The following is a 288,358-nucleotide window of genomic DNA, read 5'->3' on the forward strand; positions in this document are numbered from 1 at the left end:
CAAGGCAGAAATGTAAAAGTATGAGCATAAATGAAAAGCTCTTCAATCAAAGGATTAGTTCAAAAAGAGAGTGAGAGGAGTGTGTCCCAAACATATCAATATCAATGAAACTGCTCTAATATGCCTTGATATACAGTTGTGCAGACCTATCAGAGGTGTTAAAGAGACAGCTAAAATGAGAAGAAGAATCCTAAAGTTCAGTAAAGTAAAAATCACAGATCAAATCTTATTAACACCTGTCACTTCCAACACCCACGTCATGAGGAATTAGCACCTCTTGGCACAAATCCCACATGTACACAAAGCAAGTAATGCACAAAAGGCAAAAAAAGGGATGAATATTAAAGCAATCACTCAAAGGAAGGATCTCCTGATCCTAACTGCGCATGAAGTAAAAAATAAAATGTCTGTAGAGAAATTTTATAGGCAGAAAAGCAGCTGGGTACACCAGGGACCAGAGTCAGAGCGTGGAAGCTGTGAAGAGCAGATGAAGAACTCAGTTTGATCAAATGGGGATGATTAAACATCAGTGAACTGAGAAATAATGAATACTTAGATGAGTAATGGGGCTAAACACTGATTAAAACTAAGCACCTGTTTAGAGAGAAAACCAATCATTTTAAAGTACCAACAAAAATAAAGGTTGAAGTCAGAGCAGTGACAAATATTGCTGTGACAGAAAGCCCCTACAGTGCTCTGGTTGGATAGAGATAACAGAAATAAATAACATAAAAGTCATGAATTCAAGGAATGCATGTGTTTGATTTTCTCTCTCCTACAGTACAGGTCAAAAGGACTGGAGTTTGCAATCATGTTGGTGGAAATGAAAAGACCAGAGGAGAGCTAGGGAAAGGAGAATTGTTCTGTGTCTAATTTACTGTGAGATGAGGGAACACATAGTGATGAGCCACACAGTCATCTTTCACTGTTTTGCTGCTCTGTACAGCTGCAGTGGCAATACTATGTCTGTCATCCATTAAGTTTTGGTGTCTATAAATGTCCAATTGCCCCTTGCTGGCAGCAATGATCAAGTATCTGAAATTCTCCTAATCTCAAAAAAGACTACTGCAGGCACACCCCACCTCTGCTGATCACTCTGACTGCCTTTATGGCCCCCAATATAAGCACAAATCAATAGTTTTCTATTGAGTTTGGGGACACAACAGTCTTTGGGAATCTGCCTTTCCAGCTTGTTGTGTCTGTGTTTTCTGGCCATCCCCCTCGTCCAACCCAACAAGTTTCATTTTCTCCTGGCTGTGTGAGGCCGAGGATGAGATTGTGTGTGCATGGAGATGTGTCCCTATAAAGGGAGGGTTGGCACTGCACTTTTTACTGAGGGAGGTACAGATGCTGCAGCCTACTCACTCTCTCTTCTCTCTTGGACTCCTACACTCAGCAGCTTGAAATACCCCAGGGACGGCACTAACCTACGCTGCCTGGGAATGGTGCCAAAGTGGCTGTTGGCTGAGAGTTGCTGAAATCTGCTTTAGCGTGGCCTTTCATACCCTCTGTTCGACCCTCCTGTACCCTGGGGGATTAGTAGCCCTCTGAGCCTCATTATACCATCCATCAAAGAGTCCCCACATGAGGGTAAATCTCAGCTGGCCAAGGAGAGCTGGAGGTTGGGCAGCACAAAGACCTTCATTCACTCTCCAGCAGAGGCTCTTAATTTTTAGGCTTGCTAACTGCTTATATACAGTTTGAAATGCTCAAAGCAACTGCTTCCTGGGATAAGGAATTAGAACAAACAAGTAAACAGAGAAGCAATGTTAGCATGTTTCTGCCCTACTATTAAAAACAGTTTTATGACCTGAAAAGGATACGCCGACTGATTTTGGCAGTGATCATTCATCTAATCTACTCTGCACATACTTGCATCTGTCTTCCTACTTACAGCATTAGCTGACACCATGGGACTCTGTCTTTATTTTCTTCAACAGATATGTAGTGGGTTCTCTAGAACTAAAAATAAACAAGCTCTCCTGGGGAATATGTTTGTCTCCTCAACCCCCACGTGCAGGTTGCAGCATGATTCCTGCTGGCTGTTTGGAGATTTATATTCCAGAGCTCTGCACAGACCTGCCAAGTGGCAGGAGGGGAGTGGAAACCAGCAGATGAATTATAGAAGTTGCTGGGCGTTTGCAGCAAAAGGAACACTGACTTCCATAGAAACGTGGGGGCTGATCTTGCTTATACTTTTGCATTTGATACTGAAATTGTCATTGTGGACCACAAGACCTCCTACAATGGGATTCCCCTATTGGCCAGGCATATCCACACCAGCTCTGCTGCAAAATATGGTGAACTATAAACTGATCCGAATTACTTTGTGCATACCTATCTCAAATATGGAAACTCATTCGTTTTTGCATGCACCTTCAGGTCCCTCAGAGTCATAACCTTTGTGCCTGCAGAACTTGATCTTTAGGACAGAGACTATGAACTCTCCTTCACTATCTGAGTCTATTTGATGTACTTAGGGGATTTTATTTTTTAACTATTCCTCTTGGAGGGTTGTCTTACATGAAACACTCTGAATCACAGAATGACAAAAAAGGCTAGGCTGAAAGAGACCTCTAGAGATCAGCCAGTCAAACCTTTTGTTGAAAGCAGACTTTAGATTAGGTTATCTGGGCCTTGCCAAGTCGAGGCTTGAATATTTCCATTGAGGAAGACTCTTCTGCTTTTTTTTTGGTAACTGGTTCCAATGTTTAATTGTTTTCACAGTGAAGCATACAGTTTATAGTCAGGTGGAATTTCTCTTAGATCCAGTTGTGCCCATTGCCTTCTGTCTTCTCACAGTTCATCCTTGTGAAGAAAGTTCTTCTTCTTCATAACTACCATTAAGTACTGGAAGATTATGATTAGATTCCCACTAACCTCCTCTTCTCAAGGCTTAACACGCCCAGTTCCTTCAGCCTTTATTCATATCAAGTTCTCCAAACATTTTGTCACGCTGAGATTGTCTCAGATTTTTTAGCAGCTCCAAGTCTGATCTTGGCACTTATTGGTCATGTTGAGTCAGGAACTAAACACAACCATGCAAAAAATGACCTGTCTCCTGCTTTCTATGGCCCAAGGCAGCTTTGCAACAGGGGTGCAAGAATGTACTGGGCTGTAGAGCTGGCTGTGAGTCCTGCAGTCAGTTTTTGAGGCTGCCAGCCTGACACAGCTCAGCTCTGCTAAGCACACACAGCGCACACAAAGTCCCTCGCTTGGAAAGCTGGTTTAACTGATCTCTTTAGAATGCTCAGGCCATATGGTTCTGATTATTTATGAAGATAAAAGTGTGTATTTTTCTCTGTCTAAAAATAACCAGACTTAGGGAAGGAAGATGCTTTTGTGTAAATTATTTAAAAATAGGAAAGCTGCTAATCTCTGGAGAAAACCCTCACTAGTGTTGGATGTGGTTCCAGGAAGCCTCTGAGAGGACAGGACAAGGGGCCTGTCTGCTCAACCATGCTTCAACAAAGTCCTTTTACACCCTCTGTGTGACCACCCTGATGGCTCCCTCTTGAGCTAGTGTACATTTCTGCAGAACAGCTGATGGAAGGCAGCTGCAGGGCAAATATAACACATGGCATTCTCTGTGGTGGCTTCTTTTTATCCCTTGTGCTCTGAGATTTAAACAATGTCCCTTAAATACTCACAGAATGGGGCTCTAATGAGGATGGAAGGCTGAAGGCTGACCATCTGTGACTGCTCAAACTCATTCTATTCATGGGTTTGGGGTCTAAGCTGTCATGGTGGAGGTTGCTCTAAGCTGCCCAGCAACCTTGGGCAAGATGAACAGTGTGGATATACATGGTGAGGAAATTCAGGTTTAAGATGGGTGTGAACATCTAAGGTCTACACTGTGTTGAAACAACCCCTGGTATGGTTGAAGATCATGAACCATCCCTCTCTCTGCTCCTCCTTCTCTGCTTTCAGGCTGATGTCATAAGCAGGACAAAGCATGTCCTGTGGCTCCTGGCAGCCACCATGTGTCCCCTCCATCTCTGCCACCCTTGGCTGGCTGCGCTGCACCCTGCCACAAGCACAGAAGGCAGCCAGGCCATGGTTACCTTTTCACTGGTGGTGTTTGGCTGTCCTAGAAACTGTCCTCCCACAGTAGGTGCCCTGCCAAAGGATTTTGTGAGGTTAAACACAGTAACACTTAGCAAGGTCTCAGATGTAAGTGTGAGCAGGGTGGAAAATGTGACTGCTGTTCATTCTGGTTCAAACAAGCAAACAATTACATTTTGAATTTCTTCTCAGTTATGACACCTTTCCTTGTGACTTTCTCTCTTTTTTGATGCTGATCAAGAAAACCTGCTCATAAGATTTTTAGTTACATAGAGTTCTCTCTAACAAGGACTTTCTATGGCATGATTCATAGCCGTCCTTTACTCCCTTTCATCCCCAGTCTCGTGCTGTAGGAAAGTGCTTCTACAGGGTGAAATTGTGAGGGGAGCAGATATTTCTGTCTCCCTGACATTTCTCATTACAATCTTCTTCATTCCCCTAAATGGTTTGTTTCTGACTGTCAGCATTGCACAAACTCTTTTGTGTCAGTGGAGGAGATCTAACATTTAGCTGAGCTTTGCATTGGTTATTTGGGTGTAACAAAGCCGTGAGTAGTTTTTATTGACACTATTGTTATTTTATGAAATTGCTCTGGGAATGCAAAAAAGCCATTATTCTGCATCTCAGTTTCTCTCTCATGGTAATTCCTGGCCTGGCAGTCCACTGTATCATTCTAGCTCTCTCCAGTTTCACAGAAGATCCACACTTGTGTCCCATTCAGATCCTACAGGCTTTAATGGCTGCAACTGCTGCACTATGGCAGCACCTCTCCATTTCATCTGTGTTGGGGGATAGAATGTAAGAAAATAAAGATAGTGCAAAAGGTAATCTCACCTCTGAGGAGTTGCAGCTGTACTAACTACCAAAGATTAGGAACAGGCCTGCCCTTGATAAGCCACAGCTGTGACTAGTAAGGAAGAGTGCTATAAAAAGAGTGGGTTAGCTGGTCTAGAAGAGCATGGTGTTGGGTGCTTGTGCTGTGAAGAGAGCTGTAGTTTGTTGGCTGTGCAGAAGAAGGCGTCAGTACTGTGAGGTGCTGCACGTGAGAAATCACTGAGGGGTATGGAACCTTTGAAATATGATGGCAATGCATCTGCCCAACATTTCCATGAAGAAGAGAAAATGCAATTGCACCCATGCTGTACATGGGTACCTGGAACAAAAGTGGAGCCTATAATTTGTCTTTGCTTGCATGTGGGAAGTCTGTGGGAGGTCAGGAGCTTAGCTCAAATTACCCCCTTGGAAGCAAGTGTTCTCACTGCTGGATGACCTCTTCATCTTTAGAACTACCTCCTTCCAGACCTCTGGGACCTCATCTTTTGCTTCTGTTTCTCAATCAGTGCTTTCACAGCAGAGCTCAGGCTCAGAGCCTTGCTCTGGGCTGCAGTACAGAGCTCTGAACTGGCACTGGGTCAGGGGGAGGACTGCCAAGGAGTGTGGTGGATGGCAGCCAACCCCAGCCACATGGCATCTTCTTCCTGTGCTTTGGAAGCAGGAACAGGGGATTAGTCTTTCCCTCCTTTCCCTCCTTGCCTTCGAGTGTCCAGCAATATGGAATTATCTCAGTCATGTCTTCTGGGAGACCCCTTCCCTCATGCATTCCTTCAGAACTCCCTGATTGAGGTCCAGTCAATGAGCTGCCATATCACATCACACGTGTAATAATGATTACTATGGAGCACAGAGTTTTTGAGATAAAATTCTTAGACTTTGGCTTGACCTATGATAGAAGACATAAAAAGCTCTTGAATCAGGATTCTCTGCTTGTTCAAAACAGGTTGATGAAGAAACTGTTCTATTTGCCACCTTTTCTTCTTCTGTAGGACCCTGTGATTACTTACTGACAAGTAGTCAGGAGAAGAGATTTCTACTCTGCTGAGCAACAGGTACATTCTGTTTTCATGCTGGTGGCAGAGTTGGTGTTATTATTTCAAATCCTCACAGGATATGCATTAATTAGTAGCAAGAGTGAGTTCCACAGATCCAGTGCTTATCCCTGACTTATTTCTCCAACATAAAGACTGCCAGTGGAATTTCTCCTCAGAGAGTTTAAAAAGCCCCAAACAAAGCAAACTTTCAAAGCAACACGTTGCAGAGACATGTTGCATGTCATAAGGGAGAGTCACTATTTCTGTGTGGGTCAGAGGGTCCTTCTGGGGCTGAAAGAGCATCTCAAACATCATTAAAGATATTCTGCTAAGGTGACCTCCTGGCTACTATCTTCCATCACAAGCAATTCTTAATTGTCAGAAGACATCCTTTGTGTTGTTGCAGTCGATTTCAAGGAGTAAGAAGAGTAAGGAATTTTCCTCCAGGCAAAGAAAGATAACTGGAGATTTACACATGTTTTCAGTGGAAGTACACTAAATCCGTATGTCTACATCTGGAAGCATTCTCTGTTGGTTTTGGACATGGAAATAATGAAGTTGAGATTTCTGTTTTGCAAAAAAATAAATTCTAAAGGATGGAAATCAGTCCACAGAGCAAATTTTGGATTTTGTCCTACTTTTTTTCTTTTTGGATTTAAAGAACTTTGAAAGGTAGGTTAATTCCAGCCCAGAGGAGATAAAAATCCTGAAAAATTCTTATTCCACTTCAAACTAACTAGCAGAAAAGAGGACTGCCTTGTTTCAGGTTTGTTTCCAATACATTTCCCAAATTCTTGTTTGCTCATATATTTTGAGACTTTTTTCTTGCTGGAACTTTATTCTTTGTAAAAGTTTTAAAGCCTATCACTAAATTCAGAAATAGCATGGGGCCCTGTTCTCTTCAGATAAGCCTCAGCAATTTTACTTAAAAACTTCTCTTTAAGTGTTAGTCAACTTTAGGGCCTGCAGGCTGGGAAGAGAATACATGGATTTTTTGGAAATTGTACCGACACATCAGGTTAGAGCTGAATTTAAGTTCTGTGAAATGAAGATTCAAACCAATAGAAATATTTCCATATTTAAGCATTCCAATGAAAACAATTTTAATTGGAGCTATTCCCTTGCTGGGTTTATAAGCCAAACACTGCATCATTTTGCTAGAAAAGAAGAGCCAGATTTCTTAGCTTCCAGTAAATTTCACAGTCTATTTTCATTCTTTATGTGGAGTGAAATACAGTGAGTATGGAATGACAAAAATTAAAATGCAAATTAAGTTTTTAGAATTATTTGCTGTGAGAGATACAGAAATGCAAATCCACTGAAGAATATGATCTCAAGGTTGAACATTTCCTCTGTTTAATTTCAAATCAGTGAGGAATTTCTGTACTTTTGAATTGCATCCTATGGCTGACGTTTGCAATGCTATCCCTGGTGTGCAATACAAAGGAGTGTTAATTATTTAATGATGTGGATGGGCAGCCCATGGCAATGGGGAGAGTGGGAAATAAGAAAGATGAGCAGAAGGAAACAAAGACAGTGATGTAATGTAAACAATGAACTTTTAAAGCTCTGTCCTGAAAAAAACCTTCTGGATTACCATAGCAACAGAAGCCAGGAGCATGGCATGGGCAGCACCTCCACCACCCTCAAAGGCTGTGGCTGATGAAGGGAAGTGAGTGTCTGGGATGTGCTTTGCAGAGGGTTTTTTTGGGATCCTTTGCCTAGAAGTTTGGAATCTGTTCCCTTAGCTGCAGATGCCTTCCAAGAGATGCATAATTGTCCCTTCTGGCACCCACCTTTTTACTTTGGCAGAGCCAGGACCCTTCACAAACTGCTTCCCAGAAGAGCACTGCCTATGCCAGTCCTGAGGAATGATCTCCCATACCTAACCCAGGCTTGAAGCCAAAATAGACCTTCACAGCGCGTTGTTTCTCTACTCAGACAATAAATACCATACCAGTGCCCTCTCTCAGACCCCAGACCACAGCCAAGACAGAGTTTGGGAGACCAAACCAGAGGACCAGGGAAGGTGAGGTTCCAGCAATTCTTGTAAGATGTCACAGTGTCAGGAGTTTATTTTAGGAGTTGACATTGGATGTTATCTTTGTATCTACATGAGTCTTGAAGGACTGCTCTGTAGATAACACTATAAATCACTTTGGTAATGAAGTAATTTCCATCTAAACAATCCTATAAGTTTGTGAGCTTCCAAGGAAATTGCCAGGGGCTCAGTTTTTGTCTTTGGTGGAAGCATGTCTAGATCTATATTGCTTCACAGCATTTTTTCCTACATGTTAGAGCTTGGGAGAATAAAATAATTCATATACCAAGTAGAAATAATAAATTATCAGAGAAGGGGGCTTAAAATTCACCATACATAAGAAAAGATGGATCATTATAACTTATTATGAAATTCCTTTACTGCCAAGCTTTGAGGTTCAGTGCCAGAACATAATAAAGCCAGTGAAGCTCAGTGATTAAACTCTGCTTCCTCAACCCCTTTTAATACAGATGGGAAAAATGCAGGGAGGGGATGGTAATAATGCCGAGTCAAGGAGAAGTTATTCTGAAACACACCTTGGGGACAGCAGGTGTGGTAATAAATTAACTCTATATACTTCAAGGCAGGGCCAGAAAGACACAGAGGAATTCCAGCAAAGAGTAACTTGCACATGGCAGAGCCTGCCAAGCAATAACCTGCTGATGGTAGGATCCATTCTTGGAGAAGCTCCATGCTCAAAGCACTCACAGACAATTGAACAAACATGGCCAGACCTGTTCCTGCACTGCAGCCCCTTTCCAGCACTGGTGCTTTTCCAGCATGGTACATTGATCTATCAGTGAATGATGTGGTGCACCCTGGCTGGGGAAGGCATTGAGGCAAAAAGTGCCCTTGGAGAAGTTTTGAATCCATCCATCCTTCCATACCTACACTGAAATAATCGCAGTGTCACCTAACCTGGGACCCATGGCTGTGGATCTGACATCCACTGACAGAAAATGGTACTTGGGGAGCTGCAGCAGCACCTGATCTCCACAGCTAATCCAGGCAGGAGGTGATTTAATCCCTTCTCTTCCCTCGTATAGTGGAGGGTAACTCAAGGAAGGAATAAAGGTTTTGAAGTACAGTAAAGTTCATGCTGCCCTGCTGTGTGCCCTCATCTTGAGAACAAACAGCACAAAAACCTGGTGGTGCAGCTCCTTTAAAAGACCTAAGAATTCAGTATCCTGATGTCTTCACTCTCAGATTCAATGATGCACACAAATAGTCTCATTACTCCTCTTTTCATCCTCCTCCAATGTTTTATATACCAGGTATTGAAAATCAATATAGGAATTTTAAAAATTGTGTCCAGAACCAACCAGGACAAACCCAATCCAGCATCAACAATTGCTGGACAGTTTTATGGTTACATCTTAAAGGCTTTGGAGCAACAATAAAAAAAAAAATTGTAGCAGTTGAATGTTAATCACACCAGACTATGAAGTTTTGTTGACATTTGTGGCCCCTGTAATTACATGACCCAGATTCTGCATCTCCTTTTGCTCGTTTCAGAAGTCCAGATTTAAGAAGCAGATCTCTGTGACATTTTAATGATCTGCAATTTACACAAAGAATGGGACACTCAACTGATAGCTTTCAACATTGCATTTTTTGGTAGGAAGTTTTACTGTGCAATCCCTCTTTTCAACCTGCATCCATGTGCTGAAAGTGTAAGAAGTTCTAAGTGTTCAAGGGTGATAAGATTGAGCCTTAAATGGAAGTCAGAGTGCATTTCTATCTCTCCTCCCCCAGTATGCTTTGTTTGTAGAGATGCCATGGTGTACTCAAATATAGCCTTCTACTTGTTAACACTTATGAAAAACATCTCAGCTCAATTGTAGAAAAGTGAGCAATTTGCCTGTCTAGATTTCTGAAAATAAAGAATTTTATAGTGAAAAAAAACTCAGATAAACTTCTCAAAAAGCTACATTTTGCTTTAGGTCTGAAATATCAGTAGTTTGTTTCAATTTTCTTTGTGAGAAACTGACTATGAAACATATTTTTCTAGTCTCTCCCAGCTGAAGGATGCAAGATCTCTTTACTTAATGGATTTTACATGGGAATTAATGGGAGAAAGGTTGGTGGTCTTGCTTGCTAGGGACAAGTTTAATTCTAAATGCTATCAAGTATTATAGAGAAATCAATGGTCATGACATGCATTAGAAAATCCTTCCTGAAGAGAGAGCCTTTGCCTATAAGGTATGGAAAAATTATGTTCTTGAGGAATACCTGATCATGTATGTCAGAAGCAGACAGGACTTCCTTGACATCCAGGTATACACAACAGCCCAGCATGTTCTGTCTCAGAAATTGAGGTTGTTTTACCAGGGCATGGAGTAAGAAACAGTCTGGAAAAGGAGAGAAAAGGAAATGATATCTTCATGTGGTTAGGTAGAGGATAACAATGTGTAAGAACTAACAGGTTCAAAAAATGGGAAAGAAAATAAGCTCTGTGCAACTCAAAATGGACAACTCAGAAAGTAGCTAGGACTGGCCAAAAGAGGTGAACAGTCTTAGAAAAATTAGGCAAGTCTCCTGCAAAAAGAAGAGCAGAAGAGTGCAGCACCTTTCCAGGAGAAGGTAAGGAAGCTTTTAACGACAGATGTGATCCTGAGGTGTGGGGGGACAGTCCCTGTCCCCTGGCAGTGACCTGCACTGAAACTGGTGACATCAGAAGAAGCTTCATTGTACAGAAGCTGGGAGACATTCAAATGGGACAGACATCCCTCACGGCTGTCATGAGGAAAGGTCCTGGGGATGAGAGGGGGATCCTTTGGCTCTGTAAATTTGGGAGGGAAAGGAAAAACAGAAGCCCCTCTTCATCTCAGCTCATGTAACCATGATGTGTTCACGTATGATTCCAGCTCAGAAAGACTGCTGGAATGCACCTTTGGAATATGGAAGTGTAAGATGTTTAGCAGCTACAACTTCTGCCTGTCTTTCACTGGACACTGGACACGCAACTGTCTTCTCCTCAAACCTCTGTTTGCAATGTGGGAGCACAAGTGGCAAAGCTTAATGAGCTCTGTAAATTTGTTATTAGAATACTCCTGAAGGTCCATAAAATCATGATCTTCAAAACACAAAATAAGAAAACTGAGTTGTTTGAGTTGGTTTTTTGGTTGGTTTTTTTAATGGCATCCTGTAGGAAAAAGCACCTATGAAAGAAGCATTTCCCTAATGTAAAGAACAGGAAAGAAGTGGGAATAAAAAACCACAAATGAAACTTACAAGTTTTAAAATATAATAAGTGATTGATAGGAAAAGCTAAAGAGTCAATAGAATAGCAACAATTGCAAGGATTACAAACAATAAGAAGAAATATTTAGGGCAGAAAAGAAAAGCAAAGGTCAAGTATAAGGTTTAGTTGAGGTGTTGGGGCATGGGTTGGACTTTATGACCTTGAAGGTCTCTTCCAACATAGTCATTCTATGAATTCTGTAAATAAGTTATCGACCAGATTCAGATATAAAATAATACAGTAAGTATATATAAGATCAAAAATTTTAAAGAAAAAGTTTTCTTCAGATATTTCTGTTCTATATTTGAAAGATAGATACAAAACAAAAAGGTCTAAGACCAAGTAATGTTGTGAATTAAAAAAAAATTACTATTCATATCAAAAGAAGATATGAAGCAGAATTTGATACCAGATTTCTTCAAATGAACAAATCAAGAAAATAATTTACATTAGGAATCAAGAAGGGATGAAGCAAAAATTGCCCAGATCTGCTGGGGTTATATGGTAATTCATCCTGGTAAATAAGGCAGTCTGTATATTCAGACAATTTTTTCTTTTTATTCCTCTGTAAGAGAGAAAAGGGAGAAACCAGATATCATCAGTCAGTCTGATGTTTCTCATGGGCCAGGCAGTGGGGCAGTAAGTTCAGGACTCTGTCAGTGAAGAGTTAGACCTTAAGAAGGGAATTGATGCCAGGCAAAATGGTTTTAATGGAAGGTACATCTTGTTAAACAAGCCTGTTATCTCTTTTTGATAAGATTATAGGTTTGGATGATTAAGACAGCTGTGCTGAGGAGGTACCTTTGGATTTCTCCAAAGCATTTCACTTAATACTGCCTGACACACTGATTAAAATCTTGAATTAAAGGGAATCAACAGGGCAAAAAATAGATGGATGAAAAACTGTCTCACTGACACAACTGGAAATGGAGTTATCAACATAGCTAGTGCTGGGTGGGGCCATTAGTAGAGGACTTGTCTGGTCACCAGCTCTTGCTCAGATAACATATGATGCTTTCACTTCTGATACACCAGGTGATATATATTTGCCTTTTAACACGTGTTATGAGAGGAATGATTAGAAAAGTGTGGTTTTTTTTAGTTTTCATCCGGAAAATTAAGGCTCATAATGCCTAATCAGGGTGCAAGGACACAAGGACAGGAAAGAAAGAACACAAATATCTCTGCAGGAGATATTTATTAAAAAAATATGTTTGTAGGACAGTCATCCTTTCTCCAGACACAACACTGGATGGTTCATGTGCTAGATATTTCATCTGGCTGAGCTGACAGATATGGGGCAAACAGATACAGAAATAAAGGGAGACCAGAAGAGGACCAGACCCAAACACTAATCGAGAAATAATGAAATAAACCTTTCTTTAGAAGATTTGAAGAACACAATCTATCCAGGTTATTTGTGAGACAGTGGGAATGAGGGATTTGTTCCTACCTGTGTCTCTGCAGATTGCTGAGAACCAACATCATATACAACAGCATGCTAGGTAAAATTGATAAAAAAAAAAAAAAAAAGATGAATCAAGAGACCTCTTAGGGTCTTTCCCAGACTTGTATTCTCTTATATTGTGACATTATGTGTTTTAAGTTAGGAAAAAAATGTCAATGTCCTAGTTGTGAGATAAATTAGATATTTAAGCAGCTACCAGTAAAGGTGCTGAATTCTCCTTCATTTGAAGTCTGTTCAAGGAGATTAGTTATCCTCATTAAGCACAAGCTTAGTCCAGATTTTAGGGAAGATTGCCATGGCCTGTGCCACCCTGCAGGATCCATCTCTTAATCCACAGAATGGGAGTATTTCTGTCAACATATCTTTGCTATTTGCACCTCCATGCATCTTCTCTGATGCTTTAAGCAGTACCTGGGCATCTCTCTGTCTTCCATTATATATATATATATATATATATATATATATAATATATACACATATATGTGCACACACACATACACAAGTATAAAATGACACTCCTGGGGTTAAATTTCTTCATGGTGCTTCTTTAATATACAGCACTAACTTCACCAAGTTACCTCTGGAACTATAAATCTGGACTTTTCTGGGGGCTGAGTTATTTTAAAAAGCCTGAGGGGTGGGAAAAAGCTTTCAGCTGTATCTTCAGGCTGCTCTGTAAGTCTCCTGAAGTCTCCTGAGACACATCTTTACTTTGCCAGCCTTTGTGTCTGGCTCGGGTCTTCTCATAGGGAACTATTTCAGTTTTCTTCCAAAAAGCTTTTGTCAAGGAAATCTCACCAAGCTAGATGCTATGAACATTTTGGACCTTTACTAAGAGAAATTTTGTTGGAATTGAGTCCTCTCCTTTAACTGGGAGGTGAATAGGTGGGTGTTGGGGTGCAGACCTTGGGCTCAGTGCTCTGCTCTGCCCCTGCATGAGCTGCAGGGAAGCACCCAGAGGTCCTGGTTACCCCTTTCTTGCAACAATGGCTTTTCTCTGATGCATGAAGAAATTCCAGTCATCCTGGGTAAATTTCCAAGAAAAAAAATTGCCTTGGAAGAAAACTGACATGCCTTTGCTTCTGAGCTGTCATGTAATTATTATAATGCAATCTTTTCTCATATTTTACCACATTATTTCATGTTTATAGAGAAGGTTGGAAGTAAAGCACACACTTTGATTGCTTTGCAGAACCCAATGATTAGTAATATTCTTACAGTCTAGGTTTCCCAACAAATAATTGCCTGGTTTTGGCTTGTTTGGAGTAACATATTCTTAAATTATTGTGATTTTGCCATCAAAGACTTTTCTCTTCTTGTGCCTTATTTTTTCAAGCAATATCCCAAGGAGTATCATCCTTTAATAATTTAGCAATTTGGCAAGGCAAGACAGTAGCACTAAGAAAAATATATGGAAATTTTGGAAAATGTCAGAAATAGTGATGTGGAGAATGCAGTAATCAAAGATCACTCTCTCTGAAGTCACTGTCCTTCGAGATTCACTCACAGGAGCTCTGAAACTGAAAATTCCTGGGGTGACCAACAGTGATTTAGGGGATGAGTAGGTTAGGAGGGACAATCTTCTTTTCAATGAAGTTCCACTTGGCCCCTCTGACTCAGGGAGAAAAGCTAGGACTGTTATATTATTATCATGATTAGTAGTACTTTAGTAGTACTTTGCCTTTTTTGACTTAGTATTAACATTTTTTCCCTTACTAAATAGGGCTTCTCAGTGAGTGTAGTTATTTTCATTTTTTTTAAAACTGCATGCTTTCAAATCCGTGTGCATATTTATTTTATTTTCTGAATTCATTACTAGGTCTTTAAAAGCACCTTCTAGTTTATTACTCCTGAAGTAATTATTAGAAATATGAAGGTTCACAGTGTCTTGTCTCCTGCTGATAATGTTTCTATTACGAGCATCTTAGAGAAAAGCTGACAGCTGAGTTTGCTCTGTACCACAAAACTGAATTTCCACTGATTTCAGTTGGAGCAGGGTAGCATCAGTTGATTCCTACTGATTTCAGTTGGATGTTAGGAGATGTCTAAATAGGAATTAGAAACCTAAATACTTTGTTGTAGCAGGGATTTAGGGAGTAATGAGATGGATTTCTGCAATAAGCTGGGAGCTCATCAGCAGGAGGTAACTAAGGAGAAGAAAGACATGTAATAGTCAGATAACAGCTGAACATGAGCCATAGAAATGGTGCAGGTGTGAGGAAGGCAAAGACACTCCTGGAGTGTCTCAGGGGAAGAATCTCCAGCAGGGAAGTGTTAAGTTGTGCTGCAATACTGCTCCCTTCTCCTCACCCCTTTGAAAAGAAAGATGAGTTTATATTTCAGAGTCACAGAGGGGTCATGGTGGTGGCTGGGGAAAGGAGATTTCACCACTTGGAAAGAGTCTGACCAAGCTGGGAGCTTGTCCCATCCTGCAGAAGGATGAGTGAGAAGAGGTGTGGCTGTCACCTGTAAACACACCACTGGGTCAGCACCAGGGAAATATCAGAACGAGTTAATTTGAGGAACACAGATATAAGGAAAATGAGGTACTAACTGCTTATGGATAAATGTCTGAAAGTTAGAAAAATGCCCCTAATTGTTTAATTGTTGCAGCAATTGTTGAGATTCTTGAAGAATCTATAATAAAGCCAAAAATGTTTCTGTAGTTTTGGGGAGTTTTCTTTTTTTTTTTTTTTTTTTTAATTTTTTTTTTTAGAAGAATGATCAGCTTTTAGATGGAACTTGATGATATGTGACAGCTGGAGATGAGACTTGTCCCAGCAGATCCTTCCAGTGTCCTCTTCCTAGGGATTGTTAAGCATTGTTTAAACACAGGATTGTCCTCTGTCTCAAGCAGGCAGGGTTTTCCAGTGGAGACTAATTCCTGTCAACATTTGGAATGTGACAAGAAAAGCCTGAGTCACAACAAAGCCTGCCACTGTCTCCAGAGTGAGCAGTCCAGGGAGCTCTCCCATTTTTCTGGGGTAAAAAGCCATTCCTGAGGATGACTGAGGAAAACTCAGGAATATAAATAATTGTCTGTGCCATTTTTTAAAGTCTCAACAAAGATGCTGCTGCAAGAAGTAGGACAAAAGAACAAAGAATGAGTATAAAGTCAGTTCTTTTGCAAGAGATGGGAAAAAAAAGACTTCTGTCCTGCATGTGCCCTTGGGACTATTTATCTTGTGAAAATCTGGTGTTTGCTCTCATTATTTATTACTGCTTTCTCCTGAAATAAGCAATACTGAATGTGGAGCCCAAGGTGAAATAAAAGTTTTTTTGTGAATTGAAACAGTCTAATGGCCATCATTCTGACCTGCTGGTTTTTGTTCTGTCATTCTGAGAATGTCACAGAGTGGCCAAGTCAGCCCTGGCTCCCAGGCTAGCTTGCTCAGCTTGAGAGACCTGAGTGTGCCCAGAGGGTGTCTGCTTATATCTTAGCAAGCTGAATATAGCTTGTGAAACCTCATCATTTCCACTGAGCCTTACAGTGCTTAGACTCCAGCAACTTCAGTGCCTGTCAAATGAGGCTTTAGGCAGATTTGCTAATGACCTTGAGAGATGGACAACACTGGAGCAGCACTAAATGAACAACATTTTCAATTTGAGTGTCTTCCACCTTGCAGAGCACTGCTCGGCCATGATCTCCTAGTTAAAAAGGGAGGGAGACTGGGGCCCAGTGGCAGCTTACAAGAGCCTCTTTTAATTAAAAATAAAACACCTCTATGAAGGTATTGTGCTGCTTGTTTTGTTGAACATATCTACCCACTCCCTTCAGCCACTCTTCTCATCCTGAGAAGCAGCTCATGCTGTTCAGCTTCCAGAAGCTGAAATTTGCTTTTAGAAATTACAGCAAACTAAATTCTGTGGTATTTATTGCAGGAAACATATTTACAGAAGGTGTTCATGGTTGATCATATGATCCAAGTATCCACCAGCAGCACTGTGCCTGGCCACTTGAACTATATTTAGAGAAAATGAAAATCCTATTTTAGTCTAGTATTATTTCTCAAGTCACACCCAGGGGGTCCTTAGGCAAAATGGGCTTGTTGTGCAGGAGTCTGTACATATGTAATGTGGGAGTCAGGAGTCTGGCTCAAAGGCTCCCATGATCAAAGCTATAAAACTGTGAAAGTGGGACAGAGAGGCTGGTAATTAGCTTATTTTGAGAGCTGTGCTTAGGTGGTGTAGAAATTCCCTACTGTCTATGCAGATCCTAGGAAATTAGCCCTGATCCAACTCACTTTTCACCCCCCTCAGCTTCTGATGCCAAACTAGCTGCTATAGCTGAAATCAGGCACCAACTGCAGCTGTACATGACTCTGAATGGGGCTGTAATTGGAGAGAAATAAAGCAGGATTGGAGAATAAAGCAGGATGCAGGATTCATCTCACCCTGCATTAGGCACCTACAGAGCAGAGCCCTGACCCACTTATTCAGTGAAGAGACACAGCATCTTTAAGGTGTGTCCTGCCAGGGTGGATGTCTGAAGCAGACCAGGCAAAACTCTCTCTGAAAGTGCCTCTTTCTCTCTGTTCCCTCTGAAGAGTGTACAGTTGACACCCATGTGTCAACACACCCTGGTTTTGGCTGAAATAGAGTTAATTTTCTTCTTAGTAGCTAATACAGCACTTTATTTTTGATTTAGTCCAATGACAACTGCTCACACACTCCAGCTGGGGCTGACCAGGGCTTGCTGTGAGTCAAGGACTTTTCAGTGTCCTGTGCTCTGCTCTCAGCAGGTGCACAGGAGTCATGAGGCTGCATGGGCAGAACAGGTGACCTGAACTGGCCAAAGGACTTTTCTACACCACAGAACATTTTATTCAACATATAAACAGTCCCAAAAACCTGCCAAGGCAAGAACCATGCTCTTACAGTCGTGAAAATAACCACTGGATGGCTGGAAACAGAACCTGTACCCTATGCCACCACTTGGAACACTATCCTGGGCCTTGAAAAGAAAATTTTAGGGAGATATGACATCCCAGGAATAATTGACTCAGACAATGGTATTCATTTGGGAAACAGACTCATAGACACTTGGCACTGAGGGGGGCTATCACATCCCACATCATTCCCCAGCCTCTGAGAATACTGAATGATGCAAAGGATTGTTAAAGACTACACTGAGAGCAGAGGATGGTGGGACATTCAAACATTGGAGATATATATTTAGCAAAAGCCACCTTCAAATATTGGAGATACACTTTTAGCAAAAGCCACCTTGCTGGCCAACACTGGAGGATCTGCCCATCAGGCAGTCCCTGCCCAATCAAAACTTTATGTTTTGTAGAAAGGACAGAATTGCTGTAGTGCCCATCAAAAATATTCTGGGGTTAAACCACAAGAGTGGTGTTGTCCTTCTTTTCTCCAGGTGAACTCTGTGCTGTCTCAGCATTGTATTCAGATTGTTTGTAACTTGATGGCAGACACATTTTGCCTTAATTTCTTGTAACTGACGGATTTTTGTTACAAGGTGATCACCCATTGTGAACAGATGAATACAGCTCTTAAATGGGCTAGAGCTTCTGTGCATGCTAATGAAATCCCAGAAATAAGACACTGAGAAACAGGCTAGAAATACTGAACAAAAAATAACACAATGCATGTCAGAAAAATGCTCTATAGTTGCTCTATAGAGTGTGTGGAAAATAGCTTGAGCACACTCATTACCATGATGGGGGATATATAATTTGTCATTTTGATATTATCAGCAAATAAAGCAAAACATATTGCAGTTAAAGACCAAAGAGATAACTGAAGTCCTTTTTAGCTCTTAGAGGTTTTGCTGTAACTACACTGGGCATATTACATTAAGTTCTAACTACTGGAAATTAGAATGCATTCAGGAGAGCCATAAAAATGATTATGGGCCTGAAATTACTGACCTAGGAAGAAAAGATGAGGTATGTTATAGCACATCTTTGGAAAGATGAAATGATGAGCCAATTGCTCCACAAAAGGCTCCACACCACACAGAGCTTCAAAGAGCCACAGTGTAGGTGAATACCAATTTTCTGATATGTTAGTTAGCAATGTAGAAGCCCAATTTAATCCAGAAACACAAACTATATTCCTTGCTGAATCTTCAGACCCCAAAATGTTGGTTTTATAACCACAAACCAAAAGGCTGGAAAATCCCTTTGAATTTTTTCCTTCAGAAATTTCTTTTCTGAGTGCTTGGTGCCTTTCTCTTAGGACAGAAAGTCAGATCAGGTTGGTGAAACAAAATGCTTTTAGAATCCTTATGCAATACTGGCAAAATGTTTCGTCTTTCTTCAAGGGCCCTTGGGCAAACTTCCTGTACATGTCAATAGAAATCCACTGAATAGATTGAAGTGAAAATATTGTCCTGAGCAGAGAAATTTTTTCACAACTCCGAATTTGTCCCTGCTCTATTTTGAGTTTTAATTGCCACCTAGAGCATTTGGATGACATCGAAAGTCAAAGAATTCATCTGTAAATATTTCACCAATGCCAGTGGCAAGAATCTCTAAAAATACACAGTAGAGGACAAAAGGCTCAAACTGAACATCAAAATTATGTCTGAAAATGTTGACAATCCAGTGAATTAGTTTGCTGATTGATGGCACTGTCCTGAGCTTTGCCCAGCCAGAATCAAACTGGAGGTGTTGTCCCTGTGCACGCTCCCCCACGGGTGGCAGGGAAAGGCCCTGATAACCAGACTGCTCTTCTGGAGGGAAGCAGTGTGGGGCCAAGAACTTGCAGCTGACTGTGAACTCTTTGAAGCAGGATTATTCACAAGAGCTTTCTGTTATAAATAAACTGAACCACATCAAAGCTGAGGAGTTATGTAAGCATCCAAATATTGTCTTTCCAGAACCCACAGGATCTGGACTGGGCAGACCTGAGCCAAAGTTACAAGTGCAAACTTAGGCTGCTCTTAATGATCAAATCATCTTTAATGATGATGCAGGAAACAGAAATAAATTAGGAGTACTTCTACTGGCATGGTGAATTCCAACTTTAATGTAAATCAAATTCAGATGAACTGTTTTGCATGTACTTGTGTCACTGAGGAGTTCACAGGATTTAAGCAAGTCATTTTGCTGAGTAAGCATATGGCTAAGTGCTCTCTGAAATAGAGATGTTTTCCTGGAACCTGAATGAAATCAGAAAAATAAAATATTAAGACTGAAAAGCAACACTGAGATAAAATAATCCATTCTCTCTACCAGATTCCATAAGAAGTCATCAAATGGATCCTGCATTGCATATATACTTCTAGGGAAACTTGGAACACAATTTTCTTTTTGATTTATAGATCTGCTGTGACAGTACTCTGGCCTTGAGTTAGTTATGCCAGTGATTAATGCTGTCAGAGCACTAAAAAGCACTTTATTTCACCAGTTGTTCATCACTCTGATTATTAAAAAACAAACTGTTGCAAAAACCCAATGCATTTTAGGGACAAAAATGTAGGTTAAGAGAAATTGCTAGAACAGAGCCCATTAACTTTTCCTTCCTTCCTTCCTTCCTTCCTTCCTTCCTTCCTTCCTTCCTTCCTTCCTTCCTTCCTTCCTTCCTTCCTTCCTTCCTTCCTTCCCTCCCTCTCTGGTCACACCTTTTAAAACCATTAACTCCTCAGCCCTGGGTCTGTCCCTCTTGACTTGGATCTAAATCACCCAATTTGCTCAGGCCATTACAGTAGTCATAGTTGATATCAAAATGTAAGGCTCAGAGTCATAGCTTTAAATTGGAAAAGCACTCTAGGGGAAAAATTATATCAAAGAAAATTAATTAATAGAATAGGCTGAGTTCCCACTTACCAGCTTCCAAATATTTGAAAGCTTTACCCTAAATGTGATCTGCATTGGACTTCCTCCATATCTGCTGTGTGGAAAGAATGTACTGTCAGGCTTCTCCCATGTACCTAAAATTCAGTATTGTAGTACAACTTTGAAATGTCAAGCCAGTTTAAAGATCTAAAGCCATTCCAGGAGTGCTGTGCACACAAGTAAAAGACAGAGAACCCTTAAGGAGGAGGCAGGTGGAGGGATAATTCTAGACCAGATTATTCATCCATCCATTCATTCATTCATTCCCCAGGGGTAACAAACTTGCTGGTACTATCAGCAGATCAGGTCTCTTCTGCAGTGCCCAGTGTCAGGCTACTCACAGTGGTCAAAAACCAGCATGGCACTGTAGTCCAGCATCTTTAAGGTGACACTGCCATGCAGTACCAACAGTGAATAAAAACTCATTCCCACACAGGGGAAACAGCAGAGTCCTTGCATTAATGTTCCCCTGAGCTGCTTGCTCTGCACTGTGTGTGCTCAATGGACCCACTCCTGTTCCTTCCCTGCAGGCAGCAGCAGAGAACCTGCTCCTTTTCCCTTTGCAAGAGGACACATGGTGACAGCCTGGCACCTGAGAAATCGGTGGGGGTGTTGCCAGGATTCCCTCCAAGGCTTCAGGACTGGGTGGAACAATGACCCAGTTCTATCAGCTGTGCGTTTGTAGGTGATCTTCTGAAAGAGACTGGCTTAGACAGGTGTGCTGGGTATCAGAGGGCCACTGCCAGAACCAGGTCTGTTTGAAAACTGCTGCATCAGCTGAGTGAGCTGAAAATGGCCTGGGTGACTTGTGGTGGTGCTTTGGGAAAGCACAACAACTAATTTTTAAGATGACAGAATGATTCAGATTCACAGATTTTCTACCCTTCATGTGTCCCCAGAAATTCAAATTATTTTAAATCACCAGTATGGTTTTCCTGGATTAAAAATTTTTATCTGCACCTACAGAATAAATCTTTAAACTGAATGTGATAAAATATTACTGCATTTACAGAGAAGTTATTTTATTTAATAGTATTATTATTTAATAGTTCCAACTCTGTTCCTTTCCTGCCCTGCTCTTGCTTTTTACTTCAGTTTCTCATTGGATTTCTCCTTTTATTCTTTCCCTGCTCCTCTTTTAAATCTTTCCCAAAGTAAAGATTGAACACGAAAGGTCCAAGTTCTAATCCAGCACTTGAAATCACCAAGCTGACAAGAAAATGTTCTGTGAATACATTAGAAATATAAAGAAGGAAAAGAGAGCATGTAGCACCCCACCATTAATGGGAAGAACAAAAAAAAGAGGGGGAGAAGACTGCAGAGAAGACTGAAAATAATTGTCATCTTTGCTTCAGACTTCTCCCCCAAAAATATTACTTATACCTAGATACATGAAAAAATTAATTTTAACAAAGAGATTGAAATGCAAATGAGATCAGGGAGGCAACCAAAAGTCAGTGATTATTTATATAAAATAGATGCTGTCAGCTCAGCAGGACCTAATGAAATTGAGCAGATTTAGGGAATATCCAAGGCAGCTCTGAGTTACCTGTGATTATCTTTGAGAACTCAGCAAGGACACTCTGGTCTCAGAGGGCTGAAGGGAAGCATACAATGGATCAGGGATTTCAAGATCAGCTCCTTTAACTTTGTTACCTAGGTAGACACAAGAAAAGATTACTAAATAATCAGTTTCTTCAGGTTTGTAGAATAATAAAATATTCCTAAAGGTGGTTCCTTCCACTTAAGGCTGAGTGATGAAAAGCCATGAGTGCAACAATGTCAATAGCAAATCAGGCCAAAATAATTTAATTTTCTTTTTTGAAAGAGAATTGGAAAATTATATGGACACAGAAGATGAGGTCTGTTTAGAAATAACAGATCCAGCTTTAGTGATGTATTGATGATCTCCCATTGACTCTAGCATGTGCACTAGGACAATAGAGTTTAGGTGCCTGAGAGCCAAAGTTCACTGGCACAGGAGTTCAGCAGGACAAATGATGGGTTGTGTCAGTCATTTCTCCTTCATTTCTATTTCCATTAAGAGAGTCCTAGGTTAGACCATGGGATCTAAATGAAGGCAGTGGGTGTAAAGATTTGGTGAAGACCCATAGAGAAAGAGGGGATTTTTACAGTGAAAGATGGGGATTCAGAGGGGCTGAATCTGGTCTGCTGAGCTGGACATTATTTTGTGAGTGTTTTTGATGATGAAGAGGCAACATGCTCAGGACAGCTGAAGAGACACCTGGATAGAATTGGGAGTGAAGTCCTGGTAGGATTTCAGCTTTGAAACTAGATTGAATTGCAGAGAATGTCTGAAATCGGTCAGATGAGATTCCAGGAAGGCCAAGTGCTATAATTTAGAAAGATGGACAAATTTAGAAAGATGGAAAAATGATGGTTAATGTTTGCTTTGGTACAACTGCCAAAAAGAGAATGGTGAATATTGGGGATCACAAACTGAAATTACTTATAAAGGGGCATTGTTGCAAACATTATCTTCTTAGAGGTATTGTGCAATGTTTTGGATGTAAGACCAGAGAAATGTAACTTTAAAAATAAGCAGAGCAATTTTAAAATAAAGATATAGGCAAAAAGAATATAATCCAAATGAAATAGACAGAAAAAAAATTTGAAAAGTCTGTCAAAAGAATGTTAATCTGGAGAAGAACAGATTAAAACATATTTAGTCTACAAAATGGTGTGATGAGGCCAATGAGAATGTCATCAGCTGTACTTTTTGTAAGATAGGAAAAAATCAGTTCACATTAATCAATTTAATCATCAAGGAAAATGTAAATTACACATTAGGAAAATATTTAAAAATATGAAAGATGCATAGCACAAACAGTATGCAGATTTTGTGGGATCTTCTTCACTGACAATTTTTAAGGGGATTAGGACACAAATTTTTCACAGATGATGTAAGTATAAATACTTTTCCTTAAGGCAAAAAGGTCCTTCTGGTCTTCTACTTCCATGAATGCCTGATCAGGTGATGAAATTAATTCACCCATCCATGCTGTCTGCATGCATGTAAAACATTATCAGGATGTACTGATGTCCTCTGAAAAGGGATGGAATAACTGGGGCAACACCAAGGAAGAACCTGACTCTGGCCCATAGGAATAAAAACTGCAGAGCCACATCTTTTGAGGCTTTTAAGATATGGTTTGCCTAATGCAACTTTTTCTGTCTCTGTAAACACCTTAGTGAAGCAGTTGGGTTGGGGCTAAAAAAAAGTTGTTCTGGAAGAAGTTAAATTGAAAGTGTAAGAGAACAGCAAAAACTTGAAAATCCAAGTAATAATTTGCATAAACCTTGATAGAATGAAAGGAATGGGATTGGGAAGCACAGAAGAGAGGATTAAAACAGAGCTGGCAATTAGGAAAGATCCAAAGAGGCCACATGAGATGTCAATGTTTCTCCATGATAGTGATTCAGAATTGATAATCTTTGTCTAATGGTATAAAGTGCACCCACTCTTTCCTCAGAGATGCCCTGTGCCCCCTGGTGCACAGCACTGCCCAGCACCCACACCTGACCTTTGAGCCCCTGATCCTCTCCACGTCTTGACTATTGGAGATCATTTTAGAGCAAGTCCAAAGTAACATTAGAAGAAGAAATTCAAATATGTGTCTATGCTGAAACCAAACCAAACATTTGGTAGTCACTTCTTGAGGTCAGTAATACAGGCAAAACAGCTTCAGTGGTCACACTCTTCTGAGAGACAAGAACCCATTTAAACTCCAACATTCACCTTCTCTGATATCATCTTAGATCTTAAGGTGAAGGGTCATAAGAAGCTATACGGAGATATGGTTTTAAGAAATTTGTCCCATTACAGTCTAGATCAGAATTTGGATCTTCTCACTCTGAGGTCTGGCTCTGGGTTTCAAATTTCATCTGTTGTGCAATGGAACACATCTAGATTTTTATAATGACTTTCCATTCCAGCACAGCATCAATGAAAATCCTTCATGACTGGGCACTATTGATCTAAACTTGTTAAAATGTTATTTCTGTTTCATGAACTCTGAAGACACCCTTGTAAGACTTCTATTTCAAGGGAATTTTGGAAAGCAATTTTGAATCCACTCTCTTCCATTCTTGCATATTTTTTCCTTTCTTTAACTATTGCTAATGCTGGCAAAGTATGCAAGGCTTGACCTAGAAATAAATTTATGCAAAACCAAGTTGGACATTCTTGCTTCAAACCTAAGGGCACAGTAGTCAGTCACACCAGTTTTGTTTCCACTATGCAGATTAATTTATTTGTGTTCACAAAACGCTCCTAAAATTTTGGCTAGTGGTGCATAAGTGCTGTTAATATTGTGAAGAATTTTATTCCTAGCTTGTTTCAATAGCAACAGTGTCAGAAAGGAAATCCAGTGATATTAGTGGCCAGCTTGCTGGTATTCTGAGATAGATGATTATTACTGGAGAGGACAGAAAGTTAGATGAAGTTTTGCTGAACACTTTCTTTCTTTTGTCATAGTTGACACCTGGCTGGCAGCCATAACAAAGATCTGAGAGGGAGTGGCACATTTAGGTGGCCTCTGCAGGACAATGTCTCACACAGCAAGTGTTTAGGATAGATAGGGTTGATCTTCACCTACCATTTTGAGGTGTGGTAGAGTAATTCACAGTTTCCTTGTCATAACCATCTTTTCCTATCAATAAATATTGTGCAAAGGGTCAGGCAATGTTTTCATTAGTCCCAGAAGACTGTAATTAAGTTTAATTATGGATCAAAGGAGAAAGGATGTCCCAACATCATGCCTTCCTTAGGTGGGAGAAAATGATGGAGCAGCTGAATTGTTCCTAATGCCTCTCTTTACTTAAGGAGATCCCTGAATCTTTCTCTAAGCCATGAATCATTTCAATGGGTAATGCAGTCTAAGTCTACTTAGAGCTGTATTGTCCAGCAGTGGTGAGCTCCAAAGACCACCCAGTCAGAAAACTGTTTTCCACCCAGTGGTGGAAAACAGATCTCCTTGGCCTCTCAGTAATGCAGCTTTGATTCCAGCAACTTTAAATAAAAAATAAACCCCCAAAACTTTCAATGTGTAAAATAGGTGGGAAAAAACTATAGATGCTTTATACACAGGCATAACTCATTTATCAGACCTCACAAAATCTTATCCCAAAGTGCATCAGAAGTTATGCACTGTACCATGGGACTTGGACTACATGATGGGTTACCTGATGCTTGCCTGGGCTTTCTTCTAGTGGTGTGTTCTGCCAGCCTCCATGGTCTGCTTCAGCCAGGGGCTTTGACCCTTCTCACTGTGGTTATCTGTGCTGCTGTGATGTCTCTGTTTATTTATTCCATCTGACAAGCAATACAATACTTGCATACAGCTGGTCAGAAACCACCCATAAGACAAGATGACAAAGCAGAAAGGCTGTCAGCTCTGACTTCTCTTACTCATTGCCCATTTTGATGTGTTGTGCTGACAATTAGCTAATTGGTGTTACAGGCTGTTCTCATAATTAACCATGCAAATCACATTTCTGGTACATGTCCACACATACAAGGGTCCTTACTGTTGTTTTAAAAGCACATTGAAAGCTCAGTTAAATTACAGGTGTTCTGTTTCTCTTAGGCCCTAATTTGTGATTTTAGTCCTGCCCATCTCAAAGTTTTACACACAAGCATTACACACAAGATCTGTGTAACCCACTCCCCTATTGAGGAGTTCCCCCCAGATTATTATTTGCTCATTGCCAGGGCTCATGCTCATTGCCAGGTTTTCACAGGACTTCTCTAAACACAGCTTTCCATTTTCATGGCACATCAGCAGCTGTGAGAGAGGCTTGTGCCCCTGTCCCACACTGGTGAAGCTGTGCATTCTACATGGTCCTGTTCACTGGGAGAGATGGATGTGGAAAGTCTGATGAGGAGAGTGGCTGTGGCATCCTGGCTGTGATGGCACCTGTGTCCTGCCTGTGGGGTAATGTGAGCCAGGAGCCAGTTGTGAGCCTCATGTTCAGCATGTGAAGTTCTGCAGATCTGCTTTAAATGTGAAGTTCTGCAGGTCTGTTTTTAGACCTACCAAGGTCTGTGCCTTGGTAGTAGCAAACAATATTTGCCACCTGGTCTAAGCAAGCTGATGAAGCTCATCTCTTCTCTGTCCTTATCAGCTGTTTTGAGAGAAGATATGGCCTCTTCCCCAAACTCTGCTTCCTCCTTTATACTTATATAAACAGCTACTCTCCTATTTGTAAACCTAAGTGCTGCACTGCTAAAGAGCCTCACAGAAAATTCTGGCTTATATTTTCCTTGGATGTAAGTGTGGTCTCCCTCATGTAGTGCCTCCAGGAAGCTCTTTCATGTGCAATATGGAACACAAAGAAAGATCATATTGCCATTACTATTTATAATCAAGATATTGACTTTAAAAAGGCTTTAAAAGATCAGTTTTAAACTGGCCTAGCAATTATTATATTGCTGTAAACCAGCAATGGGAGACAAGGGTCAGAAAGGAAGGAAAACATTAGGAAAAATAATAGAATAACTCAGTATTGCTTTATACAAAGAAAAATGGACTCAGGCTTGTCAGTGTGCCATTTATTAAACATTGTCTTACAGTTGCTTTGCTGTTTACTTCAAATGCCAGAGAACCTCTGAATTGGCGACGATGAATGGAAGTTTTCTGGCATGCAGCACTACTGAGTTCAAAAGGAATAAATGTGGTCAGACCCAGTCAAGAATACTCCCTGTTTCATTCTATGCAGTCTCTCTTGTGTGTTTATTTAACTTCCTTTTAGTTGCACAAAGCAGAAATTATGAGATGAGTGGTTACCTGGTTGCCTTCTTGAAAAACGTGGCTATTTTGACCCATCTCAGCAGCAATATTGTCTTCAAAAGAGGTCCTTGGCTTAATATAATCCTACAAGGTAAAGCCAAGGTCATAGCAATGTTTGAGTACTGGATGGTTAATTGTCTCCAGGCTTGAAAGCACTTTGAAAAATAAAGATTCTTAAAATTACTTAACCTGTTTTCAGATGGGGACAATGAAGAAAAGGTGAAATAGGTTTCTTTGATAAACAAGTCAGTGACAGAGTCAAGAATAAAACTGATTAGCAAAATAATGTAAGGATTTTTAAACAACATTAGACCATAAGTCTTCTGAAAGGGTCATTGAAATATAATTTCAATAGAGCTATGAAGTTTTATAGTAGCTGAAGAGCACAGAGCTTCTGCAGAAGCATCACCTTGAACTTTGCAATTGGGAACAGCTGGTTAAATGAGATTTTTTTGGTGCTCATGTATGTTGAGTCATTGCAGACTTGTTAAAGTTCACCTGTCCCTGAATCTCAGCAAAGTAATTAAGAGATATCCTGGAGTAGCTTGGCCAAGATGTGCTGGGCATGGGCTGCCCTCAGGCAGAACAGACAGTCATAAAGCTCTTGGCTGCTGCTAGAAACAGCAAACAAGATATTCTGTGTATTTATTTGTGGTTTATTTGTGAAAGCAATGGTGTTAGAATAGCAGCCCTTGTCCAAGAGAGTCTTCTAGAAATGTGTGGGTATCATGTAATTACACCCCAAATGCATGTGCTCATACTGCCTTGGTAGGAAAGGACTGAAGATTTCACCTGAAAATACTGAGGTAGTGCCTTTTTTACGGGATCAGCATCTGGGTAGTGTAGGCTACAGAGAAATGAGAGCTTTTGGTGTAAAGGTAAGCACTCTCTAGACAAGGAGCTAGTACTGAGAGCCTTCAGCTCTGGAAATAGCTTATTCTCTCTTGTGGAACTGTCTGAAATGGGAAGCATTACAATCCTGACTTTAAGGCTACAATTACTTGGCAATTGATTGATAACACCCTTCTTGCCTCATACTTCCAGACAAGAAATTAGGGGAAATACTGAGTGACTTGCTTAAGACTATTCCCTGTAACCTGTGGCACAGGGATGGAGTGTGAAAAGGACAAGGTTGGGCTGTCCTCATGCAAAGCCAGTAAGTTTTGGGCTCCAGGCTAAACAAGCATTTGCTGAAGGCAGCAGCAATGGCTGTAAATGCCTGGAGCAGGCAGGAATGCATGAGAGGAAGCCTGACTCTGTGATGGGAACTGACTGCCAGGGAAAAAGTCTTCCAGGGGCCTGCCTTGATACACCCTTTCCCACTTAATTTTTCCCATTCTTCCCAGTGGTGTGGCAGGAATACAGGGCACAATGTCTTCATGGGTGTTGGAGATGACAAGGAGCTCTTATTTCTGAATGTTTGTCCTGGTAAAGCAATGGGAAAACTCCTGTCAACAGAGTGCAGGCACCAAGCTCCACCAATTTTTGTTTAAACCTTCCATTGCTATGTAATCTGACACGTATCCCAGGAAGAAAGAAAGGGCTACACAGCAAGCCACAGGCCTGCACAATATTCAAGGCTGAAGCTATGTCATCCAGCCTCTCTGTCAGTCCATGTTACATCTCATGAGGCTGCCACAATAGTTTGACAAACTGTATCAGAAGCTGGCAAATGTGGTTCAGTCCTTTTAGTCAGTCTTTCATAAAAAAGGCTGCTTAAAACGTTATCTGTTTCTTAAAAGGGCCATTTTGGGCATTTCAGAGGAATTTTTTAGGTTCCAGCTGTCACCCTGGTAGCTGTCACCCTGATAGAAAAATATTTTAAATATTTTAACAGATGTTAATTGGCTCTTCCAAGTTCTTTAGTCCATTTAAAGATCTAAAGACCTGGGCATCAAGACTTTGACCAACTATTGCTTGTGCATTCAACCTTAAGAGCTACCTGCATTGCAGGGAAAACAGCTTAATTGCATGTAGTCTATGAAAACCTTATTGCTTGAACTTTCAGTTTCCAGTTTTAATAAACGCCTCCTTTTTCTTGAATGGGAACTAAAAGAACAAGCACCTGAAAATTTCTTTGGCTGGTGTATTATTTCTGCTTCTTGCCAGGGATGACTTTACTGAGGACAGAGGGGGGTTGAAGGGCATCCTGCTCCTTTTTTGGCAGTGGCAGCTGCACTGTGGCCAGAGGCTGCTGATATGACTCCTAATGGGCCATACAGATTCCATCCCAGCCATTCTGGGTCCCTTCAGGTTATCAGTCCCTGGTTATTTAGCATCTCTTCAGACTAAGTTTTGTCAAAAGCAGAGACTGCAGGTGAGGGTTGAAATGATCCTTGCTAGCAACGAAAGGAAGAAATAGGAGAATTCATGGTTGACTTTCATCAAGGGGGAGGGAAAAAACCATTTCTTTCTGAGGATCCTCAGCTGGCCTCAGCTTGTTCTAACTATGAAGTCTGTCCTTTTTTTTTTTTTTTTTAAGTCCTTAGGAAAACAGAATGACTGTCACCATAGATGTTCCAAAAATATCCAGGCAGATCACTGGACTGCTCCAGGGGAGCAGTAAGGTCACTGCAGGAGATGACAAACCAGGATCAGATCACAGCAGACCCGAGGTCAGGGCTGCCAAGAACGGCCTCTCTCATTGCTTGCAGAATGCTCACAATTTACAGGTGCTAATCCGAACTTTGGGAAAGTAACTTGTCCTTCAACTACATAGGAGGAGATAGAAGGAGTAAAAAAATACCCAGACTGTTGCTTTCATTTAGGTAATCTTTGATCTTGTGTTTATCTTCCAAATAGATCACCTGAAAAGAAGTCACCAGTGACTTGTGGTCATAATGGCTTTGTGCTGTGCTTTTTCCTCCTTTCTGTGCCCTTGTCATTCTTTTTTCCTTGCATAAATTGGAAAAGTAGGTTTGTCCTCAAATGAACTCCAATGTCAGCTTGTAACTCTAGTTCTTGTCAACTACATCTTTGCATTGATTCATAGCAGCTGGTAAATTGAGATACTTTTATAATTCCTAGATCTAGATGCTATATATGAAACCAGTTTGTAATGACATTTTCATGTATTATTATCTCTGTTGGGAGAAGAGTTGCTTTCCATATTGTCAGTTCTACTTTTTAACAAAGATAGATTTATGCATGCAGAAAAACACTTGAAAATTATCATAAAACCTGTGAAGGGAGAAATGAATAAGACAGGAAGGACTTTTAGTTTTTGTATTTGCCCAGAAAATGTTTTGGATTTTGTTTTGTTTTGTATGCAATGAGTGATGGGGAAGGTCCCCATTTAAACATTTTGAGAGAAGTGTCAAGTCACGGGCAGCCTGACTGATGTGTTAAGTGGAGATGCTGCTCTGAGTGTGCCCAACATGAACAAACTGCCTGCACAGAACCAGGAGGAAGATGGTGCAATGCCATGTGGTCTCCCAGGGATCCTCCATGCACTGTTTTGCTGCATTGGTGGGCAGCAAGGTTTGTATGTGGGACCTTCAGCTCCACTGAAGGAATTGCCTTGGAGTTCTGCGTGGTGAGACATTTGCATTTGCTAACCAGGCTGGGAAGATGAGATCTGTAGGATTCAATTGATGGCCTTTGGAGAGCCATGAGACTCCCTCTGGAGTCAGTGGAGAAGAGCATGTCTGGGCAGAGATCATGGAAGAAAGTTTTCACTGTGATGCTTGGTCTCCCTTTCCCCATAATTGGAGGGAATGCAATGCATGAGGACATGGGAGCTGACTCTCACTTGTGTTATTCAGGTTGCAAGAATCTTTGTCTTCATGCTCTGACCCAACCTTCTGCCTGGGAAGGCAAGTCCCCAGTGCTCCAGGGTTGACAGATCCTTAATCAATGTGCTGAACCTTGCCTGTCCTCAGAAGTAGCTGCACCTGCCCTCAACTGTTGGCATAAGCAAAGTTCAGCAATCATAAATTACCCAAAAAAGCACAACATTCTGCATCATGGATTCAGGCTTGCCTTGCTTTATGGGGGTTATTTTGTCATGACCCTATCTTATCACTGTGCAACCCCAGTTTTCTTGTAGCATCTTCAGACACTGAGAGGGATGCAGTAAGGATTTCCTGGAGCTTTCTCTTTTACAGGCTGAACATCAGCTTACCACACAGGAAGTTTGTTGAAGGGAAAAGCAGTGCATATGTATTTAGAAGGAGGGCAACTTGACAGATTTCACCAAAGTGACTAATTGCTTCTGATAGAGGACTGTGAGACATTGGCACCAGTGGTTTCTGAAACTCTGCTGATACCTGGTGTTGACAGGTAATGAATGAGGATGGTGCTGAACAAGGATGTAAACATAAAAAGATGGCTAGTTAAACTTCATCATGGTTTAAAACTGGGAGAGAAAACAGAGCAGTGCGTCAGAAACGGTGAAAGACAAAGATGTGCAGAGAAACATTACTGTCCAGTGTCCAGGATTGCAATAAATCCAGTGATAAAATGCACAGATACCATGTCATTAATATGAGGCTCCAAGTGCTTTATATCATTTTAATTAATAGCTCAAAGAATTGTTGTAAGCCAGAAAAGTGAGACCAGCCTTTCACAGGTCAAATAGACTGGAGAATTCAAACTGCTTTTTGTCACTTTAAGGAGGAGAGAGAGATAATAGACACAGATTTCTGACTTACCTTTTTAAAAGAAGCAGGAGATGCCCCATCCCTGGAAGTGTCCAAGACCAGTTTGGATGGGACACTGAACAACATGGTTTAAGGGAAGATGTCTCTGCCCATGGAAGGGGTGTTTGAACTGCATGACTTTTAAGTCCCTTCCAAGCCAAATAAGTGTATGATTACATGAATATACAAAATCCTATTTCCCTGAAAGCAGGAGAAATGAAATGAGCAAAACCATCCCTACTTTCTGTCCAAGATTCACCCCAGTTCTTAACATGAAAGCTCCTAATGCTGCCCTCAGGATGAACTCTTGAACTAATCAGCATGATCCTTCTCTTCTTTATGCTCACAGATTTTTTGTCTTGACCCCTTGCTTTGCCTCTTACTGGAACAGTCATAGAATCATAGAATTGTAGAATGATTTGGGATGGAAGGGACCTTTAAAGATCCACTAGTCCAGTCCTCTTGTCATGAGTAGGGACATTTTCAAATAAGTCAAGTTGCTCAGAGCTTTGTCCAGACTGACATTAAATGTTTCCAGGGATGGGCACCTACCACTTCTTTGGGAACCTGACAGAAAAACCTAGTTTTTCACTACTCTCTTGTAAAAAACTTCTTCCTAATATCCAGTCTAAACCTACCCTCTTTCAGTTTAAAACAGCCCCCCCATCATATCATGACACACCCATATAAAGCATTCCTCTCTAGCTTTCCTGTAGGCTGCTTTTAATGCTGAAAGGGCACAATAACAGCTCCCTGGGGATTTCTTATCTGCAGACTGAATAGCCCCAACTCTCTCAGCCTGTCCTCACAGGAAAGGTGCCCCAGCCCTCTGCCCCAGTCTTTGTGACCCTCCTTTGAAATAACTGGTATGAACAGCCTGTGATGAGAGTCACTCCAAAACCACTTCAATGTACCACTCCTGTTTCATAAAATGATATATTTAGGGTGGAACTGTTACTGCTTTATATTTTTATTTCTATAAGGAACTTAGCTGTTCCTACCAGTAGCCTACAAATGGAAAGTTAACCAAGTCCCTAAATTTCTCATCTGGGTCAGTTGGTTTACTAAATGCACAGATTACCTGAAAACTTCTTGGGTTTTGAGTGGCTTGGACAGGTATCTCAGAAATCAGGATGTCAGTCCCTGGAAGACTTTTATTCCCCAGCTATACATTTTTCCATTCTTCACATTTCAGCACACAGCTGGCTAGCTAGCAGGTATTCCTGGATACTGCTGGAAGATTTCTGCCTCTCCACATCTCTTCTAAACCATTATTTTTTTTTCCTCCCAGAAGCTGTCAAATACAGCTCTCCTAGCCTTTTCCTGTGCTCTTTGCCTCCTCTAGAAAATGAGGTCAAGAGGCACTACAAACACCACCCAGCAGGTTCAGGAAGCACAAAGTGCTCTTACACATTCCTGTAATCACTCAGAAGATCAGTATAAGACAAGTAAAATGGAGCCCAAGAAGATCCTGGTGCTGCAAAACCCTGTTGTAAAGGCTTTGACATCAGCAAGAGATTTACTTTCTACAGGCCTGAAGGGATGTTGCTTTGTCCCCTTTAAGGCTGTGTTGAGGTCCAGCTGACTTTGTACTAGTGAATCATCTGCGTGCTCCCAAAGGGCAATTTCAGCTAAATCAGATGTGATGAACAATTTTTAGGAATGACAAAAATCTGTGTTTCCAAGGGACAATGTCCTTATCTGAATGACAGTCACAAGGGGACCAAGTCTTAAAACAGGAATAAGGCTCTGTTAGGTTACTTTTCCACCAAGCATTGTCAGACGCTCACCTTGAGCAAGGGAAGGCACTTTAGGATTCAGTACAGGGGGATAAACCATGTATTAAATAATGTATTTTCCCTTCTGAAGCCACTGCTATGTCCATTAAACCACAAATCTTCCCAGCACATGGGTCTCAGTCTGATCAGTGATTTGACTGAGCGTGGCCTCTGGGCACACAATGCACAAGGTGGAATCTTTGCCCAAATGCTGTTTTCAGGGTCCCCCATATCTCAGAGCTGCACATTTTTTGATTGCAGCTGAGCAGCTGCATAACCAAATGCAAATGAGATGCTAATTAAGCAGGAATAGGAGAACTTGTCTGTTTTCTTTCTTCAAGTTCAGAAGCAGGTCATCTGCTTTACCTCGGTGATGCCTTGGCACTTTCTTAATTCTTTGTACCCTACCCTGTAATGAAATGACTGGGATTACAAGCTCAGCACCTGTGAAAATATGGACCAATTATTTTTAAAATCCGTCAGTGAGTGCCTATCAAGGAGCTTTCTGACAGCAGCCGTGTTGTTTAGGAAAGGGTTTATGTGGCACAATAATTATGTCAAGTTGTCCCAGCTCTGTGGAGACACAGCATACAGATACAGCTTTGAATGTGCTTCAGAAATGCAGCTTGTCACGTTCCCCTTCCCAGCAGCACTTTCCAAGGGTGCTGGAATGGGAGGGAGGTGACAGTGAAACGCTGGTGCTGGTGTCAGAGCACAACCCACACTGAGCTGATGCCAGTGGTGGTGTCATCCACAGTGCCAGGAGAAGCCATATGATTAATTATGAAGTAATGACAGGGCATTTCACTGTTCAGAGGTGTTTGTTTGGGTGTAACAGTGTGGTGGTTTTTAAAAAAACCTACGTTTCTCACTCTGTCAGAGCTTGCATGGGGATGAGACTTAAGAAGATGTCACACCAGTGTTTGCCTGCTGAGAGCTCATAAACAGCCCAGAACAGGGGCAGCACAACCAGATGGAGGGCAGCAAGCAGCAGAGACCTGTGCAGGGTCTGAAGGATCCACTTCCACAGACACACCTGCAGAGCCTGGTTCTTTTGGGTAGCAGGGCATCCCTCTGTATTTTGTGGCAGGGGCTGTAAGGCTTCCTGCCGTGCAGATTGCCCTCCCAGGGTTTCCATCGATTCCTGGCCGCAGGCAGGCACAGGCAGCTGCATTACAGCCGGGCTCAGCGGAGGAGCAGCGGCTCCTGCAGCGAGCCAAGGCTGCTCCTGCAGCTCTCTTGCGAGCCCTAGTGATGGTAGGACCTGCCTGCAGACAGACTGCAGGCTCTGAAAGCACAGCCCTGCTCTCACAGGCAGCCCTCGCTAGGAAAAACAGGAAAATGTCTCATTCCTTTGCCAAACAGGTGTCTCTTTCCAGCCTTCTCTTCCCTGAGAAGAATGAAGCACAAGTGAACATCACTGGCCTCCACAACGGTTCACAGAGCAGAGAGACTTGTGCTGTGTTTGTCCCTAAGAGATAAGAGGGGGCCAAGACAGAAATAAAAAGGGAAGGAGGTGCTAGTTGAAATAAGAATGAATAGTTCTTCCTCTGACATCCCAAATCCCAAGACACTTGCATTCTGGAGTTGTGGACCTTGTAGCAGAGCCATTTAGTCCTCCTTCCACCAAGAGCACTTGCTTTCATCCCATGGTGAATGGCTGTGTGGAGCAAGGACAGGCTCCCAGCTGCTGTCTGGAATGGGTCTGAAGTTCCCAGCTGGAAACCTGACTTTCTGCTAGACCTCACAGTGGGAGCAATATGTTATGAGGTTTGTTTGTTCTGTACAGTTTTTTCCTTCTTTTGATCATGTGTTTACTTTAGCCATTTGAAATTGGGATGCTGAATATTGATACACACACACAGGTAGCCCAGGTGACTTTTTGCTCAAATAATGTTTTTATAAGTGCAATTTTGCTTTACAGAAAGGTCAGGTTTAATGGAAAAAACAAACAACTGGTGGTTCATATCCAATTTCATATCTACAGGTAGATGGTGAGAGGGACAGCAGAACATGTGAAGTGTCTCCTAACTCAGCAGCTATCTGATGTAGTGTGCCTGGATTGGAGTAGAATTACTTTTTGATCTGAGATCTACAGTGAGTGGCTGGGAGACAATGTTAAGGAGTACATCTGTCTGATTAGTGCTCCTAGTGAAGGTGCCTCTGTCCTAAGCACTTCAAATCAAAAGACAGTTTGTTTAGCTCTTCAAACCCAGCAGCTGTCTCTCATTAAGTGAAGTGCTGAGAGCTGTCAAGATATTGTTTCTGGACTTTCTGAACAACTCGCATTTAATTCAGACTTTTTCTCTCCCATCTGATGAAACTAGAATGAGTATGACAGATGAGGAACAGAAACCAGAATCAGGCAGAGTTCTGAAAACATGTGTGTACATACAATCATATCCTGCTACTTTTTATATTAATCTTTGGGAGTTATTTTACATTTTCCACATTTTGCTTGACATGAAATGGGTCCACGTAGAAATAAAATTTGTACCTGATGGTGTGAGTTTTGGTCTTGTGTAGTATTGACTTTTATATTTATGTTTATCATAGGATCATGGGATAATTTAAGTTGGAAAAGCCCTCCAAGACCATCAAACCCTGTTAACCCAGCACTGCTAAGTCTGCCACTAAACCATGTCCTTAAGTATCACATACAGAAATCTTTTAGATACCTCCATGGATGCTGAGTGAATCACTTCCTTGGGCAGCTTGTTCCAATGCTTGACAACCCTTAGGGGAAGAAATTTGTCCTAATATCCAACCTGAACCTCCCCTGGTGCAAACTGAGGCTTTTTCCTCTTATCCTATTACTTGTTATCTGGTAAAAGAGACTGACCCCCACCTGGCTACAGCCTCCTTCCAGGCAGTTGTAGAGAGTGATAAGCTCTCCCCTGATTCTCCTTTTCTCCAGGCTGAACAGCCCCAGCTCCCTCAGCTGCTCCTCAGCCTTGTGCTCCAGCCCCTTCCCCAGCTCTGTTGTTCTCTGAACACACTCCAGCCCCTCAGTGTCTTTCCTGCAGTGAGGGGCCCAGAACTGAGCACAGGATTTGAGGTGTGGCCTCACCAGTGCCCAGCACAGGGGGACAATCCCTGCCCTGGCCCTGCTGCCCACACTCTTGCACACAGGTGCCATTGACCTTCTTGGCTACCTGGGCACACACTGGCTCATGTTCAGCTGCTCTTGACCAGGTCATTTTCTTCTGGGCAGCTTTCCAGCTCTCCTGCCCCCAGCCTGGAGCATTGCATGGAGTTGTTGAAACCCAAGGACAGGACCTGGCACTTGGTCTTGTTGAACCTCATACAATTGATCCAGCCCATTGATCCAGCCTGTCCAGATCCCTCTGCTGAGTCTTCCCACTGTCCAGCAGATCAGCACTCCCACTCAACTTGGTGTCATCTGCAAACTGAATGGGAGTACCCTTGATCCTCTCATCCAGATCATTGATAAAGACATGAAATAGAATTATCTGCAATCCTGAGCCCTGGGGAGCACCACTGGTGACTGAGCACCAGCTGGATTTAACTCCCCTCACCACCCCTCTCTGAGGCTGACCATGCAGTAAGCAGTGCAGCAGTCCAAGCCATGGGAAACCAGTTTCACCAGGAGAATACTGTGGAAAACAGTGTCAAAGACCTCACTAAAGCCAGGGTAGGCAACATTCACAGCCTTTCCCTTATCTACTTGGAGGGTCACTTTGTCACAGAGATGCTTCAGTTAGCTATTAACACAATAAGACAAAGCCCCTCAAACATTTCTATACATTTCTACAGTGATAAGTGAGATCAACATTTGAAAAAAAGAAAGTACTCTGAATATGATAAAGCAAACTTCTAAGTCTTTAAAGATATAGAAATTTTCCATCTGGCTATGACTGAGTCTGAAAAGGCAGATTTTCACGAGGAACTTTCAGAACTGATAAGTCTGAAAGTTTAGAATTTCCACCTTGTTCTGAGCCAGCTTCTTTTTTCATTGCCAATGTCTGGCCTAGCTGTAGAAATAGAGCAACAAATCTGTTCTTCCTGGATTTCTAATTGCCACAGTCTTCTCAAAAGCTGTCTGGCAAGGGTACTGGATTTATCTTCAGGAGTGAAATGTGAGTAGTTTGGAGACAAAACAGTTGAACAAAGGCCTCATTTTTTCTTTTAATACAGGCACCAAGAGATTTCCCACCTTTTTAAATAAAAAGAAGGAAAGCTGGATCTATATAAAGCTCTGGAAATGTTTCATCTAGACTTACACACAAGTGTCCAGACAGACAGTTTATCATTCCAGGAAAAATCACCCAGTTTACTCCAAAATGAATGAGAAAAGAGAACCAAAGAGACAAAAATATCAACTTCACCATCTGTCAAGATGATCCATTTTGTTGCCATGACCATACTGTGCCTTACCCAGTCATAATCCAGCTCCTGGTTCATATCACTCATCTGAGATGCTCAAAATAATTTATAGACATTCAGTTTGTCTCTCAGAACCTGTATGTGGAGAGCATAAGGTGACAGACAAAATGAGAGCAGAGAAATGCTAAGTTCTCAAAGGTGTTTTTCCTTCTCATCCCTTAAATCCATGGAGGGAATGCTTGCTCTTGGATCCCAGATGTGCTAACCAGGTGATCACCTTCTCCTTACAGGGGGACACTCTCCTTCAGCTCATGTGAGCTGTGTTCAGCCCACAGTATCCCAGCTAAAAATCTCCTCAGGTTCTCAATCCTATCTCCTATAGTCAGGAATAAAAGGGCAATTCAAACAGTCCAGGAGATTCTGGGTGAGGGATCCCTTTGTCCTGCCTAGTCCTACAGGGATGACAGACCATGCAACAGCTCAGTCAGACCCCTGCCAGCCCTTGGAGAACCAGCTGCAGGTTTATTCTAATAGAAGAAAAAGAAATACAATGAAAATGTCCTCCCTCCTGCCAAAAATTGTATCTTTGTCTGGGTAAAATGTTCCCCTGAAATGATACATAACATGACTGAAGATACCCAACAGCCAGTGCTATTTAAGGTTTACCAAAACCTTAAACACATAATAATAACACAAATAATACTTAAGATCTAATGAGGCAACTCAAAAGTCCTCATAACTGCCAAAAAAAGTGTTATAGAGATGACAAAACTCAGGAATTATATCTGTTAAAAAGCCCAGTTTAAGGATAAAAAGTGACTTTTAGCTTCTTCTGGAGAATATTGAATCCTTGAGTTGTCATATCAAAATCTGCAGTTATACCATAAATAAAAAGCCTACAAACACAAATGCTCACTTGCATATCTACAGGGAAGAGAGAGGATGAACATAACAACACTTACCAATTTGTAAATGTCCTACAGAGATGTGCAGGGCAGTGCCACCTGCCTGGTGGCTGATTTGAAGGTGGGAGGCACAAGTCCTTGTTCTTTATTCCTTGCTGCAAACCAAACCTAGGAACAGCTGAAAAATAGCAACAAAATGGATATAAGCAGGTAGCATGAAGCAGCTCTGCTTATAAAGCCAACCTATAGTTTAAAATAATTGTTGGCTCTGTTCCTCTGCTGAGATTCATCTTCTACTAAATATAAATCCATCAGGAGCAGTTTGATATGTTAAATCACAGTTTATTGTAAAAATCCCAGAGTTTCTTTCAAAATATGAAGCCTTGTCTCAACTATTCCTGTTATCATCCATTATTTTGGCTATCCTTTGGCACAAGGTTTTATGTGTTCCTAATAAGCTTTTTCATGAATTTCCAAGATGTTTTCTATGCAGCAATAGGCCTGGATAAATTTTTAACTTTTTCACATTTCACCCAGCAGTTTTGGGTGGTTTCTTAGATGGCTAACCCAGAACTTTTTTTTTCCCCTCAAATGTGAGCTGTTCTGGAGTTCTGCATTTTTCCTACTTTCCCTCTGAGCCAGGTTTTCTCTAACAACCAGATGGCTGCTAAAAAACAGGGAGGCCTTTAGGTGGTCTTCATGACTAATATTTTAGTAGAATGTACAGTTTCTTATTAGATGATCAAATAGAGATTGTGTCAGGATACAGAAAACATGCAATTAACTAATAAACAGTGACTGAAAATATAACCTTTGGTTTTAAAAATTTGTTTTCATTTCAATTGGCTGCTTATAGCTGGAACAAGAGCAAAGGACTTTGTAACACATGTTTTTAAATCTTTATCTTGTTCATAAAGTATGGTCTTTTACAGTTTCACTCAAATACATTGGATGAAGCTTCTGAAGCCATATTTGTAAATTAATCAGAAATTACATGCTGTGAACCAGTTTGAGATGTGATAACTACTGTGTAAATCCACTGACTGAAACAGCAAAAGAATGCATATTCTACAAGCAGATATCCACAACTGCAAATCAGTTTAATAACCCTCCCTGGCACAGGTAGTGCCTCAGTGGAGCATCTAGCAGCTGCCTAAATTGGATCTGTGGCCAGATGGGCAGTCCTATAAGTGGGCAAAGTAACACAGAAAATACTAAAGTGCTACAAGGATGGAAGTGTAAAATGAAACAGATGGGATATAGTCATTCCACCTCAGTGGAAGATTCAAGACAAAAACAAAACAATAAACTAAACAAAATTGCTCTTTGGAGTTCTAAATTAATCTTATTCTGCTAGATTGCTGAACATAAAGACCATACTCCTACAATATACCTGTTTTAAAAAAACCAAACATGAACCAAAGGCAAGATTTTGAGAACTGATGATTTTAATCTGCATGGTTAAGATTAATGGATCTGTCATTTATTTATATAACACCCCGTATTTTTAGTTTAACATTCCAAATATTCTTTTAGAATATTTACAAGGAAAAATAAAGTGCAATTAACATTTGCAATTGTGGTGGGTGCCTACCAAAGTCGCTCTGTAACTCCCCTCCTCAACTGGACAGGGGAGAGAAAAGAGAACAAAAGGCTCACCAGTTCCATCATGGACAAAAAGACTTGATTTGGGGGAATTAGTTTAATTTATTACCAATCAAATCAGACCAGGATAATAAGAAATAAAACCAAATTTCAAAACACCTTCTCCCCACTTTTATTTGCAGAGATGACACGCCACATGAAATTTTGGCATGGGTTTCCTGGTATTTTTTAGAGATACACACACACACACACCCCTCTTTCCTGCTCTGAAAAAATAAATTGTGGGGTAAGATATTGCTCTGCTGTGTCATTGCACTTTCATATGATTCAAATCCACAGCAAAGCTGCTGATTGAATACAAGACTGTAGAGAAATTTAGGTGTTCTTAGGATACCAGCAAACAAAGATTTAGATATATCCTCAACAGTGCATGCAGAATGTCCCCAGGCATTCCCAAAGGATGAGTGTAGGAGGCAGTCCCCAACCCTTTCTGAGGCTGCCACATGGAAACAGAGCTCTCCCTAGAGCTATAAAAATACTGCTCATAGGCTCATTGAGGCTGGAAAAGACCTTTGAGAGGGTCGAGTCTGCCATTTGACCAAACACCACCACAGCAACTGGACCATGGCCCATGTGCCACATCAAATCAAAGGGACAAAGGAGCAGCCACCTCCCTGATCCTGCTGGGACATTATCCCTCCCTGAGACACAGACTGGGGTGCCACTGGCCTGCCAGTGACAGGGGCACGTGCTGCCTTGCTTTCAGCTGCTGTCAACCAACATCCAGCTCCTTTCCTGCTGGCCAGCTTTCCAGCCACTCTGCCCCCAGCCTGGAGCACTGCCGGGGTTGTTGTGACCCAAGGGTAGGACCTGGTACTTAGCCTTGTTGAATATCAAACAAGTGACCTCAAATCATTGATCCAGCCTGTCAAGATCCCACTGCAGAGCATTCCTACCCTCCAGGGGTATCAATACTCTCACCCAACTTGCCATCATCTGCTGACTGACTGAAGGTACCCTTGACCCTCTCACCCAGATCATCAGACAAGATATTAAACAGAGCTTAAGCCACTGCTGAGCCCTGGGGGCACCACTGGTTGCTGTCTGCAGGCTGGGTGTAACTCCATTCACCACCCCTCTCTGGGCCTGGCCATCCAGCCAAGAGTGCCCAAGCCATGGGCTGCCAGCTTCTTCAGGAGAAAGCCATGGGAAACAGCAAAAAAGGATTTCCTGGAGTCCAGGTGGGTTAATCCACAGCTTTTCCCTCATCTGTGTGGTGGGTCACCTGATCATAGAAGGACATCAAGAAGGATCTGATTTTTTTAAACTCATGTATTTTTGGGCCTGATTCCCTGGTAATCCTGTGTGACAGCAAACAAGATGATGTGCTCCATAAGCCTCCTGGGCACTGAGCTCAGGCTGACAGCACTGTAGTTCCCCAGATCCTCTTTCCAGGTGTTCTCATCACATTTGCTGACCTCCAGCCAATTGGAACCTCCCCAATGTGCCAGGATTGCTGATAAAGGATGAAGAGTGTCTTTGTCAGCTCTTCCACCAGCTCCCCCAGTACCCTTGGGTGGATCCCAGCCAGCCCCATAGACTTGTGCATGTCTAAATGGCTCAGCAGGTCACTAACTATTGTATTTGCAGGGATCCCTGTGGCAGGGAGGAATGATGCATCTGACTTCATCTTATCAGAAGGATAATTAATTACTTTATTATACTATATTATTCTATATTATATTACACTACATTACATTACATCTAAACTGAATCTGCCAAGCTCAATCTGTGCATCTCAACTGCACACACACACTCTTGGCCCTGCTAGGCCAAGGAAACAAAACACCGTCACTTTGGGTAAACAATCTCCATATTGTATTCTACTTTTGCACGAACATAGGCACAGCAAATGATAAGAATTGTTTTTCCTTTCTCTGAGGTTCAGAGAATATGAAACCCAGAAATATTCTTGAGAGGAATTGTGCCTTGCTTTTCTCTGTGAAGAGAAATGTGGCTACACCTACCTCCTCCTGGATTAAAGGGGGTCTGGCCTTCTCCCCATTCCTGACTACCAGCCCAGGGGATGCTTGTGCTGACAATATCAATTGAAGACTGCAGCAAAGAAGGCATTAAATACTTCAGCCTTGTCATTCTCCTCAGTGACAATAAGTTATAGAGATATTCCTTAGCCCTCCTTTTCTTGATGATGTATTTATTAAACACTTTATTATCTTTCACAGCACTGCTTAGACTGAGTTCCAGCTGAGCTTTCACCTTTCTAACTTTTTGTCTACATGACCTAGCATCTTTGAATTCTTTCTGAATTGTCTGCCTCTTCTTCTGAAAGTCATAAATTCTCATAAGGTCTCTTCCACACACTCCAGGAACCTCCCAGACTGCCTCCTCTCTGCTGTGTTGAGTTTCCAGCAGACATCTGACAAGCTAAAGTTTCCCACAAGAACAGGGACCAGAGATCATGAAATGTCAGCCTGCCACTTATAGAGTGCCTTGATTGCACCTTCACTGGGATCAAATCTTCTGGGGAATAAACTTACCCACTGATACCCCACATTTCCCTGCACGGCTGGGTTATGGCAGCAAGCTCAAGAAACCACTGAATCAGAGCCCTGCAAGTGGCTGGAATGTATCAATTGTACAACTCCTGTATGAGCTGGAAGTATCAATTGTATATGACAGCATGGATTTCACTCTGAAACCCATTTATTTATTTGAGCAATGACTGCTTCAGTTGAAATCTGCAAACCGTCAGCTTTCCTGGAGGAATCCCTTTCTTGGGTGTGCTTTATCTTATCATTTTCCACAACATGTGTTCTACTGTGATAGTACAAGTGTTATCTGGAGAACAGTGTTCCAGTGTTCTGTGGGTGCTCTCCTGCAAACTGAATTTTCCTCATCCTCAGTTCTACTGTCACTTAGCAACCAAGAGGATTATCAGTGAAATTCTAACTATTATCTTGTCAAGGACATCAAAATGAAAAATACATAATTAAATTGCTGGAGAAAACACCACCTTTTGTTTTTTGTTTGTTTGGTTTATTTGTTTGTTTTTTGTTTGCTTTGCTTCAGCAAGTAGAAGATGTGCAAAAAATTGCATGTGAATTTATACTGCAGTCTAAAGATCTGGAAGATATCTCCAGGAATGGATGCATGTTAATACTCTTTAAGTCAAAAATAGTCTAAAGAGACATGGAGGTGGATCTACTGGAGACAGAACCATGGCTTAGTGTAATATCACCAGTAATATCCTTCTGATGTTGTGATTTAATCAAATATTCTGTGCACAGATGTCAGGGACACTTCAGCTACTGAAAAGGTTATGTAGAGGACACTGAAAGATTAGGTCTGTGAAATAATTTTACAGGGTAAAATAGCACACAATGAGTTTGGACAAGGACATGGAAGAATTGGGTCCCACTGTCTTAACCCATCATTATTGCCTTGTGATTTGACTTCCTGGGTCACCCAGGCCACAGATTATCACTCAGCATTTCTGTTTAATGCCCATAACTGAGTTAAAAAATATCTTTTCAGGGAGGCAGAATGTCACAGAGGATGCATTTAAAGGGAGATGGCTCTTTAATCAGGTTGTAAAGAAAGGTTTTCAGTGCTTGATTATCCATTAAAATGTTGCTTTGTTTCCAGTCAGAATTTGCCCAACTTTCAAAAAGACTGAATTCTGTCCTTTTTCTGTTAAACAATCTTTATAGAGGTCATCTTTTCCTCATGGAAGTATTTATATTCTGTCATCAATTTATCTTCTCACTGTGATTTTTATTAAGCTTCTCTATCAATCTTTTTTAGTCTTTCTCCCTAGTGCTATCTCCAACCTATCCCTACACTGTTTTTGAACCTTTGTTTCTTGGAAACTATAGAAAAGGAACATGAAAAATCCCCAAACTTTGCAGTGGGTGAAAGTCATTGTTCTTCAAATGGAAACCTTAGCACTGAGCTCAGTATCCTCCACTGAGTTCCTCAGGCAGAGGTAAATACTTTAGAGCTTTTCCTGATTAGCATTTCCTTTGCACAGCTGGGAATGGGGTTTGGTCCCCTCAGTGATTTATTACAAAAAGAGTCAGTGTTCATCTGCTTGCCCTCAGGGAACTCTGAGCTGCCTTTTTTAAACACACAGTTCTTTATTATGAAACTGCAACTCAGGCACTGTGATGAACCTTATTGTGCCTGTGTTAAATAACATCTTGCAGGAATTCAGCTTGCATATGTTCTAGATCACACTATATTTGATCTAGAAACTTTGAGAAACTTATCAGGTTTTGGGTCATTCTGCAACTTTACTCTTTACCATTTTATCGTTTCTCCTGGCTAATAAATAATGACCATGGAATATAAATCTAGAATGGACTTCAGTAGGTCATCTGAACTGCACTGCACAGGCAATTTTAAAGAAAAGCCCAAGCAAGTGAGGTTCAGTGTCTGCTCTGTCTTCTGACTGAAGACATTCCAGCTTCCCAGTCAGCAGCCCACAAGGGCAGGGGAAGCTATGGCCAGCACTTCCCTCTGTCCATCTTCAGTTCTTGGCACAGGCTATCAGGCACTTGCTTACACTTGGAGGTGGCTTCAGTGCCTGTCTCCAGCAAGGTCTCAGCTCCTGCTTTTGAAGCTGGAGACCTTCAGTGGCCTCATGGCAGCTCAGCTGTCCCCTGGGACTCTGTTGGGATGGAAGACAAAATTTGAGACAGACAAGCAGCTCCCTCAAGATGCAGCTCCTGTATCTCAGAAAGCAGCAGCTCAAGCAGACAAAGCTTTCCATGAGAGGAGGTAGTTGATATCAGAGTTGTTGATATCACAGCAGAGAGCTGGGCAGGGGCACTGCAGCCTTGGGCCACACAACTGAAATTGATCTTAATGTTTCCTACAGAAATCCATGTGCTGAAGGGTAACTGGTTCTGATAGAGTTGTTTCTTATTAAATAGGACAAAAAATGAGCAGACAAAACCATCTTGGAGCATATCTGTAGTTCAGGGTAATATTAAATAAAGAAAAAGCAAAAGAAGGCTTTTATCTCCATTTTCAATCACATTAAGAGCAGTTAAGCTACCTTCAGAAGCCTTGAGGCCTCTGAGAAGAAAATGTTGCTGTCTCCTTTCTGCAGGCTGGGATCCAAAAGGCTCAGAGATAAGCTCACCTGGGGGTGTCACACAATTGTCATTAAGCATTAGTTGTGAAAAGACCCTCAGGTGTCTGACTTTCCTTTCTCTGCTCTGCTCAGGTCTGACTTTCATTTCTCTGCACTGCTGAATAGATTATTCCTTCATTTATTCAGAAAATGCACAGAGTTGCTGTCACCAGCAAATGATTCATTTCATCTCCTATTTGTAGCCACATACATGATAAAATTAATCTGTATACAAGAACTCATGGGACAATGTCTACTCATGTGTACAATGATATCATAGTAGCAACAGGTTTCCAACATATTTTCCTGATTTCTTGCCACCAAAGGCTTGGCTGTCATTTATTCTCTGCTTGCTTTCTTGTTTCCTGCTGCCTGACTCTGAGATTCTTGTCCCACTAATCAGGAAAGAAGGCCATGCTGACAGATTTCTCTGGCTAAAATGTTGGTAGATTACCCTAAGCTAAATCACCTGGATTCTTTTTGGGATGCAGTTGGTATAAAAGGAACATGCAACATTAGGCAATATTTGAAGTCTACCAACTGCACACCTCTTTGCTTTCATCTGATCTTCTCACTTCTGGTTTTTTGTGCCTTCAGGAGCCTGGGAACTATTCTGAACTCTCTTCCTTCTGCTTTGGAGTTTTTTTAATGTGATGGATTATTCCTGGCTGGACACCAGGTGCCCACCAAAGCAGCTCAGCCATTCCCCTCCTCAGATGGACAAGATAGAGAAAAATAAGGCAAAATCTCGTGGGTGCAGATAAGGGCAGGGAAAGACAACTGACCAGTTACTGTCATGGGCAAAACATGGGGTAATTAGTCTAATTTATTACCAACCAAAGCAGGATAATGAGAAATAGAACTAAAGCTTAAAACATTTTCTCCCCAGCCCTTCCTTCTTCCTTGGGCTCAATTTCACTGCTATTTTCTCTACCTCCTCCCAGCCAGCAGCACCCAGGGACAGGGAGTGGGGATTGAGGTCAGTTTGTCACATATTGTCTCTGCTGCTCCTTCCTTCTCTGGAGGACTCCTCACACTCCTTCCCTGCTCCAGTGTGGGGTCTCTGCCATGGGACACTCCTGCAGTTCTTCACAAAGTCTCCAATGTGGATCCCACCCATGGGGTGCAGTCCTTCAGGAGCAGGCTGCTCCAGCAAGGATCCCCCATGGGCTCACAAGCCCTGCAGCAAACCTGCTCCAGCCTGGGCTCCTCTCTCCACAGGGCCCCAGAAGAAGGATCAGTAGTGAAACACACCACAGCACTACAAGCTAGCAATAGAGCCACTTTAACCCTTTGCCCATTTATGTCTTTCCACTGTTTACTGATTCTGATGGGTTTAAGTCCTTTGTGTGAAGTTGTATTTCCTCATCCTCTCAGTAACTTTTGGAAGCTCCTAAGGATCTTCATAGGTCTAGAAATCCTGGAAGACCATGATTAGCCATCAGGTACTAAATACCTATACAAACCAACTCAAATAATGTGTGTGCCATCCTACTGATTGCCTAAATTGACTCCTACAGTGAAACGAGAAGACAAGATTCTGTGGCTGTTGTTCTTTCCACAGCATGACAAATACACCGTGAAACAGCAGCACAGGGGCAGATAGCAATAATATTACAGATAAAGGGACATAGCAAATGGTGAGGGGTCCATGTGTAGGGGTGATCCTTATTCCTGTTTATATTCCTGACCCTATTCCTGTTTATATATTCCTGTTCCATATATATGGCAGCTGCATTTTCCCCAGGATGGCCCATGCTGCCTCAAACCAAGACTTCCAAAACATGGTGGGAGATAAAAATTTCCTTCGTGGGATGACAATTTGGTACTTTTTCCTGCCCTTTCAATCCGTGTTCCTGTACTGCTTGTGATGTTGAAAAACAGGGTGGGAATTTTAACATTCTCCCTGTATGTATTTATGAAACATGAAATAAATTAAAATCATCACTTCTATGCCATGGGCTGAGGCTCACAAATTGCCTGAATGGTGCCCTCATTTTCAGCATCATCAGTGAAAGAAGCAATATGACAGCTCATAAACTGTTCCCATCCCTTTTTGGTAGTGGTTGAACAACAAAGAAAGAGCAACTGATGTTCTCACAGTAAACATTTTGTTCAGTATTTAAACATCAAGGCCTAAATTTTTAACATGGTGCAGAAATCTTCAGCTATGTGCCTCCTGTGAAAAGTAATAGGAGGCATGGAACTAAATCCCACCACACCACATTTAATATTTATCCCTAAAGGGTCCTTCTGCTGCTGAAGAGATTTGAGCACAGAGCACTTGCTCAGGCTTTTGAATGCATTTCAGTATCACCTAGCTGATTATGCAGTTTGCAAAGAGCACATTAACTTTATGCCTTGCAGTGCATATGGAGGGGAGGGGGAAGCAAAATAGTTGTGCTAGGCTGCAGGCAACAAAAGACGTTTGTAGGATTTAAAAGATTATCAGAGTTAATCAATCCAGCCTAAATAATTTAATATACTAATCTGACAGGGCTAGATAAAATATCAAGGAACTAACAGAGCCCATTTATTTACCATCCTCTATTCTTAGATCTTGGCCACCAAACAGGTTTCTATTTATGCTATCTTTAATTTAAGCTCCTCTTTGTGCCTATGCAACCTCTGTGCTCAGGTTTTCATCAAATCTCTGAAGAGGCAATGGCACACACTTGTTCCATGCTAAAATGTTTGAGTCAGTTGAAAAATGGTCCCCAAGTCCCTCTCCTATCTGGGGAAAGCTGTTCTGTATTCCTCACAGTGTACTTTCCCCTCTGCTCTTCCTGAGCAGTGTAATTCTCTTGGGGGAGGAAAACCTACAGCCACTGCTGTCCCCCAGACTGCTGGGATAGAGAGAAAGAAGAGGCTGGTGCCCTTCATGGTGCCTCTGCATGTGCCCTTCATGGTGCCTCTGCACCCTGTGCTGCAGTGCTGGCAGTGCAGCAGTGCATTGAGGACACAGGAGTGCCCCAGGGGCACTGGGGTTCAGGGGGGGTCAGGGGAGGCTGTTTGCTGCTGTCCCACCATGTAGGCCATGGGTTCTCCCACTGGTTCCTTTGTCCTACAGATAAATGGTGTGAGAAATAGGGTTTCTACCATTTCCCATCCTGTGCTTTCCTTCCCCAAACTGCTGGGTGAAAAACCCTCATGGTCAGGGGATGCTTCCCTGGGCACACCTCAGGTGTAAGCTCAGTATGGACTATTTACAAGTGTGGTCTCAAAGCTGCATTCAGCAGAGCAGGCACAGTCCACTGCCTCATGTTGTGAAAGATCCCATGGGAAGCTTTGCCCAGCTTTTCTCTCCTTGGAAGGAATTTTGTTTCCAACAATTCTGCTTTTGAGCCCATACCCAGAAGGAATCAGATGACAAATGCAGACTGGTGAAGGAAGTTTTACAGGGCTACAGCTGATTAATGAGATGAAATAGTTAAAACAGTATAAGGACTATTACCTAGTAACTAGCTGAGCCAGTGATTTATTAGTTAAGAGATTCAGGAATTAAAAATTTCCATAATCTGATTAGGATTATCTGTGGATTGCTAAATGATATTTATTGGAAACTCTGAGACAGACTTTATAATTATGATGAATTTTCAGTATAAAAACATAAAAGTAACGAACATTGAGGCATATGGCAAAGTGGGAGAGGGCATTTAGTGGATCTACTTACCCCAGAGTATCTAACCAGAATATTTCAGGGTATGAATACTTCATCATTATGCCTATAATATTTTAAGACATATGACATAATGATATATGATTCCTATGTGACCCTCAAAATGAGCAATTTTAGAAATTTTTCATGAATAAATATACAAGTTTTTGGATTGGACACCTCGTGGAGGTGTGCAATCCAAAATGCCAAGTATTACAATTGTAATGTTAGATACTGGGTGATTTTCCCATACAAGGGAGTCTGTTGGGCTTGTCCCTCAGTGCAGGGTGGTTACAAGAGGATAAGGTGGGAAGGGGAGGGCTGATCCCACATGGAGGTTCCAGAAGACTTCCTTCCTTCCTCCTGACTTATTTCCATAGGTTGGCTATGCCTGCAAGCCAGGTCAGCCTTTCTATCTTGAGGTGGAGCCAAGAGACTTCTAAGACATACCACTAATCTTTCAGTCTGATTCTCTTATGTATCTGATAAAAATCTGATAAAATAAAATTATCTTCAGTGGCAATGCTTGCAGCAATGAATAAAAAGGAATATGAACTGCAGTTCTGCTGCTAAGGTAGAGACCTGATATGGGATCTGCCAAATAATGAATAAAAAGCAGTGGGAATCAGATTTAACCTCTGCAGCTGCATTTTTTTAATCACTGCTCATAACTGTGTAGCATGCTTTATTTCATTTTGTATATGGTGTTTCTTATATGCTCCCCTTAGCAACTGACAGAAAGAACAGGACATGGTCCTGTATATCCAACTGTGTTAGGGCTTTACTGAGCATTTGTAGGTACATTTGTGATTTGTGAGAGCACCACTTTGCTTTGGGGCAGCACAATGAACAGCACCCCTGCAAAACTCTACAGGAACCTGCGTGAAGGCAGCAAAGGGGGGGCTGCTGTGGACCAGGGGCTGGCTGAAGCTGGAATATTTTTATGGAGGATATTGCCAATATCTCATTGTTCTACAGTCACCTCCCTGCAATGACAAAAGGCTGAGGAATAATAATGGAGTTAAAGAAACAACAAACAATGCAAAACTACCTCTGAAAAAAAAAATGCGTGTGTGAAACCGGAGAGCAAAATCCCCCACTAAGTTCACTACTGAATTATTTATCTGAATTTTCATTGTTGTGGTTGAATTGAGTCTTTGGACTCAGCCATATGCACTGAAAGTTGCTTGCTGAATGCCCTCAAAAGTGCTCTGAAGAAGTGGTCATGATACATTGCAAATCCTCCTTTGCTCCTGTCTCTCCTGTCTTGTTCTGCACAGGAAATAAGTTGCTGCATTCTTTCTGGCATGTGGCATTTCAGAGGGGTGGGTGGAAAATAAGTCAGAATAAAAGCAAATTTAAAAAGATCTTATATAGTGGTATGTAGCTAAACCCCTATGTTTTGCATTAATGAGTACTTCTTACTTTTAGCTAAAATCAACCACATAACCAATCTGTTGAGAATAATATTGTGATTTCCTTGGTAAGTTGAAAAGGTGTGACCTGAGGAAGTTCTCTGAAAGTCACATGATGATTTATTGTTAAAAACTGAAGAAACTGAAAAGCACAGCAGAAATTTCGATAGATGGTTACTCTCAAGCCACCTTTTAATTTGTAAGGTGTTGTTCTCTGCAAAGGAGGTGTGATTGTTGTGTCAGACAGGTAGGCCATCATACACAATGAGGAAGCAGCCCTGACATGATGAAGGCCTGTTGAACAAGAGTAAAACATCAGTCAGAGCTGACAGCAAAAATTAGGAAAACCTCTAGTTGCAATATCTTCTCTTAGGGTTGCTGGTTGGAGATGTGGAAAATTTTTAGGGAGGCAGTGAAAAATTCAACCCTTAAGGGAATAAGGAAACTGCAAATTTAAAAGCTAATTTGGTCAAAGCTCTAGTGAAATTGTGTTTCTTGGGCTCTGTAACTATCTAATAAAATTAAATGTCCATTTTAACCCAATTAATTTATTTTTATTTGTTTTAAATGAGTTTTTAACTATAAATCATAATAACTTTCATCTAAAACAATGAAAGTTGTACTCCTGCAATCACCTGCTAGAATTGCCAATCCAGTGTTAATTTCTTATTTTGTTAAAGGTGTTTACATTGACTGTAGCAACTTGTTATTGCCACAAAGTGTAAATGCTTTAGGGTACTTGTCTGCCTCCATGTCACTGGAGAAAAATCACAAAAGTATTTAGCTGGAAAGACCTCAATACTAAAATAGAAACAAGTGAACACAGACTGTGCCTGGCAAGCACTACCGTAGGAGCAAACACAGAATGTGATCAAAATTGTGATGGATGTAATGACAGAAGATGTTGCTTTGATGAGGGGTTAACCTTTGACCATCTCATGTGAAACACATTTTTATCTCTATATTGCTGGCAAAAGGGTAAGTTCTTTGCTAACTCCAGCACTTATCCCCCTCCAGTTGATTGCAATGAACATCTGGCAGATTCATGTCTCATGAAAATGTAAAGTTTTTTTCTTGAAATGTTTTATTTCTCATTGTTTCTCAGCTTGTACAAAATGATTTTGCTCAGTAGTTATATCTGCATCGTTTTTTGTTGCATTTGAGGCATCATTAGCCAAGTTGAGGTAGTGAATTAAAGGGCTTGTTGCCAAAATTTAATATCCTGAATTTCACTTTGCATAAAACATGAATTAACATGAAGTTTTCAAGGTGCAAGTCTTCTGGATAGAACTACCGCTCCTTCCCAAGAAAATACATGAGTTTTCTACCTGTGTTTGGTGTGTGAGGAGAGTTTCTGTGATGTTGCATAAGGCATTGCCTTCGCAAAATAATGAGGGGAAAACTGACCCTGTTTCTTCTGAAGATCTAGCAAAGTCAATCAGAGTTGTCTTGATTAGATGGCAAGAAGTATAATTGCTGTTGGAGTGTAACATCCTCACTGATTGCTGACTGTGTAAATGTGAGGGGTTGATAAAACACCCTGGCAGCACAGTGGGCCTTAACTCTCTGCAGTTTTTCTGGAATTTTAAAGTATGTGGATGTGATTGGTAAACAACAGTATTGAAGCAAGTTATTCAGCTGCATGATGCACTTCTAGCACCTTATACAAGCTAACCAAAACTTTAATAAAGGACAGATTTGTGAATGCCACCCTGTGCAGGCTGAGGGAGCAGCCCACACTCATTGATTTGTAGGGATTGGACCCAGGAGCTTTCTTCCCTGCATGGGCCAAAACTGACATTGTAAAAGGTCAGAGGGAGTGTCCAAGGCACAGAGCTGTAGAATTCATGTTAGAGGCTGCTCCTGTGAGTAAGGCAACAAACCTCAGGTCACTTGTGACTTCAACAAATCCTCTGTGATCTTTCTCAAATGAGGCTTTTCATACTTTAGCACTCCTAAAGTGATACAGCTGTACCAGGAGTCTTCTGTTCTCAGTACTCTGATGCTTGGCCTCAGAAGGATGGAAGTTAAAGGTAATTAAATTGCATCTGGGAGTTCATATCCTGTTGTTAATGAAGAACTGCCCTCCTTGGTTTTGCAGGCTGAAGTCTCAAGTCTCCCTTTAACACACCTGTACAGATTATTTTCATTTTTTGAGGGTTTGACAGATGTCACAAACTAAAAATCCTCCCATCCCCGGGCATGACTTGATTAACTTTAGTCTGAGGTTATTTTTAAACCTCATTTTACACTGCTTCTTGTCAGTGGTGACAATTCATTATGATAATGAAGGTTAATAGAGAGGCAGTTTTTTCCATCAACCATGAGAGGTGATCTTTAATTTCTGTCTAGAACCCTTATAAAAATTTTCATTTTCCTTGAATGGCAGACATCATATTAATAACAATTATGGAAAGGGAATTTCTGAAGAGAAGTACATTAATATCAGCATCAATATTAGCCAGAAGATTAAACAAAAAAATTAGTCAGTGAAAAGCAAGGCAAGAAGATAATGGTTATGCCTTGAAAAATAAAAATGTAGTAGAATTTTATCAGTACCTTTTATAGAGGCCATTAAAGAATAAGAGAAGGTAGAATGAATTTGGAAGATCCTGTGTATGAACACTAATGGCCAGCTCTCTGCAAAGGGTGGAGCTGACCTTCTACCTTACAACTGTCCTTGCACAGAAGAGCTGATCTCCCACCCAGGATTCAAGTTCTGATTTGCATTTACATTTCCAACAACTTATTTTGGCTCCTACTGCTCCCAAAATCCAAGATGGTACCTGTAGGGGAATTTATCTCAGTTAGATCTGGGTGTTTGTAATACAGACCCCTATACTGGACCATGGGATCTCTTTGTAAGCAGCAGAGATCTGTTCAGTAGGGATAAAGGAGTGTGGGATGTGATTGTCTTCCTGCAGGGTGGGTGCCCACATTTGACCAGCTGGGTCACAACCCAGACTCCACTGACTCACCACTGCCTCCAAGAACACTTAAACTGGTCAAAGCAATTCTTCATTGTGCTCTCCCCTCCCTCAGCTTTCTGTCCCCACTTACCCCACAATTCTGGGGTTTGGTGTTTTGACAGAGCAGACCTGCATCATGACATGCAAAGCTGACATAAAGTCCTCAAGTATAATTAATTTTAACTGATTACTTGTGGGATTAAAACCTCTCAGAGTCAATTACTACCAATGCTGGCATTTGTATTAAATTTACCAATGTTAAACATTAATCACAATTGCTTTGTATTTTGTTGGGGCCTATTCAAGACACAGAAAGGCTCCAGTTGGTTTTAATGAGATGGGGAGAAGCCTAAGATAGGCACTAAATGTGGGATTCTTTGCTGTGTTCTGATGGGAGAATCATGGCTTATATGTCTGCCATGGGAAGCCTTCTGTTGAAATAAAATTGGGTCCTCTTCAGGGACAGTCAGTTACTGATGTATGTCTCCAGAAAATGCCTGTTGTACCAGTCCTGTGAAACTCACACCCTTGGTGGGCTAGTTCAGATCTTATTAGAAAGTATTCTTAAACCTGAGGTGCATAAATGGAGATTTGTGTGTTCCAAAGATGTCTAAAGAAGTATATGCCAATTTATGCAGAAACCCCTCTCACTGTAAAGAGGAGACCTATAGACTTTTTGCAGGGCTGGATGAGCTCCCTGTGAATGTCTGCTGAGGGCTGGTCCTGAGCAGATGACAATGTCTGGTACCCTTCTAGGAAAGCATTGTTTTTGATTATGTTTCCTGTGCAACAGCATAAGAATAAAATGTTACTGGTCAAGAGTGTGAGAAGTTCCTGTTTAGTAGTTTGGAAGCACCTCCTGGATGTAAAATAGACATTTAGATAACCTTGCCTTTTAAATTGACCAATGGTTCATTCTTCCAGTAAACCTATGTCTCAAGGCAGTGATTTCAGTGTTAATTGCATTTTTCCTGATTAAAACAGGTGGCTGAATTACAGGTCTATTACACAGATCATTTCCTGTTCTAAGAGTGGTAGATGTATAATTGTGCTGGTGTTCTTCAAGCATCTAACCACAGGTTCTGGGTATTTTTCCCCTCTCACAGAATGAGGCAAAGATTTCTGAAGACTCCTATTCCTGTGAGTAAATAGTTTCTCTGCTACCTGAAAATCTAAATCTCTCGCAGCCATATCTAAATCTCTCACAGCCTCAATTTTCTTAAGCATGAAGCCAATTAAAAGCATAGAAGAACATCTCCCAAAACTGATTAGTCCTTCTTAGCTGAGCTTTAAAACCCTCCAGGCTGGAGCAGATCTTGAGGCAGAGGCATCTGCCAGGTCTGGGCAGCTGTTAATGTGCAGCCTTGTGGCCCAGGTGGTGCAGCCATAGCTGGAGAGCAATATCCTGGAATCTGTACTCATTTTCCATGATGGGCTGAGGTGTCTGGGCCACTGAGTTGTCCTGGCACGATGAATCAGTGAGTGAAGGTCTCTGGAATCATATCCCAGAGGCACCAAGGCCAGCCAGCACCCGGAGGGACGGCTGAGAGGCTCAGGTCCTCAGGTGTGCCACTCTTCTGAGATCCACAGATCACCACCAAAAGGTTCAGGAGTCTTCTAGAGCTGCTCAGCATCAGAAAAGGAGCCATTGTGCTTTTTTGCTGAACGCTGTGTCTCAGAGCCATGTGCATATGCAAGGTCCAGCTGCCTCATCAGGTATTATCAAAAATGCTATATTTTTTTCTCACTCCTCTTAACATGTTTAAATGACAAAGAAATACATTCATTTAGGTGAATAACACTCTAACTTGGAAAGCATCAGACAACTGATAGCTCTGAAAATCCAAAGAACAGTGCTCAGAAGATGAAAGGAAAATGACCCTGGAAATCGTTGTCCCTTAAACTGCAAATAAAGTGTCAGGGGTGTTCTTGAATGAAGCAAATACTGTGTGCAGAAAAGCATGGGAGATGTTTTGAAAATCTGATTTTTGACAGAATTACACTGCAAAGGTTTGTCCCCTGCAGCTCTCCTTAAAGGCAAAACAGCTTTTGATTTAAAAGAGATATTGAGAATTGTGTGTAAATGGATTCCTACCCAAAACATGAATTCAAAATGTCTTTGCAGGCAAGTAGGATAAAAACCACTGAAATTGCAACTTTTTTGGAGTCATGGCTAATGATTACAGTTAGAATCAATCTTTTTTAACACCCATGTTAGTTTAAGAAGGGTGAGTAGGCTGATTGTTAATGGGGTTCTTAAACCTTTGAAGTAAAGGGAAATGTGAACACCAGTAACAAGGATAAAAGCAGAAAAGCTACTAGCAAAAAAAAAAATAGTAGGTTTAGTTTAGAGGAAAATAAACAAAAATAATCCAGTGAAAATGATATTTTTGTTTAGGCAGTAGGTAGAGGAATATTAAAAATTAATGGTGCTCGATAAAATGTAGAAACAGAAATATATCTGTGGGAATGCTATGGATAGAGGTGACAGGGATTGGATCAGGAGGATGGCCCAAATGCTTTCGTCCTTTCTATCCTGCTTTCTAGGACTCTGCAACTTTTCAACAAGCTACTGCTGTAACCTTTGGCCACCATAAACAAACTGGGCAAAACAAAGTAATTTAGCTGAGCAGTGTCAGAATCTGCATTCTGAGCATCACTGTACACAGGACAATGCAGTCAACACAATGAAAATTCAAAGAAAGAAAATTGAGACATTGAGATGTGGCATTCACATTCTCTGAAAAAAATTTCTTTGCCCAGGATTTTTCTCCTAGGAAGCTGAGAAACTTCAGAGAAAAGGAAAACAGTTCTTATCTCATTTGCTTCTCCTCTGTTTTGCTCACGTGGAATGTGTTTGGAGATTTTTTACCCAAAGTTGATTGCTTGATTGGATTCTGGCGAGTTCTTTTCACTCATTGGCCAATCAGGGACAAGCTGTATCGAGACTCTGGAAAGAGTCACGAGTTTTCATTATTATCTTTTTAGCATTGAGTAAGTATCCTTTCTGTATTCTTTAGTTTAGTATAGTATTCTTTAATATAGTATTATAAAGTAATAAATTAGCCTTCTGAGAACATGGAGTCAGATGCATCATTCGTGCTTTTGTCAGGACATTCCCAGCAAATACAATATTGAGACATTTAGGAAAATGGAGGAATTATATATATATATATATATATATATATATATGTATATATATATACACATATATACATATATATATTTTTTATATATATATATATATATATATATATATATATATATATATATATATATATATAAAAGATATTGATATAGATAGATATAATAGAAAAATATTAGATGCCAAATTGATAAAGCTAAATAATGTGCTGCAAGCAGGGCTGGGCCGAGTTCCAGAGCAGAGGGAAAGTGGCTCAGCTGTGGCATTTCTGACATGAGAGTTCACTGCTGTGCAGGTCTCCCAAACAGGGTGAGCAGCAGAGAGGGTGGGAGGGAGGAGGGCCCTGCACTTTTCCTGAACAGCAGCTGGTGCCAAGAGGGCCAACACCATCCTGGCTGTTATCAATAAAGAGTGACCAGCAGGACTGTACCTAGCACTGGTGAGGCCACACCTTGAATTCTGTGTCCAGTTTTGGGTCTCTCATGAAAATAAAGATGTTGAGGTTCTGGAGTGTGTCCAGAGAAGGGCAATGGAGCTGGTGAAGGGTCTGGAACACAGCCTGAGGAGCAGCTGAGGGAGCTGGGGGTGCTCAGCCTGGAGAAAAAGGAGCACAGGGGAGATGTAATCACTCCCTATGACTCTCTGAAAGGAGGTCGTAGCCAGGTTGGGGCTGGTCTCTCAGAAAAAATAATGTGCCAAATTCACAAGGTGTGAATAAACAGGGTTGTCACTACAGTTTGGGAATCAGGAGTTGGTGCAGAACTGAATGTGTTGCCCATTACTGAAAATCAATGGGTGAGATACTATATGACATCACTTCCTTCTCATTATTTATGTTGTGTTTTCTGGGTGTTAAACATTATTGTGGGTCCAGCGAGTGGAAAACTGTGATTTGACATTGTGTTTGCTTATTTTGCCACATTCGGTATGAGGATATAAGAAAAATGATTGCAGAAAATTAGGACCTGAAGGTGTTGGTTTGCTTTTAATACTCTGAGCACAAGATTGGTTAAGCTGTTCCTTAAATTGAACACAAGGAAAATGATATCTTAAGAGCTGGAATTTCTGCAGGTGGTAATTAATGTAGCATCAGTCAATGCAACAGAGCTACACCCATTAGCACCAATCAGTGATTTACAGAAATTTGCATTGGCTTGGAGCAGTGTCTTGATTTCCATTTCACACCTTCCCCACATCTGAAGGCAATATATATTTTTGCTCTTCATGTTTGGACTGTTTGTTAATGAGATACGTGACAGGCAGTGCATGAGTTTGTAAGTGTCAGTGATTTAAACAAAACAGTGATTTAAACATCTGTGGGAATGCTATGTTACTGTAGCAAATTACTGATGATAGCACTTGCCTGGCTCCGTCCTGAGGTAGTGCTGTCTCCAGCTGTGTGCTGCTTCGTGGTCAGAGGAGATAAAAAAAGCTTAGGGTTCACATGGGTGGAGAGCATTAGTGAATTGATAGAATATTTTGCACACTGGATAGCATTCATCAGCCATGGAAAGGCACTCGCAGTTATGTCAGGCATTACATGAACAAATAGAGCATTTTTGGCTTGAGAGAATGCAAATATTACGCAGTTTGGTCAAGTGGGCAGAGTAAGGGTGTCCAATTCAAAGAATGGAATATGCTTGTTTGCTGTGACCTTGAATAAATTGATTTGCCTCTTAGTTTTTCAGTTATCTCATCTGTAGAATAGTGAATCTGTTATCTCATCTGTAGAATCTGTAGGCTGTGTTGCTGATCTCCACTGAAAAATATTTTGGGATACTTTGCTAGAAAAAAAATCCCAGTGATGCCTACTTCATTATCTCTAGCAGAGCCCAGTGAGAGCACTTTAAATTTTAGTGCCAAGCTCACAGTAGATGAATCCCTTCCATTACAGTGATTCACCCTCTTGAACTGAGGTTCTGGCTCATAACACCACTTTTGACAAGATATCTTCTATTGCTTCCTGAAAAATGAATGGGGATGTAGCTGTTCTGCACTGTTCCTACATCATGAATTAATTGCTTGCTGACGAACTTTCCCACTCCAACTACCAGATGTCCTCTTCTAGGATTTGTGGTCTCCCCCTTTAAACACTTTTAAAGTAATTCACCAAATTTACACAAAGAATTTCCTTTATTTTTCCAAATGATCACAGAACCATTAACACAGAACATTTGTAGTTGTTCTGGATTTGGGAAGTCACATACACCAAAACCTGAGATTCAGCACAGTCCAAAAGAAGACCTGCTTCTCTGAAAATAGGAAGGTTCTGATGGGAATCTTTGAAAACATCCCCTTAGGTGAACTCACTGTGTTTCAGAAAGCAGGATTTTACATAAAATCTCATGTTTGGTCTTTAGAAGCAGCTGTGAAGTACTGCAAAGAATGCACTGGTTTAATGAATTAATTGTTTTTGGGGGAGGGAAAAGTGACATAACCTCTCAAATCCATTTCTTTTAGGGCTGAGATTTGGCTCCCTAAGCACCCTCAAACAACTAACTTGGCCAACTTGTACATGCCAGCATCACCCAAAGTGGCATCAGAAGGGGGTTTGTGGTGGATTTATGGGGGCATACTCCTTCATCTACTTCAGTTAATGGTGACTCCAAAGGTTTTTGCATGCCCAGGGAAAGAGACTTGAGGCATCTTTTTGAAAACCCATGGGAAGGGTTTGTGGCGTTATAAACTGCCAGAGTTTGGAATTGTCAGCCACTTCTTAAAGATATGAATATCTGCCTGCTGATTGTGGAATTCAGCCTTTGCCATCCAAAAGAGATAATTTTTAACTGGAGAGAAAAAAGAGGCAGAAATAATCTCAAGGTAACATATTTAAAGTGTCTGAGCTGATGCTGTTTTCAGTGCCTTAGTGAGAAACCACATTTGGTTGTATTGCAGCACCTACAGAGCCCTGCAGCCCCCCAGGCTTTTACAGCACTGGGATGGCAGAAAGACCTCCAGGCCTTTCAGGTTTATATCACACATTCTGTGGATATTTTCTTTGACAGTGGAGCAAGCTGGAGGCAGTCTTGGCTGCAGCTCATCTAGAGATGATTACATTATCTGCTCTGGGCCACTCTGTATTGGATAATAACATTTGGCTACTCATAAATAAACATCATGTGGAACCATTAGTCAGAAATTAAAGATGTTAATAAACTGGTTCTGTGAAAGGGAACCTGCCAGGGCTATAAAATACCCAGGTAAATTGTTATGATTTACCACCATTAAGTTACACTTCAAGATGCCACAGGACATCCTTAAATTGCCATCAAGTTTTGTCATTCCTATGGGCTTGAGCAATCCTTACATCATCAAACAAATGATTATTTGGCTTTTTTTAGAGTGTTTTCTCTCTTCCTTGTTTTGTATTAAAAGACTGCATGGAGAAGTGTACTTTTTATTGTCATAATCATAAATAAAAGTATTTACCTGATAATAAACAAGGGCTTGCATAATCTTCATCATTCATCATCTCAAGCAGTTCCACAAACATATAAACCTCAAAATCACATTTCTTCACCTTCAGTTTAGAGAAAAAACTGAATTACCCTGAAGAACATATCTCTTCTTGGAAATTCTTGGATACCAATGTACTTGCAAAAGTGAAAATCATCTGTAACATGAGATGAATGTGGAGTGCAAGTGACACTGAGAACCTCAGAACTGAGGTCAAAAGTCAGGTTTCTTATGGACCCTTGTAGGTACTGGAAGGAGATATCAGTTTTTCCTGGAGCCTTCTCTTCTCCAGGCTGAACAACTCCTCCCATTGGAGAGGTGCCCCAGCCCTGTGATGAATTTCATGGGTGTCCCCTGGACTTGGGGTCCATGTCCCTCCTGTGCTGGGGACCCCAGAGCTGGGTGCAGCACTCCAGGTGGGGACTCACCAGAGCAGGGTGGAGGGGCAGAATCACCTCACACAACCAGCTGTCCATATTTATTTTGATGCAATCCAGGACACATTTGGCTTTCTGGGTTGCAAGTGCACATTGCTGAATCACAATAAGCTCTTTTGTTCACAAAGTGGATTTCTCTCCTGTGCTAATCTTGATCCAATCCTCATGCAGCCTGTACTTGTGCTTAAATGTATATTTACATAATAACTGTGTATACAGTGCATGTATATATATATATATATATATATATATATATATAGTATGTATGTATGTATGTATGGCTATTTTGCCCCAGTTCATTAAAGGAAAATCTGTTTCATGCTGGTTTCACCTGTCCTGGGTGAAGCTGTGTTGCCACACAGATATTTGACATTGAGCTGCTGTACCTTACAGAGACTAGCACCAAAAGAAAACCTCCTCCTGTGAAGAAACTGCATGAAATAAAAAAGGCTCCGTTCACAGAGATCTATCTCCAGTCTAGGTGAATTTAGGTCAGGATGTATTTAGGTGAATGAAAGCTTTTATTTTTGCTGTGAATGGGCGTGTTTCTGCTGTTCTCCCTCAAGAGGGCAGCAAAGGAAAATGGTTGCTAAAAGCCAAGACAAAAACATTCAAGGACGTTTAAGCATTTAAGTTTCCCACTGTGTTTAACAAGATTCTGAAAATACCATTGTGTCGGAATTAGGAGAGCTTGTGGAAGCCACCTGGTGAGAGAAAGAGATTTTTTATTTTTTTTTCAAAAGCTCTCCAAGCTTCTCAATCTATTGATAGCTTAATGAAGTTATTTGCTATTACCTTCAAATATGCTCCCCGATCATGTGATAACAGCACAGCAGCTGAGCAAGGTCTCCTGGGCTTCAGCATCCTCATCTCTGGTGTTAATTGCTCTATTAACTCAGAATTTAAGTGCTTTATCTCAAATCCCTCCTTCCCTTTTTAAACACTCTTCGCCTGCGGAAGCGCTGACACAAATGGAAAGAGCTGCACTTGAAGGATGACCTGGTGGCAACAAAACTGTCTCACTCCGGGATATTTTATCCCAAAATCAAGCATAAATAATAAAAGAATTCTGATTGGTTATGTGGGGGTGGGTGGAGTGGAGGTTGGGGGGGTGATGTTGGGCAGCTTTACCCACAGCTATTCAAGCAGGAGTCAGAGTGTTAGAGCTGGTTCCAGTTGCTGGGGGAGTGTCTGTGAGCCACAGTGGCTGTGCTGAATGCAAACAGAGGTTTAATCAAAGTGGTTCTGTGCAGGAAGCTGCATTTTCATTCATGTGCTCTGTAGTCCTTCAGGCAACCAGGGCACCAGCATGTTAATTACCTATAAAATAGACAGGAGAATTTTGCCCATTTAAAATGTTTCAGCTTCTAAATAAATGACAAGCAGAAAGTAGAGGGGGGGAAAAGAAAAACCAACAAAAATTAGCATAGGAAAGTGAAGGCATCTTTCCAAGGAGTGTATTAGAGCTTGGATTTGGACCCAAATCTCAGTAATTTTGTAGCCTCAGGATAGTGGTGTTTTCTGGTACCACTGCTGCCATATTGTACCTCACAGAAAGTGGCCTCTGGGTGATACTGGACCCCAAGTGAGAGGGACAAGGAACAACTTTGATCATTCCAAGCAGGATCTCCCTCCATGCTGGTGCCTTCCAGTGCATGCAGTAGAATGAGAGGTGAATTGCAGCAAGCCACAAGTGCAGCCAAAACTGTGGCATTTTACCTGAGGCTGAGGATGCAGAGAAACCACCCCTTTAAAAGAATGTCCCAGGGCTACAGGGGCTGGGTGCAGGACCTGCTCATCCCCCACCATGTGCCTGACTGCCTGAAAAGAAACCCTGAGCATCTGCCCCAAGGGAAGCACCAAGATGCTCCAGCCTGCTGCTCAGAAGAAGAAAGGGACTGTCCCCACTGCCATCTGAGGTGGATGTGGCCATAGAGCTGCTGAAATAACTGAGACAAACCTGGTTGCCTGGAACATTGCTCCTAAAAAAGGTTTTTACCTCTGTGTGCCTCTGTCCCCACATTTTATTTTTTACTGCAAACTGACCTATTCCTTTTCTCCTAGTGGAGATGTCATCTCCAGATTCAAACTAAAAGTAATAACTGAACTCTGTACCTTGTCTGCTGCTGCTCATAGACTGAGACAGTCCAGAATTCACTGCAGAGCATCCCACTCTGTGTAGAGCATCCCACTCTGTGCAGTTCATCCCACTCTGTGCAGAGCATCCCACTTTGTGCAGTTCATCCCACTCTGTGCAGAGCATCCCACTCTGTGCAGTTCATCCCACTCTGTGCAGAGCATCCCACTCTGTGCAGTTCATCCCACTCTGTGCAGTTCATCCCACTTTGTGCAGTTCATCCCACTCTGTGCAGAGCATCCCACTCTGTGCAGTTCATCCCACTCTGTGCAGCTCTCTGGAGCAGCAGGCTGGGTCTGGTCTAGGACCTGCCTGCAGCTGTGCAGACTTCCCCAGCACATCTGGCTGACACCAGGGCACTGCATGTCCCTGTGGTTTTTGGGTCATGCTTCTGCTGTGGCTTTTTATGGTGAGGGGCATGGTCCATCCCTTCAGGGTTGCAAGAATCAACCTTCGATCTGCTCTAGGGCAGGAAAGGTTCTGGCCCAGCCCTGGTTAAGGCCAAGGATGAAAGCCATGTGGGATACAGCTATGAACACAGTGTAACACTTTAAAGCAAGGGAAAATGAAATCTTTTCTCTGTTAGACTGAGCATCTAAAATTGTAAGTACCATTCAGCTCTCCAGAGCTCTAGCAGATGGATGAACTGGGAGTGTTTTTTTAAGCCAATGCACATCTCTCCAAGTAAAATGCCACTCTCCATTATTCTGAGTTGGAAGAATAATGAAAGAATCAATCAAATCCTCTAACACTGACAGAAAACAGACAAAAATCCATGAGTCCCTTTGAGGCTATAAGAGGATTAAACTCCTCAGGCAGGAACTCTTCTATAAGGGTTTGTTTATGGTAAGAAAAAAAAATTGATAGATGTTTATGGTCAGTTCAAAACGGCAGCCTGAAAAACCTTGTATGTTATCTGAAGTGAAACAACCCTATTCTTTAGATCTGTGTTGGGATCAACAACCTGAAATGCAATTTTGACTCTGATAAAAACAAGTCAAGAAGCATCAGACAAATCCCTTTGGTGCTTAGAGCTCTTCACTTCCTTCCATACTCAACCCATTTGTCTCTTTGGTAGCAAACTCCTCAAGGCTGGCATTATAGACACCCTTAAAGAAGCAGCTAATAAGGGATTAATGCAACCTGAGACCGCTCAGGGAGCCTTGTGTAGTCCCACTGTGCTGGATCTGTGTGCAGTGATGGAGTTGAGGAGAACCAGGGAAGATCCCCTTCCATCAGCAAAGCCTTCTGAGGTGTCAGCACCATAAATGAGTCTGTATCAGTGCAAAAGCACTGCTGAATTCTTCCCCTCATCCACAGCATAACTGCACCTGGACCAGCATCTGATAACATTTCCAGGAGCACTGAAGAGATAACCAACTCCTTTCACACAGTGTGGAGTGGGGTTCCAAGTTTGGCCAGAGAGGATTATGAATCAAGGAGCATCTGGTGTAATATAAAAGTAAGTGTAGCATGAATGAGCCATTTCCTTGTATTTTGCTCAGGTGAGGAAATGTTTTGGAGAATATAAGGCACAGGGTAGAGTTTTCAGGATTTTCAGGGTTGGGTCTCAGGTTGTGTTCTCCTGATCAGAGACAGCAAAAGTCCCAGAACTTTGTGGGTTGTAATATATTGTTAAGGTTGTTTTTAGCATTGTGGGGAGCAATGATTGGTCTGTGCAGCTGGAACATGGTGGTGTTACCATGCAGCATCTGTGTGACATTGACAGGGATATGCACACTGGATAGCTGCAATGCTGTCAAGCCCAGGGCATATGGACATCCATCAGGGAGATGTCCTGGGTGTTATTCATTCTCAGTGTTAATTCCATTTAGGTATTCCTAGCACATCTGGCTGCTGTACAGGACAAAGATACTAAAAAAATATTTTGTGTGGTTTGAGGGGAAACACAGGAATTCTTCTGGAGACTGAAGAATTCAATTGAAGGAAAACTTTTGGGAATTGCCAGAAGAAATCAGGTTAAAAAAGTTCACCAGTTTTCTGTCACCCTGCTTCTCATTTCATTGCTTTCCCATTCACAGCATTGAGTCACAGATTGATTTTGGTTGGAAGGAACCCTTAAAGATCATCTCATCCAGCCTCACTGCCAAAGCTCAAGGTTAGTTTGGGTCTTACAGCTGGCCTGAATACCTCAGATGTTATGTATCCTTCTGGGAAACCGATGTGATCTTTGAGTAAGGTCAAATGATTTCCATGCATTTTAATTTGCATTCTAAATTTTTTGCTCTGCTATAAATACAATAGCACTATATTTTTGGACATATCTGCATTCCTTGTTCAAGGCAGAGGGTATTGAGCATGAGCAGAGCATCTGATGGCTGTTTATTAGAGGCCCACATGAGCTCCTTTTAAAAATGATGCACTGTAGAGGAATGAAAACAGCAGATCTTTCTGCACATTAGCATTCTGTGCTGGTAAAAGACTGAGTACTATTTAAGGGTGTCACAGCAAAGCAAGAAAGAGAGAAAGTTGTTCATAGTTACCTAAACAATGATTACACAGTAAATGGATCCCTCAGAAAATACTGGAATGATTTCTAATCATTGTGGTTTTCCTCTGCATGCAGCATGACAGATTTGCAGATGAATTAGACTGCAACAGTCAGCAGATGTGATTGTTTTCCAGAGCCATTTTTAAAGAGAACCCTACAGAATTCCTCTGGTTTTTTCAAGCACCCTACCTCCTAAAGGATGTTATTTTGTTTCTTTTTTTTCTCCACCACCCACAACATATTAGAGATTTTGGTGTTTATTACCTTATAAATGAAGTGAGATACAAGAGCACATTGATTTCATGACAACTTGTTTCAGATAAGCAGGACTGAACCTGTGTTTGCCCATGGGTATGCTCTGCATGCAGTTTTGCATCCTGTTTCTGTACTTGTGACTCTTTATAACTTCCATCATTTTCATCATAGAATTATAGAAATGCTGAGTTTGAGGGGAACCATCAGGATCATCAAGTCCCGGCCCTGCACAGGACACCCCAGAAGTCACCCCATGTGCCTGAGGCTTTGTCTAAACCCTTTTTGAGCTCTGTCAGACTTGGTTCTGTGACCACTGCCCTGGGACGCTTGTTCCAGTGCCCAGCCACCCTCTGGGTGAAGATTTTCCCAACACCCAGCCTAAACCCCCCCTTGCACAGTTTAGGTCATTCCCTTAGGGCTGTCACTGGTCACCAGAGATAAGAGATCAGTGTCTGCTCCTCCTTTTCCCCTCATGAGGAAGCTGTAACTGCAATGAGATCTCCCCTCAGCCTTCTCTCCTCCAGGCTGAGGATCACCAGTCACAATCCAAGTGACCTCAGCTGCTCCTCATGGTACCAGATATTTTCCAAAAAAAAAAAAAAAAAACCAGAAAAGAAGAATTTGCACCTAACTCTAACAAGGGTTCAGGTAATGCCAAGTGTGGGAAGATTCATATGCTAAAATAATTTCATATAAGTGTGCATATGAATGTTTCAGCACCAAACTTGATATGATGCAGCCAAGTGCTATAGCATAGCATAACATATATATATATATAACATATCAGGAGAGTATCTGTTATGATCTGCTCTGGAAATAGAGCTCACAGTCCCTAATGTGCTTTGGCAACCACAGCAATGAACAACCTGCTCAGGGGCTACAGTCCTGCAGAGTACAGGATTCAACATGAAGAATAATGGAAGATGAGTCCCTGGAGTGGCCTGTCAATACTGGCAGGATGATGATCATGAGGGAAAGTCAACAGCAAAAATCAGATTAGAAGGAGAATTCACAGGGGTGTCTGAGACACCAGCAGCCACTTTATGCTGTTTGTCATGGAAAGAAAAGTCTTAGCTGAGCTGGTTGGTGCTCCAATAAAACTTTGGGCTCATTCATTCCCCCACTTCACATGTCTGAGTCTGAGATTTGTGCCAGGAGAGTGGAGACCTGAAGTGATTAAGGAGCCTTCATACACAGCTGGAAGGGGATAAGTTTCCATGAATGCTTGAAGAAATGCAATATTTGTACTCCTGAGGAGAGGATTAGCTGTCCCCAGGTTGGGAGAGAAATTTAAGGACTCGGTAGACTGACAGGGTCCAGGTCATAGATTAAAATCAAGTGAGGTCAGAAATTACTGCTAATTTTTGGTTGAGTCATAAAATTTGTTTGGATTATCCAGTCCTAGGTGTTTTCAGTGTAAGACAATAAAAACAGGGGTGTAACATGCAGAAGGACTGTGCCCATAGGCAATGCCCACAGCTCTGAATACATGATCCCTGCCTTTCCTTGTGGTGGCATTGTGAAAAGGGTACATACAACAGCACCTTTTGTCTGGATTTATCCTGAGCCTGGTTTCTAGCTGCTATGGGAATCAAAATTAGTAACTCGGTCAGCTGTGTCTGCTTCATCTTTTCCATCTCTCTGGCCAATAATTTCATCCTGCCTGCAGGTGAAAACAAAGGAATTGCTGTGTCATTTATACTTCTTTCATGTTTTAAGTGTTTCTGCCAAAGGAATAAAATGTGAGTTTCTGCAGCAGAAATACAATCTAATGTTTTCTAGGTAAACAAATCTAAAAAAGAGGCTCATGGTTCCTCTGCGAGCCATCATGCCTTGAATTTTTTCACTTATCCAAGACAGAGGAGGTAGGAAAAGTTGTCAATAAAGATGTTTCTGAAGAAAGAACTTTTTACATAGTTCAAAAGCAACTATAGAATGGCACAATGGACACAACTCACTCTAGCATGCTGCAGCTTAAACTTCAAGATTTTTAGAAAGTAAGGTCATTATATTCCAGAACATTTATGTGGATGCAGCAAAACCATGACTGACAAACCTCTGAGCTGTGCTTGCTGGCATTTCCCATGAGTCATAATGATTTCAGGACACCTATGACAGGCTTCCAGCAAAGTGCTTTCCTGTTGTCTTGAAGAAGCTGCTTCTCAGCCTGAAAAACACCATTTAAGATGGTGTAAGATATATTAGGAAAAGTCTGAACATCAGAACCTATGGGGTAAACTACATAAAGACAAACGATAGAAAGGATTCATGGTTTGTGACATTTCAGATGCAATTGTTTGCCTACATAATTTAAAAAGTTTTTTACCAGAATCTAAGGGGCATGATGTCACTAAACTGTTCACCTTCCACTTAGATGCAATTGAACATGTCTTCCCAAAATTGAACCTTGTGAAATTCTCATTTCATGCCCCTGAGCAGGATGTTGTTTCTTTAAGTAGTCTGCCCTGCCCTGCCACTACCCCTGGTGTGAAATAGCTGTGTAGGCTCACAGCACCATTCAAAGGCCCTGGAACCTGTGTCCCCTTCTCCTGAGACCCCACAGGAGAACAGTGTGACTGGGCTGTGCTCTCAGGTGAGGCACTACCAATAATTCAGGGCAGCAGAGACTTTTCTGCCTTGCCACTGTGACTTTCCAGTACAAATCTCTCACCTCTGCCACTTGGTGGGAACTGCTAATCCAAGTGAAATATTAGGAGTTATTCTCATCTTGGTGTCAGAATTAGGTGACTGCATTTCGTGTAGTGAAAGTGAACAATTCTTCTTGTCAGCCTTTGTGAAAAGTTTGAGAAATACATCATGCATTGCAGGTTGTAAGTAGGTAATTGGGTTATTTGTAAGGTATTTTATGAGCATTTAATGTGCCTATTTTTCTTCCTTCCAGACAAGTTCAGAGGTAGCTTTTCCTTTCATTCTTCTTTTACTGCATCCTGTGTTATCTGTTCCCAAGAGGCTTTTCTGGATGTAGAATAAAAATGTAGAGAAGCCTTGTCAGGCTGAGTATCTTACATATGTAATATCAGATATTTATACAAAAATGACAGGGTCACATCATTATAATAAACTACTCTTGTAGAAAACCCTTCATTTATTGAAGTCAGGGCCACATTTCTCATTATAAGGGAAAGTTTGAATACCCTCAGTTGGACAAGGTCACACAACACCATAAACACTTCCTGACATCCCTGTGTGAAGAAACTCTTATTAAGAAACAAATGCTCCTCCCCAGTGGGTCATACAGCCTTGCTTAGATCAGCTGGGGAGTGATTGCTCTGAGCACTGGGGTAAGGAAGAAAACATGGCAGAGGGAGCAGTAAGGGAGTGGGAATGGGGGAATGCAATTGTGGGAGTAATTCAGTTTCTTTCTTGATGCTTGACTACAGAGTTTTTTGGTAAAATCAATGAAGCAGTTATATAAGTGATTGGGAAGCTAAATAGCTTGGTGAGTGTCTTCCAGTGAGCTGAGCCACTGGTTTGCGACGCCTCCAGTGCATTCACAAAGGGAGACATATAACACATTATGGTTTTTCCAGCCTCTGAATCAATTCATGAAATTGAAAAGGTTTTCCTTCCTCATCTTCAGTCAGTTCTTCATCTTCAGTACCAGCAAGAGCTGTGAAACATTCTCAGGACTGAAGATTTTTCCTCTTTCTCTTTTTGTTGTTTATTTCAGTGGTAAAGAGATAATGCCAAATTCACAGATATAGAAAACAAAAAGCTTGAAATATCCAGCCTGTCTGTTGGAATTTCACAGATTGTAAAAAAACATTGTTTCCCATCAGTGGACTCAGTCACTTGTACTTGAATAAAGCATAATTTCCACAAAGGTCTCCATAATCTTGTTTTGAACTCTTCAGGTGATAACAGATCACTGTTTTTCATTGTGTCCTGTTCCAGTGGTTAGGCAGATTTGCTGTCAGATGTATATGTGCTTTATTTCCAATTTGATCTTGTGTAACATCCCATCATAATTTTTGTTCTACTTTTCCTCACTAGATTAAAGAGGTCTCCAGAAACTACTATTTTTGGCCCATGAATGCATTCATACATTGGAATTAAATCAATTAACTCCAGTGAAGCCTTCATTTACATAAACTACACAGCTTAACTTAGTTTTGGCACTGACCTACAACAGAATTTTTACGAACACATTTTTGACAGTCTTAGGCATCACAAGATCATAGAATTATAGGATCATTTAGTTTGGAAAAGACCTCTGAGATCAACAAGTCCAACCATTTACCCACCACTGCCAACTCCACCACTAAATAATACCCTGAGATCCACTTCTACACCTCTTTTAAATGCCCCCAAGGAAAGGTCATTCCACCACTTCCCTGGACAGCTTGTTCTAATGCCTGACTGTGCTTTAGGAGAACAATTTTTTTTTTCCCAATGTCTAATCTTAACCTCTCCTGGAGCAAGTTGAGACCATTTCCTCTTGTCCTGTCTCTTGTTACCTGGGAGAAGAGGCTGACCCCCACCTGGCTACAGCCTCCTGCCAGGGAGTTGTAGAGAGTGATAAGTCTGAACCTCATTTTGTCCTGGCTGAACACCCCCAGCTCCTTCAGCTGCTCCTCATCAGATTTGTGCTCCAGACTTTCCACCAGCTCCATTGTCCTTCTCTGGACACTGTCCAAGACCTCAAAGTTTTTCTTTTTATGAGAGACCCAGGGTTGGACACAGGGTTTGAAGTGCAAGCTCACCCATGCTGAGTACAGGGGGAATGGTCACTGTTGGAGTAGCAAAGACTCTTACAAAACTGTGAGCCAGGGCTGAGTGTCTGACATCTGAAATGGACTTCTGCAGAAGACAGGTGCCCAAATTTGAAGCTATGGCCTTGAGCAGAGGTGATGATGGCTGTTGTTTAGGTGTAGTGGCTTCTACATTAAAGGAGAAACTCTGGCTGGATATCAGTCAAAGAGAGATTAAGAAGGTTTTTTGCTATTGTTTTACTGGTAATTTCTTAACCTTGGAACATGGAGCAAAACCAACTTCTTCCTCATGTATTGATGCTAAGATGCAATACTTTCTGACATCTACAAGATATATTCAAGGGTGGGTTTAAAAAAAGAGATGCATAACAATTTGGAGCAATAAGGATGGTTTTTGGACTCTTAATCAAAGAATCCATAGTAGGGTATGGCAAAATGTCTGAAAGGGAAAGTCCCCATTGCAGCAGTTACTATCAAAGTTTTATTTTTTGATATTTGAGAAAAGATGCTCCAAAGAGAGAATCCAAAGGCTTGGGTTGCTGTGCCTAGCTGAGACTGGTCAATGTCAGTATGCTCTGCATGGGAATACAGACTAAATGTGAAGGTAGCATCAAACATGAAAATAAAACCTGTGAAACTGTGTTCTAGGGGAAATGGGTGATACTGGTGTTCTCTGTGCTCACCATGACCTTAAAGCTGAAAATAAAATATTGACTTTTATCCATAAATCTCGAAATAGCTTGGAACTTATTTAATGGTGTTTCTTTTTCTTTCTTTTTTTTTTTTCAATATAATTCTCAGGTTCATGGAGAATGCTCTAGTCCTCTGAAATTGATGTAAGCAGAAAGATGGGGTGAATTGGTGCCCGAGATCACCTTGCAAACATGCTGTATAAGAAACTTTCAGTTCATAGAGGTGAAGACAGCATAGCTCTGGGAGGGAAATATGGTGGAGATCCACAAGCTGCAATGGACACGTGACCTACCTTGTCTGAGAGAATAAGAGGAGGAAATGTTGTTTAAATTATGTTTTAAATATTGGTGAGCTTTTTGTTTCTGAATAAATTTGGAATGGATAAATAAAATAGAAATGACGAGTACTAGGATTTCTCTTTGTTCTGCAGGAAGCAATAAAAAAAACCCAAGCAAAACCAGCAAAAATAAAAGGATGCTGCTGGAGATGGTTCCATGAAAACTTGCCTGCTAACATCCTTATTGTGGTTTCTGAGAGGTAATGGGTCCTGCCAAGTTAATTGCCAGGAAAAGGGGAGTCCTACAGGGCAGCAGGTGACTGCACACTGCAGTGTCAGCTGTGGCATGTGGGATGTATTCCCTGTGTCCTCATTATCCTGAGAACAGGTCTGGGACTGCCAAGCAGCCAAGCATAACAATTTGCAGATTATTAGGCTATTAAAGAAGAATGAGCTGCAAAGGCAGAGTGTTGATTCACCTGGTGGTGTAGATCCTGCTAGGATCTTCTTCCCAGCATCATTCAGATGGGAAAAGTGCTAAGGAACAGCTCCCAGCTTGTTCAACCTTCTGGTCTTGCCTTTCTTGGGAACAGGGACACAGGGATTGAATTGCTGAGACTTGCTCTTATCCATACAGAATGAGCTGACTCTGAGACAGGGCTGTAACTCCTGACTCCTGGATGGAGCTTTAGAGCATCGATCTGGGCACATCCAAAAGAGGCAATCACTCATCTGAAGAAATTACTTGGTGATTTATAGAAACGTACAAAACTGAGACCCTGTCAAAATAGTCTCTGTGTTGAATGATGAATAAGAGGAGGCTGTTTTTTTTATTATTATTATTATTATAATTATTTTAAGTAACTGATAAGTTAATTAAAAATACACTTAATATACTGTAGTTGTAATAATATCCCTTGGAGTACCCCCTGTCACTACTGCTGGGAGTGGGTTTTGCAAGCAAAAGTCATTTTGCACATATTTGTTTTAGAAGCTTAAATTTTCAGCAAACCTGATGAGATTGCTTCTTTGTCTCCATGTGGCAACAGTGGTGCTTTTTTGTTTTCAGTTAATATTGCAAAGCTGAAGGAGACACTGATTTCAGGACCCTCAAAAGGTACATGGACTGTGAAAGAGAGATGTTCAATATATAAATATAAACATAATATTCTGTGATTCTGTGATCTGGAAATATTCCACAACTAGAAAAGCAGAACACCTTGAGTTGAGGGAGATCTGGGTCGGGAGAAGTAGCATGAGATGGCATTTTACAGGAGATTAACCAGCCCTGCATATAGCTGTTGTTTTCACATGAAAGACCTGAATGAATCAGTCTCTGGTTGGCTCAGTAACTCTGACAACTATCACAAATAGAGCAGCTTAGGGGTAAATAGAAAAGAAGAAAATTTTAGAAAAAAATTGGGCCTTGTCTGCTGAAGTTATGTAAACAACGGAAATTTTTTGTTCTTCTGGAAGAGCTAATGAGAGCACTCCTTAAAAACTGCTGTAAGCCTCAAGTGCCTGGAGATATGCATATTGAGTTTTCACCCCTTCCCTCCCATCTGCCAGCTGCTCTGCTGTCATTTTTTTCCCCTCCTCCAGTAAAGCACAGAGCTGGGGAAACCACAAACCCTGAATTGTGTCACTGCACAGAAGAAGATTGATGGGGAGGTTAATAAGTTGACTGTGCAATTATAACACTCACCATGTACCACTGATAATGGTTAATGTGGTTATTTCCCACTCCTCTGATTACTTTTCTGCCTGTTTTTCAAGTCAGCTGGGGAGCCAGGCTCTGCTCCCTGCCCTGCTGCTCCACAGTGGGCAGCCCCAGGGAACTTGGCTATCAGGCACTTTGCTGTGCTGGGTGTTTGTATAAACTCCTTGGCTCCCAGTGCACTCAGGAAAGGCAACTGAAGTTCTGCTAATGAGAAAAGGATTAGATCAGATTTTTTTTTTTTTATTGCTGTGCTTTTCCAAATGTGAAAACAACTGTGAAATAATCAGGAATGTATTAAAGCTGAGGACAGTGAGTGATGATTTTTCCCCCCCTGTGTTTAAAAGCTATTTTTTGAATTGCTTTTTTTTGTTAGCACACAGTTCTAAATGATACCACACCTATCACATTTTTCTCAGTAGAGTTAAACTCATTGAATCTTAATGTGAGCCAAGAGTAGATACCTTGACTGGTATTGGTACCTAACTGTGAGTTTCTAAATATACATTATAAAAATTGGTCAATGGCATAAATTAATTAACACAAAAACTCCTTCACTGCCCTTCAAACAAACACTCTAGGTACAGGTATAACTTTTTTCTAGAATATAGGCGTGATGGTTACAAAAATACCCTTGGAGCACTACAAAGTAATGATTTTGGTACAGAACTGTTGTCCAGATTGTCAATATTCCATCTGCTTTAATGATTGAGGACTTCAAAGCATAAGCTGCCCTTGATGCAGTTGATTGGATGTTGCTTTTCAGAGAAGAAAGCTGTGGTTTTCAGCCTGTTTAGAAATCATTTAAGAGCTCCTGACATGGAGCTTGTGAGAGGAACTGAGGTACAAATTTCTGAGGAAGCAGCCTGCTACTGTTTGTTTCTGTGTAGACCACATTTGTAGAAAGGAATAAGGTGGCATCAAAGAGTATAGCCAAATTTTGCCAAGGTTTTCTTCTCCTAATGGGGAAAATCTATGAAAGCCCTCAATATTTATAAGCCTCTTTGGCTGAAGTGTTATGATCTCAAGGCAATTTGCTTTTATTAACCCAGGCATCCCTGTTTCAAGTGATAATTACTAGGTGTTTGGTTTATAGGTCCTTGTATGAGCAATTCTATCCTTTATGAACAAGAAACCTGAAGATGGTGAGGGAAAGCTGAATAACAGTTCCATAAAGTCCTGGAGTACAACAAGCAGGCTGAGACCATAAATAATAGCTGTGCTCCACAGAAAACAGATGCTAAAATGAGAAATAACATTGCTGCACCTATAAGGTCACCACATTTGAAAAGGAACAAACAGTGCAATTGCTGGGGTGACAAATAGCCAGCAAGTGTAGAAAAATAGTCTCATGCAGAGATCTACCTGCTACAATAACAAGTGAAATTCCTCACTAAATAATTGCTCATGACAATCAGCTGATTTAGCAGCAATGAGCTGATTTAGCAAACTTTTTCATCTGGCCAACATGGACTCAGGCTTCACTAGCCAGTGATTTTTCTTGGGAACACAGTTATGCTAATGGGGATTTTGAGAGGGATAACAGAGAAATCTGTATCTCTGATAAGAAGCAGGAAATTTGGGGCTGTGCTAAGGAGCAGTGAAGTTGCCCTCAGAACTCCAGTCTAAAACCCTGTTATATCCAGTTAGCACCTTCCACTCACTGTGACTTGTCATTGCAGAGGTGGTGAGAATTAGAAATGAGTTCAGCTGGGCTATTAACGAGAATTAAATATTTAGAGGACCAGGAGAAGTGAACCCATCCAGCACAGCAAAAAAAAGCTGTTAAGGAGAGGACAGCTGTAAATGAACTGTTTAAAACACCCAAAGCTTCCTTATTTAGTGCCTGAAATACCACTGTAAATATGAAATTAATTTAAATGCTTCAGATGTCATCAATTCCATGTCTTCATGTCCTGCAGTATCAGCACGTGCCTAGGTGAGCTGAAGGGTTTGACATTCCATGCATGGCATAAAAGTGATATTTGTGGGGACTAAAAGGAGTAATACATCTGGAATGAGAGCTCAGTTACTGGTAGAAACATCACTGGGTGTAAAATTTCAGATCACTCATTGCTTCAGACCCACTATTCAGTGATACAACTTTCTGTGGAATTTACTTGTCTTTCTTATTTTCTATTTCAGAATATGGCACTTTACTGATGCAACATTGCCCTAAAACCCATTAATTGGGTCACTTTACAATGAAACACATTGTTTTTTGTCTCATTACAATGAAATGCTCTCATGTTTTTGTACTTTTTTGTTATTAAACAGTTGTGTCTTCTAAAATGTATCAGTCAAGATGTTCTAGCCAAAATGGCCATCTTCTAAAACTGAGCCTAATCCACCAGCAGTGGTCCTAAGAATCCCCAGTTTTTATTAAGGGCCATGTAACAGCAGCCTGCACAAAGAATCTGTATGTTGCCCTGTACTGTTTGTGGTTCATCTGGGGATTGCTGTGTGATTACAGGTTCTGCTCTTCCATCTGAGATTTACTTTAAGGATAATATTTACTGAAACAAACCCAGCTCCTTTGAAAACAGACTTGATGAGAGGTTTTATGCACTTTACAGCCTGGTGTGAATCATGGCATGAGTGCATAAACCAGGGCTATATATTTACTCTGTCTAAGGTGAAATTGGTTAGCCAGTCCCTGAAAAATTAACCTCCTTTTGATGCAGGGCTTGTAGCATTGAGGTGTGCCCTTGTAGGACTGTCTGTGCTGGCACACAAATAATTTAGGGTATTCTCAGTCTTGGTTTCCCCTCATCTTGGAGCAGCTGAGTGGGAGCTTAGCAGTGAATTTTGTCTCCTACTGTACTTCAACATGAATTCATTTTACAGCCTCAGAAAACCCTTGTTTTGGTGACAGTTCAGACTAGCAACAGGGTTAAGAGCTAAGCTCTGGAAAACAACACCAGAGAATCTGATTTGTTTCTTGGCTGTATACAACTGATTCAGCAGAATGATCAGACATGTCACTCAAGGTGTAACTCTGTTGTCTGTTTGTCTGGTGTGCCACATTAAAGTGTGTTTGAGCCCTCCAAACAGGACTGATGGATGTGACAGTGCCCACAGAGAGCCTTGGGTGCCAGAGGTCAGAGATAAGAGTTTATCTACAGTGCAGTCACCCAACTGTGAGGAGGATGCCTTAGTCCATTTTAAGAGTGAAATCAGTGGAATCACTGAGTTTAGGAAAAGATTCATCCCTTCTGTCTTCCAGACCCTTATACCTGGGAGGATGACACACCTTGAAACCCTTTGGCTGTATTGTCAATATTTTTCCTGTAGTTATGGGGACAAGGCAATGACCTTAGATTGTATAAATCTACTTGAAGGCTATTAAAGGTGAGAAGAGCCTACTCACTTTTGTTTTACTGTCATCTGAAAAATGTAGACAGTTTCCTCCTTTTGCCATTGTTAACTCCCTGCACAATTCATGTTTTATATCTCTCCAGTCAGGGGTTTATTTTTTGCCCCTTTCTGAAGGTAGATCATACAGCTGAGTGGTAGCCTACACCTACTGTGTCTGGATGTTCAGAGATTAACCACAGCTGGTTGGGGAGAGATGCTGGCACCATTTGTTAAAATATAGGAATTTGAATCTCATCAAAATATCACACCAGTAAAAAAAAAAAAATCACACTCCTTCTAAAAAAAATTAAACCCTTTTTATTTGTATATTTATTTTTATATATAAAAGAAATACAAAAACAACCCCACAAACAATGCTGATTATGGCAATTCAGTTTTGTCAGCCCCCTCTGCTTGGGCTGCTGCCTCAGATCCACCGGGAGTGAGCAAAGTCCTCCGGTTGTAATGTCCTTTTATGATTCCAGAGTTATTGTTCTCATTAAGAATTTGTTTCTGTTTTTGCCTGTTAAGAGACTGTACAAGTCCTAATACAACAGCTGCTAATGAATACTGTCCAGTCAGTTTTCTTGGTTGTAAGATTAGAGGATTTGGTTGAACTCTTCCTAGAAGAAAATATGTTTTGATTTTTCCTTCCTGTTCACTGATACCTTTTACATAAATTTCTCCGCGGTAGTCGAAGGCAAATCCCCGGTCCTTCAGGATCAGATACGTTTCTTCAGGCACTTGAATTCTGTCACTAACACCGGTGCTGTCCATTCGACTTGCCAAATTCACTGTCTTGCCCCAGATATCGTACTGGGGCTTCTTAGCACCGATAACTCCTGCTACAACAGAGCCATGGCTAATCCCTAATTAAAAAAAAACAACAAAAAAAGAAAGAAAAAAAAAAAGAAGATAAACTGTATACAATAATGACTAAAACTCATATTTGCACTTAAGAACCAGGTAAAGCCTGGTTCAGATACGCTTATCTCCAGGCTTAAGAAAGAGGGGCATATTTAAAGAAATTAAACAAAAAAAAATCTGGAAAAGCTATAAAACTTGAAAAGTGACATCAACAGGTTTATTTTATGGAACATCCTTGTCAGTGGAATAACACTTTTGTGTCATCTGTGTTCTGCTCATTGTTGCCAAAGCTCCTGAAAACTTATTCTCAGACAATAGGAAAGACTTCTGGAACTACACTTGTTGAGGGTGACCTTGTTGGGCTATACAGTCAAGAAATTGCATTCTTATGTTCCATGAAGTGAAAATATTAAAGCATTCTCTGAAGCTATTGAAAGACTGCATTTTGTAAGATTGTTGCATAAAAAGACAAGCAATATCTGTTGGTTTTTTTTTTTTTAAAGAGTGATTTAAGAATAATTTTAGTAGAGTGCAAGATATCTTTTGGAAAAGAATTTTAGTTTCTTAGGGTTTTTTTAAAGACTTTTTTTTAATGGTGATAGAAATATTATCAAATACTCTTCCATTCAGGCTCTATGAAATCTTTACATGTGATCTACATTTACTAAATGTGGATGCCTATTCCTTGAGAAATCTTTGGAACTATGATTTTTACATTCAAAACTGTTAGGAAGTGTGGATCAGATAGTGATGCTCTGACCCTCTATGCAGTGACTGATGAATACACTTCAGTTTTTTAAGGTTGGGTTATATATAAAAGACCTGTCCCTTCCAGGTGATTTTTTTTTTTTGTTTTGGCCAGTGATCAGATCAGTGTGAGAAGTCATAAAATTTACTCCTGCTATGTGCCATATATTCAGGCCTCTTTTTTATGTCCCATCCCACTACCCATGTAGGATATTCCATCAAGAACAATTGCTTACTCATCCCAGCAATTTAGAGCTGCTGCCACTGGTCAAGTCAGAGATGGTATTCAGCTTTTGTGCAAAACAGAAGTACTACTCCCAGGGTCTGGGAGAAACTAGTCTTTTTGATGAAGAACAATATGTGGGGAGATTAATTAGAGACTGTGTGAGTACCAGTCTTGGGGCTAGATCTAGGTTGTGCTGTTCACTTTCTGTGTTATATCTATGGGTTCTTAGTACCAGACTTACTAAAGACAGTAAATTAATTATGTTCCCCATTCATAATTCACTGAGATGTTGGACTCCTGCAATCTCCAAACCAGGGCCTATATTCTGCAAGTGGAATATTTCATATTTCTGACTTTGCCTGGGATGAAATCAATTTGAAAACAGAGGATACAGCATTTGAAAACAGAGGATACAGGATACAGACTCTTCTAAATTGTCCTCAATGGAGTCACAACCTTGCAGACAAAAGCTCATTTTAACTCTGGCGTTTGAACCATGCTTACCAATCCGGAGTTCAAAGTTGTTGAAGGAATGCTTGTTGATCTCCTGTATGCTCTCATTCAGAGCTATGGAGAAGTCAGCCAGAGCACACAAATGTCCCCATTTGTCTTCACATTGCTGAGGAAAAAGTTATACATCAAAATGTTAGTAAAGTTTTTCATTTGCCCAGCTGCTACCCACTCCTACAAGTACCAACTTGGAATCTAGCCTCAACATTGTAGATGAAAGAGAGACACACTGCTGTTAATGGTAATGCTTCCCATTATGTTATACTTGTATAACTGGATAGAGAACAGCTTAAAGGGCCAGAGAAAATAACTTTCTGTCAACAATCAGGCAATGATGAGAAGTAACAAAGCATGTGAAACATGTTTAAGGCTGAGAAAGAAAGTATAGAGAGGACTGAGATTGCTCAGACTAAAGGGTCAAAATCTAGTGAGAGCAAGGGATGACCCACATAAGGATGAAGTATGGTGAAAGAAGTGAGGGATGTGTAATTCTCCTTTGCTGACACTGTCACCCAGGAAAAGCATAAACTCAAGGGCTCTCAGAGATGTAATGATGACAGGAACAACAGGGCAAGCCAGGCAATCTGGGATTGCTTAAGGGAGAGAGAAAAGGCTCTCCTGTAGCTCATTAATTGCGTTAGGGCAGGCAAGTCACTCCCCGCTCCTTCCCTTCCATTCCTACAAAGCAGTCAATATACAGATGGAGACCAGCAGTAGGTTTTAGTCTTCCCAGAACACCAACAGAACAGATGACTGTGGGTTTGGCCCAATGTTTGTATGATGTCTTCTCATCTGTTCTGAAGCAAGGCAATTCCTTCTTCAAATTTCCAGTTCATAGTACAAAGGATTGTAAGTCTCTCCCTGGGTGACGCAGTCCAGCCCTTTGCAGTCTGCATCATCCTGTGTGTTTAATACTGAACATGAACCTCTCCTTGGCATCACCCTGCTCTGTTCACACCATGCTTGGTCCTCATCCTGAACTGGCTCTGTTCTCAGCGTGCCAACCTCCCTCAGCAGCCTGCACCTCTTAGGTGCTGACAAGGTGGCAGACATGTACGTATGACAAGTATATTTAAAACACCCATTAAAATTCCATTAAGCTATTATAGTTCAAGAAAAGAGATGAGTTAATCAGTCTTGGAAAGGCAATAAAGCTTTTCTCCCTTTGAATTTTTATCCCCATCCAGAGTTAAAGGAAGTGATTAGGAGCTGTGTAGCTAAAACCAACTATCTCCCTGGTGCTCTATCCTTCTTTGCTCATGTCTACACAGAAGCATTTTGACAATCAAAAATCCCATGCATATCTAGTTTTATGGATTTCTAGCTGTCAGCATCACTTGTTACTCTGTAGGTGGGAGATACTCAGCTAGTTACACTCCACGAATTTTATAATGTATTCTTAACAAACAGTGGAAATTTTCTGGTTTATGAAGCTCATGATAATCTGGCTCCTGCTTTTCAGAAGTTGTGATCAATGTGGGCAAATCTGATTCCCAGTCTGTGACCAACTAGGGGCATCACACCCCTTTTGTGCTGCTCTTCCTGGGGACTGGCACCAGTTGCCAAAAAAACAGATTTCAGCAACAGATGACTTCTCACTGGATGTATTTTAGAGCCTTATCTAATTTGTTTCCAGGCAAATTTCTGGGTTGAATTATGAATGGATTTCTCTCATCTGACTTATGTGAGGTTTATGGCTGTGACTGTGCGTGTGTCTTCTGTGACTGTTTATCCCCTCAGCTTGGTTTGCTTCTTCTTCAGTTGAACCAATGACCTGCTTTCTTTTTGATGTGTTGTTATCATACTGACTGTAGACATGTTGTATCAAAAATAAAGTATAAATGCAGCATGAGTATGTTTACCCTTGCATAAGTATGCTGTCAGTTAATAGATCCTCTCTCTTCATCAGTTATTGGAGGTTGTCAGTCAGGTTCCTGTCTGAGTTACTGAGGTGGCTTTAGAGTATGTTTGAAGATATAGATAGACCTGATCTAGATTCACATTGGTGCGACTGAAAGAATTTTTTTTTTCTCCTATAAACCTAAATTTGAAGAAAGAATCCATATGGTTCTTGTTCCAAGCACAAGATGGCATTTCAATTCATCAAGAAGTGCAACTGCTGTCTGCCAGAAGCCCCAAATGTCTATTTTATTTTAGCAAAACAAGTTTTATGAACAACATAGAGATAACACTTATATTTTTGAATATGAATGGTCAGAATAATCACAAGCTTTGCTTCTTAAAGAAAATTATCCTCTTACCTGTTTTTCAGGTGACAATCCTGACACGGCCATGTATGTGCTGCCAATTGTTTTAATTTTTTCAATATCTTGAAATCTCTCTTCACCTAGTAACTAATACATATGTAAAAAGAAAAATACTGTTACTTCTGTAATTCCTAGCACAAAATACATCTAAAGATGTGAGAATGTATCTTTACACTTTCCAGTCTGTCATGGCACACAATTTATTCTGGGTCCTGGGGAACATTACCTGGAACTCTGGAACATCATCTACTCACTCGGTGCGTGCAAGCTAAATTGTGCTGTTTGCTAAGTTCCACAATGGATAATATAAGACATGCATACTCCAGCCTAAGAGAAATGCATCCAAGTCCTGCATTTCCTGATGTATGATCTCTGAATCCTGGTGAAGACAAACTCTCTGTCTATGTATGTGTGAATAGAAGACTTGATGACCTAAAATTGTTCCTAAAACTCTACTAGAGGAACTGTTTGCAAAGTAAGTGCTGCTACAGCAACAATTATGGTGGTGAGACCAATATTCAAGACCCGGCTGGTTGGGGCTCTGAGCAACCTGGCTCAGTGGAAGGTGTCCCTGACCATAGCAGGGGGTTTGGAATGAGATGATCTTCCAAAACAGACCATTCTATACATAGTCAGTGGATGGAGGTAGATGCCTCCAAAGAAATCCTGTAAGACATCAAGTCCTCTTATATCCCCTGCTTCCCCCTACTTAGGGTCAGACTGGACACCAGTGTGTCCATTGGATCATTCAAGCTATACATTTATGCATTTTCCCCTTCTAACAAAAATTCCAAGAACCAATGGGAACCGGTAAATCCCTGTATGTATTTGGGATTTGCTATAGCTATGAGTGTTAAAAAGAGCTTGTCAGATTGAGAAACTGGAAGAGAAAGAAAAAATTTAGCTGAGTGACTAAAGCACTGAATGAAGTGGGAGTGAAAGTTTGGTCCCTATTCCAAGTCCATATTTATGGTTTAACTTAATACTTTCCATGAAATAGAAGCCAGAGGTTTATATTCCTTGAAAGACCTTAGCAGAGTTCAGGATGTGGATTCTATCAGTGACAACAGAGTATGGGATATGGGCATTAATCACCTCATCACAGGAAACTGTTTGTTGCTGGTGTGAATGCCAAATACCTGTCAAACCTTGTGATAAACTGTGTGGTGTCTAATACGTTTAGGGATCAATATGGTTACAAAGTCATGGGAGGAAAAAAAATCACTTCACCAAGAAAAGGAATTTCAAACTTTCAATTCTAAGGGCTCAATTTAGTTAGAGTTTAAATGGAAAAAAAAAGTAGTTTTGTGGCCAGGCAAAATAACAAAAATAACAAAATATTTTTCTCCTCTCTATTTCTACACTCTGCATTCTTTTTTCCTTCTTGAGGGTTGGAATTTCCTGTCCACTAAAGGCATTATTTCATTCAAAGGGAGAAACATACCAACATGAAATATCCCCTGCCACTGAAGTAACCCCAGCTGGAGCTCTGGGGCCTCGGGAGCTTTGCTGTTGGTGTGCAGATATGGCACCATCTGTCTCCAAGGGAGGCTGCACAGCATTCCACGTAGGGAATACAAAGCCATATGCTTAATGGCTCCTGTCCAAGCCAGGAAAGTCCAAAGACTTGACCTGCTTCTCATTTTTCTTCAAACTGCCAGAACAGCCCATTGTGTACCTTTCCCTCTTACAAGGGCAGCTCTTCCAACTGCTCTCTTGAAGAAAAAGATTGTAGCTCTGCCTCTGTGAGCAGTCTGAGAGCACCATGTGCTTGAGCAAGGGGAGAAAATGGTCTTGCTTCAAAACAGTCCATGTTTTCATTTCCAGATGGTTGCTGGAAGCAACAGCAAATAGCACACTAATTTAAAATTTATAATAAATATCTAAAATTACCTTTTTTAGGAAAGAAAATAACATTGGCTGTGATGCAATTTAGAAAAAATTATCCCAAGTTATGGGTTTTTTCCTCATTCGTTATTGTTTCCAAATCTTCTTTCTGCTTCTTTTTTCCCCTGCTTTATATGGTCTGCTCAATAGATTCTTTCCTTCTTCAAATAATGGTCTATTTACTAATTACTTTCTTCATGGTATGACAGGATGATGGATTTTGATATTGGAGAAAGATATTCCAACTCAGTCCTAAATCAGCTACCATTTGTAAAAACGTTTTAAATAGGCTTCAAATTTAACATGATAGTCCAGGGACACATTTTCAAACACTAGAATGTGGTTTGTATCTAAAAAGAAACTAATTGCTTGATGCTGCAATTCATGTACAGCCAAGATTGTGTGGAGGTCAGACCCTGGGATCACAAAATTGTACAAAAAAAGAATATTGCAGGACATAGCACACAACTGCAAAGTAATCAAAGAATCTGAAAGCAGGATCCAGTGTTCTATTGAAACCTCTGCTTGTGGCAACATAATATATTAATATCTGTTGTGATATACACTATGTAAATTACTGCAGGATAAATAAAATGCAAGAAAATAAAAGAATCTGTGAACAAGAAAGCTCTTCTGAAAACACAAAGCCCAACTGTAACATTAACATACATAAATGACAGATTAAATAGCCTAGAAAGAATATTAAAACGTTAAAAAAATTCCTTCAAGACTCATAATATCTGCAGAAATGTTATAATGTTAATTTTTTTGGTCTAACATATCTAAGAAAGGGATTTTAGCCCTGTGAGTGTCTTAGAACTACAGTCATATAAAAAGCAAGTAATTATAAAAGGTAGGTTTTCAATGTTCATATTTGTTTCTTTTTGCCAGTCCAGAAATTAACACCTCCTGTTCTGCCTCAGCTGGCAGGAAGATGGATAATTTGGAAGTCAAAAAATTTGTGAACCATGAGGGAAAACGAAAACTGAGTGAAGGCCGTATTTTGACAATAGTCAACCACCTATTCTGCAAAACTCTCTTCTGGAGCACATTCTCCCACTCCCTAAGAAAGACCCAGTCACAATCTGACTCCTCAGTGGGTACCTACTCCTGCAGTTGTCAGTGACAGCTTCTGTTCCAACATTCACTATATATTTACTATGTTTTTGCAACTGGCTTTGTCTCCCTGACATAGATCTACTAGGTGGAAAGCAAAGTGACAGATCCAGATTGTAACCTTGCTGTGTTGCATTAACAAGGAAAACCCTCTAAAAAGAAGAAATATCCCAGATTTCTTTCTCACATACCTATCACATTTTCCAAACCAGGTAAATTTGTATTTTTACCATGACTTCCATTCAGAAGATCATTTTGACCTCTGATATTATTATCTCTGTAAGGAAAAAAGGCAATTCACAGTGTAGAATGTGATCTGACCTTAGGAACTCAACTCAGCTGTCTAAACATATATGTCCAATGTGATCTACATTCTTGCCTTGAACACCCCCAGTGACCTGCTCCAGAGCATGAGTTTTCTGGCAATGCAGAGGGGGAGCTGACAATCCCCTGTGAGTGTCCCAAATCACCTAGGATATATCAAATGGCATCAGGTGCCCATGTCTCACACTCCTTGCTAAGATTTATACATCAGGGTGTCTCTGCAGAGGTGTTCACTTGCAGAGTTTCCCCATGGATATCAGAGCTGTTCTGCTCTCAAGCTGCACATCTGCATTTTCCTCCCAGGGCTGGACTGGAACAGCAGGCAATCTTGGCAAGGAGCAAGGGGGGAAAAAAGAAGGAATTGTGACATTGGAGAGTGTCAGTCAGCAGTTACATGGAAACCTTGCTAGCCCTGTAACATTGCACCTGGAATGATTTGTGGTTCCTTTTCCATGGCTAAGGTTACTCCTTTCAGTGGTTCTGTCTGGCATATCACCTTTCAGATTGTTTAGACAGAGTAAACTAATGACACCACCATGCTGCAAGTAGGTTAGCAGTCAGCAGGGGATCCCATAATTTCATTTGCTACCTGTACCAAAAACATATCTATTCTTCAACTAAACATGTCTGGGACATAATACAGTCTCTAATTAGGTCCTTTATTAATTACAGAGCAGGTGTTAGGGACCTGAAAGTAATATTGTGTTAGGGGTTTGATTAAAACCTTGTCTTCAGTAATTGCCACAGCAGCAAAGGAATTTTTTTGTGAAGATTACGTGAATGTGCATGACAAAATATCTTAATGTGAAGACTATTGCTATGAATTAATTTGAGTGGTAATCATTTTAATCAGATCTGGAAATAAAAACAAAACTATTAATCAAGAAGCATGCTGACAGCTGTGCTAGATCCTGGAGGTAAGAAGCAGGCATTTATACCCATGGGGAATGCAGTGCAGGAGTTTAGCAGGTAACCGAGTTCTTCTTGTGAGGGAGAGATTTTGTTCTCAGCCAAAATACACAGGGAAGTGTTCCTGGTGAATTCTTCTATTTCCCACTCACAGTCTTAGTATCTCACAAATGATATGGATAAACTCTCAGTTTCAGTGTCAGTAATCTTAGCCTTGGTACAACCTTTATGAGCAACCACTCATTCCCCATGCAGGTGCCCAGGATGGAAGTCACAGACCAATGATACCATATTTTCTCCTTTCCTTTTCTCTCTGGACCATTGCAGTCTGGAGCACAGGTCCAATCTTGTTGCTAGGTAGAGGTGGTTCCAATTCTATTTTTACCACTCAGGGATCCCAGGAGGGCAACACACTCCTGAAAACTGCCTGCAGTATAGAGGTTAAAATTCCCTCTGCTAGGTAATTTTGGCAGATTTTATTCATCATTCCTGGTTTTGAATTTTTTTTAAAGCTCTTTGTTGGCCTATTCTTTGTCTCCTTTCTTAATTGCTCTTGGGCTCATTGTAGGACATGATACCACCTGTCTAAACTTCCTTACAAACTACTTTGCAGAGTATACAAATTTATCCTGACTTCCTCCTCAGTTACCAGGTTTTCTTTGCTGTCACCTGGCAATAGCTACACTGGGGATTTGACTTATCTCCTCCTTTTTATCTTGTCCCCTCCTCAGCTCCTTTTCTGAAATTATCTGGACAGAATACCTAAATTTATTATTTTTCCTTTCTGTGTCCTTTCTATTAAAAAAATCCTTTCACCACTGAATTCTTCAGTGAAACAAGCAGCTGAACTTCATTTATCTCTCTATAAAAATCCTAACCAGACAAGTCTTCTCAATTAATATGTCACAACCACCTTCCATTCTCTACCCAATATTTGCTTCTGAGCTCTGTGCTTCACATTTAACTGGACACTGTTTTACCCTTTAATGTTCATTGAGTCCATTCAACCAACAACTTTAAAGCAACACCTTTATCTGTTTGTATTTAGACCACTATTTTTCAGAACAGTTGCAGATATGTTCATACTTCTTTCTTCTACAGAACTGAAGTATTTTCTACTTTCAGATACTTTGGTGCAGATTTGTGCTTTTATGGATACTTATACTTGAGTATTGCTTTCAGTCTCTATCTCATTAGATCATTCAGAACAAAGTTTGGCAGGATGAAGGGCAAAAAAGCAAACCAGACAATTGTAATATGAGCAAAAAAATCAGAGAACTATTGGAAGCAAAATAATTACCAAATTTGATAATTTAGGATGACATATTTGCCATTTTAAACTCATAGTTTAAACACTATCAGGTTTCCTCTAGTAGCTGGCATTACCTCATCAAAGTCTGCAATGATTTCATTCAGTAAGCGCAGACATTCTACTCCTTGGTTATTCATCTCAGTCTGGGAATAAAAGTCAGCAAATCCAGGTATAGAAGCAAACATCACACCAACAGCATCATAGGACTGAGAATATAATTCCTGAAAAAACCATGAGGACAAATGAAGTGTTAACATAATGGAGAAAATGTAATTGGCAGCAATTAAAATAGCTTTCTTAATTTTTCCATGCATAACACCTTAACATCTGATGTTGACATGAGTATTTTAAGGGCTAGCCAGGTTCAACAGGAGGAGGCTCACAGCTCTTAATGTTTTTACTGCAGATTATATGCAGAGTTTTCCCTTTCTTTGAATGCCTGCTCTTTCTGCTTCTCAGGTCAAGGAGCTACACCAGCAAAAGTGAAAAAAAAATTTTGCTTTTGATTTACATGAGGAATGACTTGAATACATGAAGGATTCGTTGTCAAGTACAAATACACGTTATCACATTTTCTGGTGGATAATTTGTACTTCACACTACTACAGCTCTTTACAAGTTTGTTTATTCACAAGTTTTCAGAAAAACCTTACTCTGGTAAACTCTGGTTCTCCTAAGATGGCTGTGGAGCTCTTTGGTTGCCTGGCTCTGGGAGATGTTCCTACTCTTAGGGTTCAAAAGGAGAGAGAAACAGAAGTGAAAGTGGTAATAGAGATACTGGGGAGGACAGAAAGCAGCTTATAAGGGATCAGTCACAGAAGGCTATTAGGATAAATTATGCCTTGGAATAAACTTCCACTTACATTATTCATATAATTCACTCTGGTACTGAATGACAGATTTATTTATGAAGGGGCTTGTGTCATTACATATGTGAAAATGTAGACAGTTGTTGTCTGAACTAAAGCTAATTTTTAGGAAAAAACCCAAATTTCAACTTTAAAGATTCCAGGGATTGCTACCACAACTCCTGGTATGCTTTTCTTGCAGCTAATATACCACCATCATATGTATTCTCCTTTGATTTTTTTTCCTGGCTTCAATTTTGGTAGTTTTAGGTAATGGTGGACACTTCCATTTCTGTTTATGAACATTTCTTTTGTTGTTATGACCTGAAGTACTTTTTTCTCAAAGTCCTTGTTAGCGGCTTTAAGAAATGCTGATGCTTTGGTTTCATGATAAAAAAGATTTACTGCTGATTGCCATACACTTGATATGACCAATTCAGGCCCTTCTTTCTTTATCCTGCTTCTCCCTAGAAGCATCCTGAACCTCTGCTCTTTGATGTGCTGCTAATGCTTCTGTTTATCCAGGCTCCTTTACAATGTGTCTTAGAGTAAACGTGGGGAAATTCTCGTTTCCAAAGCCATGACAAAGCCTTGACTGAGAAAACCTGATTGATTCCCTTCCTGCCCTTACCCTTTCTTTCACTGAAGAGCATCTTCAGGGTCGTAGAAGCCATACTCTAAGAACACTCTTATTCCCTTTTGTGGGTATAGAAAGAGGTAATACACACATTAATTCGTGGATGCTTATGAAAGATCTGACAATGTGTGCTAGGAGAAGCATGAATACACTCAGCCATACACTCATGCCTTGGATCATGAAGATAGAAAACTGCCTGAGCCTTCAGTTGCTCCATTTTTCTATTTTTGGTGAGAAGCATAAGGACAGAAATAAAACATCCATAAGAAATCACTACAGTACATATTTGGGAATTCATTTTTTTGAGAGCAGAGAAATTAACTTAATGGCCAGACATGAACTGCAGGATTGATTGCACTGAAATCTGGTAGATTTTTCTGTCTGCCAGCTCATGCATAAATCATCCCCAAGTATAGTTACTCTGGAAATTGCCTTACAAAAAGCAGGGGTGGTGGAATTTAATTCAGTGGCAAATTATTGAAGCATCAGCAGTGATCCATGGGGCATCTGCTTGCTTCTGAAGATTATTATGCACGTGACTGTACGTGAATGAAAGTGTAAGATGGGAAACTTATTCCCTGAAAATCCATAATGCAGATATGCCAGAACACACTGCTGGCTGGTATCAAGGTCTGCTCCATTTGCAATAAAACATTTGAACCTGGTTGCTTTCACACTCACTTTTTCTCATGTGCATTGCAGGGTTTCTATGGCACTTTCATACCCACAGAGTTTAAAATTTCTCAAGAGTGATTTCTAAAGTGCTTTTCCTTGTAGCTTCTCACTGTGCCATCCTTCCCTAGGTGATACTTGAAATCAGAACACAACGATTCCTCATTGTGCAGTCTAATTAGGTTTCCTACATCCATTTCCAAAATGTACAACAGAAAATGGTGTCCTTAATTCCTTTTTGCTGCACCATCAGTAGATATGTCAGTGCTGGCAAGGTGAATCTTGCAACATTCCTTCCCATTAAAAAAGAGAATTCCAACATTGCATGAAAAAATCCAATTTCATCATACAGTACCTTAATATGCATGCAATGTTATAACATGCATTTACTTTGTTTCAAATGAGGAGCAACTGACTTACTGCTACTTTCAGAAAAAAATTCTGGAATTTCTTTTATCCATCTTCAAACTTCATGTTAGGAATATTCAGAGACTCCATTATCATGCTTTTCTTTGTGTACTGCAAACACTTTTTCGGGACATAGCCACAAACTCTGTTGCTGAAATGGGTGTTTTGTTATCTGCCACAAACAGGCAATTCAGGGGCAATACGAAATGGCAAAAATGTTCTTTTGTGTCTGCAGATGTGAGAGCCTCAGGTTTGTTGCAGCTTGTTCCTTCCATAGTCACTATCAGGGCTCTAATAATACTTCTGCAACAATACTTCTATCATAAACTTGCACAGACATTCAGTTAAACTCCCCTGTCTTTTTTTATGAATAGTAGATTTTCATAGACTCAAGTACTAGATTTTCATAGACTCATAGATTGGAACAGACTTCTGAATCTCATTTAATACAGTTTGCTTTCAAAGCAGGACTAAGATCAAGTCTTTCACAGCCCTTTTGATTTGAGGGCTGAGCCCTGCTCTGCCTTCACAGACTGACAAAACCACAGAATCACAGAATTGCTGGGGCTGGAAGGGACCTCTGGAGGTCATCCAGGCCAACCCCCCTGCCCAGGCAGGGTCACCTGGAGCAGGTTACACAGGAATGCATCCAGGTGGGTTTGGAATGTCTCCAGAGAGGGTGGCTCTGTGACCTCTGTGAGCAGCCTCTTCCAGGGGCCTGCCACCCTCTATGTAAAGCAATTCTTCCTCATGTTGAGGTGGAACATCTTGTGTTTTAATTTATTGCCATTGATCTTGTCCTGTCCCTGGGCACCACTGAAAAGAGCCTGGCACCATCCTCTTGCTACCTGCCTTGGAGACATTTAAATGCATTAATGAGATCCCTTCTCAGTCTTCTCCTCCCAAGTCTCTCCTCATAAGAGAGATGTTCCAGGCCCCTAATAATGTCTTCTTTATAAACACTCATTAGGTACTTAAAGGCAACAATGAGATGCTCTTTCAGTCTTTCCTTCTTAAAGTTGCATGATCTCAGCTGTCTCAGCCTCTCCTCATGTGTTATATCCCCCAAACCCATAACCATCTTGGTGAATTATTGCTAGAATTTCTCTATGTGTGGTCCACATGTTCCTGCTGGTAGGTTCGGAACATTGGAACATAACTCCAGGTGTGGTCCTAGAACCTTTACTTCAAAACATGATTATTTTTCAGTGTTGATTAGATATCAAATATTGGCAGTGTTTGTGCAATGAATCCTATAGAGAAATAAGTTTCAGCAATTTCCTACCAGATCTACTTTTCTTTTACTAATTAAACAAAAACATCAGAAAATCGACACGTACTTCATTATCCCGATCCTTCTCCAGGAAATGACGGGCAACGTGACTGGGTAAAATATTCCTTAGCATGTTCTCATTGTGCTCCCTCAGCTCCTTCATTTCATTGATTTCTTCTTTTGCTTGAACACGCCACAGAAAATCCAGCCTTGCTGTGTATTCAAGCTATAGTTTCAGAAAGAAACAGAGGCAAAAATAAAACCTGACAAGAGAAGAGTAGAGATTGTATTGCTGTCCTGGCAGGCTGCTCCTGCCATGTAACCACCTTCAGTGCTGCTGGAGATCTCTGAAACAATTTGATTTCCTTGCCAGAAAAAGAGATTATTTCTTTTTTTTATGTACAGTGAGACTCTCAGAGTAATGTTGAGCAAAATAATATTTGGCATATTACTGCTATGGTCAGTGGATTCAAACTGTCACCAAATTATTTTCCCTTTAAGCATATCTTTATTATTTTGATAACGGAGTCTGACAGAAGATAAGGTGTTGGCAGGTATTGATATGAAATAAATATATTCCCCTTTTCATCTGTTTTCAATTTAAATGAGAAAATTAGCACAAGGCTAGCTCTAAACTCTTGGCAAGGATTTCCTTCTGAAGAATGAGCATCTTTCAGCAAAATTCTGTATACCAGCCCAAAGTGCTCCCAAAGAGAACGTCTAAATCTGTGGCACAAAAATTATATAGCTATACTGTTGGGACATGCAGTTATTTGCAACTTTAATCTTATAAAAATAACAGAAAATATGCTATTTGCCATCCCCTCCAATACTCTGTGCCTGTATTGTGGGATCAGAGTCTACAATCACAGTTTATCCATGCAAAGTCTCACTGCCTGATACCCACAGCTAAAAACTGAAGTGAAATGATTTCCAGTGCAGTGGGTGTGCAGAACAAAAGCTGTCCACAGCAGAGCTTATGAGCTTATACATGCATGCATATATATGCATTGTTGAGATATATATATATATATATATATATATATATATATATATAAATATATAAATTCTTATTCATTTAAGTATGAATGGCAGCTGTCTGCTGGCTGAGGCAGGGAACATGTTGAAGTCTTGTGTCACTTGCCTGAGAGGCACACGTGTGTCAGCACATGGACAAGCCCAACACTGACAGAGATTTTGTGTGCATCACACTGAAACAGGGTTTTAAGCAGATTTCAAGGCAGCTGATACTGTAGCTTGCACAAGGGCTGACTTATTAAGCTACAGCATTACTGAAAATGATGGAAATATATATATATATATAGTTAGTAAACTGAAAAAGAACATTTATTTGTGAGGTCTGAGATGCTCCAACCAGAGACAATAACACTCAGCAAAGAAGACCCATCTATTTGCTGGTATTGTGCCAGCAAATAGATGAATTTTACAATTTTGAAAGACATCAGAAGGTGCTGGGATAGGGGAATTTTTTGAAATATAATTCATATACCAAACTAAAATAAAGGAGCAGCCTGCAGTGGGTGGGAATGACTAAGAGGGGGCTCAGGCATTGTTTGGTGACTCATCTTGGTCACAGTTTTAGTCAGCAGCAGTCATGAATGGCAAACTCTTCAGGAGAAAAAAAGCAAAGCACTTTGCAAGGGACCTTATTTGTTGGCTGTACTCTAGGGAGCTTTCCTTCCTAAAAGCTAAAAGTGACTGTGGCTTGATATAAACTTCCAAAGCCTGTATGCAACTTGGCAGTGATTTACTTGCCCTCTGGCTGCTGTAACCAGCTTTATAAACAAACTTTTTTCTAGAGATATGTTGATCTTCTGTCTTGTGACCATTAATCCCCTGAATTAATGGCAACAAAAACAGACTGTCAGGAAAGAGTATTTTAAACATATATTTCAACCTTTTTCAGTTTCCTTTGCCTTTCTTTTATGCTAGAAGACAGGGCCCATACCAGATAACTGACTTTTATCTCTACCAACTAACTGAGAATAAAAAAATTATCTGGAAGTTTTCAAGGAGTTCAAAAGGTATTTCAAAGTTTGACTTCAAATAGGAGCTGCTGCTGGATTTTGGGTTCTTTGATGCTTCAAGATATTTAATGCTACTACAATAAGAGCTTGGCAAAAAAGTGTGGTATTTTTTCAGAGCTGATTTTTTATGTTGCTCTACAGGGAAATGTCACATCTCTAAGCCTAGCTCAGAATAGCAGCAGCTAATCTTTACATTTTAGATAGCATCATTCTGGTTATTTGTGATCACATTTAAACATGATCTTTCATCATCAGTGGACTACCAAGATGGCATTATCAGCTCAGAAAGAAAGGAGTGATATGTATGAGATTTGAAAATAGAAAATATTAAGAACATGTTTTGCTAAGTTCTTATATTTGCTAAAACTAAAAGAATCGTAGGGTTGACTTTAAGGTTAGTGGCTTGATTTTCTGAAGAAATATTCCTGGATTTAAATCCCAAAGTGTCCATGGTTTCCTGCCCTGATATGTACCTTTAAGAAACACCTCTAATTACAATATCTGGTGAAGAAAAGAGAGATGTATTACACAGAAAGCCTAACATTTTGTCCTCAGGATGCTGCACAACCCAACCACTCTGCAGACAATTGTCACATAAAATTAAATTAAATCTAATAACATGGTACCACACACCTTTTTCTCAAATTTAGTTTTAAATTTTGGGTTCTAAATATGGCATTAATTTTAAATCACAACAGATAAAAAAAAAAAAAAAAGTTAATTATTCAGAAATTGATCATCAATAAATATTATCTTACAAAAATAATATTTTTCAGTAAATTCACCTAGAATAAGACAAGTTTTAAGCTATTCTACTGCAGATAACTTTTGCAGCTTGTGGGGTGGGAAGACTTGCTGGAGGACAGCTTTATTGGACTTAATGTGCTCCCCATTTCACACTTCAGAGGAGTTTTGGTTTTTGTTATTTTTTTTTAATGTGGTTTGAATGGAATTTTTATATATAAATTTATTTATTAAGTTAACAACTATACAGAAATCTTTATGTTAACTCTATAATAAAAAATTAAACAATTCAATGAAATCTTCCTGGACTCTGCCTTTGGATGCTGTTAAATTGATAGACTGGCCTTATGAACCATTTGGTAGAACATGCAGAACTTAGCACATCTCAGGGACCATTTCCAAGGGCAGTTCTAGTGCAGCCATCCTGTTTTATGGAACCAGAAAGGTTAATAAAATGGAAAATAACTTCTGCTCTGCTTACAGGCCTCTGGGCTGGAAAACACTCTTAAACACCCCAGATCAGGCTTTTGTAGAAGACAGACATTTACACTGAGGATGGGGATCCTGAAGAGCATTGCCTGGCTTCAGCCTAATTCTTACAGCACCTAAACTTGTCCAGTGTTGTTTTTCTCACTACCTTGGCTAATTCCCAAGCCTGACATTTTTTATCCTGACATATGTTAATAATAATTGGGAATACTATAAGGCTTATCTGAAATTTGAGTGGTTCAGTTCTTATTTGTTCCATATTATTCCTAAGTGGACTTTATGTCATGATAAAGCCATGTCACAGTTCATTGATTTCCATCCAATTTAAATCTGCGCCTTGTGCAAAATGCATTTCATGCCTTGCTTCCCCTACTCACTCATTCCTCATTCCCACAAAAAGAAGATAAACAGTAGGAAAATGAATTGAATATTTAGGTGTTGGCTTCTTTTTGCTCTCATGTGGAAGGAATGGAGGCTCTGACTTCTGGGACAGCTTAGAAAGTTATTGTAATAAGGTCCCTAATTCTTATTAATCACAGCATCATTTCTGTCTTTCTACCTCATTCCAGGAGGATTGAGAAATGCTGGAGTTTATCAGCCTAATGGTCTTGAGGGGAAAATCTTTAGGCAAGTCAAGAGTGTCTAAAGGCAACTGTGCTTGGGGCTTTCTTTAGAGCAGTGTGCCCCTTGCTTTTTGTGATTAGAAACTGTCTCAACTCAACATGCTTGACATCCAGAGCTTGAGAGCCAGAAACACTGTGGAGAAAACACCCTGCTTATGCTGTTTTTTTTCCAATGTATTTGTTATTTTAAATCTAAATTTACCATAGTTCTCTCTCCCTGTGCATCGTGTACTGTAATCCTGAAATACCCAGTTTCTCAATTCATCCTCAAGGATGTCAGTCCTAAAGCTCTGAGGCCCCTAAATCCCATTTAAGATCTAGATCCATGTGAAAGGATTCTTGTAAGTGGTTCATGACACAGATGAGTAAGTACTGGTGCTTAACCCAAATTTTCCTCATTTCCTTGAGTCTGTTGCTTTTTTTCAGACAGAATAAGCTATTTCACAGTGGTTTCATTATTTATTGGTTTTTATTCCCTTTATTTTGGGGTTATGCCTACTCAAGTGCACTGAAGCTGTCAGGTGCCTCCAGAACTGCACACATGTCTAAAATAATAGTGTCCTGTTTGTTCCTTCAAATAGAAAATGCAATTTGAGTATTGCTGAATAGAATATTGCACATGTTCTTTAAGAATGCTAGACAGTGTCAGATATGGGCTTTCTTTAATCAGATTCTGTATATGGTTTATTAAATTGCAAAAGGTCATATGCTCAAGAGGGTAAAAAGGCAGGTGGTATTTTAAAAGTAATTGTTGTCACATCTTGTAATTGCAAGGGACAAAGGGAAAGGTTGAAGAAAATGTTTGCATTACCTGTTGACCATGATAAAATACAGCTAAAAGAAACATTGCCATCAGTAGTAAAGAGGCCTCCTTTGTACCCAGGAAGTCTGTGCTGGAGAAAAACAAACAAATAACAAAGTAAAATACAGTTATTTATTTGCCAGTGTTGTAATTGTTCAGAAGTTTCATTTCATAAGTGGCAATTTTTGTTGTTCATTAAAAAGAAATCCACTGTATTTGAAAATTTAATTTAGCAGTAATTAGTTCAAGAGAACAGGAGTGTAATTGGAGAGCTCCCTGTTTGGAGACACAACTAAAGTAACTAAATTGTAGCCTACAGGAGGTACACAGGAGGTGAGGAGCTTTCACTTTCAAATGTGATATGCAAGCTGTGTGTCAGTCAGTCCCCTCCTGGGAGCCTGTGCCAGCCCCTGTGGGGAGCAGGAGGTGACATCAGGGGGGAAAGGTTGAGATGGAGCTGACAAAGGCAAACTTCCAGGCTGTGAAAGTAAAAGCCCAGTGAATAAAGCTAGAGATAAAGGATGATCTCCAAGGCAGGAGCTGAAATTAAACATATTGTGAGAAGGGTTTGGAGATGACAGGGATGTAGCATGGATTAAAAGAGGACCAAAAGTATGGCAAACAGTAGCTAGGACTGGTTTTACTGAGCTACAGAGGAGACCAGAGAAGCCTGTGGCAAGGCAGGTAAAGGAAACCCTTGCAGACCACAGGGAAGCAGAGAAGATGAGCAAAGCAGGTACTGGCTATATGAAATCTGCTGTGTGAAATCACTGAGGTGCTGTGTATGGAACAAAAACAAAGTTTAAAATAAAATTAAAGGGGTTAAAAGCAGTTAACAGGGGGTTTCAAATACTGAGATAAATTACAGTTATGTGGAAAGATGAACAAAAGCTGAAGAAAGTATCTCTGTATGCCAGTTTTTTTTTTAAAGCATGTTTCCCAGGTAACAGACAAAAGAGGTTGGGGAAATGGTAGAGCCAAACTTATAGTAAAGCAAATGGGAGAAAAAATAAATTTGGAGTTAAATTGAACAGAGATACTTTTCAATTATATTGTTAAAGGGAGATGAGAAAAGGAAGTTGTTATGTGATGATAAAACCTTGAACTTTTGAAAAAAATAATAAATGAGTAAATGAGGACCAGAAATTGAAAGAGATTTTGGGACAATCTTTAGTCTGCCTTGAGATCTAAGAACAAAGCAAAGTCCAGATACTGGATCTGTTTTCCATAGTAATTTCTAAAGAAGTATGGGATGCTATTTGTCAGAGGACTCCTATGACAGAGAAATTAGAGAAAGAGCAGAACTTGAGACTAAACCAAAAGGAAACTTTCTAGTTAGAGATATAACTGAGCTGTCTTTGTGGTCCTAATGAATTTACTGTGCTGGAAATGTGCTGCTGTGGGATGAGTCATCAACACAGAGCAAGAGCAAGCAGGAAGTAACCTTGTCATCTGCAAATATGCTGGAATTCAAATGTTTCCTATTTTGAAGTTGCCCAAAATACAACCTCCACTCCAAATGAACACATTCCAAAACGACCCCTTGTCTAAAGGCAAGAGTCTTAAAAGTCTTAGTCATAAACCCACCTGCTATTGCACATTGTGGTGTTGCAGCTATACCCACCACAGCTGCATGAGTTTTTTAAGGAGCTGCAAACCCTTTTATTCAAATGATTTATATAGTTAAAAAGCCAAATAATTTTCAGAGCACACACTCTTGAACTTCATTCTCACTAATATCAGAGCTTAAGTTCCTATCCTTGTGAGAGTGGAGCATCTCAACTGATTTCTCCATGTCTTGGGCTGTTGGCTACTCAGGGAATACTCTTGCCTCTTTCTCAATCTTCTGTGATAAAAGTCTCTAGAGAGTTTTATTACAGGAATAGAGGCTACTCTGAATTCTTCAAGTTTTTCTCACAGGAATCTCACAAAAGAGATTCATTGCCATGCCTGGTTAGTGACAATTATCATGATTTCTACTTCTAGTTACTTAGCCAAAGTATTCCTTACTGCCATTTGTCAGATTTTCTGGGGTCTGTTCTGGCTATATGATATGTCTGTACAATGATAACTAGCATTAGAAAAAGGAATTTCAGCCCAAATCTCTGGTACTTTGGTACTGTAGGGAGCAAGCAAGGAAAGCTGTGCATGCAGAGCCTTGCTATGTGTAAGGATGTGGCTGTTGGGAGAATTAATTGCACTGCAAATCCCTGCTTTTCCCTTACTCTGAGAATCTTCACCTGCACTAACAAGCACAAACAACTGCAATACTACCCTGGTCAAGTATCAAAGGCTGAAGAAATGTTTTTCTGAATGATTTAAATTACTGCTGCTCTAGATTCAGTTGTTGCAACACTAATTGCATCTCTGACTCTTCAAATCATTGTGGTTCTTCTTCAGTTTCCCTTCCTGGGAAAGAAACCTGGGAGGAGGAGAAGGAGGAGGAGAATGTCCTTCAAGAACTCTCCTACAAAACAGGATCATGCCGATGTTCCTTATATCTTTCACAAGTGCACACTATTTGTTTGGATTTTATTATAAAAAATCAATGATTCAATCCTGTTGTCTGAAACAGGGGGATTTTTCACTTGGTATCCCTGGGGCTTTCAAGAATAGAAATGACCAAGGTATGTGCATTGCAATGCATATTTTTAGTCCTCATTGATAGACTAGAGGAGACATAAAAGACAGGTCCTGATCAATATTTAAATGCCCTGATGAAATGAACATTTTAATAAAAAGTGTTGAGAAAAAAACAGGTTATGAATCATTTTGAATTAGTCATTGCCTGTTGCAACCATCACTCCACATTTAACTTTGGTGCTATCCAATACACTCATACTCTGGCAAGACTTGAACCATCACCTTAAGAAAAAGCAGTTCCTGAAGGGGGCTGTGAACACTTACTCTCCATTGTGGTGAAAGTTGTCATATTGCAGAAAAAGGGAAGCATAAATGGTCTCAGTCAGCAGAGAGTAGATGGCAATCATGATGAGAAGCACTGCCAGCTTCAGGACAGAGTTGAGACGAAGAAAGACTGCACAAGTCACCATTGCCAGCACACCAGTGAAGACAAAATACTGCATAGAAAACAGCACTGGTTAATTCTGGTGATCAGAGATAAGCATCTATGTAAACAATTGAGTAACCAGAAGTATGGGAAGATTATTTTGGATTTCAGTGCTCTGCTAAGTCCTTTAAGGGCCCAGGGCACTTTGAAAATGAGTGTTTTGCTAAAATAGAAGTGAAATTACAAATTCTATATTTTTCATGGTACCTCCATGCCAGCAGAGATCGTTTTCTGTGCCTTTATAGCATTTTCATTGCATTGTAAGTGAAACAGCATCCTCTATAATTAAAAGAGGAAAGGAAGAGATGCTGCATGCAGTAGTTTGCTACTGAAAAGTCTACTGGGAGAAAACAATTTATAATCCTTTGGAGTCTAAATGTCCACAAGACCCACAAAATACTCAAGATGGGAGAATCATATTTCTGCTTTAATTCTTCCCATGCTGCTGGAGAGAGGATAAAGGCACAGATTTGGACTTTTTTTTTCTTTTTTTTTTTTTTTCTTTTTAATATTGTAGGTCTAGCTTGGTTACATTACTATCTTAAACTGTGATGCCTGGAAGTTTTATTCATATCTTATTTTCTAATCTTTTCATTGTCTCATTTTTCTCAATGATTAGTCATCTGCCAAATGCAATCCATGCAGCTGATACTGGATAGAGAGAGACAATCATGGCGATGAGCTGTTCAGGCTTAAAATAGCAACATCAACACCCACAGTCCAAAAGTAGTTTAAACTAACTCAAATCACACAGCTTTAGGAGCAATTGTATTCATTTTTCTGGGTACATCTTTTCTCTAGTACAGTTTCTCTGTAGGAGAGTCTGCATCCCTGCTGCTTAGAGCTTACTGCTGGCAGTATCATGACACTGCCATATGACTTTCTAAGCAACATACTTCTCTTATCTACACATGACCAACACATTGATTTTGTTGCCTGCTTGCTCATCTTAGAGAGGGTTTCTTTTTTTTTTTTTTTCTCCAAAACCAATCTTAAAATAACCATAGCAGTCTAACTACTCTCTTTGTCATGTAAGAAGTTTTGCTCTCCATTACATTCATGTGAATTAGGTAGTGTGTTTTATTGCACTAGGTTCATTAAATCATTGCTGGGTGTGTTCCCAGCATAAAGGTTCTGTATAATGTTCAAAGGTTAAATTTTATTTGTAATGCCCCATTAGATCTTAAGGTTAATTCCTTCTGTAACCAGCCTCTGCTTTTTTCTATCAACAAATGGAAATGTTCCCTCCTTCACAGTCTTGAGCCCCTGACCCCACCACAAGGTAGTGGTTGCCATATGACCTTTTTGGATTCACCTCAGATTCAAAAGTACCCTCAGAAATACCTCAGGACAGGAACAGATGTCTGTAAAAGAGGCAGAGGAGTTGAAGGTCTGGTTCTTCAGGGCTATTGGTTTGTCAAAATCACACCAGAGCTGTGAAGAAATAAAACAAAATCAGGGCTATTGTGCACTGGTGACTAATTGCTTGTATGACTGTCTGGATTCAGGGCTGGGACTGGGTGACCTGCTGCCCTCCCTGCCAGATCCCACCTGGCACCAAGGGCTGAATAGATGGACAGTAAAAAGACTGGTGTGGAGATGAAATGGAAAAGGGGGAGCCATCTGTGTGCAGATATTCAGCATCTGAATAGCTTCCCTATGCTCTCTTTCCAGAGTGGTAAGATGAGCTCCTCTGGGACTTCCAGAGGACTCATGTGGGACTCTTCAGAATGACTTCTCAAAGTGCTTAGACTTTACTACAAACTATAGAGAAAATTATTTAATTGGGAGCATAAAATCGGATTGTGTACCCTTTCTGCAAACTGTTTTCATCTGCTATGGATTGTGTTATCCTTTTGGATATGGGACACCCAACCTTCACTTTCATGGTATCACACAGACCTGGCTGTACCAAAACATGATGTGGTCCCAGAACAGCAACTGTGATGCTTAGAATGGAAGGGAATAAAAATTCACTCATGAAACTGTGGTTATGATAATGTAATATTGCTTTTTGTTGTTATGACCTGCATTGATTTTAATGGTATTTCCAACCAAGAGCATTAGATACAAAGAAACCAGCATTGTAAAGCTGGAATACATTATGATCTTAAAATAAAGGAAAAAATCATTAATTGCTTCATGGTTTGACACTTAAAGCAGATGGAGTCTCCTGTCATATATATTTATTCACTTTGGATGTTTATAATAGGTCATGTCATCAACCTGGTTTGTACAAGCTATTTAGAGGTCTTTTTAACCAATAGTTAAAGAATTCATTTAATGAGGCCCAATTCCTTATCATTAAATTCCAATTAATTTTGAACTTGGCACTCTTTTGTTTGTTCTTTCAGCCATTCAGCCATCTCTGCAGTGCAGGAATATTACCTGCTTGGCTGTGCATTCTTCCATGACACCAGACAATCAATGGTACTTTCTGAAACTTTATGAGGTATAGAACACCTCTCTGTAGGGCAGAATGTCACAAGAACAAGTACAGGTGTGTTTTTAAGGGACTTTCAGGATCAGAAACTTAATTTTATAAAAATAAGAATGTACTTAAGACTCACAAGACTCATTTGCCCCCCTGGTGAAACCAAAGCTTGATGGCTCAGAAAGCATCTGAGTCTTAGACCCCTCCAGTTGGCTGCATTTGAACCCAGTGAACACATAAAGCTGCAAGGCTGAGATGCATTACCTGTTCCTAAATGCATGCAGGTCCCTCCTGAACAAACCATTATTATGAAAGAACTTTGACATATGAAATAATGAGAGTATATTAATATTGTCATTTCCTATAGAGATCAGGACTCAGTGACTCAAGTCATTGTCCAGCTAAATATATGACAATACATATGACTGTTTCCTGCTTTATAGAGAACCGCTGGTGTGAGAGTAAAATGTAATTTTATTTTGACAGTCTTTGGATTAACCAACCCAGAAAATTGCAGAGGACAAATCTTAAAAAATAATGCACAAGAAATTAGGGGAAGTAACAAATTGGGCATAGATACTGTGTTAGAGATATTTTTTTAAAGATCAAGACCAATTGTACCAAAATCTTTCCTGAAAGGTATTTGTTATACATGATTTAAAAACTTCTAAATTCTAAAACACTGCTTAGTGATTTGTATTGTAATGCACCACTGTCCTTTTCTTCAGGAAGTTTTCAGCCCAATTGAACTTCCTGACATTTACTGTATCTACATTTTTTCAGTAATGATAGAAATGCACTTTTCTTTCTCTGACTTACTCTCCTATCAGTGGTACTTTTAATCTATCTGTGAGATATTTACCACATTCTTGGCTCAGACCTGTCAGGTTGTCTGACATTATAATCTGCCTAAATTATGCAAAGCTCTCTCCTGTTGCTGAATACATCAGGATAATCAGGGCTCTATTGGAATTTTTAAAATTATTATTCCAGCAATTGTTTTATTTTTCTAAATAATGTAAATAATAGTAGAACTGTAAGATGAGCTGAGAATTTATGAGAGGAAGAATTTAATATCCATAAGCATTTTTTGGATTGACAGTCTCTAAGAAAACATTTCAGCATGTCAGAAAATTACAAATGCTCCTCAAAGAGTGGATATGTTGGACAGAAACTTGACAAAAGGTTTTAAAAATAGATGACACTCATAAGGCAGAAATAATTAGATATTTCAGAAATACATAGATCAAGCAATGGATTGAATTTCCTGAAGCTGTAATGCTTTGCCTTTTTTATGTTATCTAAATCACAGACAGCTTATAGACATAGTTAGCAAGTCCTGTAGCAAGCTTAATAATTCATAAATCATCTTTTACTGTATAATGTTCCTTGGTTCCCTATAAGCTTACAATATTGATGATGGCTCCAAGAAAATTAATCAGAATGGATGCAAAGATAATGACATTCCTTGCCAAGTAGGTCTCATTAATCCAGCAGCAAGTTTTCCGGAGCATTAAGGGTAAACATTTGTAATCCTCTGCCGTAGTGATCAGCACGAGAGCGGAGTGCAGCATAATCAGGATAGAAAACTGAATGACCATTGGGATCACTCTGGGGGAAAAAATTAAAAAAAAAGAGAATCCAGCATTAAATCTCAGCACAATCAGTCAATAAATCAAGGGAAAAGCTGGACTACATGTCCATGTAGATCTAGTAAAGGGAGTCAGGAGGGCTGACACCTGTGTGGCTTTGGATCCAATTCATCTCACTGCATAGCAGTCTCTTAGGTTTAAGCAGGTAGAAGCCAACTTGAGATTCACATTAACTCATTCTCCAGTGGCTATACTTTGATGTGGGTTATGGACACTGACAGAGGGTCATGCAAGATTAATTCCTTCAGTTTGCCACTGCACAGCAGTGTTCTGCAACAGCTTTCTTACTTTGCAAAGCCAAGCGCCTGCAATCCGATTTGGAACTGATAGTTTCTAACTATACCTCAGACATATATAGACAGTCTATATTTACTGGTGTAGCCTACCAGTTCTGCTAGCCTGATCCAGCTCTGAACAAAACCAAATTCAGCCCTTCAGAAAGATTAGGATCAAGCCTCAAGAGGTCCAGCTTGAGGACACTAAACATTAGTACTTATTTGGGACTGCCATACTCTACTTGTAAGACCCATGTTTTTGAATTAATACTATAATAGGAGCATACTATGATAGAATACTTTAAAGGGACCATCTACACACCTAAGTATGGGATATAAACCCAAAATTGCAGAATAACCTGCTTATGTGCCTGAGAAACTTAGACCTTGTGTTTCTTCACAATAAATTTATAAGCAGCAAATTTTTTCCACTGTAGCTGTTCAATTGATGTGCTTGTCTCTTGCCTAAGCCTGCTTGATTTAAAAACAAAACTGAAGGTAGGTAGCATAGTGTGACCTCTGAGAAGAACAACCCAGTATCTGTGCTGAGATTTTGATGGGAGCACGCTGATAAGATCAAATACAATAAAATACATTGACAAGGTTAGAGGAATCCAAACAAAAAAACTGTAATAATTTTCTGTCCATGAACTTCTCCCAGAACTAGGACACCAGGCTTGGATCGCCCCTTCATTCAAGAAGAGGTTCAAGACCAATAGATTTTCTTTTCAGGGATTCTCTTACTGCCAAGATCAAGTGAAGTTTAAAAGAAGCTTTTGCCTTCCCTCTTTCTGATGTACAAATCAACTGATTTGAGCCAAAAGGAAAACTTATGTAAAACAGAAGAGGCAAGTTTTTAAATTAATAACAATTTGAAATATGCTTTTTTTTTTTCCTTCACAAGAATAACTCAGTCAAAAATGGACAGAAATAAGAGTATTTCAGCAGTCTACTCTAGTAAGACCTATTGTCCACGTGAGCACATAAGCAGTTCATTGCAGGAAATTGATGAAACTCCCAGGCCTCTTAGAAGGAGAAGATGAATCACTACAAAGTTGGCAATGTAATATAATGGTTTCATAAAGGGCAATTATGGTAAAAAATATGACATTAATTTATCTCACTTAGATTAATTTCCCCAACTCCATATTTCAAAGAATGAAAACTATTGTAAAGATTTTTAAATTCACATGCATCTGCCCTGTCAGGGAAAAATGCATGAATGGATCAAATATTTATCCTTAGGGAGACAGATATAAACAGAGAAAATTATGAAACTTCCATACCTATTAAATTTGAGATATGATTCCCTTCTTTAACACACAGACTAAGGTAAACTCTCTGGGAAACTCCCCAGAGAACCTTAGTAATATATGTTCCATGACAATTTAAATAGCATTTTCACCAAATTTTCAGAAACAAAAAAACTCAGCTGAAAAAATATTTACCTACTTAAGCAAATACAAAATTTTATCCTTGTTCAACAGAAATCTGAAGCATTCACTGAAAAACTCTTATATGTGTTTTTAGGAAATGGGTAAGTTACCATGAGGACTGAATTATAGTTTGCTAGTGGTTTCATGGAAACTATTTCCATGGTTTTCCACTCTAGTATTTGATTTCTCTGATATTTACCAGAGGCGTAACAAATGGATATGAAGTTATTTCAAGGATTCTCTGCATCCAAATCCTGTCTAACTTTGTGATAGTTTGTTCAATTACTCATGCCTTGAACTGCTTTTAGAACTGGAACTTAGGAAATTTGAACTTCCAGATTATTTTCTCATCCAATATGTTTAAGCATATTGAAACCTTCTCACTCAAAACCCCTATCCTGTTATTTTAGGCTTGCTCATCTGTTGACAGGCATGCTTTTTAAAAAAATTGAAACACACTTTTTGAATCAGAGTATCAGAACATTAAAAAAACGAGACCAAAATTTGTCTCCTTAAGCCTTGACAGTGATCTCCAGCTCCTGACAGAACATAGGAAGTGCCAATAAATACCCATGTGTCTCCAAAGCTTTTCTCACAAAAGGGGTAGTGGTAAATACCCTTTCCCTAAATATCTTCCCAGGTTCTAGCAATCAGCCTTCCAGGGCATTCTTGAAGACAAACTCACATTTTTTTAAAAAAACCTCTGCTGATCTTTTCTTGTAGGAATTTATTTAACCTTAATTTTGACCCATTTGTATTTGCAGCCTCTTTAACATTCAGTGACAAAAAGGTCCTCAGGGGAAAACACAAGACTACTGGCAAGATGAGAAACTGGGAGGTGAGACAGCTGCAGGCAATGTGTTTGTGTGACTCCTTCCCCCTCACTCCAATGGCACCAGACACCCTCACAGGAGTTAACTGAGATGAATCTGTGCAGATAGAAAAAAATGTCTTGTTTTTTTTTTTAATCTGGTATGGCAGTGATTGATATAGCAGCAGAAATCTTTTTGGAAAACAAGTTCTGTTAATAAGATCCATAAATCTTCTTGTACATACTGAGGAAAAAAATAACAAACAGAAAAAACCATCTACCAGAAGTGAAGAACTTTAAATGTGTACTGGGAGAAGAGCTTTTAAAAAGCAAGCCACCTTACTGGGAGCAATATAGCACATAAGGAACAACAGAAGGTCACATGCTACTCCAGGTACTTTGTCAGCTGAGAATTACAAAACATATGAGACAACACTGTACAGAATGTATTTGCCTGCCTGCACCTAACCCCCACTTTGTGTTCTCAGACATCAACCTGGTAACTCACATCTTCCAGAAATGATCCAAGAAATCTTGCTGCACTGCTGTAACACAATAAATGTCTTATTTGTTGTACAAATAATGTATTTTCAAAGTTACTCTGCTGTCAGCCATAAATTAAGGTTCATCTGAGTGCTAGAAACTACCCAAGAAATGTTTTATTCTGGGAATACTCTTTTAACACTTGCTCTGTCAAAGACCAAATGGGACCAGGGGGTTGTTACAGTGGCAGTCCTGTTCTGGAAAACTGACCTCAGTCCTTGCATATACTCTTGTGATCTCATTATTAAACTGTAGACAAAAATGCCAAATAATATGTTTGAGTCTGTGAAATGTGGACACCAAGGTCTCATCTATGTCAGATTTTCATCACCTTGATAGGAATATATTGCTTGGTCAGCCCCAGAGGAGAGCAAAGTGAAAACAGATCTACCAGACCACCTCCATGCTTATTAATGGCCTGAGACTTCTTTTCCCAGCTGGCCAAATCACACTGTCAGCAGCAAAGCAAGCAGTGTAATTCTCTTACAAAGCATTTATTAAACAAAACCGAGAGAGTCACTGACACCCAGGGTGTTTAGCAAAGAGGCACAGCTATTGTTCTGGATCATGTTTCACCAGGACACACTGGAGCAAATTTTTGTAACTCAAAATTTCCACTTGGTGGTAGTTCTACTTGAAAACATAACAATATAACATCAGGACATGCTGCTGTCTCACTTGAAAACATGTAGCTGTAGATATTGTGGTAAAAAAATAGTATTGCAAAAAAAAGTGACCAAATATTTCCAAACACTTTTGGGGAACGAGCAGATTTTATTGGTTCATTGCACATCAATCCTAAAAATGTTGTTCCACTGTGTCCCTAAGAGTGCCTTCAGATATATAGAGATATATTTCTGTATTTACCTGGAAGAAGGGAGCAAGCTTTGGATAGTGGTGATAAATACAAGAACAATAAATGCACACACCAAGTTTGATTTGAATACTTCATCCCGCATTTGAGAATACTAGAATAAAAAAAGAAAACACACAGAGAAAAGTAAATTAGCTGTTAACACATGAAGTAATTTCATTAAGCCTGATGTATATAGGAGACATGGGGAAAATTAGCACAATGCACCAATAAATCAATAAACTTGAATTTTGTTTGAAAATAAAACCCATCGGATAAATTATTAATTATCTGGTAAAATATTCTAACCAAAAGAGCAAAAATCTGTAATTTGCAATACAAAATTGTTCTTTGTTCAAAATTATTTGCTTAAAAAACCCTGAGATAGATACCAGGAGCTTGTGCTGCTGTGTAGAATACTAAACATTGAATAAGTTAATAAAATACTTAATAACCAGAGAAACCATGAATTTTCTCACATGAAAACAAGCACTGGAGTCATCTGTGACTCTGCCTGCATGATGACACAGAGATGTCTCTATGATCACCAAGTTGAGGCTGCTCTGCTATTTTTCTGTTATGCAGTTAGAACATTCTGGGACTATTTGGGATGCTGGGGTGCTGAAACTCTGTATCCTAACAAAGTCAGAGGCTGTGTGGAAACTTGGCAATATGGGTGTTCTCCAAATGTAAAAGACTATTTGAGGTCCATTATTATAAAGATTTATTGAAAAAATATTTTTCTCCAGCATATCAAACAACTGAGAATGCTGTTAGGTTCCTTTTTTAATGGAAAGTACCAAGAAATGGAGCGACAGACACATTGATAGACCACAGTGGATCAGTTAAAGTGGAAATATTCACCAAGTCCTTGGCTGTTATTTATCATTGTTAATTCAATTAAACTGCAGCTGTTTACAGCAGATGAAGATTAGTCCATAGGAATATGTTTTGTAATTCTCTATACCCTTTATGGATGCCACCAAAGTTTCTTTGTATTATAAGAAATCCTGCAAAGGCTTGCCCCATTCATTTTTCTTTCTCTGAACAATAACTTCATTTTGTTTAAATCTTTGCTGTTTTAAAGGGGCTGAAAAAAAGAGTCAAAGCAATATCAGATACCAGAATCTCTCTTCAGATATTTGGAAATAGAGAAAACTGCTGTTATTAATGCCTAGAAAGCATTATAACATAAAAAAATAAATTAAGAAATGTGTCAAGAACATATACTGAGAGAGTCCAGCTTTGAACTGGATTTCATAGCTAATTTGCTCTTGAAGGGAGATCCTAGTTTAGACTTAGACTTAAACTTTCCCTACATGGATCTTTGGTTGGGACATCATCTCAGCATAAACATCTGATCAAAACAGTCTCAAGCTTCCAGATGGAAAAAGGGTTTCACTTCCCTGCTCCCATTTGTCATGAGTAAGAGAGGAGGTTCATGTTTTGGTGTCCCTCATTTTGACTCCTCCTCTCCTGTGATTCCACCTTGTGTCTGCTGTTGGCAGTATCACTTTGGCATGATTTTTGGCCACAGGTAATTCTACTTCATTTTGCTGCTGGAGCCCCAGAGGCACTGACCCTGATTTCATGTGCAAGGAAACAGAACTGCATCAGTCTGCATAAGTAATGGACCAGGGTTTTTTTCAAATAGGGAAAAAGAAAGGTACATGCCTTAAAATATAACATGAAATCCCAACTGTTCCATAGGGAAATTAAGGAAAACTAGATGAATGAAGCACAAACATAGAATGGCCTGCTGTGTTGAGCATTATGTCAAAAGGATGGATGCTGTGTTCTAATCAGTAACAACATTGTGATGAGGAATTGTTGGCATCCCTAGGCAGCACTGACATAAATGATAAATGTAGAAGCTCTGTAGCAGTCTACCCCTTAATGACTTGGAGAAGTAATTGAAGGATTCACTAAGCCTCAAGGCCCTTCAAAAATCATGGGGAGGCATGTAGCCAACCAGAGCTGTGTAGAGTGGTAGGAAGAGTTGTGATGTGACCTTGTCTGCAGTGAAACCTTCCCTGCACACCTCACAGAGCCACCTGGTGTGACTTGGTCATGGCCCAGTGAAGGCTCCCATGGGGCTGGGGCCATTTACCTGCACTGCTGGGAGGGAACTGGTTATCCAAGCCAGCTGGCTGAAACTAAGAAAGGCCAGGACTCTCCTGTTGAGAATGCTGCATGTTCCCCACCTCTCTCCTCCAAAGCCTCTTTGAAAGGGGAACACCAGTAATATGGCAGGCTTCACATGTTCCCCTAAAGAAAATGTTTGTGCACTGGGGAGGAAGATGTTTGGTTTTATCCTCACTGCTGCTCTTTGACTCAGACAGGACCTTATAGATGAAAAGGGAGACCAGGTTTGTTCTTCATCAGAGAAGCTGGAAAAGTTTCAGGAGAAAAGTTTCAAATACAGGAGAGGAATGGAAGAATATGTTTCAAGAAGTCTAAGACAGGAGAGAAAATGAACTTCTGAGAAGACCAAAGAGTAGACAGAGATCCAGTTGCTGACCAACAATAGAAAAGTTGCTGACAGGCACAGAGTTTGCCCAGCGTCTCTTGCAGACCTCCTTGCAAGTGGAAGTTTCTGAGTTGAAGGAAGGAGGTGATGCTTGTGGTTGCTGAGATATAGCAAGGAGGAGGAGCAAAATAGTTTTTCTACTCATGTAATTTCTATTTATCTTACCAGTCAGAAATTGTGAAGCAGAGAAATTCAGATATTTATGTCTAATATTTGAACTAAGAAAATGTGTACTTTGAAATTCAAAGCTCTTTTGATATTTCCAGCGTGCTCACCTCACAGAAAATACGTAAATGTTTCATGTCTAAGACCAGGCTGTTTTCTAATCCTAGCACAAATATGCAGGAAGACTTTGAATATCTTTATACAAACATTTACATTGGAAACTTTCTTTAATAAATCCCTACCAGCATGTAAAATTCCCTGCCTCTGCTTTACCCTGTATGAAAGTACATGGTATGGATATTTTAAAATTGCTGATATTTAGGGAGATCATCATGATGATATCTTTTAATTATTGGAATAATCTGAAGTAGGATCAGATTTTCCTATGATCTATTATATAATTGGAAATTTTAGCATCTTTTCATGCCACCATCAAAAGTACCTTCCTTTAATGATCTGCCTACATGCTATTTGTGAAAAAAACCTCTAGTAAAATTGAGGCCACATTGTCTCTAAATGACATATCAAGCATTAATGAGTGAAATACAAGTTAGTAATGATGAGTCAATTTCAGTAAAGAATCTATAAAATATACCAGGTGGGGTCCTGCACAAATCCTATGAAAAATGAAGTATTGCAGAATTCCTATAGAAAATAATGCCTGAGAGAGGTAACTCATTCTCTAATGTAACTGCTACTGCCTGCTGTGGAATAGACACTTATCCTGTTACCACAGAAGGACAAAGAGAGAGGAGTGGCAAGATGTTCCAGTGGCTTAAACTGCAATGACATAGCAGCTATCTAAACCAGTGAAAACCAGGATCTGTGCTAGCTCCATGGTAGTTTTGTGCATGTTGAGTCCAGAATTATTCTGGGTTTTTTTTCCTAACCTTTTGAAATCTTAAAGGGAGAAATCTGTACATTTCATGGCTAGTGTAAACCTGATATCTGGAATTGTTTTATAGTGGAAAAAAAATTCAAACCAACCCAGACTGTTTAAACAGAGGTCCAGTACAACATTTCAGATCCACTCATGTCACCCCATGATCCCACATCAGGGTAGTCCTTTTACTAATGCTGGAGGAAGAAATGTAGTTTATTGTTCATGTGGTTACTCACTTTTCTGTCATTTGAGGTACAGAACATTAACACAATTCTCACTGAATGAGGTGAAGGTAACACTTGGCCAGGATCTCAGCTATTTAAACCCGAATTTGCTGTTTCCTAAATGGACTGGAAGAAGGGAGAAAGTGGTAGTAACAAGATGGGATGGAGGAAATAGCTGCTTTCTGCAGGAAAATAGTTCAAATATTACTTTTTTCCATGGCTTCCTGAAACCCATGGTTAAAGACTAAGGTTACAAGGACAAACCTGTAATTACTGTACAGGCAGGCAGGAGAAAAGGGACATTTCCCATGCTGTCCCATAAGACAATTGCTCCTGTCCACAACAAGGAGGACACTATGATTCTTCTTCCCTTACTCCACATCATTTCTTTGTATCCTAGTACATTCCCCATCACTATCTGAGCACCCTGAGCCCTGAGCAGATGCAAGGAGGAGCTGACCAGAGGCTGCCCAGCTGATGGTGGTGGATGTGCCAGAACAAATAAAGCAGTGGTGATATTTTTTTAAAACTTTACTCCTTCCTAATATGAGAAACCAGAATAATTTATGGAACAGAGAGTTGACTCAGTCACCTTTGCTGAATGGATTTTTTATTTCTATTGCTTGTGCTACTAGTTGGGACTAACACCTAAGGAAATATTGAATGAAAGCATAATTCTCCAAACACTGCAGCCCAATTCTCCATTGGAAATATCTTATTGGGAAGAAAATGTACCAAATCTGCTAAAAATTTTAACTTTTAAATAGACTTTTTTCATTCAGATGCAATTAAAAACTGTATTAATATTTTAAATCTGATCGATGTAATGTGATGGATTAGGGCATGGATCTTTTTTGATTTCTTAAATTTCATTTAAATTGAATTCTACACTACCCTTAGAGTTTTTCTTTGTGGCTGATAATTGTGAAATATAAAATAATAAGAGAGTTTATTTTCTGGATGTGGGATCTGATTCTGGGCTGTGCCCTTTTACACCAGCCCATGCTCAGTCCTTGTGTGATAAAATAGAACAGTAAGGCAAGGTGAACCACTGACAAGTTTGCCCATTCATCAAGTTGTTGTGATCAGGCTATTTCCTCTTTTAACCAAAAAATTTCAGATTCTTTCACCATATTTTTTTATCCTGTGTGTTGAAAAGATTAAAGATCATTCATGACTTCTGGGACTTGGTGTAGTAATTAATTTGTTACCAGAGATCTTGAATTCCGCTTGCTCTGGGTCTGTGTCAGCTTTGCACGATGACTGCACTGAAAGAAGCATCTTCATATCTTCCTTTTCAGAAGATAATTAGTTGTGGAAAATTTGATTTTGGGGATTCTACCTTGTGTCTCAGTGTAAATATCTTCATGAGGAAATGCAATCTTGTATTTCTGTTTTAGCAAACATTTGTTGTTTCTTCTACAAGATTATTAGTGCAATAAGGGCTTAGGTGTACTTCAAGCAGAATTTTTCTTTTCCAGTTGTGATAAAGCTCTCACTAATCAGCCTTCCTGAGGACTAGTCTCTCATAAATCAAGTAAAAATGTCTGTTTTCCAGTGAAAATAAGAGTGTTGATGGAGAAGTAAGCCTCTGTGCTTTCATTTCCCTGCTATTTTTATTTTCTTTCAAGTGCACATAGTATTGTAGACCTGCTGTTGCTGCACTGTCATTGCAAGTGAGATTGTCAAAGAAAGTCAATGAAATTATTTGAGACCTGTGCAACTTCACCCCGTGCCATCAGCTTTCGAGGAGTGCTCTCCCATTACCTTATCTTTTAAAACTTATAACTTACATCTGGATGTAGACTGGAAGAGAAGTTAATGAGATCATATTGCTGTTGAGGAGCAGCAAAGACACAAACCATATCTAGCTCTTAGAAACAGGTTTTTTAAGAAGGATGTTTAAAACAGAGAGTTGAAAAATTACTCTTGACTTGAAATAAATATATTGCAGCTGCATAGAAGACATCAGAGGGATTCTATGACTAAATGGAAGGAACATATCTTTATAAATATAGACATGTATTTTTTTAATAGAAATGTAAGTTTATTAATATGCTCAATCACCATTAGTGCCAAAGTAACCTGTCTGACAGAAAACTGTTTGTACTCGATACGAACTTCAACCCAGCCAGTGGCTGCTGTTTTCAGAAACTGAGTTTGTTCAGTGTACATATTTTCCAACAAGGAAATGCAATAATTTCAGCATTATAGCACCTGCATCATGTCACTGTGTATTATGAACTCTAGCTCAGCCCCGCCTTATGAAAACTGAAACAAAATGAAAAAGAAAAACAAATCAAGAAAAAACAACACAGGCCAGAACCTACAGCTTTTCTACTTCAGTGAACATTTATTACAATTTGAGTTGTGAATATTGCAGCTACCAAGCCCCAGCTACCTTATGCTCCAGGCTGGAGTCTTTAAACATCAGTGAAAAAGGCTTGATATGCTCTCTTCTCAATTTATCGCCACTCCGTAAGTCGATGGTGTGCTCTATTCGCTTGTTAATTTCCTCAGGCCCAGACTGGACATGCAAAGCTTGTGCAAGATGGTTTGGAAGCAGATTTATTGAATTTCTTGTTAGGGCAGCCAGAGTCTAGGGGAAAGCACATGCAAACAGAATAAACCTGCTGGTCCCCTTGGGTTAAAAATGCAATGTTTTAGTTCATGTTGCATTGCAAACCATTACAGCATTCCATGCAATTCATTCAATGAAATCTATAGAAATGTAAAATAATAACTCTGTTCCACTAGACACATACAGCACATTAAGGTGGGCATTTTAATGCCTTCTTTTTTACAGGCTAGGAGGTTTGTTGCTGCACTGAGCATTAGGACTATATCCCACTTTTCAAATCTGATATTTAATTATTAAAGCATGCATGAGGGGAGTACACACCAAAATCACAGCAGAATATCTGACTCAATGGTGTGTTTTAATAAATAAGAATGGAAGCCATATAAAACAAAATCCACAACAAAGGAGTAATGAAGTTTTTTTTTTATCTCAAAGTTACTGGATGTGTGTAGTTAAGGAACAGATCACTTAGTCAGGAGTGAAGAAGGTGACATTTCTGATTACTTCAGCATGAGTTTTCAGATAATATGTTCTTCTTCACTACTGGTATATTTCAGCCAATCTAACATTACAGTTAGGCTATATGATTTAATTTAACTGTAATTCATATTAGTATTTAAAATATCATCTCAAATGCATTATTCCTTTGGTATTTCAATGACTAATCAAAGGAAAAAATGAAAATACTTTTGCTTCACAAAGGGATTCTAGCAGATATAGTATGAAGGGTGTTTCAACTTCAGCAAAGAGTTAGAGTTTGCTTTCATAAAAAGAATAACTCATTCCCATTTCAAGGTGCCATTACATGACACAAACCACAGTGAAGCAGCTCTTTCCCACTTGAATGGGAAAAGAAACTCTACTACTGTAATATTCCCAAGGGTTAAGAAATGTTAATGAATGGAAAGGATGTGAAACTTCATACATCATAGCATAAGACATTTCAGCATTATTATGGGTGGGAAATAAAATTCTGCCTGAGAAAATTTATTCCACAGGTCCTTCCTGAAAAGACCTTCAGTTCTATCTCCTATTGGGCATTGTTGAAACAGGAGCTTAGGATGTTTTGTCACCAGATGCCCCTGGAAAGCCAGGGGTGATACAAATTTTGTGATAGAAATTCTTTTGCATCACAGGATTACATTGGGCAAATGCTGTAGGAAGGTTTCCCTTGTTGATATTCAAACTATAGAAAACAAACATATTCTAATGAATCTTGGGCAGCACATTAAAACACAGAAGGGTCTCAGGTACCAACTGCCAAAGCCCAGGTGACAACTTTCCTTACAATCCTAAAATCAAATCCATGGACTGTGTAGTCACAGATAGTATTTCATATTCCATCTTATTAACAGTAATTCAAGATCTCAAAATACAGGCAGAAAATTTTCTCTCTGTTTCAAAGTGAAAAGCAGTTTTCCTGTTTGTTTAGTAGAAAAAGGGGTTCAGTAGAGAAGGTTTGGGATGACACTCAACTCGAATCCTCCCTTCTTCTGTCTAGCAAATCACTATTATCAGCATAAGGAGAAAAAAACAGTATCAAAGAAACTTTTTTCATGCTTAGGTTTTATATATGTCTGAACTCATATCTTGACCTGAGAGGAAACAATCAAGGCAAGTGGATAAATGCTATATTATTACACACTGTGACACTACTTTAGTTTAAGTACTCCTATCTCTTTTAAACTGAGCTAGGAAGAAAAGCTTTTATCAATTTGTGGTGTCTGAAAGGGCATGAGTGCGTCTGAAGTCCCTGCTAAAGGATAAGATCACATCAGATGGTGGTGTGTAAATTGATTCCTCAGAATTACAGTTTATTTCTGTTTCTGCGCTGGAAACAAGGGTGGAGAACGTCCCTAATGTTTTTGATGAGCATTTTGTTTTATTTATACAAGGAAAATAATCTCAGTTCATTCTGTTAAGCAACTATATTTTGGTTAAATTCTATTTTAGGCTGTGATTGATATGAAGGCTTGTCTCCTTGCTGAATGTATGAAGTGTTTTACATCTCATGGTAGGTGAACATGACATAACATCACCACTATGGCCATGATGCCTGTAGTATTTTGCAAAAATAGACTCTGAATTTGCATTTATATTCACAATATAACAAGGAAATTCATATTTTTATTTCATCATTTTCTCTCCCTCATATACATGCACATACTTAAAAAAACTGCTTCCCTGTGTTTAGATATAAAAGCAATGAAAAAACATCATGCAAATTATTGTCTCAAGAATAAGTTCTAACCACATTTTGTATATTATCCCCCTGTTTGCTCTGCATCTTTTAAGACTTTATGAAACACAAAGAAATATTGATTCTTCCTATTATCTCTCCTTCACTTTTGTGAGCAGCTCTGTGGAAGACACAGTTGTGAATTCTACAATGGGCTTTTGGAGTTTTCTGATGCTGACAATAACCATTGATCATACAGGAACAAACACAAAATTCTTTTAAAAAAACCCCAAAACAAGAAACCCTAGCCAAACTTGCATCTGAAACTAAAAGAAGATTAATTAAAACAATCAAATAATAAACTTCCTACTTTAGAAAAATTTTATAGAGACTTTAAAAGATTAGATTTTACTTTCTTTCTGGGAAGTTTTCCTGCAAAAATGTCCAAGCACCCAGCTCTCAACAAGAATGGAAATTTTTAATCTGTGTCATTTAGAAAATCTTAGGAAGGTTTCGAATTACTTTTTTCATACTGTGAGCATCATGTTTTGGAAGGAAATAGGAAAATAAAAGGTCACATGCTTAAAAAAACAGGTTGCAGATAGGATTTAGCTCAAGAGGAAGACACCTAAATAAGGGTGTGTAAAAGTTTGGTGTCTACATGCTCAGTGTCTAAACTTCTATTTCTTTCAATACACACTGCAGATACTTTCAGTTGCCCAATCACATGTAGCTGTGGTCAGCAGAGATGTTCTGGGGACTGGACAATAGTCAGGAGCCAGAAGGTGTGGAGCAAGACACAGGGACACCATGGTACCACTGGTCAGTGGTGAGCACAGCTGGGCAGGGCTGGGGCATCTCAGCACAGAAATAAACAATAATAACAATGGGGCAGCTGTAACACACAGGTACCTTGGCTTTGAACTGATTTCCATCTTTTTCTTTAGACTTGTCTGTCATCTTGGCAGTCTTTTAGTATAATTTCTATGCTCACTGTTAAGCTTTATTACAACCACTACTAAGGTACACCTAAAGGAGACAGACATTTTAATATGCTGTTTTTCCTAATTCACATCCTGACAGGACCATCAGGTGCCTCCACCAGCACATCCAGTGACCATGTTATGCTTTCAGTTACTCCTTTTCTAAGGTACATGGAAGAAATCCAACTTAAACTGCCATTAATTCATTCTAGAGGAGGAAGCCTTTTCTCTCTTGAAATAAAATAACTTCTGTTCAATTTTCTTTGCTTTAAGAAAGAACTCCAGACACTTGTTTCAATAACAGAAACCCCCATTTACATTGGGCACGTCTGAATTTCAGACAAGAACTTGCACCCTTGGCTTAACTCACGATCAGAGCAAGGGCACATAGTGATACTTGGGCTGTAGATGGGTGTAGTTTTTGCTAATATCTGTGACTGCCTACATAAAAAGTGGTTATTTGTTTCTTACTCACATAAACACATCTACAATTCACTGATTCAGGCTGTTCATAGAACACAAGTTCAAGGTAATGAGTGTGTGTTGGGATAAATTTGAGTTTGGCTTAAGAACACCCCAGAGATTTCTTTTCACATGCTTCCTAACATAACTGGAGTTAAAAGACACATGTGATCAATTGCTCAAATTTTGTTGTAATTTATATTGGGTAAAGAAATCATTTAAATTCAATTGGCAAATATTCAAACATACAGAGTGATTCACTGCTGGGTTGCTGCTTCTACAATTCTCAAAGCCTGCTGCTGACAGTGACCTTTAAGCTGCTTAATTAGTGATTTTAAATGCTTATTCTGTCCAAGACTGACACACCTCTGGAAAATGCTACTACATCCTAGTATAATTTAAATCTATCATCTGAATTTTTTAGCTAAAATACATTATTTATGAGCAATACTGCCCATTGTCTCAACTGTAAATTAAAAATTACATAATAATTGAATCATACATAGAACAGCAGATTTTTAAAATCTTGTCTCCACCAAAAGGCTTATTGTTAAACTGTGTTATATAAAATTACAGCTTTTCCCAACACCACTTCAAATTCTTTAAAAAAACCTGTGAGAAACTGTTCTAAATGTAGATTGTTTATTGCCGTAAGAAAAAAAAGTTTTAAAGAAGCTGTTAAGCTATGACTATTTCAATTACTTTCAAGTCCTTTTTAATAGTACTAGGAGTTGATCAATAATTGGATAAACCCACTAATCCTTCAATTTTTTCTTTGTCTTTCTTAGCATCAAGGTCAGGTTTAGCCGAGAAAATGACCAAAAAAAAATGAAAGCCTTCTCTACACAGATTTTTTTGGACTACAGAAATTGGAATATCTTAAAGGGAAAGAAATAGAGACAGATCACAAGATATTGACAGCAGCATGCGCCCATATCTCTACTCCTAATGAAATGACAACATAGAGACAAGTCAACAAAATACAGAGAATACTCTAAGGCAGTGTACATGCAGATGCACAGATGTACAGAACATATAGAAAACAGGTGTTTTACATAACAGCAAACTGTGCCATGCTCCAATTCAGTTTGAGGAGATGAAGACACTGCTGTGGTCTGACTGATTGTGAGATTTTATCACTGCTGAGCACATTTGTAAGAAGCAGAAGACAGTTGACAAAAGCAAGACCTCCACACAACAATGCTTAAGGTTCAACAGACAGTTCAGACAAGTAGGAATTAGGGTATGCAGCAGAAGAGAGGATCTATCATGTCATTACAGATCCCTCAAAGAAAATGAAAGAAAACTTCAGCTGACCTTGTGTCATAAAGACTCATCAATCCTCCAAGTGCAGTGAGAAGAGTGGAGTCTGAGGGTATTTCAACCTTTCCATCTTTAATTCCTCTAAACAATAATGATTTTTTTTTTTTTACCATACAAGAATTTTTGGTTCCCAGGTTGCTGGCAATCAGCCATGCAGTGCTTTTGGAAAATATCTGATCAGGAGAAGTTGCTATTATCTCATATTTCTATTGAGCTACAGATGTCCTTAAAGTCTAAATCATCTATAGTGAATTTTAATTGTATCTTAGAGTATGAGTTTTTAATTTTTTTTGTTAAAAATAAGAAATTAAGAACCTGATTTCACAAGGTGTTTTTTTTCCTTCCTTCATATATCAATAAATTACTTTATGTGTTTTCCTCTGGGAAAATGCCCTTTCCTTCATCCCTTTAATTTGATGGCCCTACATTGAAGCTATGCAATGAGATAAACACTCTCACTAGAATGTTCCAATAGTTTAGTAACATTAGATTTATTTTTAATTACTTTGTGGAGTGGTTCAATTAAAACTAAGCCATGTAGCATTTAATTTCAGTTGAGAAAAAGAAAAAAAAAACAATGAACCCAAAATCTCTGCTTCACTGGCATTTTCCCAGTTTAAATACATGATTTTTCTGCCTTGAAACAATTTGTTCAATCCTCTGCTGTTACAGTACATGTTAGAATAAAGGTTAAAGATGAAGTTTCCTCCTCTGAGGCCTCCATTGTTGAAGTGCACTCCATCATGCATTCATCTCAGTGACATTAAAGGAAGTTTGACTTACGTTTTGTTTTCCCACTATGTTATCAAATGGAAGTTCAGGGCTCCAGGATCCCTCTGTAAATGTAGCTCCACTGTTTCTCCTGTCAGAGGAGCTGACAGCCTCTTTCACAATATCTTCAGGTAAAGTCAACAGACTCTCCTCAGGTTGTTTAATTAAATAAGTCTCAATGTTATGTTTCCTCAGGAATTCATTGCGCTCTTTGCCATGCCCTTCTTCAACTTTATAGTCCCCATTCAGGCAGTCCAGAGTGGCTTTGGAGATGTGAATCCTCCTGCATAAGTGAAATAAGTAGTAGCAAATACTGATTGTGCTCTACTATACATAGGTTAGAAGGAGGTTTTGAACTCTATATTGTTTAACATCATGGATAAATACAAGGTTTTCTATTGCAAACAATGAATATTAGTGCATTTAAAAACATGAGCTTTATTTGTCATCAAATAATCTCAAAATATGTTTACATCAATAAAATGTCATTAATGCACAAAGTCCTGTCACAGGAAAAACATTTTGACATTCACACTTGATATCTTTGCTCATAGTTAATAGTTTAATGGGAGGCCTTCCTAAGTAAAATGCTATTCTGAGTGACAGAAAATTATACTTCAGGGAAGTATGTTGAGAGAAAAATAAATGGTAGGCATTGGAGCAGTTTATGTGAAGGTCTTTAATTTCCTTCAGTTTCCTGAGGTAGCTTAAACATTTGAAATTATGGTCTGACTGCACCCGAAGTGAATTAGGGAAATGTGAGAACTATGCAAAGGCAAACAATATAATTATTTCTATTAAGACCAGGCAATGAGTTCAATAAGCTTTGGCCGAAGTGAAGCTGAATTTAAGGGACTACATGAAAAAGAGCTCAAATTTTGCAATGGTATGATAGGAATTTGGATGTGTTCCAGCCAAACTATTTTTAAGGAATCTTCATGTTCCTGCATGTTGGAGAATTGCAGACACCTCTAGAGCCCATCAACATGGTCAGCTATGCTATAATCTACAATGCAGCATCATGAATGAAGTGAGAGTTGTTCATTAGGCATTTATCTGGCCCAAAGAAAATAGTTGTAGTGACTTTGAACCAGCTGATTTTTTAAACTTTGGGTGTATGTCACTTTCTGAAAGACAGACTTGCATACAGATCCTTAATACTCAGAGTGAGCTGAAATTCTTGATCCTTTCTTGATGACACACCCTACATTGCTTTTCTCAGGCACCACAATTTGGCTTCCTCCTGTGAATGAAATGGTCCTAGCAAGTCCCTTGGGAACTTTCTCCTGTTACTCAAAGGATGCCAATACAGAATTAAACTGCATAATACTTCGATGGAGTAAAAGACTATAAGGCCATATATGATGTGTATGCATTGCTGGAAAATAAAGTCCTGGTTGTATTTAAGCAGTGTGAAGTGCCCAGGAGTATCACAACTTGGCACAAACTGTCCATGTGGAGCATTCAATATCAACATCTAATTAAAAGATCAAAAATTTGTATCCCAGTCATTTTTAGGCTGTCTCAAATTCCCTAGTTCTTCCCAGGTTTTGTACAACTTTCTCTTTCTAAAGTCATGCTGTTATTAAAACTCATTATAAAACCAGTAAAAATGTTTCTCAAATATAAGCAACTTTTGGCCTGGACTGAAACAGCAAAGCATGTGACCTCTCAGAAAGATGATGAATTTCCTAGTCCTAAGAAATCCAAAAAGGCTAAATTGATTTAAGTAAAGTACTAACCTAAAACTAAAGAAAAAAAGAAAAAAGAAAGAGAAAGTGATACACTAGTTGCCAAGGTGACTGTGTCTCTCTTTAGATTCAACTAATATAATTTAGGAAATAAGGCCTTGAAATTTGGATTTTATGATGGATATGACAACAGCTTTACCAGAGTATGGAGATAGCTATTAATGTGATGTGCTTAAATGGGCCAAATATTAATAAATGGTTGGCAGATTATAAGTATTTGCTGGCGTCACGTTTTGTTGGGAGAGATATCTTTTAATTTTCTACTAATACAGTACATTGGAAACCTGAGTGTTGAAGTCAAAAAATATTGCCTGACCTACTCTTGAAAGCATATCAGGCCTGCAGTGTTAGATGACACCTGTCATTGGGACAACATTGAAAATTAATTATTGCCTAGGATTTATGCAATTCATTACTGCAGAGTAATAACCACATACACTAAGTAAAAACTATTAGAAAATAGAATCCTGGCAGAAGAATGTCACTGATTACCAGATCACAAGATTTCCTTCTCAGGTGCTGTGGACACATCTTTTACTCTCAGAAAACTGGAAATTGCCATTTTTTTCTCAGTGCTCGTGAGTGCCTTCCCCACAGCAGCTGGTCTCTGCTGGTTCATGCTCCTTCTGTCAGGTGCAGTCTCTCCCTGCATCACCCGAGGTGGATGGGGCTCAGGGGGACATGCAAGCATTGAGGGGAAGAGCTGAGCCCCTTCTTTCCTCTTCTCCAGCTGGGTAAAAGGATGCTTCCCACCCTCAGCTCCTCTCTCCACTATGCCTCAGGAAAATGCTGCAGTTCATCTTTGCTCTTGTTTTACACCCTGAGAGCAGCACTGCTCATAACCCCAGGGCAGCTTTCCTGGTGAAGCTGCTCTAGGAAAGGGAATGACCTCAGTATTGCAATAAATAGGGGGATTTGGATGCTGGTGGCAGGGAGAAGTAAGGAGAGGCTGAAATGAATTTAACTGATCTATTAAATCTGCTCTGCACACTAGGAAACTCTGATGTAAATCACTATTCTGAGGACTTGGTTCATTGCTGTCACATACAGGCTTTGTTCTGCTGGCACACTGGTATCCAGGAAATCACTCTGCTCTGACAGACTGAAAACCTGCCAGGCATTTTATCTGCAGCATTTTATCTGTGCATTTTCTGGGTTATTCATTAATAGCCAAACAGCTTGCACACATTAACAGCAATAGACTCTGCTTTTTGCAGGTGTGAATGGGGAGACTTAGATGATCAATTTGCTCATGTGAACAAAGCATGCTCTTAGTCATCTGGGCTATCATGTGGGATAAGTAGCAGACAATGAAATTTTTTTCTGAAATTTTATACACGGGTGACATATGCAGAGTACAGAAGTTGTTCTCAAAGCATGCAGAATTTCATTTTCTGCTAATTCCAAGAATATATATTAGAATAAAGGTTTACTATGTAGAAATGTGGAAGGGGCCTGCATTTGCAATATATGAAGCAAATTTCCTTCCAATTTCCTGGGAACATGACAGCTCTGACAGATCCTGATGTGTGTGGAGGGAGGACAGCACATGACTCAGTTTTGATGACTTAAAATCTCTGTCATTCAAGGTGACAGCACCATTTAGATGTTTTTTCCCACATAAAGATGTCTGCTGCTATTGCTTCCAAACTCTATGGCTAAAATTGGAATTGTCTAGGTGATCTTTTCTACATCTTTCATCAATGGCAGGTGGGACTGAAAGTGAACAGAAGATTCCTGCAATCACAACTGTTCAAATCTAGGATTTGTAGCTTCCAAACTAGCAGGATATATATCAAGCAGAAATAACATTCAACTTTCAGGTGAATCAGCCACATCAGACACTCAGATACAGAAAGAAACTAGGCTTTTTTTAGTTGAAAAGCATACATTTTCACATATAGACAGGTTAAGATAAATATCTCAAAACATCTACTAAAGCATTAAATTATTTTGACAAATTATATTAACAGAGATCCTGCTGTTCATAACAACTTGCTATTAGACTATTGACCCATGAACATGTAATTCTTCCCACAGTTTGTGCATTATAAAATAGAACAAATTATAGCTTTGTACCTCATAGCATTGTTTGAATGAAAAAGGTGAGAGAATGAAGCCTGGAAAATCTCATGAATGGTCAACATCTAACTGGGAAATCTGAGCTACCTCTGAGGACTATGAAGGCTGAAAACAAAAGATGGATCATTTTGAGAAAATCAGGGGTAACAAAGAAAAATTAATAATTTTGTCTTGTCTTTTCAAATGGCTCTACAAGCAGACCATTTCTACCTTTTTTGGCTATATCCTCACTAATCCTTGCCAACTGCAAAATAGCAAAAAAAAAAAAAAAAAGTCATAGTTGATGAAATGATGTAAAACAGTTAATCTCTTGGCAAGGTTAACAGTGTAATGTGCTGTCAATGTTTTCTGTCTGTGGGAAATACACTTTGCCTTACCCAGGAATTCCACCTGACTCGAGTTTGTTTGCAATATCCACGTCCCATGACCAGACATCAAACTGCCACTTTCTCAGGCCCAGCACTCCACACAGAACTGATCCAGAATGAATCCCTATTCTCATGTCAATGTCATGCTTTGTTCTTGATCTGACATATCTGTTAAACAAAACACACAAAGAAAGAAAAAAGACCAGGTTTATGAAAATATATGCCACAATTTTCCATATCATTTTGAAAAGGGTATGATGTAAAATATGATGTCAATTAGCTGCAAAGTGCAGTCTAGCCTGTAAAATGAAGAGAGAACTTTCTAAATAGCAAAGGTAGAAGTAGTGATAAAATTACTCTAAAAGCCAGGTTATCATTAAACACTCAATTGCATGCATGGCTCAGTGCACTCTTCTTATTTCAATCAGACAGACAGGGAAAAATAGAGAGAGAATAAGATGACTGAGTGAAAATATTTTGTTGGACTTATTGAATGCTTTAGCTTGGTACCTTATAAAAGGTTCAGGAACAGTACAGAACTGTTGGAACAGTATGGAACAGTCAGGAACAATGTGGACAGTTCAGGAACAGCAACTATTTTCATCAAACCTGTCTATTCTTTTATATTCTTGTGTATTTTTTACTTATTTTCAATTTTTAAAAAAATGTTATTGTATTGACTGGGATTTTCCAGAGTTACTTTTTGTCAAATGATTATTTTCATTAGATTTGGTCAGAACACCATTTGCTCTGTTATGACAACCATGTGAGTTTAAAATCTGTGGGGTGGTGGTGACCATTTCACCTCTAAAAACTAAACAAAATATGAGCATATTTGTTAAGAGACTGCTTTTCTAGTTATGTTTGTGTGACAATAACTGTTTACACCAGAAATAGTCTTAGAGCTAGTGTTCATTAATCTTTAAATTGTGTGTTCAGGATAGGAAAAGCACATTGCTACTGCTGGTCTACAAACCTGCTGTGTGTCTGTAAAGAGCCTCATCTCTACAGTCACTGAAGTCAATAGAAGCACAGCAAGATCACACTACAGAGCAGGGAAAGAATAAACAGCTCTATTTCACTGCTCTGAAGTTAACTGCCCTTGCTTCAGATGCATCAGTAATGACCTTGACAGTTCCTCTGTAAAGGAGAAAAGGGTAAATTGCTTTCTGCATTCAATACTTGAGCTTTCATTGTTGCAATGGAGCACCAGCTCAGTTTGTAAGGGAAAAAAAACAACCAAGAGTTCTAAAATGGAAACTAGTTGCACAAAAATGTGAACAATTGAAAATAAGGAATTCATCATTTCCCTTCCCTTCAGATTAGGAAAAGTTGGAGAAGGGCAGGCATATGATAAGTCTCAGTGCAGTAGTTTGCCTACAAGACCTGTTCATCACGTCAGGAAGCCAACATATTTCAGCTCAGAGAAAAAGGTTTAAAATAATAAATCATAAAATAATAAACAAAGAAACTTTGCGAAGGTATTGATCTGTGTCCTTATAATTAAAGCTTATAGTTTTCATTTACAAATTTCTTCATTTCATGCAAGCAAGAGGGCTTGAAATATCATAATTATACAAAAATTACCTGTCCCTGGAAGATGGGATATGCTTCCTCCACATTGAAGCACTTTAAGTGTTGTGAGAGCAACTAATAGAAGTGAGACCGCTGAGATTTTAATCTGTTTTGAATAATTTTTATATGCTACAGAAATATCTAAACTGATACTTGTAACTGTCAGAGGAATTATCACACAACCTCTCTCATGACTGTTTCCCCAGTCTGCCTTTTCCTTTTGTTCAGACTAAGATAATTATTTTTAATTTTACATTTGATTTCCTTATCTTGAAATAAAAGATAATTGTATTTAGAGGAATAATTGAGCAAAAAGCTTTTGATTGAAAAATCTATCAATAAGAAGGGCTTAAGTTTAATAAAATGTTTTAATAGCCTATATTGATGTAACCTTTCTCTGTACTTGTATAGACACACATGCTATTTTACCAATTTAATTTCTATTTTACCAACTGTCATGTCCTGCGATGAGCAGCTGAAGGCTCTAGGTTTGTCTAGTTTAGAGAAGAAGAGGCTGGGTGTGACCTCATTGCTCTCTGACAGCTTCCTGAGGAGGGGAAGGGGAGAGGGAGATACTGAGCTCTTCTCCCTGGGATCCAGTGACTGAAAGTATGGGAATAACTCAAAGCTCCGTCAGTGAATGTTCAGCTTGGACATTAAGGAACATTTCTTCACCATGACTGTGGCCAAACAGTGAAACAGGCTCTCTGCTGAGCTGATTGATGCCCCAAGCCCATGATCAAGGTGGATTTGGACAATGCCCTTAACATGCTTTAACTTTGGTGACCTTTGAATTGGCAGGCAGCTGGACTAGATGGTCACTGTAGCCCCCTTCCAACTAAAATAGCTTATTATTCTATTCTATTCTATTCTATTCTATTCTATTCTATTCTATTCTATTCTATCCTATCCTATTCATTTTAAATACTGTAAATTGTGGTCTGGTTCTTGTATCTTATATGAGAACTCACACATGCAGATATCACTGGAGAGACCAGGTACAAACAATGGTGCAACTGAGCAATGTGCCCCTCTATTTCCAGAGTGGCCACTAGATATTCCTGGATTTAACTTGTCCTTTGTCATAAAAATATGGGGATGGCCTGAGAAGGCTTTGGCATCCTCCATCAGCAGCACAGGACTTCTGAATTTGTCCTAAACCTCACACAGCTCCTACTGCAGACACTGATCAAGGTCCTCTCCCCCTCACCTTATCTGTCTCTCACAGTCTCCCTCCCACATAAAGCAACTCTTTATGTGCTGCTCAGGTGATATTTGATCTCAGCTCTTCCCCAGCAGTCAGAGTGGATTTGGCCTCCTGCCTGCACCCTCTGGCTGAGGACATTCTGTTTCTCTGTCTGCTGCAGTGCTGGGGCACATGCAAGGCTCTGTCTTTGCATCCTCCTCTTGGCATGCACAGCTCCTGGGTGGATAGGTGGGAAAATAATTGCAGGAAGGGACCTGATTGCATGAAGTAACAGGCATAGTCTGAAATGTATTTTAACAGCCCTGTCCAGGACATGAATCAAAGCACAAGGGTGATCTAGTCTCATTCAATTTACTTTATTGTTTGCAACACAAGACTGAAAGGAGAACTGTTGATAACCTGTCATGGAAACAATAGTCTTCATATAAAAGTTTTTGTTGTAAGATATTAAATTGAACAAAGAATAAATGGTTTGCTTTATTTCAAAATTTCTCTGCAAACACTAAAGAAGTTTAAAAGCGAGGTGATTTTTTACTATGTAAGAAGTCATGGAGTTATTCTTTTTTATTTAAAATTGGGAGTGATGTGGGCTGAAAAAGATTTCTGAATTGTGTAAAGAAGGATACTTAATCATGGTCAAATCTAACTCTCTAGCAACCAGACTAGCACATATTTTAGGAGGTTTTGTTTGCATACAGGTATAGGAAAAACAAAGCCTGAAATAACAAAGCCTGGATCACCTTCATCAATAGTGGTAGCTCTAATTTATTCAGAAAAAAAAATTCTCAGAAATAATTGCATGTACTAGATAAAAAATGTATAGAAAAAAATTAAGAAAGTCCATTTTGCAAAATCTCAGATATTCCACATCTAGTTCTTCTCTCTATTAAATTTATTCAACTGTCAATTAAGCTTCTAATTAAAAAAATGTATTTTCTTCAACTACTTTACAAGCTTTTTGCAGATACATTGACAAAGTGTATGCACAAAGATGCATTATTGATGATCTATACAGCAGCCCTCTTTGCCTCACAAGTGCTTTGATATCTTATCCAGGATGAGGTAACTGTGACTGGTGTTATTTTTGCCATTCATCTCATTTCAGTCCAGCCAGAGATAAAAAAATGCAATGATTTTAATTGGATCTTGGCATTTCCTCCTGGTCAGCATTCTTTGATGGGTATTTGATTTTTATGGTGTTAATTGAAACCTTTCTTATTTGCATGAAGAAGGTGAGCCAAAAGTCAGAAATTTGCTTTTCAGCCTTTTCTGTAGCTGTCAAAAATCTGACTGCCCTGGAATTCAGGCCCTGAAGATTGAGAGTGACACACAGGCTGCTTCTGTGCTGGCCAGTTCAATTGTGCAAGGTTATCACTATGCTTTGAGATTCTTAAAACAATCCAGAGTGCTTTTTCATTCTCAACAAGCCCTTTCACATCCTGTTCCAGACCATTTCTAGTAGGAATTTGAATTCAGCTGTCTCATTTTGGAAGCAAAATGAACATCAGAAGAGTGGAGTTGGCCAGTCTGTTTCACTTTTTCTTAGTGATGGTTAAAATTCTCTGGGGTTATTCAATTTACCCATCAAGACATGGTTATTATCATCCTCATGCAGGTGAAATATGAAAGTCCATGTATTCTGGTTGAAGTAAATAAAGGTTTTAGCTGACTCTGCTGAGAGCAGAAGGATGGACAGGTGATCTCCTGTGTCTCCTGCTAACTGAAATGTCCTTTCATCATAAGGTTCAGTTATATAGGGAACATTTTGGTTGGACTCAACAGAATTACGGAATTTTCCTAAAGGAATTCAAATGATTTTTGGTGTTGACATTACAGGATAGTAGGTGAAGTAAGGTAAGTGATCTTTTCAGTGTGACTCTGGGAACTGTGTCATGCCTGTGAAGGAATTATCCATTATTTTAGAAAAGCTTGGTAACAGGATACACTAAACTACTGAACTCTTTGAATGGTACAGTGCAGGCAATGTGACCTGTGGAATGTAACATTTCGTAGGTGAACTTTACACAAGTTGAATTTACAATTTAATGTAGATATTTTCCCAAGGAGCCAATTTAAAATAGCACCAGGATGAGTTTACCTTGGATTGAGAACTGTAATCTAATGTAGGCAGAAACTATTACCTGGAGAATCTTCATGTTGTCACTAATATAACTGACTTGCTCTGAGTTCAGACAGAAACTGTAGCTACATGGGCAGAGTTAATACTGCTGCATTCCTCTTATGTGAATCTGCTCTGAGAAGCAGGAAAATAATACAGTATGAGGGACCACACACAACAGAAGTTTGCTTTTTGATTTGAAAAGTATGTTATAAAAATATATATAATCATATACATATATATGTATATATATATATAGACACAGTCCTATGCCATTTTTTCCAACGTGGCCTCGACTGTGTTTCATGGTGCACTCAAAGGAAAGAGGTCACAGAAATGCATGAACTCATTCATCTCTACCTGTTTTAGTTCATATCACCATCCAACAGCAAAAGCAGGGAAGGAAAATCTATTCTGGTGTTCTCTCCATTCAGAGTCAGTGGCTGAAATGGACATGTGGAGGTGACAATATGATAAAGTGTCAGTGAGAAACCTATATTCAATCTTAGAACTGTCTGAAAAGTGCTGGTTGAACTTGTGAATATGTCACAATATCCCTTTCCACCACCACACAGAAATGACGTTAAGCCTTCGTTTTTGGGTTTGTGAATACATCCTGTCTTCTGTGAATCAGAGCTTATTGCATCATAGGAAGAGCCTTGTAGATCATAGGAGAAATAATCTATTATAATATGACCGTATATTCTGTCATAATAGTTACTCTTTCAGATGGCTTTTAGTGGGAAATGACCCAACAAATGAAACAGCTCAGGACTCCTTGATTCACCAAACAAATATACCAGCACAAGGGTTTGTTTGAATTTCCAGTATTATATATAATGTGCCATTTCCATCATTACAGTGTGAAAGTGAGTCCTTGAGGAGCTGAGTCTCACACAATCTCCCTTCCCCTCTACTCCCAGTCACAGAGGTTTTAGGAATAAGGACATTTGAGAAGGTGGTGCTATTCCTGACAGCCACTTGCTTGGGTGATAATTGTTAAAATGAATTATCATGAAATGATGACTGCTAAAATGAATTATCATCTCGTGACTAAAAGTTCCACTGGAATCCCGTTTCCATCAACAGTCAGTACAGACAGGCATTGGTACCATAAAATTAAACAAAATGAGAGTTATTGCTGCATGTGAAAAGACGTGAAAACCAGCTGAACAAAAGAACTCCTTGTGAAAATCTTGTCCTTTTTACTTTAATTCGCATTTCCAGCTGCAGATAAACAGAATTTTACAGGTCTTTGGATTTTGCAGCACAGATGGGAATACTGCTTTTTTCTCATGCCTAAATGTGGTGGAGCAAAACTGCCTTACTTTGCAGTAAATATCAGATTCCATGCCATCTTCCGGTGGTTAAAAGTCACCCATCAATTGTTCTCAACAGTTAAGGGAGCAAAGAACAAGAAGACAGATTGGAATAACAATAATAGTGCTTCTTTTATGGGATTTTTAACAAAGCATGGTGAGGCAAGAAAAAAAAAAATACAGGGAAAAATAAGGATCTTGAATTATTTTGTTGAGTTCTAACCACTTCCTTTCATCTGCAAAAAGAGTAGTGGAGCTGCAAGATTCAAGCTTAAAATCAAATTGTAGACTCTCAATTAACAATATATTAACAATTTAGCTGTATAGATTCAAGCTGTATAAAAACACTCAAAAGTCCCTTGTGAGACAGTCTGTCCATGTAGATTTATTTTACATGTTGTGTAATGAATGGACCTGACATTCTTGTTCTGTTCCCTTTGGCCATGGAGACATCAAGGACAATAGAAGGAGTATTCAGCCATGGTATCCTGAGATCACAGGGGTTTTTTGGGTGCTGCCTCACCAGAAGGGTTGTACTGGTGAGTACAACATTGCCCATATCAATGGAGAGAAATGTTTGTCTGTATAACTTCAGTGCAGTTCTCCAATCTGAATGATGGTTTTGCATATCTTGGGTCATCTCCCTATTATTTTTAACTTAAAAAGTATTTATTTTATGCAATCTTCTGATGAAGATAAAAAATTTTCTAATCATCAAAATGTCATTTCTGTCATGTTTTAAATATAGTAAAATTCTGTGGGGACCAACGTGATAAAAAACTCACTTTTATAAAGAGAGTATTTTTTTAAATCTTAACTGTGAGACATATATCTACTTCTTTAATTTTAATTAATAGAATGTAAATAACTCCAAATTTTCTCAGAAGTGTGGGCAGAAATAATTCTAATATTCCACGGCAGGATTGGTCCTCCCTGTGAACTGTGTGAACACACATTAAGATAAGCAACATAAGACTCTGAACAGAAAGCCTGGGGGAAGAACCATCCTCATTGCATAGACAGAAAATCAGATCTGGGATTATCAAACAAATTGGGGGTAATCGGAACTGAAGTAGTCTGTGATGGATGACCCAAGTCCTGATGGACTTTGTGTCATGGCTCTGACTGACTGTAGCTGTCATTTAGGATACTAAAAATAGAGCAATATTTCTATTGGATTGCTGCCTTCAAGATCCTGTTCATTGAAGGGCACAGGATGTTACAGACTTCCACATGTGTAAGGAGATGGAGAGAGATTTACTGTCTGAAGAAAAAGAGATAACAATGGGTAGTCTGCTGGTGGTGTTACCAAGGAAATGCAAAAATTTGATGTGTGTATCCAAAAAATGTTGACAGTGCTGGTAGAGTTTTTCATCTCTGTTTTCTCTAATTTATGTTTCACTTTCACTGTGGGGATTCCAGAAGCAAAGTATTGATTACCTTATTCAACATTTAGCCTGTGATAATTGAATCCAGCCTTCTTAGATATCACTGTTGCATAATCATTATTCAGTTACATTTTCCATTAATTAATTTTAGTCAAATTCTGTCTCTATTAAGAGCTCAGTAATGCAGCTGCAGTGTGCATTAAGTGTCTGATGTATGTCATGAGACAGACCCAGATAAAAGGGGCAAAGAGGTCTGGACAAGAAGCAGACAAAGAGATTGGACAGCAAAATATCCAGGGAAAGAGGAGAATGCTCGAGTTAGGCAACACTATTTTAGGGAAGACTACAGAAAAAGTATTTAAATATGATAAGCACAGCAATTTTTTTTGATACGTTGTATCAGTAAAAACCCATAAATTTCTAAAAGATGGACAAAACCCCTCTTGGAGTACTAGATGTTGACCAATGTCATGGTAACTCATTGGACAAGCTCTACCACAGGCTGCTGAAATATGATTATTATTAATTGTAATTGCATCAAAATACAATAATCTAACAGCAACATAATTATATTTACATGATGGGAACACATTCCTTCATTAAAATACTTCCAGTGCTTGTGAATTTAAGCAAGAACCTAATTTAGCAGGTAAAATTTGTTCATCTGGAAAATCTCAGTACTTATGAGTTTGTCTGTGAGCGAGTTTCCAAGCTAAAGGATAGCCAAAGCTGTCTATTTTGTGTTTATATTGTGGTTTAATTTTGTTAAAGGGATTATAGGAAGTAATTCAGACTCCTCCTCTTCTGTCTCCTCTTGAAATTGACAACAGTACAAAGTGAGAACTGCCAAGAACTGCGAAGCCTCTCAGTTGCACACACAGCTATTGTGTTACATCTCTGAAGTAGCACAGGTTAATAAAATCATTTTAGCAACTTTTCCCACCCATTACATGGATCAAAAAAGTCCTGTCCTTTTCACAGTGATAATGCTGAGATTTTTGAACCACCAGAATAATTACTTGTCTAGTGATAACATTCTCAGGTAGGAAGTTGAGAACACTGCCAGAAACAATGAATCAGGGGGAGAAAAAGGCATTACCTGATAGTTTTGATCATGCTGAGCCCCATTTCAACGCAGCAGTGTGCATGGTCCTGGCGAGGTTCTGGGAGGCCCGAGACGCAGTAGTAACAATCCCCCAGAATCTTTATTCTGAGACAATGGTGTTCCTACACACAAATGTAGCAAAGAGAAAGAAAATATTTGCAGATTTTTTCATCATGCTAAGGTGAAAGTAAAAGTGGTTAAAAAATTACTCTTAAAAAACCAACAAACACCCCACCCTCTTTCTGGATGTTTCCTGCTTGTCATTAATATAATTATGATTTATATCACTTTTGAAATTAAGTACCTTTACATTTGCAAAAAAAGGCTATAGTGATTTTTATTTTATTCTAATCAGAGACATTCTTGTTGATGGGGAGAAAGGTTTTATCAGAGCTCGGTGGAACATAAGCCAAGGATTCAGAAATGCCAGCTGAGATAATGAATAACCCAATTTAAGCTATGTTCCTCCAGGGCATGTTTTCCTGCCCATTTTTTACACTGGAAATAAATGAAAAATCTCTTTCCTCCCACTGAAATCCCTTCCCACCTAAAGTTTCTGCACTGACACTCAAGTATTCCCGACAGCTATAGGAGCTGATCAAGTATTTGGATGGCAAGGTTCTCAAAGAAGCTGTCCTGCATCAAGCTCATGCTATGGAGGAATGATGTTTCTTTGGCATCCAGCTAGAGACATCCTTTACCCTAAGAGCAAATAGTGAATTTAATTTCTAAAATACATATTAACACTATCATTAGAAACTGAAGCAGAATATTATTGTGTAACTTGATCAGTATTTTAGAAGATCCTTTTCTAGTGAGCAGAAATATCTGAGTTGCTGCATTTTTGCAGTTCCCAGACCAGCATGTGATTCCAAGATTACCTGTAAATTTGTCCAATGTATTCTGCTGATTGGGCCCTCACAGGAGGCCATCAATGCACAGGAGCAGAGAACATTACAAGTTGTGGCAAGGAAGTGTTTTTATGATTGAGAGTCATTGAAATATTGAGTGTAGTATTAATAATCAATCAGTAAAGGCTGCAATAACAGACCTTTAAAAAGAAAAATTTAAGTAAGATATGGGAGCAAATGTGAATGCTGGTTCTCCCAGGAATCAAGTATGGGTTCCCTTCAAAGTTTTGCTCAGGAAGAATGAAGGTTTGTAGTCAACCTCAGACAAGCCTTGCACAATCCTGGAGTGGCACACAGAATTCACACACTTTTACCCAAAGCTTTTTGAGAAGACAGCTGAAGTCTTAAGCATGCCAGCAAGGGTAAAAGCTGCTCTGGGCAAGTGGCCAAAGTAAGCTGATTCACCCCAAAATCTCCTTAAACCATCAGTAGGAACTGACTGTGTTTGAAGCTTTGGTTAAGTCTCCAGCTAAAACCAGTGCTTGCCTTTGAAGTGCAATGCTTTGGTATCCAAATTTCACACAAAATTCCAGACTGAACTCAGGCTTCTAAAATGTCAAAATTCATATGTAACTCTCCTCTCTCCTCAACCCCTTATTTTCAGCCCCTCTGCGGACCCACAGAAGAACACTAGGAATTTTTCATAATGCTTCAAATGAAATTGTACATCCTAAACCCCTCCAAAACAACTTTTTTTAACTGTTCCTCCTCAATGGAAAGAATTAGAGTTCTGATGTTACCACATTTGCCATCTAATTTTTTAACTATAGAGTGAAACTATGAAACATAAAAGTTAATTGACAAGTAGGTAGGACTCAATGGCATAAATCAGTGCATGTCAAACATTAAGTGGGTTTCCTTAAGCTTCTCTCTGTGTTCCTCATTTAGACAAAATGCAAAGAGATGAAGATATAAACCACAGATTCTAGAGTTCTTGGGCTTTTCTAAAGGTCCCATTCAATTGATTCTTACTATAAGTGATGTTTGCTTTCACATCTAGAAAGTAAAAGTATTCTGTATAATGACATATTGGCTTGACCAAGGTGGAATAAATCAAAAGGCAATACTTGATTCAGAGCCACTACAAATACTTTACAAATAATAACCTTATAGTAGGATAGAGCGGGAAAAAAAAGAAAAGTAGTCAATGTTTAGGAAAGAAAGACTGGAATAAAAGAAAGAAGAAAGATATATCTCTAGTATTATTATATTTTAATTTTTTAATTACATTTTTAATTTCAACATTTATTATACCTATGTGATGACATGGGTAATCCCTATTAAGTGAGAATTTATTTTAGCACAGTTAATGACCTCAGTCTTCAATAGGCTAAGACTGTTGTTTGATTCTTAATACCTCACTTAAACTGGCTACAGTGCTGATTCCAGTAAATTCAGATGAGACTTATATCACCTTCCTGCATGTCTGAAATACAGAATAAAGCAGACAACTTCAGAGGCATGTGCTTTTTGTAAGAATAAGAATCTTCATGCATGTCAATATCTGCTAACGACTGTGACACAGGAAATCCATTCAAGTCCTCATGAATGCTTTCTTTCCCTTGTCATGTGATGTCACCTGACTCATTTGCCAAAGCTCAGGAAGTCATCCATGGAGTGCAATATCCAAGAGGAGATGACTGTGTCAGGTGTCCCTACGCCAGGGAGCAGTGGAGCCCAAGGAGAGCCAGGCAAGGCAGTCAGGGAAGCCTGGGGACAAATTCAGCTCACAGCTAAAGCTGTTGGCTGGGCTTCAGTTCAGCTGTCTGTACCTAAACTCACCATGTGTCTGTAAAACCCTGGGTATGTGAAACACCCACACAGGACTAACAAATATGACATAAGATTTATGTCCTGTTGAACATTGTAGGGGTCAGGCAAGGTGTCTCTACTGGCACAAGAAACCACAGGGAGCTTTTAAATGACTCCTTGTCTTCCTATTTTTTTTTCCTGTTAATCATATTATTATGACTGCTAAATGTGATCTGTGTTACAGCCTGACTACATTGCTTTTTCATTTTTTATTCTTCCCTACTTATTCCCATCATACTCATTTCAAAAGTAAACTATGGGCTTTTTATCCCTGGAAATATTTCATCTAGAGGAAGATAATTCAACGACTCTCAAGAAGGACAGGAGGCTAATGGTATCTGCCTTTGGCAGAGGCAAACTGCCTGCTCTCCTGAGATTCCCTCCAATGACTCGGTAGCTTAATCACATCCACAGTTTCGACTCAAAGCTTTGTCAAAATGGTTGTACAAGAGCATTAAGGTTAGACTCATGGATAATGCAGGCAGCCATGCTCCAGTTTTATATCAGAGACTGAGTTTTGTCAGGGCCTGCCCACTTTTCAGTGGTATAAAAGGATATAAGTATCAATCAAGATTTTAGTATCAATCATTAGATATTAGTATCAATCATGATATTAGTATCAATCAATCAATCAATCAAGAGGAAAGAGCTCAAGCCCACTTCCTAAAATCATTTCACTGCAATGGTATCTAAGAGTGGCAAGTTGATATTAAATGAAAATGAATGAAAAGTCTAAATATGTATGAAGAAACTGTAAAATGAGTAAATTATTTAAATAAGAGAAAATTGTCATGCAAGAACTTTGGTACAGGAAATATTTTTCACAACAGTGCTAAATTCTTACACCATTCTGAGGCCATTATCATTTCCTCTTTAATTTATTCTATCCATCTTCCCTTTTTCATATGCAATTCTAGAAGTTGTCCTTAGGCATGTAAATGACAGCTGATATTAAACAGACATTCACATCAGTATCCATCAGTCTCACAGCCCTTTCAATACTCATTCATTAATAGCACTTATTGAGGGGATCAATTAAAATCTCAGCATGTCACAATTAGGGCTCTTTTCTCCCCTTATTTGCAGCTTTTCATTTGCTGCAAGTGGAAGATTAAGGGGCCTGATTCTGCCAAGATCAATTTAAATCAGAATTTTTGCCTGGGGAAATTGAACAGACTCAAACACCCAACTATTTTTAATAATAATTCTAGATTAATTCAGTGGCAATTGATAAGAAACCTTTTTTCAATTCACCTAAATCCAGAGAAAAAGAAAATATGCAGATTTTTCATAAATAATTGCCTTGTATGTGGTGAATGATTTATGTTTGAGCTTATTAAATATACCCCTAGTGACTGGAAAGGAAGCAAAGCAAATTGGCATAAGGTGGGGCTGCAGAAATGAGTTGCTCAAATAACAAGTTACTGAAAGACACAGTCAGAGACTTCATTTATATTTCTTGTTTCCTTGGGCTGAATTTCTGACAAGGGAAAAAAAGTGATTTTGTTTTATAAGCTATGCCACTGTTTCAATTCTGCCAGTGCTGAATTAATCATTTCACCTAGTTTTGAAGGGAACCCCATAGGATAGCGAACAGACCATAGAAAATGCAAAATTTTTTGCAATTTTCATAATTTCAAGCTCAAAGTTTAGAACATTGAGGATGAAAAATTACTGCAACTGAACTTCAGAACAAAGAGAAGTCATACACATAAGTCTTCTTTTAAAAGGCAGCCAGAGTGGGAGGAGGAAAGGACTTGGCCTTTGAGCACAATAGCTCAGTTCCTGAAACATGTGCCAAAGGTAGAGGAAACCTGGACAAACCTCATGTCTCAGCATGAATGGGGGCTAGGCCAAAGCTCTTAATCAGCAGTCTGTTTTAGGGTGGGTTGGTGAGAGAGCTCCATCCAAATTCCTTCTACTGCAGCTCTGTCACGTTGGAAAACAGAACTGGGACCTTGGGAGAGCCAGATGGACAGGGGTTCTCAAGCCTGGCCATGCAGGCAAAAAAAGGACTAGATATGGTACACAGTTACAAAGATTGTTTCTAATTTTTATACACATAAAGGGAAAAATATGGCAGTCTTTCATTTGCCTGAATACATGACACTATATTAAACAGTTTCTGCATATTTTAACATACTGTATAAAAAATGGTTTGGGTTTTTTTTAGAATAACCTATAATGGGGCACTTAGGATTTCTCTGTGCTGCCAAAAAAATAGGTTTGAGGTCTCTCATGCTGCAGAAGGAATTGATGCATGATGGTGAATGAGTTTTGTAATTTATTATATCAACAGCTTTGTTCCTTTACATGTTGTAGAAGAAAACTGTTATGACTGTTATGTCTGGTGAGCAATTTGCCTTGGCAGCTCGTGTTAATTAGAAGACTATGCTTTAAGTGATTTCAGGGACAGAAATCCCCATGAGAAAGATTCAAGGTGTTTCTTTCCAGCTAAAGCAGCAACAATTCTGAATGGAAATTCTGCCCCTTAGGAGTTTCTAGAACTGAATTGCTTCAGGTACATGGGACACTGGTCAGCAACATTAGAACATGAGCCAGGTTTGTCCAGGTGGCCAAGAAAGGGGCTGTAGCCAGGTGAGGGTCAATCTTTTCTCCCAAGTAATAAGAGACAGGAAAAGAAGAAATGGCCTCCAGTTGCACCAGAGGAGTTTTAGATTGGATATTAGGTAAAATTTCTTCATCTAAAGGGTTGCCAAGCATTGGAACAGGCTGCTTGGGAAAGAGGTTGAGTTGTCAGTCCTGAAGATATTTAAAAGATATGTGGATGTGCTGCTTAGGGACATGGTTTAGTAGTGGCCCTAGAAGTGTTAGGTACATGGCTAATCTTGGAGGTCTTTTCCAGCCTTAATTATTCTATTATTCTCTTAAGAATGAGTTGGAGAATTCCCAAGAATATACTTGTGAAGCCTAATTTAATTCAAATCCCAAATTAGTCAAAAAGTGGGGCTTCTTTTTGGGGGAGGTTGAATTTGAGTAATTCTTAGTTTATAAATAACTGGAGAATTTGAAACAAGTTTTATTTAATCTGTCATTTCCATCTGAATTTTTTCATAAAAAAAACTGTATACTATCACTTTTAAAAGTGTTTTGTGGCCTGGGGTTTATATAACTCTTTAGTAATTTTGATGGGCTCTTTACCATCTGAAAAACTGTAAATGTAGGGAGAACATGGTAAACAAGGTTGTTTATTCATTAGTATGAGCCAATTAATTATTGACACTGCTTGGGAGGAAAAACACCTCAGAATTAAGCACTGCAAAAAGAGGATTCACTCCATCCTTTTACTATAAATTCATACAATGTCTTTATAATGAACTAAATATTATATATTCATATTCATAATCCAGAAACTCTGCTTCTTGCTACAGCACCTCAAACATATACACATGAAAAAATTCACACCTGGCATATATGTTCATACAAGGTTTTTTAGGAAGTCTCTGGAATCCTGTGGGTTACATGCTTGAAGATAATTTCACCATGGAACAAAGCACTGCCAGCTCAGAGCTGAAAGGTGGCCTGGGACTGTAAAGAACTGCAGAGGAAGTGTCTTTATCAAGAAACAGAAAAGCACCCAAAACTCTCCAGTCTTCCCTTCCTGATACCAACAGGTGCAGGTGTTTTACTGGGGTTATGGGTGATGTGTTCTTGTGGAGCCTGGTAGTCAGGTTGGTTTCCACCTCTGGAAACAGCATTCACAAGATTGGTAATACACTGTTGAAGGAATTTTTGACAGCTTGTCTGCAGCACCACAGGAGACAATTTAATCAAGGTTACAGGAGAAGATTGCCTCCTTAGAAACAAAATAAACAAAACTCCCATCAGTCCCTTAATAAGCTCCTTTTCCTCTTTGTTGTATCTGAAACTGAATCTACAAAGAGTGTAGATGAATTTAGAAAGATGATAATTTAAATCATGGTATTGGCTGACATCTAGCACTGCAGAGAAGGCAGAGGAAAAACAAACATCAAAAATAACTTTTACTTCACCAAGGCAGGACTTTTTTTAGGCTTAAGTATCTTCTTGAATGTCATCTTATTTCCCTTCTCAAAATTTCTGCCTAAGGAAAATATTAATATTAATTGAGTTTCCATTTAGGCCTTTCAGTAGATGAAGTATAAATAAGGGAATGCTTTCTCCAGTTCTGTTTTATGTCAACTTAGTTTTCTTCTTTGTAAATGTTACTTTTCTCTTTAATAACTATAAATTTTTTACAAATATCACAGAGTGATTAGAAATGGGAAGTAGCTGTACGTAACATATCATTACATTTTTTCTTAGAGGAAATATTGAACTGAATTCTAATTTTTGTTTGGAGTGTTCTGTGGTAATGATACAGACATTATGGATTTTTTTTTGTTATTAATTATAGGCATCAATGTATAATAATTACATCAATAAAACTTGATGTAACTTAGGGAAGATTAAAAAAAATCAGAGACTTTTCATTAGTTCTGTATTGCTTAATAAAGCTTAATAAGAGAAAAAAGAAGCTTACCTAAATTACATTTTTCAGTATGTTGTGAAAATATCTTCTTTAATATTATATGATTTATATAAGATGTTCAAGCAGATCCAACAAACCTTTATATGAGATTATAATTTAATACTTTTATTTAGAAGTAAATAAGGATTTATACATTTTTTTCCTTAAAATCTAAAAAACTGCCTCAAGCTTTCTGCAACTTATCTCTTTGCTTTGATGGTAATTCTTAGCAAACTCCAAGAGTCTGAGTAACATTTTAAAGGGTTATGATAACTCTAGTTAAGCTGATTAAGAACCAGTTAAGTGATAGATCTGAAATCTAGATGTGATTGTGTAATCCTCCTTAGTGGAAGAGCCTTCTAGGGAAGCCTTGAGAGAACCACTTCCCAAAAGTCCTGTGGAGGATTTACAGGCAAGTAGAAAACTATTGCTAATAATATTTACAAAAGGAATAAGACCAGTAAAATAAACAATTACCATGCAGACATGGTGGTCACAGTGTGACAGCAAGACCAGAAAACACAAAAATAATATTTTTCAGTATGATAGTGTTCTCACTGTATGTTCAGAAACATGGCATTTGGATAGTGATTGAGGAAAGAGAGATTAGAAGGAATTGTGATGATCTGCCTTCACACTTATGGAGGTTAGTCCAGGAACACTGTTTTCAGTGCTTTAAAAGGGATTCTCAAAAACAGGAGGTGTTCCAGAAAAGTAGCCCCTAAAACTATTTGAAGGAATAAATCTCACAGAGTAAAAACCTTGCTGTGAGTTTGGTCTGTTTCTTTTATCAAAAGGAAACCCAAGAAGCCCTTTGATCAAAGCATCCAGATGCATTCCCAGAGGAAGTCAGTGGCTACAAGATGGTCCTTTTGTCTGGGAATGATTTGCCATAGCAAGAATCAATGGATGTAATTCAAAGTCAGTAAAAAATCAAAGGAGAAAAAACCTATACAGAATAAAACAGTGAGAGTGTTAAGGCACTCCAATATACTACCAAGATGGACCAGTATTAAAGCAAGATCATCTAGCGGTGCATTCAGCTGAAGACCAGGAATTTTTCCAAAAGATACACCTCTTTTACCAGGTGTGAAAGCTTTATGCAATATCAGATATGTAGGTTGATAGATCTATGTAATTCACAAGTCCTTAAAATTCAGGGACACTCAGTGTCCATTTCCAAAATTTTCCAGAGGAAAAGGTGAAGTTCAAGATACGATTGAAACCCTTTTATTTTATGCAGCTCCTCCCCTCCATAAGAGTTCAGTGTGGAGTCTTGGTTTCCTGCAAAGTGCAGAGGGAGAATTTGTCTCCCTGAATTGGACAGAAACACCAAACCCTTTCTAAGGAAGCAAGAGAGGTTCCTCTGTATTAGACATCTCTATTGTCAGGGCATCACACAGGTATCATGACATCCAGGTCACAGAACTCACAAATAAGGAACATAATTAAAATGACTTTCTTTTTACTAAATTTTAATTTTTCATGATCATATAACTTTAATCTTTGCAGGCAAAATCTGTTCAATTTCTGCAGTGGTCCTTCCCTGTGCCTTCCACCTTTCAGAGGATTGTTCTACACCATTGGCTTAGTCTAATAATGTGTTAAAAAGAGAAGTAAATTCCCAGACTAGGAAAGGAAATGCATCAAGGAGCCTAGAGTCTTGAATTTAGTGACTGGGACATTCACTTGAGAGGTGATCATCCTGATAATGATGTTTTGCAGACACAGATGTTCTTTCATCCCAAATCAGAGATTTCTAGATAAGAAATTCTTGGCTATGTAAAACAGACTGATATATTTAATACCATTTCTTTAAAATAAACTCCCCTACACTTATGGGATACCTATTATTGTGTGGCATATTCAGTGTTCTCCATTAAGATTTATGAATTTAGAACTATAAATTGCAACAGAAAGGTTTCTAGAAGTTTTAAGTGGAGATGTGTGACAAGCCACAGAGAGGGGAAAATGTCTAGGCATTAAAAGAAGCAAAATTTTCAGTTCCCATAAAACAAAAACGAAAAAACAAAAACAAAACAAGCAGGAAGTTGACTTCAGGGTTAAGTGGCAAGTGGAGGAGGATTCACTGGATTAGACTTTTAAATGTAAATGCCTTCTTTGTTCCCAACTCCTTTACTGAATATAGTCATTCCATACAAAATCACTATTGGTTAAATATAGCTTATAGAATGGTTACAAAATATGGTTAATGATCATGAATGCTAGCCAAAATTGAAATGTGAAGCAAGGCAATAAAGAATTTTTTATACATAGTCATCCTAAAATATTTCTGTGACATACATACATTCTATTTGGTGTAAAATATGTTTCTTCAATTAAAAAAGCTATTTTTGTCAAGCCATACAAAAGCAGACATTACTCCTCTAAGCTTTCTAAAAGACAAGACCGAGGTAATTCTTTCACCTGGCTTTACAGTGTAGACCAGAGCTGACAAGGGGTTTTTGTTTGCAAAGCAGATGTTTTGGGTTGCATTTACTAATTTGCCACTGCCCAGGCAATAGGTTATGGCATCACTCTGTACAAGAGAAAACACACTGCTATTTGAGGTAAAAATAGCTGAATCAAAAGAAATTTCAATAACTATGGAAGACTTGCTTTTCTTGACCTTAATGTGTAAGATGAGAGAAAACCACAAGGATCTTACTCTGATACCATGCAATATGTGTACAAATACCCCATCACCCTAATTTAGAAATGTATAAAAGCCAGTGAGGGATGCAAATCTCTACATCAGGCCAAGCCATTTTAGGTTTCCATTACAGTAAATAGATAGCATGGTCTATGATATTCAGTGTGATTAGCATTTTCCCATAGTATGTACATACATTTGGCTGGATAAATTATAAGATAAACTCCATGAAATGTACTTCATTGCCTCCACTTAGAAGAATTATTAGTCAGCTCAGATATTGACACTAAAGATATCCATATTAAATTACATTTTGACCAAAGAGAAATGAAAAAAATAAAATACACAAGCTAGCAAAACTGAGCATGTTCCGCTTGTATTTTTGTGCTTCACTTTTTTTCTGATTAGTGCTAATTAAGGAGAAATTCATTTTCTTGATGCAATAATTTCCTCTGCTGTGTTTAATTAATTTCATTGTTGAGATAGATAGAATCCAGCCTAAAGACTGTAAACCCTGCTATTAACTAACCACTGCAATGACTGTGAGAACTGATTAGATGACCTTAAATGAATGCGTCTTTTAACCTTCCTCACTTTGCAAAAGAAAAGACAAGTAAAGCTAGGGTCTTAAAAAACAAATTTCCAGCAAAAATACAAAATATGAAGCTTCCTTAGAAACTGTGGTAGCTGATCTCCCTTCATACCATTCTCTATCCAGCACTACAGAAACCTAATTTTCTGATGACAACCTCTGCTTTCACATGCTATCAGAACTCATCATTTTTCATATAATTTTGTCAGTATCTTCCAATCTCAATTACTGTATAAAATCCCTTTCAGGAGAATCTGGATATATATTATTCAAATTGATCAGAGGGTATTTCCCAAACCTCCCAAACATGGAATTGATTTTGTCTTTTTGGAAATCAATTGTTTAACTCACATGTGCTAGTCGATCAAATCTGGCAAAGAGTTCATTCAGCATTCGGACCAGCTCCTGGGCTGACAGAGTTGTGGAAAGGTTGGTGAAGCCTTTAACATCTGCAAAAAGAATGCTAAAAAAAAGAAAACATATTAATATTTCACTCTATTTCCTTTAATTATTGAATGTTTTAAGTTACTTTCTAGCATTTTACTAGCGGAAGGATAATTTTATTACCCTTGAAGTAACATTACCTCTGTTCTATACTTTTGTACATAATGGAGTACAGAATATAAATATTGAAGGAACTAAAACATACTACTAAGAGTGAGAAAATGTTTTGCCAAAAATAGGAGTCATGCTAGTCTAGATTTTCAAACCATACAAGTCTTAAATTCTAAGAGTACAGACAAATCTGTGATAGTCTTGATATACACCAGGCTAAGGCCAGTTTTATTTAGTGTCATTTTAGGCATGTGACAGAAGTACCTGAGTTAGAAATATAGTGTTCTCTTTTTAAGGTATGAATCTTTAATTGGATAATTTTTTTTCATTCTACTGACTTTACAGGGAGCCCAGTGTGATTGTACTTTGAATTTAGGTGTATCAACTTGTGTGCCTGAAATTGTGGTAGGATGTCCATTAACAAACTACTTGCAAACAGACTTCTAACCTGTGTTTGAACATCCAGTTATTTTTCTTGCCTTTTGGCTGCTCACTGTGCCTAGAATGCCGACATGTGAATATAGAGAAACATAAACAGACACAAAGTCTGTGGTGTGCAAGATACTGCCCAGAACAAAGCATGTAATAGCTCAGTAATTATTAGCCAAAGAAAGCATTGGCTACCTTATAAAGCAGTAATGTTCAAAAAGACACACATCATTCTGGCATAAACCTGGTTAGCCCTTGAAAGTCAACCAATAACTGGTCTTACAATCTGAGTAGCAGAAGATTTTGTTTCACTTTAGCAGATGACTTGTGGTGAACAAGATCGCAATTTGGAAGTGTCTGAGAATTACTAATGTAACCAATAAGAAATACAGTAATAATCAGGTTGACCGATAGCACATCTTCAAATGTATGGACTGGTGAAGGTTTGGGTGAGGTTTAAACAAGATACTTACAAACTTGGTAAGACTTTTACCAGTGAGAAGTAATAAAATTAAAAGGTAAAGTACCAAGCTACTCAAAGAGTAATGAATAGTAATAATAGACTAAATTTATAAAAATAAGATTTTCAAACTACTAGTTTCTACACTTTTAATTTTCAAACCACCAAAAATTTCTACCTGGATACTTTTAAGGATTTATATACCATTGGTTTAGGTAGTATTCAGTACTGAACATTTAGGAAACAAAATAAGGTGTATGAAACCTTATTTCTAGTTTCTGGCAGTATGTATAGAAGCCAACCAGTATCTCTATTTTAAAGCACGCAGAATTTCAATTTCAAATCTCTTTCAGGCATAAAATATGTTTAGACTTCTCACCCTGTCTACAACCCTTTTCCATTAAAGCAAAAGGACCATTTCTCCATATTTTTATTCTTCTACAGCAACACTTACTCTGAGTATGAAAAAGGTTAATGGAAGACATTTTAATTTAGTGCAACTCAAACCTTTATGAGGGTCCTTGATACTTTCAATCAGATTTAATAAAATAACATATCCAAGCTACTGCATGGGCACAGAAGCAGCAGATAATCAATTTATTCTTCTGTAGAAGTGCAAATTATATTTTATTGAACTCCTGACAAAGTTATGTTTTGGTTTCTTTGAAAGGCAAAGTACATGCTTCCCATGCAAATATCTGCCACCATATCCATGCTTATTTTTCACTTCCTTCAATGATGATTTCAAAGATGGTCCCTCAATGATTTTCCCTTGTGTTTTGGGAAAGGCTTATGGAAAATGCTATTGGCTTAATAAAATATTCTGATTTACTGGAAATACAATAAAATCAAGATTATGTAATGTCATGGAGTGGAAGTTGATCATTCTGGTGTAAATGTACAATTAGGACTAATTACATTGAGTAGCAGCTCATAGGATAATTATTACCCTTCTGATAACATATCAGGAAAGAAAAAAAATTAGAGAAGAATAAAGATTAAGAAAATAATAATAAGACTGATTAAATGAAAATGGCTATAAAGCAGAGGAACCATATAACCGATTACCATCTTTGAAAACATCTTACAAGTCTCCATCTCATTTTTCAGTGTGTGGCGTGAGCCAGCTTGTGGCAGAATATGTGTCCACATCTAGGCAGGGGTCTGCTTCCTGTTCAATCCTGACCACTTAAGTGAATTGAGGGTAAAAAAGTGAAAAAAAGTGAAAAAAAGACACAAATGGTCCAGATTCAGTGTTTAGTTCAAATGGGTATTGCCATTGTCATGGCATCCAGCCATTCTGATGAGTAGAAGAAGGCATCAAAATGCTTCTCTGCTCAAATACTAAACAAGGGTACATTTTCTAATTTATGAATGAATAAAGCAACAGAAGGGAAACTTCCAGACAAGAGTAATTTAGCAACATCTGAGACCTTAAAAATTACAGAAAGGCTACTTCACCCACCTGACATTCTCATAACGATGAATGTAGATCTTATGGAACTGGTGCTGCAAATGTTCATCTTCCACATTGGTCATGTCATTGATCATTTCCAGGACTACAAACCGTGGCAACACAGAGAGCACCAGTCGTTCCTAAACAAAGAGGAAACCAGTCTCAGTCTGAACTGGTATTTCACAATGCCCAGTTTAAGGATCTGGATAACTGGTTATTTAAGATGTGGCCCTCCTCTCTAAAAATTCTAGCTCAGGCCATTTGTGATAAGTCACTTTATCAGCCTGAGTCCATAGTCCAGGACACCTTCAGTTTAGGTAAGGAAGAATAAAATGAGCTCACATGCAGCCATTCAAACTGGTCCTCTTAACTAAGAGGACTGGAGAACATATTCAACATTTCTAATTAGTTTTGTCTATGTTTCAAGAACACTCAGGAAGAATAAACATTTGATACATATGTTTATATATATACACATGTTTCTACTAATATACTAATGTATATTAGTAGAATATCCATGTATATTAGTTTATTATTAGCATGCAAACACAGTGTATCAGTGCATATTAGTGTACATATACTTCTAGTATTTGTGTATAAGAAGATATATCCACGGAAGTCCTGTTTCCAGCCCTGTCATAATATAATTAACGCCAGAATTTTCACAGAATTTCACAAATATTCTGAGTGGGAAGGGACCACAAGGATCTTAAGTGACTGGCCTATATGGGGATTGAATCTGGACTCATGGTTATTAGCACCATGCTCTAACTAACCACATCTCAGTACAGCCAGGCAAGCCCTCAAAAAGTAATCAAGTTTTTTAATGAAAGCCCTAGATCATCCCCTGAGAGATTTTAGACTGGCTTCAGTGGCTCATCAGTTTAACAGCTTTGACAGATTTTTGCAAGTATCCAATCCAAATCTGTTTCTCTGCAAATTAAACCCTCTTTTTATCCTTTCAAATTGGGCATGGATAATTATTGATTGCTGCTTTCTCTGTAATAATCTTTCTGTACTAAAATACCGTTATTGTGTCCTCTTGCCATGTGTCTCTCTCTCTTTTTTTTTTTTTAGATTAGAAAGCTTTGTCCAGTATTGGAATTTATCACTCCCAATCACTCTGAATCAAAGTTACAATTTTTCACTTTTCTTTTGCTTTAGAGGATTGCAAATACTGAAATTCTATTGAACTAAAGAAGAGAATGTTACTAGCATGTATGTAAGCTATTTATAACCAAATTTCAAACAATATTTTGAGGACTAGGATATGTCTAGTGTTAACCAGATACGAACTCCCAATTCAGGCACACATGTAGACTACAGAACACACAGGTGAATGAAGTCCTATCCTCTCCTCTCCTCTCCTCTCCTCTCCTCTCCTCTCCTCTCCTCTCCTCTCCTCCACCTTTTTCTGTCAAAGAAACTGATGTTGAATTTGTTTTGAGGAAACTTGATATCAGAAGGATATAAAATAATCTCATAGTATGCAGGCTGTTTGTTATGTCCCTTCTCAGGGGTGAAATTCTTTTCAGAGAAAACAAGAAAAAACAAAGAGGAATGATGGGTGGAATGAGAGAGACAAGCAAACCAATCATGAAAATAATGATTTTTATGCCAGCAGGATTCAATGTCATGTGGATGAAATGTTGCCATAGATGAAACATCTGAATAAATGAAGGAATCCCTTCCCAGCTTTCATAGGAAGTGATATCACTACTAACTTACAACTTTCTCAGTGTAGATCATGAAGAATTCTCACTCTGAGCAGTCTTAGTCAGCAGTTAGTAAACACTCTTTAGCTCTGATGGGAACACATTGTGGATAAACACCTCCATTTGTCTAGATGGCAGCACCAGCTGAGGTGAGCTGTATGTTTGTTTAAGAGGGGAGAACACAGGCTGCCACAAGCTCCACTGGAGCACTGGAGTGTTTCACCACTGCAGCACTGGAGTGTTACACCCCTGTCCAAGAAGGCACTCCTTCCTGCATAACATGCTGACAGAATATGAGAGAACTGAGAATCTCCTAATATTTAATTTATCCACCTATTCTACAAACTTTTGCTAAATAAAGACCTGCTTTTGTGAGGAAGAGACAAAAAATTATGTGAGTGATGTCTGCTATAGAGCAGGCTGTGAATTATAATGCAGCAAGATCACCCTTTATTTTGGGAAATAGCCAAGCTCAGACTTTCTGTTTTCATACTGGGTGGTTCTAATTTTAGCACATCTGCTTTGTCTTGGCTTTGTTCCACCCTTTCCACCTGGGAATTCTGCTATCCTTCATTCTTCTGATGTGTAAACACTGGATGTGATGCTTGTGATAGCAAGAATGAAACTAATCCCTTAGGAGGTGCTTCATGCTCCTGCAAACCCAGGTTTCACAGGAACACCTACACCTCAGGTAGCTTCACTCACAAGTAAATGCAAAGAGCTGCTGATTGTTAGGCTGGGAGCTAGAAATGTTTTAAAAATTTTGTGTTCTTAGGCTGCCTATCATAGAAGGCAATTAGATTTTCTTATTCCTTCACTATTAAGATATATAGCTCACTATAACCAAAAAATAAAAAAGACTTCTGGACATATCAGATCAGTATTTCAGGGAGTTGTATGAATAAAGTGTCCAATGACTTCTTGTGAAGATACATTCAGAATAATACTAATTTTTTTCACTGTTAAAAGAAATATGTTATTTCCCAGCTTACCCATGAAGGATGGCAAAGTGGAAGACCATTTTTTTAAGGAGATATGAAGAAAGAAAGCAAACAGAAATACTGGTTTTTATTGAACTGTTTATGAAATCTATGATAAGTGAACATTTAAAAAAAGATCAGTTCCTTCATACATTTATGGCTTAAATAGAGAATGTATTTTTTTTCCCCAAAAGGAAAATCTTACATTCCTCATTTGCATTCACCTAAGGGAGTATCGAGCAATGCCTCTAGAAAGTTTATCTAAAATAAAACATAGTTGGCTTGACACATGTTCACTAAGCCAAGAAAAATTTGCCTAGGACATTTGATATCTTAACCTTCATGCTACTCATTAAGGTGAGTTAAATGTTCTTGTCTGCACATAAGATCTGGCAATGACCCATAAAACTGAGGTTAATTACTTTGCCTCTGTAGCAGCCCTCCTCCATTAATAGTGAAGCGTGTGATGAGCCTTTGTTGGAATCACAACTGAAGGTTGATGAACAGCTCATGTCACTGCTCTGCATGGTGGATGTTGTGCTAAGGAAGAGCACTGCAAGAAAAACAGCATTCAAGTGTGTATGTGTGTTTCTATGTATACTTTTTGAGGCACTTCAGCTACCATCAATTATCTGGTACTGAAGCATTCAAATGACAGAAATTTTTTTGCTCTGTGGGTGTCAGCTGTCCCTTGCTATGCCCAGCTACTCCTACATCACACCACACTGACAAGATGGTGGGGATGCTGAACCAGGCTTCTTCTCCAAGCTGGGAACTGAGGTGGGCTCTAGTGTGGATCCTTTCCATTCTTTCTTCTCCTACAGCTGATTCTAGTGTCCTCTGGACCAAGTCCTTTTTCAGAGGTCTTTCACATCACTTTTCTTCAATCCAACAGTTAAGAAAGATTTTCGGTTATTTAAGAATGAGCGTCAGGTCACTCTTTCCTTGATGTAAAGATCCTTGCCACATAACTCCCCTTCAAGCTACTTAAATACTATTGCTCCTATTTCACAGATTTAGATACTGTGGCACAGAAGAACAGCACAAATGTGTGGAGGTCATGTACAAAAAAGCAGTAACTAATCCCAGGGAAAAGAAAAATGTCATTTTTTATTATCTTCTGTACTTTACTATTTACATGATCAAAGATTCCTCACTTTTTTAGTCAGTCTCTCTTGGAAGGTATTTTCAGAGCTGGAGGGTAACACATGAGAAAAATTTCCTTTTCTTACAGAGAAAACCCTAATAAAATGTTATGAAATCTAGGGTGAAGAAAACTCCATCACCCAGATCTTTTGAAAGCTTACTAGTTCAGCATGGGCAAAGTGGAAACAATTCAAAGCAACAGTGGAAGTGGTTTGAAAAGGAGCTGAGATATATTTGTTCAAGAGAAAAGACATAGAAGAAAGAAAATAGCAACAAAGGAATACTAGAAAAGAGCTGGTGAACTATTCTTCTAATAACAATTCATGACATGAATCAACCCCAGTGTTTAAGATGGAGCAGTCAGAGTTTAGAGTAAATAAATTTAAAAAGTACCTTTAACATGAAGAATAACTATGGTAAAGAAAAAGAAAAAAAACAGTAGAAAACACTAAATGTAACAAATTGATGGTAGAATTCAGGTCTGCATTCGAACACCTGAGTTTTGTGATTCCAAGGTAGTTATGCCCAAACTTTCCTTTCATCCAAGGAATCTGGGGAGATAATCAACTGAGTAAATTACTCCTTTGGTGTTACTATGGGTCCCTTTCGGTTGTGTTGCCTGTTTTGACTAGAACTCAGTCCATGGTAGTAGGAGCTCACAGATGTAAAGAGTGTGTAGTCACTTAGTTTAGGAGGTGACAAATATGGAGCTGACTCCTACCCAATCTACTCCTTCAGGAAAAGTTAGCAGCAGTGAAACAAATCCTGCAATGATAAGTAAATTAACTTCATGAGTCACCCACATCTACTTAAAATCCCAAGACTGCAATTTAACATTTATACTGCCTCTAAGGCCCATTTATTGTTTTATGCATCTGCAATAGTCATTCTCTGTTTCACAGCTTTGCTGTGGTCTGCATGCACTGATCCCTTGGGTCACTTGTACTGAAATCAGGGGGTACCAGTGCTCACAACTGCACAAACATTGGTAGGCACATTTATGGAGAAGTGGGGCATGTCCCTGATGAATAAATAATGACCTTTGCAGCAGTTTTTGAGAAGAGTCAATTAACCAGTGCACAAGACCTCAGTCTTGTGAATAAAAACCAGAGACCTTTCCACTTGGGCTGATCAAAGAGACCAAAACTCCAACAAGAACAAAACATCTACAAGCAATTTGGGAACTGGAGGAGATTGCTAAGAGGAAGGTCAAACTCCCTGAGGTTTCTCTGCAGGTCATGTGAGGGAATCACCCTTGCAGGGTCTGCTGTCTGCAAAGGCTCCATGCACCAGCTCCATTTAGATGGCATAGTCTTTTCTTTGTTCCACATAATTTTTACTGGGGATGGCTTTGCCAAGGCACAAAAACCCCTCTTGACTGAGGGGTGAATTCAGGTTTTGCTCTTCTTCCTCTGCATGTACCATCAAAAGGGGGAACCTAGAGAGAAGTCGTGGGAGTAAGTCTGGGTTTGGAATCATGCTGCTGATGGCTGTTCCCAAGTCACTTGTGTAAAACTGGAGTGGGTGTAGCCCAGAAGTGTTTAACTATAGATGCTCTAGAGAAACTGTTTCATATTTTTCATCTTGATTTTTAAGAATAATTTTTCCAGAACCATCAAGCTTATCTTTAACAACAGTTACAATTTATATCAGAGGTGTTTTATTGTCTTAAACACTGAATTTAATAGGATGTGAAAAGGGCCATTCAGAGCAGTAGTTTTAGTCTTTCTGGAGCACATGAGCTTTTATTACATTTAAGGGAAGTCAATAAAAATTGCATTGTTTTGTACTGAAAATCTGACCATGATGAGAATAGATGCAATTATTGTAGATGTCACTCTAGAAAATGGAAATTAGCACCTCTCATTATGATGAACTGCTCTGAAGAGAAATTCCTTTGTGCTTACTAAGTGCACAATGGACATTCTATTTGCAGCTGCTCTTTCTTCTGTCTCTTCAAGACAATAGGAGTTAATTAAAAAATACTGAAGGAACTGCAGTACCTAATTCATTCAGACTTGTGGGGTTATGAGGCTGCCTTTTAGCTTTTACTACTTCTGCAATGTTTGATATGAGCAATATCAACTTAGTTTTATTTTAATTCCAGTAACTAATATCCCAAATTATCCCATCCTTGGCTGTATGTTCCATTTAGCTGTTTTCAAAGAACAAACAAGGCCAGGTCACACAGAAGGTCTTGGAGTCTCCTTTTGTTTAGCTTTTGTCTATGAAACGTATCTAGAATCTCAATCAAACTGATAATCCAGTATTTATGAGAGTGAATGAAAGTGAACACTTCATGAAAGTGCCTAATGAGACATGTTGCAAAGTTTGTGGCAATGAAAGTAGGAAAAAAGCTTTTTCCACACAATTCTTGTAGGAAGATGTTATTCAATTGTTTCCTCTGCTGTTGTCCAAATCAGCATAAAACAATATACACAGCACATGCTGAAGGGAGGAACTGCAAGTCCTGCTGCTCCTTTGTTTTGGCTGGGTGGGGAATGGTTTGATAATTCAACACCTGAAGCCACATTACAAAATCTTGGCAGGGTGTGATGACTAACAGTCTACTGCCATGTGTAAAAGGAGGTGTTTTTTATTATCCAGTTGGCTGTGTGAGGAGATCACAATCTTAGTGCCTGCTTACCCTGCAGTTTCTAAGATGTAGAAGAATGCCTCCAGGGCTGCCAGTTTGGGTTTTTATGCCTTTCCAGCATAATTTTTGCTTCATAAATATTTATCTCATCCTGTAACATACTGGTAATTGGTAGAATAAGACTCCCTGTCTTTTTTTTTCTTTTTTTTTTTTTGCATTATACTTGTTATTGCTGGTGCAGGTATATTTAATAAAAAATAATTATTCCTCTTCAAAATATTTACAAAAATACTTCAAAACATTTTTAGAAGCAATACAATTGATCATGAAGCTAACTGCTAACTGCAGGCAGTAATTACACTATGGCACAGGTATAATGAACCAAATTGTCACAAGGCCACATGAACACCACTATCTTGCACAAGAGTGGGTGGGAGCACATCATGAAACAATCTCCTGATAGTGCTTTGTTTATCTTTTAGCTTAGGCAGTAGGATCTACAGGTCTCAGGTTAAGTGTTCTCAAATTAAGTGTCTGTATTGAATACATACAATTGTTAACAATTCCAGGTCCTCTGAACCCTTACATATGATTTTTTTATCTCCTGAATGAAGAGCATGTTAGATTTACATTTCACTGTGAAACCCAGACATGTTAGAAAGATGAGTGGTGAAAAGCAGGAGTTACAAAACAATTTGTATTACTGCCCTACCTTGTAGACATGAACATTTTTCATAGAATCATGCAGTGGGTTGGGTTGGAAGGGCTGTTCAGGATCAGTCAGTTACCACCTGGCCATGGGCAGGAGAACCTTCCTCTAGATCAAGTTGCTCAAAGTTCCATTCAGCTTCCAGTCAAGGGGCAGACACAACTTCCCTGGGCAACCTGTTCCTGTGTCTCACCACCCTCACAGTCAAGGATTTCTTCCTAATAGCAATATCAACCTACTCTCTTTCAGTATGAAGCCATTCCCTTGTCCTACCACTACATGCCCTGGTCTAAAGTCCTTCTCCATCTCTCTTGTAGCCCTTTTAGGCACTGGGATGTTCTATAAGTTTTCCCTGTGGGCTTCTTTTCCCCAGACTGAAAAATTTCTAATTTCTCTTCCTGTCTTCATAGGAGAAGTGCCCCAGCTCTCTGATCATCTTCATGACTCTCCTCTAGATTTTCTCCAACAGGTCAATGTCCTACTTATTGCTGGGAATCCCTGAGCTGAACAAGTGATACTCTCCAGCTCCACAGTAACCCATTAGACTCATCTAATAATGGAAAGTTATATTTTATATTCTTAATGTTGTTTCTTCCAAATATCATGATGATTTTTTAAATTTATTCTTTATTAAACAATAGTGGAGAAGACAAATATTCAGAAGAAAAATATTTATATGGAAATAAGACCCATATTATGACAAAAAGCTTTGTACTATCTTCTGGTGTATTGGCTTCCATAAATTTCAGTTAGTTTGCAAGGAAGGCCAGAGTCAGAGCTAAAGAGCAGGAGAGAGGCAGACACAACACTGATTTCATAATAACATAATATTAAGCTTTCCTTGTTTTATTGGGATAGAAAATGATCACAAAACAGCTCCTACAATTCAAATTTGTTCTAAAATATCAGAATGGCACCATCTGACTTTAATGCTTATTGTGCTGTGTTTCTCTGGAACAGCTTTGACTTATCTGCTATTAAATCTTCATTAAATTCTTCTGTACTGTTTTTTTTTCCTATTGATTTAGATGTCTCTTTTTCCATTTTGTTCCTTTTTTTGAGCTGTTTTGAAAATCTCTAGACAAATTCAGTAAAATACACATCTGTGAGGAGTACTCATGGCAGCTAATGGCACAGAAAATATCAGAAAGAAGGCTTTTGTGCCTTTTATTGTTCAGCTTTCTATGACTAAATCACTGCAGACACCAAGATGAATAAGAGCCACAAGGTCATATTTTCTGGTCAAAACAAGGGATGCACCTTGTCATAGGATGACAAGACTCCAGTACTAAACAGAACAAGCAGGATAAAACTTCCTTTCAGTAGGTGGGAGAAATAGTCACCTCCTGAAAATCAAACCCCTTGGAATAGGCTTGTAGATGGGAAGTTGAATACCGGTGATATTGTTACCCTTTGCCCAACCTGGCAATGAAACTAGAGACAATTTTAGTAAGGAGGTAATATAAAAGGGGATCTTTAATGAAGGCCTTCAGGGACAATTATGGAAAGATGTTCACAAAAGCCCTCTCCTACAGGGATAAGTACACATTTATAGGTTTTAGGAAATTAGCATAATTGATAAAAAGCATCAATTAGGAGGACAAAGGGTGATGCCATTCCCCCCCAGGTCAAACCCCTTCTCTGGAGCCCCCCCTTCAGCACTGGCTGTACTTTGTCCATGAGAATGGATCTCGACAAGTTGTTCTTGGCCTTGGTTCCCAGGAAGATCCAAGAGAGCACAGAACCTTCTACCTCCTGGGGCTTGGAGATCTGGAATTTGTTTTGTCTTTCTGCTCATGGAAAAGTACTGGGAAAACTAGCTACTTATACAATAGGTGACAGAGTTACAAATATATGTGTGAAGAATACAGAGAACATATAAAAGAAAAAGGCAAAACCCAAATGGCATCAATATGAAAAACCATTAGCCTATTTAAAAATGTTAATCCAAATATTCTATTTTACCTTAAATTACCTCAGTAATGGCATCAGTAACTTATCTCTGTTTATCTTGGAAGTGGTACTGCGTGGTACTGCTTATGGTAATATGATTTAAAACCATTACCTGGACTACAGAGTCCCTCTATTAATTAAGCATCTTGTAAGGACATTAATTTTAGAGTCTTCCTACAGTCCTTTTAGGGCACTAAGGGAAGTTTCTTAGTACATTAAAGGTTCTGATCCTGAATGAGAAACTCAGAGCAGAGGCACTAACTTGAAGAATTTGGAGCTTGGAGTTCTTTATTAAGCCAAGACGAATGTGTGACAGCCCAGCTGGTAGAAGTCTCATTACTATAGGAAGCTGAAACTATTTCATTCCCCTTACTCATTCCATCTCTGTCCACTTCCCTGATGCATCAGCAAGGGTCACTAGTTGGTGGCAGCTCTGAAAAAAGCTTTTTTTCTTTTTAGACACCTCTCTTTAGCAAAGAGCTGAGAGCACAGGAGACACAGGCCACCAAAATCCTGTCAGTTTTATTCACTATTGACCAGCACAACATTTGAACAACCTGGTTTGGAGATCAAAGTACCTCACAGGAGTTTTATCCTCAGTGAATCCAAAATCCATCTACTAGGAAGGAGGTTTCCTTCTCACTAAATTCTTCCAAGGAAAGCTCCCATGCCTGAAGATCTGATACTGGGATTTCTCCCCTATATGAATTGCACTTCGGGGTCTGACTCCTATCTCTCTGTTATTGACTATAAATCTCATTATTCTGTTTGATCCCATGTGACAAATCTGGATTTGCAAGGAATGGGAGAGAAGGAAGCAGATAATTTTTGTCTTGATTTTACCTTAGATTTCTACTTGACAGAAAAATGTGGAAGTTAGGATTTGATGACAAGAAACAAACACCAGCAGTGAACGTGAAGGCACTACATATAAACTCTGACTTTACAGTCTTTGGATTTCTACTGCAAATGGGTTCAGTAATGGGGGGTTTTGAGAGAAGGTGTAGTAACTATAAATCCTGGTATCCACAGGATCATAAATTCATGTAAATATTTCTTTCCCCCAACAATAAGGAAGAAAAGTCTTTTATTTGATTTAGAAAACAGGTCACCTACTAAATCAGAATATGGAAATGGTTATGAAGACCAATATAAACATTTCATATTCCTTTATTTTTTGGATTAACCAGTATGTTATACTTAGAGCTTGATCATCTAAGTGCTGATGGAACAACATGAAGAAAAAATTTCAGTGGCAACCATGGTTCTTTAGAGAAAAGTACTAAGATGAAAAAAGGTCTGGACAAATGTGAAGCTTTACTTAGAATCTCACAGTTAACAAATTGGTTTCTATCAAGAGGAAAAAAAAGCCTAAAATGTAGTATTTAACCAGAAGTTTACGCAGTTTTTTGGGGTTTTTTTAATTGTTAGTTTATTGTTTGCCCTTTAAAAAAAGGCTCAGTTATTGTGATCATAATTTTAAAATATGAAGCACATTAAGCTATTTTTATAAAGACCATGTGCTCTCTAAAATTAAGATTATTCTTTTATTTTTTAAACTAAATCTGAACTTTATCCTCATACCAATTCACAGAGATTTTAATATTCTCACCACCACCATATATACACAAATACACACACACATATATCTACATATATGTACATCCATATGTATATATATACACACACAAGACTTCATAGTGCTTAACCCTCTTAAAGTGTCCTTTCCAATCCCAGTCCAATCTGCTTTTATTTTAGAGGTTGCAAAGTACTGACAGTTGATTAAATTCTAGCTTTGTGAGAGCTTGATAAAACCTACATACCATGTAAGCTGCTTTAAAAAATTAAAAAATGAAAGCCGAAAAACAAACTAGAGTTCATCAATCTGCAGAGAGCTTCTTAAAGCTATGGGAAACAGAGATTCTTGCAGGGGAAAGTGTGAAAAAAATCCTCAGGAAGTAGAGGTAGAAGGAAACAAATGGTCAGAGAGAACAGGTTTTTTAATGGAAAAAGAGATTAAGCCAGGATTACAGTTTTTCCAAAGATCTCAGGCAGAAGAGACTAAATATGCCAACAGCAGATTTTCTGAAGACTAAGGGCTGTCTTCTTATTTTCTGGCTCTGATACCCATACTAGAAAGACAGAATGTGCCATCATACCTAGAAAACAAAACTATCCTCTTCTCACCTGGACAAATGGTCCTTTCAGGTGCTGAGCTCATCCTTTATGCCAATCAAATGAAACATTATCCAAACTGTTTTGACTTTCCAAATGAGCTTTAATTGGATTTGTGGAATCCCCTATGAGAAACAGCTTACCTGGAATGCTGGTGCTCAGTAAGCCAGTGGCAGGACTTGCAGGGAGGAATTGTCTGTAGGGCACTCTCTTAGGGGACTCTTCTCATTACACCATTTAATGTAGAAAAGTTTTTCTTCTTTCTCCCCACTGATCTGACTCAACCCATAATTAAAATTTGCAGACACCCATCTTTGTCCCACCTTGATGGGAAGCATCCCTGGAAGCCCAGTGGATAAGCTTTGATACCAGCCTGGGTCCTCTGGCCTGAATACTCCTTGAAGACTGGGAGCAGGCAGTGCATGCTCCCCACCTTCCCTCCTGCCTCCAGCCTTCAGCTCCATTTCCTCTGCCAGTGTGTTAGATGCCCAAGAACATTTCCATAAGAATTAAGGAAGATGTTAAGAAGGACCTTTATTTTCACATAAGAGGACCTTCTCCCCATGGAATCAGAAATTGTTTCTGCAGAGAAATGGGCGTGCTTGCTGAGGGCTGTCTTGGAAAGGGATTTAAACAATACAACTAAAAAGACTAATGTGTTGTGGCTTTAGTAACTTCTTGAACTATCTGCACTGAAACAACACAAATGTAGTGCTAAAATTAGAATAATTTTCTCCATTTGGCTTGTCAAGACTTAGAACCTGGAGGATTTGTTTCTGATTTAAGTTCACACCCTCCCAATAGTTTAACACAGCAAGAGCTGAGCAGCCTTGCTGGAGAGCTCTGTGCAAGAGGTAAAACCTGCTACTCTGAGAACAAGAATGAGAACCTCTCCTGAGGATGAATGCAAAAGTCAAACATATATGGACTGTTTTCCCCTCTGATCTCAAACAACTTCTATATCAAATGTTATTAGGTACTCTAAATCTACTAGAAATAATGCAAACAAAATGTTTCAGAGAGGATATATATTGGGTTTTCTGATCATTAGTCCAAATCCCAGGTTATTCATGTTAGTAAGATACAGTTTAACAAATTTCCTTAGCTTGAAAGCAGCCTCCCATCCCTGTTTTTCTATTGCTTTGTCCAGGCTTCATTAGTGTCTTTGGTCTAGAGCAGTCTTGGGTAGGGAGTTGATGTGTGGTCATGACACCAGAGAAATTTCTAATTACTACTAAATGCCTTTGCTGTGAATTGCTGTCCTGCAATGTTGTGATCTTATAACAAGAGAAGGGGTAAAGGCTGGACTGATTTTTATAGTCTTGTAGCTATAATAACTTTAGCTATTTAACTTTTGTGATTTTCCTTGTATATTCCTTTTAAGGCTTCATTTGCAGCTTCAGTTAGTCAAATATTCCTGCACAATTTTTATTGCACAACAATATTCCTGATTTCACTACACAATAATTGTTTTCAGATATGTATAACTTGACATACATATGTGGGGTGCACAAAAAGTCAGCATGACAAAGTTATCTGAGAGACTCTTTATAATTAAATTGCAGTATTTCAGGGTTTAAAATATTATGCAAATTTCAAGTAAAGACTGGAGAAAGAGCAGGTCAGGACATCTGATATATATTGAAAGCAATTCTACATAAAGTCATCATTTCAATATGTGTCTGGACTTAATATGTCATTCATTTAAAACTTGGGGATTTTTTATCCTGAGAAATAGAAATGAAAAAGAAATTTAGTGCAGGTTTCTGCTCTTCATTAAGGAAATTTCACAGCATTTTCACAATGAGGAAAATTATATAGTCATTGGTTTTGAAAGGTTTTCAGTTGCTAATTAAGAAAGTGAGTTAGACTATCTATTTTCATTGCCCAGATATGATGAAAGCAGAATTACCTGCTGTGTACTTGCAACAAAATCAAGCAAAAACAAAGACAGTGTCTTTGAAGTGTTCACTAACAAAGTATAGCACTGGTTGTCAACATTTTTGATATCAAATAAAAGTATTAAATCAAAATTTCAAACAGGTGGTAGCAAGTTATGATATTGTTGGAATAAAATGGATTTGTGAAAACTGAGAGCCTCATGTTTTTTTATATTCATAATTGCAATGTTTTGAAAATGAAATCAGAGGACATTTTTGGTGGCCATATTTGGCTGCTTGGTATAAATACATCCCTTAAGAACATGCTGCTAACCACAATTCATTAGAAAATATTTAAATTCATTATTTTATCAATAATGGCTAAACAGAGGCTGTTTTTACCACACATTTGTCTGTGCTGCCTCCTGCAGCTTGCTTCCCTGATACTTTCATCTTTTGATGATAAAGTCTTTCTGGTACTCATCAACTCCTTTAACTATGTCAAGCTCTGAAATGTTTTAGATTTTCACAAAAATTTTGATTTGTTAATGAAAATTAGGAAATAATTAGACACAGATGTTCCCTCAGTTTTACAAGGTGCTGGGATTTCCAAATGGTGTCACACAGATAATACCATACAGGTAAGTGCATAAACATCATTAGCAATGACTGCTGGAGTAATTCTCCTTTGTAGCCACACTGCTGCTCATTTTCATAATAGAGTAATTAGAGTTAGGAAATTCATTGCAATTGAAAATGCTAATATGTACTTCTAACTACCCCAGGTGTTTAAAAACAAAGGGTAACAATAGAAAATCAGATCCTTGACGATCTGAAAATACAACTGAAAATCCTGACTTTCTGAAACACTTCAGAAAATTTTGTCTACAAGTCTTGTGGAGAGTAAATGGGGATGGGGGAGGAAGAATGAAAAAAGATATAGGAGCTTTATTGTATGTAGACCTTTGGAAATAAACACTGGAAACTGAGTCACTTCAAAACTGGTGTCAGGTTGTTCTGGATCAGCCAAATTCCATAAAGTCTTTTGCATCACCCAGGTCTGCACTGCATTCTCCTCCTTCCTGTACAGTCACTGAATGAACTGCAATTGGTGTAAAAGCTGAACTTGCACCTGAAGCTATTTTCAGTGGAAAATGAGCCAATGGAGCTAATTCAGATTTACAGAGGCCATAGGCCCAGACATTTCTGAACAACACAATGGCTGTGACTGTCAAACCGAAAACTTCACAGAAAAAATGAAATAGCTCAAGGAATTATTGAACCCTGAAAACCCACAAAGGGAGACACTGCTGGAAGGTAATGGCATCTGGGAAACACATAACATCCAAATTTCAGGTTAGAGTAAGTTGAAGAACAACAAAAATGTTTATTCATCCCTAGTGGGATTTTGGTGATTTCACCTCCTATTTTCATCACTCCTAATGCAATGGTTGCAAGTGAATAAATGAAGCTGCTTTCACTGAAAAAAAAATCAGCTCATATACATGAAATGTATCTGGAAATACAGAAAATCTCTTGTTTTTCACCAGCAGCAGAAGCTGATACAGTAAAAAGTTTATATTTGTATTCCAGAAAATCTACATATATTCATTAGAGGATCCTTAAAAACCTCTGACAATGAGAGATCCTTCCTTGTCACTATTATTGTTTCCTTGTAAACCTCCACATTTCTAGTGGCACCTCTTACTTTTCTCTAAAACAGATTATAAAATGTTTGTCTCACAATTGAGTGACTTTCCATGACTGGTTCTTTCAGGCATTGCACAATAATGCATAATGTGAGCAGTAGCATTTATCATTATTAGAACGACAGAAGATTAGAGATTATGAATCCAAGGGATATTAAGAAAGTGGAAGGGTCATTTTGGGAGAGCAGAAACCTAATTTCTTGGTTTTAACAATACACAATAATGAATAGAAGTATATCTGAATCATTTCTATAACTTCAATGATTACATAAAATTGGAGCCTTGTTCTGTAATTGTTTATGGACAACCATACCACTCCTTGTTGTAGTTTAAAACTTATGTTGTTTTGTTCTTACTTTAATTTTACTGGTTTTATAATTTAAAAAGTAAAGAAAAAAACAAAAAAAACAGACCTTACAGGATCTTTCTGGCGAGCTGTCCCACTTCACATGACATGCCATACATACAACATGTCAATAAATTTAAATTTTCTATTGCTTTCAGTTGAAGAAGCAGAAGATGTGTGAAGACAAAAGAAGCTTCAAGAGATTTAAATTAAGTCATCCACTACTATAAAAAGTAGCAGGACCACCACTGAAAGCAGCAAAACATTCTCCTTGCTGTAAGTACCCTTTATTTTAAACAGTTTATGGCAAGTGAAAGGAAAATAAAATTAAGCAGAATAAACTTGGAATTCCTGGAAGAATTACACAAATAATTACTCCTCAATTTTCCCTGCAAATTATTGTTCATCAACAATATTTCTAGAAATTTTTAGAAGACACATCACAACTATCACCCTGCACACTCTTTTTCCACCTTTTTCCCCCCTTCAAAGGAAATTAAAGTAATGGAAATAATTTAGTAAACTTTAATCCTTACTTTTTAAAAGTTAATGTGCATTAACAGGAAATAGGTTTTTTTACATAAATCTGAAGTACAGATACCATTTGTCATGCAATATTTTTCCTCAAGAGAGAAAAGTGCTAGCAGTCACTTAATTACTGCCTACATACTAAGTGAGCATGAGCAAGCTGCTACAAAAAATGGTCACCTAAGATGTGACTTTGTCCGTCTTCTTAAAACAGAAAGGTTTAAAAATTGCTTAAATGAGATGCTACTCCAGAAACAAATGGAAAAATAGAATGCTGAGGGAAACAGTCTCTCAACTCCTCAAGATGTTCCAGTATTGGAATATTTGTTTAATGTTGCTGTTCCAAATACAAATGAAAAGCTGAAATGTTTATTAAATATTTTCATATATAGTGGCATCCATAATAACAAATTTACAAAGTTGCAAGAAAATGAATCAGAAATATTTCAAAATGTTTTCTTTTTATATAGTAACTTAATATTTAAAAAATTTGAGCTAGTTTATTATAAATTAAGTTTCAGAAGAGATCATTAATTTGGTGTCCTTTTGTCTGTATTTTTCTCCTGTGGGCATTTTCCTTGGCCCAAGGACACTTCCCCTTATGCATTTGCAGTCATGTGATGCCTGTGACACATCACTTTGTTTGGTTATAGGTGAATCTCAGCTGCATTGAGGTAACACTCCAGGAAGTTCTGCCCTCAGGGAACAACACAGCCCTGAAACCTTGCAAAGCACAGGGCCAAGACAAAATTCGCAGTTCAACCTGACTTAACAAAAACAAATATTTCTGATCCAACCACTACTTCCCCCTTCTCAAAAAAAAAGAAAATCTGCCCACCCAAATGGAAACTCTGTTTTCATTTTCCTAGTAGATAATAAAAGTTCAGCAAAATTGGATTTCTCAAAATATTTTTCTTTTTACTACCTTCATTTTACATGAGAGGATAAAATAATTCTAATGGGAAAACCTCAGAATAATATGGAACAAGGAACCATTTCGTTAGTGATACAAAGTTTTTTACAATGAACTCTAGAAAACTATGGTCAAAGTAAAGCTTAAAAACTGATGGTTTATGAAAAATAAGGCAAGAAGGAACAGGAAAAAAACCCAAATACCCCAAAATCCACAAAAGGCATGAAAATATGATCCTGCAGTCAAAAAAAGAACAGAGCATCCCAGATAATATCCCTCAAAGTCTTTTCAGTTAGCAATGGCTGCAGAGATGTTCTGGCAGAGATACCTGGCATTACTCAACACAGTCATGTGTTCTGAGTCATTAAAGTCCAGAATGGGACATCTTCCTAGAACTCTGTATAAGAGCATGACTTTCAGGGGGCAAATTAAATAAATTTAAGAAGCCATATACATATTTATACAGCAGGGCAAAATGAAAGGCTAAATTCATCTTAGAAGGACACAGCAATGCAACATATGTGATATGGGTGCTGCTCCCTTGGTGCAAAATAATAAGCAGCAGACTTCTTTTTCTTCAATACTTATTTTGGATCACAAAAGATGATTACCTAAGATCAACCATACCAGTTCAGATCAAAAGTGCACCTGACCCAGTTTGCTATTGCACACAGTGGCCAAAGGTTGATTTTTCAAGAAGAGTTTAAGAGCAGAGAAACAGAACAGTGATACTTTGCTGCAGCTGAAAAAAACCATCTATGAGCCTGAAGGGATGCTTTAGTATTTTCTCTGCCTAGATGGACTTCACTTCCATGAACTTGCTTAGTTTTGAAAGATTCACAGAAGTAGTTGGATTGGAAGGGACCACAGTGTGTCATCTGGTCTAGCCTCTCTGCTCAGGAAGAGCAATCCCAGAGCCCATGGCACAGGATTGCATCCAGATAGTTCTGGAGTATCTTTCATTTGGCTAATGCAATTTTTAATATCTACAACACTCTGAAACATGAAGTTCCCCAGCTTAACCCCTCTTGCGTAAAGAAGAATTTTTAAACACCTGCCAGGTGCTCTTTCATTTGATGGCCTCTTCTGTGGGAAAGGATGATGAGCAGCCACTCTATTCATCCTGTTTCCTGGGGAAATCTTTTAGATGCCACATCAACTCGATTCACACCAGCACAGCAACAGCATAAAACTCACTTAACCTGCACAAATCAGGTGCTATCACACTGGAGCCAATAAGGCTACAAAAGCCTGGTCTTGTCCAACTATCAACACCAGTTAATAGAAAACCAGGAATGTTTTTCCTGGTGACCATACCTGTCGCTGGTTTTCTGTCTCTAGTCTCAGCCTGGCTTCCACGCATCTCCGGGTCTCCAGGAAGGCTTGGCGCTGTGCTCTGTCTGATAGGTAGCTAATGAAGATTCCTGCAGTGTTCATACACATAAATAACACTGCCTGAGCTGCAATCTGCAATGAACAACAAACCTTCATTAGACAGCAGAAGCAAAAATATCTGTTCAAAAAAATGAAAAAGATAAAGGCAGCTTTGTAGGCTGCAAAAATAGCAGTTAGGAAAGTTTGCATAAAAGAATGTCTCGGATCTTAAGTAGGGACATCAACTTTGTAAATTGTCTCTGCCTTGAGGATGAGATATGCAGTATTTGGGGGCATTAAACTCTGGTTGAACCACATATTATGTTTCCAAAAATTGACTCACAGAGCTCTAGCCAGGACTGATTACAAATGTAATTAACAATTTGTTTTTGCACTGCCTCTTCTGCAAGAGAAACTTTGAGATTTGCTCCATGACTTTAGTTTGGGAAGCAAGCCATAATAAGGAAAACAAAGAATATCAGTTAGCTATGAATTAATATCAGTGATAATCGTTATTGTATTATTAATATCAGTGACAATATTTATTGTATTATTATCAACCAAATAAAATACATTCATTTTCAGCTGATGCTGGAGCACAAATTTACACAATCTGAATTCTGAACCATTCAACAGAGGAAGCTGAAAGGATAAGCAGATTCTTGCACAGCCAGTGCCTGTGTACACAGACTTTTTCTTTGCTGAAGTCTACGCAAGAGCTGAACTGGTTTTCCTTGTAGAAGCTGCGTCACAGCTTCTTCCTTTTCCATATGAACTCAAGAGAGCCAAATGGGAGTGGATCCTTGGGCAGTGTAAATTTCAGGGGATTACTTATCTGTCATTGACCTTTCTTTGTGCTCTGCATGTTTGTAAGGAAGGGCACATCAACACCATTGTAGTGAGGATTGGTTGGGAAAGTGAGTAAGAAACTGGCAGCATTTGACTGCAGCAGAGAGAGGAAAAATTTCTGCAGCCTCAGTACCTTTGTCCTTCTACAGCCTCAGTACCTTTATCCAATATCTCATCCTTGTAATTAGTTGAGATTTCAAAGGCTTTGATAGCTATGGGTGATACATACAGGATCATAACAACACCAGAATCACCTCAGCAAGGCACATCAAGTGTTCATTGTTCAAGATATTCTCTCTGGTGGTGGAAAATGTGATGCTTTGTCAACAGTCTTGAACACTCCAGCAATCTGTGATTGTAGAACATTTTGGGATAGACATTGTATTTTCTTACTGTCCTCTAATAATCAGTTTTCCTAAAATTCAAGTGTTGTTTGTCCTATTAGAGGCCTCCCTGATCTCATTGTGATGCTTTGACTCAGATCTGCAGGTCTCATTCTCCACAGTCATGTGGGTTTGAAAGTGAGATCTGATATCAGACCAAAAGCATCTGGGAAAAACTTCACCTTTTTATATTCCCGTATTTCTGAATCTGGAATATTGTTCTACTATAGTACAGGGAATTAATTTGCAATTTATGTGCCATGATTAAATAATAATGCATATCCTGGCTCCAGAAGAAGTTTTGTTTAACCTTTTCCAGTGGTAGATGTCTAGACAAGGCTTGTGAGAAGTAGGGCATGATTAGCATGATCCGTGCATCTCCCTGTCTTCCAGGATTCTCTGAGCTGGAGGTGGCATACTCAGTGCACCTGCACAACTTTTCCTGATGCCTTTATTAAGTTAATAGTACATTTGGCTCCTATGTCACTCAATAATAAAGATTTTTAACAATTTAATTAGGTCTTTTGTGATAAAACTGTTTTCTTTTGTTTCCTCTAATTCACAGTTTTATAATTTCTTTGAGTGCTGCATCATGTTTATGAACAGTGAGTAACCATTTCAAATTAATTAGCTGGTCGCTGTTCCTGATTTTTGACTTAAAACATAACCCCTTACTTTTACTTTTTAAAAGGGGGGAATTTGAGGCTCTTTAGTCACTCTGCATGTATCACTATTCTCTCTTTGCACTTTCTGCCTTTTTACTGTTATCTACCATATCCTGTTTTACTGGAGACGTGTTACCCTGGGCCAGCCAGCTTCCCCCAGACACTCTCTGCCTTTGCTCCAAGATAAATCAGGGAAGGCAGTAATTTACCTATGAAATAACTCCTGGTGCAAGCTACTAAGAGGAGTATGATGAGCTGACGTGAGATTGAGAATCTCAATCAGAACTAGTTCAGAACTGAATTGTTCAGCCGGACAACTGAAATCAGCTGTGGGAGGTTGAGGAGTCAACTTTTCAAACCTTTTTGACTGACTTTTAACTTTGACCTGGACTGTATTTTCACATATACTAGGAAGGTTAGAGTAGAGGGTGAAAAAAAAGAAAATCTCTCCAGAACATTTGAAAAGTGAATTTCATCAGTGAAAGCAGTGAATAGGTGGCCATCTTCGCTTGCAAATTCATTTGCAATTTCCTCATGAGCCCAGTTCAGTCACCCATCTCTGCTAGTGCTCAGGACTTGTTCCACTCCCTTCAGCAAATCTCCTTAGAGCAAATGCACTAGAACTTGTCTTTCAATTAGATTTCATGGGTACATAATTTCATTTGGACAAAGGGAATAATGGAAAACATGTTACAGGTAAAACAGCTGCTTATGCAGGGGCAGAATTGGCTTTCCTGACACATGGTAGTCTGATTGAAATCACTCCACGGAGTAAAGCACTATGACTTGCCAGGCATACTAATCTGGGGCTCTTGTTAATAAAAGAACTAAATGACATATAAGACTTGAGTCTTTCACTGCTGTTCCTTTTTTCTAGAGCTTACTGGGGCCAATTTCAGAAGTCTTGGAGGATTTTCTACAGCCTATCAAGGCTACAAGCCAGGACAGACCCTGTTTTAGACTCTGTTTTTGAAGATGAACAGAGTTTCATATCTTTTTGACTGACCTGAAAATAATCAATGCTCACACAGTAGGGAAGCTGAGGTATAATGTGAAAAAAAAAAATACTTTCACAACATTTATAAGTTTATTTGTACCTTTCACAGCATTAAATAACGAAGAGTAGCAGCACAGCAAGTGATCTTAAAAAGCCATAAGTGATGTATTTTGATTTTTAATGGGGCTCTGAGGAGGTGTGCTTCTTGAATATTTAAAAAATGCAAAGAAGGTACCCTTCACCACACTGCTTGGGGTTATGTCTGTAACAGACACAGTGTAACACCACTGTCCCTGCTGAACCTGCAGTTACACATAATCACATAATCGGATAAACAGAGCTAAAGGAAGTTACTTGAAAAGATCACTGAGGCAGTAGAATCACAGAATCACAGAGTCATCAAGGTTGGAAGAGACCTTCAGGGTAAGCCATTCCAAGCATCAACCCAGCAGCACCATAATCACCCTTAAATAACATCCAAGGTTCCACATCTAGACGCCTCTTGATTCATTTCAGACTCCACTGCCTCCTAGGTCAACTTATTCCAGTGCCTTACTACTCTCTCAGAGAGAATTTTGTTTCTAACATCTAATCCTGGCACAATCTAATTTAAGACCATTTCCCCTTGTCCTTTCACTTGAGACATGGCAGAAGAGACTGACACCCACCTCACTAAAATCTCCTCTCATGCAGTTGTAGAGATCAATGAGGTCTCCCTGAGTGTCCTCTTCTCCAGATGAAACAACCCCTGTTCTCTCAGCCACAGGACACGTTTTCCAGACCCTTCACCAGTTTTATTGCTCTCCTTTGGACATGCCCCAGCACTTCAATGTCCCTTTGGAAGTGAGGTGCCCAAGAAGAAGCAGCCATTAAAATTCTTACTCCAAAACTCTGCTCTTCATTTCTCATAGGAGATGATTAAGAGCTTAGTTCACATAGAAATCACTTGTCAAATAAATGGTCACTTATGAAGTGTCCTCCATAAAGGCACCTCAGAACCCTTTGAAAATCATTATGAAAACTAGCAAAAATGAAAAGATATGAAAGGAGATGATGCAAGTCAGACAAGTAAGCCTAGTTTAAATTTGACAGAATTGAAATAACATCATTTTTTAAATGATTGAAATAACATCATTTTTATCTGCCACTCATATAAAAAAAGTCTTTGCCAAGATAGATGAAACCAATGAAACTTTTTGAGTTGATTTGGGAAACACCAGGTTTCAAAGAAACAACTGAAAACACCGGACATGGCTCATCAGGAAGAAGTGATAATCAAAGCAAATACAATATAGTAATGCAAGAGAACAGGAGAGGGAAAATTCATTGAAAATATGGTAAAGTAACTCCTGTGTCTGTTGTGAAGTGGTAGGTAATGAGCTACAGACAGTTTTCAAGGCAGAGTTGAATCTAGGTCAGGAAGCAGGAAGGTCAGAAGGGTAAAGGTGAGATACTGGGATAAGCACAACAATTCTTAGGCATTTCTGCTATTAAGAGCATCTAATTGAGTTGGCCTTCCTTAGGAGTTTACACAGAATCCTGTGAGCTTATGAATAACTGGAAGCAAGTGAAAGAAGGTTTGGAAAATGTCAGAAGTTTCAAGACTTCAAAAATCATAACTGAACTGTGTTTTAGGTTTACCACAATTTCCTTTTTTGAAATATGCAGTTAATTTAGAGCCATAGGGCCAGACATTAACAGATGTTTATTGAGTGTATAGTGATTGACTGAGTTCAGCACCTCCAAAGAACACATAACCTGAGGAAAAGTGAATATTTATGAGCATTCAACAAACCAAATGGATTGGAAATATGTTGATTGATGGACAGCCCTAAAAGATTCTAACTGATGTAACTTCATCATGAAATTGAGACAACAACAGCATATATCCACATGGAAAGCACAGTAGAGACAGAGGAAAGCTGAAATTACTCTGAAATCCAGGACAGCAAACTTGTGTGTTACAACCTCAAGTGCAGAAATACACTCCAGAATGTTTAGCAGAAATAAACCTATTATTAACCTCTTCAGCAAGCAATTCTTTTCTGCTGTGTAGAAACAGAGCAGTGTCGGGGCTGATGTCACCCAAACACATGTGAGATGTAAACAAGTGGCTTTCAATGTAATCTCCAGCTAGTCATTCTCAGGGCTTTAGAAACAGATTAGAGTATTTCTTGTCTGTTTTGGAAAAACAGGGAAAGTAAACCTGTGCTCCTTAGAGAGTGTTTTCAGCATGTGCCACATAAAGAATTGGTTGCTATGGTAATTATTATTGGATAATTAAGTTTGGAGAAGCATTTTGATTCTTCATTAGTTTTTTTAACTAAAAATAGAAGTTCACCACAAGGTTGTTTTTTGTAATTAAAATGTCTCAGAAAATGCTCTCTCCCTTCTCGATCACTGTCTTTCTTGGGTGATTTGAGGGAAAATAAATGCTTTCATAAGAACTTATCACCAGGAAAGGACTGAGAGCTGCACAAGAAGACCAAAATGCTCTACTTTCTCTAAAATAGGAACATCTGGCATCACAGACTCTATGGCTCTCTCACTGCTGGGCTGCAGCAAGCCTCTCTCTCCCACTGAGAGTATGATTTTATGAATCAAAGCTCTTGGCAGAGAAACTAGTAAGTACCTGTTTCTCTGTACTGCCTTATGCCCACCTTGATCCCTCAGTACAGCTTCCCCTTTGCCGTGCCAGATCAATTATTTGTGGGACCACACTGTGAACTATATCAGGGAATTTAGCCAACTTAAAAAACAAACATTTGGTGTTGGCCATATCTAGAGCAATCATCTGATTAAGTTCACAGCACAGCCTCCACAGGAAGAGGAAGCATGTGAACATTCATAGCTGGCACTGCTGCCAACTCATTAAATGGAAATCATTGCTGCCTTATTGTTAAATCACCTTGTGAAGAGTGTTCTTATTCCTAAGGTTCACTTATTCTGACTTCTCCTGGGTCTAACTGCTAAATTCCCCTGGCTGTGATAAGAGGCAGTTTTGTTTGGTTTCGTTTGTGGGTGCTTCTTCAGTAACTTTGATTGGAAATCAATCTGGCACACAAAGGTGCCTAAACTGCTGCCTCGACTTTCTGGAAAACTCAGCTGTGCCTGATCCTCTCTACTTTCCAGTGCATAAGTACAGCAGATGTTTAACTCCTACTCGCAGCTGGAGTGAGTGCTACTCTTTAATCTGATCTACATACACGTACTTTACTGAAAGACAGAAATACACCACACCCCTGGGAAGACAGGGATGGAGAATAGCATAATGATTATTTATGGTAAAGTTAGACAAGCACAGACTATGATGGCTTAGAACAGCTTTACCCCACCCACCCTAGATTTGCTACATGTGAAAGAAGCCATTTGTACCAGTGTCACCATCTGATTTCATGTTCAGAACTGAATTTTGTGGTTCAGCTGTGCACAGCTCCCATGGGAACACTGGCTGATTCTTCAAAAACTCTGATCTTATTTATGCCTCTAGGAGAGCTGAGACCTTTTAAGATGCCTGATCTTGCTACTACTAGAGCTGTCATTAGAGAACTTCACTGTGTGCTTAGGAACTGTCTGGCCTTTAAGGTGCATAAAATGTGCAGCCTGCAAGCAGGTTGGCTCTATCAGATCATAGAGTCTACCACAAGAAATTATTATATAACCTTCAATGAAAACAACTGATTTCAGACAAAGTTTTCTCTACCCTTTTGCAGAATATTCTAACATGAATTTTTGTCCTATTAGTAATTTAGAAAACAAAAACCATTTTCTCTCTGAACAATGACGACTTTGCATATAATCAATTGTTCCAGTTCAAGATAGTATTTAAAAATATGTATCTTTAATATTCAGGAGTTTGATTTGTTATTGGAAAAAATAGATGCATCTTCTTTTGCTCTTCCTGCCATTGAATTCAGTATTGATTGTCTGATTAAGTTGCCTATAAATACCTAAAGCCACACAAATTTACTAAGTCAGCTACCAACTATGGCAAAACTTTTGCAACATCGTGTGGTACAAGAGATCTTCCAAGAAAATAATATCAATCATAAAATATCAAAATTATATCATATATCATTTCAGACACATAAGGACTGACATAACTGAGGGATGTAGAGGCAGTCAAGCAAATACAAAACCCTGCTAGTGCCATTGAGCAGCCCCAAAGTTTCAACATATCTCCTCCTAGTCCCCTTGAGTTTGTCTAAAATTTAGAGTTCAGGAATAATTTTAATAATAAAATAAATCTATTCTGGGACTTTGGATCTTTTTTTGGTACTTTTCTTTTTATAGATGTTAAAGAGACTAGACATGACTGGGACAATGTCAGTGGCAGGGTCATAGCCCATGCATACAGGGGAATGAACAAAGATAGGAAAATTACTTTCACTTTTTAGAAACTCTTTTCCATGGCTAAAAGGTATTTAGCTGAACACTCTGACACTTACCTAGGAACTGATCCTGAACTATGCAAGGAAATCTGGTGATCACATCTCCAGTTCACTGAGCAGCAGAGCATGCTTTTGTCATCATTTTGTATACAGAATGCTGTCACCTCCAGATATCTAAAATGTTCCCATTTAGAAAAAATAGTCTTGTCTTTTTGATGTGAATAACTTTCTCCATTCAGTGTTTTCTGTGTGTTTGTTAGGTACCTTTTTCCTCTGCTTTGAGACAGTTGTATTGCAGGGCAATTACAAGGAGAAATCTAAAGGCAAATCTTCCAGACATAAATATTTCATTGCCAAAAAACATCACTTTGTTTGGTGTGTTTTATAAGGTAACATAAAGGGCTCAGACAGGAATCTCTTCTCCTCTCTAAATATATGTGACCTTGAAACCAGAGCACATGTACTACAGAAATACTTAAATTACCTGTGCTGTCTAACCAGGAGATCCTGCAACAACACATAAAAAAACCCAGCAAAAAACAAGGCACAGCACAACATCCTGTGCAGTAGAGAACACTGGAAGCAGCCTGTGGCAGTCAGGGAAAAATTAGGAAACAGAGAGATAGTATTTCCCAGTTCATTGCTCAGAGGGGAGTGCAAAGCAGCTGTTTCTCTTCCTGCTCTTCCATATTTCAGATTCATGAAGCTCCATCTAACTCTGAAATCTTCCCTATACTTTTCTATTGCCAGTGACAATAAATTGGGAGGAGCTGTTGTTCCCTCGAAGGCAGAGAGACCCTTCAGATCGACCTGGACATATTAAACATCTGGGCAATCATCAACTGTGTGAAGTTTAACAAAAACAAGTACTGGATTCTGCACCTGGGACAGGGCTGTGGAAAGAGACCTGGGGGTCCTGGTTGATGGCAAATTGAACATGAGTCAGAGGTGCCCTGGTAGCCAAGAATGTCCTGAGGGGCATCAGGCCCAGCATTGTCAGCTGGCAAGGGAGGGGATTGTCCCGCTCTGCTCTGCACTGGGGCAGCCTCACCTCAAGTCCTGTGCTTTGGGCATCAAAGATATTAGAAAGATATAAAGGTATTAGAATATGTTCAAAGGGAGGTCATGAAGATGGTGAAGGACCTAGAGAGGAAGACATACGAGGAGCAGCTGAAGTTACTTGAGGAGACTGAAGGGACATGTCATCACAGTCTGCAGTTTCCTCATGAGGGGAGGCAGAGTTTCAGGCACTGACCTCATTGCTCTCCTGACCAGTGACAACACTCAAGGGAATGGCTTGAAGTTATGTCAGGGGAGGTTCTGGTTGGATATTAGGAAAAGGTTCTTCATCCAGAGGGCTTTTGGACCCTGGGACAGCCTCTCCAGAGAAGTAGCCACAGTGGTCAGCCTCACCACAGTGGTCACTGTGGTCAGCCTCAAACCTGACAGAGCTGAATGAGAATTTGGACAATGTTCTCAGGCACAGAATGTGATTGTTGGAATTGTCCTGTGCAGGGCAAGGAGCTGAACTTCAATCATCCTTGAGGATCCCTTCCAACTCAATATTCTATGCAGAAGCTGTCCACCCTTACAAACTGCATATTTACTGTTCAAAACAAATATCAAAGTAATTATGTTCAAAAAGTAGCCACATCCCATTTAAAGCTGCTTGAGAAATAAATTACTCTAGCTGAAAGTTACAACATCTAAACAAAGATTTAAAACAAATTAATCTGAAATGGGGAAGTATACCCATGACTTCCTGGATATTGAGAATTAGAAATAATGCCTCTGGGTTTTTTTTGAAGCAACCCTTACAAAATATTACATTTTCCCCTTGCATTGCATGCAAGGATATCTGAGTTGTAAATAACTGTCTCCCAGTAGAATTGTACTGTACATTTGAGGACCAAGCATTAAACATCATCTCACTGACAAAAATTCCAGCTGACACTTGGTCTGGAAAAGTCTGAGAGCATCACTGAGTTTAGGATGAGCTTGGAGAACCTAAAAGTAGGATGCCTAAAGTGAAAGTCACTTCTGGAAATTTTCTTCAAATTATTACAATAGTTTTACCTAAGTCCATGTCAGATAGCCAAAGAAGAAAATTCTTAGTGGATCCCTTATCAGATGGTGCAACCACTTAGGAGTATTGGAGGAAAAACCCCAAACATATCAAAGATGTTTTACAGCAGTGGAAAGAGTTTCACTACATTTTAAGGAGATGTGAATTATGTAGTGTGCGTTTCTGCTAAGTATTTTTGGGGTGTTGTTCTGCACAGCTGTTTTCATTGCTCTGGATAATGGCTCTTATCCAAAGTAAGATGTCAAAGGGTGACCAATAATTATGTTTGTGGGGCTGACAGCTGTTCCTCTTTTCTGGCATATGTCATTTCCCTTTCCATCGAATAAATTATGTTCATGTCCCAGAAATTACCTGCAGGACATACTCCATGGTTCTTCCCACTGGAACCGGCAATTGTCATAATTTGTGTGCAGGTGACCCTGCCTTGGTGCATTCCACAGAGCTCTAACAACAAGAGAAGCTTTTTGTTATTCTTCCTAGTTATGGTAGGCCAGGTTGCATGTATTTTCCTCTGGATTACCAAGGTATGTCCATAGGACAAAGAAAGAAGCAAGATTCTGCAAATTGTTTTTCCCTTTTAATATTACAATGGAAAAAAAGTAATAGCAAAATGTAATGATCTGAAATTACTCTTGAACTCTTTATCAAGAAATAGATAACCTTATGAAATCCACTCTAGTCTGTGTCAGAATGAGACTAATACCTATTAAAAAGTGATTTAGTTTAACTGAAATAGTACAGAGAATACTGCTAATGAAAAATACATGAGGGATATCACAGTGTCGAGTGTACTTTTCCAAAACCTGCTTGTATTCTGCTGGGAAGCTCTAATAATTACCTGTGTGTGTTAATCAGTGATACCTGCTGGCAAACAAATTATCCCTTCCAGCTGTTCTTTTTTAAAACTATTGACCTAAAATAATAATTAAAAAAAGAGGCCAAAACAGTGATGGAAACAAATGTCTTTACACTTTATTATTAGCATTTTTTACAGCAGGCCAATCTCAAGGCTAGGTTTTCCCCACTTTTGACCTGTAAGTGGTTGCCATTTTGCATGGGTGTCACTGGTGATGGAGTTTGCCGATTGAATTTACAGCTGATTGATGTGTGAGACAGCAAGAATCAACTTAGACTCCCCAAATCAGGTTTTAGCTTTGCTAGACCAGAAATACTATGGAAAATATCTTCTGCCTCCAAATTTCTCATCATGGCTGTTCTGCTTCCACTTAAAATTATTTTTTGAAAAGTGACCAGAAATCTCCAATAAAAGAAATCTATATTCCTGTCTTATTTTTTCCCTCAGTATCTCCTTTTGTTGCTGACTGTGATGACCTGAAAACCAGGAAAAGACAGAACTCAGCAATTCCATTTTTAGAGTCCTTTCCTAGCAAAACTTTGAAAAACCCCAAAATAAAAAAACCCAAACACCTATTTTCTTAGATGTCCCTGTTGAGCTGTAAACATGAGACTAGCACTTCAGAGAAATCTTGGGCATATTAAAAGAAGTAGTTGTAGTCTGACTTCAGTGTACACAGAATTTCAGGCACCCTTAACCACACTGAGAACCATGCTGAGGCCTTGGGAGACTTAAGGAAATGGAGAGCCCAGGAAGATTTGGATGAACTTGTGAGGAAAACTTTAGAATGGCTGGGGATTTGTAATAGGGCCCAGGAGACTTTGTCCTCCAGGGCTGAACTGAACATGTCTTGGCACAGCAGATGACGAGTCATTCAATGTTAAACAGGGATTTTATTGATATCTAATGTTATTTGATATTTCCTTTAAAGTCTGCTTTATCAAGATTTTTTAAGCTATCATTTAGGGATACCCTAATATAAAATATTAGGAAAATACAGAAAGGACATGGGAGCAAATGGAAATGTACCAGACAAAAGCCATGAGAGGTTACAACATTCCAGACCTGCTGGATTAAAACTTTATCTCAGAGAGTTAGGCGAGGACAAACATTTTCCTTTGTGAAACCTGTGGGTGTTGTTCTGCTATTAGTCATGGTGAACGCTTCAGTGTGGTGAGCTAGAAGAAGTCAAACTGACATCAAAAGTACAGAGAGTGCTGTGGAAAAGAGTTTATTCAGTCCTTGGCTGACAGAATATACCAGAGACAAATAATGAAGGATTAGGCTTCTCCTGACACTTTGCTAGCAGAGGAGACATATAGTGCAGGATTCATTTTGCACTGATAGTGGTGTGATTTAGGACTAATTCCTTTGAAGGCAGTGGCTTATTCTGGTTTAAAACAAGGATGGGATTAACTTCAAACCCTGATATTTACCGTGAGCCAAATTCTCCTTGCCTGACAATACAAGCCATGCCTTTGTTTTCCCTGCTTGTATAAGCAGGAGAAACAGAAAGTGGATTGTTCATGGAATATTAAATAAATGACGCAAAGCAAAACAACCTCTGTCTCTGATGTTGAATAATGAATCCTGCTGATACAAGGAATGCTGCTGGAGACTGTTAAAACTTGGTGGACATAAAATAACAAGAGAAGCCCCTCAGATTATTTACATAAAGATGGCTGGGTACAGGATTTGATACAATGCACAGCCATGAATGATGTGGACATTTTTGCAGTTTGGGTTGTGTAAAGGAACCAACTCAGTAGCAAGGTCAGTGTTTACCTGCTCACACAGAAGCTGATTGTCTTCAAAGGGAAATTTTCTTGAGCAAAACAGTGTTTGGTCTTAGTGAGTATTTAGCTCACAGATTTAATATTTAAGTCAATATCACTGTAGTCAGGATACATAAATATTGTGCTCCTAGGAGCACTCAAGCAAACCAGTGCTTGAAAAGAAATTGAGTGTGGTTTTGGACATGCTGGCATATGAATACCAAGCTTGATGACACTGTGTTTTGTGGCACAAAAACCACCCCATCATTTCAGCCAGGAATTAGCTGATAAAGTTGATTTCTTGCTGGAATTTCAGGCAAGGGAGAGAACATTACTTCTGAGCTTTAAAAAAGAAAACCAAAGACAAGCAGTTCCATAAACTGGTCTTCCAACTGGTTAATATTTTTTGAAAGCCAGACAGTTCTAGTAGTTAAATTATGAAAGGGTTGAAGGAGAAAGGCCACAGGTAATGACAGAGTTCAATGACACTTCATTGAGTTTAACGCTTGATCCGGATTCCATCTGTTTGATGGAGATATTCTCCTGACCCTGATGGGTTTTTAAGCAGTCTCTTCCAACATTCTTGATCTGTTAGATATCAAAACATGAGTGAAATAAAGCATTTCAGAAATCCTAAGGAATTGCTTATGGCTCCTTCCTGATAACAATTTGAATATTGGTATCCCTGCAAGGATGAAATCAGTTCTTACTGCACAAGTTTTGCCATTCAGCCAGTTAACATTGATCAGATTGTTTCAAACAGAAAAAAAAAAAAAAAAGAAGAGAAATTTTCTGTCCTTAAATTAAAATAAGGCTCCAGCATGTCTGTAGACAGCACCATGAACTCACTAGTTGCTGATATAAAGCTGATATCTCACAGCTGACACTGTACAGTAGCTAAGTGTGTAATCTATATCAAATTCTAGATAGAAACAGGAACAAGTTCAAATGACTTCTCTATGTTGTTATCCTCATGAATATTCACATCCATTTGTCAGCATGATTAATCATTATATGAGTACAAGCCTTACATATTTTTCCAATAAATACACCATGTAGTAGATCATAAATTACTTTTTCCAGGCATTTTGGTCTTCTTTCTTACCTTCTGATATGTTCCTATATAGTATTTTACAGAGTTTACAAAAAAAGACAAGGACTCTAAATCATGCCAGTTATTGCTTTTAAGGAGAAAAATGTTGATTATAGAAGTAGAACTATGTGACTAAGTGCCCCACAAGATGATATTAAAAATACAAGTATTGGGGAACAACACCTGGAGACAAGCAAGATAAATATGGAGAACCAGAACAATTTTATGAAGTGCTAATTTTTAAAAAGTGTGTGTGTTTCTATGTTAAAATTTTCAGTTCTTGGAAGAATTTGGAAAAACCCCAAACTCCACCCTCACACCTTTTATATTTCCCTAGTAAGTAGTAAAGCAGTGCAATTGCTGCATTTCTGAAAACCTCAGACTTTTTGGTGTGGAAATGCCTTTCTTAGGCTGATACGTGTCTGGTGGCCCCCAGAAGGGAAAATGTGGCAACACAGAAATATTTAAGTTTCAGAACACACCTGCAGCTTGTGGGAAGCATCTGGCACTCCTCAGCTCCCAGTTCAACTGGAAAACTGAAATGGAAGAGTCATTGCCACTCAGAGCTGCAAAATCCCTCCTCTGGGGGGTTTCAGCTCATGCTGACTCAGTATTCAATAAAAACTCTTTGCTGGATGACAAGACATCTGGAAAAATGCATACACTGTCAATCATCTTTAAAATTATTATTATGATGAATAACCCAGGATGTCCTACCTTTACCTACCACCTGACTTCCACTAAGAACAAGAGTAACTGTATTTTGCCTGTGTGTTTAATACCATCATCCCTCTTGAACAAAAAATCCAGCATAATTTGCAAAGTACTCATTTTTCAAAGAGAGTCCCGTGTCTAGCAGGAGTAGAAATGGTTGTCTGAGTATCTTTCATTAAAGTTGTCTGAATAATTACTCTGAATGACTACTAATGATTTTGTAGTCTGTGAATGAAAGCATTTTGCTGAAAGAGTGAATTGCCCTTCACGACAAGAAAACAGGATTAAAATATCCTGCCAAGGTCAGAGTTTATTTCCCTTGAAGAGAACATTAGCCAACAGGTTCCTCAAGTTAAAATTGTCTGTTACTAAGGCATTTCTCTTTATTGGAGAAGGAAGGAAATATTTTGTGTCTGTTCCACAGTAAAACCCCAATTCCCTGTTGGTGTCAGAGCAGGATGCTCAGCCCTATGGAGGGAGCTCTGGTACTGCAGTGACAGAAAGTATCCTCAGGTCAAATCAACCTGTTGGGGGTGTCACACATGGAGAAACTTGGCAAGAGACAAGATGTTCCATGAGCATTCCCAGAGTTTAGATGGATTTTTAGATGCAAAGTTAGAGACAGGACTCTTCCACCTCTTAATGATGCTCCAGGTACACAGGTAATCAATCTCTGTATTTACTTATGTATTCCTATATTGTTTCCTTTATTTTCATGTGCACCACATATCTAGGAATAGTCCTAAAGTCAGCTGTAGTCCCAAAGATTTCTGAGATGTATCTTTTAATGTACACAATGACTGCAATATTTGCTTAGAGCAGGAACATCCAGGAAAATTCTTATTCTTTATAATTAAGTGTTATATGCACATTTATACAATAGAAAGAATCTAAAATAACACTGCTCCTCTGAATATATTCATGTATATATATATATATAAATACACACATAAATATTTATTTTCATGGAGCTAGATAGATAGATAGATAGATAGATAGATATCCATGAAAATAAATAAATTTGACTAGGATAATGATACAAGATGAGGAAGATTAAAGGTGAAGTGAAATAAGCTGATGATGACCTAAAAATTTCAATGGGCAAAAATAGCTCCTATTCAATCAACAAATTCACTCTTTGGTTTTTTGGCTTTGAAGTTTACATGACTTTATTAGCAACACAGCCTTTCCACCAGTTGTTACTCTCTTGGAAGAGACAATCAGATTCTGTCATTTTCTTGCACCATATTATTGGCTATTATTTGATCAAAAAATTCTGTAGCAAACCACAAATATAAATACCCAAAGCTGTGGCATTTCAGGCGACATAAATTAAAATAATTCAGAGTAATCCATCAGCCTCAGGGCAGCAATCATTATATATATGAAATTGTTTACTTCTTTTGAAACTGGGGGTGAGAACACTTTGCATCATAGTCAAAATTAGGAGCAAGTTTCATTTAATTATAGAAAGTAGGGCACGAGAGGACCTTGATAAGTCACTTAACCCATGCTCCTAGGTCCTGGTTATTACCTAAATCACTCCTAAAAATTGTCTCACTAAACTGTTTAATTATACCTCAAGGTAAAACCTTCCAAGCAAAATGAGGTTATTGAAGATACTGTTATTAGATTGTTTTTCCAAAATTTCTTGTACTATCTAATGTAACTATTCCATGGAATAACTTAACCCATCATGTCACAATCGCTCATAGATGAAACAAAGAGCAATTTATTTCTTCCTCTCTGTAGCAACTCCTTCCATATTTGAAAGTTGTCACAGCTGTCTCTTCATTTTAGAGTGATCCTCTATCCTGAGAAGAAGTGAAAATAAGCAGGATCCACTGCAACTGAAAACAGTATTTTTAAAAATCATCAGTGCTTTTTTGGCAGAAGGTTAGTTTCTACTTTTCTTTTTTTTTTAAAGGAGAGTTGTTGGATAGATGGATCTGTTGCTCAAAACATTGTTCTAACTTTGGTAGACTGACTGCCTGAGGGTAAAGCTGCCTCCAGCTTTCTTTGGCACTTAAGACTGCTGAGAAAGCCCTAGGGAGACCACAGTACACACACACACACACACACACACACACACACACACACACACACACACACACACACACTCTCACATTTATATCAAATTAACATTAACATAGCAATAGCACCATGTGAAACTGAGGGATTGGTACTGGTAGAAGAATTTATTTTTTTTTGCTGGTAGAAAGAAAGACATGTCTTACTAATATTTTTCAAACTCTTCCACCTTATTTTTCAAACTTTTCCACCTGTAATATTGAACAGACCACAGAGATCTAGGAAGTGGAGACAGAATTGTTACCCAAAAGAAGCATGGAGGAGCATGTATCTGCTGTAAGCTCATGCTCTGGAAGTGCTTGATGTCCATAGATGGGGATGGGGAAGACAAGGTTGCTGCTTTGAACTTTGAACCATGTGATGGTGATAAGCCCATAAAACAAATCCCATGAAGAAATGAGAGCTGATGACATGTGGTAGACTCTGTAGTCTTAGGTTTATGGTTAGATTTGATGATCCAAAGTGTCCTTGTCAGCCGAAATGATTGCATGATTCTATGACACAGACCTGCAGGCAAGGCCCTCCCATGACTTGGGGCTAGAATGGACTGAAGTCTGTGCAGAAGGCACAGCATGTAAACCAGGTGTCACCCTGTGATCACAGGAAATGTGCTTTGCACATGACCATGTAACCTTGTTCAGTCTGGGTTCCCATGTTAGGTCTGCCCTCCAGATCCTCAGTAGATCTTTGTATCTGCATTCTTGAAACAATACCTATACTGCTATCACAGAATGGAAAGGACTTCTGGAGATCATATTGTCAGATCTTCCTCAAAGCAGGATCACCTGCAAGCTGCTTAGGATCTTGTCCAGTCAGATTTTGAAAATTCCCTAGAATGAAGACTTCACAACATCTCTAGGCAACTTGTCATAGCACTCATTCATATTTAGAGTAAAAAAAGGATTTTTTTTATGTAGAAGTGGAATTTATTGAATTTCAGTTCATGCACATTGACTATCATCCTGTCTCTGGGCACTGCTGAGAAAAGTTTGTCTCCTTACTTTAGAGTAATCTATTCATACATAATTATCAGATTACCACCCCTCACACACCCCTGTTCCTTCTCATTCCAGCCTGAACAGTCCCAGCTCTCTCAGCCTTTCCTCATTTGGCAGCTCCTCATAGCCCTTCTCTGGACTAACTCGGTAGCTAACCATCTACCCTTCCATGTTTTGGAGACCACAAGTTTTGTACAAAGTCTGCAAGAAAATCTGGGGGTTTTCTGTGTATTTATGTGTTTATGATTTGGATATTTAATGATTTCCTTATTTGTAGGATACTCTAGCATTTTCTTTTTTCCTTGTACTAAGCTTTGACTAAACACCTTTCAAGCTCTCTTAAAATCTGCAGCTTCTGAATCCATATTGCTGTTAGCCAGAATATGACAGTTTGATTTCCAGATTATAGTTTAATGATAGTAATTAGAAAAAACATCTCTTAATTAATGGTGTGCATATTTTCCATTTTTAAATTGCACCTATAAACCATCTTCAGATATACACAAACTTTAGGGACATAGTAAATATTATTTTGACTTGCAAATGTAATTACTGAGCCTGAAAGCAAGTTACAAAAAAAAGGAATAAAAGCATGAAATTTCACAGCATTACTTTTGCTATTTGCATCATATAATAAAAAAATATGTAAATCTATGAATTGGTCTGAACCTTTAGAAATTTAAATATTAAATCTTACTAGATGTATACATTGCTTTTAGATTAAGAAAAACAACTAGGTCAAGTCAAAGTAAAGAAGCTTTGCATTGCAAAAGAAAACTAGAAGTGATCTCAAATCCTCTTCCTTCTTGTACACCACCAGAAGTGTTCTTTAATAAATTCACTTGGATAGACCATTTTTAAACTCGGTGTGGAAGTTAGCATGATCTGGTGTCATGGAAAGCAATCTGGCCAGCAAAGTTCTGTTAACTGCTTGAAGAGGAATGGAGCAACTACTTTACAATCTTTGTACAAAACCTAGGGGACATTGAACAACTTAAACTTATACCAATCTTTATGCATATGAGAGTTTTTCTTACACTCGTTCTCCAAAGTCACATTGCCTTGGAGAGTTCTGTACTTAAAGCTTTGATTGTTGATGAGATTTGAAGTAACTGAATGCTTGTGTTACATAATATACCAAGCAGTGTTATCAAAGAAGAGTGGTTGTCATCAGAAAATGTACCTTAAGAATAACCAGACACAAGTACTTTTACAGGGAAGAAAGTAATAAGCCATTGAAAAAAATAATTTCTAAGAAAGAAGAGCTATTGAGATTATAAGATTAATGGGGGCCTACCATCCTGTACCATCACATAGAAAATAGGAGCACTTCATGTGCACTTCTGGCATTTCTTACAGCCTCTAAGGTGGCTAATGGAACACAGCAGACAAAAGCAATTCTATTAGCACAAATTAAGTACATGTAATAAATTCTTCTTTTCCTATTGTTGTCAGCAAACTGCTATTACTCTCAGGATTGCAGAGAACATGTAAATTGTCCTAGCATCAGTCAGAGTGGCATTTGCCTATATTTGGAATGTAAAAATGGTTTTACAGCAATTTGTTGAACTTGTACAGCCCTTTAGGCAAGTTTCATATGACTTAAGTTCTGCTTAAGTCTCAAAAAAGAATTTTCACTGGCTTCTCTCAAGGAACTTCAGATCCTTGAGGAATGTCCTGTAAATCTCCCTGATCATTTTGAGGTATAGTACACCCTAAATGTTTCAAGAATAAGTTACTATAAAGAATCATAGAATCAGTTAGGCTGGAAAAGACCTCTAAGACCATTAAGCCCAGCTGTTAACCCAGCACTGCTAAGTCCATCACTAAACCATGTCCCTAAGTGTCACACCTACATGACTTTTAAGTCCCTCCAGGGATGGTGACACCACCACTCCCATGCACAGCCTGTTCCAGTGCTTGGCAATTCTTTTGATGAAGAAATTTATCCCATTATGTAATCTAAACCTCTCCTGGGGAAATCTGAGGCCACATTCTCTAGTCCTGTCTCTCGTTACTTGGGAAAAGAGATCAACCCCCACCTGGCTACAGCCACCTGTCAGGCAGTTGTAGAGAGTGATAAGGGTTCCCCCAATTCTCCTTTTCTCCAGGCTGAACACCCCCAGACTCCTCCTCAGACTTGTGCTCCAGACCCTTCCCCAGTTCTGTTGTTCTCTGGACACATTCCAACCCCTCAATGTCTTTCTTGCAGTGAGGGGCCCAGAACTGGGCACAGGGATTTGAGGTGTGGCCTCACCAGTGCCAAGTACAAGAGGATAATCTGTGCCCTGGTCCTGCTGGCCACACTATTGCTGATCCAGGCCAGCTGCCATTGGCCTTCTTGACCACCTGGGCACACCCTGGCTCATGTTCAGGCAGCTGTTGACCAGCAACCCAGGTCCTTTTCCACCTATATGACACCTCCTTTTACTGGTGGCTGTTAGAGTCACTGATGATCAGGATAGAATAGAATAGAATAGAATAGAATAGAATAGAATAGAATAGAATAGAATAGAATAGAATATTTCAGTTTCATGGTACTTATAAAAGCCAGCTGCCTGACCACTTCAGCTGCCATCAAAAGCCATCAAAAGTTAAAGCACATTATTAAGGATATTGTCCAAATGCCTCTTAGATCCTGACAACCTTGGGGATCACCTCTCTAGGGAGCCTGTTCCAATATTTGAACACCCTCTGGGTAGAGAAATGCATCCTAATGTCTATTCTCTGACTTCCCTGGTCCAGCTTTGGACCATTCCAACATGGTCTGTCAATGGATCTCAGGAAGAAGAGCTCAGCATCTCTCTCTCTCCCCCTCCCTTCCTCAGGAAGCTGTTAGAGAGTAATGAGGTCACACCTCAGCCTCCTCTTCTCCATACTAGAGAGTTCTTAACTTCTCCTTATAGGACATACCTTCCAATTCTGAAGAGAATGATGTGGAACAAGGTCTTTAAAGAAAGAATAAAGTTAAATGCATGCATTCCCACTATATTCAATGGATTCATATTTCAACAAAAATATGCATGGCTGAAAGAAGCCAATGCAGTATTCCTCTTTTGATGCATCGTAGAAGATGTTGGGATTTTTACACAAAACTCTCAAAGCAATTGAATATTAGTCACTTATTACAGCAGCTGAGGAAGGAAAATTTTCAAATCAAATGAAGCTCTGAAATCCATAAAGATATCTGTGGGTCACCACAGACCAATGATTGATTTAGTGATGGAAGGGGTATGATCCTCATTCCCAATCCCTAGCTCAAATCTGTGGTGAATATTACTCCTTCCTCTAAAAGAACAAGCATATCTGCATAATAAATCATACTGAGCACATGTGGGATGATTTCCATGTCAATTATAACCCTGTCTAGTATGCTTATGAAGCTTATTAATATTAATGAGCATTGGAGGTACTTTCCCATATGAAAAGAGGATCATAGGATAAAAGAATGTATATCTAGATCTTATGCCGTTATTTGAATAACTTCCTTGAGATCTAAGTAATTTATTTACCTTAAATTCTATCTCCAGAATTATATAACATCTGCTACATGCAATATCATGTCATATCATGTAATATCATGTAATATAATTTAGTTTTTCTGTGCTCATTCATTTTCCTGCTTTTTTACTATTTCTTCTTTTCACTGTGGTGATATTTACGGATGTATGAATGAGCCTTCTGTGGTGGCAGACCTAATGCAAGGAACACAGAATAGATAGCTCCCTCCCTGAATAGTTCTAAGGTAAATGAAGCAGGAGAGTTTGAACAAAGGAGAAATATAGTATAAGTATATAATATAGTATAAGTATAGTGCCTAAAGATTAGATCAGCCCAAAGACATAAACTGATTCTCAAAATGAAGATTCTGACAATATTGAAAGCTTCCATTAATTTAATTAAAGAAGAATTTCTGGGTTTTTTTAAGGGAAAGGAAAGCAAATATAGAGGAAAATACAAAATTGTAAAGTGATGACTAAATCAAAATTGAAAAATAAAATTGAAGTAAAAAATTATATTATTGAACTCAGACATTTCATTTATACTCAGGGCTACTGCTATCTAAATTTAAACTAATGCATAATATAAAATCATAACACTAACATCAGACTATTTGGAAGAAGTACAATTATTTGTTGTGATTGTGGAAAAAATGGCTTGTGTTAGTTTTGATTTTTTTACACTGATATACTTCAGCTGCTTCACAGAGTGCAGCAATGGTTAATTAATGAACTTTCTCTCTCCTCTAGAGCTAACTGCATGAAACCTTGCAGCAGGAGAAGCTGGCAAATGAAATAGCAGCATTTCTTTAAATAGTTGCTAATAAATACAACTCATATGACAAGACATTCCTCTGTCAGGCAATGGCTGCCTGCCTTGCACTTCATCCTGTGTACAGTTCCTGATATTTTTGTTCTAGGTTAAGCAGCACCACACTGGTATCTCTGTCAGCAGACCTAGCTGTTTGGAGAGATAAGCATGACACAGCTCATTCAGAGAGATTCCTGGAGGAGCTGGATGTCTGCATTTGTGTTCTTTTTCAGAAGAACTGTGGATTCACGGCAAAACCTTCCCTAAAGAGAATCCTGACAAGTCATCTTCATGATTCACCTAAAAATCCTAATATCTATGGGATTCTTTCTACTACATTATGTGGGCTTTAAATCAAGGATCTAAATGAAGCCTGTGAGTAAGTCAGGTCTTAATATCTTAATATCACTTAAAAAAATCTTTAGTTTCAAGAAATGCCAGATCCTCAGGATTTTTTGTACTTGATCACTTTTGATGGTCTCTTCCATCCCTGGTTTGAATGACTGAGACTGCTAAGAAAATGCTCAAGATTCACTGCAGCACTAACCCAGTCATTTGCATTCATCTCCCTCCTTGGGTCAGATTGAAACTTTACAGTCCTTTCTGCACTCCTGATAGGTACAAGCTGCACTGCACCAAGAAGACAGCAGGTGACAGGACTTGTCATTGTAAGAAAGGCAAGATAAAGAAAAAATGGCTCATAAGCCACATAGCAAGCTCATAAGCCACACAGCAAGTCCTTGAGCAACTCATTTGCAGACACACAACTACTAGAGTTTAATTCAGAAGCCTATGTTGAATGCCACCATACTCTTACAGATCCTTGCACAGTATGCAAAAAGACTCTGCAACTATGAAAGGCGGGGAGTATGTCTAAAACCTCAATTTTTTCTAATTCCTCTTGGTTTCCCTGATTTACACAATCACTGTGATGTTTTCCCCTACGTACTTGGGCTTTTCAGCACTCTGAAAAAGAGGTTCAAAATTCACCAGGTCAGAGTGGAGATCAAACTGTACAGTCTGCTGTTTGGGACCTGTGTTCAAGAGAATGATTTAACAACATTATATAAAACACTAAAATATTGAGTAAGGACACCTCTAGTGATGAATTCCATAAACGGTTGGTTACAGAGTCAGTATTATTGTTTTTTTAAATTTTTCTTTTTTCACATTGAATCTTAAACTTTTATCTTCACAGAACGACAGCTGTGCTAGGAATGGGTTTGCTTTGGAAACTCTCTGGTGAGGTAAGAGACAGACTTCAATCTCCTCTAGGGAAAAAGAGATTCAAACCTTGGTCTACCACATCCCTCAATATTTTCATTACCACATTTGTTACACAGAGGAAGAGCACAATAACCTTCTCTACTGACTTTGACATTGGACAGGTCCTGTGTGTGTAGTAGAACTGCAAAACATGTTGCAAGTAGAACAGTGTTTGGAGGCTGGGTAGGGTAGGCTCCCTGGAAACTTAGAGTTATTGAGACACTTCATGGGGTGCACAGAAACAGAAGCACAATTAAGGGCAAGAAGGCTATACTTGGAGAAATGTGATCATATAGTCACAGACACATTGAATGCAAGTTTGGAAGGGAGCTCAAGGATCAGCTGGTCCAGCCTTTCTTGTCAAAAGCACAGTCTAGACAAAATAGCCCAGCATCTTGTCCAGATGAATCCTAAAATTGTCCAATGTCAGTCAATCAACCACTTTCCTGGAGAGATTATTCTCATTGCAAATATTTTTCATCTTGTGTCCAATCATAATCTCCCCAAGAGTTAATTTTACACATTACCCCTCAACTTTTCTATAAGACTCCTTGTAAGAAAGGTCTGATCTTTGTTGCCATCCTTTAAATACTAAGAGGGTGAAAATGTCTCCCCTAAGCTTCCTTTTTTCAAGGCTGAAAAAACCAAGTTCTCTCAGCCTTTTCCCATATATCTATCTGACTTCCCCCTTCTTTGCTCATCTTTGTGGCCTCTTTTTGGAGTTTGTCCAGCCAGTCCACATCTTTTTTGTATAGCTGGGACCAAACCTGAACACAGTATTCCAGGCCAGGCAAATGCTGAATCAAGTGAGATAATGACTTCTTGATCTCTGTTGGGGATGTCAGCAGCCCAGCCTCCTGCTGGCCTCCTCTGCCCAGCTGCACACGGGTCACTCATTCGGAATTTGTTGTCCACCAGGACTCCAAGATCCCTTTCTATAAAGCTGCTTCCCATCCATGCAGATTCCCAGCCTGTGCTGCAATCCCGGGTTATGTTTTTTAGATGCAACATCTTACACTTGTTCTTGTTGACAAGGACATAGGGTACTTGCTAGCCCACTCTTCCAGACAATCCAGATCTTCCTACAGGGGGGCTTCTCCTTTCCTTACTCAGTTTGAGACCATGGACAAACTTTATAAGGGTACTCTTGATCCCATCTTCCAGATCACTTATAAAGACATTAAGCAGCATTGAGCCCAATATTGATTCCCTGAGGACTCCACTTGTGACAGGTTGCCACTTTGAAAAGGACCCACTTGCCACCACCCAGTGGGTGCTTCCTTTCAGCCCATTGCCCACCACAGCACTGACCACTGGCCCAGACCATTATACATTGTGTGCCTACAGGAATGGAGTGCCAGGAAGGAGCTGAGTAAGGATTTTCAGGTTTGGAGTTTCCATCAACCATTAAGTTTCCATTCATTTAAAAGTGTAATTTCTTTTCTGTTTACTAAATTTCACCTTTTATGTGAAACACTGTAGTTTATCTCCTGCATAGCCAGATATTCTGGAAATATGAAAAGGTAAGGAGAAGCTGTCCTACCCTCAACCTTCCCCACCTTCTGGAAAAAGACTAATCCCTTGAACAGCTCCAGTTTTGCCTTCTCTTTCCTATTCCCATGACATCATTGAACTGTTGAGAAGTGCAGTAAGAAGCTGAACTAGAGATGTTTATCCCCTTCAGACTTCTGTACAGGCTAATAAGGATCATTCAAACATGATCTGCTGTTAACTGTGAGCTGTAAGTGCACTGCTCTGGTATGTGATTATTTCACATTAGATGTTGCTGTTTTGGAGCACATGCCTCTTTCTAGGCCATGAAAAACAACGAACAAGCAATAAACAAACCCTTGACAGCAACCCAGAAGTGCCTTGACAGCAGAAAAAAAAATCATATAAAATCTAGGGAGGTAAGTTTTAGTGAGAGCAAGCACACTGACTGTTGTAAGCTGAAATTCACTGATGAAAGCAGGTTTCATTCATGGTTTTGCCTGAGTTCCTATATATTGGAGGCAATTAATCATCAAATTGTAAATATACTTAGTGCATTTGCCCTACTTAGCACAACAATGATGCAGCTACTCCAAAGAAAAGTGTATCCAATGCTAATCTAATTAAGCTGTGACCCACTGATACTGGTCAGGTGATATTACAGGATATAAAAGGAAAGCAGTTCGTAATCCAGTCTGAAATCACACACTCAGTTTATAAGTAGCTCACAAAAGACTATGGCAGAAAAATGCATAGCAAATAATGCTACAAAAGCAAACATGAGGAGAAAGGTTGAGTGCTTTGATTCTGCTTCTCAGATGGTAGTTAACTTTGAAATGTCCTTATATTTTAAAGATTGGATAGATTTTCCACAAGTATTTAGCAGAAATTTTGAAGAGATGAGGATGTTTTTGCATATACTCATATACTGATATCTATGATCAGATTTTGGAAAACATGCAACTGAAATTCACATGCAAAAGCTGTCAGTTTCCATTGTACAATTACACAGATTTATCTCTGTAGGGCTCCTTGTGACTTCATAAATTCTGCCTTTCCCTCTATTAATAACACACACAGAGGATCTGGGAAAAAAATAGTTCACAGAACTGCCTAGGCTTGGAAAGATAGAGGGAAAAGAATGAGTTTACCCAGCCTTAGTATTATCCACTTTAAGGTTATTTCTAAATGTATTTTTAAAGTTTTATTTAATATACATAATTTAGGACTTGGTTCTGCAAGGTATCCCTTATAAATGTGATGTAGTAATGAGAGTATTCTTACTGACTCTGGTGGAATTTGCTTATGTGAATGAAGAGTGCAAAGGCAGAGGATTAAAATCCAGAGGATGTGTGTAGCTTACATAATTTCAAGCCTGTCAAAACTCATGTCTATATTATCATCTGCCTATGTTACATAATATGAAGGAGCTCTGAGTTGTTTGTTCTGCCCCATATGCCTGAAACACATGTGGTCTTTGAAATTTCGGGTTGCATACATTGTTACCCAGGAAAAAGTAAAAATAAATGGAATATAGATAAAACATTCATTTTGGGGAAGGTCAGAGACAAACACTATCCCATCATGGTATCTGGCCAGGCACACAAATCCATGCACTGCACTTGTTTACCAGTAAGATCTTTCATTCTCATTTGCTTCCTGACCCAATCTTTAATCGGTACCAGTGCAGTCTTAACCTAAGTCATGGTATCAGTCTCTTTTTCATGGTTCCCCTCAAGCAGAGCAGCAGCACATTCCTCAGCACTTCAGCCTGGAGTCAGATGGGTTTAAGAGTGATCATATCCCCCCAGAAATATTCAACACTTAGCAGGATTGAAATTAGTAAGTCTATTTTTGAGCTTTTGTTCTTGTTACTTTACAAAAATCTAATTTCAAGCCTTTCTCCTTCACCTTTTTCTAGGATGCTAGGGAAGAAAAATCAGGTGACATCTTAAGAATTACTGCAAGAAAAGAAAGGAAAACAAATAAATTATTTGTATTCATGATAATACATGAAAACTACAGCAGATAGTGAACCAGGCAGCAGTACTGCATGCTTGTATGAAGCATTAGCAATGGTTTGACCTGCTTCTAAACAAACTTTTCAGTGAAACCTAGCTAAGTCAGTAAACTTAACCAAGAGGTTAGGGGAAAACACATCAAGGCACTTGATTTTCCTTTTGTGTAAACTGTTGCAGCTTTATGAGTTTAGATAGATGTATGACTGACTTATACCTGTGTGACTAAGAGAGTCACAACCATTTTGCCCATGGAGGCTACTCTGGATACAGTACTAAATTGACTCAGGACTTTTTTTTTTTTTTTTGAAGTGAATTCAGTATTTTCCCTGTATGAAATCTAGATTTTTAAAAAATCAGTAGAAAACACATTGTTTGTAGCATGATCAGAGTTTTACCATCTGCTTTTTCTTTCATTGCATACTTTAATTCCTGGGTTTTGTCCAGTGTAAGTGTCTGTCTGCATCCTGAGGCAGAGCAAGATGCTCACAGATATTGCTACATAATCAAATAGTTCATTTAGTCTTGTAAAGCTTCTTTGAAGGGAAGATGCTGTCTTTTCCAGGAGAAAATAAGCCTTGTGATAAAAGAGAATGTTTTGCCTGCAGGAGGAAGAAATCTTTGTTGGCCCAAAGATTTCTACCTAACCTTGATGGCACAGTCATTTAAATTATCTGTTTTCACCTGTGAAGCAACAATGCTACATCCTTCACCAGCCGCAAAAACCCTCATCCTCTAACACTCGAGAGGGCTCAGCAATCCTCTGCCAAAAGTAAGAAAATGGTGCAAGGCTAGAAAAGCGCCAAAGTAGGTCTGTGCCTCGCCCGGGCACCAGGTGCGGCTCTCCGGAGCCTCGGGGCCCAGCCCCATGCCTGCCCTGCGAGGGGTGGCCCGGGAGGGTGAGGGCCGTGGGGTCCGGGCCGCAAGGTCGCGGGCGGGCCCGGTCCCCGCGGGGCCTTTGGAGGGAGAGAGCCCCCGGTGCCCGCGGGGCCTTTGGAGGGAGAGAGCCCCCGGTGCCCGCGGGGCCTCAGGAGGGAGAGAGCCCCCGGTGCCTGCGGGCCGCTGGAGGAAGAGAGCCCCCGGTGCCCGCGGGGCCGCTGGAGGGAGCCCCCGATGCCCGCGGGGCCTCTGGAGGGAGAGAGCCCCTGGTGCGCGCGGGGCCGCTGGAGGGAGCCCCCGATCCCCTCGAGCCGCTGGAGGGAGCCCCCGGTGCCCGCGGGCCGCTGGAGGCAGCCCCCGGTGCCCAGGGGCCGCTGGAGGGAGCCCCCGGGCCGCGCCGCGCCGCCTTCAGCACCGTTAGGGCGGACAGCGCTCGAAGCCGCGCTCCGCGCCTCCCCGACCCCTCCGACCTCCTCTGGCATCGGGTGGGAGCCAGCCCCGGGGCGGGGAAGGGTCCGGCCTCTCCCGCAGGGGCTGGAGGCCAAGGGCCGAAGGGGGGGCTGTGTTAAGTGGTCCCTGGACAGCCGGTGTAAATCAGCAACGACGTGTGGGAAGCTGCGTGGATCCTGTTAAGGAGATTTATATGTGTAGTTTATGAAGGCAATCATCTGGCTGGTAATCTCTCATTTTGCATCACTCCAGGGCAGTTTGTTCACACAACTGGCTGCAAAACACAGATACTAGTATCTCTCCTGGGAAATGTGTGTGTTGTGTGTGTATAGCAGCTAAACAGCTGTGATACTGGTGCGTAATGAGATAGCAGCACATTACTCACAGCTCCAGGAGAGGACATGGAAGTAAATTAAGAAATCAGCATAACTCACACAGCTTTTGACCCGTCACTAGCAGCACCAGCAGTGCATGGGAGTAGTACACGGCGTGCAGCTGCAGTTCATTCATCAGCACATCACCAAGGGCTGGGCAACAACTCTGCCACAGCCTAATTGTCTCACAGGGCTCAGCCCCGCACAACACACTGGGGCAGTTTTTCCCAAAACAGGGTGAGCCCAATCCCTGGGACATGAGGTGAGGCAGCCCACAGCTAACAAGTGCATGTAGTAAGGGCATGGGCAGGGGTGGGCAGGGGTTTCAGGAGGACCAGGGTCTAAGGAAGGTAGATGTGTCCCAAGAATCATGGACACCAAACTTCCAGGTGCAAGATAGTCACTTCCCAGGTGCACATCACAACACTCATATAAATAACATGCCACCAGCAACAAATTCCTCTGTACCCTCCCTCCTTTTGGGATTATCTGACAGTATATCCACCCTTTCCTCCCCGATTCTGTGGAGCAAGCCAAATGGAGATGATAGTCTGCCATGAAATATTGACAGCACTGAGATGTGACAGTCTGAAAAGGGAGGGAAAAGGGAGCAGCAAGAATTTCCAGGATTAAGTTGTCCTAGTACACACTATTTCTTGCCTTGCAGGGATATGGGGAGTTTGATGCATTCTCACTTTACTGTGGAAGAAGTCATCTGTGTGTGAAGTCAGGTGAGACCTGGTTTTAACCCCTCAGACCTCTCCTGACCAGTGCTTCTCAGCAGTCTGCACCACACAACACTCTACCACATAACCAGCACTCTGTCCTAAACATCACTTGTAAGGATTCAGAACAACAGTGTTTGTCCTTTGACCACTGGCAGAAAAGGATTCTTAGTGTCTTCTAACACAGTCTAGGATCTCACACCAAATCTCCCAGGGAAGCTTTGCTCTGGCTTCACTGAGTTTTCACTGGTTTCTCTTTGCAGAAGAGCAGCATGCTTTGCTCCTGTTTTTCCATAGCTCAGATCAAGCTACCCTTCACATATAAAAGTACCAGTTGCCCCAGCAGATTCAGAGTTAAAAGGCATGAGCAGTTAAATGGGGGCACCGGGAGAGTTTGGCCAAGACAGTCATCTCACACCCCAAACCACTGCTGGAAGTCAGGGAAGGGAATAATAAATGACCCATCCTCCCCACTTGCCCCAGGAGCTTCTCACCCCAGTGCTATTTCAAAAGACAGAAATGTAGTGAACACAAGCAGAGGGGACAGGGTGCTTAGAAAGTCCCAACCCCCAGCTTGAGGTGAAACACTGGGATGGGCAATGGGAGACTGAAGAAGAAAAACAAGAAGGTTGATTTTTGTCTATGATCCCCCCTCCAGGTAATGAACTTCTGAGCACCTGATTAAAAGGGAAGGGATTTTTTGGGACATCCCCCCACAACTCCTCTCACTCAGGGTGATGGAAAAATAGGATTGTTCCCACCCTCTCCTCACCACAGTACCTGGTTAAGAGAAGTCACGGCAAACCTGGGGATAACCAGCTGCATAACGAGCTGCAGGACAGAGGTGACCAGTCCAGCCAGGATGGCCCAGGTGAGTGGCAGCGGGAGCATGCTGTAGGTCGCAAAAAGCGTGAAAAGCACATAGCCAATGCCGTCCCCAAGGAGGCCACAGCCCAGTCCTGCTGCCAGAATTTGCGTGGCCATGGCCACCCAAGTGACAACACCACTGTACTGCAGGTAGGTGTATGAGGTCGTGTCCTTCCTGACCACCACTAAGGCACAGATCACCACCTCAATGCCAGTGAAGAAGCCCAAGAGGATGCCCTTAATGGGGTCCATGGGGGCAGAGGCCAGGGTCAAGTGGAGGAACAGCAGGGTCAGCTTGGTCAGCACGTCCAGGATGTTCATGACCACCTCAGATTTGCGCCGCTGACCCAAGAAGTAGCGCTGGTAAAGGCGCTCTAAGTCCCGAGACTTAAAGGAGTTGCGGAGAGTGGGGAAGATCACCCCACGATATGTATAGCCCCAGTTGAGGAAGAAGTCGGAGTTGCTGGGGGCACAGTCCAGGGGCAGAAAGCCCAAGTCTCCGCTGCTGTTTGTGCCCTCCGGGAAGACTTTGGTGCCTCCGTTGTTGTGGCGCTCGCTGGCCAAACTCCGTCCGGCCGACTGCCGCCGGAGGTGGTGCGGCGGGTGCGGGTGGTGGTTGGGGCAGCAGGTCTCGTCGGAGCTGAAGCCCTTGCCCCCGCCGCTGCTGCTGCCGCCGCTGCTGCTGCTGTGCTCCTGGATGAAGCGCTGCTCGGTGATGTGGCGCACGGCCGTCTGCCACAGCAGGCGCTGGGGTCTGCCGCTGCCGGGGGGAGTCCTGTTGATGGTGTAAAGTTCATCGCTGTCGCTCAAGCACCGCACCTCCGAGAGCTCCATGGCGGTGACTGGCGGGGGGCAGAGCACCGGCTGGCGGGCGGGGGGGCACCCACCGTCTTTGGGAGGGGAGCAGGGGGAGGGATGGAACCGCAGGAGAGGAGGGAGGGGATGTCGAAGGGCGGGTGGCGGCGGCGGGGTGGCGGTGCGGGGATCACATTTATCGGCAGGTCCCTAGGTCTGGCGGTGCGGCTGGCGGCGGGGCTGGCTGGCCGCCTGGGTCCGGGGGGCGGCTGCGCCCGCTTAGCGCAGGCTGCCCGAGCCCCGTGCCCGCTCCCGCGGCGCCCCGCGGAGCCGCATCCCGCGGAGCCCGGCTGCGGCTCAGCCCCGGCGCCCCGGCGGGCTCGGTGCGCGCCCTCCTCGGAGCGGTGCGAGGGGCTGAAACCGAGCCGCGGGTTCCGAGAAGAGGTGGAGCAGGAAGGAGCGGAGCATCTACGGGCGCAGCCCCGCTGCCCGGTGGGCGATCCTCGGCTCCATCCGGAGGCCGGAGGCACGGAGGGGTGGGGGCAGCCGCCTTGCAGAGCCGGTCACAGCGGGCAGCTCCTCTCTCCGGGGATCCCGGGGCTCCGCTCCGAGGTCTGGTGCCCGGGAGTTGCTGTAATTCCCGCGGCTGTGGTCAGCGGCAGCGCTGCGAGCTCGGGCAGGAGGGGAGAGGCAGCCAGGTCTCGGGCATCCTCGGTCACGGCGCCAGAGCCGCCGGCCGGGGGCTGCCCGCCCGCTTTCCCCCGGCGGCGGGGCATACCCCTGGCTCACGGGGCGCCTCTGCCCGAGGGGGACTCGGGGCTCCCATCCATCGCAGACACTCGGCTTGCTTGGCAACGGGGAAAAAAAAGGAGGGAAAAAAAGAAAGGAGGAGGAAAGAAAAAATCACATCATACGCCAAATCTAAAAAAAATCGAGAGAGCGGGGAATGAAAATCCCGCCCTAAACTCAGAGCTCTGGGCAGCCAGATGGGAGTATCCCAACTTCTCCGCGGGCCGGGGCCGGGAGTGCTCCGGCTCAGGGGCTTCCCCGGTGGCAGGGAGGAGGAGGAGGAACAGCAGCGGGAAGGGTTGAGGGCAAAGCGCAGGGAGCGCGGTGCCTGCGGGGCTGCGGGAGCCGGCGGCGGATGCTGTCCCGGGAGCCGCGGGACGAGCACGGCGGAGCCACCGCCGCCGCCGCCGCCGGAGTGGAGCTGCGGGCGGGCAGCCCGGAGGAGGCAGAGCCCGGCGCGGTCAGCTGATGCCCGCCACGTCGGCGGGGCTGCCAGCACCCCCCCGGCCCGGTTAAAGCAGCCGCAGCCGCGGCTCTGGGAGGCGGAGAGCAGGCGGGGGCTGCCGCAGAGCAGGTCCCCTGCCCCCAGGAGGCTCCTTCAAGCGTCACTTAGGTTTCTCTGAGCTGCCCTTCTGTAGGTGCCCTGGACTGTCCCGCCTTGCCTGACAGGTGCATCCCTGCACAGTGCTCAGTGAGAGCTGATGCTGCAGCCCGGCATCCCTCTGCCCCGCCACAAGGAAGATGCTCAGGCCTTGCTTCGAGAGACCACACTTGTCCAGGGTGAGGGAGCCCTATGAGTCCCTCCACCTCTGCCTGAGCAAGTTCAAACCTTATCAGAAAGGTGATGTCACTGCCAGGACTGTGGGTCTGACACCCTGTGTTAAGTGAATGTTTGATGAAGCTATCCTGACAGCTTTTACATTAAAAACGCTGGAGAAAGAACAGAATCTGTCCCATGCACAGAGCCTGGATATAAAGCCACTCCTCACTCCCCATGCTGGCAGATGAAATTGTTCCTGCTCCTCTGCTTGTGGAGTCACTCTGTGCCAGCAAACCTGGATGTGTTGTGCATTGTGGCACAGCCTGGAGAGGAAGAGGTATCTGTCTTTATCTCTTCCATTCCTTCCCTGCCCAAAGTAAACCTCGTTAAAGTGTCTGAACCCTGTCCTGAGGGAAAGGATGAAACCTTCAGTTTTGGAGCTGAAGCTATGCTGCTGGAAACAGCTGAAACAGACATAGTCTGTGCATTAGACTATGGCAAATTAAGGGAGAGGACTTTCCTTTATGTTTCAAAAGACAAGAGTGATGCCTGCTGAACTCTTTGAGATAAACAGGCAGCTGCCTTCTAACAGCAGCAGTGTGGACAAAGGCCCTGCCTGGAAAGGAGCTGTGCTACCCCAGTAGGAGCTCTGGCTTGTTGGGAGCTGGGGTGCTTAAAAATGGCATGTGATGCTTGACTTCCAGTGGGTCTAAGCCTCCATGAATACCCTTCCAGCTGTCATGGCTTAATTCACCTATCATTATTATTATTATTATTATTATTATTATTATTATTATTATTATTTCTATTGTCAGGAGGACATGGAGATTTAGGAAGGATTTCACTGATTGTTTCTGTATTTACACTACAATAAATTCGGGAACTCCAGACAAGTCTTGTGTCTCATGTGTGAAGCAGGTTTTGTACAGATATAAGCAGAGGAAATTCTTGTTCTCCAGAGCCCAGACAAGGAAAGACTGGCATTTTGTGAACAGAGATGGGTCTTTACTGTGGTTCAGCATGACTCTGCTAACCTGGAGAGGGTTAATCCTGGTTTCACAATAGTAATAAAGACACATATCCTTGCTCCTAGATAAAGCCCTTACATGGAAATTATAGCATTACTTCAAGATGAAACTGATACTATAAGAGGAGAAATCTTACTCAAAAACATATATATTTCTTTAATGAAAGAAATCATAATTATTAATGCTATAACCCCAGAGCACAGAAAGAAAGCATCTTTCTCATTCAGATTGCTCAACACAAATCGTGATAAATAAAAGGAAAAGGAAAAAAAAATATAATGCAATTTCAGGAGACACCCATTCAAAAGAGATAAGATGAAACCAAGATAGGACATCCCAGTTCTCTAATGTTACTGTATGCACTGAATCACAGTGCTGGCAGTTTCCTTTGCCTCATGGCAGAGTGAACTCTACTCTCATCATTTTTCCTGTGATAAAGGCTCTATACCTCCCCAGGCAGTCTATTTTTATGCTTCTCCATCCTTATCATTTTCATATCTAACCTGAACATTCCTTGCAGCATTCACTAAGCACATCACTTCTTGTCCTGTCCACCATGAACAGGGAGAACAGATTATCCTGGCAGTAGTCTATACATATTTAATGAATGTCTCTTCTATCCACTCCCTCTTCCCCTTCTCATTGCTTAGGCAAAATAACATAATTTCTGTCATTTTTCCTCCCCCCATGGGTCACGTTTTATAGATCTCTGATTTTTTTTGTTTGGTTTCGATTATATACACTTGTTTCATGATTGTATTATCTTTCTTTCCTCTCTCTGAAATTCATGCAGCTCAACTTGTTTCTACACTGGAAAGTTGTCTTATATCTAGGACTATGTTTATTATCTGCACTCCTATTTATACATCCTGGGACATTCACAGGCTTATCCAGAACTGATGACCTACTGAAACTTTGCTGTCCTCAAGGCCTGGGCAGGTGTCTCTTGCTCCATATGTGCATAACAGCCTACATGAAGTATCTTGCCTTTGCCCTCACTGGAATGCATTGTTTTTTCCACCCTGCATGCCAAATTTGAAATAGAACATGTTGAAAACTAAACCTGTCCTCCTCCATGCCAGCAGCCCTCCCCAGCTCTGTGCCATCTGTGTGTTTGGTGAGCCTACTCTCTGCTCAGTGGTGATGGCAAAGCAGTGCAGAGCCTTTAGGTAACAGTCGGTGTGCTCATTTCTGAGTCAGCCACAGGAGTACTGGGCACCTTTGTGGAGGGTCACCAAGAAGGGGAAAAGATCTCAGCATTGGCACCCACTGCAGCAATGCTCTTGGCTCTGCAGAGCAAGGAAGAAGCCTGACCATCCTGGGGAGCAGGAGAGGGGTGATCCTGCCAGGGCTCTGTTTGCCAGTGAAGGCTGGATGGGCTGGGGGTCCAACAAGGTAATTTCACACACAGGCACGAAGCCCTGTGAGTCCCAAACTCAGCTGGCACAAGATTAATACTGTGCATTATTCTGGTTTTGCTGCTGTTGGATTTCTTCTTCCTTTTTTTATTTTAATAGAGCTAAATGACTTGGCAGTGTCACAAAATCACTAAAAGCCATTTAAAAATAATACTGTCACTAGAAGGCTTTTGAAGGATGAAAAATCAGGCAGAATTCATTCCTCTTCTGTCACCTGAAAGTTTATGTCACACTCCTCTCCTCTTCCCCCTCTCTACCCACAGCAGTAGCATTTATGTACAGTTTAATGTTATGATATTTAATCATGCAAATAATGATCTCATTCATTTTAGTGGGACTATTTATGTCCTCAGGATTGCAAACCTGGCACCATGCTCTGCAAAGCTCTCTAGGGTTCTCCAATAAAGATGTCTTCATATCAAACACATTTTGAAAAAACACTTGTGTTATTATACATCTTTTTTACTTAAATAAATTTTTGACAAAGCAAGTTAAGAAAGGAAAAACAAACAATTGACAGAAAGCCATTGTATCTGAAAAGTGTGTCTTGAGTAATGATAGAAATGACAGAATATGAGTAAATTAGCTTGGAACGATCTCTTTGCCTGTTTGGTGGTTTGGGGTTTTCTTCCTATAACTCCCTCTTTCTTTTTTTCCTCTTCTCCTTGGCAACAATTCAACAATTTAGATGTTCTAATACTACCAAAAAAAGCAAACAAAGAAAAAAAAAACAAACCACAAAAAAAAAAAAAAAAACCACCAAAAAAAACCCCACAAAAAATCAAAAAACCCCAAAACAACAAAAAAACCCCACAAAAACTTCTGGCACTGACTGAGTCTTCTTTTAAAAACCCTGTCTATCACTTTCCTCAGATGAATGCATATCTCAATATGAGGTCTATACAAAAGCAAGCACAGGGCAGGGATTGAAAATTTTAACATTGGTTAGTAAAAGCATTCAGACTAATTAACAAAAGCCATGGTAAAAGGAATGCAAGGCTTCATGGACTGAAATATCAGAGAGAAAGAGGATGAGGACACATATCTTAGCAGATGATGGAAACAATCAACATTTGCTGTGCTTTGCAGATAATTTTTTTCAGTATGAGAAAAGTATCAATGAAATATTTTAAAGTTTGTTAGCAATGAAGTTAAATTACTGCATACCCCAGTGATGCCATAAAGCAGGGGGAAATAAAAGGACCAAAAATAAAAGAAAAAAATTATGCCAGAGTATAAAGAGGCAGCAAGATAAGTCAATTTTTTGCTTCTCCATGTTGTGAAGCAGCAGTTCCCTGACATGCAAATAAATTTCTTATCTCTCCCTCCATTCACAGACACACATACCCACATAAAAAAGTCAGAAGATGGTCTAAACATGGGGATTTTATGAAGAGAAATAAGGGATTTGAGATAAACAATGCACCTTTTAACCAATGGTTGGAGCTGTGTTTTCCTCCTCTCTCTTCCAGGTCCACTCCTTCCTCACCCACCCAGCTTTGCTCTGGTTTTGAAAATGGATTAGCAGCTGTGACCACTGCAAATCTTTTTCCCAAGACTTTTTGGGCACTGCTGCTGACCAGGAATAGCTGTTTTGTACTAAAAATAAAAGAGGTCTGTATATACAACCAATTGTAAAAGTAATGGAAATTTTTAGGTCTTTGAAGAAATTCACATTTTTAAGACAGTGAATTTAAGTTTTTCATTTTCAAATGATTCTTTCAATTTTTTGCTGTGGATGACAGCATGGCTTGGCTGTTTCTGTTTTTTGATTGGTTGGGTTTTGGTTTGGTTTTCTTCCAGAGCCAGAGAAGAAACATGATGGACCGAAGGAAAAAAAATGAAGACTAGAAAGTACTGTTCTTCCATGTTAGGAAAGGAGGGCCTTTATCCTAAATCAGAATCAAGTGCTGCTTAAAGAATTTGAAAAAAAAACCCTTCCCAAAACAAAACTTCTGTCCTTCCCATTGCCTCCTGGACTGTCCAGAAGTTCTGTCACCCTTTCCCAACCAGGTTTTAGAGAACAGCTGTTTCTTGGCTCATGGGTCTCTCCTGTGCACACCAACACTCTCCTGTAATGCTGTAAATCCCTGAAGCACCTGCACTGCTGAATGAATCATACTTTTTACAAAGCACTAGATGGTTCTTGATACTTCATGGGCTTCCTTTGAAGGAGGGATTTTTTTTCCTTTTAATAAAAAAGACCTTTGATTTACATGTTAAGTGCAACAGAAGTTAAAAGAAAATTAATATTAAATTCACCTCTAAAGTGAAATCTTTATAATCCACAGAAGATGATCCATTTACAAACATTTTATTCTTTATTTTCTTGAAGCAGCAAGTTCTAGGAGTGATAGCCTGATTAGTGAAACTACAAGTGAAATTAATACTAGAAAGGAGACTTGAATTTGAGACATTCAAAAGAAACTAAAACCATAAAAAAGCACACATAAGTCTATTCTGTATAACTTTTTCAATTGAAAAAAAATAATTAGCTTGTTTTAGAGGGTTTAAGATTTAGATCTCTAAGTGTTTTTCTTGTTACAGGATGGAGATGTTTCCTGTGGATGTATACAATAAATCTAATTAGGCTTCAAATAGGGAAATGTTATATTGTATGAGATTTTGAATCCATCCAGATCAGTATCCTGCAGTTGCTGTAGTATAAGACATATCCTAAGAGGAAATCCCCCCGTCAGCCACTTCAAAGAGGGGAAAGTCTGTTAGGGTTGTGTATGCATGTGCTAATGTGCATGTATTAAATCTTGGAACAGGAACAAAACCCAGAAACCTTCATATTTCCAAGGGAAAGGAAATTCCTTTTGTTTCTTCTCCTCCTTCTTCTGTCTGGGGGAAAAGATTTCGGTTCAGTTTTTAAATAAAACACGAATACAATTATTAGGCTCTTGAGAACTCCTTTCTTTGCGTCCCTGTTTCATGAACCAGGGAAACTGGAAGCCCTGGGACTGTCACTTGGGTTTCTAGGTGTATTGGGGTTTAAGGATGGTAAAATTACAAAAATGCTGTGAGTCTGGGCCAAAAAAGACTTTCACTGTGTCATCTTAGAATCAGATTCCTGAGCTGAGTTCTCAAGCAGCTCTTGATGAGTTGACAGGGTGCCAGGCAGGTTTTTGAAAGACAATGTTTTTGAAACATTGCTTCATCAGATACTTTGCATATGTGAATGTGTAGGACTCTAGTTTGCTGGCCCATAGATAAACACAGGGTTTAATTCAACTGGGTTCTTAGGCAGTTCTTTTCCCTATACAACTCTTGCCCCTCACTCTCTTATCTTCTTTTTGAAGGTTTCTTGCATTAGGAAATGGAGAGTATGCAAAATAACACTTTAAGTGACTGATTGTATGGCAGAGAGAGCACTGATGCCTGGTGTGCTGCTGTTAATAGTGATTTATTTCAAACTGAGCTGCCATCATAACTGAAGCATGCTAATCTGCTCGTTGCCAGTCAAGCTGGGATGGTAGGTGTACTTAGACAAAATGTTTAGGAGGAATCGTTGACTCATGGCAATCTTTAGTCATTCTCTGAAATGATACAATTAATGTGTATGGGCTCAGCAGAGTACTTGTTTCTCCATTCCATTATCTTGTTTTTACATTCACTAACATCTTCCTTGGCGTAGGGGGAGGATAATAGATTCATGATTGAGCTATCTATTTGATATTGAATTTCTCTAAATCACCAACACCTGTCATTTTCTAGTGTTGCAGGATTTACTGTAGAAGATTAAATCTGATTTCCTTTTGATAGCAATGGCAGGTTTTTGTTGGAGATGAAGATTTAAGAATGGTCTGTAGGTGGTCTACCCTACATGTGAGATTAATTTCATCTTCTCTTATATGACAAGAAAAGGCAATAGCAATCTTACAGCCTGCATCTACTCTGCATTCAACATTGCGAGGCTACTTAGAGCCAAGAACATAATCTCATTGCTAGGTAATACAGGGACCTACAAAACATCCAAATATATTTTCAAGGAAACAAGCACAGAGAATGCCTATGACATCTACAGGGCTTTAAATCCAAGTTAAACAGTTCCATATGAGAATCAAGTTATAGACAATGTTATTGTGATTAATATTATTTGCAATGGCACCATCAATAACCTACATAGGGGACAGTTGTGGCTGCTCTCAGCTATATGAGGAAGTACACAAAATTATTTCTTCTGTAGTCATAATGGGAGACAAAATATCTTAAATTCCAGTGCTTTGTAAGAAGGAAATTCCCCATTGCACTACATTCTGCTCTAAGTTTTTTTGGCATCTCTTTAACCAAGACATTTCCAGTGGGTGTTTCCAACATACAGCAGCTCAGACATTTTGTTTTGGCAGTAAAAGAAACTGGGGTACTGCTGCCTGTTGATCCCAAGAGTTACTCTAGTACAGTTCACATCGTAAAGTGAGAGATGCCTCTGAAATGAAAGCCCAGTGTGTTTGATTGCTCTAAGCTTTTGCACATTTTTTCTTTGAATTTAGCTTGTGAATACAACCTCATTGCATAATTCTCCTGGTAAACGTGTATTAACAAAAAGTTTTCATTTCCAATGGTTTTTCAGCCCAGGATGGGTTGCACCACTTAGACATAGTGAAGAACTGGTGACCACTGTGTTAAGCAATGGCCTTTATATAGCACCTGACCTCTTCTGAGATCTCTTGAAGAATTATGGCGAGGAAATATTTAAGTATTTAGGGGGAAAGACAGTATCTTTTGTCATTTTTACAGAAGCAGGAGGCTGTCAAAGTGGTGAAGCTTTAGTGCTACAAATTCAAAATAGAAAATGGAGGTCTTCTTCCAGATTTGAGCTGAGAGTTATCCAATACCACTCCAGCAGCAAATGTTCTCCTCGTCATTCAACTTCCATGTTTTAGACAGCTATATTCAGAAACTCTTAACAAACATCCTGGTGGACCATTTTATCTGTGTTCATAGATCGTTGACTCTTTTTAACTTCAGTGGCACTGCATTATTTATGCTTTAAAATGTATACCAGAGTTAAAAGCCTGTGTGATGGAATACATGCTGTACTTACTAAGAACCAGGACAAACAGTAGCACCTGTAGTTGAAGGGCATAACCAGATTTAAAAATAATACTGGCTAATTCAAGATATAGGCAAGAAAAACAAGGAAAATAACAGAAGATGCAAGTCAATAGGGGCAAGTGGAAGGCACTGCATATAAGCAGAAATAATTGGTTACACTGGCACATGATGGGGAACAGCTGCTTAAATAGCAGTTCTGCAAGAAATGATCTGGGGGTTACTGAAATTGAGCCAACAATGTCATGTTTTTGCAGGGAAAACAAACCTTGTGGTGCATAAGCAGGAAGGTATTCTTGCAGAATAATCTTTTCCACTCTGTTCAATACCAGTAAGGTCGTACTGAGTACTGCAAGGGACAGAGACTCTCTGGGGGATGGGTACAGGTTACACTCCCCTATTGGAGCTGTGCAGCCCCATCCCAGGTCACCAGACACTTCTGTGGGGACAGAGATGTGCTGAGGTTGGGACATCAGCCTGTGGACCTGAGGACTGGCATCTTATGACCTTGTTGGGGAAGGGACTGATGTCCCTGAGATGGGCTGGGATAGGATCCTGAGTCATGGACAGAGGTTAGAGAGGCCCTGGGAAAAGTGCACCAAAGCCAATAAAGAGCTGATGACCTTTGGTGGATGAGCACCAGTTTTGGGACGTGCATGTCAAGAAATACTGCATCTTCCAGAAACAGTTATGAGAGACGTTGATCTGAGATGCAGGAAAAGTAACCAGAAGGGAAGTTCAAAAAACCACTTGTTTGGCTGTTTTAAGGTGCTGCCTTCAAATGTCATCTCCTAAAAAAAATTAAAGAACACTATTATAAGAATAGTAAAGAAGCAAAGCAACACAAAGCAAGTATTAATGTTTTATAACTATAGAGGATATTGCTATTTAGGTATTTCTATCTGACTGATGTATACTTCACGAAAGAAAGAAGGCATTCAAACTGCATTAGTGATTTTCTGAAAAGTGTGGTGGATGTTACTTAGATGTGATGACACTTGTCATCACCATATGTAAACTTTATTTATAATGTATTCTTGACTCATTTTCACATTTGCATTTCAAAACTTCATTTATTCTGTGTTAATTTAAATTGTACATATAGTGCGTGGGGGGGACAAGTTAATTTCCTTTTAAAGAAACATCAGCTTCTAGAAGCTCAATTTCAAATATTTCTGCAGAACAGGGAGGAATAATTTTTTATCCTTGATGGGCTCTCAACAGCTGAAATGTAGCTATTCACCTTTTTTGTTTCAATAGCTCAGAGTCATAGGTAGTGTACATTTGCTCTCATAATGCTTTGTATTTTTGCAAACCTCAGTATTTTGTATGAAGTGAACATACAAGGCCATGTTCTCATCCCATTGAGACTCTCTTGACTCAGCAAAGAGAGAAGCTGGCAGAAGTTCAACCACTTCTCTCCAGTTCTGCTTGGCATAAGGCCAGACCCAACATAGTCACCCATCCTTGCCTAGGAGGAATTTAATACCCAGCAAGCAGAATTCAGCCTTCAGGGTGCAGTGTGAGTCTCAATGTATTTTGTTGTTGTATCTTAGAGCGGAAAAAATGACCATTGAGCTGGACCTCTTTTCATTGCCTTTCATTTGCTGCAGTGGCTTCTTGAGAATCACAGAACAAAGGCTCCTGAATGGCAGTATTGAATCCTTTTGCTCTTGTGAACTCCCTTACTCCCAGGTGAGCTCCACTGACACCTATTCTGGTTTTCTCAGTAGAGAAAAGCTTGCAAGCATCTTACTCTGCTGTACTCTCCTGGGAAGCACTATTTTCACCCAATGAGTTAATATATTCTACCTTATCACCCTGCCTCCCAATTTAATTTTATATAGCCATGGGGTATCATTGATATGCTGAACTCCAGGTGCCTGAAACTATAAAGTCCTGACATTGATATCCTTGAATGATTAACACCATTACTGTCACTCTGAAACTCATTTGCTTGGACACTGTGGAATAAGTTTCCCATGCAGGCAGTACCCATAACAAATGAAAAGGGCACTTCAAAGATAGAAGAGTTTTACTACCTCTTTGCAGAGTAAGAAGCAAAGTCAATTTTCCCTCATATTCTAAAGTCTGACATCAGAGAATGCCCGTGACTTTTGGCCTGGCTCCTCACTATACACTGGCTGAGAACACTCAGAAAATGACCTACTGGGGTAAATCTTAATCTAGGAAAGAACTTCTATTTTGCCTCCTGTTTTAATTTAGAATAGCATTTCCTGCAGAAGCGTATTAAGGAGGTGCATTCACTGCTAACTTCTAATTCACCCCAGGATCCTGTGGTAGGTGTTACCTTCTTTTCATGTCTTTTTCAGTAGCTGATGATGTGGTGGGACCAAGCACACAGGGAAATTCTCACTCCAAGGGGATCCTGAGTCATACACTGATCCTTGTTTGAGTCCAGAAAAGAAGAGAAAGAGAAGCAGTGATAGCACCTAGGAAGATGGAGGCACTGTCAGATTGGGAACATCTCTGTCCTTTGGGAAAGCCAGTGTTAAGAGCTTCCCAAGAGAAGGATATCAGAAATGGAGAAACAGGGATGACTGAGCTGGAGCAAAAGCCAATTTTGTTGAGAACACAAAGGGTTTATGCAGGGTATACTTGTATGACACTTATATTAGGATTCTATTTTTGGTAACAATTTCCCATTGGTAACACATTCTACATGACATCAGTTACCTGGTAATCATTACATAGTTTCACAACATGTTTCTTGGTCACTTCTACCCCAGAGATCAGTTATCTGTGTCTGTCTCTCCCACGGTTTCTGCTGGATCAGGCCTAAGATATCGGGCTGCTTTATCAGTTCCATTGTACTCCCTGTCTTATCTCCCATAGAAGGAAGCCAGCCATGTGTTCTTGTAGTGTACTTCACATTACAAGAAGTGAAGAAAAAACACCAAAGGAAAAACTCCAGAGTCAACTGTCCTTTTTCTAGGAGAGGAATTTGAGAAAGGTATGGTTCAAACCACCGAAAGAGGTAAATCATAGGTGAGGAAGTATCAGAAAAGTATGACAAATGTTGCCCAAGAAAGGAACTGGAGACAACACAAAAGAACAGTGGCAGTCACATTTGACAAAAGATTATTTTTCCCATAAAACTCTGCCAAAAAAAGGTTTATTGACGTTTCTTTTCAAAATGAGAAATAGTTTCAAAGATATTTCTAGCAGGGATTTAGTGGTTCAGTTACTCCTCTAAAATAAGGGAAATAAGGGAAATTCATCTCCTACTCTGTATTCTATGTGATAGAGTGGGATTTGAAGCAATGTATTCAGAAGTGCTGTGGGCCTCTTATCACATGGGTGCTGGAAAAAATCTTTGTCTGACCTACTAAGCATGGAACCATTTACACAAACCATTTATACAAATATCTGCTGTAATAAGAGCATGAAACGGACCCAGACAGAGAGATCCACTCTTTCCCTACTGCTGGTGACTGTGTCACAATGAAGTAGTGAATACCAGGAGCTGCAGGTGAATACCTCAGTGCCATTCACTCTAGCACTTAGAATGTAGGCTTCATTCACCTATGCTCTTGATTCACATCATACAGATATTAAGGACTACCAAGGTGATTTTGATAATGCCTTATTGGAAACCACTTCTCTCTCTGAGTCCTTTAGATGTAGGAAAACCTGCTGTGCACCCTCACAAATTTTCCATTTATATTAGAGAAGCTGCCTCAGAAAAACAGATTGACCTTTATGTTTTTTTTCCCCTGAAAGTACAGTGCAGACAGAGGAATGCTGGATGGACTGGAAATAGAAGAATTTATATGGTTCATTCCATTAAGCTTAGTAAAAACAACAGAGATTATATATATTATACGCCTGCAGTATCTTTCCTAAAATATAGCTTTGACATCAGAGGTGTTTGCTGTCCCCACAACAATTGGAAAGGCTGGAGTTGCGTTGTATTGTATTAGGCCCTTGATTTCACTGCAATGACAAGGGTGAAATGTAAATGCATTATTCTAATGCAGGCTTATAATAACTTTATAAGTTGGATGACCAGTAAATATGTAGAATGATCTAGTAGGTGGATTCATCAGAGCTGTGGAATCCTAAAAACACCAGGGGCAGATTTTCAAGACGGCAGATTAGAAAAGAGAGACTATCATTACCTATGTCACAGTTATATTCTCCCATTTATTTGAGGAGGGCTGATTCTTAGAATCTGAACTGCTAAGGCAGAGGAAACACTCAAGAGACCCTTTGGCTAAATGAGACCTGAACCTCCCTAGGAACTTGATGAGTTGCAGGTAAAAGCTACACTTAAGTACTGGGAAGTGGGCTGTGAGGATTAACTGAGTGTCCAGGGAGAATGAAGTAAATTTCTTGCATTTCTGCCTCATACTTTTAAGGAAGAAAATGGTGATGTTTCTCTATTCAGAGAAATGAGACTGCCAACAGGGAAAGAGACCATTTTGTGTTAAGAGGAGTGATTGTAGAAGGAAGGTTGTTGGCTCTCATAAAGTCCTGGGAGCACAGAAGAAGAGAAGAAGGTTTTGGGTGAAGAAGTGCTGCAAAAAGAAGGCAGGAGCAAGAAGATATTCTTGTTTGAATGTTTCATGGCATATAGCTAGAGTTAATTTGTTCTCAGAAATGATTCCTTGCTTTTTTCTCTCCTGGGTTCTGTCAGAGCTACTTGTAGCTGTGCTGGGGAATGGGCTGTTTGGTCAGAAACATCCTTTACTTGACTGTCTCTTTCCAGGTGTCTTGCTGATGGGCAGCTTATGTGTGATGACATGCTGGCATGTCACCCACCATGGTGGAGACATCATCAGCAACTCCCTATGCACAGCTTCCCATTTGCTTTGCAGGGCGGGAGTTAACGAAGAAATTAGACTCTATGATGCTTGTAGGTTCTTTCCAAATCAGGATATTCTATGATTCTCTGGTCTATGTCATCTACCTCAATCAGGCCACCCAGTGGGCAGAGAAACTCAGACAAAAAAAGGACCAGTTTAGCTACCAAAAAGTTCAATACTGCATAGGATTCAGGACACCATGATTAAGCACAGCATGAATTTTAAATGACAGAAATACTAGCTCATCCCAAACTGTCCAAATATTTATCTGCAGTTGCTTGTTGAAAGGGTTTTTTTTCTTTATTCCATAATGATGTGCAGCCTGAGCTCACAGGGATAAGCTCTGCTATCAGTCTCCTTGCCTAAACTGGGAAACTGTCCTACAAGAATATCTGAGGCTGAACCTTAGACTGGCAGAGAGATGGGATGACTATGTCTCCAAGCTTATGGCACTCCCCTTTGGCATCAGCTCTTGCAGTGCCTCTAAGAGGTCTGTTTTGACTGAAATCTAGAAACTTTTCTGACTCAGCTGCAACCAAAAAATCATCCATGGTGTTTATTTCCTCTATGAATGAAAGTTTCTGTTTCCAGTTGTCAAATACAAATCTAATCCCACACGCATCCTCCTGAAGACAATGAAACTTAGCAGATATTGTTCTACATGTCAGATTTTCAAGTCAGAAGCAAGACTGAAAGGAAAGTTTTGTTATTGAGTAACCTCGTCTTCTCTCTGCCTATATATAATTGACTTCTTGTTCCATTTTGCCCTGTTCTTAATGACTAAAATGAAGCACTGCCTGCATGGGCATGTTTCTCTCCAGCTGACAGACATTATCGTGAGTCTATTTCTAAGAGGCCAATCTACAGGTATTTTTGCTCTGTATCAGTCTATACCTTCTGTTTCTCTTCTCCTATATAAAATAACTCTTATTCTATCTCCAGAACAAAATAACACATATTCCAATGTGTGTGTGTGTGTTAACTGCTTAACTTTCTGTTTGCCCTCCTTCCAGGTAGTCTTCTAAAGCCTTTCATTTTTTCCATGCTGGAATATTTATTGACATGCTGTTTTGTTATGGAAAAATTTTTTCTCCTCTCATGTCATGTGAACAGCAGAACATGATGTCAGCACTGAGTAGTTGCAAAGATATGCTGGCTCACAGGTGCTAAATCATTTTTTCCCTTTAGTTATGTTGTTCCTGGGTTTCCGTGGTCTCAGACAGATTGAGTATTTTCTGTTTAAAGACTTGGGTGTCAACCTTATGCAGACAGTGCCACCTCTAATAGGGTAGAACCCCACAGGATCTTGACAAGACAGACAGATTTGGGCACTGCTTAGAGGGTGCACAAGACATGGCAAATAATAAACCATGGCCCAGGTCCCTGGAGGGGTTTTAGTTGTGGGCAGAAGATCATGGAGCAAGGAATGGGACTGGAGATTGGGCTACAAAAAGATTGGGCCACAAAAAGATTGGGCCCCTAAATGAACGCCCTAAATTCATCCAATAGAGAGTCCTAAAGCCCAGTTTAGGCACTAGTTCAGAATACATCTGAGGAGTTGGATCCATCCAGGATAGAACTTAGCTACAGTGAAGGTTAAAGGTACATCCAGGAGTCAGACCCAGAGACTGGTGCTCCTTTGACAGAGCACAAGCAGGGGCTGAAGCTCCAGGACTAAGCTGAAAACCTGGGCCCATGGGCAGAGAACACTGGTGGAGTCCCCAGTGGATTCTGGTCAGTGACATTTATACCTAATAGTGCTCCCAGGGCTCTGACCCTCAGGCACTCAGGGTGCCTGAAAACTGATTGAATGTTACAGCACCTAAATCTTCTTTTCCCTTCTTTTCCATGTGATAGTTGATGAAAGTTTTTGTAGACCATGACTACTTTTGGGTTCTCTTTGGTGAAGCTCATTTGAGACAGAGGGAGAAAGAACAAAGACTTGTTAAGAACTATAAGGAATGTAAGATAATAAGAACTATAAGATGCTTTGTTGATGAGACAACTGTATTAATGTAGCCTGCAATTTTAAAATCTCTTTATGATATAACTTGAAAGATGACCATTGTGGGACTTGCTTTTGATGAAGTTCTTTCCCCAGCTTGTCACGTTTGATGCCACATGCTCAACTCACATAGGTGCATACAAGAAACTGCGTTTGCACTGGACAATTGTAGTGGGATGCCAGGCACCCACCAAAACCTCTCTCTCACTCCCCTCTGCAGGTGGGTAGGGGAGAGAAAATATAACAAAAGGTTCATGAGTTCAGATGAGGACCAGGAGGGATAACCCACCAAATACTGTCATTGGCAAAACAGACTTGAAATTAGAGATATTAATTGAACTTATTGCTAAGAAAATCAGATCAGGATAATGAGAAATAAAATAAAATCTTCAAAACACCTTTCCCTCCTTCCCAGCTCTACCTCCTTCCCCAGCAGTGCAAGGAGACAGGGAATGGGGGTTATGATGAGTTCATCACAAGTTGTTTCTCCCACTGCTCAGGGAGAGGCATTGTTCCCCTGCTGCCCTGTGGGGTCCCTCCCACAGGAGCCAGTTCTCCATGAACTTCTCCAACATGGCTCCATCTCACAAGCAACATCTCCCTGTGACCTGCTGCAACATCCTGATGAGTCCATCCCATGGGCAAGAGTTCCCCTCAAACTCCTGGAGCATGGGTCACTCTTGCAGAGGGTGCAGTCCTTCAAGGACAGGCTCCTCCAGCCTGGGCTCCTTTCTCCATGAGCCTCCCACAGGATTACAGCTTCCTTCCAGGCACCCACCTGCTTCCGTGTGGGTCTCCTCCATGGGCAGTAGGTGCATCCCTGCATCCCCATGGATCTCCATGGGCTGCACACAGGGCTACAGAGAAATCCCAGCTCTGGCGTCTGGAGCTCCTCCACCCCCTCCTTCCTCACTGACCTTGGTGTCTGCAGAGTTGTTCCTCTCACTTGTTTTCATTCCACTCTTCTCTGGCCACAATCACAACTGTGCAATGACTTTTTGCTTCTCTTTCTCCCTCATTATGTTGTTACAAAGGCATTACTACCCTTTCTAATTGTCCCAGCCTTGACCAACAGCACATCCATCTTTGGAGCCACCAGAGATTGGCTCTGCCAGACATGAAGGAAGCTTCTGGCAGCTTCTCGCAGAACCCCCCCCAATGACTCCTCATTACCAAAGCTTGGTCATGCAGACCCCATATAGCTGTAACCTGTACATTGGCATAGTCAACAAGGCTTCACCCAAAAGGGCAGGGAAAACCCTTTGTAACTTCCGCATTGAACATCTAATAAGATATAGAAGCAGCTGCAGTCCATATTTTAGATCATTAGTTTTAATGGTCTGTTCAGTTCAGATCCTAAAAGATAAAAAAATAAGTCTTGAAGAACCTCAAGGTTCCTCTAGAACCTAGGAAATGCAAGGCACAGCAGACTAATTGGACTGAAACAGGTGCATGGCAGGACAAAGCTGCTTTGATGTGAGATGACCCCTTCCCATCATAGACCATCTCCTAACATTCACAGCTGCCCCTCAAAACTCCCTGCACCAGACCTGGCTGCTCGGATGCTCCTGCACAAGCAATATCTGCAGCAAAGCATGAAACCTGGGAGCTATTAGCACGGAAATGAGCTAATTTGGGTGTGGGGAGTTAGTGCTTTTCATTATTTCTCCTTCCCTCACTCTCCCTATTTGTGGCAGAATTGGTGGATTTTTCCTCTCCTTAGGAAAGGACAATAAAACTTATTAGGTTTGTACATTATCTTTTTTCAGGATTTCTATTCTTAAACTCTTCAATTTTAGAATGACAAAATTGTCAGGCTCCTACTCACCTTTTTCCAGTCTGAAGCATATGTCAGGTTGTTTTGTATCATTAGTGTCTTAAAGCAGTCTGGAAGTTGGGAACATTGAAATAGAAGTTGTGACTTTTCTCTCAGAGGAGCTTAAAGGGAGTGCTAATGTATTTGAATCCTCCCAGTTGTACTGCTACCTGAGGCTGTAAAAGCCAGTGAAGAGATGAATCACAGAATCCTACACTATCCTGAACTGGAAGGACCCACAAAGATCATCGACTCCAGCTCCTGACTCTTCACAGAATTGTCTCAAGTATCACACCATGTATGCTCCTGAGAACATTGTCCAAATCCTTGAACTCTGCCAGGCTTGGTGCTGTGACCACTTCCTTGGAGCCTTATGCAGTCCTCAAACACTCTCTGGCTGAAAACCCTTTTTCTAGTATCCAACCTAAACCTCCCCTGACACAGCTTCAGGCCGTTCCCTTGGGTCCTGTCACAGCTCACCACAGAGAAGAGATCAGTGTCTGCCCATCCTCTTCCCCTCGTGAGGAAGTTGTGTCTGCAATGAACCTGCCTCTTTGCAGGTTCCTTCAGATTCTTCTAGTTGTTTTGAAGACAAAAACTCTTCCATATGGCACTCTAATTGCACAATAAAAGTGATTTAATTGGAAATAATTACTTTGTTTTCAAAGTATCACAATTATTTCAGCCTAGAGCCAGCTTTCAGAAGAGTGTTTTGTAAAAGAGTTCACAGATGATGGAGCTGTCTGGTTAATTTTTAACTATTGTCTATATCCTTTAATTTACCTACTTGGTATTGTTTATATAGCTGCAAGGAACAAAGACAAAGGGTTGTTGGTAAAAGCAGTCAGAAATGAAACGAGGGCAGATAAAAAATATCTTCAAAGAAATATCAGAAGGCCTTGAAAGAACAAAGGCTTAGGGGAAGTGCCTATTTATCTGTCTGCAGCCAAGTACACAGACATGTTGGGTTTTTCTGCAGTTCGCAGGTCTAAGATCAAAAACTAAAAGAACACTTTACAAACCATTTCTATGGACGGTTTTGGGGAAAGTCAGAGCTGGCATAGGGGAGTAAGTGAGGCAGGAAAAGACCTATTTAAGGGAGACATTTCAGGAGTGAACCCAAGAGAAGTAAAGGAGGATGAGGAAGCTTCAGGCGATGAACCTGGCTCTTTGAGTCAACAAGGAGCATTTAAAACTGTGAGGAGATTGTGAACTTTAGTTAGACTTGATGATGCTTCACTCTTGGGCTAACTCTCTCCTCTGGCAGCTGTTTGAGTAAATAAGCCATCCTTCATTTTGACAAAGCTCCTTTTTCCTCAGCAGCTGGTCAAAAGCTTCCCAGAGGAATCTCTTGGAGGTGGAAATGTGGCTGAGACAGTGAGACCAAGCTACGAAACAGCTGGACCTTGACAGAAATAAGAAAAAGAGTGCTGATTGCCTGACAGAGGTGTTTAAAAGGGACTTAAAGGGTGTCATACAGAGTATAGTTTACTTCATGATGGGGATTTTTATTTTGGGATAGCTTTGGCGTAAGAGCTTTTCCAAAAATACTCCTTGAGAGCCAGTCATAAGACAGTCTAAAAGTAAGCAATTCTGCTGCTGAAATGCATACTCACACAGACATTGGCATTACTTTAATGATCCAGGTGTGACTTTACACTGGCAGCTCTACTGATGCAACTTCTACCTGTAAATCAATTTGTGGTGAAATGTCTACATTTCTGCTGTCACTCAGTACATCCAAGCTCTGCTTTAACACCCCTTCAGAGGCATGATCTCATGGAATCAATTATCTTACTGTGATGTGAAATGCTAAGGTCATTCTGTTGTTACTTAATTGGTCATGCAACATTAAAATAATCTCCCTAAAGTTCTCTGCTTTACAGATTAAGGTGAGCTTCTCCATAGACCTAGCAGTTTGAAGTGTTTTACCAGTAATCTAAATGACACTGATGTGCTGGGTTGGTAGTTATTCTCTGTATTGCAGGAGGGAAAGATTTCAATAACATTTCAGCTGTGTTTGGATGTCTGTTGGAAATGCTCTCCCTGAAATACCAAATGAAATCCATTTGCCATAAAGAGATAAAGCAGAAAAGTGAAGATCATTTGACTATGTTTGAAGCTCATGTGAGCCCATAGTGTGAGACAGTTGATGAGAAGCGATGAAATTGTTGCTTTTTAAAAACTTGGATGACAAGATTCAGGGGAGCCACCTGTAGGGAACCTCTAACTGCTTGACCCCACTAAACAACTGACCATATTGTTTTTAATAATCTTCAGATGTAAACTTGGGGAAGTTTATTCACAAACATCATTGCAATTTCCATGGGCAACTAATCATTGCTATTATAATCATGCCCAGCTGCAGCTGCCTACAGTTAAAAATAGAATGCTGAATATTTTTTTTCCCTGTAGTTTGTTTTGGTAATTAAGATTCTGATAATTGGAGCATTATTGTGAGGATGAGAAGCATGAAACCTTTGCAAAGCTCACCTTGTGATCAAGCTTTTCATCTGAAGAGATTGGCTCAGAGGTTACTGAGAGGCAGGATTATTCCCTGAATCTTCACTGCTCTCATTCTTGTTTTGACATTTCTCTTAGCATCCCAGAGTGCTGATACAAATGGCTGTTTCCATTGTCAAGCAGCGCTTCAAGCCTTTTCTCTGCACTCAATTTATCTGGTTTCTCTAATCAGCCCCTTCTCATGAACACCACTTGTCCTCCCAATCTTTGGAAACTCCTCGTTCTTCATTTAGGATATAAGGAACATAGGGACATAAAAAAACCAAAAAAGTCATCATGAGTGTAGTTAAACACTGGAAGAAAGGTTCACAGAGATGGTGGAAGCTCCAGCCTTGGGGATGTTTAGACCTTGACTGAACCCTAAATCAGAGTCTGAGCTACCTCACCCAAATTGGAAGTTAGGTTTGACTTGAGCAGAGGAGTGGCACTAGATATTTCCAGGAGTCCTTTCTGACCTAAGGTTTTCTAAAATTGTGTTCTTATCTCAGAGTAAAGAGTCATTCAATCATTTAATCTGAACCCTTGTAGAGTTTTGGCTGTGGAAGATAGGAAGTCCTGAACTGAGTCCAAGAAGAAATTCAGGCCTCAAACAGCTCTTTGTACATTTAGATATCATCTTTTGAAATCTACATCCCTGTACATATATACAATATTTTTCTAAAGCAAGTGGAAAATATTCCCAAACCAGATGGGGATGCATCTTAAACCCATACTGCCAAGAAGAGTAGGCAGCTCCTGAGCATGGACTGAGCTGGTGCTGCCTCAGCACAGCAGAACTTCGACTGAACGTCTCTGGGAAGGGGAGAGAATTTTCCTTTCCTCAGGAGACACCAAAGGCCAGTGCTGTGGGAAGTTTTGCACACATGCCCTTGCACCAACAGTGAGGCACTCAGTTGAACCAGACAAAACTGACAGATGAATAAAAGGATGTTTCTGTCTAAAAGTGCATGGTCCCAAGCACAGAAGCTGTTATATTCCCAGCATCTTTGGAAATGCCTGAGTGTGTTTTACAAGACAGTAAAGTAATGAAGGAATTTAAGGTTATGAAGTCCCTAAACCCATAGAACAAAGCCTGCAGGTTCCTGAACTCTACAGACACCTTTCCAAGCAGCAAAACATCAACCCACCTGGGACTCACAGAAGAGATTTCTTCAGTTTTGTTTCCTATTGAACTGACTTTGGTGCCCATCATAGTCCTCTTTGTCTCCATTTATGTACCAGTGAAATGATTAGAGAGTTTGGCACAGAGCCAGGGAGGTTCAGATTCCATTTTCTCCTCCCCCACTAAATGTTTTGAAGTTATTTCCAGTCAGCCTTACATTCTGTCCATCCTTCCAAAGAGGGACCTCTGGTCCTAGAAAAAAAAAAAAGGAGAGGATATAATTGTGGTGTTGCAGTTACAGAACAGAACTGGGGTGGGGAAAAAACATTGTTCTGCTCCTTATTCTCAAATACTACTTCTATGTTATATAACTTTTCTATTGTAGCAACTGTTAGGAAAAATACAGGAAAATCTTACTACAGTAGTAAGAATACTATGTAATTCAGAATGCAAAACAAGCACATGGTTGTATTTTGCCTGGTTCATAGGCTGCTGGAAAGACATAAATTAAAAGTTATGTGAAGCCTAGAGATGAGACATTAAGATTCAGTTTCAGTTCTTTGCAGGGATTTTTATTAAAAAATTACTTGGAATAAATGAAGATCAGACAAATTAATTTACATAGGAAATGAGGGCTGCTTGGAATGCTCTGATATTTGAGCTGCTGCTGAGATAGTTCTTTACAAAACCAACAAAAAAGGAAGATTTACAGAAAAAAAAGTAGTATATTTTTATTATTTCAACTGATACTCTTGAAAAAAAAAATAGTTCTAAAGAAAAAGCCTTCTGCAGAAAAGTAGACAGTTATGGCTACAAGAACATTATTCAAAATATAACAATAATCATTAAGTTTTAATTGTAATTGCTTGAAAAGGTCAACTGATAATTTTGGGGAAAAATAAATGAAAGAACCACAAAACTGGCTGAATTTGTCAATATCAAGACAGGAATTTTGATTATATTTTTCTTTTAAATGTCAGAGAAACTTGTGTTTCAGAAATTAGAGGAAACTGCCTATGTTTGTGTTTAAGTGATGATGCTAGTGAATGTTACTGAATAATTTGAGAGAAAGAACAAAAAAATCCAACAATCTGAGTATGAAATAGAACTACTGAAGGCAATGTGGGCAAAGAGATGGGATCTACATATCTGAGTAACAGAGCAGGAAGCTGCTTTCATCCTTATTTTACATGGGATAATTGAGCAAGGTAAAGCCATTATTTTCCAAAATAATCAATAGTTTTGGATGCATTTGTTTCAAGTTATTCTTAATTAATATAAAATTTTCAGAGGTAAAGATCTACCTGATGTGAAGGTTTGAATGATCTTAGAATTTGATCTTCCATTTCTAAACTGTAGACCACCCACATTGTGGCATCAGATATAATTTAAAAAAAACCAAAGTTTTTAATGCTTGACCCATGATCTTTCCTTGAGTTTTTAAACATCCCAAACATTCATAGCTATATTTCCACTGAGCTCATTAGCAATAGTCATTTTGACTTGCATTCTTTGATTGACTTTCATATGGCTTGGAGGTGTGGTAGAAATTCATTGGTATTTTTACAGTAATTTAATAAAAAAGACTTATTTCTCTAAATATGTTCAGTGGTGATGGATTGGTAATCCTATTCCTTGAAGAATAGTCCAGGGCATTATTTATTATTTTCCTTTCTAATTTAGACATTATATTAAGCATCAAGATATGTTTTCTAGTCCAGACTTCAAAACAACCAAACAATTCTCTAAGTCAGGTTTGTCTGTTTGAGAGCAATTTCCTATGGCCATGCAAGCTGATCTGTGAAACTGTGACCCTTCCTCTTCCCTGGAATGTTTACTTTGGCAAGGTCACAAAGAGAGATGTAAATTGTTTGGTTTAAATAAAAACAATCAGAACATTGGAATCACAAGCAGATCATAACCCGGTGACATGGCAATGGAAATCTCTCAAAGTGCTGCCCACATTTTTTAAATGAGATGCTGTTACTGCATTGATTTATCCACAGTTAGATTTCAACAAAAGAGAAGCTTGAAAATATCTGCATCTGGCATTGGTTAGGGGATATCTGGAGGCAGCTGGGGCTTAGCCAAGCCCCACTTACCTCAATTCTAGTAAAACACCTGTGCCTAAAATTGCCTTTTAGTTCTCTGGCTGACTGGCACAGAATAATCCGTGTCCATACTGTTAACTTTGCCTGCTCTCTACAGGATGGCTGCACACAGGTTATTTACTGAGAGTTTCTGCCCTCTGCTAGGTTCTCGGGGAAGTTCTAGGGAATTTCTAGATGTTCCAGACCAAAATTATGCTGGTCTGCAGTACATACAGTCGGGGTCTGGTGGCCATTAATGTTCCCTCATCCTTATTAAGAAAGTAGTTTCTTGTTGTGTCCAGCTCCACTTTCCTTGGCCCAGATTCATTACATCCAGTAGGAACTTAGCTGAATGATTTAATGTTAAGCAGGAGCTGAGAGGACTCCATTTTCCCTCAAGGACTCGGGTGGAATCCACTGTGTATAAGGTGGATAGACAACACCTTCATGGAGATAACTGTCTCTTTCCAGAATACATTGGAGATTTAGGCTGACAGATGAATCTGGGGCTTTTTGTTTCCATTCTTTCTCAAGGGAGTTAGGAAATGTATAAACTTAGTAAAGTTTGAAGCTCAGGAAATTGTGGTCCAGTATATTTTAAGTGCTCAAAAATAGTCCTTCTATCAGAGTCAATTTTAAGCGATACATTTTTAGTCTAATAATAAGACACAAACCCTGAAACAATCCAGGCTGGAAGGAAGATCTACAGTCTCATACAGACTAATAAAATTGAGAGTTCATAAAAAATGGTAATTGATATCTGGTGTTTACCATCAACATTGCAGGACATACATAAAAAGAAAGACAAGAAGATTTACATTTACATGAGTGTGTATGACACACACTTTCTAACAAGTCTCCAGATTTGTATTATTATCTCCCACTTTAAGGTGGAAAATGCAGTGGTTTAATGCAATCAGAAATGCTTAGGTGTTTCTCTGTGTGTCATCAGCAACAGAGTGTTGAATACACTCACTGACCCACAAAGTTCAGGAATATCTTAATGCCACAGGACACATTTGGGCAATTAAATTGTCTCTTGTATTTCTAATGAACAAAAAGGAGAGGGAGTGTAATATCACAAAGCTGAGTCAAAGCCAGGAAGAACTCCTTGATTTTTTATTTACTTTTCTTTGTTTTAGCAATCATTTTGGTTTTTCTAATTTAAGTGGCCTATATGTTTCAGGACCAAAACTAATGGAAGAAGAGACATCTGCCTGATAGTCTGACAGTAAAATACTATTAATAGCAATACCAATACAATCACTGCTCACACTGGAGTCCACTGATTTATCTTCTAGATGGGTAAAGAGTCACAGTGCAAGGCCAAGTGCCTTTTCCAATGAGGAAACTGTCTGGACTGTCAGAGCTCACAGTTAGCTGCAGGGAGGGAAGAAGATTAAATCTCTTCAACCCTCTACAGTGAGAATGCCTTTGGTTTAGAGAAGAGAGCTTGTGGAAGCAGAAATAAGTGATCCCTGACATTTTGCCTGGGAGGAAAGAAATGGAGAGTAGGAGTGGGGCAAGCAGTGGACTAATCTGCTCCTGTTTTAGTGCTCTGTGGCTTCCCTGCATGATAGATCCTACTTTTCCTATCCTTCTACCTTCAGGAGTCAGGAGACTGAGAGTGGGAAAATAAAATGCTAATTTAAGCAGCAAGGTATTTTAAAACTGAAGGAAAAATAATGGCATTGAAATTTTAATTCTTCTTCTGATCTTAGAAATATACACTTCTCTTATATGTTCAGAAGGTCCCATTTATTACAAAAAGAAAAGAAAAAATAATCCTGGGTACTAGGGCTTCAGGAAAAAGAAGATACTTTAAAACTTAGAGTCAAAGACTGCAGTTGCTAATCTTGCACCCACATTGCAGATGTGTTACCTACCCTGTACGAGGAGAAAGGCAAAGCCTATGCCCTTGTATCTCTCTGATTTGTGGAGGTTAAGACCCTGATGCTTCTGCATTGAAATGTGGGGATGGAGCCTCTGTACCCATTAATCCTACTATTGAATTTAAAGTCTTCCTGGATTTCAAGCCTCAGATATCTGCAGTGAGCAATCAAACAGAATATCCCTCTGCAAAGCCCTGCTGACATGGCTCTGGATCTTTTGAACCCTCCCAACTGAGATTCACCACTTACAGTATCCTTTTGCAATTTTCTGTGAGGCTTTTGGCAAATCTCATCCTCTAATAATAAGACAAGATGAAAACTCCAAGCAACAAGTCTGGTTATTGTGAAATTATTGATACAAAAACAAGTTTTTATTCTTATACCACTGGCTACAACAGAAATTGCTGCTAGAGGGAATCCAGCACCACCTGTACTTTCCAAACACACTGTGAGTAGAGAAAATTTCCATTTCACATCAATAACAAATCCAGAATTGTCCTTGGTTTATCTCTTTAGAGGGTTCAGAAAAAAATAATTTCTTAGTCTCAAAGCCTTCCTTTCTCTCTCTTCCCCTCTGGATCTTCTTTGTGCAAGAACTTTTCTCATGCTTGAAAAAATTCTTCATTTCTCTGGCTGACACATTGCCTAAACCTCCCTGACAGTTGCTTTGCATCTTGGTTTTTTATGCTATTTGATTTCAGTACATGATTTGCAGCCAGAAGGACCAAGGTTCTCAGCCATCCAGTACAATAACAAAACAATGCAGAAGAAAACAAAGCGAAAACAAACTCACAATTTACAAATAGCTGAACTTACTTTCCACTTTCATTCTGTGTCCCCATCTGTTAATTTAAAAGGAGAAACCTCTGAGACATCAAAGAACCCTGTAGGGATAGCTGCTTTCCACAGCCCTGACAACCTCAGGAGGTCACTAAAGGACACAGCCCAAAATATGAAGTGTCTATTGCAAAAAACAGATGAAGCATCCCATTCTTAGGCTCTTCACTCCTCCTGGGCCTGATCCCTTTCTGCTGACTGCAGTGAAATAAGGGTCAGATTGGATGGCATTTTCCCAGATGACAATTTGCCTCACTCAAAGCACACAAAGGATTGAGGCAGCTGGGAGCTTTAGACCAAGGGTGTTTCATTCCCTGGAGTTGCACGTTATGATAAAAAACTGACCAACCAACCAACCAACTAACCAAAAACACTAGAGAGGGAAAGAATGAAAACTATAATAACATGCAAGAGATTCCATCCTTGATTCTCTCATCAAGTCAACATAATAATAATCATAATTTTAAAAATTGCCTGGATGGGTTTTTTAATTTTCCCCCAGGTAAAGGTAGGTCTGTTGTGTGTTGAAATGCCATTGTCAAACACAAAATATCAAATGCTATGAAAAATACCCAGACCCAGAAAGAACAACAGTTTCATTTTTGTTTTTATTGAATTTCCCATTTAATGTTGGTTGGCAGAATTTAGATTAAATTTTTAAAAAAATAAATAATTTACAGTCAGGCCTGCTGGGCTTATTTTTTTTTTTGTTTGTTTGTTTCTTTTTTGGTTTTTTTTGTTTGGGGTTTTTTTGGGTTGGTTTTTTTTTTTTGTGTTTTGGGTTTTTTTTGTATTTTTGTTTTTTGTGTTTTTTTTTTTTTTTTTTTCAAATGAGATACCCATCTAAGCCCTTCTTCCTGTCTCTGAGAAGTAGGAATATGATTTGCACTTCAATCACGCAGCCAAGCTGTTGATAGATGGGTTGATCTGACACAGCCAAGGAAAACTGAAAACTTGGACCTCATATCTTCACAAATGTGCCAAATGAAGCTTATTTAGATAGAGGCACCAGGTCACTTTTCAAGCAGAAGTGGGGGCTGGACAGCCACCACAGTTTTAACTCAGCTTTTCAGCTGTGCTGGACCCAGGTTGAGCTGGCTCCCCTCTTGCTGTTCCTAGGGGACTGAGAATTTTCTGTGTTTTAAAACCTTGTCCACTTCATGAGCAACTTTACTCTTTCAGTAAATTACTGACACTTCTGGGCAGAGATGACACTTTTCTGTGTGCCAGCAAAGGCCACCTTCATCTGTCTTGAACTGTTCTGCTCGAGGACAAATTCTGGTTTCAGAACATTTCATTGTTCGATTTCATTCTTAATTGCAAAATGTACTCACACGAGGCCAGATCTTGGTGTTTGGAGTGTTTATCCACTCTCTTGAAGGCCTAATTGCTTGTTAGTCACCTCCTAATTGATTGCTGTGGAATAGTGATTAGGAAGGCTCAGACAGAGGATAATGACTTCAGGTGGGCTGTACCCTGGGCAGCCTGAGGAACATCAGGCATTCGTGGAAATCACTCCTTGATGAACAGAGTGAGGTCAGGGCCAGCCTGGGGAAGGTGTGGTGTGCTGAAGGACCTTTCACTCATCATTTGGCCATCTCAGCTGAGTCACAGCTCCAGGAGCAATTGGACCCTCAGTGATATCTGTCTTTGTGGACAACAGCTTCCATCCTCTCTTTCTAACTGTTTTGGGTTTTTTTTAAACACTGTCTGTACCACTGGCTCCATTTGCTTGAGGCCCTTCTCCAAGGCACTAAACTAAAGGAATATATCTTGCTCCCATGGAATTCTGTGTTGAGTTACCAAGCCAAGAGGGACAGAAAACTGCTTCTGGTACCAGGTCAGACAGAGGTGTCATTTCAGGCACTGAGAAAGCTCAAACTGTTTGTCCTCTGCAAACAGAGGAACTCCAGGCAGGAGTGAAGGACCATGTGGCTATGGCAGGCATTGATGCTCAAAGGGAGCTCTGCCCTGGTGAGCTGTTCATCCTTCCTGCTGAATCTCCATGGATGGGCTGGGGGCAGCAGTCAAGTGTCCTGAGGAGCAGAAGTTGGGCCCTGTCTCTACACAAGTGTCAGCATCCCCAGTCCCTGTACCCTTTGGGGGAGAAAAGTCAGCTGTGGAAGGTGGAAGGTAGGCCTGGGAACAAGGTCTGGGGGACAGTGTTTTAATTTTGCTTTTTTTCTCGCTAGTTGAATCTATTGAAAGTGACAATAAATTAAATTACTTTTCTCCAAGTCAAGTCTGTTCTGCCCATGATGGTAATCAGCAAAGGAATCTCCCTCAATATATCTCAAACCATGAGCCTTTCCAGTTTATTTTGTCACCTGTCCTGCTGAGGAAGGATGATGGAGCAGCTGGGGGGGTATCTGAGATCAACCCATCACAGTCACAGCCCCTGTCTTTCAACCTGAAGCTCACTGTAACTTGACACAAAAGACCTTGTTTAGCTCTTAGCCAGCTATTATAAATGCATAGTCCACATGGTGTATAAACATAACCATGAGATAAATAACAGTTTATTAAAATAACTGCTAAAACAGCAGAAACAAACAAACAAACAAAAAAACCCTTTGACAAGTGGGTGGCTTTTCTTCAGCTAGAGTGTCTCTGTGTCCATAAGCATGGTCTCTTTTTGTGAAAGAATCTAATGCCTGAATAAAAGACAATCAAGATCTAAAAAGCCTGACTCACTGTCTGAGATCATTATCTTGTGTCCCCTTACCTGTTGGAGACAAGTAACTATCTCTGGCGGGTGACCCAGGCCACCTAAAGGGTGAAGTATTATAGCAGGGATAAATTACTTTTCTGAATTATATTTTTTTTCTATCACTTCAGAGGAAAGTTAGACAAACTTCAAAAGGTATTTAGCTTTAAATAGGCTGAGGTTAGGTGTGCTGTATCCTACCCTTAGCTCCTGCCCTAACCAAGAAGGATAACAAGGTAGATATTTTGGCTGGGATAGAGGGCAGTACTCACACCATCTGGACATTTTAGATACAATGCAGTATGAGATGCTGCATGTACCACTGGTACCTACAAGGAGCACTTGGAAAGCCCCAGGTTACCTGCTAGCTACATACAGGGATCCACAGAAATAAGCCCATGGCTGTCAGCACTCCTGAAAGAAGTGACCTGCTGTAGTGCATAGGCCTGGACACTGCAGCTGGTTTTGAAATGGGACCTCCCTGCAGGACTCTGGAGTCTTAAAGATGTCTGGAAGATTTGCAAAAATTATCCATTCAGGTAAAACACTAAATCTTACAGAAGGTAAAGGGGAAAGTCATTTGTATGCTTTAATAGCTCTCCCTTGACACCTCTCATCCTTAGAGGTCTAGATACCACTGTAAATCTTGTCTGATAGACTTACAGCCACACAGGGAGATAGGTGTGACAGTCCTTCATCAGCAGCTAAACTTAGAATGCATCTTTGTTCTTTCAGCCATCTCTGAATTGCTGTTTGTCTATCCATTTAAATTTGAAGTGAAAACTCTGCTTGCCTTGTCCTTGCACTGGTTTAGCAGTGCCAAAGGTTGGTACCTCCACAGCAAATGGCAGCCTAAGCCTTGGTGGCCAGGGAGTCCAAGCAGACTGAAAGTGTGTCCCTTTCCTGCACAGAGGAGAGAACAGTGATAGCAGTCTCCCAGGCTGAATGAGCAGATGCCCATTTACAGATGAGAAAATTCAGGATAAATGAGCACATATGCTGTGGCCAATAGCCATTGCTTTGTTCCCAGCCTGTGAATGTGCCAAGCCTATCAACAACACCATGGAGAAGTTAATTCACAGCTACAGACAGCAGATGCTGAAGCATCCTCCACTCCCTGAAGCCTGTTTATTTCTCACCAAAGGTAAAGCCTGTGCTGTGCAAAACCCAAGATTCCTGAGACAGAAGGGCTCAGCAGGTATGGCTTAAGCAAAAGCTCCTGGTTCAGAGAGCACTTGGCTCCTGAAAATGCACCATAGCTTCTTCTAAACTTTTTTTTTTTTTTAACACTTGCCTGCTCAGAATCAGGAGGTATTTTGGTAGAATAATGAATATAGCTTTATGATAATCCATCAAGATAAGCAGCAGTTCCTTTTTCAGAGGCAGAAGTAGAGATTTGGAGTAAGAGCACAAGGAAAGACACAGTCAACTCCAGGATGTGCATGTGCAGTCCATAGAGCAGCCATGGGAGGCACAGGAGGAAGAGACACATTCTAGCAGTGAGCAGTTTAACTTGGTCTCTCTTTTGAATCTTGGGGGTAGTGAGGGTGACCTTTTCATCTGGGCATTGTTCTAGGTCAGAGCAAAACTCAAACCTGCACTTCTTCCCTTTACCCACAGAGATTTGTACTTTCCTGTCAGTTCCTGCCTCCAGGCTCCTCCTCCATGACAATAGTGCTGTGCTGTGGGATGCAGGTCAGTGCAGCACAAAGGAGGATCCCTGAGAGAAGCCTGTCCTCTGCCCACGCTGCCAAAAGCACATCCTGGCTGCCCTGGCTGAAGGCATGAGGCTGTGTGTGCTGCCACCTCACCCTTGACAGCTTGTAGACACTTCCTATTTTTGGCCATGGGTTCCAGCTGTTCCCCTTCCAGCTCCATTGCACCTTTAACCCAGCACTGAGCTAAAGGATAGTTAAGGATTATCAAGGTCTGCCTGTCAAAAAGGCTGCACTCTGATACCTGCAGTTGCTTTTAAAAAGGAATATGTAAGTTCTCAGGGACACTGCCTGTGCATCTTTTGTAACAGCAACTTTTTTTTATCCTTGTTTTTCCTCAGTTTATATAGCTTGGGTTTGATATTTTTCCCTTTGCTATTTCCCTTCTGTGTGCCAGCACTGAATTTACAGCTGCTGTTTGTGTCACCATTGTCTTTTACAGCAGGAAAGGTATGAGCAAAGACCTGTATGTTGGTCTTTGCTCACATATAAATGTATCTGACCATTGTTTAATGAAGTTCACCCACATTTGTTCTTTAAAAAATGTCAATCAATAGCAATACTAACTAATTTTTAAGTCATAGAATGGCTTGGGTTGGAAGGGACCTTGAAGATCATCTAGTTCCAGCCACCTCTGCTGTGGGCATGGACAACTTTCACCAGACCTGGCTGCTCAGAGCTCCTTCCAACCTGACCTTGAGCACTGCCAGGGATGGGGCATCCACAGCTTCTCTGGGCAGCCTGTTCCAGTGCCTCACCACCCTCACTGGGAAGAATTTGTTCACAATGTCTGATTAAAATTTACTTTCTTTCAGTTTGAGCCCGTCCCCCCTCATCCTGTCACCACAGCCTCTTGTAAATAGTCTCTGTCTCTCTTTCTTGTAGGATCCCTCCAGGCACTGGAAGGCTTCAATTAGGTCACCCTGAAGCCTCCTCTTCCCCAGGCTGAACAACCCCAATTCTCTCAGCCTGTCCTCATAGTAGGGGTGCTCCATCTCTAACCATCTGGGGGCCTCCTCTGAATTCACCCCTCATCCTCAGGTGGCATCTTCCTAGCATCTGGTTTCTGGTCCTGTGTGAACTTTCTCAGACCTGGAGGCAGGGGTTTAATTTGTTGTACAGTTTTTATTTATTTATGAATCAAAGAAGAGCAGATGAGGACCATGTCCTAGCCCCAGCTGGCAGAAGGCAGTTGAGGGTAGCTGAAATCAGCTCAGTTAATTGATAAAACAACAGCTGAGGACCAAGCTGGGTAAACCTCTGTGAGTTCTTACAGGAAAAATGTTCCCAAATTTCTACTTCAGTTTTATATTAAAGCAGCCAAACTTTTCTGAAGCAGTGGAGATGAAGTGGGAGGTTAAGATATTAACCATTACAGTGTTTTTCAGAACCACTCTGCTTCTGCACTTCATCTGGGCTTCTCCCTGACCTGAATTTGGAACTAATTGAGAACTAGTCAGAAACAGATATTATGGCTGCCTTTACTTTGAGTACTTGTATCCTCAGGGCTAGAGAGCTCTGCTACAGTCTGGAGAAGTAAGGAGCCAGATAAGGGGAGAACTATTATCTGAAAATCAGGTAAAGCTGTAGTCTCTGATGTTTGGACCATGATGCAAGGAAAGGCTGGTTGTTCATTTTCCTTTGGTAGAAAAGGAAAGTAGGACTTGTAATGCCAAGGCTGATTAGGCAGCTGTGAGTAATCAAGGGAAACACTATTGTGTTTAAGATCCTGGGAACGTAAATATGAGAAAAAGGGTGGACAAAATCATCCTCAGCTGTAAGGAAGACAGGTTATTCATGTTGGAGCTTAGCAATGTGCTAAGATAAGTGCCAGGGAGGGTTCAGCTGCTCCCCTCACTACATCCTGCAGGAAGGCTGGGAAGGGATGTGGTGGTCAGTGGGGCTGTGCACAAGAGAGGGTCTCTCCTCTCCTCCCCTCCATGACACAGGAGGAGCCTGCACAGATGGATTCACACAAACACACACAGATATGGACACCTGCACCCTTTAACCCACATCTGGCATCAGATCCCAATCTCCTCACAAAGGTACACTAAGGTTCCTTGCCTGCTCTTTATTAATCCTTGGTTTTGGAGGACCAGCTTCATTTCTCTCTTACTAAAAACTCTTTTGTCCTACAGCGATTCTTTCTATTCACAAATTCAGGAGTCTCCTTCATTTGTAGCTCATAGCCCAGAAAATCAGTTAATTGTATGTACCTCAATATTTGAATGCTTTTTTAAGAGCCATGGTAAGCTGAATCTTCTGTCAAACTTTGCAAGAAACAAAACCCTTGAGCTCTGGTCTACGGGGAGGAAAAAAGATAGTGAAATGAAATCATATGTCCCATGTGAACAACAACTTTTTGGTACATTAGCAGTTCTGGGATATGCAGCAAGGGATTTTAGAAACTGCAAAACTTTCTCAGGAGACTTTTTTCACAGTACCTGTTGGAGTGATATCATAGAATTCTTAGGAGAGGGCATACTTTTTATTATTAGCAAAGTAAAAGCAGTATGGCCTCACTCATTTCTGGAGATCAGCTTGATTTTTTACATTTGAAGGAAAAAGGTGAATAAAACCTAGGAAGAACCAAATATAAAACAGCAAAGATAAAATAAAATATCAAAATTCTGTAAGTTTATTGTCTGACAACTCCCATAGAGTTGCAGAGGACAAAAATGCATAAGTGCTTGCTGGGCTTTTAATGGTTATTTTATAATTAACCAGTCAGATGAGACAGTTAAATTCCAAGCTGAACATACATTATTATGAAAATCAGAAAGTGGGTTAAAAAAAGAGATAAAATATAGCAATTACCCTTTATTTTTATGCCAACAAAGCTTTAAACAGAATCCTACCAGAGAGATAATTTTTCAGCAGAAAGATAAGATTTTATTGCTTCCAGGCATTTATTCTAACCCTGAGTACTCTCTTGCTCGCACTCTTTTAAATCTACCCCCAGTAGAGACCAGTGCAGTAGAGTGGTTCTCAGCTCTGGAGTTCAACTACCTCTCTGCAGCCTTAAACTCCTTTTTCTGGAGGCTACACCACAGCAGGAGCTCAGATGAGCTCAGAGCAATGTGGAAACCCTCATGGAAAATTTATTTCCTAGTCCTGATGCAAGAGTACCAGTCTGCACATCTGAAGAGCAGCTTGGCCTTGGTCTCCTGTCAAGTGGTTGTTCATTTGGGCAAAGGGTAGAACTCAATTGTTATAGTACAAAAGAAAGGTGTTGTGGAAGGAGGAGGGACCCATACAAGAATTCTTACTGCTCTGTTGAGGCTTTTCTGCAGATCAGAGGCTATCCCAGATTCCCAGATCCCAGACACCTGTGCTCTGGTCAGGTGTTTGTAGTTCAAAGGGACTGGCAGAGCAAGCAGCCAGCCCAGTGCTGGTGTTGCAGATACTCTTGACTCATCTACCTTCTGACTATCAGTCCAAGGGAAACATTTAATGCCTTCCTCATCTGAGATTTTTAGATTATTTTATTCATTTTTCTGTTAAATTGATTTTAGTAGCAGCTGTGAGCACTCAGCATTTGAGTAAATTAGACCCTGGGGTCTGCTGTTTGACTCCTTCCCAGTACAAAGAGGAGCTCAGAGAACAATGCCTTCTGAAGTGGTTTTGTCCAGGATTACATGAAATCTATAGCACAGGGTAGTGGAAAATCCACTTCTTCAGTTCTGCATATCATCCTACTGAAACTGCCTTTCTGTTGCAGGAAGCAAAGCAGGTTCTCACAAAAAGCCCAACAAATTATTCTCCTGTATGAGTTTGGCTCAATTCAAGGACACAGAAGCAAAATAATTCATGACTAGGTATTTAAATATGGTGTTGTAATGCTTATACACAAATCATCATTCCCAGGGCCATATTGACTGTGATGTTTCCTTATTTCTAAGTGCTTTACTTTGTACCCTCAAGCATTCATCACTCTGCATTAAAGTTATTTCTGTGCAGACCAGGAAGGGAGAAAGTTATTCTTGTTTAATTGCTTCTACCATAAGGACTGATAGGTATAAAACATATCAAGGGGAAATTTGTGTCTACCAGAAGTCTGTAGGTGGTTCAGGTCATGGACTTTTGGGCTTAGGACTCCAGTGGTCCACATCTCATATAAATATTAATGCTCAAGCAAAATAAACTTCAGCTGTGAATAAGATTATATTGATATATGAGAAATTATTATGTTTTTATTCTTATTTAGAAACATAAATTCCTAAGGGTCATTTGGCCTGGTTTCTAGTTTTACTTCTTCTGTCTGCTTGTCCCACCATGAGTTTCTGTTAGTACACAACATTCTGAACTTTTGAGAGGATTCTACTGTATAAAAATGTACATAGGGATGCAACTCAATATAGAAAAGAGAAAAAGCACAGTTCCACCCTTCTGTGAGGCTAAATTTCAGGATGTGTAAGAAAGATGATTTAGCTGCACTGCTTTCTATAGAAAATGCCAACAAATACTGCAACAGTTCTGTGAAAACAACCCTTCATCCTGGCTTGACACAATTAGTGATGCCTTCCTGACCTCATGTGTGTGATGCCAAAGAAGACACTGAGCAGCTTTTAGAGCAGCCACACGCCTCATGTCAGTATTTTTGGTTAGGCTGTCTCAGGTGTAACCTCTCAGTGCAAGGGCACATTGCCCACTCTTGGGTCATCCTAAGCTGAATGCCCCTGCCCAAGTTGCTGAATATCCTGAAAGAGGGAGAGGAGGAACACTCACAGCCCTGCTGTATTCATGGCCAGTGATATGACTGAGAAATTAACAGGCCATGGCAGGTGTATTTACCATGCTGAACGAAATACCTCCTTTGTGAGAACAACTTCCTCACAGGGCATTAGGTTTCTTCTTCTCACATGGTCTTCATTCTTTTCCATTTGCTTCTTTTTTTTCTTTTTTTTTCTTTTTTTTTTTTTTTTTAAGAGAAATGATGAAAGTAAAGCTTTCTCAGGCAACCATTGACAGCAACAGAAAAGAGAAAAGAGAAATTTCATTTGCTGGTTATATCCCATCCTCATGTCTCCAACCTCCTGACCATCCTGATGGCCTTCTGCTCAACTTGCTGCTCTTTGTCAGTGTCTGGGGAGCCCAAACGGGTTTTCTTCCATTTAGGGTGATCTACAGCTTGCAATGAGTCCATTCCCTCTCCCCAGCTGGGCTCTTTTAGACAAGGCAAAAACACATCACCCTCAGCATCACACCCTGGAAACACAATTTGTGACCAGAGGTTTGCATAAACCTCACCTTTTTTACTGAGCTGATCCTCCCCCAGTGAGTTTCCAGTGTTGAGGCCCTATCTGGCATCACTGATCATCCAAGTTCCCTTTTCAGGGAAAAAAATCTCTCCCCAAAGTGAAATTTCCAAAGTCACAATCACCCCCTGGAGTGAGTTACAGCTCACTCCAGTGAGCTGATCATCTGAATCCTCCACGTTTTCATTACTGCATATTCCTTAATGAAAACTTTAATAAAATCTCTGAAATCTAATAGCAGTGTACAAAAAGGATGAAATTTCCAATTTGGGAGAAAGCGGCCTCATTTTAATCCTGGCAGCAAATATTAAAAATGGAATTAAATGCAAAAGAAAGAAAAACTAAAGAAAATGTGATTATATGTACCCAACAGACCTAGAATCCATATAATATTTCCAACCACTTTTTGTTATACCTCTCTGGTGAAGGGCACACTAGATTGTCAGTGTACTTTGTAAACAGTTTGGCCAAAGGGCATCTGTTATTTATTTCTACTAAAATGTTATTTACAGTGTAAGAATTTAAGTAATGACAAACACAACAATAAAAAAAAGTGTAAATCAATGTATATAGTGACTTATTGCAGACATAAACTCTCTCTTTAGAGAGAAAAAATATTTTCCATATGTCATTGACCTATGTCAGAGCCTTTAGAAAATAAAACTGTCCAGACATTATTTATTTTGCTTTATTCAAAACTTGTTATTTGATATCAAATGACATCTCAGACTTAAAACATATTCATTCCCTGAACCTTCTCACATATATACCTGCTACTTACACCTTTACTGCAGAGAGGAACTCTCCACTTCAATGCTCTAAATGAATTTTTCCAGCACAGCAATACCACACAACATTCAAATTTGTGTTCCAATGATTTAACAAGGACGTGAGCAATGGCCAGTGGCAGTGTGCGACCTAAGCAGATGAGATCGTCAGAACAAAATAAATGAGATTTGTGGTGGTTTGTTTGGTTTTTTATTTTTTTAAATTACTATTTTGCTACTGCAGGTAAGAAAATTGTAAGACAGGAGATGCACTTTGGAAAACAATTGCAGCTGCAGGCAAGAAACTATCAGTGCAACAAGCATGTACTGCAGATTTCTTTCCCAAAGTCCTGTTCTGTTTCCAGTGCTAGTTTCACGAATCTCCAAATTACACCTTAGAAAAGAGACGGAACAAGATTTAAAAAAATGGTACAACCACAGAAATAACACTACTTAAATAAAACTCCATTCATATATTATTGTAAGTTTTACTTTACTATTTCATAATACCCAAACCCAAATAGGTTGAAATACTTATGAAATATTTGGATCAAATATCCCTGGAAAACTTCAGATAGTAATTAAAAAAAAAAAGGGAGGGGACGATTATGGGGGTAAAAATAAGGAAGAAATGATCCTTGTTTTGAAATTTCCACCTCTGGAGGAGCCCCATCATCTTTCCCTGGAGGTGAAAAGGTTTTTAAAGATGGTTGGACTTTTGGTACTGGACAATACAGACATTTTGGGCTATTGCTCTGTGTTAGCTGTGGGAATAGATGACTCTTCTGTCATTGTGTATAGAGCCTGAAGGCATGAGGATTTCCTAGAGGGAACAACTGAGTTTGATGCCCAATGTAAGGAGGTTTGAAAACACTTATTTGGATGGATGAGGCTCAGCTGACCTACTGTAAACTTCTACACATGACCTGGTTATCTCTAGTGCTTGCACAGGCAGTGAGAGAAACACCACACACCTCACACAAAAAGGAGGAGTCTGAAAATGAACACAGAAATTTTGCTTCAAAAATACTGTCTCTCCACTGAATGAATCGGGAATTTTAGTTATTTTGAAATCTGATTTTTATATATTTTATAGTCTGCATAAGTTTAGCATAAGCTGAAGTTAAGTGGTGTACACAGTTGAAGTCCATCCTACATACTCAGAAATAAACTACCCACCTAATTTTATCAAACTTTTATTAGTTGGTTTTCAGGCAGGTTCCAATGTTATCAGAAACGTAATTTTACAAAGTGTTATTTATTAACTGTGATCTTTCACTGTTGAACAAAATCTTTACTAAGCAACATGAGTTAAGCTTTTCTACTTCCATTGTGAAAAAAATACTTGGAAACTGCAAGTCTGTTAGTCTAAACAATAAATATTAGCCTTGTTCTAAATAATTATATATAAGATACAAAAATATTCCAGGTTAATTTTGAAAATAACTCTGTGAGAACTCTTTTGATCTGCCCCAACAGAAACTAAATAATGACTGATATAATCCACGGATTCTGTTAAAGTAAAATTTTCAAATTTGGATATCTAAAGGGAGGTCTAACATCCACTTTCTGATGACTAAATGATTTATTTATGTACTTACCAAATTCAGTTTATTAAACGTGATCCATCTGCCCATACACAGGGATAAAGCCATTTGGGAAATGCTCTCAAGGTCTCAGAGTGACCCTAACTCCTATGCCACAAGGTTTGTGAGGAACTCTGCTGTCCCAGCTGGACACTGGAAATCAAACACCACTGTCCCAGGTTGGGGAAGTGACCCTGGTCTATAGAGGCAGCCCAGAGCAGAGGAAGGTTTTATCCTAGGACCTGGAAATCATGTCCCTCTCTGCTGATGCCATTCTGTAAGCAGGTTAAACCAGAGAAGTTTAACCTCAGCTACTGGAGTAGTGCCCTTAATGGAGTAATGCCTTAATGTAAGGCACTTTGGAACTCTGTGTGGTCTCTTACACTAATGGAGATTGCTGATCACATTTAATGTCTTTAGTAAAACATCCAGTCTCTGTGGGATTGCAATTATGCATAAAGAGGCCAGGGAATGAACAAAGAGATCTCACTGCAGGCAAGTGAGATTAAGTGAGTTTGTTAGAGGTAACGGTAAAGGGGCTGCAGGTACAGCAACGTGCTGTGCTTTGCTACCAGGAATATCCCATTCAGCTGTGTTATCTCCCACCACACAGGGTGCCCAGACCCCACAGGCCCCAATATCTGTTAATCAGAACTGACAGATATTATCTTTGCTGGTCTCTGCAGGGATATTTGGATTCTTGAAGGAAAATGCTGAATAAGTCCAGAGAGTGCAATGTGCTCTGGACAGAGGTGGCAATGTCCCTGCAGCAGTCCTCGTGCAGATGTGACATTCATGTGTACAAAGCATGTAAAGTCCCACCTGCCCTCAGTGTGTCAGGCCCAGTGGTCACAAACTGCAGCAGATTTCACCAACAGAAAGGAGGGAGCCCTAAGGCTCACCCTGCCCTTGGTCAGTCAAGGCCATGGCACTGAGAAGCACTCAGCCCTGTTCTTCCCCTATAGATTTTGCTTGTTCCTGCTCTCAAAATATTTATCAAAGGCCTTTCAAAATGCTAAGTGATGTGTCTTAATAGATATATGTTGTTATTGGTAATTCCTTTATCCACTACACTAATGACATATAAAAAACTCCAAGGGAGTAGGGTGACGTGACTTTATTCTGCAAGGGTCAGGCTGAATGGTCCCTCTCTTGAGATACCCTCCAGACATTTTTTATTCTGGCTGCAGTTGTTTACATATGACATTTCATACCTTCTGTTTTAGAAGAATGGGTATTTTGAAGACAAAATGCATGTTTTTATAGATTATTTTCTCCCTTCCTTGCTGCCCCTTAGAATTTTCAGGTGTATCTTATTTGGGTCTGATGAATTTTATCACTTAATAATTTATTATTTATTTTCCTGACATTTCAATATCTAAAAATGTTTCCCTCTCCATGCCAGGAAATGACAAGTTCAAGGTAAATATTCACCCAGAAGTCTCCTTCATTAAATTTCTACAAAAAAACTGCTAAGCCTCTCAGGCTTATATTCCTCCATTAAACACTTCAGCCCTTGATAATTCAGTGCAATTATTGATCTCTTTCAGACACCCTGATTTTCATTTGTTTTCACACCATTAGCTATTTATTCCTTGAAATCTGTCTTGGCCATCCTAATTTTCTCGTTACTTAACAGCTGTTTACTTATTTTTCTGTTTATTTGCTTCATTAGGGTCATATAATAAAGGATTTTTGTTTGACTCATTTTGCTATTTGGAAGTTACCATTTAATCATGTCAGATAACTTCTGGTCTCCCTTCTGTTCCTCCTTTCCCCTTTTGTTTGTGCTCCTAATTCCACTCCAAACTTGATTTGTAGAATGGGGTTTTTTGCATAATTGACTTTGTCAGCTGCTTTATTTTTAACTATGGAATATTTTGACTCATTTAACACGTTTTTCTTAATCTTCCTTATAAAGTTTTGGGCCCATGCTGCACCTTTTGTAATTCCTCCTGTGTCCTTGAGTGGAAAGGAACTAAGATGTGTTAGCAGTTATTTTAGAGGCTCAGGACTCTGACTTGTGCGGTCAAAGAAGGGGATCTTCATAAGAAAATCCCTTCAGGCCCAGAGCCTGCCCTTCTGAGGAAGGAAACCATCCAACTCCAAAATCAGAGCAGTTGAGGGAATGCCTAAGTTCCAGCCACTGCAGTTCACTCTCTGAGGCCTCAGTAAAAATTTACCTTCCTTGGTGTTTTAAGCTGCATCTTTTGACTACTGGACTATGAACTGAAATGATTTAGTAAACTTTATATTTCTATAAAGATGAGAAAAGAAGGTAAGAGATAACAAATAAATTACTGCAGGCCACCTCTCAAAGTCTTTTCATATTGGCACTTCTTGAATTATTTTCAATACGCTGCCTTAGATGAAGACAAAAACATGGAAGAATGAGGATGCCACTAGCAGGTCTGCATATTCCACATCCCCTTCTGTGACCCACATTTTAAAGAGATATCTACCTGCTGCCTCAACAGTTTGTGATGTGGACATGATACACACCAAGAGTGCTTGGGTGCAGTCTGTGCATTTCACTGACCAAGTCTGTCTGTCCATTTCCGGCCACAGACAGGTTTGGTGGAAACTAGAAGGTGTTATTTTCAGTGACAAATTAAAAAAAATAAGTTCTGACCTCATGGTAATGAGGCAATACACAACTGTATTGCCACTAAGGCAATACACAACTGTATCTCACACAGTGTAAATATGACAATGTTGTTGTTTCAATCCAGTGAATTCTTAAAACTGCATTTCTCCTTTCTTGTACTTGAAAAAGTTAATGGTCTTTTCTTCTTCTTTTTTGAAGTGGGAAAATACATGGTGACAGAGTCTCCTAATGGTCATTCAGAATGACATGTTTGCTTACAGTAATTCGTGGAAATTGGAAATCCACTTTTCTCCTCAGGAAATGAAATCATCCCCAGTGTTGACACATGTTCCCGGACAGCTGAAACAAATGGACAGTTCAGGTTTCTTGGAACCACGCTGCAGGCTGCCTGCAACCGTATCTGTTATTACTTACAGGTAGTCAATCAGTAGTGAACCAGTGTCACACGAGGTGAATGAAGGCTTTGGGGTGGCTGTGTACCTGCTGGTGCCCTTAGAAGGCTGGCATGAACCACTGCAGGGAAGGCTGACCGTGAGGTAGTGGAGCAATCCTCTCCCACTCAGACAGAGAGGGAGCACTTGTCCAGGCTCACCTCCATCACTGTGCATTTGCCTTATGTAGTAATTTTGCCTTGCTTATGCAGAAGGTTGGTTCATATCACCATTACAAATTTCCTGACTCATCTGCTCCTCCCTTTCAGTTTAATTTTATTTTTCAGGCTCATATAATTTATCTCCAAATGTGTGCTTCATTACCATAACTGGAAAATATTGGTTGATTATGTCATATGTAAAACAGAAGACAAAAGCTAGTCATGCATGGAATCTTATTATTACAAACCCACCATGTGTCTGGAAAGTTGCTTATTTTCAGTCCTAGATTTCTTATTCTTTTTTCAGAGACTTATGTAGAGAATTTCGAAATGCAAGTGGTTAATGTAATTTTCCAGGTAATGCAAACAGTGAGGTATTTTTATGTTAGAAAAATATTAGTTCTATTTCATACAGTTTTATCTACATATAGCCAATGAATCATTAATTTAGTTATTTCTTAATATACTTTAAAATCAATTTTTTTGAACAGGAATAATGAAATGGAGAAGCTGTGGAATCTGTAAATTTAACATATTTTCAGTGACATGTACATAATAATTTTTATGTTGTATATTATTAACTTTTTAGTCTTGAACGACAATCTTCCTGAATGTCCAAAAAAACTCCAACCTAGGAGGAATTTTGTTGCAAGCTATTTCTATTAATGAAACATGAGCATGATTATAATTTTATGCTTTCCATGAGGGACTAGCAATAGTTCTGACTGAATATCTTCAGTATATTAGAAAAGCTATTATAAATTATGCATAGTATAAATATAATTAAACATTACCCAAAGGCTTGTTATTACTTTCAGACTCATCTCCCTCCTCACATTCTCTTCCCTTCCCATAGGATTTCATATGCCCACACACAACAGGTTATTGCTATATTTGGACTTTGCTTGGATCACAGCAGCCATTGAGCACTGCCTCCATCCTCAAGACTCTTAACCAAATATCATGAGTGATTTGTCCTTGATGTGTAGGTAACTAAAGAATATCTTGTTTTGTTTTGTGTTTTTAAATAAGGTAGCAAACATAGTATGTTTTAAAAGGTAAGTGATAGCTCAGCCATTCTGAACGGTGATTCCCAGGCCACAAGGACATGGAGTTAATATCCATGGAGGTGTGAGCACAGCACAATGGGCTCCTTTGTGGCCCACAAAAGCCAGTGAGTATTCTGGAAGCAGTGGGGAAATGTGGATCTGTTTGATTCCCCCTGCTTTGCTCATACAGAAGCACAAGGCTCAATGCAGGAGCCTCTGGGTGAAACTCCGTGGCCTGTACCATGCAGATGTTTAGTGTACACTACTTTGAGCTACACTACTTTGCCTCAGTTTTTCATGGGAAGATGACTTGCCCTCAAGACACTTGCCTGCCTGGAATGGTTGATGGTGTCAGGGAGCAGAATGGTCCCCCCATTATCCAAGAAGAGGCAGTCAAAGAACTACTGAAATGCTTGGATGTTCATAGATCTATGGGACCAGACGGGATCCACCCCAGGGTAATGAGAGAGTTGGCAGATGAGCTTGCAAAGCCACTCTCCATCATTTACCAGCAGTCCTGGCTCACTGGTGAGGTTCTGGATGACTGGAAGCTGCCCAATGTGATACCCATTCACAACAAGGGTGCAAAGGAGGATCCTGGTAATTATAGACCAGTCAGCCTGACCTCAGTACCTGGCAAGATAATGGAACAGTTTATATTAAGTGCCATCACACAGAATTTACACGATGGCCAGGGTATCAGACCCAGTCAGCATAGCTTTAGGAGGGGTAGGTCATGTTTGACCAACCTGGTCACCTTTTATGACCAGGTAACCCACCTGGTGGATGCAGAGAAGGCTGTAGATGTTGTTTATTTGGATTTCAGCAAGGCCTTTGACACTGTCTCCCACAGCACACTCCTAGACAAGCTGTCAGCCTGTGGCTTGGACAGGAGCACTCTGTGCTGGGTTAGGAACTGGCTGGATGGCCGGGCCCAGAGAGTGGTGGTGAACAGTGCTGCATCCAGCTGGGCCAGTCACCAGTGGTGTCCCTCAGGGGTCTGTGCTGGGGCCAGTTCTGTTCAATACTTTTATTGATGACATAGATGAGGGTTTAGAGTCTTTCATTAGCAAATTTGCAGATGACGCTAAGCTGGGAGTGTGTGTCGATCTGTCAGAGGGATGGAGGGCTTTGCAGAGGGACTTGGAACGGTTGGATGGATGGGCAGAATCCAATGGGATGAAGTTCAGTAAGTTCAAGTGCTGAGTCCTGCGCTTTGGCCACAATAACCCCCTGCAGCATTATAGGCTGGGGATGGTGTGGCTGGACAGTGCCCAGGCAGAAAGGGACCTGGGCGTGCTGGTTGACAGTCGGCTGAACATGGGCCAGCAGTGTGCCCAGGTGGCCAAGAAGGCCAATGGCATCCTGGCTAGTATCAGGAATAGTGTGGCCAGCAGGAGCAGGGAGGTCATTCTTCCCCTGTACTCGGCACCGATGAGGCCACACCTTGAGTGCTGTGTCCAGTTCTGGGCCCCTCAGTTCAGGAGGGACGTTGAGATGTTTGAGCGCGTCCAAAGGAGAGCAACGAGGCTGGTGAGGGGCTTGGAACACAAGCTGTATGAAGAACGACTGAGGGAGCTGGGGTTGATCAGCCTGGAGAAAAGGAGACTCAGAGGTGACCTTATCACTCTCTTCAACTTCCTGAAGGGTGACTGTGGTGAGCTGGGGGTTGGTCTCTTTCTCCGGGCAACAACAGATAGAACAAGAGGACACAGTCTCAAGCTGCGCCAAGGGAGATACAGGCTAGAATTAAGGAGGAAGTTTTTCACAGAAGGAGTGGTGAAATACTGGAATCATCTACCCAGGGAGGTGGTGGAGTCACCATCCCTTAATGTGTTTAAAAAAAGACTGGATGTGGCACTTGGTGCCATGATCTAGCTGAGGTGTTAGAACATGGGTTGGACTCAATGATCTTGAAGGTCTCTTGCAACCTAGAAATTCTGTGATTCTGTGATTCTGTGATTCTGGAAACTCACCAGTGGGCCAGGACGACTAGCAAATGATGGAAAGCAGCTTCCCAAGCTCATCTGCCTCATCACCCTGGCATGGATCCCATCTGGGCCCATAGATTTATGAATATCCAAACAGCTCAGCTGTTTTTGGACTGCCTCCTCCTGGATAACAGGGGGACCATTCTGCTCCCTGGCACCATCTACTAACCCAGGAGGACAGCTGTCCTGAGGACAAGACGTCTTCCCACTAAAGACTGAGGCAAAGAAGGCACTAAGCATGTCCACCTTCTCCTCATCTGCAGTTATTAAGTTTCCTCCTGTATCCAGTAGAGAACAAAGGTTAGTCTCACCCTTCCTTCTACTGTTAATATATTTGTGAAAGCATTTGTTATTACACTTTACAAAAGTTGCCAAATTAGGTTCAAACTGAGCATTGGCCTCTCTAAATTTTTTTCTACATACCCCAGCAATCCCCTTAAATACTTCCTGAGAGACCTGACCCTCCTCCCAAAGATGGTACATCCTCTTTATATTCCTAATTTCCATCAAAACCTCATTGCCCATCCAGGCTGGACATTTGCCTCATCAATTCATCTTTGAGCACACAGGGACAGTCTGTTCCTGTGCCCTCAAGATCTGTTTTGAAGCACACCCACCTTTCCTGGACTCCTTTGTTTTTAAGGGCTGCTTCCTAAGGAACTCTCTGAATAAGTCTCCTAAATAGGCCAAAGTCTGCCCTCTGGAAGTCTGATGTAAAAGTCTTATTTGTTAATAAGTCAAGAGGGAGCTTCCTCTGTGTCTGACCCAATAAGAATTATCCTTTTTACCTGCTGCAGTGCAATGTACACTGTGGTGTGGTGAGTAGGATCACAGAAAGGGCAGGCAATGTCAGGAAGATGTGCCTCTGCACACAACTCTGGCCACAGCCAACCAGACTCAAACGGGAAATTTGCTGCATCTTTAAAAGAGAGTTGCAATACCCTTTTATGCTAATAAAGCAACCCAAATCAGGATCTGTCACAAAGAGACCAATGTCTCTCCTAGGGCTTATTTTAGAGGGGGTGAACACCTTCCATTTTTTGCCTGGAGACTTGGATTATTGCTAAGAAAACACTAATGCTACTGGTGAAAAAAAACCTAAAAAATATTTTGAAAGTGTGTTGGTTTTTCCCACATTTTATTTTCACTAAGTTTGATTTTCATGGGATTTTAAAAAAGTAGGAAATAAGGAATAAGGAAAATCTTTATACTCTAGACTTAATTGAAAAAAATTAAATTGTTATACAGGAAAAATATTCTACTTTAACTAGTAGTCCAGTTCTGCCAGAATTTTTGATAAATTATGGAATCAGTGACATGTTGTGGGGAGAATTTTTATTTCAAAATGAAGAAAATGCAAACCAAAAAATAAAAAATCTCACAAAGAAATAACAAAAAAACCCAAACCTTGCAATCATAAATAGATTGGGGTTTTTTCCTTGTCCATTTATTTAGCCTTTGAGAAATTATCTTTCTTGTTTTAAAATTCATTTTTTAAAGAGAAATAGTGCTGATATTATTCCAATATAAATAAAAAAAGAAAAAGCCAGAATATTAAACGCCTGTACATCTAAGAAATCCACAATAATTCCAGTTTTCTTTTCCAACCCTTCAATAACAAGCTCAAAAACAATGTCGTATTTCCATTGAGATAATACTTCACTTACTATTTGAGTGTTTTAATATAATCAACAAATTAGCAAATTTCCTCTTCACTAAGGGCAAATCATGTCTGACAGGCTTGGTGGCCTTCCACAAAGAGGTTACAGCGTTGGTGGATGAGGGGAGAACAAGTGATATCATCTACTTAGATGACATCTCTTGCTCTTCCCTCATCACATTTAACACTGTCCCAAACAACATCCTTGTCCAGAAATCTGGAGAGGGATTTTTTCCAAGGACATATAATGAGTACTCACTACATGCTCACCCCAAGGTACTTTACCTTGAGTCCTGTGTGCAATTTTGGAAGCCACAATACAAGAAAGAAATAAAACTGATAGAGAGTGTCCAAAGGGGGGCTATGAAAGGGGTGTAGGGTCTAGAGAAGCCCTATAAAGAGTAGGTAACATCACTTGGTCTGGTCAGCCAGGAGGAGAGAACACTGAGGGGAGACCTCAGTGAAGTTACAGCTTCCTTGTGAGGGGAAGAAGAGGGGCAGACACTGATCTCTTCTCTGTGGTGACCAGTGACATGACCGAAGGGAGTGGCCTGAAGTTGTGACAGAGGAAGTCTGGGGTGGATATTAGGAAAATGTTCTTCACTCAGAAGGTTGTTGGGCTCTGGAGCAGGCTCCCCAGGGAAATGGTCACAGCACCAATCCTGAGGGAGTTCGAGAAGCATTTGGACTTTCAGGCACCTGGTGTGATGGTTAGGGTGTCCTATGCAGCACCCAGAGTTGGACTCCGTGATCCTTGTGTATCTCTTCCAACTCAGGTTGGTGTATGATTCTATGATTCTATTATCCTGTGATAAGACAAGGGGAAATGGCTTTAAACTGAAGGAGGACAGTTTTAGGTTAGATGTGAGGAAGAAATTCTTTACTGTCAAAGTGGTTAGGCACAGGCACACTTGCCTGTGTTGTTGTGGATGAAGTTGTGGATGATCCATCCCTGGATGTGCTCAAAGACAGGTTGGATGGAACTTTGAGCAAGCTGGTGTAGTGGAAGGTGTCCCATCCCATGTTAGGTGGGATGGAATTAGATGGCATATAAAGTCCCTTCCAACTGATCAATTCTATGACAATGAAAGATATTCACTTTTCCCAGTGTTTTCCTATTGCCTCCACAGAATGCTTTTTCCATGGAAGATTTCCAAATGTAAACTAAGAAATGGAGGAGAGACATCTAAAGCCAAATATAGCAAACATGAATCAGCCAAGTGTTCACCCAGCCAAAGCAGCACCTTCTCTCCATGTGCCCCACACATGAGCAGTCATCCCTGCCCCCAGCTCTCTTGTAAACATCAGATCTGGTGCTCTCTTGTAAACATCAGATCTAGTCAGTGTGTGCACAAATTTAGGTGCAAGCACCTGTGGAACTCCAGAAATGCTCCAGATGTGGAACTGATCACTACTGTCATGTAATTTCAAAATGGAATTCACAGCCTTGCTTTGATATAATGTGTTGGAAGGACTGCAAAACAGAGAGGATAACTCCTGGATATCCCCTTATTCTGCCATCCTGCAAAGAGCCACACATACAAGGCACCTGACCCTGTACCTAGTGCTGCTAGAATGAAAGCAAATTTACATATAAACTTCAGGTGTTTTGCAGAACTAAGCATGAGAAGCTGTTTCTTACTGCTGGTACTCTTTAGTTAAATAGCTTCCCACCTGCATACCTGCTTCCTTCTTTCTTTCCTCCCTTCCCTGTTTCCCTCCCTTCCTCCCTTTCTCCCTGTCTTCCTTCTTTTCATCCAGAATCAATCCATCACTGTGTATTCTTAAAGAACACTCAGTATCACAAAATTTATGTGCAGGTTGCTGATATATCAATAAAGAGAAGATCTCATAGTCAAAGAATAAAACAGAGATAACTTTGAAGGAGAAACTGTAACAGGGCTGCAGAGTAACTCAGCTGCTTGTAAATCATGTCTCCAAGCACATTAGACCATAGGAATGGAAGGTGAATTGGGACTAAAACCACCCTAATTCACCCCTTCCCATTCCCATTCCTGGCAATATTGTAAACACTAAAACTTTCTGAGTTGAATTCAGAGATTTTTTTTCCAGGTTGTTATGTGATGAAAATTCAGCTTACCTGAATTTGGCTTAGAGAGGCATGCAGTTTTGATTGGAAGTCAACTGAATTTGGTTTTAGTTGTTCTAAAGCCCTTCCAACCCTGAACTGGAAGTGAGTGCTAGGAGTAACTAATAGAGTTTAAGAATACATACTAAATTTTAAGTGCATTTTCCTGTCCTTTCAATTTGCTTTGGAAATGTCACAGATCTATGCAATTTATTGAAAAACATCAATTAGGAAGGGGAATCCAAAGCACAGCAAGTAATCCAACTAGCCCAAGACCACATGAGACTTGGTGAAGTAAAAAGAAAAACAATCAAATAAAAAAGCAGTCCAGATTTTATCTCCCCAGCTCTTGCTGTAGCCACCAGAAATTATACCAGACCTTAAACATTCTCTTGAGTGTCTGCACTCTACAGCAAAGCACATTTAAACTTTAATTCTGGTAGAATCATAAGATAGTTTGGGTTTGAAGGAAACTTTAAAGGTTATGAACTCCAACCCTCCTGTAATGGATATCTTCAAGTTAATCAAGTTGCTCAAAGCTCTATCCAAACTGACCTTGCATGTTTCCAGGGATGGGGTATCTACCATCTCTCTGGGCAACCTGTGCCAGGGTTTTTTTTTTTAAAAAGTTTCTTCCTTATAACTAATCCAAATTGACGCTCCTTCTCTTTAAAATCATTATCCCTTGTCCTATTGCAACAGCCCCTACAGAAAAGCTTGTCCCCATCTTTCTCATATGCCCTGTTCAAGAGCTGGAAAGCTGCTGTAAGTGCTCCTTCCTCTGAGCCTTCTTTTCTTCAGGCTGAACAACCCCAATTCCCTCAGCCTGCCTTCACAGAAGAGGTGCTGCAGCCCTCTGATCATCTTCATGGGCTTCCTCTGGACTCACTCTGGCAGGTCCATGTCCTTTTTCTGCTGGGGATGCCAGAGCTGGATCAGTGCTCCAGATGGAATCCCCTCCAGCTATTTTCCCAACACTTTTTTTTATCCTGTCTTTTAAAATGTTTATTAGCCTCTGTGTCTATTTGAAGTTATTTTGTACCATCCAAAAAGTCTTATTTGCATAGGGAGATTTGATAGCAGGAGGAACATTCTTCAGAGGAGAAGCAGGGCTGACACGCTGGCGTGTCCTTTGCAGCGACTGGCGCGGCGCCGCTGGGTAGAAGAGAATTTGCGATGCAACCTTTCCTATTAACAACTGACCTTTCTTCCTCATCAATCCCTGTGCTTTCTGGCTTTTCTACAAAGTGTTGAAAAGAAAAGAAGAATTCTCAAATGTCTTTTCTAGCAGAGAATCAGCAACAAGCAAAGGACTCTGCAACAATGAGAAAAATCTAAAAATGTTTAACAGCAAAGAAAACTGGCATAATAGAAAGTAGATTTCAGGAGAAAATAAAGTGTGGGAAGAATAGAAAAATGATGAAGAAAACACGCAGGCACACACATACACACACACACAAAGAAGTTTTAAGCAGAAAAATTAAAAGTTCGGGTAACAAAATAAAGAGGAAGGAAAATGCCTGTTGTGAAAAAATGGCACATAAAATGGGACATGGCTGATAAAGTATGTAAGTGAATTAAATTAAGATTTACAATAAAAGAAATTTTTTCCCTGTCCAGAAAACTGCTCACAGTTTATTGCAAAGGTACTCAGTGCAGGTGCTACTATTTTTCATGCATCTCACATGTGTCTTTGAAAGTCTGCTCCAGCCACCAAAAGGATGCTGAGATTAAAGACTTGAGTGAAGTATTCCACTTTGTTTTCAGTAAAGAAATCTGTCTTATAAACCAGAACATGCCCATACTCAGCTTAATCAAGATTCATTGGAATTCAGGATTCTGTCCTTTGACGAATAAAAAGAGTACAAGAAGCTTGGCATAACAGTAGAGGTGTAACATAGCAATATTTTATAGCACAGTCCCTTTGCAGTGATTTGTGTGTTTAAAGTCTAATCCAGCAGACTGTCTCAAAACTTGCCAGCTGCCCTGGTTATGGAACATAAGATTTACCACAATGTCAGAAATAACATTTGTCAACTCTTTTATCCACTTATGGACTAGGGCCAGAGTCAGATACTTCAGAATAAGGTGTAATAGCTCTCACAGGAGACAGCTATATGATAATCTGCCTGAGTAATGCTCTTATCCTAGATCTTAACAGTTGCTGTTTGTCTGGAGCTTTGTATCATGAGGATTCATCTGTCTTTCCTCATCTTAGCTGTTTTCTTTACTTTAGTGATTGTGTGTTATATTATTTATAGGTACAGACACTTCCTCCTTTCCTCTCTCTAGGTTCTCAAACACTTGCAGTGGAAATGTGTTGCATGTTGAAATGGTGTTCTGTGGGGGGAAAAAGTAAACCATTGTGTTGGCTTTTGTACCTTCAAAATCAGACATTTGAGAATCTTCTATTGATGTCCAGAATGTCACCTTTTCTCACAGTCTAAAAGATGCTGCTGTGGTTTTCTGTCTTGTGGGGTGTCCTGTGCCCATGGCTGGCCCCTGTAAAGGTGAGTGGGAGCACAACTCCATGTTGTATTTACCCTAAGCAGCTATTTTTCATAAAGACTACTGAAATTCAATGTACCAGCTAAACTTTGTAGCTTAGCAACTCCACTCATGTAAACACCTGTATCTGTGGCTCCAAGCCAAATCTAGGTTTCTGTGCAAACATAGAAGAAACCCTGTTTTACAGGGGGTACATTATCTGACTGGTCAAAATTGAAGGAGAACTGATAATGCAACAGGTAAGCATTATGGTCTGAGGCAAGTTTGGCAAAGCACCTTGTTTGCATCACAGATGACCTTTCATTTCATCATTTGACTGTCATTTTTTAACATTTTATGGCAGAGTTCTGCTGGAGCAGCAGTAAGCAGACAAAAACATGAAAATGTGGAAGTGGATAAAGGCTGAGTGAAGGGAAAAGGTGTGAGGCAAGCATCTGACCATCACTGTCAGCTGGGATGAAGGTCAGATGACAGAAAGGGGTGTCCTCAGCAGAGGTGAGGTGACACTGCTGGGACACTGAGTCCTTCACTCTTGTGTTGCCCCTTCCTGATCCCATTGATCTCTACATTCCCCAGCTTACCCAGCTGGAGCTGAGATCAATCACTTCCTTGAAAATTCTTGTGGTTTTCATCCTGGAAACAGGTGAAGGTACACACAAGGAAAAAGAGGAAGACATAACAGAGCTGGATTATGATTCCTCTATATTTTCTATAGCCTGATTTTTTTTTCTTAGCTAGCTCTGCTGTGGATGTGATGCTACAAGAGCTACTTTTATCAATATAAACTTTACACCTATTCCCCAAGGAGCATAATGACCTGCTAATTTTAATATTAATCTCTCTCCAGTGGTGTGAACAAAACATGTCATGATGGAGGTTTTATTTAACCTCCTCACTATGGCTTGCTGCCACAAACTCCTCTGACATTCTCTGCAATGACTGCTGATCTTTGCTTCTCTCTTCCAAATAACTGCAGGCTTATAGAAAAAAAAATCACACTTTATTATTTTTCCCAAGCAAAATGCAAAGGTTGATCCATGTGTTTAAAGGCACAGACTTGCCAATTACAAGCTGTTATTTTTTTTTTTGATTATAAAGTTGGGTTTCTTTTTTTTTTTATAACACATTAACAAAATTCCTTAATTTCAAAGGTTTCATGAAATTATTGAGCAGACCGGAAAATAAGACCCAGTATCTACTTGGTGTAGCTGCACACATGGGAATTATTTAAGCATGGACTGATGGTGTGACTAATGTTCCATCCTGACAGCCTGCTCTGGTGCCTCTCTCTACTTTCTTTCTAGTCTTAGAGCTTGTGATGTACAACGGTATTCTAAGCAATGAAGAGTTCTTGAAAATAAACTTGATCTATGGGCCACATCCCTCCATCTTTTTGTATCTCTGTTTTCTTTCTGTCCCTTTGCCTGTTACAACATCAGCAGTTAATTTTGCAATTTTTTTCAGCTTGGTTATTTGGATATTTTTGTTTTGTTGGTCTAGTTTGATTTTTTACTATAAGAAATAACATAATTGTAGAGAACAGAAATATTTCACTTTGGAAATATTTCCAGGGTAGCTAACTGTTAGAAATTTCACAGCACTGATACATGCATACCTCTTTGCTGTACATTAGCAGGCTGTTTTATGTCTTGACTGATGGATCATATGGATTTTATCAGTGTATTCTGGACCTTCCCAGCTTCAGTGAATCCCAGGAGATGGAGTTTTTCAGAGAAAAGTGGAACTATGTAGTTGGATCACAGTTACTGCAAGGTACTCTCACAAAATTCTGAAATGCAGAATAACTTTCAGTTATTACATTTTTGGGAAAAATTTGTGCTCCAATGTTGAAGTTGCATTGAAAAATAAACATGACTTCCCCCCTGCCAAAAACCTTTTGAAAATCCAATTTCTCATCCTTACAACCAAAAAAACTTAAATACAACATTTTCAGCTGCTGCTGCTTGCTATGGCTTTTCACAGTGAGTGGCTCACCAGTCTCAGCCACTGCTCTATAAATAACCAGACAGCCCTGAGAAGAAAGACAGGCCCCCAGAATTGCACAGCAAAATCTGGAGCAGCCAGGCTTACCAGAGACTCTCTGTGGATACAGGGATCCAGCTGCCCAGTCTGCACACAAGCCCCAGCCAGGAGACAGCGAAGTCACAAATTCAGTAGTGCTCAGCTCTAGATGGGCATGTTTTACAGAAAAGGCTGGAACTTTAAAGCACATTTCCACATGGTCAGTTTGCTGGATTAGTTTTTCAGAAATCAGCAGGAGTCAGGCATTTATGTAAAACTTTTGGAATGCTTGTTTTGCACATTGAATCATTTCAGATACCAAAAGAGCCTGTCCATCTGGTGAGCCATATTCTCTAAAGTTAAGCAGCAAATCACGTACACAGGTCTGACCAGCACCCCTCTGATCACATCTGCTGCTCAGAGCTTCTCAAGTAAAGGCACAAATCACATGCCCATTTAGTCTCCACCACATTTTCCTCCCACCTCCCTTTTGTGTTTCCGTTCCACCACCATTTCTCAGCACTTTTGGCACTTTCTACAAATCATGCTAATATACCAAAATAATAAAATGAAACCTTCAGGCAATGTGCAGGAAGCCTTCCCTGTTCACACAGAGACTACCACTGCTATTCACAGGAATAGGAGACTTTAATAAGTGTATCTCTAAGATCATTACTCACATTAATCCTCAATAATAGAAAAATAAAAGTTAAATATATTCTTTCATCAGTCATCTAAATGTCATCATCTAGTGCTTTAATAAAGAAAAGAAGAACTGAAAAGGCTTTATATTTAAAACAGTGTCAAAACAAGAACTTTCTTCTTCTCATTGAAATTGTGTGGTTTTTTTTATTCTTTGAATGAACAGCCACTGCGTTTCTGTGTCATGCTGTCATTTGCATGAATGACTCTGAACCTAGGAGACTGAAATGCCTGTAAGTTAAGGATCAGCTGCTATGACAAGACTAATGATTTCATTAATAGTACAAGTTCTGCAAGGTCATGCCTGTGGCTCTGAAACCATGGAAAGATTTCAAAGATGGACATTACTGTCTGAAGCCACAGGCAGTCAATGCCCATATTGAAGCAACTGGATAATCTGCTTGGATGAGTGCTATAGATAATTCCAGAGCTCATTATCTTCCCTGAGATGAGGTTTATTGTGCAGATGAGTGGACAGGCACCTCTTCCAGGAAAGTGTGTGTTTGGTAGTCTTGGTCAAAAGGTGAAGTGCCAGTAGGAGGAATTTAAGTATATGTAAAGTTGCACCATTATTTTGTATTTCCAGTAGAACTTCTTATTACTGGTTGCTTGGCTTCCTTTGTTCAACTTTCCAGTTGACAAATGCAATAAGGTGGATTGTTAAAAAAATCTCACTGGGGTTTTTTTCACCAAACAGAAATTCTGTTTTCTCTGCACTATTATTTTCTCACTTTTCAGCTCTGTCAGGGTGTGCTCTTGGACAGAGCTGCTTTGCCAGGCCATTCATTTAAAAAACCCTCAACAAACAATCCAAAACATAGTTTGTCTTAAAAATCTTCATAACTGGGATACACAAGAACACTGAGTTGTTTGTGTTATTGCCAAACGTGTAGCTAAACCATGGTTCTATTTTCTTTCTTTGCAATTTTAGAGGCACACATCGAATATAATATAGTTTACAATAAAAACCAAAGGTGCACTTAGTATTAGGTTAAAAGGCATGGGTAGGGTAATCAGTTTTTCTTCAGTCATAATGTTTAATTTATCTATCTCTGCACTGAATCTGGTGCATCTGGCAAAAAATTGCTTCTTTCAAAAAGTCATCCAAACTTGATTTGAAGATACCAAACCATGATATCATTGCTGGATCTGTACTACAAATGAAGAATGTCTGATGGTGAAGAAAGATAAAAGCAACATTCATGGACATCTGCTCTGGCTTCCCTGTTATGCAATACATTTTTATGACCAACATGAAAGTACAGCTGAGAACAGAAAGAAGATTGCTTTTATTAGCTGGTATCTGGTAATCTTTAACTCTCTCTGCTGTTCCAGTTAGGGCCTCTGAGAGTATAACTCTGCTGAATTTCACAGATATTAGTCTTAGCCTAGACTTTCTCTGGGTAGCAAACACACAAAAGTTCAAAACAGGCTTTGCTGCTTGTGGCTGCCCACCATGCAGCTGGCAGGATTCTCTGCCCATCCTTCCAAGCTGAGCTCCTTCTGCACTGGAAGGCTTCAGCCCATTGCACTGCAAGGATCACAGGACACTGGAGAGTGGCCTGACACCAGCTGGGCTGGCTGAGTTCATGGAGCAGTGCCTTCCACAGCTGCTTCTGAGCCCACGCCGTGCCAAGGTGCCGGGACGCGCCTGACGCTTGGTGACCAGCAGAGCCGCGCTGCCACCCCCAATTCTTGGCACTTCCTCCTGCCACAACCTGCTGTCTTGGCTTATGCTGCTGTGCCTTGCTCAGAAGCCACCTCATGCCTCATTAAGCCCTCTTAAGATCTTGACTCAGCAGGTGTGGCTTGGAGGTAGGGATAGAGTCATTACTGCCAGAGTCCAATCCAACCCCAGCTTTACTGCACTCCCATTTGTATGCTGCTGTTTGCACAATAACTGCAAAATTAAAGGGGAGCAGATGATGACAGGAGGGCACCAGGAAAACCCCCTGGAAATGCCTGCACCTTCTCACCAGCTGCAGTTCATTAACTTACCCACAGGAACTGTGTGAATACTAGTGAAGTAATCCCTAGATATTATTTTCTTTCTGGGAAATCTTCAGAGCTCTGGTCTGCAACTTGAAATGCTACATGTGCAGGATTCAAGAAATGAAGCTTATTTTTATTTTACATAATTCACTGCTTTTTTCTGGCCTGGACCTGCAGGTCCTGGCATCTCAGCTCTTTGAAATTCCATCTGAAGATATGATGACAGTTCTGGTGACACCTTTATAATTTCATAGGTGAGTCTACTTGTTGCTGACTTCACAACACTGTCAACCATTTTCTGTCCTGGATTTTGTTACATCGAGGATAAATATGCACTGTCACAGTTACAGGAAATCCATGCATTTATAAGAAATGCTGAATTCTTGGACATAAAAACATCTGAAGGATAATCAACATATAATCTTAGCATTTTCACAGAATTACAGAATATTTCAGGTTGGAAGGGACCACAGTGGGTCATCTGGTCCAACCTCCATGCTCAGGCAGGATCATCCTAGAGCACATGGCACAGAATTGTATCCAGATGGTTCTTGAATTCCAGAAAGGGACACCTCACAGCCTTTCTGAGCAATCTGTTTTGGAACTGGCAGTGAAGCATGACTATCTGATAAGTTATTAAATTTTATTACCCCTGCCATACCAGTCAAGGATGACAAAGCACATAGGATATGTCTGAGTTACTAGAAATGTGTAAGAGATCAAAAACAGTTGAAAAAAACCCCGAGAAAAGTGAAAAAAGCTCAGGTATCATCCATCTTAATCATGCCTATCATCCATCCTAATCATGCCACTCTGGTCTTCACTGCTGATAAATCATGTAATTTTTTGGCAGCCATCTTTTCCATGAAGATCTAGGTGATATTAATTTCTTGTAAAAAATGAGTGGCCTCAGAAAAAGCATGGGGAGGCTCAGCTTCAATATCCTTTTTTTCCATTTGGGATGTATTAACAATCTGCCATGGTTTAACACCAGACAGAAACCAAGTGCTGCAAGCTGCTTGACATTCCTCACCCATGCTGCTGGGATGGTAGGATGGGGACAAGATTCAGAAAATGGTAAAAGCCCTGAATTGGGATAAGTTTAATAATTTAAATAAGATAATATAAAAAAAATAATTATAGTTGGTTTTGTTGATATGGTAACTGATACTGTTATTATTATTATTATAAACAAGAAAAGGACGGAGAGAAATAAAACCCAAGAGAATCAAGCGATGCACAGTAAAACTGCTGACTGCCCACTGAGCAACACCCAGCTCATCCCTGAGCAGTGATCAGCAGCTCCTGGCCAACTTCCCCTGGTGCCACTGACCATGACATTCTGTGCTGTGGAATATCCCTCTGGCCAGTTTGGGTCTCCTGTCCTGGCCATCCTCCCTTCTGGTGTTGAACCCTGGATGCTGAGAATATTAAACTTTCAGTGCTGAAAGGCACAGACTCACAAGAGAACACTGCATTTGTCCTGAGGTTGTGAAGAAGGCTTCCAAAATTGATAAATAGCACTGGGATTACAGGTGTGTATTTGATTAGAAGTGTATGATATCACAGGGTGGAAAACTTGGAGTTTGGGGTTTTAGAATATAGAAATAAATATGCAGCAAGATGGAGGTTTTAGGGTGGAGGCAGGTTGTTCTTCTTTACCTTCTTCTTCCTTCTTCTTCACGGGTTTGGGTGGTGTTTTGTAATTGGACAGAAAAGTCCGCACTGCAGGATTTGAGGGATCAGTTATTGGGTTAAAAGGGAAAATAATCTAGGTGTCATTTCTTAATTGGACAGTTTAGCCTTAAAAGACCTTGTAACAAGAGATAGTTAGCCATTTTATGCCTTGCTAATGAAAGGCTGCAGAACTCACAGCTGTGAGGCTGTAGCACTGATAAGAAACAATAAATACCTGAGTCTGAACACAAAATATCATCTCAAGTGCCTTCAATCCTGATCCCGACAAAGGCAGGAAAAACAAGCAGAGAACCCACATTCTGGCTTCCTGTGCACCTGCTCACTGGTAGAACATGAGACTGAAAGTCCTTGACTCAGGGTAAGAACTGCTCAGCACCAACCAAGACATCATGATTTTGTCAACAATAATCTCTTACTCAATCTGAAATACAGCCCTGGACCAGCTGTTAGGAAGAAGATGAACTCTATCCCAGCTGAAGGCAGAAGACATACTCTGTCATTAATAAACTTGCCTTTCTTGCAGACTCTCTTTTCAGCAGCAGTTGTAGATATGATCTCTTTCTTGTGTGTTCACAACATCACAGATGGTTTTGCATATGCTGTTTAAATGTGTCCACTCTGTGGAATAATATTTGACCACCAGATCAAATACTGCAGAGCAGTCACAATTCACAGCTGGGGACTGCCTCTCTACAGTGAAATTGCTCTGTCTTCATCCCATAATTCTTGGAACAATCCCATAGGCCCCCATGGTCCTAAGCCACTATTTTCAGCTTTTTGTTCTTGAGACAAGAACATATTATGAGAACGCATAATGGTGCCAGAGGATGGAAAATCTTCTGGGATAGTGTTAGAGGGCCATAATTTCAGTACTTCAAGTCCCAGTCTCATCCTTAGGAGAGGTTTCTTTGGAACAATCTGGACCCCACAAAAATCTGGACCCCACAAATGTGTTTTGTTTCAGAGTGATTGTTTTGGTTCACTCTAAAGGCAAACCTACCAGCAGCTGATGCTCAAGAAAACAGGACTTGGTATTGGAACTGGTTATGCAACAGAGAAATTCAAAATCCCTGGCACAGCAGAGCCCATCACTGATCACTTCACCAGTGGAGAGCTTGCATAGCAACTTCCCTCTGTTGCTTGAGCTATTTCATTCCTTGTCTTGTTTGGATGTCAGTGGGTATGAAAAAGAATTGGGGTAACAGAGGAATTGTGCAAGGCACTGGCCTGCAGGTTGACAGAGGTGATTATCCCAAGCCATGGCCTGGCTGTCACATCCAGCCCAAAGTCTGAAATAAAAGTTTAATGCAAATAGAAAATCCCATAAAACATGGGATTGTGTCTTATGCCACATAAACTGCAAGATGAAGAAGGACAAAAGTTCAAAAAATCTTGACTAAAGTCCTTTCTCTTTAAATAGAAATCTCAAATATGGACTTCCAGATCTGCATTTTAAACAGTCTTAATGACATCTAAGGACAAGGACTCTTGGGGGAAATGAGCAGATTGAGAAAGCAGCGGTACAATGGACAAAGCAGTGGTGTGGATGCACAAAGCAGTGGTGCAATGGACAAAGCAGTGGTGCAGATGCACAAAGCAGTGGTGCAATGGACAAAGCAGTGGTGTAATGCACAAAGCAGTGGTGTGGATGGACAAAGCAGTGGTGTAATGGACAAAGCAGTGGTGTACATGGGCACTACCATAGACACAAAAAAAGCAGAATTATGTCCCAGCTCAGAACGTGCACATTGTGTGACACAGGTGTTGATTCCGTGATTCAATGACCTGCAACTTGTAGCCTTACAGACAGTTTTAACTTATCATCCAACAGTAACCAAAGTGTGCAGCTTCTCCTTTGGAGTTTTGAACTATTGGCTAATAAACTTCATTTTTCAAAATATGTGCCAAATTTCCTATTTCCATTTGTGTGGCTGATGCTTGTAGTCATTAATTCTTGTTAGGCTGTTCTCCACTAGATGAAAGAGTTCTATTTTCTCCTCATTAACGCAAACATTTTGTAATCAATTCATCTCTCAGTCATCTTTTGAAAAGCAGGGCAGATTCAGTTCTTCAGGTCTCTCACAGGAAGGCATGTATTCAGTGCTGTAATTATTCTTGTAACACTTTTTGTATCTGTTCAAGTTTTCCCCAGACTAACAACCACATCGAGATGCAGTGCTCCTCTCTTGCAGTACAGAAGTAAAAAATAAAGTTTGTAAATAAATTTTAAAAGGGTGTTTCTGCTCCTCTACCATCACTACCCAGTACCAATCCCCACCAACATATATTACCTATGGCATCAAATTTGAAGTCTCCACTGGCTGACTTCTGCATGAAAATGTCAGAATCAGTGACTTTTCAGGACATAATTCTACCTTCCTGTGCTCTGGCTTTCATTTCTCTTCCTAGATTGGCATTTGGATGTAGTGAGATTTCTTTTTGTCTATTTGGATGGGTGTAGGTAAGCCAGAGATATAAATTGTTCCATGTGACAGCTTCAGCCTCACAGTTCTGTATCATCTGTATCATCATAAAGGCAAGCTTTAGGGCACCTGGAAACTATACTGTCATTTAAAAAAAAAACCACTTAACTGCAAGTGGAATTATGCTGGAGTGAGTGGGAAGGGCAAGGAAACATCTTTCCCCCTTTCTGCTTCATTAGAGTGTGAATATCTATGCATGAGTGAGAGCTAGGAAGGACTGAAAATGGTCAATTTCAGAAAATCTCATAGTTGTCCTCATTTAATACTGATCTTCCCCCAGGAGCATTCTGCCTCTCTCCTCCTCTCCAAACTTTCACCATGTCTTGCAAATATCCAATTATTAGCAAGGAAATAAGGCACTGTGTAGGTCACAGGCAAAAAATCCCTACATTTCACAGGAAAAGGAAAAAAATCTGTGCATAAAACCAGGATTTTTTTTAAATGTAGAATAGGAATAAAAAATATTTGACAGATTCAGGTCTTGTAGTGACAAAAGAAGTGGCTCATTAGAAAGGTTATAAAGCACCACTGGGATGCATCTCTATGAGAATAAATGAATTAAAACAATGGTTTTCTTTGATTTCACGCAAAATCCATAACCAAATAAATAAGTAAAATAAAAAGGTTTTTTATTTAATTTTCATGTCTTTATTTTTAATGGAAAAATCCTGAAGTATGGTGCTTTCTTCTGCTGTCACACATATATTCTAATGGCATTTTAGTTTTACTGCAGTGCAGCATGAATTCTTCTGCCTACATGCATTCAGCAACAAATACAAAACAGGCCAGATCTGCAATAAAACCACTCTCCCAACCACATCTTGTATTTACAGCAGAATTTCATTCAAAGCAAGCAGGCTCAAAAGACTGAATCTAATTATCTCATATCACTTAGAGAGTATAATGCTCCAGTGCCCACATTTTGAGGAAAACAAATTTCAAAGATTTTCTAGCAGAGATCAACCCACATATTTAAATGGTACAATTGAATAATGGAATAGTTAACAATTCAGATGTAAACGAGTTTGCAATAAGCTTTGCAGAGGATAGGCTCACACAAGTACATTCACAAATACAAATTATTTTCTGCGTTGACCAACTTTGCTTCTGTAGATTTATGGTAAATCTTGAATGTTTCTCTAGGGCTCTTTGATTTCAGGAGAGACAAAATAAATAGAGAAATAAAAGAGGAGAGCAGTCCTGTTTCCTCTCAGCATGCAGCTCCAAATCTTTTGTTTGTTTGCTTTATGACAGAAGTTACTTGTCACTGACATAAACTGGACATAGAGCACCAAGAGCTGAATAATTCTGCCTGTAAGACCTCCTAGCCTCACCAGTTTGAAATTGCCAGTATGGTGCCAATAATTAACCTTGGTTATGTAATATCCTTAGGAAGATAGGTTATAATAACATTGCCATGATGATGTGGAACTTAGCAACATACCACAGAGAGCTGACATGAAAAAGGGCTGACAGATTAATAATTTAGCCTATTTTCCACCTGTAGATGCTGGCATAATGAAAGACATAACATCTTTCTGCTAGCCTTGTCTAACTTATATACACCTCTAGATAAGAGAATAGCACAATCAATAAATACTTTCCAGTGAATTTTCTCCGTTATTTGAAAATCTCCTATTATTGCCAGGTTTCTATCCTTGTTTCATATTGGAGAACTGGTCTTTCTTACACTCATTCCACAAAAGCTATACGATGCTTTTATGAGGTTTAAGTGACTGAAGGTGAGAACATTAATGGCTCAAAATTTGCTTACAATTGTGGATGGGACAACTTGTCCAGAATTTCATGATCTGGCTAAGAATCTCCTCTGAAGCACGTCCGGTAACGTTTAATGGTGTTTGTTACGATTGTCTTTCATTTCCTCCAAAGTTTTTAACTCACAGCAAATGTTTAGTTGTTATTATAAAGCAGTAGTTAATTTTTTATTTATTTTTGTCTAGAAGGCAAAGAAAGGAAAAAACTGGAAGCAGTAGGAATGCTAATCTTCATTTCCAATTCCCATTTCCTATTGTATTTGTTGTATATGTGAATGCTAATCTTCATTTCCAATTCCCATTTCCTATTGTATTTGTTGTATATGTGAAAGAACTTCAGCTGTTGACTTGCACTTTTAAAATAGGTCAAGAAGGGAAATGTTTGTTTTCTAGTTTGGAGCTTGAAACAGAGCTAAAAACCAGCTTTTCCTTAAATCCTTTGGTTTACTCCACACCTCCTGTGTGACCCTGGAAAGCTGCTGTAGGGTGCAGGAGGTGAATGAGGAATGACAGACTTGACTGTATCAATGTCAGAGAGGCTGACCTCCGTCCTCATGGAGAGTGTGCCACCAGTCCTTGACCTCTGCAGAGCTTAGTGGGTGAATGGTCATGATCTTGCAAAGGGGAGCTGTAAAGAAAAATAGTCTGTACCTAAAGAAAAGTGTTCATTTCCCAGATCAGGACAACTAAATTAGGAATATCTATTTAGCTCTGCCTGGAAATATTGCTCACTTTCTCTGTGAGTGAAACACAGGATGCTTTTTGCTGCTAAATCAATCAGACCGTGGTCAAGGCACAAGTTTTCCAGAAATAATATCACCCTCCAGCAGGGAACAACTAGCACTGCAGAATAAATATCACAGGTAAATTTGTGTTAGAGCTTTCAGGTGTTGCAGGGTACTTGAAAGACTCAGAAGTGGTTAATTACTGATGGTAATACCAATACTCCCACATCTAGACTGAGTGCTTGTCATGGCAGACACTGCTCTTATCATCAGTGGTAGCAAAGAAATCTCTACCTGATTCCAGCTTGCTCATCTGCCTACTTCTTTTCTAAGCTCTGTATCATAATATTTGAGCATGATGTCAGCAGAAGATTGGAGGGCTGGTTCAAATAATTAATGTTTTACTTGAACCACAACGATCACACCAACATTAGTATCCTTCAAATTCAAGATGTGTTGATTGTGGACAGCAACAAAAAATGCAAGAAAAATAATCATATCTTTTATAGAGAGGTGTCTGTGTCTAAAGGAATGTAAGGGCTTGTGGATAGACTCTGACATTTCAAAAAGAAATTGTTTTCTGTTTTTGAGAGAATACATTCTGCTGCATAGTAGAAGATATCATGCTCTTTTTCTTCATCATACAGAAAGTCTATTTAAATTTAATTCACCCATTCAAATATTTAAGTGAGGTTTAAAAGCAATTATTTTGGGGCATTTATTCATATTCCATTTTTTCCTTATAAACTTTGAGGAATTGTTCTGAATAAAGGAATGTCTGCAGTAAGCACATATTCACAGGGAGTCTGAAAGAAAGAATAACAGGTGAGAAAAATTTCAGTGGAAATCATCCAACATTCTCATCTGAAATACTCGTGTGCATGATTATTTCTTGTTTAGCAACTACCTTCATGGTTAGTCTTCTCTTTTTAGAAAAGAAAGGAGAATAATTTCCTAGAAAGGAAAAAGCACAGAAGATAATTCCCTCAAGAAAAGGAACATGTGTTGCCTTCTCTAATTTTTGACTGTCACAGTGAGAGATTTGTTATAAAACAGCAATAGCTTTTCTGAAAAGTTGGAAAGGGAAAAAAAGGCAGTAAAAAGCACAGGTAGAGTCTTAATATTTTGATTAGATTAGATACTTCTCTCTATGCATGAATCATGAATCAAAAAGGAAAGCAAGAAGTAGGAAAGCTGGCAAAGCAGCAGCTGGCTCACAACACTGTGTCAAGTCATGGAGCACAACTTTCTCTGATGGACTATGTGAAAGGAAAAATCCTTCTGAGCTGAGCAAAAGAGGAAGAAATTTTTGAAATTAAGTGGAGCAAGCTTTAAAGACAGAGGGTGATAATCAAGCTTTAAAAGACACAGGCATCATGAGAAAAACATAATCTGGACAATCCTTTTATCTGTAGTGGAATAGTCCTGCAGACCATTGGTGCTGGACTGATGGGATCCCTCACTGCTGGTTACAGCCTGGGCTGGGGCAGGAGCCTGGACAGCCCAGCAGTGAGGATCACAGCCTGGACACCCCCAGCCTGGACACCCCAGCAGTGAGGATCACAGCCTGGACACCCCAGCAGGAGTGGGAATCACTGCCTGGACACCCCAGCAGTGAGGATCACAGCCTGGACACCCCAGCAGTGAGGATCACAGCCTGGACACCCCCAGCCTGGACACCCCAGCAGTGAGGATCACTGCCTGGACACCACAGGAGTGGGAATCACTGCTTGGACACCCCAGCAGTGAGGATCACTGCCTGGACACCCCAGCAGTGAGGATCACAGCCTGGACACCACAGCAGTGAGGATCACAGCCTGGACAGCCCAGCAGGAGTGGGAATCACAGCCTGGACACCCCAGCAGTGAGGATCACCCACAGCAATCACAGGCAAAGATGCTTTTCATGGAGCACCCCGAGTGATTTCAAGTGCTCACTCATGCAGCCTACAAGCACACCACACTACTCATCCCTTTAAAGCAAATGTAAGACTGAAAGGAAAAAAATCCCAGAGCTTTCAAAATGTAACAGGATGCAGAAGAGAGCTGTCAGAGGCCATGACTGCACATTCACAGGTGTGATTTTGCTAAAAGAGTCTTCTTCATTTTTCTGTATCACTACTTAATTGCTTTTAGCTCCTACTGTTATCTTCCTCTTTCAGACCACAAAAGCATAAGACCAGAACTATTAGTTAAGAATCTTTCAGCTTGAAACTATTTTCATCTGAGGGAATCTCCTGAGACTGACATGGTTTTCCATTTAGGAACACCTTAGATACATCTCTAACAGCATTTGAAAAATTCTCTTTGCTTATTTTCTACCTGAACCCTTTTAATTTAGATTGAAATTAAATTAGAGAAGATTTAAAGATTTAAAGCTTTTTTTTTTCTCTTGGTTGAGTCATTCAAAAGATACTCTCCATTCTGCTACACTGATTTCCTAATGCAAACTTCACAGTTCAACTTTCAGAAATTCTTGGTTGACTTCAGAACCTGAAACAACTTGTTTTGCTTGAATAACACAGCTCCTTACATGTGTACTGGAAATGGGACTGCAAACAGTCTTTCCCAAGGCTACTTTTCTCTCTAAATATGCTGCTCTTGTCATCTGCAGTCTGCTTAGTCTAAAGCCAGACTCTGCATTCATTTTGTTCTGGAGGAGAGTCATATTTAGAAAGATTCTTCTTTTTGGTACTGAAAAACAAGCAAAAATTTTAGTTAATCAGTTGAACTATTGTGGGGTAACATGATGGAAAATGCTTATGGAAATCCAGAATGAAAAGCTTCTTTCTGTCACAGCCAGAGAAAACCAACAGTACAGTGGCACAGCCATTGCTCACAACTTCAAAGTTATTTGTTCTGATACAGAGCAGCTTGAAGAAAGATAATTCTATCTGATACACAGCTGTTTGAAGATTGCTTTATCTAAATTTTATTTAAATTGCTTGTTGCTCAAACCCAAGAAAACAGACCAGTCCAGGTTGGAAAGGAGGGTGAAATTTTTGCCTATCATATCCAGATTTTTTAAAGTCATCAAAGAATTGCATAATTTAGCCTGTTGCTAAATCAGTGTGAAACTCTGGAGGGATGGTTACAGAACCTTAAAAATTAAAAAATGCTAAGAAGAACGTCAGCAGAACACAACTCCTGCAAGAACTGCTGTTCTTGCACCCCTGGGACTTCATAGCAAAACCTGTCTGCTCCTGTGATGAAAACTGACAGCTTTTCTACCAGCATCACTGTTTTCTCATTAGATTTACAGGGAAAGGTTGAGTTTTGGGAATCCTCTAAAAGTCCTGTAACATTTCAAGATTAGAAGTGAATGACAGCTGACAAAAATTGATCACTAAGATAAATCAAAGTCAATGAGGAATCAAAAGTAGAAATAAAGAAATCCCAAAGTGACAGGGCTTCCTCAAAGTCATAGAAACCACTACTGGCAGCACTGGTCTCCTAATCCTTCTTAATACTTTCTCCACTTTGAATGAATCAACTTTGTATTTGCTTTCAATTATTTCCTACTGGCTGTATTATTAATTTATTAACATTTATCTATTATTTATATATATTAATTATTGATAATAACTAATTTATTAATAATGTTTTCTCTGTGAAAAATTGCAGTAAATCAAGATTCAACTTAAACACATGACAAAAAAATATTTGTGAAAGGAATAGTAAGCCCAAAGAAATGAATATTAGGAAGCAACTATTAAAAGGTATTTAGTGTTTAATAATTAACTGCATGAATTGTTTATTTGCAACAAAATTCACTCACAAAGCAATTCCTTTGATTAAATTTTTACTTTGCTTGGGTCCACATAGCAGTCCCAATGCTTTTCATGTAGTAATCTAACACAGCTCAAAGGTCCAATACTGCAGTGAGCTGCTCATGAACAATTTATTAATCACTTATTTTGCAAGATCATACACACTCTATTGAGAAAAACACATATATGTTTCTTAGTTTATTGGTTATAAATTATTCTTCCACTTGTATTTCAGATGCTTTACATCATCCGGCATACTGATAATTACAATTTTTTCAGAATTTCTTTTTTGCTTCAGATACATTATATACAACCTTCAGATTCATTTCTTAAATTCTTGAGTCCTGCCACTATTACCCCTGTACCAGCCCCAGGCACCTACAGAGTGGTTTAATGGTAATTTAGGGCTCCCTGAGAGGTTTTTCCCTGACATCCTGAAAAACAAACTCCTCTGTTATTCATATGGCTCAGTGCAGCATGGAAGGAATGCTACAATCTTCCTGAACAGTCCAGCAAGAGACAAAGGGATAATTCCTTCATTTTCAGTGTCTTTTCCTAAATATTTTTGGTGATGCTTCCAGAGTCCAGTATCTGATGTGAAAGTGGTTTGTGCTGTGGTCACTGAGAGGAAAGTCAACTTTAGCAGTTACTTCAGTCCTAAATGGTTTTTATTCTCCACCAGTATGGACTGAATTGGATCAATGGACCTCATTTTGGCTCTTGCACTGAGGGTAAATGTTGTAGGTAAAGTAGATAAGATGGGATACTCTCAGAGTTTGCTTCTGTGAGAGGTGAATCAAATTAGCCCATTTTGGCAATTTATTTAAGCACCAGAATATTTTGTGTGCTTGTGTATTTGGGAGCTGGCAGAACTGAAGTCCACACACCAATAACATTCTCATTTATTATATATCTTATTTATTTCTGTAGGCAACCCTTTAAACAAGATAAAAGGTTCAATTCAATCTCAGGGCATGTGCACAGGTATCCTCTCCCCCTTCCCTCTTCTTCCCCAGTGACTTAATTTACTTTTTAAACCAGAACAAACAGCAAACCAGAAAGGGCTGCTGATACTTTGAAAAGGAGGTGAACAAAGCAAGGAGACTCCTCGAGGCAGCCTGAAGCAACCTGTGATGGGAGATCTGAACAACAGAAAGGATGTGGCTAGATGGGACTTCAGTCTTTGAAATTGTGACCCCATGACATTCCTGTGCCTCTCAACCATGTGTATTTCCTCTAAACTCCTGGCATGTATTCCTTTTACATCTCCTACATTTTTCCCTAAAACAAAACCCTACAACTGATTTTTTTATTACCACTACAAGAGCAATCAAAAGTGCCTGAAATTTAATGCAGCATTTTGTTAAGCTTGCAAATGGAATAGTGACTATGTGGAGCCAAATGCTGTGGCCAGGTCTGGTTTGCCCCTTTCAGATATGAGTAGAGAACATTTTCCTCACATGCTAATGTGTTGTGTTGCAACTTCAGGCTTGATCTTGATTTGTACTTAAAGGCAGATTACTGGAAATATTAGCAGAGGCATAAACAACTGCTGGATTCTGCACCTGATCCTGAATGTGTGGATAGACTGGGGAATGAGGTGCTGGAGGGCAATGCCACAGAAAGGGTCCTGGTTGAGGACAAGTTAAACAGGAGCCAGCAGTGCCCTGGCAGCCAGGAGGGACATCCCTGTCCTGGGGGCATCAGGGACAGCATTGCCAGCCAGAAAAGGGAGGGATTGTCCTTCCTGCTCTGCTGCAGTGAGGTGGCTTCACCTTGAGTCCTGGGGGCAGTTTTGGGCACCACAATATGAAAATGATATAAAGCTATTATAGAACATCCAAAGGAGGGCAACAAAGTGCCATGAGGAGAAGCCACATGACGAGGGACTGAGGTCACTTGGGCTGTTCAGCCTGGAGAAGAGGAGACTGAGGAGAGACCTCATTGCAGTTACAGCTTCCTTGTGAGGGGAAGAGGAGGGGCAGGCTCTCTTCTCTCTGATGATAATTGACAGGACCGTAGGGAGTGGCCTGAAGTTGAGCCAGGGGAAATTTAGGTTGCATATTAGAAAAAGGTTCTTTACCCAGAGGGTGTTTGGGCATTGGAACAGGCTCCCCAGGGAAGTGGTCACAGCCCCAAGCCTGAGAAAGTTCAAGAAGCACTTGGACAGTGCTCTCAGGCCCATGGTGGGACTGACATGTTGGGGTGTCCTGTGCAGGGCCAAGAGTATTCTATTTTCTGTACTCCACTAGTCTATAATTCTTGCTCTTGAGGAGCCCTGCTCAAAAGGCAGCACACAGCAAAGCAGAGCCTCCACTCTGCAAGGTGCTGCAGGGCCAGCCTCAGTTCTGTGAATCCTGACACCGGGGAAGAGCTGGGCTGACAGGTAGCTGGAGGAGAGAGGTGCTGGCAAGCCTAAAGATGGTGCAGAGGTTAAAGCAGAGACTGAATCAGAAAAGTCAAAGTGGCAGATCCTAATTGAACTTGCTCATGATTTATCCTGAAGTTTTCCCATGGTGAAACATCCAGCCCCTCTCCACTCACAGGCTGCACTCCTTCCTTGCATGCTCTGTTTAGCAATGAAGTCACTGACCTTTTCATTGTCCTCATGATGCTTCCAAGTATTGAATGTAGGCTGTTTTCATCTCCCAAATGCTGGCAGTCCTCTTCTTGTTATTAACTATTTTGGGTTCATAGAAATTTTATAAGTCTACTTCTGGAGGCAAGGAATAAGTGAAAGAGGATAAAAGGTATTAGAATAAACTATTAGGGGATTACAGTGAAAAAAATATTAAGTGGGAACCTAGATTTTGGCACAGGAAAGAATCACACAGGAAGAATCCTTCCTCAGGGCAGGTGCAAGCTCATCCATGCTACTGGATAATGGTTTCCTGACATAAAATGATTTATTCTCCAAGATTTACACCATCTTGGGATTCCTCGTGGTCTCATGCTTTATCTCCTGAAGACATTGCACTCAAGAACAGCTTCAGAAGTTCCCGGATCCTATTGGGTTTTTCCTGATTTCTAGCTTTGGATTTGTCTGTGGAGAGGCATAAAAGTCAGAGAGTGTATTTTTCATCTATTTTAAAGGAGATATTAAGGAGAGAAGCAGTAATTAGAGTATAATGTCCCTGTGATGTGAGAGAAAAAAAGATGGAATACATATAAAAAAAAGAAAAAGCTCTAAACATGCTCTAGAGCTGTCATGCAAAATAAAAAACAAAAGCATTTCCATTATGTAAGCTACATCAGAAAACATTGCCAGTAAAATGTTTTCTCATTGCTTTTTCACCAGGAGGTGGGGCTGTTAAGCACTGGATTTATTCAGTGATGCACTGAAAAACCGTGGATGGAATGAAAACCATCTTTCTTTTCCTTTTCCCTCTGAAACGCATTGTGTAAATGTGAATGAAAAGCATGAACTTTCTAGATATTTTAAGCATTGATTTCATATTCTGATTCAAAAACTGAAATAACTTTAAAAATGATTTTGCAATGGTTTAAATGAACTGCCTCTGGGAGTGAATTAAGTACCAATAGCTAATTAAAATATTAACTTGGGAGACTGGAAAGCTCAGGAGGTTTGTAATTATTACTATTCTGAAGTCCCTATTGTGTCTATTTCTAGGATAGCTCTGCAATTCAGTTGCGAGGCTTAAGTCACAAACAGAAATCACAGGACATTGCAATGCTGCTAATTGCATAATAAAAAGATAAACACATTTAAGGTCACTTGATTCTAATTCTGACAAACTGCCACAAGGGATGAAAGCAGCTTTTCTAAAGTGAAGAGCCTGAGCTGAGGGAATTACTTATTTTTGGTGCTTCCATGGCTCCTGCTTCATCATGTCTGAGGAAGAAGCTGCAGGCCCCACTGGGATGGGAAGATGCAGAAAAAGGAAGAAAACGTGACACAGAAGGGGATCAGGTGCAGGCCTGAGCCCTCCCCTTGTGCCCCAGCCACTGAGCCAAGATGCTTTTATGACAGCTCCACTTGCCTCTCTTCATTATCAGAAGGGACATGTAAATGTTGAAGATGCACTTCCTCATAAAAGATGTGTGAAGGACATGTTGTCACTGGACAGATTTGCAGCTAGGAAAATTTTTGCAGCTATCATAATTTAAAGGGATTCTTTTCCCCATCATGCTGTGTTGCAAGCTCTCACCTAATATATCAGGAAATTTTGTTATCACACTGTGCAGATCTGCTTCTGCACCTGCCAGGGAAACACTTCTGATAGACATCTCCAGAGACTGTCTGTCCTTTCCCTGTCCTCCACCTTCCAGTGGAAGACATCCCTGCACATGGAGCCGAGGTTGGATTCGATGATCTTTGAACTCCCATCCAACCTAAACCATTACATGACTCTAGGATTCAAAAAATACCCTGGTAGAGCCCACCCTGAAACAGAGCTGAAGACTTGAAGTCCACACAGTGAATCTCAATCCACATCCACCTCAGGCATTCCCAGTGTCCTTACCTGGCCAAAAGACTTTAGCTGCATCCCCAAACATCTGAGGTGGCCCTGGCCTGCTCAGAAGCCAAAGCCACAGTCAGGAGCTGACAGGCTCAGAGAAGACCATCAGGACACATTTACCAGGGAGAGGTGCCACAGTCACCAGGTGAGTGAAGTCAGAATTGCATCCAGCCCCTGGAGTTCAGGGGTAGTGACAGATCTTTGTGTCCTGTGGCAGGCACAGCTTCTGCCAGCTCATCCAAATGCTTCCTCCCACTCACAGCACAGCACTTCCCTCTCCTCCAAGATGACTCATGCCGTGTTCAGTGTTCACTTCCATCCACAGCCCAGTGCACAAGGAATAAAGCACAGGAATGTGGCCTGGGGTGTCCTGGTGAGATCTATCTGCAGTGCATGGAGGGCACTGAAGTCCCAGGAATTTGCTCTCCTCCATGACTTCATCTAGGCACCAAGCAAGATGGAAACTCATGAGCCAGAGGGCTTTTGTTATAGTCAGCTTTCTTGTGCTGTGCCCTACCTGAAAACTTCAAAGTTTTCAACCCCAATATATTTTGAAACCATTCACCACATATTTGTGACCCATGGTTTCAAAGGTTAATAATAATAAAGTCAAATAAGGGTGGATACCTTATCCATAAGTAGAGAGCATGAAGTAGGCAGTAGTTCATGTCTCTCAGTATTAGAAAGGGACTGTACAGCATATAAGTTTCAATTTTTGGACTCACAAATCACAAATTTCATACTTTAGTGGGCAAAGATTTCCTTTTTTATCTCAGATTGGTCACCCCACACTATTTCTAAATGCCCTATTGACATACAGATGCTGTTAATACCCACTGCCATAATGTGCTGGTGGTGTAGAGTCACAGACACTGAATCACAGAATTGTTAGGGTTGCAGGAGACCTTTAGAGATCACCTGGTGAGACACCCCTGCCAAGGCAGGGTCACCTAGAGCAGGTTATTCCCACAGGAATGCACCCCAGTGGGTTTTGAATGTCACAGAGAGGGAGACTCCATGACCTGACCCAGTGCTCTGCCATCTTTGATCAATGGAAGGATTTTTTTCCTCATGTTGAAGTGAAACTTCTCTTTTAGTTTAAGACCATTGGTCCTTGTCCTGTCCCTGGACGCCACTGAAAAGAGTCAGGCACCATCCTCTTGGCACCTGCCTTGGAGAAATTTATATGCATTGATGAGATCTTGTCTGTCTTCTCTTCTCCAGACTAAACAGCCCAGATCCCACAGTCTCTCCCCATAAGAGAGATGCTCCAATCCCTAATCACCTTTTCAGACCCTCTCCAGTGGCTCCTTGTCTCTCTTGTACTGAGGATCCCAGTCTCACTCAGCAGGGCTGAGTAGAGGGGCAGGATCACCTCTGTTGGCCTGCTGGCATTGCTCTTCCTGATGCAGACACCTGAAAATATTTAATGCTAATATTTGGGAAGCACCAGCACTATAAAATCCTGGTAGACCTCTGTGAGTGTCCAGTCCTTGATGTCAAGGCACAGAGCACAGTTGTACAGGTCAAGGTCAGGACATACTGACATACCAGAACATCTTGAAGACTCTGACCAGCAAAAACATAGAGTAATCTGTCCAGATAATAAATTCCTATAATAAAACACACTGGACTGGTGGGAGGGCAAAGTCATAAGCTATTCTGGGGAGGGGAGATAATATTGCAGTGTGATATAAAAGCTGCAGATGGGAGTTTTACTGTGGCTTCAATGTGGTCAAAACATCATCCTACAGCACTGAACACTTAAGTTAGAAATTTTGGGTATAGCACATACTCAATTGACCATTGTGCACATCTCTTCTCCTTACCTGAAACAGGGCAAAATAATGGACTTATTATTTTATGACTTAACTATTATGAGTTATTAATTCCTTGGTTATCATTAGTCTTTTTTTTTTGTTTGTTTCTTCATATGTTCAAAATACAGTAAACCCAGTAAAATCAGAACCTATTTTAGTTTCCATGAACTTTCTTTTTTCCTCTCAGCCAGCAGCAACTTTCTAGTCCTGAAACTTTGCTTTACCTCTGGCTAAAATTTCACACTCATTTAGTATTAAAATTTGACAAACTGGAACATTAAAGTGGGATTATCAAGTAGTTTGAGGCTACAGTTTAATCTACTATAAAGCTGACTCAATCTGGTTGGGAATGTCTTGTGGTAGATTTACTCTCTGTGCTTGAAATTCTTCTTCGTTACTTACAGCTTAAATAATTAACGACAGTTTATGCTTGACATTGCAATATTCTTCTTTGCATACAGACAGGGCTGAACTGATTTGATTGTGGCATCTTATGGGCAAAACTGCTGTTTTTCTGCCTTACACATGACTGAGAAAATTAACAGGTAAAAGCAATAATATAATGAATCTCAATCAGGCAAGAGAAGGGGTGTGAGCTATAAGCAAATATTTGCATCCTGATTTTGATTTGAATCTATTATGTTTTGTGGTGGAAAAAAAAGAGAAGAAAACACATGAGCTCTCACATCTGAAACCTTCATATGCAAATGTTCACAACCTTTGCTCAACACAGACTTTGGTCCCACCAATGAGCTATTGGAATTTCTAGCACCTTTGTCTCACTAATGAAATAGGGTAGTAGATGTCCATAAATTCCCAATGGTCATGTTGTATTTACTTCAAGGACCTTTTGAGCACCAACATTCGCAAATATAGATTGGAATTAATCTATGAATTGGGGTGGGGTGGTGAGGTTCAAGGTTTGGTCAGGTTGCTTTTGTTTTCTTTGTGTCAAAAAGCACAAATCTGTTTCAAGCAAATTCTCTCCCCAGCTTGAGGTTGACTGTAATATCAAGGACTATGAAAGAGCCAACAAAAAGCCCAGCATGATGAGTTTTGCTGTATGCAGAACATTGATTCATTAATTGAAAGGTGGCATCCTCAGCCAAAAGAAAACTAAAAGGACAAAAAGTGAAACAGGGGTTTTTAAATATTTTTAAACCGTACCAGTAATGAAGAAAAAATTAGGGACACTATAAAGGAGTAGTAGAAAATGTGCTTGTGAGCAGGAGTCAAAGTTCAGTTTAATTTCCCTGTGTCAGACTGCTCTTGCTGTACTGTACACTTCTATGATGATCATTTGTATTTCAAAAGTTTTCTAAGTGTTGCCAGTGTGGGAAACTGCAGAGTGTGATAAAAATTGGTGCAAGGGCACATCCAGATCCTGATCCTCATTTCTCAAATTCAAAATGGTCCCAGAGGAGATCTCATTTGGAGCTGCTCTCTGAAGACAGCACATCTCTGCTCACACCACCAATCCATTTTTTAGTTCTCCCCATGGCATGGGATCTTTGCAGTGATGGTTTGCTTTAACATCTTAATTTATGCTGCAGCACAGTCCAGTGATGCTTCTGTTCTGTTGGGATACACAACAACTGCTGAACTCATAATGGTGAAATAAATCCCAGTACACTGAATACAAACACTCCCTTTGGCTTGAAGTATTTCATCAATTATTTAGACAATCAGCTAAACATGGATAGCACCTTTTTAATTCTTAACTTTTCCACATTTTGATTTAACTGGACTTAATTTTCTTTTGTTTCTTGTGAAACATAGTTGAGAATATCTTCTAGAGAGAGGAAAATATTTGACTTGTAACCATGAAAAGCCCATCTCAGAATCTTTCCTGAGCTGAAATATTCATTGAAACAGGGCTTGCTTTAATGTGAAGACATGGAAAACAGCTTTTAATTTTACTGCTTTTGAATGGCTGGTACCTATTTCTGTATTGATATCAGCAGATGTTACAGTGTGGTTCTGTCTGGCAGGGCTCAAAAAATGTTTAGCAGATGATGGGCAGGAAGTTCTTGTGTTGTAAATGTTACTAGAACATGACCCAAAAAGAGCATTATAGATGGTAGTACATGATTGGCTTTATGCATATGTCTATCCTTTGCTTCCCCAGGGCATAATTTGGCAAGATATCCCTTCACTATTCACCCCTTCCAAATGGACTTCAAGCTGTAAAAACAAATCCATTTTTGTTCACCTTTATACCTATTTCACTTTGTTTCATTGATGCTGATGTAACCCAGGAGACATGCCATTCACTTCTTCAGAGTATATTAGATTTACAGGGGTAAACCCAAGAACTTGGCCTGAGAAAGGATTAGATCCAGAGCAGGCTTGTTACCCAATAAATAAATCTGCCTTCAGTTTAGTTTTTCCTCAGTTAGGCAGATACAAAGAAATCTTGCAGTCCATTATGTACAAGGTTTGGTTTATTTTTCTATTACCATAAGAAATTCTTTTCTTCTTTACTGTTTCTACTGTTTCACAATGACAGAAGCCTTAATTTTTTTTTTTTTTTTTTGAAAGAGCTAGAGATCATTAAACACAATTGAAATTAAAAACAAAATTCAACAGAAAAGCTCAAAACCTGGGGAGGTAAAGGCCTTTTCTCACCTTATGCAATATGGACTTGGTGTCTTAGACATAAAAGAGAAAAAATAGCCTTCGAAAAAGGCAAACATGAGTGGGAGGAAGCCATAGAAATCAGACTTGGCCAGCCTGTACAGCAGAACAGAACTTTGTGGGTGTTCATACTTTCCTGCACCAAAAATGTAATCCACAAAATACACACCAGTCCCTGCTCTCACTCCAGCCCTCAGTCCTGTTTCATCCACCCCTGCTCAAGAAGAGCAAACAGAAACACCAACTGTTTCAGAATAGTAGCACATTTCAGTGTGACAGAAGACAGCAGATATAATGGAGAGGGGGAGGTTGGACTTTGTGAAAAAAACTGAAGGGACCTGCAAAACTGCTTTTCTGGGATGACTTTCAGTTTTTCTAATTTCTAGCAGGAACAACAAAGACATCTGGAGATGTTTGGCTGGTCCCTTTCTGCTGGCAAGGTACCTCATCTGCTGAAATTCCTCTCTCCCCAGTTTCTTACGTAATTTTGTTTTAAGCAATTTAATTTGCCTGCCTTCATGTAGTCCTCAGACCTGATTCTTTTTACAGCAGAGCCCCTCTGCATTTCCTTGGCTTCACAAAGGGGATTTATATTTTATATTTGCATTGATCTGAAGGAAGTCTGTCCCATCAGAATGCAGTTTAATGGCTCTGAAAATCTGCCTCCATCCACTGTGTCTGGTTTACTCTATCTCAACATCTCTGTCTGGTTTACTTTATCTCAACATCTCTGGCACAGGTGCATTCCTGTTCTCCAAAGCATTCACAGCTGTAGTGTCCTCAGTGAAAGAGCTCTGAATTCCTAGGACAGCCTGAAGTGACCTGTCAGTCCAGAAGGTTGCTGAGGCACTTTCACACCTAATTAATTGTAGTATGGATGGGTTGGGATCACATTCCTGCATCACATGGAGTCCACATGTGAGCACATGAGGCTGCATGACTTGGTTTTTAGTGATTTAGATAATGTGGGGTCAACATTCTGTAATTTTGGAACATATAAAGTCTTTTACTCACTTGACAGGCCAAAGAAGAACTTGAGAAGCAGAACTTGTGAACTTTGTCTTAAGCACTGTCTGGATTAACAGCTTCTCTCTTTCTACAAAGCCATTGCCTGCATCCAGCTTGCAGGTGCCTTCCCATCCCTTGGAGTGTCCAGCTTCTTGCTGAGTTCATCATCTGGATACCAGGTTATCATCTCCAGCTGGGGAACAGAGCAGTGAAGGCTGCTGCACTTAGGGACAGCACGAGGTCATAGGAGCCCCCTGCTCATTACTGCTTCTCAGGCCACAGGACTGTGTTATTCCTCTGCTGCACTTTAATAAGCCAGGCTTTTTCTTTCAGATTTATTTTGTTTCGGGTTTCCTTTTACCTTTTGTTTTCCCTCCACATCCTTATGCTGAATTTTTAGTAACCTCTGAAACAGTGCAAGATGTGCTTTATACCTTCTCAGCAATGTTCCCTTGCTTGTTCTGCCCTTAATATGGATTTTTCAGTTATTTGTTTTTTTCTCAGGGGGATATGCTGAGTTGTATTTTGCTCAACAAGAAGCAAAGAATGACTTTTCTATTTTTCTCTGTTTGTTTTTTTTTCCTTAAATAAATTCTGGGTATATAAGGAATTAAAATAGGTCTGTGTATGCCTTCCACTAGGGAGAAACAGAAAGTAGAAGCACTTTAACTGGCAAGAAAATGGCAAAAAATCCATGGTATGGATGCAGCTGTACTGTAAATTTACTCTTTGTTACCAGTAAAAGCAAGTAATACACAAGACCCACAAGGAAGGCTCAAATCTGTTGGGTTTTTTCTTTGTTTGTTGGTTTGGGGTTTTTGGTTTTGTTTTGTTGTTTTGATTTTTGGGTTTTTTTAAATGTATTATTCTATTCACATTAGTTGACCTCCAGATATTACTTGGGAAAACACACAAGTTGAAAAAAAGCACACATGAAAATTGGATTTCTGTGAAAACAAGATGAGAATAGTTTTACTTAGCAAAATAATGAAATTTCAGTAAATATAAATCTTGCCAGGCAGATACGACATAGTAATAGGCTGCTATTACTTGTAAGAATTGTGTGTAAAGGAATGTGAATAGAAAATTAAAATAATAATTCCTAAGAAAGAAAGAAAGAATTTTAGTGCAGAAATCTTACCTAATTTATCTAAGTTCAAGGAACTGAATTTCAAGAATATTCTAATATCTCAGACAGGAAGTTTAAGATTCCAATTCTTCAAGGACAAAAGAAAGTATTCAGAGTGCCAGAACCACCTTTTTTTTTTTTTTACTTCAAACAATCAATATTCTGAAACATTTTAATCTATAAAAGTGTAATAAGATATGATTGCACTGTTTCCTTGCAATCTAAATAAGGCAAAGATTATGTTTATGTCTGCTTAGCAATTAGGCGATTTCTTCTAAATTTTTGCCCATCTAAAGCCTTGACTCAATTGTTTCTCATGCTTCTGATATTGTATAGTCCTAGAAATTTCTTAGTCTGCTAAATTACCTGTATTGCTTTAAGTATTACTCCATGCATGCTAATTTTCTACTCTCACCCATTCTGTCTGCAATGGCTGTGATATACAGTTTTCTACACAATTATTTAAGATGAAGAATTAGGATTAAATTCTGGATACACATAGGACTTTCCATAGGCACAGCTGTTCCAGTGAGTAATCACATGCTCAGACCCAGACCAGAACATCTATTTCATCCAAAACTTTTCAGATGAGTCTTAAAATTTTCTGACTTACCCTATTTAGGGCTAATTTGGCCCACTTAGCCTAACAAGGATTTAGCAAAAATCAAGCACTTCATGAATTCACTAAATTTAACACATCACCTGTTCCAAGTTTCAGAAATGAAGTGAAAAATTACTGTGACAAAGTGCCAAAAATATCCACTAAGAGAGCAGGTGTTGTGGGATCATGACCACCCAACCTTCCCTGTGTGGCTGATCAGAGGGTGGGTTTGTTGGAACTGATTGAATTGGGGAGAGTTGATAGAGACAGGCTGAGAAAAAGGCAAGAAATGAAGAGTTCTACTTCACACAGTTAAATTAGGTAAATTTACTGGAGCACGTTACGGTTTTGTTATAACATTTCTTCCACCTAAGTCCACATCAGCCTTAGGAATGTTCATCACCTGAGATCTGTGGAAGTCAGGGCTAGGGATGGGTGTTATCCCTGCAGTAGGAAGGGCAGATACTGGGATCCCTTGCCTTGCTGATGGAAGTGTTTGTTCTCTTGGGCCAAATCACAGCATTGCTATTGGGGCTGTGCACAAACCAGGAGAATTTTGCTGCTCTAACATACAGTTCTGCTTGGGCCACTGAAGCACTTGGAAATTTGATAAATGCATAGTTTATGTTTGGAGATGTGTTTTTATCTTTATTGCACTCAAAAAAACCAAAATATTTAATTAATTTTAATTTATAACAATGTGGTGTGGTCAAAACTCATTATTATTCTAACCATTAATGTTGTGTGGCTTGAAGAAATGGGATTTTTTTCCTCTGGTTACATCATTTCAAGGTTTTTCAGTTTTTAAAGGGGTAGGTCATACAGGAGATAAAATCTTTGATACTGCAAAGTTGTGTTTTAGTGGGCCTCAGAAGATGTTGCATAAGCTGCAGTGAAAGGATTTGATAATTTCCAGCAACTTTATTGTTCTCCACCAGTTGTTAAAAGTCTTTTTGACAATCATGAAGAAGATCTACAATTAGAATTGAACAAATACTTTTACTGAACAAAGATTACAAGAACTGAGAGTCTGAGTGGAGATACCACTCAGTACCAGAGAGTTCTAGTTGTTATTAATTTGCAATGCATTAATGATGAAGACTCATTGATTTCAAATTTGCTTTAGTGGAGAGAATAATAACCTGCCTTTTCAACAAAGCTCAGAGGAAATGCAAAAATAAAGAGTTCTATTTCCTCTCTAAAGCCAAGGAAAGAGCTGTGGTTTCCAGGATAACTACCACTGTCCCTTGCCAAACAGTGCTGCTTTAACAAATGCAGTTAAGAGTATTGGAATAAAAAAATCCATTGAGTAAACACTCACCAGAGATCTCTGTCCCTACTAATTCCTCTTTCCTTTGGAGGGGGTTGGTCTTCCTAGAGAGCAGGGGGTCTCCATGGTCCCTGAGTTCTCCATTGTCCCTGAGCAATGTTTTCTGGCCAGTATTGAACTGTAGCTCATGTACAAGACTCCTCTGAGCCACACGTGTGCACTGAGAATCCTACACAGACCTCACCCAGAACATTTGGCATATTCAGAGAAAGTGCTGGAAAGAGAATGAAATACAACTTTTTGCTGATACATTGAGATGTTGATTTGTACAAAAATAACTTTCAAGCTGATAAGATAAATAGCAAGATAATTATTAAACACTTTGTGTGTGTAACATCGAAAGAGAGATAGAAAGACAGACAGATAGATAAACAGATAGATAGACAGACAGATAGATAGCAATAATGACAGATGCAGAAGGGAACAAAATCTATTTTCCGTGGGATCCACAAACACCAGGGAAATCTGTGAACCAATCACATGAAAAGAGTTCTTTGGTATAAAGCTGAATGGAAGCAAGGAAGGTTTCATACCTGTGGATTAACAGATTTTAAAAAATGAAGCCCATTTGTTATTATCTTAATACAATAGGAAGGATATTAAATGGCACAAATATTTTCCTTATGACATTCAATGAACTAAAATATTCTCAAGGATGATAGAAAGGAATTCCAAGAGAGGCAGACTTCCTTAGTCAAAGACCATGGTTACATTTGTAGTTTGGCTACTATTGGATATTAGAATTCTAGTCCTTAGTTTTAGGAATGCAGTTGTGTCCCTGAGTGGTGCAACCCCAAACCAGTAATAATGGAAATTAACTGCCTCAGCCATAAGAGATTCCAAATTTGCTGTCATGGAATCCTTTGGAAAAGATATCCTTGAGAGTTCCAACATCAGTATTTAACAGAAGGACTGTCAGCCTGGTGAAAATATTAACTCTGCACATTTTAGATGCATTTCTATGTATTATTTTTTGTGAGAGGTAGAAGTACATTTTGCCTGTTAATTAAATGACCACCCTGTAATGGCTCTATGTAATTTACAGGTAAAGGAAGAGAGGCATCTCTGTGCAACAGGGCAAGAAATGGGTCTCACTCTTTGTTTCTCTCTCTAAGCACTACACCATGAGCCTGCCTATTGGAAAGGAATGTTTAGGTGGAAAAGTGATATTGCAACTTCATTTTCTTCTTCTGCACCCTGTTTAGATTCCAGGTATGCCCAGTTGTGGCAACAATTTTGTCTTTCCATAATATTTACTCCTCCCACATAGTGAAACTAGGATGTGAGGTCTCTACAAGACAGCTTGTTGAACCATACCCATATTTGACTAACTCTGGTGTCTTGTGAATTGTTTAAGTGAAAATTGCCTGTTAAAAATGGACATCCAGTCCTTTTAATTCCCCATGACTGGAACTATTACCTGAGAGAGAGATTTTGGATACAGTGTTCAGCAGTAAATCCCAGCCTGCAGTAAAAATGATGCTAGATTGGAAAATTCAGAAAAAGGCTTGTGAGGATGATTAGAGATCTGAGGATTTTTCTTTTTTTTTTTAGTGAAAAATTTAGAAAGCTGAATGTATTCTGTTTAAAGGAAAGAAGTAAGTAGCAGATTTAATCAAAGCCCAGAATTACCAATAGGGGTGGATATTTCTGATGCCACCGTCCTCCTTAATCTAGGAGAGAGAAGTTAATAAGAATCAGTGCTTAGGAGATAATACCAGACAATACAATTTTAGACACAAGCCTTAACTGCCAGCACTGAGCAGGAAATGATGAAAAAAACTCTCATTTTGTTGAGTCTCTACACTCATTCTTTGCTTGAAAAATAATGGTCCAGATACAGGAATTCCACAGTGAAAAGCTATTGCTTGTGTTGGCCAGGAGCTCAGTTCAGATCAGTCCTTAAATTCACAGTTCTCTGAAGTGAATCATGGGTCCTTTGAATAGAGCCCAAGGAAAAGAGCACAGAGGCACAGGACAAATGTGGAGCTGGAAATGGAGAGCAGAGTGAGGTGATGTACCCTATATCATATGTGGGTGGGAAAAATCAAAAATAAAGGACAATATTCCTCTGTGTCAGTGTATCTCTATATTTATTTGGCCACAGAAACTATTATAGTAACTAGGACTTATCAGGAAAGTGTTTTTTTCTTTTTTTAAAACTATTGATTTTTTTAGAAATAGCAAGCAAACAACTGAAGACTATTTCAAAAGCTTTGGCTAAAATTCAGACTTCTGATATCACAGGATTTGCAGTTTGCAGTCACTGTGCCCTCAGCAATTTTTTAATTGCTTTTTTTTCCTGATCAAGGGTCCCACTTCACATACTGTGCTTTTCTTCTGTTCTTGTTGAGCTACTTCAGTATGTCAGGAGAGTCCCACAGTCAGAGGTACCATATGAGAGATGGGTACAGGTCAGTGAGCCTGAAAATAGAAGGAGAATAAAAGAAGGGAAGTAAATAAACTATGACACCAGGGAGCAGATTAGCAAGGTTTTAATCAAAATTGTGTATTCCATTCACCAACATTCAGATTTCTTCTGAACAGGTTCATTTTTAAATTAAGAAACCTTATCCAAAGCAAATCACAAAATTTTCTTTTCCACACAGAGTACATACTTTAAAAAATGTATGAATGTAACAAAAAAAAATTCTCTCTTCAGAGTCAACAAAAAAAGTCAGCTAGCTATTCTAATGACTTCCACTGGTAAAACAAAAATCATAATTTCAGTGTTTTATCATCCAAAAGCCCAGATGTTTATCTGACACATCTCTGAGTATTTGATGGGCAGATTTTAAATACACAGGGTCTCATAAAAATAATATTTTCATCTCTGAATGTTATTAGCAATCTTCTTGCTTACTTTTACTCATCCTATATAGCCAAGATCAAGATGAAGAGAAACAAGTAAGTAAAAGAACCTTTTGTTAAAATTATAAGTACAATTTAAAGAATTGAGGTTACTTCTTGTTTTATGAAAATTGACTGACATACTTCAAATAAAGGTTTCACTGTGAGAAAACTTTTAAAGTTTTCAAGTAATTTTATTATTATATAAAATTATACAGTGTTATAAAATACAAAAAACAAATATATATTATAAAAAATATATACCTATATCTCTTGATATATTTCTAGATTCTATTAAAGATAAAAATTTTAATTCTTATGACATTTAATGGTTTAGGTATTAATTTTATAGTCATTACAAATGTTACTTTTATTAAATGGTACTCAGATTAAACATTGGCATACCATTAATGAAACAGTTCTTCATAAATTTTGTTGATATTACTGTCAGCTGGGAAATTTGTAGCTTGATTTAATCTGAAAAATATGGCACTTAAGTTCCTGTGTGAAGAAAGTTATTAATGACTGGATAGATTCAGGTTTCCATGACAACATATTGCTGTGCTGGATCAAGTGGGATTTTACAATCGTAAATTGTTTTAACAATTGAGTTCAGCATGAAAAAGGACCAATATACCACCAGGAGCTGGCTTGAATCTGCTTAGGAATTAATAGAATCATAGGATCATTAAGACTGGAAAAGGTCTCCAAGGTCATTGAATCCAAATTTTGACCAAACACCAACACCTCAACTAAACCACAGTTTCTGGAAGAAGAAATCAACCCTCACCTGCCTGCAACCTCTTTTCAGGTGCTTGTAGGGAGCAATAATTCCCCTGAACATCCTTTTCTTCAGGCTGAATGTCACTGTCATATTTTCTGAAAAATCCCTTCGCCAGGATTTCTTCTCCTGGGAAGCTGAGAAGCTTCAGAGAAAAAGAAAAAGAATATTATCTCATTTGCTTCTCCCTGTTTTGCTACTTTGGAATGTGGTTTGGTGATTGTTTCTCCAACAGGTGAATTGTTTTTACTTAATGACCAAACACCACCTGGCTGTGCCAGGATTCTGGAAGTAGTCATGAGTTTTTCATTATTATCTTGTTAAGCCTTCTGTAAGTATCCTTTTGATATTCTTTAGTTTTAGTATATAGTATATATAGTGTGTATGTATATATATATATATATATATAATATATATATTATAGTATATATATTATATATATTATAGTGTATATATATATTATATATATAGTATATATAATATATATAATATATTATAATATATTATATATATTATATATATAAATATATATAATGTATAATTATATATAATATATATATTATATATATAGTATATATATAAAATAGTATATATATTATATATATAATATATAGTATATTCTTTAGTTTTAGTATAGCAGAATAGAATAGAATAGAATAGAATAGAATAGAATAGAATAGAATAATAAATTAACCTTCTAAGAACATGGAGTCAGATTCTCAATTCCTCCTTCATCCCGGGGACCCCAAAAATACCACAGCTGAACATCCCCAGCTCCTTCATGCACTTCTCACATGATTTACTCTCCAGATCCCTCACCAGCTCTGCTGCCCATATCTGGACATGCTCCACTAATAAAGCTGCAACCCTTGTTCTTCCTGAGGCTCTGCAACAGCAGCTTCACTTACAGGGCACAGACACTGTGAGTCCATTTGCTTTTCCACCTGGGACAACTCTGAGCCTGGGACCCAGCATCACCTTGCTTTGGGATATTCTGTAACAAAACACATTGGACTATGGGCGTTGCTCCAATATAAAATTCTGGCACCATTTCACACTAAGTCCTTTTCACCTCTTACTCTAATGCTATATCTCTTTGGCATTTCAATTCTGGATGCTAAACTGGAGAAAAATGCAATCATCTTTGCAAGTGGTGAAATTCTTTTTAGATCGTTACATCTCTTTTGCTATCTGGATAGTTTATTAGCTTAATTCCATGTGTTCAGTCTTGGTTTTCCCTCTTAAGTACCTTGTCTCCTCAACACCTTTCTCCCATAGTATATTGTCTCAGTTTGAGATAAATTAGAAGGAAATGTCCTGAAAGGGGCATCTCCTCTGGGCATGAAGCAGATGATAGAGGATACAGTACCATAAAGTCACCCCAAGATATATTTATCTGCAGCTTCCTGTGATGGATGCAGCTATTGAGGGAATTAATGGAGGCAGGACTAATGAGGATGGAACCAGGAATTGTGGTGAGACTTTTTGTGACAGCAAATGTGATCGTCCAGATTTCATGGTCCAAATTTACAATTAGCAATTGACTTTATGTGAAATTCACCTAGGGCACCTTGTTATTTCTGTGATGCTTCCCCTCTGTCATGTTTTCTGTCTCTTGTCTACTTTGATGTGTCTATTCTGGGGGTAAGTCTGTCAAGGACTGGCACAGAGATAGCCACATTTAAAATGGGAAATGAGAAATAACCACAGCATGGAGGCTGAGCTCAGTTGATGGGACTCAGGAGCATGAACATCCTAACACAGTGTTAGAAAAAGGAATGGAGACCACAGTGCAGGTAATCTTACTTCAGTGTGTCTCCATCTGACATAGATCATGTTTCTGTATTACATCCATCACAAAGAATCTCCTGTCTCAACTAAAGATGGGAAAAAAGCCATCTTTGTAATATGAAAATGCAATAACTATGTTCTTCTGGATTAATTCATGGTTGTATTACATTCAGAAAGTAATGTTTGAAAGCTTATTTAAACTATTATCCACAGATTTAAGATTTCTGCAGTGTTAAAATTAAACCAGTTGCATTAAAAAAAAAAAAAAAAAAAAAAAAAAAAAAAAAAAAAAAAAAAAAACTTTTAGAAAATCAAACCAAACCAAAACCCTTCCCCTGAAAATTTAGTTTCTTAGCCAGGAATAAGGCAAAAATCAGGGTATTATTCTTCAAACGACCATTTATGTAAGGAAGATGCTTTTATCAAAACACTCTTCTTGTGAGTATTAAACACCTTTTTGCGTATTATTCACTCTGACAGCTCAGGCCCATGGGGTTTTTCCTCACCTGATGTGGGCCTTGAGCAGACATGAGGCCCCTGTGCCAGTTCCCTGCTCGGGGAGAGAGCACAGGCTGGGGTGTCCTGGTTGCTGCAGCACATCACCACAGCAACAGCTTTGGTACCAGCCTGATTCTAAATATTATTAAAAACTGTGGTTTGGGAAATTGGAGGGTGAAGGAAAGTTTTTACAGGAAAGTTTTTCAGACTGTGAATCCTTTCTGCTTCTCCTTGTACCTAAGTTTTATTATCAAACAGTTCAGTGTCCAGCCCAATTTTATAATCTGTGAAGGAGAGGAACAAGAGATAATAATTCACCTCTTCTCTCTCAAACCCAATTTAGGATGGGATTAATCATTTTTTACAATGTGCCTGTTGGTCTACATGTATTAGGAGAAACAAAAGCAATAGTTTACACTTAATGTCAGGTTTTTTTCCAGCTACAAATAATAACTGAAAAAAATGACAATTACATACCATGCTTTTCATATATTTTTTGGACATCCTTTCATTTTTTTTGACTTCTCTGCTGAGAGAGGTAATGTGATACAAAACCCAGCCTCCTCAGCAAGTGTTGCCAAAGACAGAAGTTGATTTTATTTCTAAAATAATATTTAGTGTATTTGAGACATGAGTTTTCTTACATTTCCTTAGTGGCCAAAGGCCATTCTTTTCATATTAACTCTGTATTTGAAAGAGCACCAAACTGAATTAAAACTCAATATCAGGTTATTGAGCAAAAAAAAAAAATTATGTTGGAAAAAGTACTATTCTTCAAAAGCAAAATGTACTTGACCTGTGGAAAAAAAAGTTATTTATATTAATTTGAAAAATGTTATTATTTTCACTTTTTTGGGTGCTGTTTTCCAATGCAAGTGAAATAGTACTGAGATTCAATTAAGGCCTTATTTCATAGCTTTAAATAGAACAGGTCTTGTCTGGCTGTGAAATTATCATTTATTTGCTAAGTGGGCTATGTGCTGGTGCACTGGGTGAAGTTAAAACATATTTGAATGTCTTTTCTGTAGCAGGTTTTTATGCTTATGTAGTAAATCCTATTCATAGAATCCTTTTTCACTTTTTCTCTCCGATTAAAAGAAAATGCTAAACACTGAGCTGGGAATGACAAAAGAAAGTAGTTTTATGCTAATGGATATCTAAAGCAGCACATGAGATAGAAACAATTGAGAACTACTGAAAATGAAGTCTCACAGAGGTTATGCCAATGAAGAATTTCATTTTAAAAAGATGAATTTTGATTTTTTTCCTACTGAAGTATTGTAATTGCTGTAGAAGTGAAGCAATAAACAGAATGTAATGACTGATCCTATACTGTATAACTTAATAGTCTTTATATTACATGAAGACTGATGTGATCACTATAAATTAAATTCAATAGGATAGATATGATCAATATTCTTGTGCAAAAGCTCCAGAGAACTGGAAGTTGCTTAATGTGCAGCCAAATAGACCTTTGAAGGGAGATTCCAGGAACTGCAGAGTGATGGTGTGAGACCCAATAGTACCTTTAATGAAGAGCAGAATTGATGGACACATGGATGAATAGTGGGTGTATGCCAAGGTATCTTTTGGAGAAGAAGTCAGCCCTTACATGCCTGCAGGGACACTTTGAAGAACCAAAAAATGTGTGCTCTTAATAATAACATATTTATTCAGACTTGTCAATATATTTATCTCACCTTCCAAAAGATATTCAACAAAAAGCCAAAGAAAGGCATAAAGGAATCTTCCAAAAAAAAAGCTGCTGCAGTATAAAATGGGAGTTCCTTTTCTGCTTGAATTATTTGTTAATTGTTAGGAAAACAGGGATAGCAAGAAGCAATCAGATTTATAGCATAGGTAGGTCAGTGGCAGAGTTCCCTAGTGTCTATCCTGAGAAAAGGATGTGAATAATGAGGCAAAAATTTGCTAATGACACTAAGTAATTTATGGTAAGGAAGATAGAGAAGATGATGGCTTCTGGAAGATATTACAACACTGAATAATGAAGCAATAAAAAGACAGATGACATTCAATGCAGGTAAATTTTAAGTAAGGCTTAAGCAGTAACAGTCCAAACTTTCCATAGAAAATGATTGGTTTTAATTGGACTCAGGAACAACACTTAGGGTTACAGTACATAATTCTGTCAAAATATGAACTTACTGATAAACAGTGTCAAAAAAGCAACTGGAATATTCAGGATTATAGGGAAAAAAATAAGTTAAAAAAAATAACTATACCACTGCACAGGTCCACATCTTCTGTGGGCTATGATATTCTCATCCCCCCACCTTTTTAATGGAAAGGAAATTTCAGGAAAGGAAATTTCAGGAAAAGAAATTTCAGGAAAGGAAAGGAAATTTCAGGAAAGGAAATTTCAGAAAAGGAAAGGAAATTTCAGGAAAGGAAATTTCAGGAAAGGAAAGGAAATTTCAGGAAAGGAAAGGAAATTTCAGGAAAGGAAATTTCAGGAAAGGAAAGGAGAAAGGAAAGGAGAAAGGAAAGGAGAAAGGAAAAAGGAAAGGAAAGGAAAGGAAAGGAAAGGAAAGGAAAGGAAAGGAAAGGAAAGGAAAGGAAAGGAAAGGAAAGGAAAGGAAAGGAAAGAGGAAAAAGGAAAAAGGAAAAAGGAAAAAGGAAAAAGGAAAAAGGAAAAAGGAAAAGAAAGGAAAAAAGTTCCGGGAAGGGAAGGGAAAGGAAAAGGAGCGAGAAACACTTTTAGAATGGAAGAAAAGGGTGATGAAAAGTCTGGAAAAGGTTCTGCATCCTGTGTAAGGCAGGCCTTTTCTACCTGCAAAGAGACACTTCAAGAGAGTATTACTGATATTACTGAGACCTATAAATCATAGGTGTCCTGAAGAAGATGAATGGGGATAAACTTTTTGTTGTCTTTTCCAGTGAAAAACCAAACTGCCTAATAGAAATGAACTTAAAGGAAGCTAGCAAATGGAAAATAGAAAAAAATTTGAAGAGAGCAGCTTTTATACAGGAAGGAGAATCTTCCCAGGCTGCTATTTACAAGGACAGCTGTCTGTTTCTGGAAGTCACTGAGTCATCTAAATGGATCTATGATTCCATAAACTGCTGGAGGCAAGGAGAGTGTTTTTGGGAAGTGTTAGTATTTGCTGCATAATGCCACCTCCCAGATAGTCACTGTTGGCCACTGTCAGAGATAAAATAGTGGAAGAACTGTATCACAGTTCTGACACAATAAGCCTATTTTTATATGGTTATTATCAGGTCCGAGCTCCTGCATGCTGTGTTTAAGTGTAGATCACAAAGAGGTCATTTTTTCCTTTGGAGACAATGCATTAGAGGGATTTAAAAATAGATGAAGTATCCAAGGAGCATACTTGAAAAGACCAAAGTCTTTTGTAAAAGCTTCAGGAATTATCAACCTGTATGTACTTTTTGAGGGTGCTAAATCATTATACTTTTTTTGCAGTATTTTCTTTCAATTCAGAAAAAAAAAAAATCTCTTGCTTAACAAAGCAGAAGTACTGAAAATAATGGGATTTTCATATAAATTAAAGAGGTTTCTCTGATTTTCTGCAAATTTAGTAGGGTTTGATGTAATAAATTCCTTGTGTTTTTGCAGCTGTTGGTGAGGACTCAATTCAATCAACTGCATTTAAGTATTTAACACTACTTGAAAGTGGCTCGTGGTATCTGAGACGTCCTGGATGGTCTGGAAGATACAACACAAAGGTTAAGCCAGACTTTTCTGTAATAGGACTTGAAATCAGACAAGACAATGACTGTGGCACAGCAAATGGTGCCAATGATTAACTGCAACAAAACTGTCTCTTTTGCACCTATCATGCCTTGTGATGTGACTTAGCCCAAAATATCAGTGAAAAAACACCATTTCCCTTTTTATTTGAGTTAAGAATGTGTAAATGGATAATCACTGGCATTCTCCATTTCTGTAGGAAATGCCAAATTGGTCATATGTCCAAATACAAAAACAAAAATGTTCAGGCTTAATGTCCATTGCTAACCAACTTTGTCACTCCTTTTTTGTTCTTTTTATCAATAACATCTTTTTCTCTTTCTGCAATGTGATAGAATGTGCAGAATCCATTTGTTGGGTTGTAACCAATGTGGTTACAGTTCTGTATCAGTTTTTTAATGGAGCATGCTGGCATAAAATTTAATTTTGTATTTATTGATAGAGATATATTCCAGTAGAACAACAACTTCAAAGAATCAAAGAATAATGAGAACTTGTTTTTAATTAAGCATTTCACTGAATGGAATTCTAGGAAGAAGAATTTTAGGGAGCCAAAGTTAAATTTAATGAGATTGAGCATCTGAACTCTGCTCCACACAGGTGGCAGCAGCAAGATGTGCCACTGACAGCAGTGGAAGTGTAAACAAAGAACAGTCATTTTTCTAACATGAACCAAATTTTATTGTGTTCCCCCCCTTTCATCCATCTTTTTTTTTCCTACATCCCACCAATAAGGCATCTGTTGAGTTGCATGTTAACATGATAACAATACAAAAATACAAAACTATTACAGGCCCAGTCATGGAGTTTACTCATTTTCCCTGACAGGGATGAACTTTGTGAAAATGGTGTTTCAGAGGGAAAATCTGGAGAGGAACCAGTTGCTGGGTGTCTGACCCCACTGCCTCTCCGTGGCTTTAACTGAGCCAGTGGTGATAGGATGGCAGCCTGTCATCACTGCATTACCAATCCAAGGGAAATTCACTTCTGGTTTCCAAAAATTGTGACTGGCCATGGAATAGGACCACTAGCCACTCCAAAAGGCACACCAGTTTGCAGCCAACACAGCATCTGCAGATGCAGGGCATCAGTGTCTTACCAGTGAGAAATAACATGAACACAGCACCAGTCTTTACAGTGTTATCTGCAAAAGTGACATTTTCTAACCCTGTTCTCACACCAGCCCCTCTGAGATGACTCACTTAAGGACTGGTCTGGAGGAGCTGTGTGGGTAGGAATGGGAAAAATCCTAAAATCCTTCTTATGTCTGAGCTCCCTTCTCTTTGTAACAGTTGGATGTCAAAATTCACAGACCATTTCCCTTTGCTGTCAAGGACTGTGCAAGGACAAAATAATAGCATACATATTGGGGCATTTAAATGTGACTTGGTGAGTGTACTTTGGAGCAGGCTGGGGTTAGATAAAGTGCTGTATTATCCTCCAATAACTTCCATATGCATTAGAGTACAATGACAGTAATGCACTCCCTGTCCTATTTTCTTAATCCTCTTGCTTGGGGAGCTGTGGAGTGGGTGGAAATCAAGATTAAAAGATAGGAGCCCAGATAACTGTGCATAGCTAAGCCCTGAAAATATTAATTTTTATCTTTGAACTGCGCTAGTCATGGTGGGGAGTAAATTAATGCAGGATTAGAAACACTATTTTATACAAGATGTGATACAGGACCAAACTCAAGTGTCTTATTCCCTGTTAATTAAACCAGACAGTTCATATTGTTCAAAAACACTGATTTAAGGAGGAGAGCTGCAAATTAGAAAATGTTTTGGTCTGGTTATGTTTAATTTTAATTAACTGGAAACAAACTAATTTGACAAGTGTTTCACAACACAGAACTTTTAAAAGGACAGTTGAAGGTTATGCTTGATCTGTGGGTTATTATATTTTAAATACAACTGCATTTAAAAAAAACCCTAAATAAATACTCTAGCCTTATAAAAAGGCATTAAAAATGTTTTACTGTAAGCTTTTTTATAAAAAATGTTTTTACTTAGAATAAATTAATAGTTAAATATTTCTTAACTCCCCACTACATATTTCAACAAACATAATTGACCACTTCATTTCACTTTAGTTTGAATTCTACAAAAAGTACCCATGCAGTGAAATATAGCTCACCTATCATCAGGATTCTAGAGGGGTCATCCTGTGCTAAGGTGTATCTTCAACATCATTCAGCCCTCAGAAGTAAAACTCTCACTTCAGTGATGAAAGGGGAAGCCTAAGTGATTAATTTGAGTATCAGCAAAAAATAAATTAAAAAAAAATCATGTGCATCCCACCTTTTAGATTATTGATATCAGCTTTGTTCAGGTAGATAATTTTCTACATTATATTTGCTTGCTAAAGAATCAAAGTAGGAGTGATTCAGGTCATGTTAGATTATCTGCAAAATTCAGTGGGTTTGGGTCTCCTTGGAATTAACAATGTAGATGTTTTTGTTATGAAAATCTAAGCTCCTGCTTCTACATCATACTGGAATATCAGCAACTCCCAAGTGTGAAATACATACTAGAAAACATAAATGAATAATAGAAAAATTAGAATAGAAAATCAATAATAGAAAACATAAAATTGGAGGTAAGGCATTAGCCAAGTAGTTGAGAATAATGCCTTAGTATATTCAATATCTAGGTGAGAAAAGATGAAGACAAACATTTTATTCTAATTTGTATCTTACATTTATTTACAGCCAATTTCCCTCTAATTTGATTTGTTTCTACTAAGTGTATCTGTTACTCTCCTTTCCTTCAACAATGGTACTTAAAGTCATTAATTATTCCCCATTACTTGTGCTTCTCAAGTTGACTTTTCTGCTGTGGAGAAAACGAATTTCCCTGTACTGAGATCTTGTTTACTTAAGATTTTAAAAAGGTAATACACTATTTACTTAAGATTTTAAAAAGAAATAGACTGGCCCACTTGGCTCTGGAAGGATCAATCTCCATGGATTGCAGCCCCATGATTAAGAACTAACTCTAGGAACAAAAAAGTGTTTAAGCTACGTCTGAGAGAGAGAGATGGCAGAGAAAGGCAGTGTTAGTCTGCTCCAGCTCCCAGGGAGCTGTCAGACAGGACAGGCTGTGGGTTCCATGAGGTGCCCAGCTGGCAGTTCAGTGGGATGAAGGGAACCAGGGGAATAGGAAGTGCTGAGTTACCTGAGAGGGCGTGCAGAGAAGCTGCTCATGAATTTTGGAAATTTTTCTAGAATGCCATTTCTGTTTGTAAATTAAGCATTTTCAGGTTCAAGTAGTGGGAAGCAAAGATATTTTTGACTGCTGGAAGTCACCACATTATGATCACGTCATGAAGTGCTTGCCCTTTGTAATGGCATAAACTATGCTTAATGACAGTTTTCAGATACTCAGAGCTGTTCCCTGAGCACAGAGACCCCTGAATTCTGTTGGGAATTTAATGTTTTCATTACAATTCTTTGAACAGCCAAGTGATAGAGATCTGTTATGAAACAGATCCTGTAAAAAATATAGCAAAGTCTTCACCTGAAGACAAAGCTGGTTTACCACAGAACTTTCCAGATAATTTTGGTTTTTAATTAATCACTTTTAGCAAAACACAACATTACATACAGTTCTTTTCAAAATGAGCACTAAATTAAACCTTTTTTTTTTTTTTTTCTTTTAATACTCAGGGCCAGTTACACAGACAATTATTAACTTTCACTAAGTCATGTTAAGGTTTTTTTTCAAAAAAAAATCCAAAAACCTTAGACATAAAGTTTGAGCTATGACGAAAGATTTGATCCAGCCCTGATAGCTACCTCAGGAGGTGAAATCTTCAAACCTTTCTCACAGTCTTTTGAAGCAGAATCTCTTGATCAAGTCAGTCAATGTAGTCTGGGAGCTGGAAAAGCTGTGCCTCTTGACAATAGACCAGAAGCGGGAAGGTGAAAATCAAGTAGGAGGTTGGGAAGATGAGAAGACCTTCAGGGTACTGCAGTAGAAAAAGGAGCAGGTTTAGCCTCATCTCAGTTCAAGCTGTAATTATTCCTCTGTTAATAGGAACAACAGAGTTGTGTTGAGGAACATCAGGAATGTATGAGGACCTAGCATTTCCTTCTGCTTCTGATTTCTAGTTCCCAGAGGTTTTAAGATGATCTTCTAAGGCTTTCATGATGTCCCTCAGAAAATATTCCTATCTTTATTTTGTATCCTGAATCAGTGGAAAGTGTCATAGTGAGTGCCTTTAGAATTGGTGACAGATGGGGAGTATAGGGTTTGTCTAATATTTGTGTTTATTAGGGAAGGTGGACAGCCCATTATTTACTAAAATATTGTAGATCAGCTTTATAAATTCATGAACATGTGTATGCTCTGATTTCAATACAATGATTTTTTTTTTAATTTGACCATGGCAATAAGTAAATCTTGAAAATGGTCCATACTCAGTCAGAATAAGAACAGATTAGCAAAAAGTAAGATGAATTTATCACTATCAGTGAATATTAGTCTTGCAAAATTTGAATTTTCCTTGTAAGCTGTGAATTTCTCAAGGGGCTTCTGTTTGGATACTCCAGCACCAGCCCTAGGAATATTAGGATTACCTGTAGAGTAGCAAGATATTTCTGTGGTCAGCCCTTGTCCATAATTCCAGAGTAGTTCACTTCCAAGAGGAGTGGTTCCATGCAATCTGGCTGAAGGCTGTGATAACTCCTTCATGCACAGGAATTGTTGAAAGGCAACCTTTTGGTGATGATGAAAATGGCACCAGGGACCCCCCCAGGGATTGTCAGTGTAGATGGCTGCCTGCCACTGCCCTGGCACCCCTTGATTCACTGCTATAGGCACTGCTTGAGAGAACTGGGGTCCTAATATCATGAACTCAGTGGCTTCTCAGCTGTCCTGTTCTTCTCAGAGCTCTGAACTGGACAGTGACCACGGGTAGTTCCTTAGAGTTGCCAGTACCTGAGGAGACCATGCCCCTGTGTAAAATTTTCACAAGGAGTTTGTTTTAATGTACGTGTTTAATGGGCTGCCCAAGTTAGGACTAAGCTCACAAGACTCCCTATGTCATCCCCACAGAAGAAAGCACCTCATCAGGTGGATTTGGGGCATGCAAATAAAGCCTGCAAGCATGCAAATATTCTGTATTGCCATCTAGAGGAGCCATTCTTTTAAATGGAAAAAAAAGTCTCCTGACCAGGGATTCTTCTTTCTCACCAAAATGCCTGAAAATGAGTGGCTTCGACTGGCAATCTGCAATCATGACACCATGATTGAGTCTGTCACCCTCACTCAAAGTAAAAAGAAGACATTTTGGTGCTTAAACGGGTCTCTGAGTGACTCAGGATGAGATTCCTATCTTCCCTGAAAGAACTTATTTGTAAGAGAATCTGTTTTACCAGGGTGGTGAAAGCTACTCTGGAGTTTCTGAAGTGCACAGGTGCCAAGGTCTCCATTGTGGCACTGCTGTGACTTGGGGCATCTGCCTGCAGACAGCTTATGAGCTGCAATTCCTGTCAATGAACCATCTGTATTCCTGGTTTTCCTATGCTTTCTACTCTTTATGTGGAAAAGCAGAAGAAAAGTACTTCCAGCACTGTCTTAAAATTCTCTCTTTTAAAAGGCTGTTATTTAGTGAAGGTGGGGTCTAGTCTAGGAAAAAAACACATTTCTTATTAACTTGTAGTGTTTCCATAACTAATAAATAAAAGAAAAAATAATAAGTAAATATTAAAAGTGAAACTCATACTTGGATTCTCCATTGCTCAATGCAGTTTGCTCTTACCTGCTGTAGGCAAAAATGTTTTTACAAAAAGTGTCAGACAACATATGGGATCTAAAGTTAGGTGTCAAATCAAACTTTGGCATATAATGTGATTGTCCATATAGCAGGGAAGTACATATGAATGATGCAGGTGCATGCCACTGTTGGGTGAGAGCCATGGTTGTGAATAGTGGCTCTTAAAGAGAAATATTTTGTTTGTCTTAGAGACCCATGGCCATGGATATGCAGCCCAGATTGATAAAATAATTCAACTCTACTAGCAATTCCCTCAGCCTCAACTTCCTCATATTTTCCAGCAACATTTGACAATGTAAAAGAGATTATAATTCCATTGGTCAGCCCCCCTTTCAAACTGTCAAACATATTTGAGTAGCCAACTGCCTTTCAGAGAATTGCTGGCTAATTAAGTTGTCTTTCTTCCTCCAAATCTTCAGAAAATTTCATAAGGAAATCCAGATGGGAGGCTGACGGTGACCTGGAGCCTTTGGAAAAGCACTGAGTCTAAAATGTTGCTTCCATTGACTTCCACTGGGAGAGGGGGAATCCCAGGTAAAGAGGTGACAACAGACAGGGACTACAAGAAAAGGTGTAAGTGTCCAAGTGCCAGTAACACTGGAAGAGGACACAGGACATGGATTCAGAGGGGCCTCTCTGAGACCTGGAGAAGCCAAGCAGCATCAGAAGCAGGAGCACAAAGCCAGAAACAAGAAGAAAAGACAACTTTAAAAAAAGGTGTGAAGAAGGAGCTTGAGAGGAGGGGTTTCTCCATTGTGAATCTCCCTCGTCACATCTGGCAGGCAAAGGCACGTCAATGATAGCAGAATTATATTGACAGAATTATACCAAATGCAACAAGTAAACTGCTCATACCTTTTAGCTACCCAAGTAGACAGAAGATTCCATCAAATAACTAATACCTCATGGCAACAGTCATAAACACAATAACTTTGAAATGACAAATGAATAATGCAAGGGACCAGGCCAGAGCAGAAAGAGATTTACCAATAACAAAGTTTGCAGTCATTGATTATATGAATGCTTGGAATAAGGAGCAAAGAAGACAAAAGAAAACAAATAAATAATGTTCAGAGTGAGAGCTGTTTTCTTGACCTGTTAGTGTAGTTGTGTACTACTATTTCAAATAAAATATGTGCTGAAAGCAATCTAAATTACAGAATAGCTTAAAAGAAAAAAGGTATCAGAAGCAGTGAATTCTTGTATAGTTCAAAGAACAAAACCAGCTTCAAAAGGAAGGCAGTAAGCCTTCAAAAAGATGAAAAAGACAGACAGTGATATAAAAAATGCACAAAAATGAGAAGGAA

General features: G+C 39.7%; 1 protein-coding gene across 2 annotated transcripts; it reads right to left on the bottom strand.

Moving 5' to 3' along the window:
- Positions 1-76,789: 76,789 nt before the first annotated feature.
- On the bottom strand, positions 76,790-193,889 carry ADCY8 (adenylate cyclase 8). 2 transcript variants are annotated; one of them, XM_071421805.1, is made up of 18 exons: positions 191,887-193,889; positions 162,638-162,787; positions 144,680-144,810; positions 142,122-142,233; positions 131,287-131,414; positions 122,589-122,747; positions 118,391-118,661; positions 112,481-112,678; positions 106,292-106,392; positions 102,117-102,318; positions 99,618-99,707; positions 98,111-98,283; positions 95,213-95,294; positions 90,565-90,723; positions 86,734-86,880; positions 81,106-81,198; positions 78,839-78,953; positions 76,790-77,363 (listed from the first exon to the last, which is right to left on the bottom strand). In XM_071421805.1, exons 1-18 carry the CDS (start codon positions 192,805-192,807, stop codon positions 76,876-76,878), a joined length of 3,720 nt encoding a protein of 1,239 aa, XP_071277906.1. In that variant the 5' UTR covers positions 192,808-193,889; the 3' UTR covers positions 76,790-76,875. The 2 variants fall into 2 exon arrangements, with proteins under 2 accessions (XP_071277906.1, XP_071277908.1); XM_071421807.1 differs by lacking the exon at positions 112,481-112,678.
- Positions 193,890-288,358: the final 94,469 nt, after the last annotated feature.

Source organism: Agelaius tricolor, unplaced genomic scaffold, assembly GCF_023055355.1.
Source record: "Agelaius tricolor isolate 1412-34295 unplaced genomic scaffold, bAgeTri1.0.p SCAF_2, whole genome shotgun sequence".
Lineage (NCBI taxonomy): Eukaryota > Metazoa > Chordata > Aves > Passeriformes > Icteridae > Agelaius > Agelaius tricolor.

What these genes read in the sequence shown, in the direction of transcription:
- ADCY8 (XM_071421805.1), bottom strand. Translation starts at nt 192,807, where the DNA reads ATGGAGCTCTCGGAGGTGCGGTGCTTGAGCGACAGCGATGAACTTTAC. An exon ending in CCGTGACTTCTCTTAACCAG is followed by an intron (nt 162,788 to 191,886) that starts GTACTGTGGTGA and finishes TGTTCATTGCAG; the next exon opens with ATTGCAGCTCAGGCAGTGTT. An exon ending in AGCATGATCAAAACTATCAG is followed by an intron (nt 122,748 to 131,286) that starts GTAATGCCTTTT and finishes TTTGTTTAACAG; the next exon opens with ATATGTCAGATCAAGAACAA.